This window comes from Camelina sativa, chromosome 18, assembly GCF_030686135.1.
Source record: "Camelina sativa cultivar CO46 ecotype springtype chromosome 18, ASM3068613v1".
NCBI classification, from domain to species: domain Eukaryota; kingdom Viridiplantae; phylum Streptophyta; class Magnoliopsida; order Brassicales; family Brassicaceae; genus Camelina; species Camelina sativa.
Genome location: NC_141897.1, coordinates 15,788,350 through 16,064,093, shown reverse-complemented (window position 1 = coordinate 16,064,093; position 275,744 = coordinate 15,788,350). Strand labels below are relative to the sequence as shown.

General features: G+C 35.5%; 39 protein-coding genes, 7 long non-coding RNA genes and 6 pseudogenes across 73 annotated transcripts; 20 read left to right on the top strand and 32 right to left on the bottom strand.

Moving 5' to 3' along the window:
• Positions 1 to 10,278: 10,278 nt before the first annotated feature.
• LOC104761356 (protein BOBBER 1) lies at positions 10,279 to 12,637 on the bottom strand. The gene is made up of 6 exons (XM_010484429.2): positions 12,008 to 12,637; positions 11,326 to 11,498; positions 11,175 to 11,223; positions 10,897 to 11,063; positions 10,698 to 10,781; positions 10,279 to 10,596 (listed from the first exon to the last, which is right to left on the bottom strand). The coding sequence occupies exons 1-6, from the start codon at positions 12,363 to 12,365 to the stop codon at positions 10,558 to 10,560; spliced, it is 870 nt and encodes a 289-aa protein (XP_010482731.1). The 5' UTR covers positions 12,366 to 12,637; the 3' UTR covers positions 10,279 to 10,557.
• Positions 12,638 to 15,084: 2,447 nt separating this feature from the next.
• Positions 15,085 to 16,302, top strand: LOC104761355 (uncharacterized; annotated as a pseudogene). Its single transcript, XR_015588715.1, has 2 exons — positions 15,085 to 15,388; positions 15,484 to 16,302. The product of XR_015588715.1 is annotated as an uncharacterized LOC104761355 (transcript).
• A 7,222-nt stretch (positions 16,303 to 23,524) lies between these two features.
• LOC104761354 (wax ester synthase/diacylglycerol acyltransferase 11-like) lies at positions 23,525 to 26,121 on the top strand. The gene is made up of 7 exons (XM_010484427.3): positions 23,525 to 23,846; positions 24,193 to 24,783; positions 24,875 to 24,941; positions 25,036 to 25,130; positions 25,225 to 25,434; positions 25,551 to 25,688; positions 25,776 to 26,121. The coding sequence occupies exons 1-7, from the start codon at positions 23,640 to 23,642 to the stop codon at positions 25,941 to 25,943; spliced, it is 1,476 nt and encodes a 491-aa protein (XP_010482729.2). The 5' UTR covers positions 23,525 to 23,639; the 3' UTR covers positions 25,944 to 26,121.
• A 251-nt stretch (positions 26,122 to 26,372) lies between these two features.
• Positions 26,373 to 28,310, bottom strand: LOC104761353 (wax ester synthase/diacylglycerol acyltransferase 10-like; annotated as a pseudogene). The gene is made up of 7 exons (XR_015588277.1): positions 28,242 to 28,310; positions 27,563 to 28,142; positions 27,429 to 27,495; positions 27,211 to 27,323; positions 26,920 to 27,135; positions 26,704 to 26,829; positions 26,373 to 26,596 (listed from the first exon to the last, which is right to left on the bottom strand). The product of XR_015588277.1 is annotated as a wax ester synthase/diacylglycerol acyltransferase 10-like (transcript).
• Positions 28,311 to 29,803: 1,493 nt separating this feature from the next.
• LOC104761351 (uncharacterized) lies at positions 29,804 to 31,845 on the bottom strand. 6 transcript variants are annotated; one of them, XR_015588712.1, is made up of 6 exons: positions 31,391 to 31,728; positions 31,036 to 31,138; positions 30,608 to 30,699; positions 30,352 to 30,432; positions 30,146 to 30,243; positions 29,804 to 30,085 (listed from the first exon to the last, which is right to left on the bottom strand). It is a non-coding gene; the product is annotated as an uncharacterized LOC104761351 (long non-coding RNA). The 6 variants fall into 6 exon arrangements; XR_015588713.1 differs by having other exon boundaries at positions 29,804 to 30,077; XR_015588714.1 differs by having other exon boundaries at positions 29,804 to 30,046.
• Positions 31,846 to 34,066: 2,221 nt separating this feature from the next.
• Positions 34,067 to 36,167, top strand: LOC104761350 (putative pectinesterase/pectinesterase inhibitor 61). The gene is made up of 2 exons (XM_010484426.3): positions 34,067 to 35,246; positions 35,333 to 36,167. The coding sequence occupies exons 1-2, from the start codon at positions 34,175 to 34,177 to the stop codon at positions 36,028 to 36,030; spliced, it is 1,770 nt and encodes a 589-aa protein (XP_010482728.2). The 5' UTR covers positions 34,067 to 34,174; the 3' UTR covers positions 36,031 to 36,167.
• Positions 36,168 to 36,284: 117 nt separating this feature from the next.
• Positions 36,285 to 38,461, bottom strand: LOC104761349 (E3 ubiquitin-protein ligase SINAT5). The gene is made up of 3 exons (XM_010484425.3): positions 37,448 to 38,461; positions 36,895 to 37,281; positions 36,285 to 36,815 (listed from the first exon to the last, which is right to left on the bottom strand). Exons 1-3 carry the CDS (start codon positions 37,640 to 37,642, stop codon positions 36,453 to 36,455), a joined length of 945 nt encoding a protein of 314 aa, XP_010482727.1. The 5' UTR covers positions 37,643 to 38,461; the 3' UTR covers positions 36,285 to 36,452.
• LOC104761348 (CLP protease regulatory subunit CLPX1, mitochondrial) lies at positions 38,178 to 42,729 on the bottom strand. The gene is made up of 15 exons (XM_010484424.2): positions 41,753 to 42,729; positions 41,133 to 41,194; positions 40,753 to 40,853; positions 40,531 to 40,610; positions 40,379 to 40,429; positions 40,212 to 40,286; positions 40,037 to 40,114; positions 39,831 to 39,887; positions 39,589 to 39,659; positions 39,390 to 39,489; positions 39,185 to 39,289; positions 39,035 to 39,097; positions 38,825 to 38,947; positions 38,557 to 38,721; positions 38,178 to 38,461 (listed from the first exon to the last, which is right to left on the bottom strand). The coding sequence occupies exons 1-15, from the start codon at positions 42,281 to 42,283 to the stop codon at positions 38,390 to 38,392; spliced, it is 1,734 nt and encodes a 577-aa protein (XP_010482726.1). The 5' UTR covers positions 42,284 to 42,729; the 3' UTR covers positions 38,178 to 38,389.
• Positions 42,730 to 43,655: 926 nt separating this feature from the next.
• Positions 43,656 to 46,811, top strand: LOC104761346 (hydroxyproline O-galactosyltransferase HPGT1). 4 transcript variants are annotated; one of them, XM_019240568.2, is made up of 12 exons: positions 43,656 to 44,289; positions 44,384 to 44,447; positions 44,582 to 44,631; positions 44,720 to 44,913; positions 45,010 to 45,073; positions 45,176 to 45,248; positions 45,350 to 45,473; positions 45,849 to 45,936; positions 46,021 to 46,071; positions 46,166 to 46,237; positions 46,370 to 46,482; positions 46,570 to 46,811. In XM_019240568.2, the coding sequence occupies exons 1-12, from the start codon at positions 44,189 to 44,191 to the stop codon at positions 46,590 to 46,592; spliced, it is 1,017 nt and encodes a 338-aa protein (XP_019096113.1). In that variant the 5' UTR covers positions 43,656 to 44,188; the 3' UTR covers positions 46,593 to 46,811. The 4 variants fall into 4 exon arrangements, with proteins under 4 accessions (XP_019096113.1, XP_087355008.1, XP_087355007.1 ...); XM_087498882.1 differs by having other exon boundaries at positions 43,680 to 44,289; positions 44,727 to 44,913; positions 46,573 to 46,811; XM_087498881.1 differs by having other exon boundaries at positions 43,680 to 44,289; positions 44,727 to 44,913.
• On the bottom strand, positions 46,684 to 48,437 carry LOC104761347 (uncharacterized). The gene is made up of 5 exons (XM_010484423.3): positions 48,106 to 48,437; positions 47,954 to 48,006; positions 47,692 to 47,862; positions 47,276 to 47,365; positions 46,684 to 47,051 (listed from the first exon to the last, which is right to left on the bottom strand). Exons 1-5 carry the CDS (start codon positions 48,317 to 48,319, stop codon positions 46,917 to 46,919), a joined length of 663 nt encoding a protein of 220 aa, XP_010482725.1. The 5' UTR covers positions 48,320 to 48,437; the 3' UTR covers positions 46,684 to 46,916.
• An 863-nt stretch (positions 48,438 to 49,300) lies between these two features.
• Positions 49,301 to 51,432, bottom strand: LOC147922958 (uncharacterized). The gene is made up of 3 exons (XR_015588708.1): positions 51,292 to 51,432; positions 50,226 to 50,294; positions 49,301 to 50,122 (listed from the first exon to the last, which is right to left on the bottom strand). It is a non-coding gene; the product is annotated as an uncharacterized LOC147922958 (long non-coding RNA).
• On the top strand, positions 49,616 to 51,669 carry LOC104761345 (putative inactive receptor kinase At5g53320). The gene is made up of 2 exons (XM_010484420.3): positions 49,616 to 50,813; positions 50,954 to 51,669. Exons 1-2 carry the CDS (start codon positions 49,616 to 49,618, stop codon positions 51,577 to 51,579), a joined length of 1,824 nt encoding a protein of 607 aa, XP_010482722.1. The 3' UTR covers positions 51,580 to 51,669.
• Positions 51,670 to 51,767: 98 nt separating this feature from the next.
• LOC104761344 (uncharacterized) lies at positions 51,768 to 53,842 on the bottom strand. The gene is made up of 4 exons (XM_087498880.1): positions 53,181 to 53,842; positions 52,645 to 52,963; positions 52,104 to 52,162; positions 51,768 to 52,022 (listed from the first exon to the last, which is right to left on the bottom strand). The coding sequence occupies exons 1-4, from the start codon at positions 53,410 to 53,412 to the stop codon at positions 51,991 to 51,993; spliced, it is 642 nt and encodes a 213-aa protein (XP_087355006.1). The 5' UTR covers positions 53,413 to 53,842; the 3' UTR covers positions 51,768 to 51,990.
• Positions 53,843 to 53,952: 110 nt separating this feature from the next.
• LOC104761342 (ubiquitin-conjugating enzyme E2 10) lies at positions 53,953 to 55,531 on the top strand. The gene is made up of 5 exons (XM_010484417.3): positions 53,953 to 54,041; positions 54,165 to 54,244; positions 54,530 to 54,657; positions 54,783 to 54,887; positions 55,148 to 55,531. Exons 2-5 carry the CDS (start codon positions 54,175 to 54,177, stop codon positions 55,289 to 55,291), a joined length of 447 nt encoding a protein of 148 aa, XP_010482719.1. The 5' UTR covers positions 53,953 to 54,041; positions 54,165 to 54,174; the 3' UTR covers positions 55,292 to 55,531.
• Positions 55,532 to 69,272: 13,741 nt separating this feature from the next.
• On the top strand, positions 69,273 to 70,796 carry LOC104761340 (ethylene-responsive transcription factor CRF3 pseudogene; annotated as a pseudogene). Its single transcript, XR_015588707.1, has one exon. The product of XR_015588707.1 is annotated as an ethylene-responsive transcription factor CRF3 pseudogene (transcript).
• Positions 70,797 to 76,428: 5,632 nt separating this feature from the next.
• On the bottom strand, positions 76,429 to 77,500 carry LOC147922957 (uncharacterized). Its single transcript, XM_087497855.1, has 2 exons — positions 77,313 to 77,500; positions 76,429 to 77,215 (listed from the first exon to the last, which is right to left on the bottom strand). The coding sequence occupies exons 1-2, from the start codon at positions 77,498 to 77,500 to the stop codon at positions 76,429 to 76,431; spliced, it is 975 nt and encodes a 324-aa protein (XP_087353981.1).
• Positions 77,501 to 90,508: 13,008 nt separating this feature from the next.
• On the bottom strand, positions 90,509 to 92,988 carry LOC104761339 (plastid division protein PDV1). Of its 2 annotated transcripts, XM_087499765.1 has the most exons (3): positions 92,262 to 92,988; positions 91,233 to 91,548; positions 90,509 to 90,898 (listed from the first exon to the last, which is right to left on the bottom strand). In XM_087499765.1, the coding sequence occupies exons 1-3, from the start codon at positions 92,862 to 92,864 to the stop codon at positions 90,708 to 90,710; spliced, it is 1,110 nt and encodes a 369-aa protein (XP_087355891.1). In that variant the 5' UTR covers positions 92,865 to 92,988; the 3' UTR covers positions 90,509 to 90,707. The 2 variants fall into 2 exon arrangements, with proteins under 2 accessions (XP_087355891.1, XP_087355890.1); XM_087499764.1 differs by having other exon boundaries at positions 90,811 to 91,548; positions 92,262 to 92,773.
• Positions 92,989 to 93,025: 37 nt separating this feature from the next.
• LOC104761338 (late embryogenesis abundant protein 50-like) lies at positions 93,026 to 93,794 on the top strand. Its single transcript, XM_010484414.3, has 2 exons — positions 93,026 to 93,121; positions 93,207 to 93,794. Exons 1-2 carry the CDS (start codon positions 93,029 to 93,031, stop codon positions 93,663 to 93,665), a joined length of 552 nt encoding a protein of 183 aa, XP_010482716.1. The 5' UTR covers positions 93,026 to 93,028; the 3' UTR covers positions 93,666 to 93,794.
• Positions 93,795 to 94,151: 357 nt separating this feature from the next.
• Positions 94,152 to 95,234, top strand: LOC104761337 (late embryogenesis abundant protein 49-like). The gene is made up of 2 exons (XM_010484413.3): positions 94,152 to 94,297; positions 94,692 to 95,234. Exons 1-2 carry the CDS (start codon positions 94,163 to 94,165, stop codon positions 95,133 to 95,135), a joined length of 579 nt encoding a protein of 192 aa, XP_010482715.3. The 5' UTR covers positions 94,152 to 94,162; the 3' UTR covers positions 95,136 to 95,234.
• Positions 95,235 to 96,208: 974 nt separating this feature from the next.
• Positions 96,209 to 97,559, top strand: LOC104761336 (uncharacterized). 2 transcript variants are annotated; one of them, XR_015589188.1, is made up of 5 exons: positions 96,209 to 96,345; positions 96,458 to 96,562; positions 97,087 to 97,154; positions 97,244 to 97,278; positions 97,389 to 97,559. It is a non-coding gene; the product is annotated as an uncharacterized LOC104761336 (long non-coding RNA). The 2 variants fall into 2 exon arrangements; XR_015589189.1 differs by having other exon boundaries at positions 97,241 to 97,278.
• Positions 97,560 to 98,595: 1,036 nt separating this feature from the next.
• LOC109130550 (arabinogalactan protein 22) lies at positions 98,596 to 99,270 on the bottom strand. Its single transcript, XM_019240226.2, has 2 exons — positions 99,028 to 99,270; positions 98,596 to 98,895 (listed from the first exon to the last, which is right to left on the bottom strand). Exons 1-2 carry the CDS (start codon positions 99,143 to 99,145, stop codon positions 98,822 to 98,824), a joined length of 192 nt encoding a protein of 63 aa, XP_019095771.1. The 5' UTR covers positions 99,146 to 99,270; the 3' UTR covers positions 98,596 to 98,821.
• A 588-nt stretch (positions 99,271 to 99,858) lies between these two features.
• LOC104761334 (uncharacterized) lies at positions 99,859 to 102,064 on the bottom strand. Of its 4 annotated transcripts, none has more exons than XM_010484408.3 (4): positions 101,873 to 102,064; positions 101,262 to 101,761; positions 100,255 to 101,122; positions 99,859 to 100,167 (listed from the first exon to the last, which is right to left on the bottom strand). In XM_010484408.3, exons 2-4 carry the CDS (start codon positions 101,749 to 101,751, stop codon positions 99,972 to 99,974), a joined length of 1,554 nt encoding a protein of 517 aa, XP_010482710.1. In that variant the 5' UTR covers positions 101,752 to 101,761; positions 101,873 to 102,064; the 3' UTR covers positions 99,859 to 99,971. The 4 variants fall into 4 exon arrangements, with proteins under 4 accessions (XP_010482710.1, XP_010482712.1, XP_010482714.1 ...); XM_010484410.3 differs by having other exon boundaries at positions 101,262 to 101,775; positions 101,873 to 102,029; XM_010484411.3 differs by having other exon boundaries at positions 99,981 to 100,153; positions 101,873 to 102,032.
• A 10,677-nt stretch (positions 102,065 to 112,741) lies between these two features.
• Positions 112,742 to 114,066, bottom strand: LOC147922956 (uncharacterized). Its single transcript, XM_087497854.1, has 2 exons — positions 113,230 to 114,066; positions 112,742 to 113,113 (listed from the first exon to the last, which is right to left on the bottom strand). Exons 1-2 carry the CDS (start codon positions 114,064 to 114,066, stop codon positions 112,742 to 112,744), a joined length of 1,209 nt encoding a protein of 402 aa, XP_087353980.1.
• A 3,218-nt stretch (positions 114,067 to 117,284) lies between these two features.
• On the top strand, positions 117,285 to 120,266 carry LOC104761333 (transcription factor SPEECHLESS-like). The gene is made up of 3 exons (XM_010484407.3): positions 117,285 to 117,940; positions 118,230 to 118,859; positions 119,793 to 120,266. The coding sequence occupies exons 1-3, from the start codon at positions 117,536 to 117,538 to the stop codon at positions 119,859 to 119,861; spliced, it is 1,104 nt and encodes a 367-aa protein (XP_010482709.1). The 5' UTR covers positions 117,285 to 117,535; the 3' UTR covers positions 119,862 to 120,266.
• A 1,349-nt stretch (positions 120,267 to 121,615) lies between these two features.
• On the bottom strand, positions 121,616 to 123,363 carry LOC104761332 (transcription factor TRY). The gene is made up of 3 exons (XM_010484406.3): positions 122,911 to 123,363; positions 122,420 to 122,507; positions 121,616 to 122,013 (listed from the first exon to the last, which is right to left on the bottom strand). Exons 1-3 carry the CDS (start codon positions 122,975 to 122,977, stop codon positions 121,839 to 121,841), a joined length of 330 nt encoding a protein of 109 aa, XP_010482708.1. The 5' UTR covers positions 122,978 to 123,363; the 3' UTR covers positions 121,616 to 121,838.
• A 9,439-nt stretch (positions 123,364 to 132,802) lies between these two features.
• On the top strand, positions 132,803 to 134,203 carry LOC104763422 (putative F-box protein At1g53360 pseudogene; annotated as a pseudogene).
• Positions 134,204 to 155,560: 21,357 nt separating this feature from the next.
• LOC104761330 (bidirectional sugar transporter SWEET3-like) lies at positions 155,561 to 157,594 on the top strand. 2 transcript variants are annotated; one of them, XM_010484405.2, is made up of 6 exons: positions 155,561 to 155,672; positions 156,164 to 156,200; positions 156,303 to 156,525; positions 156,617 to 156,778; positions 156,964 to 157,083; positions 157,211 to 157,594. In XM_010484405.2, the coding sequence occupies exons 3-6, from the start codon at positions 156,367 to 156,369 to the stop codon at positions 157,424 to 157,426; spliced, it is 657 nt and encodes a 218-aa protein (XP_010482707.2). In that variant the 5' UTR covers positions 155,561 to 155,672; positions 156,164 to 156,200; positions 156,303 to 156,366; the 3' UTR covers positions 157,427 to 157,594. The 2 variants fall into 2 exon arrangements, with proteins under 2 accessions (XP_010482707.2, XP_010482706.2); XM_010484404.2 differs by having other exon boundaries at positions 155,619 to 155,976.
• A 286-nt stretch (positions 157,595 to 157,880) lies between these two features.
• Positions 157,881 to 161,531, top strand: LOC104761329 (polypyrimidine tract-binding protein homolog 2). Of its 2 annotated transcripts, XM_010484402.3 has the most exons (10): positions 157,881 to 158,044; positions 158,273 to 158,478; positions 158,563 to 158,772; positions 159,531 to 159,593; positions 159,681 to 159,754; positions 160,174 to 160,269; positions 160,378 to 160,435; positions 160,546 to 160,650; positions 160,737 to 160,818; positions 160,916 to 161,531. In XM_010484402.3, exons 2-10 carry the CDS (start codon positions 158,293 to 158,295, stop codon positions 161,326 to 161,328), a joined length of 1,287 nt encoding a protein of 428 aa, XP_010482704.1. In that variant the 5' UTR covers positions 157,881 to 158,044; positions 158,273 to 158,292; the 3' UTR covers positions 161,329 to 161,531. The 2 variants fall into 2 exon arrangements, with proteins under 2 accessions (XP_010482704.1, XP_087353759.1); XM_087497633.1 differs by lacking the exons at positions 157,881 to 158,044; positions 158,273 to 158,478; positions 158,563 to 158,772 and adding an exon at positions 158,928 to 158,990.
• On the top strand, positions 161,510 to 167,178 carry LOC104761328 (ATP-dependent zinc metalloprotease FTSH 11, chloroplastic/mitochondrial). The gene is made up of 17 exons (XM_010484401.3): positions 161,510 to 162,519; positions 162,613 to 162,766; positions 162,965 to 163,057; positions 163,172 to 163,257; positions 163,415 to 163,538; positions 163,858 to 163,977; positions 164,115 to 164,165; positions 164,342 to 164,403; positions 164,538 to 164,595; positions 164,696 to 164,821; positions 164,912 to 164,992; positions 165,244 to 165,373; positions 165,503 to 165,651; positions 165,744 to 166,025; positions 166,282 to 166,371; positions 166,468 to 166,521; positions 166,607 to 167,178. The coding sequence occupies exons 1-17, from the start codon at positions 161,882 to 161,884 to the stop codon at positions 166,748 to 166,750; spliced, it is 2,442 nt and encodes an 813-aa protein (XP_010482703.2). The 5' UTR covers positions 161,510 to 161,881; the 3' UTR covers positions 166,751 to 167,178.
• Positions 167,179 to 167,529: 351 nt separating this feature from the next.
• LOC104763421 (abscisic acid receptor PYL8) lies at positions 167,530 to 169,140 on the bottom strand. Its single transcript, XM_087497634.1, has 3 exons — positions 168,595 to 169,140; positions 168,198 to 168,413; positions 167,530 to 168,074 (listed from the first exon to the last, which is right to left on the bottom strand). The coding sequence occupies exons 1-3, from the start codon at positions 168,754 to 168,756 to the stop codon at positions 167,844 to 167,846; spliced, it is 609 nt and encodes a 202-aa protein (XP_087353760.1). The 5' UTR covers positions 168,757 to 169,140; the 3' UTR covers positions 167,530 to 167,843.
• A 1,935-nt stretch (positions 169,141 to 171,075) lies between these two features.
• Positions 171,076 to 171,435, bottom strand: LOC147922955 (uncharacterized). The gene has a single exon (XM_087497853.1). It carries the CDS (start codon positions 171,433 to 171,435, stop codon positions 171,076 to 171,078), a length of 360 nt encoding a protein of 119 aa, XP_087353979.1.
• Positions 171,436 to 179,926: 8,491 nt separating this feature from the next.
• On the bottom strand, positions 179,927 to 184,738 carry LOC104761327 (uncharacterized). 2 transcript variants are annotated; one of them, XM_087497553.1, is made up of 3 exons: positions 184,582 to 184,738; positions 181,725 to 183,201; positions 179,927 to 181,685 (listed from the first exon to the last, which is right to left on the bottom strand). In XM_087497553.1, exons 2-3 carry the CDS (start codon positions 183,147 to 183,149, stop codon positions 180,252 to 180,254), a joined length of 2,859 nt encoding a protein of 952 aa, XP_087353679.1. In that variant the 5' UTR covers positions 183,150 to 183,201; positions 184,582 to 184,738; the 3' UTR covers positions 179,927 to 180,251. The 2 variants fall into 2 exon arrangements, with proteins under 2 accessions (XP_087353679.1, XP_010482702.1); XM_010484400.2 differs by having other exon boundaries at positions 179,927 to 183,201; positions 184,582 to 184,734.
• Positions 184,739 to 185,708: 970 nt separating this feature from the next.
• On the bottom strand, positions 185,709 to 186,212 carry LOC147922954 (uncharacterized). The gene has a single exon (XM_087497852.1). The coding sequence runs from the start codon at positions 186,210 to 186,212 to the stop codon at positions 185,709 to 185,711; it is 504 nt and encodes a 167-aa protein (XP_087353978.1).
• Positions 186,213 to 187,495: 1,283 nt separating this feature from the next.
• LOC104761326 (putative protein phosphatase 2C 76) lies at positions 187,496 to 191,710 on the bottom strand. 2 transcript variants are annotated; one of them, XM_010484399.3, is made up of 9 exons: positions 191,511 to 191,710; positions 190,581 to 190,909; positions 190,044 to 190,171; positions 189,523 to 189,621; positions 189,255 to 189,413; positions 188,946 to 189,032; positions 188,457 to 188,548; positions 188,250 to 188,324; positions 187,496 to 188,163 (listed from the first exon to the last, which is right to left on the bottom strand). In XM_010484399.3, the coding sequence occupies exons 2-9, from the start codon at positions 190,859 to 190,861 to the stop codon at positions 187,825 to 187,827; spliced, it is 1,260 nt and encodes a 419-aa protein (XP_010482701.2). In that variant the 5' UTR covers positions 190,862 to 190,909; positions 191,511 to 191,710; the 3' UTR covers positions 187,496 to 187,824. The 2 variants fall into 2 exon arrangements, with proteins under 2 accessions (XP_010482701.2, XP_087353680.1); XM_087497554.1 differs by having other exon boundaries at positions 191,352 to 191,681.
• An 11,735-nt stretch (positions 191,711 to 203,445) lies between these two features.
• Positions 203,446 to 206,886, top strand: LOC104761324 (cyclic nucleotide-gated ion channel 1). Its single transcript, XM_010484396.3, has 7 exons — positions 203,446 to 204,139; positions 204,217 to 204,787; positions 204,870 to 205,082; positions 205,181 to 205,470; positions 205,565 to 205,676; positions 205,752 to 205,988; positions 206,085 to 206,886. Exons 1-7 carry the CDS (start codon positions 204,111 to 204,113, stop codon positions 206,784 to 206,786), a joined length of 2,154 nt encoding a protein of 717 aa, XP_010482698.1. The 5' UTR covers positions 203,446 to 204,110; the 3' UTR covers positions 206,787 to 206,886.
• LOC104761323 (spermine synthase) lies at positions 206,863 to 210,253 on the bottom strand. 3 transcript variants are annotated; one of them, XM_010484394.3, is made up of 11 exons: positions 209,908 to 210,253; positions 209,054 to 209,284; positions 208,907 to 208,954; positions 208,654 to 208,730; positions 208,393 to 208,515; positions 207,969 to 208,073; positions 207,809 to 207,881; positions 207,642 to 207,713; positions 207,367 to 207,559; positions 207,152 to 207,281; positions 206,863 to 207,062 (listed from the first exon to the last, which is right to left on the bottom strand). In XM_010484394.3, exons 2-11 carry the CDS (start codon positions 209,244 to 209,246, stop codon positions 206,994 to 206,996), a joined length of 1,083 nt encoding a protein of 360 aa, XP_010482696.1. In that variant the 5' UTR covers positions 209,247 to 209,284; positions 209,908 to 210,253; the 3' UTR covers positions 206,863 to 206,993. The 3 variants fall into 3 exon arrangements, with proteins under 3 accessions (XP_010482696.1, XP_087354786.1, XP_010482697.1); XM_087498660.1 differs by having other exon boundaries at positions 208,654 to 208,727; XM_010484395.3 differs by lacking the exon at positions 208,654 to 208,730 and having other exon boundaries at positions 209,908 to 210,218.
• Positions 210,254 to 214,512: 4,259 nt separating this feature from the next.
• On the bottom strand, positions 214,513 to 215,279 carry LOC109130564 (uncharacterized). Of its 2 annotated transcripts, XR_015589522.1 has the most exons (3): positions 215,121 to 215,279; positions 214,906 to 215,025; positions 214,513 to 214,780 (listed from the first exon to the last, which is right to left on the bottom strand). It is a non-coding gene; the product is annotated as an uncharacterized LOC109130564 (long non-coding RNA). The 2 variants fall into 2 exon arrangements; XR_002036488.2 differs by having other exon boundaries at positions 214,906 to 215,279.
• A 613-nt stretch (positions 215,280 to 215,892) lies between these two features.
• On the bottom strand, positions 215,893 to 218,239 carry LOC104761321 (RING-H2 finger protein ATL20). The gene is made up of 2 exons (XM_010484393.2): positions 217,293 to 218,239; positions 215,893 to 216,478 (listed from the first exon to the last, which is right to left on the bottom strand). The coding sequence occupies exons 1-2, from the start codon at positions 217,999 to 218,001 to the stop codon at positions 216,018 to 216,020; spliced, it is 1,170 nt and encodes a 389-aa protein (XP_010482695.2). The 5' UTR covers positions 218,002 to 218,239; the 3' UTR covers positions 215,893 to 216,017.
• A 402-nt stretch (positions 218,240 to 218,641) lies between these two features.
• LOC147922952 (uncharacterized) lies at positions 218,642 to 225,673 on the bottom strand (annotated as a pseudogene).
• Positions 219,598 to 220,458, top strand: LOC147922953 (uncharacterized). The gene is made up of 2 exons (XR_015589434.1): positions 219,598 to 219,897; positions 220,055 to 220,458. It is a non-coding gene; the product is annotated as an uncharacterized LOC147922953 (long non-coding RNA).
• On the bottom strand, positions 219,616 to 220,252 carry LOC104761320 (uncharacterized). Its single transcript, XR_002036486.2, has 3 exons — positions 220,124 to 220,252; positions 219,864 to 220,038; positions 219,616 to 219,751 (listed from the first exon to the last, which is right to left on the bottom strand). It is a non-coding gene; the product is annotated as an uncharacterized LOC104761320 (long non-coding RNA).
• A 10,113-nt stretch (positions 225,674 to 235,786) lies between the features above and the next one.
• LOC147922951 (uncharacterized) lies at positions 235,787 to 237,108 on the bottom strand (annotated as a pseudogene).
• Positions 237,109 to 237,294: 186 nt separating this feature from the next.
• On the bottom strand, positions 237,295 to 239,589 carry LOC104761318 (dehydrogenase/reductase SDR family member FEY-like). Its single transcript, XM_010484390.3, has 7 exons — positions 239,323 to 239,589; positions 239,105 to 239,225; positions 238,807 to 238,924; positions 238,524 to 238,660; positions 238,214 to 238,315; positions 238,015 to 238,107; positions 237,295 to 237,921 (listed from the first exon to the last, which is right to left on the bottom strand). The coding sequence occupies exons 1-7, from the start codon at positions 239,544 to 239,546 to the stop codon at positions 237,586 to 237,588; spliced, it is 1,131 nt and encodes a 376-aa protein (XP_010482692.1). The 5' UTR covers positions 239,547 to 239,589; the 3' UTR covers positions 237,295 to 237,585.
• Positions 239,590 to 239,603: 14 nt separating this feature from the next.
• LOC104761317 (uncharacterized) lies at positions 239,604 to 242,416 on the bottom strand. The gene is made up of 9 exons (XM_010484389.3): positions 242,234 to 242,416; positions 241,825 to 242,022; positions 241,478 to 241,736; positions 241,244 to 241,394; positions 240,938 to 241,160; positions 240,753 to 240,844; positions 240,528 to 240,663; positions 240,119 to 240,450; positions 239,604 to 240,003 (listed from the first exon to the last, which is right to left on the bottom strand). Exons 1-9 carry the CDS (start codon positions 242,281 to 242,283, stop codon positions 239,753 to 239,755), a joined length of 1,692 nt encoding a protein of 563 aa, XP_010482691.2. The 5' UTR covers positions 242,284 to 242,416; the 3' UTR covers positions 239,604 to 239,752.
• A 56-nt stretch (positions 242,417 to 242,472) lies between these two features.
• On the bottom strand, positions 242,473 to 244,460 carry LOC104761316 (uncharacterized). The gene is made up of 7 exons (XM_010484388.3): positions 244,446 to 244,460; positions 244,136 to 244,239; positions 243,843 to 244,014; positions 243,604 to 243,738; positions 243,178 to 243,288; positions 242,976 to 243,080; positions 242,473 to 242,889 (listed from the first exon to the last, which is right to left on the bottom strand). The coding sequence occupies exons 3-7, from the start codon at positions 243,990 to 243,992 to the stop codon at positions 242,725 to 242,727; spliced, it is 666 nt and encodes a 221-aa protein (XP_010482690.1). The 5' UTR covers positions 243,993 to 244,014; positions 244,136 to 244,239; positions 244,446 to 244,460; the 3' UTR covers positions 242,473 to 242,724.
• On the bottom strand, positions 244,417 to 247,978 carry LOC104761315 (RNA-binding KH domain-containing protein RCF3). Its single transcript, XM_010484387.3, has 8 exons — positions 246,891 to 247,978; positions 246,138 to 246,593; positions 245,801 to 246,049; positions 245,472 to 245,717; positions 245,207 to 245,277; positions 244,978 to 245,086; positions 244,763 to 244,889; positions 244,417 to 244,682 (listed from the first exon to the last, which is right to left on the bottom strand). Exons 1-8 carry the CDS (start codon positions 247,584 to 247,586, stop codon positions 244,663 to 244,665), a joined length of 1,974 nt encoding a protein of 657 aa, XP_010482689.1. The 5' UTR covers positions 247,587 to 247,978; the 3' UTR covers positions 244,417 to 244,662.
• Positions 247,979 to 250,124: 2,146 nt separating this feature from the next.
• On the top strand, positions 250,125 to 253,540 carry LOC104761314 (uncharacterized). Of its 2 annotated transcripts, XM_010484385.3 has the most exons (11): positions 250,125 to 250,397; positions 250,487 to 250,670; positions 250,801 to 250,883; positions 250,962 to 251,062; positions 251,245 to 251,340; positions 251,674 to 251,727; positions 251,819 to 251,967; positions 252,094 to 252,211; positions 252,701 to 252,788; positions 252,910 to 253,139; positions 253,222 to 253,540. In XM_010484385.3, the coding sequence occupies exons 1-10, from the start codon at positions 250,277 to 250,279 to the stop codon at positions 253,104 to 253,106; spliced, it is 1,191 nt and encodes a 396-aa protein (XP_010482687.3). In that variant the 5' UTR covers positions 250,125 to 250,276; the 3' UTR covers positions 253,107 to 253,139; positions 253,222 to 253,540. The 2 variants fall into 2 exon arrangements, with proteins under 2 accessions (XP_010482687.3, XP_087353677.1); XM_087497551.1 differs by having other exon boundaries at positions 250,152 to 250,397; positions 251,819 to 252,211.
• On the bottom strand, positions 251,602 to 253,951 carry LOC147922950 (uncharacterized). Its single transcript, XR_015588156.1, has 4 exons — positions 253,811 to 253,951; positions 252,770 to 253,157; positions 252,552 to 252,656; positions 251,602 to 252,288 (listed from the first exon to the last, which is right to left on the bottom strand). It is a non-coding gene; the product is annotated as an uncharacterized LOC147922950 (long non-coding RNA).
• Positions 253,952 to 254,122: 171 nt separating this feature from the next.
• LOC109130551 (uncharacterized) lies at positions 254,123 to 255,369 on the top strand. The gene is made up of 4 exons (XM_019240229.2): positions 254,123 to 254,267; positions 254,687 to 254,759; positions 254,878 to 254,933; positions 255,070 to 255,369. Exons 1-4 carry the CDS (start codon positions 254,212 to 254,214, stop codon positions 255,173 to 255,175), a joined length of 291 nt encoding a protein of 96 aa, XP_019095774.1. The 5' UTR covers positions 254,123 to 254,211; the 3' UTR covers positions 255,176 to 255,369.
• A 411-nt stretch (positions 255,370 to 255,780) lies between these two features.
• LOC104763418 (protein RKD4-like) lies at positions 255,781 to 257,051 on the top strand. The gene is made up of 3 exons (XM_010486792.2): positions 255,781 to 255,999; positions 256,083 to 256,536; positions 256,630 to 257,051. The coding sequence occupies exons 1-3, from the start codon at positions 255,785 to 255,787 to the stop codon at positions 256,789 to 256,791; spliced, it is 831 nt and encodes a 276-aa protein (XP_010485094.2). The 5' UTR covers positions 255,781 to 255,784; the 3' UTR covers positions 256,792 to 257,051.
• Positions 257,052 to 262,318: 5,267 nt separating this feature from the next.
• On the bottom strand, positions 262,319 to 263,812 carry LOC104761313 (uncharacterized protein At4g00950-like). Its single transcript, XM_010484384.2, has 2 exons — positions 262,840 to 263,812; positions 262,319 to 262,548 (listed from the first exon to the last, which is right to left on the bottom strand). The coding sequence occupies exons 1-2, from the start codon at positions 263,488 to 263,490 to the stop codon at positions 262,462 to 262,464; spliced, it is 738 nt and encodes a 245-aa protein (XP_010482686.1). The 5' UTR covers positions 263,491 to 263,812; the 3' UTR covers positions 262,319 to 262,461.
• A 2,270-nt stretch (positions 263,813 to 266,082) lies between these two features.
• On the bottom strand, positions 266,083 to 270,199 carry LOC104761311 (uncharacterized). 4 transcript variants are annotated; one of them, XM_087500277.1, is made up of 5 exons: positions 269,955 to 270,199; positions 268,846 to 269,188; positions 267,602 to 268,656; positions 266,682 to 267,514; positions 266,083 to 266,598 (listed from the first exon to the last, which is right to left on the bottom strand). In XM_087500277.1, exons 3-5 carry the CDS (start codon positions 268,545 to 268,547, stop codon positions 266,218 to 266,220), a joined length of 2,160 nt encoding a protein of 719 aa, XP_087356403.1. In that variant the 5' UTR covers positions 268,548 to 268,656; positions 268,846 to 269,188; positions 269,955 to 270,199; the 3' UTR covers positions 266,083 to 266,217. The 4 variants fall into 4 exon arrangements, with proteins under 4 accessions (XP_087356403.1, XP_087356402.1, XP_010482685.2 ...); XM_087500276.1 differs by having other exon boundaries at positions 269,071 to 269,188; XM_010484383.3 differs by lacking the exon at positions 268,846 to 269,188.
• Between the last annotated feature and the right edge of the window lie 5,545 nt (positions 270,200 to 275,744).

Sequence of the window (275,744 nt, the reverse complement as noted above, 5' to 3'; positions counted from 1 at the left end):
TCCTACTTGTGACGTAGAATATATTTCTTAAAACCCAAAACAAATATATTTATTTACTTTTTGATATTCTAATCTCCATCAATAGAGGTCCTAGACTCTTCGTAGTTTAATTGCCTCTCGTGGAAGAAAAATAAAAATAAAACAATCATCAGAAAGCTGAATTTGGGTGAATAAAGGCAAAGTGCAACACTAAAACCTTAACATTCCCTATTCTGGAAATAAAATTATTTAAAAAATAGAAAGATATACTAAATAAATCTGCGAATAAAGCTAAAAAGTTCATGCCAGATACGACCTTCTCGCCAAGCCACTCACTTTACAGTTTCCAAACCTTTTTCGTGTTCATATTGTATATGTAAGTATGTAAACAGATGGGAATATATATATATATATATATATATATATATATATATCTTCTTTAAATCGAAATACATCTAAACACTTCCCGATCGCGAACCAACATGAGACCAATTGTTTTCAAACTTTGAATCTTGTTCTAATTGACGTGTTTTGTAAAAAATGTAAGTTTATGAGACACCCAAATTTATGAGGATGATTGGGTTCTTCGATCACCCACCCAAGTTTATGAGACGTCATACGTGATGATAAGGTGAAATGAATGGGGACAACTTTGTGATATGCATAGAATTTTCTTATTGATACACATATGAGGTATTAATTGCTAATTCTTTCATTTTAGAAACTCACTATACATATAGCGCACACCACAACGAAAATACTAAATTAATTTATTTGTTAAAGCAACCCGAATATGCAACTTTCCACTAGTTCCAAAGACGCATTTCAGTGAGAGGAAGAGAAGAGACAAACACAATACAAAGAACAAAAGTGCTCCCCCGCCACCATTTGATTTTGTCGGAATTTAATTATTCGAATGTCCAAAACCCAGAAAGAGTGAGTTCAGAGAATTTACTTTTTTTTCTTCTGATTTACTTACTCAATATTTTTATTACAAAAAAATAGATACATTCAGCTACAATTGATAATACTCTCTTAGTTGTCTCTAATAAATTGATGTTTTGCCAATTTCATATATATTAAAAAAAGAAGTTTTATTTATAAATTAATTTATAATTATTTTTAAATTAAAAAGAGAAAATATAGACTTTATATATATCATCAATCTTTTAGGGACAAGAAAAAATCCTAAAACATCAATTTACGAGAAACAGAAAATGTTAATATTTTGTATATACAAATTTGACATTTTCAATGTATAGTGTATTAATGATCCATGTAGTAGGAATTGGCTATGACTCGGATCTTGTTGATCCAATGATGTAAAAAAAAGGTATTTATTTCCCAAAATTCCATACAAACAAATCAAAAATAAGTAAAGTATGGTAAACAAAAAAATGGAAGAAAATAATATAGATTTTGTTTGGACAGAATAGTTAAAACTTAAAAGGGGGAAAGGAAACAAGGCAATAGAAAATAGAAAATAATATTTAATATTTTGTAATATTCAAAAAAATAAGTAATGTTTTATTATGAACAAATTAGAAAAAGATGTATCTGAAATTCTGACCATTATAAATAAAAATTGTATCTATTTAACTTATATATATATATATATATATATATTTGTAGTGTGAGTGTGAGTGCAATTAAATTAAAAGAAAAAATAATAATGTTGGGGGTTGGTTTTCACCCCTATGATGAGGCCCCTATGAATCTTTGCAAAACCCAAATAAAAATTTCATATCCTTAATATGTGGACATGAGCACTTCGGTCATTTTGACAGATGAACCGACACAATATCCTATAAATACGAACGTATTATACATGAAAAAGTAGATCGAAAAAGAGAGAATAAACGATTAGAGAAAATGACAGAGAATTAACAGTTAACTCGTCGACTCGGCAAACCGGACAATCCTTCCAAGGTCGTCCATCTTTTTGTAACGTTTGATTCTCGTCGTGTTAGCTCGTCAAGTTAGCTTTGTAGTTCTACTTTTGACAAGCCTCGACTTATATTAATATAGAGAATTTATAAATCTTTCTCTCTAAACAAATCTCTAATTGTGACCGGACGAGGATATCAACAAATAATATCGATAAGAATATTTCTCAAAATAATTCATTGCATAATATTCATGCTTTGACATACATATATATATATATATATATATATATATGGAGTTGTCTTTTTACTTATTTTACAACTCCATAAAAGTACACAAATTAATAACAGTGAGGTTGTATGTTAAAAGCTCAAAATCTTTAGTGATTCATTCGTACAGAAATTGTCTGGTAATTTTCAGTCAGCAATCAATTTTTCTTCGTCGTATAATTAATTAACTGTTCTTAATTTTTGGCTAATTAAAAATAGTATGATGTTTTAAACACATTCAAATCTCCATAAGTTTAAACACATTCAAATCTCCATAAGTTTAAACACATTCAAATCTGCATAAGTAAACTAATCGATGATTACAGCTCACCATAAAAAAGTTAGTTACATGATTAAAATTTGGATTATATATATGTATACACAATATTATTTGACGATAAAAGAAGAAAATTATACTGATGACAATACAAACCATTATCTTAAACTTGTACATGTTGTAGACTTGTAGTAATGGAAAGAGGATTAAGAAAAGCCATTACCAGCCATTATTATTTAGTTTTTTTTTTTCTTCTAGAAATTATTTCGTTTAACTCTTTAGAAGAAGAGCCATGATTTCTTCTCGCTATATAAATGTAGACAATTTGACATTAGTTATATTTTTATTTTGACATAATTATATATATAGATGGTCCAAATTTGAGTTTGTGGAAATGATCATTTTTATTTCTTTTATTTAAGTGGCAAGTGGGTGTATTTGGTTTTTGTTTTTTTTGCTTTGACTCATAGTTTGAGTTTGAGCCCCCATCATGTTGGGTCTTTTAGTTTCTTATTAACATGGACACTTTTATCATTTTCCTTTCTTTTTTTATTTATAAATTTATTGAGTCTTGTCGTTTCTTCATTTCACGATAAAGAATATTTGCTACATTTGGCGTTTCTGATACGATCAATGGATGCATCTTTTTTACTTTGTTCCTACGAGACTCATCAACCCACTCGGTAATTTCAGAAAAGGATCTCTATATACATTCATTTCCGGAATATGGTGCGATATATGTCTTTTCTTTAAAAATATTTTGCATAAAATATATTAACATATGATTTATAAATTTATTTGGATTATAAAATTATTTTAACTAGGATAAGCTAAGTCTTTAAAATATTTTAAATAAAATATGTTAACATATGATTTAAATTTATTTTTATTTTCTTTTCTGATTCGACTACTACAAGTCTACAACATCATACTAAACAAGAATGCAACCAAGGTGTGTTGGTCATTGGTGTTGGCCTATCGGGTCCAACCACCTTAACTCATTCACAATCTTCGTTATTCTTATTTTATACTATAAGCTTGCGATCAGAATGATTAATATTTTTAGTTAAATAATATTTATTTTTTTAACGGCTGATTTCCGTAAAAATAAGAAAAATGAAAAATATGAAGAAATAATTCATTTTATATATTACATGATTTAGTTTTGTTAATTCAAAAGTGAAAATGGAGTACTAGATAACAATGAAAAGATGTTACATGTTTTTTTTTCTTAAACCATGTAACTATATAATCTAAAATTTTATTTATTATTTATTAAAGTCCTAGCTTATCCTAATTAAGATATGATGATAATTTAGAAGAAAAAAAAATACTAATTACTAGAGCCAATAGAAGAATTTTGATAATTGTTAAGTAGTAAGTGTGTGTAAATTGACAAACCAAGACTAAAATCTGAGACTCTTAACTATCAATAGAACACCATGTTTTGATGTTGCATATACTGTAAACATATATTTTTTTTTCGTTGAATAAAATTATATATCATTTAAAAAATATATTTTCACACGGAACAAAGAAAAATAATAGACCAACATGATCAGAGTTAGTCAATCTCCACGATATATTTTGACTTAGACAGACGTAAATTGCATCTCACTATTGATTATTGTATAAATTTTTACCAAAACAGACATTCATAGTTACAAAAAAAAAAATTTGGCTAAGAATTCATAGTTACAATCACACTCTCTCTAATGCCATTATTGCACAATGTATTATTACTATAAAGACGAATAGACGATTCGAGGGTACCTTTTGTTTTGTTGAATTATATAGAGAGCTAGTGACATGATAACTGATTTAAAATAAAGTTGTACTTGCCAATCATCGTATGCCTTATATCTCAACAAACAAATTAAGTCTGATATATATAATGTGGTTTATGAACATATATGTCATAGTTCTTATTGCTCTAGTACTATATACAGTGGTCATCTAAATATCATATATAGTAATTAATTAATTATAAAATAAATATTTTCTAATAACGTTATAAATTTTCTTTAATGAAATTATTTTATAAAAAAAAATTCTAAGCTAACTACTAAGATGATTTACAATCAGCAATTTGTCTTCAACCGGGAACAAATTGTTGAAAAGATTTCTGTATGAAAAAGTTACTTTTAATAGTGTACATGTTATAACTATGATGTGATTAAAGAATTAACGAACCAATTATATATGTGAAACAAGTTTTCGTTCATTGGTCTTAAGTGTACATTAGTGTCATCATCAAAATGGGAGACTGCTACAATTCACATGGCAAATCGAATCAGTCTATATTCATATCTTTGGTTATATCTGCAACATTATTTTGTAAGAACATTGAGATTGATGGATATCATACTAAAGATAACATTGGAGGATTATAAATGGTTGATGAAATTAATAATCAACAATAAGACTCAGTAGGTGTGTATACCGGGTTTGTCTCTATCAAATAATTGTTGAATATCGACAAGGCCATATATAGCCAATTAGCCTCTAGCCACTATATTCCTGCTTACACTAAAATGATATGAAATGTCTCTCCCATTTAACCCACTAGAAAAAACACTATCCATGATTTCATTTATAAATCATAGAGCAACACAACCGCAGAACACATAAAAAACCATTTGCAGCAGCGTAAACCTTGCAGTAAAAGATTGAACACAGTATAAGATAGAAATGAATGTAATCATTAGTTTAGAGATCTAAGTGTAAATACTTTAACCATAGTCTCCTTGTCTAACTATATATATGTGTAATTCAGCCTTTGTGAATAAGAAGAAATATTCGGTTCCTATATGGTATCAGAGCAACGATCAATTTAAACCTAAATTTTTTTTACATGCCGTTCTCATCATGACAACCTCCAACAATACCTCTCCTATGACTGGTGATGTTATCCAAACCGGTACTCATCAGCTCTTCAACGTTAACACTGCCGATGTCACTAAACTCAATGAGACAAACTACTTGATGTGGAGCTTGGAGATCCATGCTTTGATTGATGGATACGAACTTGCCGGCTTCCTTGATGGATCCACTCCGTCTCCCTCTCCAACTGTAACAACAAATGGTACGTCCACTCCTAACCCCGACTTTGTCTTCTGGAAACGCCAAGATCGTCTTCTTTACAGTGCACTACTCGGCGCCATGACTCCTCCCATCCAACTGATGGTCTCGCGAGCCCGTTCCACGGCTAAGGTATGGGAAACCCTTGTGGATACGTTTGCCAAACCAAGTCGTGGTCACGGTCAACAAATCAAAAACCAGCTAAAGGTGTGGACCAAAGGTGCTAAATCAATTGACGACTATGTCCGTGGTCTCGTCATGCGCTTTGATGAGCTTGCTGTTCTTGGCAAACCCATGGACCATGAGGATCAGATTGAGAAAATTCTCGATGGTCTCCCTGAAGATTACAAACCAGTGGTTGATCAGATTGAAAGCAAAGATGTCCCTCCGACCATAACCAATGTTCATGAAAGGCTCCGTAACCGAGAAGAGAAGCTTCTCTCTATTGCTGCAAGACAACCGACTCCGTTCCTAGCCACCGCAAATGTCGTGCAACACCGTGGAGATCGCTCTACCAACAACAACAACAACAACAACAATCAACACAACAACAACAACCACTACAACCGGAACTCCTCTCGCTCTCCACATCACCAACAACGCTTTAACAATGGTAACTGGACCACCTCTCAGTCCTAGGGCGGTTCCTCTCGTCCGTACAAACCATACCTTGGCATATGTCAGCTGTGTAACACTCAAGGTCACAGTGCTCGTCGCTGTCCTAAGCTTTCTTCACTCCAATCTGCAACGCCTCACTACCGCAGCCCCTTCACACCATGGCAGCCTCGTGCAAACCTAGTCGTTTCTCAACCTTATCCCGCCGTTCTTGACACTGGCGCCACCCACCATGTTACTGCAGATCTCAACAATCTCACACAACATCAACCATACAACGGTGGAGATGATCTTGTCATTGCTGATGGTTCCACTCTTCCCATCACTCATACGGGTTCACTATTTCTTCCCTCTCAATCTCGTGCTTTACTGTTGGATAAAATACTATGTGTTCCAAATGTTCACAAAAATCTCATCTTTGTATATTGTTTGTGCAATGCTAACCGTGTTTCCGTGGAATTCTTTCCTGCATCGTTTCAGGTGAAGGATCTCAGTACGGGGGTCCCATTACTCCAAGGTCGGACTACTAATGAACTCTATCAATGGCCAGTGACGAACCCATTTGCTCTACTATCTTCTGCTGGTCCACGCACCAATCTCTTCTCATGGCACTCACGTTTAGGCCATCCCTCTCCTACTATTCTTAATAACATTATTTCGACTTTTTCACTTCTTGTTGTTGCTTCTTCTACTCAAAAATCTTTGTCTTGTTCGGATTGCCTTATTAATAAGAGTCACAAACTTCCTTTTTCAAACACTACTATTGTCTCACATCGCCCTCTTGAATACATATTTTCTGATGTTTGGACATCTCCTGTTCTTTCTCACCAAAACGACAAATACTACCTTGTACTCATTGACTATTTCACCCGATATACTTGGTTATACCCACTCAAACGAAAATCTGATGTCAAAGATGTGTTCATTGCTTACAAAAATCTTGTTGAAAATCGTTTTCAAACCCGCATAGGCACCTTGTTTACCGACAATGGGGGTGAGTTCATTGCATTACGGACCTTTCTCTCATCAAATGGCATCTCTCACCTTACTTCACCACCACACACTCCTGAGCATAACGGTCTATCAGAACGGAAACATCGCCATATCATTGAAACAAGCTTAACTCTGATGTCTACTGCTTCGGTTCCCAACGAATATTGGCCATATGCACTTGCCACTGCTGTTTACTTGATCAATCGAATGCCAACTCTTGTTCTTGATATGCAATCACCGTTTCAAAAGCTGTTCAAGTCACCACCGAACTATGCCAAGCTCCGCATCTTTGGCTGCTTATGCTTCCCATTGCTACGTCCCTATGCACCACATAAACTTGCGGATCGCTCACAACAATGTGTCTTCCTAGGGTACTCTGCTACACAAAGCGCATATTATTGTCTCCACATACCGACTGGTCGCCCATATGTCTCTCGTCATGTCCAGTTTGTCGAGCACAATTTTCCTTTTCGCGATCAACACGATATGACACCACCATCATTCTCATCCACGTCAGGTTCCTCGCCATCACCATCACTGGCTCTCTTACCTCCGTTGTCCGTTAATGCTCCACCGCCTCACCGTCCTGCTCGACCACCAAGTCCACCTCATGTTGTTCCTGCACCATTACCTCTTGATCGTGACTTTCGTTTCACGTATCAACGTCGAAGCAATCCTACCACTTCCCATCTTCCTAACCCACAACCCACCTCTGCAGTTCCACAACAACGGTCACCAACCCAACACATCTCCTCATCGACCGTTCCTTCTACAACGTCATCACCTTCGAGTTTGGGACCCCGGACTACAGACCTTCACCGGCACGCTACGCCTACACCTCAGGTATCATCTTCTATCTCTCCATCATCCTCCTCCAATACCACCACGAATTCTTCATCACACTCGGAGTCCACTACTCCACCTCAAAATGAGACGCAACCCACGTCTCAGCCACACCCTCGTACTCAAGAGCCCACTGCTCGACCTCAAAATGAGTTGCCACCCACAACTCAGCCACAACCCCAAACAGTCCCCACTTCACACCAAGCCGTTCCTGTACAGCCACATATCCAAATACACAATGTTGAACCACCACAAAATGAAAACTAGAGCCAAAAATAACATTACTAAACCCAACCCCAAACTAAATCTTCATGTCACTACTTCTCCGACGCCACCAAAAGAACCAACGACGATCACACAAGCCTTGATGGATCCGAATTGGGCACCTGCTGCATCCCATGAGTATGATGCCTTGAACATTAATCACACATGGGACTTGGTCCCTCCCAATGCTAGTCAGAACATTGTGGGATGTAAGTAGGTATTCACAACAAAGTTTCACGCTAATGGACTACTTGATCGTTACAAAGCTCGCTTAGTTGCGAAGGGCTTCCATCAACAATACGGCAAAGACTACGCAGAGACCTTCAGCCATGTTATCAAATCAACAACGATACGTCTTGTTCTTGACATTGCGGTGAATAAATTGTGGCCGCTGAAACAACTAGACGTAAACAACGCATTCCTCCAAGGCGAGCTCACATAAGAGGTATATATGTCTCAACCTCCTGGTTTTGTTGACAAAGATCAACCATCCTATGTTTGCAGGTTACGCAAACCGATCTATGGGCTGAAACAGGCCCCTCACGCGTGGTACATGGCTTTGAAACAACACTTGCTTGACACCGGCTTCACTAACTCTCTTGATGACATGTCCTTGTTTATTCGACATTCTGGTCCACTATCACTTATGTTCTTGTTTACGTCGATGATATCATTGTCACGGGAAGTGACTCAACGGTTGTTGCCTTGGTCCTCAAGTCATTCTCCGAGAGATTCTCCATCAAAGACCCTACTGATCTTCATTACTTTCTTGGTATCGAGGTTTCTCAGACATCACATGGTCTCCATCTCATGCAACGAAAATACATTATGGATCTTCTGCACAAAAACAACATGCACCTTGCTAAACTTGTTGCCACACCATTACTTGCATCTCCAAAACTCACGATGTCTAGTGGTATACCTCTCGATGATGCCTCTCAATACCGATCGGTTGTTGGTAGTCTCCAATACTTATCATTCACGCGTCCGGAAATCTTTTATGCTGTCAACCGGCTCTCTCAATTCATGCACGGTCTGACAACTGAACATTGGCAAACCGCCAAACGCATCCTTCGATATCTTGTTGGCACCCCGACTCATGGCATTTATCTTCACACTTCCTCTCCTATTACCATTCATGGCTTCTCTGACGCTGATTGGGCTGGTGATACCGATGACTACGTTTCTACTCATGGTTACCTCATTTACAATGGTCGGAATCCGATATCGTGGTCTTCACGAAAACAAAAGGGCGTCGCTCGCTCCTCAAGCGAGGCTGAATATCGTGCGGTTGCAAATGCAGCGGCGGAGGTACGATGGTTATGTTCTTTGCTCACTGAACTTCATATTCATCTTCCCACCGCACCTGTGATCTACTGTGACAATATTAGCGCCACTTACCTATGTGCCAATCCGGTCTTCCACTCCCGTATGAAGCATATCGCTTTGGACTACCACTTTGTTCGCAACCAAATCCAAAGTAACATGCTTCATGTCTCTCACCTCTCTACCCATCATCAGCTTGGAGACACACTTACGAAACCCTTGCCAAGGGCACGTTTCCAACAAGCTTGTATCAAGATTGGAGTCACTAAAGCTCCCTCCATCTTGAGGGGGCGTATAAGATAGAAATGAATGTAATCATTAGTTTAGGGATCTAAGTATAAGTATTTAACTCTAGTCTCCTTGTCTAACTATATATATGTGTAATTCAACCTTTGTGAATAAGAAGAAATATTCATTTCCTATACACAGGTCATGTCAACAACAATGAGCGGAGAGAATCGTTTACTTTCGAAGTGAAATGCATTTACACAAATGAGGGACGTTGGGTTTGCATTTACGTAACTAAGATTGATTCCTTATGTGAAGTTGAAGAAAGAAGGTTGTCGAGCAACTACGAAGTGGACCACATTCCCAACTTAAACCGGTCTGGACCACAAAGGTGTATCGTGGTCCCGGTTTATCTTTTTACTGAAAACGGCTGATACAATGACGAATTGAAGAAGACCCCATGACTAATCACTCTTAGACAGGACGTAATCGAACAGAGAAGTACAATGATACCAATTTTTGGTCCGGGTCAAGTGCTGATTCATATGAATTAACGATAACCGGTTTTTAAAATAGTACCAATCAACAAAAATAAAAGAACCATAAAAGCTAAGGACGTTAAACCGAACGTGTATTTAAGGAACCATAAAGCTAAGGATGAAACTTGCTTTCAAAGTAGACAAAACAGAGGCAGTAACAAGGGAACAAGTTCTTTAAAAGATGCAACGAAAAACAAGTTGGTGAAGACGCAAAAATGTTTTTTTCTTGGCAGGGGAGGACCAGAGGACAGGAGCATCAGTTAAACTTTGCGTTTGAGAAGTCCATCTCTGGATGCTGCGTGAAAAGAACGAAAGAAGAAGAGACTCGTTCAATATAAGAAAACAAAGTGATAAGAATTGACAATAGAGATGCTATAGGAGGCATATAATGTTTACCTCAGACATGAATTTCTTGAGAATCTCTTGCTTCTGCAGCTCGTCACTTGTTGGAAGACCCATCTGCTTTTGCCTTTGATCAAACTGTAGATAAAAAGACAACGATAACAAAATCACTCAAATGTCACAACAAACAAGAAAAGCTGATGATTTGAGCAACTTGGATGCAAAGCAAAAGGATTCTAAGAAGACAAAGTACCATCATTTTCTCAACAGTCTGGCGAGTTTCTGGGTCAAGGTCACCTAATTTGCTGCTCTCTGGTTCAACTTTCTGAGTATCTATTTCAGGTTCACCTTTCACACAACACTTCCACCACTCCATCTGATCATGCTTAGTCAAGAGAATTGAAATCACCTTTTGGTCCTCTGCAAAGTATCATTTTGAGCGTTATATAACAACAATAAGCACTCTCTCCTTAACCAACAAAGAAGTTCAGATTATATTGATAACTGTTCAGTTTGGAATTAGGCAAATACCGATATTCCAGTAGCAGTCATCAGGTTTCACAGATCGGGAAAGCTCCCCCTTTAATAATTAGAAGTTTCCAAATTTAGCAAGACTATTAGAAGGATACAAGTGTGAAATTAGAATAGTTTATTCTAAACAACAGCAGAGGAAAGAACTTACATCGATGATCGGATCCTGGCCTTTGATACCAACCTTGAGATGGTTTTTCTTAATCTCACATACAACAGACCTTGCTTTAGTCCCACTAGGCACTGGAATGTTAACAGTAACCTCCTGGAGAGTTTGGACCCATGAGTAGTTCTCAAGATCAGTTCCATTACCTTTGTTAGGAACTGCAAAGAAACATACACAAAGTCAAATCAGAGAAACAAGAGAACACCAAATGCTCATCCTAGGATTTTATAGAGTATAAGATAAGAAAAGCAAATCTACAATCAAGTATAAAATTCATGATGTTTTGCTTTCACTAGAGTGACATCAAGTTCTAGAACTCTAATCCAACAAAGTTGATGTTGAAATTGGTGTTGAGTGAACACTAACAGAACGCATTGATGCTTAATACCTCAAAGAACACGTATCTAAGAACCGTCACTGATTCAAAGTCTAGAAACTCCTCTCGATTATCATAGGTCTTTATACTAAGTTAAACAAAGGATATAAAACTTGATAAAAGATCAAAAGTTTCCAATCCTAAGAGAACACATACCCTAAACCAAATCTTCAAAACTTAACCAAGATCAAAACTTTCCAACCCTAAACCATACCCTAAGATCAACGGCAAGCCAAGTTCCCAGATTCAATATCATCAAAGTTAGTTAAAGGAAAACGATTCGATATTTACCAATGGGACCAGATCCCTTCTTCTCCTCTTCCTTAGGCTTCTCAACTTCCATAGGCTCAGCAGTTGAAGCAGCCACAGACGGCTTCACAGTCTCCTTCTCAGCCTTCTTCTCCACAGGCTTCTCTTTCTCAGCTTTCTTCATCTCAGCCTTCCTCAACTTCTCCTTGGCAGCCCTAACCGCGGCGGCGATCTCCTCCTCCACTTTAGGTTTCTTGAGAAAATCGCTCTGTTCTCCAAGAAAGTCGAAAACTTTCTCCAAAAACCCTAAAGGGTTTGAAGAATCGAAGGTCGCCCTAAACGGTAGCATCGTGGGTCGGCTGCTACTGCTTTCTTCTTCTACCTCAGAGATAATAGCCATGGGGGGGTTTTGGGTCTACTTTTGTTGGGTTTGAGAGATACAGAAGAGAGGGAAATTGTGAAATGGAGATGTTTACAAGATTCGATTCTGGAGATGAAAGTTGTTCACTTTGATTTGGGAAAATGAAATCGGGAAGGGTCGAGAAGAAGTGACTTATTTATTTTTTATTTTTTGATGTAATTATACAATATTATGACATCAGATATTTTCAAACCTATATAAATAAATGGGGTTTGATGAGTTTGTTAGAGTAAACTCGTTAGGTTTAGGTCAACTCCAACCCTAAAACACCAGAACACCAGATACTAAATTTAGAGAGGGTTATTGGTTCTATGATTTGAATGGATTTGAAAATCTAAACAAAAATCATGTGTTATTTAATTATTGATTTTAAAATACTTATCAAAATTATGTGTTATTGGTTCTATGATTTACAAATACTTGTTAAAACCCCATGTTATTCATTTAATGATTTGTGTTTAGATTTCAAAATCCACAGTATGTTTTAAATGGATTTGTACGGATTTGAAAATGTAAAATAGAAGGATTCAAATCCAAGGATAAAACATGTTATTTCAAAATCCATGTGTTTTGATTTTTGGAATTTATAATTCCATATAAATTTAGAAATCACTTCTCCAATAACAGCCCCTTAGTGTTTTGGTGTTTCAAAAAGTTTTTCATCTCCAACCACAACACCAAATTTCACACTAAAAACAAAACTTTTGATTATTATATTATTAAACTAATTTTTTTTTAAAACATCAACATTTATATAAACGATTTATTTCAATTCAGTACTTAATAGAAAATTACAATCAATAAATTAAAATAACAGAAAATACTTTTTTTAAAATTAAGAAATAAATGACATATTACTAATTTTCAGAATTAGTAAATTCGAACCATAAGTGCTCAATTAATGCATTTCGATGTTCAATATGTGCTTCACGATTTTTAATTTGTCTGTGTCGAGCTAAAAATTCTTGAAATCGAGCATCATCTTCGCTTGCCATTTCAACTTCTACAGTTGGGTCTTCGACTCTTTCTTCAATAGTTGCGTCCACATCACGTTCATCCTCTATAATCATATTATGCATTATGATACAAGTGGTCATTATATCATGTAACACTCTCTTACTCGTGCAGGTCCAGCCACAATTGCAAATCTTGACTACAACACTCCAAATGCACGTTCCACGTCTTTTCTACATGCTTCTTGCTTCTTTGCAAACAATTTCTTTTTGGGACCACGTGGATCGTAAATTGTTTGAACAAGAGTAGACCATTTTGGATATATACCATCAGCTAGATAATAACCCATATTATAATTTTTCCCATTAATAACATAATTAACAGGTGGAGCAGTTCCTTCAGCTAGATTAGCAAAAAGATGGGATGCCTCTAGCACATTAATATCATTGTTAGATCCTGGTAAACCAAAATATGCATGCCAAATCCAAAGATCATAATCAGCTACGGCTTCTAAAATAATAGTAGGAGATCCACTACGACCAGCATATTGTCCTCACCAAGCTGTTGGGCAGTTTTTCCATTTCCAGTGCATACAATCTAAACTACCCAACATACCTGGAAATCCTCGACATTCACCAATGTCGAGTAGTCGTGCAACATCGTTAGCGTCGGGTGATCGAAGATAGCGGCTGGAAAACACCTCGACGACAACACGGCAAAATCATTTTATACTTTCTATAGCAGTAGACTCACCTATTTTGATATACTAATCGGTGGAATCCGCCGGCAAACCGTACGCTAGCATTCGGAATACATCCGTTATTTTTGTAAACCAGACAACCCTAGTTTACCGACACCATCTCTTCGCTGGACAAAGTAATTGTCATGTCTTTGTATTGCCTCATAAATACGAAGAAACAAAGGATGGCTCATCCGATATCTTCGTCGAAACATTGTCTCAGGAAACAAAGGATTGTCTGCAAAATAATCGTTAAAAAGATTACGAGAGGCGTTTTCTCGATCACAGTTGATATCACTTATCACATTAGCACAAAAATACAAATCATTTTACAAAAATACAAATCGATCTAAACCATTCAATCTTTTTGACCAAGATCCAACCGTTGCATTGATTAGTCACTTCATACTTTATATCAACTAATACATTATCAGAAAACTCTGAATCAATCTAAACAATTCAATATTTTTGACCAAGATCCAACCGTTGCATTGATTAGTCACTTCATTTCTTATATCAACTATCACATTATCAGAAAAATACAAATCGATCTAAACCATTCAATCTTTTTGACCAAGATCCAACTGTTGCATTGATTAGTCACTTCATACTTTTTATCAACTATCACATTATCAGAAAACTTTGAATCAATCTAAACCATCCAATATTTTTGACCAAGATCCAACCGTTGCATTGATTAGTCACTTCATTTCTTATATCAACTATCACATTATCAGAAAAATACAAATCGATCTAAACCATTTAATCTTTTTGACCAAGATCCAATTGTTGCATTGATTAGTCACTTCATACTTTATATCAACTATCACATTATTATAAAAAAATACGAACCAATCTAAGCCATTCAATATTTTTAACCAAAATCTAATTGTTGCATTGATTAGTCACTTCATATAACCCTTATATTTTTTTTTCAATTCTCTATATAAATGTACACCACTCTTTGAATGATCACACATCTTCAATTCATTTTCTTAAAACGAATATTTCTTTTCAAATGGCTTCAAGTCGATCTAAGTCATATTCGATTGAAGAAGATATACAATTATGTCATGTGTATCTTGATGTTTCCCAAGATCCAATCACCGGGATTAATCAAAAAGGAGTTAAATTTTGGGAAATAGTTTGTGTTGAATACGAAAAATCAGAAATTTTTCGTAGTCAACCAAGACCAAAAAGATCTATACAAACTCGAATGACAACGATTCTTTCTGCTGTCTCCAAGCTTAGAGGATGCGTCAAACAGATTGAAAACAAGAATCCTAGCGGTGCTTCCGAGCAAGACATTGTAAGTATATATACTTGAGTTATTTGTATTTGATCTACCATTTTTAGTTTATTTTACTTGCTAAGTTATTTACATTATTCTCTTGACATCATCAGTTAAACCAAGCAAAGATTTTATTAACACAATATGAAACTTACAAGGGAGGATTCAAATTCGATCATGTGTGGCATATCCTTAAAGGTATTGAGAAATTTTCAAATAGCCACACTAATAGGTGATGCATTCCAAGCAGAAGGTCCTAATGTTATGTCATCTTCATCACTCCAAGATGAGTCATCGCCATTTCCTGGTATGAATTCATTCGATCTAAATACAAATAGTGAAGATGTTAGTTTTAACTCATCTCAGAGGCCAATGGGTGTGAAAAAAGCAAAGAGAAAACAACAATCCGAGGAACAATTTAAACAACTCATGGAGCAAAATGATAAGCTTACCAAAGCTATTACTAAAGGTACTGCTGAAAGAAATGAAATTCAAAGACAGAAGGTTGAGGTACAACTAATGAAACAAGAGAATAAAATACTATTCACATATTTAAGTATTGTAACTGATCCAGCATGTCGTGCATACATTGAAAACGAAAGAGCAATAATTTTGAGAAGAAGAGCAGCAACAAACCAAAATGAAGAACACGGAGAAGGTTTTCAAAGCCAGTATTTTGGATCCCAATATCGAGCATCCCAAAATCAAGAAGATTTAGTTCAAAGAGAACATGTTCAAGGACAACAATCTCAAGGTGAAGACCAACCAAATTTTAGTCAGTACTATGATTATCTTAGTGGAAATAATTTTCCTGGAAATTAGATTGTTGTTCAAAATTATATTATGTATCTTACTGATTTTAGTTTTTATGATTGTTTAGTTTTAATTTTGTAATATAATGTTTTTATTATTTTATTGAAGTTTAGTATGAACTTTTATTCTTATTAAATTTGATATTTATTTTGAAATTTAATCGTAATTATTATTTTATGCTATATTAATTATAGTTACTAGTTTATATTACTAAATGTAATAAGATAGATTTAGAAATATTGATGATATATCTAGTTTTTAGTTGATAAACAATAATTTAAATATATTTTAAATCAAAAACATGAATAAAATAATATATATCTTTTTAGTGTTTTGTGCATAGTGTTACACCAAATACACTATTATGGTGTTACACTATTCATAAAACACTAAAAAAATAGAGATAGTGTTTGTTTTGGTGTTCCATTGGAGTGAATTAACACCAAATTTGGTGTTTTGCCGTCTCCGTTGGAGTTGGCCTTATGGATTACACATAGATCAATGAAAAAACCAAAAATAATATATATAATATAATATATATGTATATATTAATCTGTAAAATTAAGACTATAAAGTTAAAAAATAAGATTGGATCATCTAAAAAAGATTTAGGTGTATTTTTTTTAGTTTTAAATTAAGAATAATTTTTATTTAAAATTAAGAATGACTTTTTTGTTTTGGTTTTATGGATTTTTTTCGTTTTAAAAATTTAGGATGTTTTTATTATTTTAGTATGTAGATATTATTTTTTGAAACTTGAAATTTTTTGTTAGTTTTATAATTATGTTTTATATAATATATTATAAATTTAATATGAATTAATTCAATTTATTTTATTATAATATGGTTAACTTATATAATCCATTTAACCATTAAGTTTTATATTATTGGGTTTGGGTATGTAAATTCAACCTATTATAATAAATGGATCGGGTTGAACTCATCCACAAAAGTCTCGAACCAATGTGGGTATGGATCGGGTTATCCATTTTGACACCCCTACTAAAATGTATTTTTTTCAAAAATACTATATAATGAACTAACTTTTTCAATTAAAAACTAATCTTTAAATCCTAAACACTAAACACTATCCTCTAAAAATTATACCATAAATCTAAATTTGTCAAACCAAACATTAAAAAAAAATCTACTAAATGAAAAAATAAATTTTTGGTGTTTATGGTATTTTTGGAAAATAAAACTATGTTGTATTTTAAGAAAAAAAAACTGAAATTATGGGAATTCCTCCTAAAAATAATAATTCTAAAAAATCAATAAATTATATTTTTCTTTTTTCACAAGAGCAAGAGCTTCTCTGAAACTTCAATCTAGATAACTCATGACAAATTTGATATAAAGAAGGAGTCTGATGGAGGGTCCACCGCCACCTCTTGTGAAAGTCGTTGAAACAATCAAATCAATACAATAAAAGTCCCTTGTTTTTCACCATGTGATGACACCATCAGCTTTAACATTCAAGCTGGTGTTGACACATCAATTAAAATCAATTGCCAATAAAAACATTTGAATTAATACAACTAAGATTTCTAAACCAATAAAAAAACTATGTGACACTAGACATATCTATTAGGTCCTCCGGCCCAACCCGACTCTGAAAAACACTGAGCTCGGACTTAAATATATGTCCAAAAAATTGGGCTTTTTGGACTCAGCCCGTTTGGACTTAAGAGTTTTAGCACACCGGCCTGAAAAGCCCGAGAGCCCGAAGGCTGGTCCGGCTCGACCCGACTTTGAAAAACACTGAGCTCAGACTTAAATATATGTCCAGAAAATTGGGCTTTTTGGACTAAGTCCGTTCGGGTTTAAGAGTTTTAGGACTTAGCCCAATGGGCTCGGACTGGCCCGAAAAGCCATTATACAAATATAATTTTTTTTTTGTTTTAACAAGATTGTTTGATTGTAATATTTGATTGTAAATAAAGTTTAAAACTCTAATCTTAGTTTTCATATTTACTTAATACCCTTAAATAAAGTTGGTTTTAGTGAATATAGACTGGAGAGAGAGAGAGAGAGAGAGAGAGAGAGAGAGAGAGAGAGAGAGAGAGAGAGAGAGAGAGAGAGAGAGAGAGAGAGAGAGAGAGAGAGAGAGAGAGAGATCAATTTCTCAAGTAAGCCCCCCCCTAACCACACAATTGTCGTATGATATACAAAAGATTAATAAAATTCACGAAAGAGCAACTTATGCATGACAAAGTTCATTGATTTCTTTTAGAATCGCAGGTTTAATTGAGGTAAAGATGTCGTTTGTGTAAATTGACTCACCTCTTTTTTGCTGACTTAGCTCTTGAATGAAGATGATATTGAGAAAAATGATGCTTTGGACTAGAACGTTTTTTTCAAGGTTTAGAACAAAAAATGCTACTTACTACTACTCCAGAACTCTATATGTGAAAATTATCATTATTTATTTCCCTTTTGATCTTAGTAAATTTCAAAAGCTTCATCTTTGATTTGTAGCAAACAACAGATGATACATTGGAATCATGGTTATGTAGTTGCAATATCTAAAATGGTTGGAGGCGTGCTTCAATATATGAGTTATGAACAAAATGAAACAGCTAACACATGCCATATAGAGAACACCATTAAAAACAGAATCGCCACCTTCATATGAGAAAGTGATTCAAGATGTTTGGTTCAAACCGTTGGTTCTCCTAAGCATGGCCAAGACTTCAAAGCTTTATAAAGGATATCTTGTGGAGAAGTTGACAATGATTTAAACGAAACACTTTATTCTAAAGTCGTCAAACTAACTAATCAACGTCCACTAATAATACTTATATAGGAAAATCTTATCCCGGTTTATCATGTTGTATTGGAAAATTGAACTAAATTGGATGGCTTCAATTATTGAGCTTGATTGACAAAAATTTGTACTTGGTAGTATATATATATATATATAATGAGTAAGTTTGAATTATAATAAAATGTCACATTTATATACAATATCATCCAATTTATATATCATTAAAGTAAATTTTAATGTTTATATATCTAAGTATTTAATTTTGTAAAAGCCATTTATGCGGCTCACGTACCAATGTGTAACAAAAATTACAGTAACCACAATTTGTTTAACTCTAATTTTTTCCTTCAATTTTTACTTTGAAAACTACAACAAATTATAACAATAGGAATACAAAAAAAATATTATTAATCACTACAAAAAACTTTATTAATTATGATATATTTGATTCCAAACAACATAAAAAACAAAATAGTATTCCACAAAATACAAAATAAAATTAATAAATACATAATAATCTAAAACAACCAGCGGCGTAGCGCGGATACAACCTGATATTATATAACAACTTTATAAATCCATGGGAAATTTTGTTTTATTGTACAAGTTACCTTAATTTTTAAAAAATATATGTAAACAACATAATTTTGAAATAGTATAATAAAAGCAAAATATGACACATCATCACTTTTTTGTTATAAAAAGCTGGCAAGTCAGTATAATTTCATACCAATCAAAACTAAACATTATTGCACATCAGATTTGATTAACCACTAATAAATCAATATTTGTGCAGTTTTAGTTTAAGATGAGTTGAAAACTAAAACCCGGTTCAGCATTTTAAGAACATGAACACATTTATATAAAAAATCATTTTACGAGATGGTACGAGACAAACATCAAAATTAAAATAAGATAAAAATTTCTGTATTTTCTTGTTCAATAGTCTTTTATTTTTATCTTATGATCTGTTTTTAAAAATTTAAACATACATATTTTCTTTTAAAGTATCGAAAGAGATAAAAAAAAAATGTATAATTCATGTTGCATAATATGGAATATTTTCTAGAGACAACTACTGGTTAAAGACTCGAAAATTGTGTTGCAATATTTGATATTTAATTTTCAGTAACGATTGAGTTAGAACCACATGGTTCTATGAAGATAGTAATAATTTTACTTCAATTGTTGATATTTTGTGAGATTTATAAATATGATGCAGCCGTTGATCAAATCATAATTCATAAATCCAACATTGCAAGATATAAAATGGACACTATTCGTCTCAACTGTTACTGTTCAAGAATAATTTATTCCAACATCTAATAATGTTTACTACACTTAACATCTAACATATGATATGTTACCTTTCAAACCCTCTGTTAAATGTTTATCTTGTTCTGATGATAAGTCTTTAAATTGATGTTATTGACCACAGTTTAAAAATATAAAAATAAAAATATATTTAAATGAAAATGTATTAGAGTAAAAGTAAATCAATAAAACAAAATTACAAAACTTAGCAATTTACTAAGCTCCATATCTTTCATCCCTTGGGGACCTGAACCAAATATTTAGAACGATCAAACCAGCATAGCCCAATAAGGCCCAACGATGTTTATTTACACTTTTGTCTTATTCATTAGTGTCATTTCCCCACTCTGATTAAAAAGTCGATGTCCGTATAATCTACACACAGTTTGTGAACATATGATGCAGTCATTGTACATATGATTTGTTAGTTTCATTAGCAATTGTTATTAAACCGGTATGACACTATAGGACTAGACCGGTCTCTATATCCAATATCACCCGTCAAGGAAAAAGCTAAGCATATTTCATCTATTAGTTAGAATAGGTTTGTACGGTAAATTGTAACATGAGAGAGAACTTGATATTAAAAAGAAACAAAGCCATATCGTGTCGTTAGAACTCTTAGGTGAATTATAAAAAACAAAAGAACAAAAAGCGAGGGCAAAAAGGCCCACCACGAACAGATACAAACTAAGTTGATATTAAATGTTACTCAGAATAAGAATGAGTAATAGGTGCAAGTGCAACCAATCTCTCGTACTATCTCCCGGTGACCAAGGTTGAGAATGGCAATGAGAGGAGAGCCATAATTGCATCAGATTTTCAACTAAACGAAGATTCTTCAACTAAAGATCAGATAAATGGGTACCACTCTATGTGAGCTACTGAGCCGTGGATATTACATTCGATCACACATTGGCTCTCTTCCCTACTTTTCAGTTTATACACCCAAGATTCAAAACTTTTGAACATTAAAAAGAAAATTAGTTACAGAACATCACATTTCTGATATTTATATCATTAGATGTGTAGAAATCATAAAATATAAGTAAGTGGTATTTCTGATTTTTATTAAAGATTTTAACTAAAAGGTCATCATGTTGATCTAGACTCTAGAGTACTCTATAGCAAAGGATGAATTCTCATAAACACGGAACTATTTTACCACTCCGCTACATAGACCAAATGTAGAACTGGTGGTACCAGTTTGGTGCCAACAGTTAATCACGAAAGAAAGGAATCAAAATATTCAAGTTTTGGTCTAAACTGGCTCTAATTATCTCAATATTTTTTCTGTGAGCGATAAATTCATGTTCAGATAGTTGTAATTGTTTTTTTTTTTTTTTTGTTACGGTTCCGATTGATAAACAACTTTTTATGTGGCGTGGTAGATATATCACGATTTAGAGAATACAATAAATATCTGTTCTAGAAAAAAGGCACGAAAAGACAAAACAATGTGTATCCATATCTAATGTATCCATCCCTTTTGTAAACGATTATCAAATCACTTTGACTTTTTAAGATGGTTAAAAGTCGTTTTCTAATCAGTCGTTTTTTGTTTTTTTGCTGTTGTAAATTTCCAACTATTTCACATGCACATTAATTTTACGATTGGTAATCAATAAAATGGGCTAGTCCCGAACCGTAGTAGTTGGTTGTTACAAACAACATATTCATTGAAAGATTAAAAGTTAAGTTTGCCGTTCCCACAGAGAGAGTAATAAAAGTGCACACACCAGTCATTTATTAATTGAAAGAAGCTGTCTGATTATTCAACTAAGATGTACTATACATTTGCAGAATAAACCCGTTTAATTATTAAAAAAAAAAAGATCAAGATTTATAACCAACAAAAAAAGAAGAAGAAGAAAAGGTTTTGTCTGTTTCTTGTTGATGTCCAAATCGGTCACAATTAGAATATTTAGTTCGGTGAAAAGGAGGTCGAAGTTTTCTTTATAGATCAGTAAGAGATACAAAAAGCGGGTTACAAAGCTAACTTAGACGAGTTAAAGTAACTTGATTAAGAACCGAAGACGAACTGCAAGCTCGTCGTTTCAGAACTATTTGACGAGTTATCTTGTACTTTTCGTATCCTTTTTCCCTTTTTCTGAACTCTTTTTACGGACGTTGTACGTCCGTATTTATGGAGAACGTTCCCTAAGAACACCAAAATATCCTTCCTTCTTAGAAATTTTATTTGGGCCTTTAATGGGCCGAGCCTTTTAGTAAGGGTGTGAATAAACCCGTTTAATTATTAAAAATAAAAAATCAAGATTTATAACCAACAAAAAAAAAAAAAAAGAAGAAAAGGTTTTGTCTCTTTCTGCATACAATAAATTGTACTTGTGTATTAATTGATCGACATTGACTTCATTTCTCGTATTTTTGTAACATATAAGAGGCTCATTATTTGATTGAATGGCCAAAAAGATGGTCAGAACAACTTCCACGTTTAGTAAAATGATAATTTATATTGTGTTTACGTTAAAAGGTAACATTAAATGAATTAGTACAAATACAATCTCTGGTCGATATGGTTGGCCGCCCAAATAAATTGGGTAGTAAGTAGTACCTACCCAATGTATTCGTGACATTTGGAGTGATCAATGATTATTACGTCTATGGATATAAAAGGACTGGGATTGGTGAAAGAATGAAATAAGGACATTAACCAAAGAAAAGAAAAGAAAAAAAAAAGAATTAAGGCAAGTGATAAACCATTGATCTCTCATGAAGAATTGTAAAATTAGTTGACAATTTAACACTAGATATATATATATATATAACAATAGTGCACATATACTGATATACATCCTCTTGGATATCAAATTGCACTCACTATATATACACTAGTCTAACTTAATTTATCTTTCAAAATTTGAAATATAATTCTAACATCAAATACAGAGTGTCAGGGAGCACAACACAAAAGAAAGAAGTGTAGTCTCAATAATTAAATTCTGTTGGAGAAGTTAGTATTTAAAATTCTCGTGTCCCGAGGAGTTGATTTCTATTCTGATGATTTGACCACTACAGTATTTGCTAATAGTGGCAACTTCTGAGATAACTTTAGATTTTGGGTTCTAAAAATATTTGTCTTCAGTAAAAAAAAAATGGTTATGCACACGATAGAACAATGTATAACGCATAATGTCCATCTGATGATATCATTAAAAAGCCCCATAAAATATACTGACATGAACATGTAGTAGCTATGTTAACAAAAGGGACCATGAGTTCATAACTAAAATCGTGTAACTTATTTATTATATATATAGAGAGAGAGGGAGGATAGAGCATAAAGTGACTGTGAGTGAAGAAGAAAAAAAACACCCCCACAAAACTTGGAAAGAGCCACAAATAAGTCAAAGAATGGGTGGAGAGAAGAAGAAGAACACCGTGATGGAGACGGTGGTGGAGGAGGAGCCGCTCAGCCCATGTTCACGGCTGTTCAATTCGCCGGATTTTAACTGTGCGATAATTGTCACAATGGGATGTCGAGTCAAAGGAAACACACCTGCCATTATCGACGGCCTTAAACGCACCCTTGTAAACCACCCTCGCTTCTCCAGCATTTTAGTAAGTCCCAAACACACATAATATATTTATTAAAACCATATTATATATTTTCATTTTAGTAAGTCCAAACATACACACACACAACTTATACATTAAAAATGAAAGGGAGTTAGAAGAAGAATATTAATTATACCAAAGCTTTGGATTCTATGTATACTAATACCACCACTAAGTTCAGAATTTTTCAATAGTAAAAACGTGTTCTCTTATCGTGTTTGTGTCATTAGAGTTATAACATGCTAATAACTCTGAAAAAGGTGAAACAATCATCTAGTTTAATTTTACCTTTTGTTATTTATGTATATGATATATATTCTTTAATCTTTTCTTGTCATGATGAACTCAGGAGATGAACAATGGGAAGAAAGGGAAACCGTGTTGGGTTCGGACAAAAGTTAAAGTAGAAGATCATGTGATTGTGCCTGAAATAGATCCCAAAATCGAAAATCCTGATCAGTATCTTGAAGACTATATCTCTAAGTTAACAACCATTCCTATGGATTTGTCTAAACCATTATGGGAAATTCACATAATACACCTCAAAACATCCAACGCTGAATCCATTGCTCTTCTCAAGATCCATCATTCTTTGGGTGATGGTATGTCTCTCATGTCTCTTTTCCTGGCCTGCACCCGCAAAACATCAAACCCCGAGGCTTTGCCTACTGTAGCTGTTCAGAAAAAGCGCTTTGGACCGATCTGCAACAGTGGATTTTTCAACAAGATTTGGTGGTTATTTGTAGGGCTCTGGTTCATCATAAGATTGCTATTCAACACTTTTGTTGATATCTTAATGTTTGCTCTTACAATATTTTTGGTGAGGGATACGGAGACTCCTCTCTTGGCCAAACCCGGTAGTGAATTTAACCCTAAGCGGTTCGTCCACAGGATTATCAGCTTTGACGATGTTAAGCTTGTGAAAAACGCATTGAAAATGGTAAATTTGTTCTATTTTCCTAATTTTACTAGAATTCTTTTAATTTTTTTTTAATGTATAATCATTGACATTTTTAATCTATTTTTGTTAGACGGTAAATGATGTTCTTCTTGGAGTAACAGAAGCCGGACTTTCACGGTATCTTAGCCGAAGATATGGTAAAAGTTGTTTTTTTACTTCACAGTGTTATACATATTAATTTAGAGCTCAGTCTCATCTAAAGAAACTATACTTTCATATGTTTTGAAATAGATCAAGAAGCAACACCGAAATTGAAAGAGTCGATGAGGAGAATCCGACTTCGTTCAGCGATTATGATTAACTTGAGACCAAACGCAGGAATTGAGGTTTTTATATACTTAGCCTAGGAATATTTTGAGACCAAATAATTTTCAAACAGATTGTGTGGTTTCATTTATTGTTCAATTATGTAAAATATAGGCTCTAGCGGATATGATGGCCAAGAAATCAAAATGCAGATGGGGGAATCTCTTCGGCTACATTCTCCTCCCGTTCTCTGTTGGGCTAGAAACTGATCCTCTAGAATACGTGCGCCGAGCTAAATCCACGATCGACCGCAAGAAACACTCTCTCGAAGCCGTATTCTCCATGGCATTCTTTAAATTGATATTAAAAGTTCTTGGGCTCAAGGTGACATCTAAATCCGATTTTATACAGAGTTTAATCATGCATAGGTTTTGTTTATTTTATATACACATGAGTATATTGTCTAACGGAGACAAAAATTCATAAAAAAAAAAATACAGGCAAGTGTAGTTCTTGTAAGGAAAGTGATCCATAGCACAACGTTGACATTTTCAAATGTGGTCGGTCCAAAGGAAGAAATTACATTCCATGGTCACCCACTATCTTATATCGCCCCTTGTGTTTTTGGCCACCCACATGTAAGTATATATACAATAGAGAAAATTCATCATATAGAATCTTCTGACTATCCTGTTTTTAATTATGTTCATTGTATATGTTTGAAGGCTCTTACTATACATTTCCAGAGCTACGCGAACAAGGTCATAATATCAGTAACGGCGGATCCAACGGTCATTCCTGACCCTCACAAGATGTGTGACGATTTGGTGGAGTCTCTCAAGATAATTAAATCCGCTGTCCTAGAAAGAGGTTTATATGAGATTGAGGTCTAGTTATAACTCTTTTGTTTTGTCACACTGTGGATTCTTCCATTTCTTTTATGTACTATGGTCCCTCCATGATTACTCTAAATTAATACCTTACGATATTATTATAACAACTACACATATCGATATGAAAATTGTAAGACAATAAGTTTAATTAAGCAGGTCGATGACTTTGTTAGTTTCAGATGAGATTTTTTTAGTTACTTGGTGGATTTCACTAGACATTTAAATAGATACTAATTCACTTCCGAAAGCGGATTTCATCTTTAAATAAGTTTGTGGGAACGTACTCAGAAACAAATAAGAACGAAAATCAACTTTGTGTGGGAAGAAGAGAAAATGAAAAGATGAAAGCTTTTGTTACATATGCCCATATTTATAGGTTTGCACACACAATATAAAGTTTTACACATAAATTAATTATTTCACACTTAATTACACAATCACCCATGCATATACCAAATTCTAACAGATCAAGATTAGTTGCTTCAGTTATGTACTCCAACAGTTCGATCATATCACTATAGAGCGTCTTTCATAGCTTTCAAAGACTCCTCCATTTTATCACAAATATTGTGAGGATCTGGTATGACCGAAGGATCAACCGGTATCGAAATTACCATCTTCCCAGCGTAACTTATGAAATGTATCCCCAATGCCTACCAAACACAATACATATATGGATATTAATTAGAAGAAGAAAAATAGAAAAGTGCTCTCTCCACGAATACTAATTTCAAAACTTATCAATTCAAGAAACACGTACTTGCGAGTGTCCATAGGCACTTAGAGCGATGTAAGTGATATGATTGCCGTGTAAACTAACTTCTTCAACAGGGCCAACGATGTTTGATAAGATTGTTGTTGTGTTCGAAAATGTTCGTTTGACTACCTACAATGCCATGAGTGTCATATGAGGAAATAATGTCGTCCTCACATTGAAACGCAAACAAACCTTGAGTTCTGTTATCACAATATATACCTTAGCATCAGGTCCGAAAATATTAAGGATGACGTTGATGATTGAATAATGCACAACCGCGCAAAAAGAGTGCTTCATTCGATCCATTATTGATTTAGCTTATAATAGAGGAACCAATGGATCCGTTTCTAATTTGATGGAGAACGGAACAAAAGCTAAGGTGACGTAGTTTCCCCATCTACATTTCGAACCCTTGGCCAACATATCCGCGACAGGCTTCATGCAATTGTTATTCAAGTCAGGGTTGAATTCTCTTCAGTTAATACTAAATTTTAGGTGTAGATATCTCACCTGGATTCCGATATCATGCCTTAGATTAACAGCAACACCTGCTCGAATTCGCATGCCATGTGGAAGATTGTTTTGATCCAATGTCGTTGTTCCATCCTCACCATCTTTGTTGCCTTGTTATTCAAGAAATAGTATACAAATGCAAAACATTAGAAAATTAGTTCCAACGCATTGTATATATATACACATTGATATTGACTTCCAATATCAATATTTACCATATCGCTGGTTCAGATAGCGTGAGAGAGCGGCTTGTGTAACTCCAAGTAAAACATCATTGACAGTCTAGCCACACACACTAACCCCAAAAAAAAAAGAAATTCTTACAACCAAAATCCAAATAGTAACTCACCATGTTCATCGTATTTTTTATAAGTTTAATATCATCTAATGAGACGGTCCGATGATAAAATTTTCTTGTATTACCGATACCAGCACCCTCGTTAAGGGGCGTCTCCATATCCTTCAAATACAATGTAGTTGCCAAAAGCAGTAAAAGATCTACACTGGTATTCCAAATCAATCTCACCGCAGAATAAATCGCAAACATCGATCTTAAAAACCATCCTTCGTTTCCTAAGCGATGCGACATAATTTTTTCTCGCCGTTTTATAGCAGGAATGGTAGGAAATGCCTCAGGAGCTGATGTTTTTCGGGTACAAGCCACCAAGAGAGACATCAAGGAAATTCCATCTGCCAAAGAATGATGACATCTCATTACCCACCGCTTCTCCATCAGATGTTTTGACATTGAGGATGTGAATATCCCACAATGGTCTCAATTTATCGAGAGGACTCAGTGTTAACCGTGAGACATAGTCATCGACGAAGCCATCTCCATCTTCGTTGATCTCTTGTAGGTCTATGTCTGGTGAAAACACATGGTCTTGTACATTGACTTTGGTCTTCATCCATCTAGCACCATCGTCTGACTTCAAAATTTTACGCAATGCATACAGTTTACAAAAAAAAAAAAAAAGGGTTAAATCCTAAGTAAAACTTGTGTATGTGTGTGTATATCTAGCAATTACCAGTTTACTACAGAAACGAGGATGCTTGAAAACGTTATGCCTCAAGTCATCTAGAATGATGTCAGGATTTATGTATATTTAAGAGCGACTTGTCTATGAAATTGTGAGAACTAATGATCTGAACAAGGAAATAAAGATTTCTTCAAACACTCTTTTGATTAATAGAAAATCTGTTTACAAGTTTGTTCTAAATAATTTTTTATTCTCTCAAAACTCTCAAAGAAATCCTAAGCTCTCTCTCTCTAAGTCTTTAGTTCTTTTCTTTCTTCAAAGACTAAAACTTAGAAGCTAGGTAAACTCTCTCTTGTTTGTGCTAAAGCTAAATCTAACCTTAGCACCCCTATTTATAGAACTAGGTATCGACTATTCAATTAGCAAACTACCTATTCTAATTCTAATAGGATTTGGACAATTTTCTTTTTTTTATAGATTAGGAAATTATCTTTTTCCTTCATGTTTACATTCCCATTGTAAACATGAAACTCTTTTGGTCTTCTTAGATGCTTCTAGTATCTTCTAAGCCTCCGTGAAGCCTCCTGCTTTTAGATCTTTCCTTGTTAAACACCGACATGAATAACTTGATATTCTATTTTTGTATTAGTGTTCTGTCCTTCTGAAGTAGTTCATTCACTTGTTCAAACGATGCATCTTCAGTCTATTCTTAACGAAGCAGCTATAACATCGATCATGTTATTATTCTAGAGCTCTACATATCAAAACTTAATAGCGAACTCTTCCAAACAATAAAACATGCCCGAATGAAGTATTTAGTAAGCGGAAAAACCTAATCTTGATCCATAAACTCAGAAGCCACTAAAAGAATTGCAATTTTATTTGTTGAAAATGATTAATCCATAGAAAGAAGTTGTCGGTATGGGTTAATTAGAGATGAAGAAATAGATAAAGCACTATGATTTCTATAACGTAAAATCAAACTAATAATAATAATTGTAACGTTCTTTGGTCTAGTTAGTTATCTCTAATCAATACATCTTTTGACTTTTAACCTCTGCTCTTATCCAATGGTTGAATCTAAATTATTCAGTGGAAAGTTTAACGCATTACCAACAACCAATCTTATGAATGCTCCTGTCAAATTCATCAACTGTATTAGCATTATAAGTGTAATTAAATGATGTCATGTTAGTCACTAAATCTTTGAATGATAATTAAGATAGTGTTTTCATATACTTTTAATTCGTTATCAATATCTTAATGTTAAATTGATTTTATAAAATAAATTTTTAGGAAACGAAATGACGAGTATCGGGTAATGTGAGATGTGTATATGGTTTTCATGAGTCTTAGAGCAAACCCAATGCACAACCTCATTTGAGTGTCAATATCTTTTAATAGTAGTAAAGATAATATAAATTTCTTCACATCCTTGTTTTTAACTTTTGTCTTCCCTTTAGTCATCCTTGGGTATCTAATTTTTTTTATTAAAAAGCATAACAGAACCAAAAGCATAACAGAACCAAAAACATAACAGAACCGATTGGTGCTTGTCCTGTTTTCACTACTCATGTTCTTGTCCTGTTTTCACTACTCGGGTCAACAACTTTTAAAGCATAACATTTCATTGATTAACTCGATTCATCAACTAAACACAAAACATTCACAAAACACAAACAAAGAATAAAACCGATACATACAAAAAACACAAACAACAAACTTTAACTAAACACATAACACAAACTTTAGCTTACATAACACAAACTTTAGCTTAACACTATCCTAACATCTCATCAATTAGTTTCTGTCTCAGGTTGATTTCAGGCTCGGACATATCTCTGTAGAAGGCGCTGCTTTGATAAACTAACTGAGTAAGGGTAACTACCAAACTGAAAAGTTATTAAGTTGAGAATTGATTGACAAATACAGTTGAAATCTCAAGAACTTACCAATGAGATATGCTCCAAGTTTCGTTCACATTTTTCCAAGAAGTTGATCTGCCTCGTCTCCCTTTATTGTACCACCCTGGTTGATCGTTCGTGCCATCCTAAACAAGGCAGGAAACAAAGCTCTTCCTTAACTTAGAAACAAAAACAAGTACCTCTAAGAATTAATTACTTTTTCCAACAAAATCTGAGAATCAAGAATGACTAACCATGGTGAATGACAAACCCCGTTTGACCATACGCCAAGACACTGATAAACTGGCGATTTAGGTATCCGTGCACTGAGATCACTGATACACAAAGAGGTGGAACAAAAAATTAGGACAACACATGAGATCGTACTTTGATTTTACAACAACCAAAACAATAAAAGAAATGCAGGTTCAGGAAATAAGGACGTGAAATGACAAAGAAGAAGCATAAAGAAAGTGAGAGTGAGTGAACACTCGATGAAGCCAGCTCCACCAGAAATCATTCTTCTCATTGTCCATGAGCTTATCAACCAAGTGAGAACCGATGAAGCCAGCTCCATCAGAAATCAAGATCCTCATATTGGACTAGACAAAACAACAACAACAAAAGTAAGCAACTTTTAAACTAATCACAATCAGATCAAACTAACAAAACCTTCACAAGATCTGATTCTGTAAAAAAACTAGAATGATCCAGACTCCTCCCACAATGTAGGCCAGCAAAAAAAGGGTCAGATCTAAGTGACATAAACAAAGGATTGGAGTTCAAGTATCTTCATTTACAATGCCAAAGAGATCAAGTTCCATTACATAAGATCATTGTGACACAACACAACTAAAACAACGCAATTCGAGGGCGATTGCATCTTGAATCTCAAAATTGAAATCTTTACAGATTTTTTTTTTATAAAGATTGTGTACCTGAAAAAACTTGGAATTGCGCAGAGGAGAAGAAGAAGGAAGAGGCTTTGTGCTGTTCTAAATCTCACTTGTGCCGCCATTGCTTGAGAGAGAGATCTCAATCCTGTGATTTAGATATGTGAATAAAGAGATACAAAGAGATCATCTACTTATTGTATTCAATACTAGCCTTTTATGAATCTTTCTCCACTAAACCCAGTTAAACATAAGAGTAAAGCAAAACCCCCTAGTGAGATAATTAAGAAATACCCATTCCACAGACCACAAAAAGCATGAAATTAACCTCATTGCCCAAAAGGTGTGTATGTAAGCAGCAAAAGCAATAAACTTTTGATTAGAGGAAAGAAGAATTTACAGTGACAACCATACGAGAAGCAATGTGAGGACTAGTTGGGTATTGCTCCAATTCCACCTGCCACACACATCATCAAAACCCAATCGAAGACTTGCGTCGAATCGATTTAGAAGACGACGAGGCGAGATCTCTTTCTCCACTGTATTCATCAACTGATCTCGATGAATACAGTCGCAGGAAGAAGAAGACGACGACGCGATAGCTATTGTTTATGGAAACCGATCAAAACTTCGATGTTTTGATTTTGTGTTTCTCTCGTTTTGATTTTGTCGAGAGAGAGAAGAAAACGAAGAAAAGATATAAAAAAAATAAAAAACAAAAAAAAACAAAACTTAACCAATAAAAAACTGATACGTATCAGGTTTTTATGGCTCTAAAACGATCGCCCAGATAGCTATGTCTCGCAAAAATTACGATTAAAACTTTTTGTTTATATTATTAAACAAATCAAAGACATCCCAAGGAGTTGTGCAATAGGATTGCTATTATGATACATGAGAAAAGTCTACAAATGATACCCTGATTAGTAAAGCCATTATAATGTCTAAAAAGCAATATTCAGTTTTATCTATATACTGCCAATAATGGATATCAAAACATGCACGTCCATGTATTAAGTGAATCCATGGACTGACGGACATGTGTTCATGTACAAAATTTACAAAAGAAATGATTTATGTTTCTAACGTAAATCATTCTTAGCAATGTTTAATATGTTTAACGTAACAAATTCTTTATATGCAAAGGTTAAACAGTAAACCCATCATTTATCGACGGTGTGATGATTTTCGAGGTTCTTTTTATATGCAAGTATGCAACTAACATGGAAATATTTTACGTACGAATTTCCAAAGATTTATATAATAATTAGATATAATGTGTAATAAACAAATGCGTAAATGAACCACATAAGACCTTTTTGTTAAAAGTAATTGGGAACAACAAGAATCATTCATTCATTAATCAAAACGTGAGTGGTCTCATGAAATAAAACTTTTTGTGAAGGAGACAAAGCACAAAAGGCTAAGATAAGAAAAAGGAAAAAAGAGGTTTAATGGACAGAAGACTTATGGTAGAGGACAGCTCACTCCCTTATTGACATTGACTTCGTACCCAACCTTTAATTTTGTTATCATTAGGATAGAGCTAAATTAGCTACTCCATCGTATACATCATTCTTATCATATCAACATCTACTTCACCGCGTGACTTGAGACACCTTTTTTTTTCTTGGCAAAACATTGACTTAAACATCAAACATACCATTCTAAAAAAGGTATCTTTAGTGTTTGTCTGCCAAATTATCTTCAATAATAACTAATATATAAACCATGGAAGCAAGATTCAATAGGAATCTAATGTGTCTATCCATAACATGAAAAAAGAACAAATGTCAGATACATACAATATCATGGGAGAACTGCTTCTGATCATTCAGCAACAAACAATCTTTTTCATCGCAACCTTGAAGATGATTTACAAGAATTTTCAAGTTTTTCGATGTACTAGTGGATAACATACTAATTCCATTCCTTAACCAGAGCATTGAACCGGAAATGATTGAACCATAACAAAATAACCGGAAAAAAAAATCATCACAGTTTCTTCACCTTTTTGCATATGCATACGTACGTATATGTTAATATTAGTGGACTATGTACATTTTGTTTTGTGTGTGTAAATATTGGTATAGAAGTCTATCTCAATAACTATTCCGTTTTAATTCAATGGGGCTCCAGTTGCCAGATGGTGGACGATGTAGATTTGTCCCATCAACGTTTTTTAGACCATATGAGCGCGTGCTTTTTGACTCTTCCTAATACTCATTGTAATTTGTATGTATACGTTTGTAAGTATTTTGCAATGTTTTGATTCTGATCATCCCGTATCGATCCGAATTGATCGAGCGGCATGCAACCGTTAATTGAATTCACGTTCATATCGTGTTTTGAACACTATTTAAAATGCATGCATGTTACGCCACTTGGATTCTGAAATTGGTGTTTAATCCGTAGTAGGTAATTTGCGGGAAACTATTGTCAAAGACTCTTGTTGTTTTGGTATACAAGTTATATGAAAAGCACCATCATCCGTGGTCTAACACATTTGAAAAGAGCGCAATGCTAGAACTGAACCACCAGTTTCTTGCTATCGATAGTAATGGAGAGTAGAATATAGATTTCGACCCAAAACCTTTTTTGGTACTTAATAAAATATATAATTAAACAAACGAGATTAAGAAAATGATCACCGACACCGTTAGGTAAGCAGGAAACTCTTTTGAAACAAAATCTTATTTACTATTTGAGAAAAGCACCAATTAGTTGATATAATATACTAATATTTTTCCAAAGCACCAATTAATTGATCGTATTTCCAAATCTTATTTACATGATGCAAGTAGTAAGAGATGCATTTATACTCCAATGATACTCGTGCATACACCTACGCATCAATATATACTTATAGATAGAGCCATCACAAATTTTGGTCGTTTGTGGTCCGTTTTGAATACTACACTTTGAATTCATTATCAGTATAATATTACAGCTATCAGACATAATATATATTATTTTACCAATATGAAGTAGACGCATAGTTTTTTTTTCTTTTCTTTTTTCTTTTTCTGACAACGACCGTAGTTTTTATATATAACGCATGACTTTATAATTAATTGTTAAATAGCTCACATCTATATAATAATTTATAGAGCCTTCCACCTCATCTTTGTTCTCTCCTTACCAAACTCTTAAACTTCATTCTAAACACCTAAAAAACATCACAATGGGTTACGATAGGCTCGGTCGGTCCGGACGATCAGACCCGAACGAGAAAGACCAAGCCACGTCACTCCCGGAGCAACATAAGAAAACTAAAACGAAGCTGATTCTCTTCACTTTGGCAGTTTTAGTCGTTGGAGTGATCTGCTTCGGGATCTTTGCCGGTATCCGAGCCGTAGGATCGAATAAAACCGAGCCGAAACTAACTCGAAAACCGACCCAAGCAATCTCCCGAACCTGTAGCAAATCCTTATACCCGAACCTATGCATCGACACTCTTCTTGATTTCCCGGGATCTTTAACCGCCGACGAGAACGAACTCATTCACATCTCCTTCAACGCAACGCTTCAAAGATTCAGCAAAGCTCTTTACTCTTCTTCTACGATCACATACACTCAGATGCCACCACGTGTACGGTCAGCTTACGATTCTTGCCTCGAGCTACTAGATGACTCGGTGGACGCTCTCTCCCGTGCTCTCTCCTCAGTCGTCGTCGTCTCCGGAGATGAGTCTCATTCCGATGTGATGACGTTGCTTAGCTCAGCTATGACAAACCACGACACTTGCACCGACGGATTCGATGAAACTGGAGGACAAGGAGGAGGAGTGAAGGATCAAGTGATCGGAGCGGTTAAAGACTTGTCAGAGATGGTTAGTAACTGTTTGGCGATATTCGCCGGAAAAGTTAAAGATTTGTCTGGAGTCCCAGTGGTGAATAATAGGAGGTTACTTGGGATAGAAGAAACAGAGGAATTACAATCACCTAATTGGTTGAAGAGGGAAGATAGAGAGCTTCTTGGTACTCCGACGTCAGCGATTCAAGCTGATATCACGGTGTCTAAAGACGGTACCGGAACGTTCAAGACGATCACAGAAGCGATCAAGAAAGCTCCGGAGCATAGTGGCCGTAGATTCGTCATCTACGTTAAAGCAGGAAGGTACGAAGAAGAGAATTTGAAAGTTGGGAGGAAGAAGACAAACTTGATGTTCATCGGAGACGGCAAGGGTAAAACGGTCATTACTGGTGGTAAAAGTATCGCCGATTATCTAACTACTTTTCACACCGCTACTTTTGGTAACAAAGTTAAACTTTTATAACTTTTGTTTTTTTTGTTCTTGTTCTCTGTTATGATTATTGAGTTATTGGTTTTGTTGTTGTAGCGGCCACAGGTGCTGGATTCATAGTGAGGGACATGACGTTCGAGAATTACGCAGGACCGGCTAAGCATCAAGCCGTGGCACTCCGTGTTGGTGGAGACCACGCGGTGGTTTACCGTTGCAACATTATCGGATACCAAGATGCGCTTTATGTACATTCTAACCGACAGTTTTTTCGGGAATGCGAAATTTATGGAACGGTCGATTTTATATTCGGCAACGCAGCTGTGATCTTACAGAGTTGTAACATCTATGCGCGTAAACCTATGCCTCAGCAGAAGATCACGATCACGGCTCAGAACCGGAAAGATCCTAATCAGAACACGGGGATTTCGATCCATGCTTGTAAGCTACTAGCAACGCCGGATCTTGAAGCTTCCAAGGGTAGTTATCCGACTTATCTAGGCCGTCCGTGGAAGTTGTATTCTAGAGTTGTGTACATGATGTCTGATATGGGCGACCACATTGACCCGCGAGGATGGTTGGAGTGGAATGGTCCTTTTGCGTTGGACACGTTGTACTATGGTGAGTATATGAACAAGGGGGTGGGTTCAGGAATGGGTCAACGAGTCAAGTGGCCGGGTTATCATGTTATTACCTCAGCTGTCGAGGCTAGCAAGTTTACAGTGGCTCAGTTTATTTCTGGTTCTTCGTGGTTGCCATCAACCGGCGTGGCTTTTTTCTCTGGGTTGTCACAATAGACTGTCTCAGCCTTGTATTGAATGTATACGAAAGATTTTTATTATACGAACTCAAGATTTGTAATATAGTCCACAAACCATTTTAAGTGTACTTATAGGACATCTTCTTCAATGAAATAAAGATTATGATTTGAGTATGTTCTGTTTTGGATTCTTTGCTCAAATCTACAATGTGCATAGATATGTCCGGTAATGGAAAGATTCAATCTTTGGAAGTTGTGTGTAGATTTGGATCAATAAAGAAACATTGCAAGTTTTGGCAAAATGGAACAACTCTTTTTTCTTCTCTAAATACACTTTTGGACAACAAGAAGCTGTCTGAATCAAAAAAACACACCAAGCCAAAACTAAACCAAGTGAGACAGATGAAAGAGATCGAACAACTGAAAATAGGTATAGAGAGTTGGCTGGTTCGGATTCAGCTACACACTTAAGTTTGGTATGCAAACACCAGAATCTGGATTCTGTTGCTCTTTCCAGATTCTACCGGTGACTCTAAGTTTCAGCTCTTTCCTTTCTCCACCGGAGAAGAAGAGTGCCATGTTTCTTTGGATTATAAGACCGTCGTGACTGTCTCTGACTTTCCTGTGACTATCTCTGATGCTTCTTGGTGTTCCTTCCCATGTGAGTTTTCTCCCACTGCCTCCAACTTCTAAGCTGTATGTATAGTTTCGTGCGTCTTCTTCATCACCCATGAATCTCAGAAACGCCATGTACACTGGAGCCATACCAAGCTGAAACGCTTCAAAATGAAGACAAAAGTATTGCCCGAAACAATGAAAAACCTATAAAACAAAAAGAACCCTCAGAATCTCAAGACAACTGAACATCTCACAAATCACATAACCTCAAACAATTGCTAACCGTAAGCATCCAAGTAGCGTTCTCAACTTCTCGTGGATTGGATTTGACATAACGGTGGTTAAACGTACATCCAGTATGCATATCGACTTTATGATCATCCCTTAAATGAGCTACAAGGAAAGTGTTGTCTCCTACAACAGGACAATCCGAGCCAGCATAGGGACAACTAAAAGGTCTGAAGTTACACAAAGACTCATGCTTAAGTTTGCTGTAATAAGGGAATATCTCAGGGCATCCGAGATTGTAAAACTTGCAAGGTAGCTCAAGCGACTCAGCTACTTTCTCAAGAGCCAAACATCTAATATCACCAAGCTCTTGTCTACACGTCGGACACCGATTATTCACCCTTGTTTTACAGGTCGAGCATAACGTATGTCCATTATGACACTACAAAAAGAAAGAAACCTTTTTTCACTTCTCAAAAACATCCATAAACCCTCTAATTGTACCCAAATTAAGGAATTGGGAATCATAAAGATCGTAACTTTATACGGGTAAGAGGCAACACAATTCAAATAGATCTATCTAAGACCTCAAATGATGAGATACGGACCTGATGAATAGGTGGGTACATAGAATTAGTGCAGACAGGGCATTCAAGGAGCTCGTGAACGCTAGTCGCCGGAGAGATTACAACGGTGGCTCCACCCTGAGACTTGGTTGTTGAGAATTTATTGTTGCTGTTGTTGAGATGAATCTCATCGTTATCGATCGCGCATTCGATAGTATCTGTCTCTATTAACACCATGATTTCGAAAACAAGAAAAAAGTCTCAAAATTCAAAATTCAAAAACAAGAAATTGGGGATTTTTTTTTTTTGTTCCTGGGAAATAAAAATCGGTTCTTTTTTTTTCTATTCACGCCGATCAAACGAAATCGCAAAACAAGAGAGAAAGAGAAAAGGGGGAGAAAACTGGGATTTTCCAGGAAAATCAAAACCCTTTTCTCTCTGTCTCTCTCAATCAAATGGTTTGCGCCCAAAGAGCCAAGAGGTGCTTTTCTTCGTTGGCTTTGTTGTTTGAGAAAAAGTTTTTAGAGGAATTAAATATAGCCGTCCAGATTAAAAGCTCCTTTTCCGGATTTTAATCCGACGGTTATTAGAATCTGGCACATGGGTGTTTTATTTGATTTTTCCTAAATTGTAGTTTTTATTTGTTAAAGCCTAAAGTTTTTAAAATTTAGAGGCATTTTTGTCAACAAAATTAGATTTTCATAAACAATTTAAATTAATTAAGATTTAATAAAAAACAATTAAGAATTAAAGATACTGAAAAGATGGGGGGTTGCACAAAAGTTACATCATCATTTATCAATATGCAAATTGTGCATCCTTCGTTGTGTTCTGTTTTTAATTATCCAACTTTGGTTTCTTTCCTTCATTTTATATGTACAGAGAACGATAAAGTTAAAAGCATACAGAGAGATACATTTTCACCAGATGTTCTGAATGATGATGATGCATGGATGGTAGTGATCGTGATCATCGAACGTTACATTACATACTTGCTACAACTGATGGAATCTCTGCCTCCACCTCATTTTCTCCATCTGATCCTTCCTTTGTTGTCTGCAATAATAATTCAGATCATCCGGTTATCAAACCAACCAAACACACAATTTTTTATTCGGTAAAATCAAACCGGGGTTGCTTTCTCGGTTTACCTGAGGAGAAGAATCCTTGGAATTGGTTTCAGAGAGATATCGACCCAATGCTCCTTTACCACGGAGAATCTTTGCTCCAGAGCCTCTACGTCCTTCACCTTCAACTGCTTCTTCATCCACCACAACTGCCTCTATCATGTCGCTGCCTGTACTCTCGTCCGGAATCTTAAGACAAAAGACATTTTGCATCATAAATGTACAAGAATCTGAACTCGGATTCTAGCAGCATTGGTTTGAAAATCATAAGGGGTGGTGAATATATACATACCTCGTACATAGAGTCCATGAGGATGCTTTCTAGAAGAGCTCTTAAGCCACGAGCTCCAGTGTTTTTCGTTATTGCTTTTCTAGCTATTAGCCGCAGTGCGCTTTCCGTGAAATGCAGCTTTACCTGAAGAGAAAAGAGATCGAGAGACTTGTCTTATGATTTGGAGCAGAAAGAGAGTTAGAGAGATAAATAAGAGATAAAAGTAGTTACACTGTTCATCTGGTACATCTTTTTGTATTGCTTTCCAAGAGCGTTCTTGGGTTCTGTCAACACCTGCAAACCAATGATATTATTGCATATTCTATGAAGAAGAGATAGAGACTCACATCAAATGCCACACATTTATGTCAATCATTTTACCTCCATAAGTTGGTTCTCAGTCAAAGCAGACAAACTGACGAGAACTGGAAATCTTCCAACAAATTCAGGTATTAAACCATAAGCAATCAGGTCACTGCTTTCCACCTGCCAACACCAAACATAACAATTGTAAACTTCGATACAATCCAAAACAAGCAGAAGAATCCCCAATATTTGGTAGGTGAAGATATGGAAAAAAACCTACAGTTTCCATTAGGTTTGATGCAACAGCAGCGTTTGTAACACCACCAGCCCTCATGTTAGCACGCACAGGAGCACCAAACCCTATTGAAGAATCATGGCGCCTGGAACAGAAATACTGAGTTCACTTATTATGGCAATTCAGTTAAGAGGATCAGAATATAAAAGAAAAAGGATTTTTGGAATCTGTTTATCAGCCAGACCTCTCTGAGATCGTCTTTTCGATGTCTACAAAGGCACCACCACATATGAAAAGTATGTCCTTTGTGTCTATCTGCATATAGTCAACAATAATATGGGTAAGAAACAGCTGTTACAGGGGAGACACCTATAGTATAATAACAATAGTGACCCATCTTCACGATAAAATAAACATATGAATAGCTTTTGTTGTTTTTGCAAGGTGCAAACCAGAACATACAGAGTAAAGTAGAGCACGACAAACCTGGATATTGTCACCTCTAGGGTGCTTCCTAGCGCCCTTCTCAGGTACATTTACAATCTATATCCAGAAAGAGAGAGTTGGAAATAGGGCATCAAACACAAAAGTATTGCGATCTTACTTAGTGGAGCTCTCAAATCAAATAATACATGCCTTCCTTTGGTAAGTTTATTAAATACTTTTGCAGCATACTTAAACAGTAAACTTACTGTTCCTTCCAGCATTTTTAGCAATGCTTGTTGAACACCTTCTCCTGATACATCTCTGCTGATGTTAAGGCTTTCTGCCTAGTAACCCAAAGTTTCGAAGAACAAAATTAATCTAAGAAGCACAGAAAACAATATTCACGTTTTCCAATGATTAAAACATTTTTAGTTCCAAAACCTTCTTTGTGATCTTGTCAACTTCATCAATGTAAACAATCCCCTGTTGTGCAGCTGCAACATTATAATCTGCAACCTGGACAGAGATATAAAATCCACACATTAACTATATAAGAAGACTGATTATAGTTGTATACATATAATAATGTTTAGGTTGTAGATACTTACTGTGAGAAGTTTGTATAATATAGACTCGACGTCCTCTCCCACATAACCAGCCTGACAAATCATTTCATTTCCGAACAAAAAAATGAATGTCAGAGATTGGTCATCATGAAAAGGACATGCGCCAAAAAGACTAGAAGAAAGACGAGAATTGCCTGAGTCAGTGTGGTCGCATCCGCAATGACAAAAGGAACATTCACAAACCGTGCCAAGGTTTTCGCAAGTAGTGTCTTACCTGTGCTTGAAGAAAAACACCAAAACAGATGATGTGAGAAGGCTGGAATTGAAGTTTCAGAGCCATGCTAGATTGAAATAATGATTGTATCATAGTAAGCATATCAGGCTTGCGCATTTTGCAGATTGGGGTCAGACTTTACCTGACCCAGTTGGTCCCATCAGGAGAATGTTACTCTTCTCTAGTTCTACCATATCATCATCTGCTGGTTTCGCTGCAGTGCTCTCTGTTTCTCCAGTGGACCTAGCTTCCCAACAAGTTTCAACATCATAACTAACTAATCTCTTACAGGATACGTGAAATCACAAAGAAACAAACAGATGCAAGTACACGAAACTGCGATATTCCCATGTAAAGGAAATGCATACTAGCATGATTAACTAAATCACTAGGTATTTTTGTTTACTTTCAGATGCTGAGGAAACTAAACGGTACAATACATAGAAGACAGAATATTTTCCAAATATATTTATATACATATAAAAACATTTCATTCAGGTAAATATAAGAGAGTGAACTAACCGTTTCTGTGCTGATTCGTGATATATCCTCTTGTAGTGATTGTAAACTGCCACTGCAAGCACCTGCATCAACGAGATAACAAAAGAATGCGTTAAGAACTAAAAAAAAATTCCAAGGGCTAAACCAAATAAAAGCATACAAAATTCAATAATCAGAGCTTAAAAATAGCATTCAACTGTGATCAGAAGTATAGAATTCAATTCAAGAGGACAGCTCGATGCACCCACCATGCCGGATGCACAAAAATGAAACAAGGAATTAAACATTAAAGACACTGGAACCAAACCTAAAACCTTTAAATCCAGCATCAGATAACTAACACTCAATCTTGATATTTTCTAAGAAAATATGTAACTTTCTTATTACAATCCAACTAGTAACTAAGCTCCAATTAGGCGTTGTGGTTAAGACTTAAGAGTATGGTTAGTATTCAAAGCCTAAAGCATCACACGAAACGTTTAGTCCCAAATGATTATCTACGAAGCCTAAGCATTAGCAACTCAGATGTTAGTGATGTTTAGAATTGAGCTATCTACAAAGTAAGTAAACAAAAAGTCATTTCCGATTGATACTAGTATCATCAAAGTGCTATCACATCACTTTTTGTATATTGACTTCACCTTTTTGGCTCTTTCCTGACCAATCACGAACTTGTTCAAACCTTTACAAATCTCCTTTGGTGTAGGAAACTCAGACCCAAGATTGGATCCACCCCAAGAATCTTCTTTAGAATTAGACCCTGTCCCGTCACCAGGACCACCACCGGGACTACCTCCACCTCCACCTCCACCGCCACCACGACCAAGATTAACACTAGACCCATTAACCCTAACGGAAACACCATCACCAGGAGGCTGCCACAGATCCGGTGGGTCTCCTTGTGAACTCAAAATAACAACAGAAGAAGAAGAAGTAACAGCGTTCATCTTCTGGGCACAATTAGTAGCATAGCCTTTACTCGAATTACCAAACAAACTCGTTCCAAGCGGAGAGATTTTATTTGGGAATCTGTTGTTTGATGAATTATCGGGTCTAGAGCGAGACGTGGCGGTTCGAGCGGTGTGAATACGGTTGAAGATGAAGTACCTAAACTGAGAGAGAGTAAGAGAAGCGGTTTCTCTAGACGTGTTCGACCTTAAAGCTGCGGCCATGGTGGGGGTTTGGTTACACCGGGAAATCAAACGGATTGTGAAAAAAAAAAAAAAAAAAAAAAGCTTTCTTAGCAATTGATTGACATAGTAATCCGATCGAGGATTTTGGGGGTTTGTAAGAAAACAAAAAAAAAAAAAAAAAGTGAAACTTTTTTGGTAAAAGGGTTTCAATAGATGACGAAATCTGTGAGAGTTAAGCACACGGAAAGGATGAAGAAGAGCCGACGAAAACGCAAAATTTTCGAAAAGGGGAAAACTGAAAATGGAAGAGAATATCTTCTTCTATAATCAAATCATCTTCTGGTATGAGTTTGACGACGAGGAGCTTTTGGACGGCCCATTGTTTTTTAAACGTCGTCGTCTTGTTCTCCGTTACCACCAGTTCTATTTGATTTTTCAACTGTCGGGTAACAACAAAAAATAATAAAAAAACAAGACGCAGAGTTGTTCTTGTTCATACATTTTAGTATTTTATACATTGTTTCTTACAAATAATTCTAATTAATTAAGATCATAAATTTTTTATAAAACTATAATACACTAAAAAAAAAACTTACAAGAAACTTTAATTAATAAAACGTTACATTATATATACACTTCCTTTTTTGTCAACATTATATATACAATTCATATAATAAATTACCAATTTTTTTTTTAAACAATTTCGGTAATTCACCCATATATATATATATATATATATATATAGTAGCCAATGCATATTGAAATGATAGATGAGTCTTTTATTTTTTTAAATTTTGATTTTTTCATTTTTAGATGTGAAAATTTTAATTTATATTTAGAAGATATATAATTGTTGAGACTAATGTGAAAAAAAGGAAAAAAACTTAGGTAAAGATTTATTTGGAGGACATTCAGGAAGATAAAGAGGAATTCACATCCTTCTCGCTGATCTTTATTCCTCGCACGCATAATATTAAAGCAGATAATCTGGCACGACGAGTTCGTTCTGAGCCGCATCTTATTACCTATGTAAACGATGTTCGGTCTCATTGGCTTTAAGCCAATTTTGTATGCTATTGTATGCTGTTGACAAAAAAAAAAACTTAGGTAGTAAATGAGTTATAATAAGGACTAAAATATAAAAAGAAATAATTGAACCCTTAAAATTGAGGTTTGAGGTTAAATTTGGAGTACATCAAAAATTTTCATAGTTCAGGGTTTTGAGTTTTGCTTTTAGAGATTCTCTTATAAGATAATGTTTTGAAATTACTCTCTTAAAATATCAAAATCAATAGATAATTATGACTAATAAAAGGGTCCCCTAATAAAACAATAAACTTTAATTTTAAAAATTTTTAGAAGGGAAAGATATATTTAATTTAAGGGCTAATTATTCTCAAAATATATAAATGCTGCTGATTCATCATGCATACATGTAGAAACAAAAAAAAAAAGAGATTTATAGTTCCCTAATCCCCTATTAGAGGCATAGGTTTGGTAAATTTTGATCTGAAAGTAATTAAGAGATAGATTCTAGATTACACCAAATTCAACATTCCCTAAAACTAAATAACTTTTTTGATAAAAATCTCAACGGCACTCTCTCTCTCTCTCTCTCTCTCTTATCCCTCAGATTCTTCAAACCTTTTAAGATTCCAATTTTCTCATCGGAAGAACCACAATCATAAACCGAAGCCAGTGATCTCCGGTTCAGTGTTTTCGCCGGTGGAATCATCCACCGGTATAGCAGATCCAACGAGACACATTTTTTTTTTTTTTTGAGTAACGACCGAATCAGTGGATCCAGCAGAAACTTCCATATCTGGAGATTTTTATTTAGTGATTATTATATAGTGAAGAAGCATTTGCGTTGCGTCAGGGTGAATTTGATTGAGAGAGAGAGAGAGAGAGAGATCTGATTTTGGTGGATCTGTTTCAATCAAAATGGCGAGGAAAGGGTCGAGTATAAGATTATCGAGTTCGAGGATATCTTCGCTTTTGCTCTCAATGTTTGCAACTTTTGCTTCCTTCTATGTAGCTGGCCGGTTAGTTCTGCATTTTTGATCCCATCTCTAACAAAAAAAAATACTACTTGTGTTCCTCTGATTCTTATCTTTGTTTGTTTTTAATTGCTTCTAGTTTATGGCAAGAATCACAAACTAGGGTTCATCTAGTCAAGGAGCTCGATAGAGTAACAGCACAGGTTAGTATTGTATTTGGATGTCACTTTCATCACAGTAGTGAGTATTTGGATGTCACTTTTCTTGGAATCTTTGTTTGGTGTAATGTACTTGAATGCTTATTATTATACTGTTCTTTTTTTATATGGGGTTTTAGGGTAAATCTGCTATATCAGTGGATGATACTTTGAAGATCATAGCTTGCAGGTAAAAATTATGGTACTTTTGTTCGATTTGATTTCCTTGTTTTGTGTATCCATGGAATTTTTGTTGAATACATGTTTTTTCTTTCTAGGGAACAGAAGAAGACGCTAGCAGGTCTTGAGATGGAACTAAGTGCAGCCAGGCAAGAAGGTTTTGTTTCGAAAAGTCCTAAACTTACTGATGGAACTGAAAATAAGAAAAGACCATTAGTGGTTATTGGTATAATGACGAGTTTGGGTAACAAGAAGAAGAGGGATGCAGTCCGTCAAGCATGGATGGGTACGGGTAAGGTTTCTTCTCCTTATCCATGTTTTTTTTGTAAGAAGTGCCAGTCTGTTATTTCCCAGATGTTGTTAGCTTAGCACTGTCCTTTTATTGCAGGTGCATCACTTAAAAAACTCGAAACTGAAAAGGGTGTGATTGCGCGGTTTGTTATTGGAAGAAGGTTTGGATTTGGTTTATCACTCGTTGATTTATCTATGCCTTTTATTGATGATTTATGCGGTACTGGAATCTTGTTTTGAAATGTTGTTTTTGTGTTGTGTAGTGCAAATAAAGGGGACAGCATGGACAAGAGCATTGATACTGAAAATAGTCAAACTGATGACTTCATTATTCTCGTATGTGTTTTCTGACTCTCTCTCTATATTATTACCTCAAGCACTCATTTACCAGCTCCTGTGTTATACAATTGAGAGCTTGGTTATTTATTGACTTCCAGGATAATGTAGTTGAGGCACCTGAGGAAGCTTCTAAGAAGGTAAAACTGTTCTTTTCCTATGCAGCAGATAGGTGGGATGCACAGTTTTATGCAAAGGCCATCGACAATATCTATGTAAATATAGGTAAGTTAATACTAAAAAGAGTATTGTACAGCCGGAACCTTTTGGTTGTTTGTGTTGTATGGAGTGATTGGAAATATGGATAGTTGATTGTTTATGTCATTCTTCTTGGGGTTCCAAAAGTTTTACACTCTCGAGATAGACGCAAAATCCCTGGGTGGTGGGTATGGTGGTTTAGTTAAATTGAGAAGTTCACAGTTAGAATTATTATTAGGCTGTGAAATACAGTGGAGGATGTTCTTGCAATATTTTTCCATGCCACTCTAAAGGTCTTTTATCCCTCTGTTGTAATAGTTCTAACTTCTAAGGTCAAAGAGTTTCCATGTAAGCATTTTGCTGACATGATTATGTGCTATGAATGTAATTATTTCAATGCAGATGCTCTTGGAAGTACACTTGCAGCACATCTGGAAAATCCACGGGCTTACATCGGCTGCATGAAATCAGGCGAAGTTTTCTCAGAACCGTGAGTCAGCACCACTAGGACAATTAGGACCGTCAGGAAGTTCAGTCTGATGTAATCTTAACATAAGTTTTGCTTTTCTGGCAGGAACCACAAATGGTATGAACCAGAATGGTGGAAGTTCGGTGACAAGAAAGCGTAAGTTATACAAATAATCATAGCAATGCCTTGACTAGATTCATTTCTTCCTTATGAGTAAGAACCACCTGTTATTGTTTCATTTATCTTGCAGATACTTTCGCCATGCTTATGGGGAGATGTATGTTATAACGCATGCATTAGCTAGATTTGTATCAATCAATAGGTCAGTCTTTTCAACTCTCAGTTACATGTAATGACTCATATCTTTTAAATGCTCACGCAAACAGAGAAATAGAATGAAACTGAGGTTTTGTGTTGTTTGTTATGTATGATGATGGTGAATGGATGGTGACAGAGACATTCTTCATTCGTATGCTCACGATGACGTCAGCACAGGTTCATGGTTCGTGGGTCTTGATGTTAAACATGTAGATGAAGGAAAGTTCTGCTGTTCTGCGTGGTCCTCAGGTATATGACTTAGGTTCTACTGCTTATGAACTTGATTTATTTCATTATATTGTTTGCATGTATCTAAACTATTTCCATACGTTTCAGAAGCTATATGCGCAGGAGTGTAGTAGAACCAAAGACAAATCCAAGTGTGAGGCTTTGCTCTTTGATGCTTATAGAGAAACAAAACACAAATGATATTTGTATGAAAATGGCTAATTACACAATATTCTCTCTGTATTCTAAACTTGCCATTTTCTTGGTCATTCCATTATACAAAGTCTAAAATTTTGGATGTGGGCGAGAGATATTCTCACCAACCAAATAAAACCAAGTGAAACCACAAATCATCCATTTTTTACACAAGTAAAACCAAATATCTATACTTTGTCAGTCTTGGTGTTATCAAATTTGATGTTTACTATATAGAATAAAAGAAGTCGAAAGCCAAATCAGGAAGAACCATGTAGCAAATGTGCCAATGCCTTTTCAGTGTCATTCTCAAACATGAAGAGAGCGTCTGCAACAGAGTTTGTTGGAAAACCCATCTCCCGTATTGCTGTGAACCCATTTGCAAATTCTTGAACCTGAAACGCGTTAAAAACTGTGATTAGCTTCTCCTTTGGGGGAAAAGAATGAAGAAGCAAGATGTGGCAATTCAAAGATCCACAAATTTAACTGGCGGTTTGATCACGGTTTTAAACTATGGACTCAAGAGTATATCTGACGCTATAAACACTACTTAGAATCAGTGTAGCTTACCTAGCTAATACAAGAATAGAATGTGTAAAAAGAAATAAGATAAAAGCACCTTAGTGGGATTATCACCATAGTTTGCAACTGCTATGTTAACAGCTTCTCGGTTGAGCCCAGCATATTTCATCGCTACAGGATCTACACCCTGCATTAGGAATCCCTTATTAACAATAACAAATGCAGATAGAGCTAGTGTAAATCCCAAGGATCATACACTGTAATGCAAAAACAAATCTACTCTGCTAGTTACATTCACAATAAATGATCCACACTTGTTCTTCCTCCACTCTCACATTGATACTACACATTCGTGCCATAAATCACTTCAGAGTAACTCTACAAAGCTTCTAATTTGTTCCATTGATGATTCAAACTTGGTCGTACTATAGAGAACACACTGATACTACTACACTTTGTTGCCACTAACTCAATTCTAATAAACCTTCCATAGAATTTGAAAGAGAGCCTTACCACTGAAGACGACGATGGTTCTGGAAACTTAGCCGGTGGTGGATTATCGGTTCCAAATTTACTCCAATCTGGATTATCTTTCTCCGCCTCCGCAAGAACTTTCCTCTCTAAACCGAAATCGAACTGAAAACTACTCCGATGAATCTCTCCGACTCGAGGCAACAACTGAGGCTGCAAAAGTTTGTATAAACTACTTCATAATCTACAATCACAGGGTTAAAAGATCAAAAACAGTGGCAAATTCAAACATGATCATTCATACCGGTGGAGTAATCCGATACTCAGGCTTCAAATTCACCCTGATCCCTAATCCAGCTACCAAAAAACCACAAAATCAACGAACGAATCATCAATTTACAAAATCAAAGGCGTTCGTAAAACCTTAAAATTCGAGACCAAGAACGAGACTTTTACATGAGGTTGAAGGAGAAGAGTTATGCTGAAACGAAGGGTTTCTCTCCGGCGGAGGGAAAAATTGTTGGCCGTGACCGATTTGTTGACCAATCTTAGGGTATCCAGAAGGTGCGTAAATAGGATGGTTAGATGGTGGAGAAGGAGATGCTGAGGAAGGTCCGTACATAGGTCGAGGGTACGATGGTCCAGACTTGTTTCTGTAATCGTAGTCCATTGTTGTGTGTTTGTTTTCTAAGTTTGAAAGGATCTCTGCAGGAAGACGAAGAAGACACTAGGAGATGAAGAAGAAGAAGAAGTCTTGAAAGGGTGATGAGATCTGTTTGGATCTGAGGATTTGTTTATCCGTACCTCGATTTTGACTTAATCTTGTTTTTGGTTGACTTTTTCTACCGGGCCTAATAAAAGCCCATTAAAGTTTGACTTCTTTGCCAAAGAACTCTCTCGTGTCTTTCTCTATTCTTTAGATCAGATTAAACATATGAATACACAAACAATGTAACCTTTGTATATGAATGATTACCCAACAATTTCATCAACAGAAATCATTAAGACTACATATCTAGGTGCATAGTGATTGATCCGATCTGAGTCAATGTTTTGGTGCATAGTGATTGATTTAATGGAGGTGGTGTTTAGCTATATGTATTCTCTTAAATCAATGTTTTGGTGCATAGTGATTTGATTGTCATGTGTGTATACATTATAACCGACCATATTTGCGTGTAGTTTTTTTTTTTTATATATCATTTTTAGTATTGAGAAGAAGATACAAAACAAGTTCCAAAAAATCAAATCATTAAGCCCATAAAATCACTTTCTCTTGTCTCTTGAAACTTATGATGGAATCCATTCCATCCTAGACCACCAAAAACACAAGCTATGTATGTCGTTCTAACTTCTAAAATTTTAAACATACTCAACGATAATTTTTTTTTGACTTCGGATATGTCCTTTTCCTTTGATCTCATATTCAAAGATTCTTTTCTCGAGTTTGTGTATGGGGGGGGGGGGGGGGTGGATAAAGAGAGAGACTAGACAATTAGCATCAAAATCAATATCATTTTTAGCCATGATACTCTCTTTCTGTAATTTCAACTGTTAAAAAACACGACTTAGGTTACACCACCAAAATCAATTGTTCAAAGGTTGAAATTTAATGTGGAAAAACTCCAAACCAAAAAAAAAGTAACAAAAGTTCGAAAATTTTGAGTTTCTTTCACCGTGATTTTCTCAGCAAAAAAAAAAACAAAAACAGAGTTGTTAGGCATCAAGTCAACAACTCGCCGAACCTAACTTTAACCCAAAGCAACCCACTCTCGTCATATAATACTACACGGATTAAATAAAAATTACACCTATTGTTTATATCTTATCACACATCAAAAGTCAATAATTGTAAACTTATTATATAACTCTCTTCCTTCATCTTCATCCATTATTATAAGGTTGTGTCACTTTACCCTTGAACCAGTTCTTTTTGTTCTCCACCCAAAGAAAACAAACACTGAATATGAAGAACCAAGTTGTACTCAAATGGGTTTTAATACTCATCGGAGTAATCTTCAACTGCATAGAGGCAGAGACGATAAAAGAAGATAAACACGCTCTTCTACAGTTTGTGAACTACGTCAATCACTCTCATTCACTCAACTGGTCACCAAAACTCTCTATATGTACCGAATGGGCCGGTGTTACCTGCAGCTCCGATCGTTCCAGTGTCGTTGCACTTCATTTAGCAGCCACGGGTCTACGAGGGAATATCGAGTTAAGCACCATAGCCAGGTTAACCAATCTTCGGTTTCTTATTCTCAGTTCTAACAACATCTCTGGACCTTTTCCTCCAAGTTTACAAGCTTTGAAGAACTTGACCGAGCTTAAACTCGACTTCAACGAGTTTTCTGGTCCTTTGCCAGTAGGTTTCTCTTCTTGGGAGCATCTACAAGTTCTTGATCTCTCTAATAATCGGTTTGATGGTAGTATTCCCTCTTCGATTGAGAAGCTAACTCGATTACACTCTCTGAATCTTGCGAAGAACAAGTTTTCAGGTGAGGTTCCTAATCTCCATATTCCGGGTCTGAAGCTGCTCGAATTAGCTCACAACAATCTGACAGGAACCATACCTGAGTCATTGCAGAGATTTCCACTCTCAGCATTTGTCGGAAACAAAGTTTCCTCCAGAAATCTGGCGCCTGTTCATTCATCATTAAGGAAACACACGAAACATCACAACCATGCAGTTCTTGGCATAACATTAAGCGCATGCTTTGCGATACTAGCTCTACTTGCTATCTTATTGGTAATCATCCATAACAGAGAAGAGCAAAGAAGATCTACAAAAGAAAAACCTAGCAAGAGGAGGAAGGATTCAGATCCAAACGTGGGTGAAGGAGATAATAAGATTGTGTTTTTCGAAGGGAAGAATCTTGTCTTTGACTTAGAAGACTTGTTGAGAGCTTCTGCAGAAGTTTTAGGGAAGGGTCCATTCGGGACAACCTACAAGGTTGATCTTGAAGACTCAGCGACCATTATTGTGAAAAGGATCAAGGAAGTGAGTGTGCCTCAGCGGGAATTCGAGCAGCAAATTGAAAACATTGGCAACATCAAGCATGAGAATGTTGCCACTTTAAGAGGATATTTCTACTCTAAGGATGAGAAGCTTGTGGTTTATGATTACTACGAACATGGAAGTCTTTCCACATTACTACACGGTACGTTGATATTGTCACTATTTGAATTTACTAATGCATAGCTGGCTAAGTTAGTGTACTGTATGAGTATCCCTTAGCATATATATCTTACAAAACTAAGTTAGTCTATGTGTGCATCGATATGTGTTTTCACTATTCAGGTCAGAGAGGTCTTAGGGAACGGAAACCTCTAGAATGGGAAACTAGACTGAATATGGTGTATGGAACAGCAAGAGGAGTAGCTCATATCCACTCACAAAGCGGAGGCAAACTAGTCCACGGGAACATAAAATCCTCAAACATTTTCCTCAACGCAAAAGGATATGGCTGTATCTCTGGAGCAGGAATGGCCACACTGATGCATTCGCTACCCCGGCATACAGTTGGCTATCGTGCACCAGAGATAACGGACACAAGAAAGGGGACCCAACCGTCGGATGTGTATAGTTTCGGGATTTTGATATTCGAGGTACTAACAGGAAAATCAGAAGTAGCAAACCTGGTGAGGTGGGTGAACTCCGTGGTTAGAGAAGAATGGACCGGAGAGGTGTTTGATGAGGAGCTACTGAGGTGTACCCAAGTAGAGGAAGAGATGGTGGAGATGCTGCAGGTTGGTATGGTTTGCACAGCGAGATTACCAGAAAAGAGACCAAATATGATTGAGGTAGTGAGAATGGTGGAAGAAATAAGACCAGAAAAACTAGCCAGCGGATACAGATCAGAGGTTTCCACAGGCGCAACAACAACTCCAATTGGAAGTCTATCAGGATCGCCGTATATACTGTGAGAAAGACTATTCATCTTTCCTTTTATGTATTTGTTCAGAAAAGGATTTCATTTTTTCAGTTCAGTCAATGAAAAAAGGCATAAAGCTACCTAGCTTAACAAAAAAAAAAAAAAAGTTAGTGAATGATGTATATATTGATCAGTCGCTCTCAAAAAAGAACCAGAAAAGGAACTTAATTCACACATGAATTTAAATAAAAAACTTCTTCATATAAAAAAAGTACATAGTTCTTTCTAGTGAAGAACAAAAAACAAGACGAAACAAAATATAATAAACAACACATACCGCCCCTGATTTCAGCTTTTAGTAGCCAACAGAAAAGAATCCATTCACATTCGAAAGTCGAAACAGGTCTTACTAATGGTCCCTCCCAAGTTTATGAAAAACAGCGAGGAAAGTTGAGAGATATAGTCACTTCCACAAAAATTTGGTCTTGATACCCCCTGAAAAGGAGTAGTAGTGCTTGATGAGCACTAACTTAGATGGATTCAAAAACAAAATTTTCAGATATTAGTCATTCAAACCTTCAGATTCCTCAAAAGAAACTTCCTTTACTAATGAGGCAGAAGCATTGTACTCAAATCTGGAATGAACAAAAGAGGAAACTATTATCAGCATAAGACACAAACTACACATAAAATCAAGGCCTGAGTTTTACTATAAGAGAGATATACAACATGTTTCTACGGACTAGTATTGTTATATCCATTTTAAAAAGTTTATATCAAAACTAGAATCTGTCATCTAACAATATTTAAAATTACCCTTGGCTAACCTGTTCATAGTTTTCAGCTCTAACTAGAGGTATTAGTTGTAATCATGTATAATTTGAAGTACTAATTTCAGTACTTATCCCCTAAGAGTGTTCAATCTTTATTTTGTTCCATAAAAGTGGATCTTCTGGTAGCCAAGTCACATAAGAAACAAAGCTGTTTCCAATTTATCAGGAAATGAGATGAATATAAACAAAAGACTTATGTGCATTCTAAGAAGAGACAAATAAAAACAGGCTAAAATATTCATATGAAGAACAGAGGGACAACAACAAAAATGGGATCCAGTTACCTGTTAGAAAGAAGCACTTCAAGTTCATAGTCAGATGCACTTTTAGTCACATCTACCATAACCTGAACAAGTTCAGTCTTTCGAGTGCTGGCCATAAAAAGATCATATTCCGTGGGGATAATGATAGCAAAGAAGTTATCGCTCAATTTGCTCAAACACATCTTCTCTACTGCAGCCAGGGCTATTCTTCTGGTCATAGCTTCAGTCTCGGGATCAATTAGATAGATAGCAAAGTCAGTGAGGATAAAAATACGCCTCTTCATCTTCCCCGAGCCAGTGAACTTCAAAACTTTATCAGCAAATAGAATCGACGTATCACCTATAACAAATCATAAATCACCTTCTCAACACACAAAATTCACAAACCACATTTGCAACTTCAAGGTGAAAGCCAACCACTAGCAATCCAAACAACAATCACATAATAATCACAATACAATCGACTAGATCCGATTACAGGAGATAAGTACCAAGCTAGTACGCATTTCAAAATTTTCACCAGCTGAATTGATCAAAATCAAATCGAAAAGGCAAACCTTGTTTCTCCAGAATACGCATCAATCCAGGACGCGTAGAGACGTGGAGATAATCACCACGGTGCTCTCTAAAGCGAGACGCTTTCCTCCTTACTTTACCACCAGCGAAAGGCGTCTGATCTCCTCCTTCTACATCACCCGCACCATGATCTTCATCTCCGCCATCAAAATCAGGCGGCGGAGATTCGTCGCCATCGTACTTCGGCCGTCTTTGTACCTTAGACCGGTCCATCCCTCACTCACGGCGAAGATGACTCAGAACCGAAATCGGAATCGGTTCACTTCAGATTCTTCCTTGGAGAAATCTCCAAAGTGTGAGAGAGAGAGAGAGAGAGAGAGAGAGAGAGAGAGAGAGAGAGAGAGATAGACAACGTGTCTTCAAACGATTCGTTTAAATCAAAATATAAGATCTCAACCGTTAGATTATCTGACTTTTACCGCAACGACGCGTTTCGGTGCCACTTTGATTTCAAAATTTAAAGATAAGATCTCAGCCGTTAGATTTTTTGAACCCCACTTGATTTGTTTTGTCTTTGAATTTAAACACAAGATCTCAGCCGTTTAATATGACTTTATTTCAAACGACGGCGTTTCGCATGCCACTTGATGTTACAAATTTTTTATAAGAAAGGGCCGCGTCGTTTTAAAGCTGAGTCCCCAACTAGTCAAAAAGAAAGTATATATCGTGGACGTGAGCACAGAGAATAATAATTCTCTTCCTCCTCTAGCGTCCATCACCATCTCTTTTTTTTTTTTTTTTTGGCTTCTCTTTACCCCAAAGTCTTTGGTTCTTCTTCTCCCTAATACGAGAAGAAAAAGGCGAAAACCTCGCCAGTCCGATTACGCGAAAAATCTCATAAGGTTTTTTTTTTTTTTTCTATCTCCCTTAGCTCTTAGATCTATATCGTTTTATAATTCTCACGGATTTGTAGTAGCTTCTCTGATCCGTTTAGAATCTTTGTTTTCTGGAATTTTTTTTTTTAGGTTTTTGGATATGGCGTCGAAGCGGATCTTGAAGGAATTGAAGGATCTCCAAAAGGATCCACCTACTTCATGTAGCGCAGGTACCTGTTTTGTTTTTATCTGAGCTAGTGTTCATAGATCGGGTTTGTTTTCGTTGTTCTTATGCTTGGATTCGTCTGGATTTGTGTTGTGTTGTACCGATCTCTAGCTAAGTACTTGGTATTATCTCGTTTCATGTTAGATCTTATGATTCTGAGTCTCCAAACTTGTTTTCGTTGTGTGAATTTCTGGGATCTGTGTGTGTCATACGTGTGAAGATAAGCCTGATCTCTTCTATGTTTGTATAGGGATGATGTTGAGTTATTTGTTTTGTTTCTTGGTTACAGGTCCAGTTGCTGAAGACATGTTTCATTGGCAAGCAACGATAATGGGTCCTTCAGAGAGTCCTTACGCTGGAGGTGTTTTCCTTGTAACCATCCATTTCCCTCCGGATTACCCTTTCAAGCCTCCTAAGGTGATTCCAAATGTTTTGAGAATTGCTGCTATTAAAGTCTGGTTTTATGTGTTTTTTTTTTTGTTCTTTGTTGTGGTTGTGTCATTATCTCATTGTTTGTTTGTATGTTTTGATGAAATGTATAGGTGGCCTTTAGGACCAAGGTGTTCCATCCCAACATTAACAGCAACGGTAGCATTTGCCTCGACATCTTGAAGGAGCAGTGGAGTCCTGCTCTCACCATTTCCAAGGTTCGGTTTTGTCTTGCTTTCTGTAAACATTATAATCTATTCCCCTCGTATCAAAACTTGTTTTCACTGCTCTATTCCCATTTGAAGTGAATAACATTGTGCTGTCTTCATTAAGCTTTGACTCCTGTAGATGAAAAATGGTTGTTTTCAATTGTCTGCCTCTCTTTTGCTTTAGCTGTCTCTTAATTCATTAAGCTAAGACTCATTTGAGGGTGAAAAAGGTTGTGTCCATTTCTAACTACTTACTTTGCAATGAACAGGTGCTGTTATCGATCTGTTCTTTGTTAACTGATCCAAACCCGGATGATCCTTTGGTGCCCGAGATAGCTCATATGTACAAGACGGACAAGAACAAGTACGAGTCCACTGCACGGAGCTGGACTCAGAAGTATGCCATGGGCTAAAAAAAAAGGAAAATCCCGCCTACTAAATTATCTCTTTATGAAAAAATATGCCTTAATTTTCTATGTATGAATGATTCAATAGACATCTCTCTCCTGTGTCCTCCTTTTAACTTTCTGAAAACAGGACCAAATCAACTGGGTCCTGTTTTAAACAAAGCCAAAAAAAAAAACATCCCATCTTTGTGAAACTAGAATCTGAAAGTCTTCTGATGTTGTCTTATGGTGAAATTATGTTTCTCAGTTTCTGTTGTGTGATGAGTTGACCTACGATTTGTTCAATTTATTTGACTATCATAGGCTTCAAATTTGCAGTGGGTACATGACTTTGATCTTCTGATGAAATCATTGTTCAGTGTATATGTTCTCTTCTCGTTGGTGAAAATGTTTTTACAAATTCTCTAACTTGCTGCACTGCGGACTTGTTCACAGCTCTCTCTGCTTCACAATCAACGATTTTTGTTGTTTATATAGCCCCATTAACAGCGTTTGTTCGAATTCAAATGGTGATGCAACAACCATACTCACAATCCTTTTACTCATGTAAAGAGTTAACATCATTAACATTCTTTGAGTTCAACGAAAATAACATGTAATTGAACTGAAAGACCCTTGCTCTCACCCTCCAAACCGGAATCTCCGAATGATTGTCAATAATAAAAAGCCCTTTCTCAAAAATCAAGGCTCCAAGTGGGGTTGTCCTCTTCTAAAGTGCTGGTCCAGATCCTAATCTCCTCATCTATATGATCGTGGAGTTTGGTTTATGGTTCTGTGGTTGTCCTATAGTTCAACTTTGCTTCCTTGTATATGGGCTTTGATGGGCCTCACATCCATCATTCCTCCAAGCTAAAAGTATCATATTCTCTCCCCCACCACTTACTATAAGATGAAAGTTCCCATGAAAAGGACCGAAACATCGACTTATGTATCGAAGAGGAAATATCTATTTAGTTCTTATATGTAACAAAATACTAACAAACTACAGGGACAGTAGATTTGGTTTAGATATCTATCAACAGTAAGTAGGCTACGACACTCTAGATTAGTGTCAATTGAAAGCAATACAATAAAATAAGTGTTCCATGTTCCAGAGATGCTAAGTAATAATTGTAGATAAGTTTAATAATGCACGGTTAAAGAGACATTACAAAAATAATAATTCGTCAAAAACGTCGGCTGCATTAACTTCCCTATTCGGTTTCTTCTGTCCTAAAAAATGCTAAAACTAGTAAGCAGTAAAATAATCCAATTGGCTAAATTACCTCAATACCAATAGTTTGTTATACAGACAAATTTATACCCTCCTCTTTCGTTTAAAGATTTTCTTATTCAAAAGCCTTTGTAAACTTTTTCTGATTAATATATAGACGTATCCGACGATCAAATCTATTAAAGTTCTATTTTATTTTATTGTATATTATTTTGTAACATTGTTTTTATTAATTTAATATGGTTATGCATGCATAATTTTCTGAAAAAAAAAACAAATTTCTATAAACTTAAAACATATGTGAAAATTTCCAGAAATTTGTTATATCAAATCAGGTAATTTTAGAATCTTTCATAAATTTTTGAGAATTTCAACATGGTTCTGTTTGCCATCATTACGAACTCATGATGAAATGGTACTCACCATTAAAAAGGAAAAAAAAGTCCCATGTGAACAAAACATATATGTCAATTTATCAGATTTTCCATGACAAAAATATCGAAAAATAAATAACTTGCTTTTACACAATAAAAAACAAAAGGTTATGAAAAAGATATTTAAGCAACCTAAATTATCGAAATGTACCATTTTAGCAAAACTCCCCCCAAAGTTAACATTGTTCTTTTCGTTAAAAGATAAGCTTTTTTCAGCTTTGGCACAATGTCTTTGGAACCTTTGTAATTTGCTTGTTCTTTTTTGTTAGTGTAAGCTTTTTTAATTTGTAAGCTTTGTAAATATGCTTGTTCTTTTTCTTTTGTTAGTTTACGTTTATTTCTCTTGAAACATCAATACGTTTTATATATATGTTTCAGTTGGGCTTACCGAGGCTTCTCTCGAGGTCTATACGTAAACTGGTTTTATTGTTTCCACTACTTAAGCACTATCTCAAAACTTTGATTTTTATTATTTTCTTTGCAAGTCTCATTTTGACGTATGATGGACCACTCGCAGCCACATGGTAATAGCAGAACCACATAAGGTCTTTCTTCTCCTTGAGGTTTCATCACAGTTGCATTGAATAATTTTGTCTTTACTTAGTAATTCTTCATTTGCTAATTATACTTCACAGTAATAAAATAATATACTCACCATTCCGTTTTCAAAAGTTCTTACAATGTCACTCGAAGGAACCAAAAAAAAAAACATCTTGTACTGTTTAATTCCCACTAGTGATTAGTTTTGTGCGGAATAAAATGTTTAATAGCATTAATTATCAACCCACACCGTAAAATTTCTTTTTTGATACCAAAATACATAAAATAGTTTTAAAATCAGCTTTTAAGAAAAAGGCTAAAATTCGAGTTTCTTACACGACAATTTCGAAGATTTATCACTTGCAATAACTTACGTTTTGTAAAGAATCTAACCATACGTGTTTTTTTTTTTTTTTTTTTTTTTTTCTAGTATATGACAATCGAATTTTGTTAAGATTATTTAATTGTTGCGAACATGCAAAGCCTTTTTCTTTGAAAGTTGAAACCCACACAAAGTATATAAGAATGACAACTACACGTGTCAGTGATTAGACTAATGATAAATCTATGTCCAAACATTTCTTTATTTAAAGAACGAGAGGTCGTGCCCAGAAGAGCATGGTCCTGAAAACCAGGTTTTATTAAAATAACCATGTTAGAAATTAAGTCTGAAACATAACAGCCTGAGATTTAGATAGTACTTCTCACACTAATCTCCCTTTTTGTTTCTAGTGAAACACAGAATCGTAAGCTTGGTGGCCTCCACTAATTAATGTCATTAATGACGGTTAGTTAATGTTAATCAATGCATTAGTTAAGTTACTTGTTGAAGGTTAAATGTCGAAATAAGAGAACCGTTATGAAAGAAAAAAAAAACTTTTTAAAAATTATTACTCATATTTTTCTATTGGTTACGTTGGTGTCGTCTCATTTTTAATTACTCAACTTATGCTAACACCGGCAAAGAATCAGCACACGTACGAAAACATTTTGTAAAACATGTTATCGTGCAAAAGCTTGTTAGTTGTTAAAATGATAAGGTTTTAGACTGTTATTAATATATACTTTTGTATAATGAAAAAATTACATAAACTTGATTTTGATATGATAGTATTCTATATTGAAAATGATATCATGGAAATTTGTAACCGATAATAAATTAATAGTCTATAGATTATTAAATTGTTATATACCGTTATGTCGATATAAAAGCTATAAAAGTCAAAAACGTTTTAGCCAAATTTCGCGTTAAAGATTGTTAGAACAGTTTCCCGGAGAAATTATAGTCAAATTATCACTTTCAATATTATGTAGCTTAAGTTTATTATGTGGCTTGCATGTTTAAAGGCAAACAAAAGAAGATGATTTAACAATAATTCTCCTATTATTAGGGCTTTTTCAAAATCAGCGAATACAAATGATTTTATTCACCAATTCCATAGTGATCAAACAACTTTCCCACACAAATGAAAATCTTGCTGTTCTTGTTGTGCGGAAAAATATGACAATAAAACTATTAAAACCCCCAAAAAGAGAAAAAAAAAACAGCAACTTATTTATGCATTTACTTATGAGGTCTTACACAAAGTTTATGCCCAGAATCAGACGCTAGTGCAATAGTGCATTGCTAATTAGTTACTGATTCATGTAGATCTTTTAGTACCCAATTCCTTAGATATCATTAGGAAATTTGGAACTCAATGATATCATTATATTTCGGATTTGGCTCCTGGTATAAGTGAATGACCCAATGCTTTAGTTTAGATTATGATCCCACGGTCCTGCTATGTCAGAAAGATCAGACGTGGCAGAATCGAAACCGTCAGTGGAGAGATATGCGAAGTTGTCTCACGTGTAACTATTATGGAGTATGGAGTGACTCTGTCAAGTCAACAAAATACTGTAGTTACTACTAAGCTGTGACTGTGATACAGTACTGTTCTGTTTTACGGTTAGTTTCATGCTTGATGCCCTTTTAGACATTCCAAAGTATTATTCTCGATATTTTTCTAGTGGTATAAGAGACATCTAAAATAAATATGTTCAGTTTCCACTCAAAATAATTATCTTTTTGATCTAAATTCACATGGGTCGATCCCATCATATTATTATCTCCACTTGAAATTATTAAGGTTTTTCATTTTTTTTTCTCTTCAGAGATTTTATAATTTTTTATATCTTTGTTTACCTATTTAGTTAAAACTAAATAAATAAATTTAGTTGCATCTTACAAAAATAACATTATATTTTTGTTGGAAAGTTTAATTTTAATCTGCATAAAAAAAAACTCAAAACAACTGAAATATGAAAGAGAAGAAAAATAAATTATAACTAAATATTATACTCAATTCATGTAAAATTTTTAAAAATATTTTACACATTAAAATTAATAATCTTAAGATAATGAATTTTTTTTAAATCATGACCTAATTCTTGATGATTATTTTAAGTATATGTAATACTTCCATTTTTCATATCAAATGACGCCTATATATATTTGATATATATCAGAACTTTTATCGAATATATATATATATATATATATATATATATATATATATATATTTGGTAATGTTTATCGAATATATATTAGTTGTGTATATATATCATAGTTTTCATAGAGTCACCTGAAAAGAAGAATATATGATTGTATATCCACGAAGATAAATTAAGTTAATCAACTGATATAATGAAGCTTATACATACGATAATGATGCTTTATTACGGGAGCTGTGTAAGAAGTTACAGTAATAATTAGTAGTAAGTTAGAGAAAGGCATAAAAGTACATAAACATTATAAGGACCAACATCGCTTGCTTCTAAACCAAGACTGTCATTGAGAATGACTTGAGTGCTACTTTACTACAACCATCATCTTACTTCTTCTCCAAGAAAAATATTTACACACATTCTCTACTTATTAAACTTGGAAAACTCGACACTCTGACGTTTTTTAAATATGTTACAAGTAGTATATTTTTTACAGTTCTATATTTCTGAAAAAAAAAACTATAGTGAAAACAAGACTATACTTAATTACTTAATTTGATAAAATCACTCACTCAGCATTTTAATACCCTTTCAACCGGGCACCACCGGTGGTATATTTATTACACACATCTATGTGGTTATCACTCATCATGTAAAATAATGTCATAATTAAATGTGATAGAATACAAAATGTATTATCTGATGAAATATTATCGTATACTACTATAAGATATCTGGTTTGTTTCTTATATATATAAGGTATATTTTAATTCTCTATATGATTCGTGTCAAAAAAAAAAATTATATCAACCATTTAGGCTTTAGCGGATTATGGAACCCTCATTTTTGATCCGTCTAAATCGATAAACTTATCCTGAAGAAAAAATAATTATGGTATCGAAGAATATTTAATGTTTAATTAAGAAAAGATATATCATGAGTTTATAGATTATTTAAGATGCACATATATAAGTACGTACGAGTGTTTTCCTTGCTAAAAAGGAATGCTCTTGCGAAGAAAGGGTATGAATCGATTAAGAGTGAACTTGGATATCTGAAAGAAAAAAAATGATGTTTATATATGTATTTATAAAACAATATCTCACCTGAATTTAGATATCAGGTACCAAAAACATGCAGTATAATGGTAGTTTTATTACTTCTTAGTTTTCCCTCACGAACCAAATGTTAAATAGATTCGACTCATTGATCTTTTTAAAAAAAAAAATATGTTTGTCCTTTATCATCATCAGTTACGTTATTTCTATGTGAATACATATATTATTTGGATCAAGACCAAAACTTATAAAGCTTTATTATGTGAGCTAGTGTGTAATTTATTGGAGTTTACCTGATGATAAAAGTTGTAGAGGTAAACTGTTAATCACCTTTTCTTCGAATACCCCCTTATAATTAATGTATCGATGTATAAGTGATCGATTCCTACTAAATACTAGTAATACATATATTGTGAATGTTATTTTACCGATATTAATACAGTCATGAGAAATAACAAGGTGTGTCTTTCTCTAGTCTTTATATTTGCCCATCAAAGTTCGTGCTTATGCTTTTGATTACGGTCTACACAAATACCAACGTACATGCACTTATTTTACATAATTATACTTACATAATTAATGGTGATAAAGCTTCTGTGTTTTGAAACGTGGCCCTTCTTTCTAGAATGGATCTTTGTCCTTAGTTTTATTTTTGTTTACTTATAAATATCTCCGTTACATAATTGTATATTTGAATTCCTAGTTGCCTCTTTCGTTATTTGAAAGCACGGTTTTAAATTTATACAACCACATACACGTATATGGATACTATTATTTATGATTAGCTATAACAGTTAGAAAACTTAGCATATTACATTAGTATTTACAAGTACATTTGTCACTCGAAGCGGGTCGCTTACATATGAAAAAAGAGCCCACACGAAACAGTCAAACAGCTAAATTATGTGATCAATCATCCAAATATTTTACAACAAGCTAATTTAATGTCACTAAAGTTCTTATTTTCTTCTTTATTTGTAAAGTCATTAATTTATTTTTATGGAAGGTTTTTTTTTGTTTCTGTGTTTTCTTGTATAATCGAAGGGTAATAAGAACTGCATGTATATAAGTATTTCCGTCTACATGTTTCAATTTAAATATCATTTAATAATTTTTTTGGTTTTCTAATTAAGCATAGTTTTTAATTTCATTCTAACATTTTTAATCACAAATACGTAACTATGCTTTGTTTTTGTAAAAACATAGTAAAAATGATACTTTGTTGTTAATTAATGTGAATATTTGTCAAGGAATTATTACAGCACAATACACTTTAGATCTTAATATTCAAGGAATTGGTAAACAATAAAAAAGAAAAATATATAGAGTAAAGATGGGTGAGTACTGAAATTTTCTGATGACATCTTGCAGTGTAGAACCACAGTTTACGATTTCATCAGATGACACAAGGCAGATAGATCGTGCTAAACACGATTTCAAACAAAAATGATTTAGCCTCTGTGATCCACTAAGGTTTTATCAATTAAAAACAGGATATTCTTTAGATTGATCCTTGCGGTCTCGACATGTGGTATATGCAATCTCATTTAATGATACGTCTAACGTCTTTAATTGGTTTTGCTCAACTAGTCAAAAATAGTAAAACTTAAATCCATGCAGTGTCATTTCAATTGCCTTTTTTAAAGAGTTTTATGAAGGAAACAATGAGAAAATGCAATGAGACTTAACTATAGCAGTGTTTTCGATAAAGTTTGTTTTAGCAGGAAAAATGAAAGGAAAATAATAGTTGGAAGATATATTCTCCAGTTTCCAATGAGAATGACACCATAAAATTCGGTTAGAACCATTGTGATGCGGAGACGAGTATCGTGAGAATGGAACGTCTCGAATCAACTAATGGACATGCATGTGAACTGTGAAGGAACATCCATTCTAGAAATTATTTATCCATCTGCCTTACTTATCGATATGTTCACAGTTTTTTTAACTTTCCATTCTCCCAATGGACCCATTGCTTCCACGGTGAACCAAGAGATCATCTCCAACGAGTCATTTTCGAATAAAATTGCTGGCAACATATCGTCATTTATAGATATATGTCGATTTCCATTCACTTGTTCTTGATCAATCATCCGCCAAAAATTCTTAAAACTATCGAATTTAAATGTCAATGTTTTTGTAATAGTATATACGAACCATCATGCATATGTAGTAAACTTAATGTCAACCATACGTTATATTGTGAAATGTCCATTATTTAGTCACTAATTAAAAATGTCCCTCAATATTTTTAGCACCCAATCTGTTTTTTTGTCAAAAAGATTAACAAATAAATATAATATAATATTAAAATTATTGGATTTTGAGCTGGCCTTGATAATCACTATAACACCGTGTTAAATATTCTGATCAAAATATTTTTTTAACGTTATGGTAAATAATGGAACTACTTGGCCTAGCGATGCAGTGTAATAAGTTTTAATAATTCAGATACGACGCAAGTCGCGGTTAAAAATTATTGATCACTTTATTTATTCGAAAAATATTTAATCGCTTACAAACCTCATTTTCTAATCACCGTTTTTGAGACAAAACAACTTTGGTGCTGAAATCAATAACCCTTACGTTTAAGGATCTTGATTATGAAATGGTCTCCAAAATTTTAAAAGAAAACGTCTTATCTGTGATAGTACTATTATTAACACTTCCAGGCTTATATAATTTGAATAAGTCATACACTAAACTAATTTGCGGTGACTTTTACATTTTTCTTCGGATGTGTCGTACTACTTGGACGATATTTTCAACCCAATAATAGAAGCATCTGAAAATAATCTGATCGAATGATTTTTCAGGTTTTTCATTCTTTTATTTCTTTATTATACTATTCGCTAATTATTGAGAAAAAAAAACTATATGTTTATTACGTATACATGCATGTACGTATAGTATATCTATACGTATGTAAAATAAATGTTTACAATGCATATAATCCGGAAGAATCTTTGAGGATCTTGGACTTGATGAGCAATGAATTATATTCTCTAGTCTTGACTAATTTTACCGAACACCAAGTGGATGTTTACATTAATTATGACTGGACTTTTAATTTCCTTTGCATTATTCTTGAAATCAATTCTTTCATCGGTTTTTTTGTTCTTTCTATAATACCGTGTAAGAAACAATCTCTCCCTAAAAAGAAGGTAGGATCCATTATTAGCATACGGAAGAGATTAATGGACAGGTGAGAGATTTAATGAATTTTTCGAATGCAACGTTATTACCAATTACTAGTATACTAGTATAACTTATTAATCATATGGTTGGAAAACGTGATTACACATGAAACAAATTAATCTTAAGTATACGTATAACTTTGTGTTTATCGATGAAGGCCAAGCAAGATTCAGTTTGTCTAAGTTTCCTTGTATTTACTTAATTGTCGTTTTAATCGACACACATAAATATGTTTATAATCATTTAAATTATAAATGTAAATTGGGATTATTGGGTCACTTGGCTCAATGGAGGAGAACACTGCACTAAACCTTGGGGTTTGTCTTTGCCAATCCAAAGGATTCTTCATGTCTCTCTCTTCCTCACATTGGATCTTCAACATTTTTTCTTCTCCTCACGCGTACCCACGCGCCTTTTTAAAATTTTAATTTTTATAAAATTTTCTTTTTCCATTTAGTTAACCTAGAAAATATGAAATTTCCACCTGAATATTATGGAGGATTTATATATGAAATAAATGTGACAAGTAGGCGAATTCGAACCAACAAGTGGCACTGTGCTTCGATCTAAGTATTCTACTGACTTGGACAAGTAGTTGACAAATAAGTTCGATTCCTTTACAGATTTACGCAAAATCGTTCGTCAAAAGTTAATACTCCGATTAAGACACAAAATAACATGCACTTCGATTTATTTGTTTGATATATTGGTATTTTTCGTCATATAGATTTTGAAATGAAGCTCGTCAATTTTTTTAATCTCTCATTACGACAATTTTTTTTAATCGATGCCATTACAACTTGTTAGAGCGAGTCAATCAATAACTATGGAAGAGCAATCAGTTAGGGTTTACGAGTTGGTTTGAGAGCTTCCTATCTATGATCTATCTATGAGGAATTGAGGATCCAACAAACCACATATGTTGGAGGTTGGATGGCGAGGCCAAGCGCGGTTGATTCTCTTTATCTGCTTGCTATGTTTCCAAGTGTGATGTCAATTTGTCTTAGCATAGAATCAGCAATCAATTCATTTTCTTGTTGATACATTTAAAAACTTTAAGACCGATCGTCATAGAAAATGTTGTTTTCATTTACTTGAAAAATTTGAAGCAAAACATGCAATTATTGGTTAACGAATGTCAATACCGAAAAATAAATAAAGAACTAATGTGATCCCTTATATTTGAAGATTTTCACATCGAAAGCGATGTATCAAAGTGTCACACTCAACACCGATGAAGATAAAAACAAATTCACAAAAAAAAACACAAAAAAACATAACATATTTTAATAAATAAATTTGATTTACTTTGTTTATCTACAATTCAAATTTTACAAATATACAGTCGGAAGTTTTAGTTTAACTAAATATTTACAATAAACACACACAAAAAAAAAACTTTAAAAAGATTGCAAAAAGAACAGTATTTTTTTCGTTGTTACACGGAATAGTGTTAAAAAAAACTGATATAACACATAATATTATAATTTTTATAAAATTCGATAATCTGAATTTTATGGCTTAAATTGTAAAAAAAAAAAAAACTATATACAATTATAAAATTAAGACGGGAAATTTGGAAGAAACAAAAAAAAAAAAAAAAAAAAAAACAGAAGGGGACGTGTGAGTGATGCGTTACAACCAACTATGACTATGTACAGCAGTAAATCTATGAAGTGGTCAAAGCTATCTTACTCTTTAGATTTTTTTGGGTCCACGTGCATGCTTTAATATTGCCTACTTTTTTCATTCTTGTACATTTTTTTCTTTCTTTTCTTCTTCTTTATGCTGTGTCCTACTTCTACAATTTATGAGTATGTTCTTATATAGTCAGAATATGCTACATACAAAGTTCCGATGATAACAAATTTATTCTATAGTTGCACAAAATATATTCTGTAGAGTAAAATGTAAAATGAGAAAGAGGAAAAAGGAGTACTGATCGATCTCCTTTTTATTGGAATATTTACTTTCAAGAAAAGGGACTACTATCATGAGAGATCGAAATTATAATTTTTTTTTACGGTTTTACCATTAAAAAGAAATCTTGTTTATTTTTTTTAACTAGGAAAATAATCTGAAAATACTGTGGAATTAGTGTTATAGATTTAGGATTGGATGTACCAGAAAAGATATTAATTGTAATTTTATAGTCTATAATTCTCTCCAGGTTTTTTTTCTCAAATTTGAATTTTGGTTATGGCACAGTAGACTGACAATATCAACATATACTATTATATTTATAATTGATTCGTAGCTGCAAATTAGTCCACACAACCATAATGGATAGGGATTTTTACACAAAATGCCATTTATGAGTCAAATATTTTGTTTTTGTTATTTGTTTCAATAATTTTCAGTTTTGCCATTTTTTCCATTTTTAAATATAAAATATTTCAAATTTTTTTTTATAAAACACCTACTTTATAACAAAAACTATACCTAAAAAAACTGGAACCTAATAAACCCAAACATCATATTTAAATTTGTGTTCTTAAATATAAAAAGTGACATTTTGAAAAGTTTTTTGGACAAATGGCAAAACCTGTAAATACCCTCGAATGAGTCCCTATATAATAATTAACTCTAATGGATACCAAATCTGAAAAAAATTAACTAGGATAGATATACATATATATAGTCAAGCTATTATATATATGTTGATCCAGTAATGGAACCTGCAATGCAATGATAGTGAGAGATAATTTTTTTTTTTCAAAACTTATCAGTGGTAACAAATATGCAAGTACTTGACAAATAACATATGGTCAGATCTTCAAAAGTGTAGATAATTTTTCTATGTTATGAAAATTCATGAATTTTTTTATAGAAAATATTAGTAACGGTAAAAAAGTTTGAAAAATATTATTTATGCGATGGGATTAGATGTTATTTCGTTATATTACTATGGTTTGACCGTCGGTTCAAATCAATTACTTTGTTTAGTATTTAGGTCTTAGAATTGACTTTCCCTCAATACATGTATGGTTTATATCGTACCCGATGCACAATCATATAGCATTTTAACTATTTATTAATGAAACTAAACAAAGCAAATTAATTATGAATAAAATTACACTTGGGTTCTTAATTGAAAATGCTATTAGAGATTTGTGAATATGTAATTTCATTTGGTTTCTATTTTTTTCTATTTTTTTTTTAAACTACCATAAGTTGTTTGTTCGACAAATTGTCTACACAATGCTTCATATAGTTTGAAGATTGGTTTTATGTTTTAAATCATGCATCTATGTTTAGATAGACCAGTTTTTGTTTTTGGCTAATGTAACTATGTCTTTTGACTGTTTAATTTCTGTACATGCATTGAATTTGCATTTGGTTTTAAGTTCTATGCATGTAACTTCCCCAACTCTTATAACACATTTTGTCTACTACTACTAAATACTAATATACATGGTTTAGTTTTAATGTGAGTTGTTCAAAAAAAAAAAAATTTTAACGTGTAAAAAATAGAATCAAAATTGATCAACAAAAAAAAAGTCTTCCTCAACTTCGTGAAATGAATGTCCCTATTTAATGTGTTACTAATTAAATGCTAATGACTTAAACTGAAAGATAATTATTAGTTTTGAATATACTATTTTTTTTTAATTTAAATCACATCAGAAGTATAACATGATATTCTTGAAGAAACCAAAATAACAATATTTGTTCAAATATTTAATTATTATAAATCTAATCATGTGTTGCTGTTAAAGAAAAATAATTAATCATGCGTTTGCAAAATTATCTTGTGAATGTCCGGTAAAAAAATCATTTGTGATACTATTATAAACGAGTTATTTATATTCAATACTATACAATAAATCTGTTTAACAACTTATGATGAAACAAAAAAAAAACAAATCAAATCTCATTGCATCTACAGAAAAAGAAAGAAGAGAAGATCTTATTTTCTAGTCCAAAATATTGGGAACCAATTATGTACAGCTTTGAAATAATCATAGAAGTTTAATTTTTTTTTTTTGTGTTTTTTCAAAGAAAAAAAAAGAAATTAAAAGCGTGTGAAAAACACGGATAGCAAGTAGTGGTGGAAGAGCGAGTGAGGGAACAAAGAGTACAGAAAAAAGCCTAGAGACGTACCACACCACACTCTCTCTCTCTTTCTTATTTATAAATTTGGTGGCAAATCCTAGGTTGCTCGCCACGTTACTTCTAGCTGTAAAATGGTAAGTTATAGTACTAACATTTTTAACTTACCTTATATATCTTCTTCAAAGATATTTTTCTCCTCACCTAATTTATACATAAACTTCCCAAAACAATAAACAAAAATTATATATCCTTCCCTAAATTAATACTATATCATTTCCACGTTTGGAAACATAAATATACGAATGTAACAACAACACACTGAATTCAACTTCGCATTTATTTTACAACTGTCAAAAAAACAAAAAAAAAACACATTAAGATTAAAAAAAAACATTAGTACGTGACAAGTTTGAAAAGTTAAAAAAAAAGATAGTTGTAAATAAGACGAAAGTACCCTCAACAATCATCATTAATTACTTAATGTCGGTCAAAGCCTGGTGGAGTGATATATAAATAATTAAAATATACTAGCAAACTAATAATAATGTTTTTGTTGAGAAGTAGTAGTAATAGTAATTAAAATAAATTACTGAAAAAAAAAAAAACCGGGACCGGGTATCTTGGGGGTCACGTGACATGAATCGCGAAGTTCGAGACTGAAAGCCACGCGCTGACTCAGCATATACAAGAAGGAGCCAAATATCTCGTATTGCCACGTGTCATCATGCGACTTGCTCTCATGAATGCGGCGTCCCGTATTTTAAAAAAATAAAATCTTCTCTATACCGAAACTACCCTTCAACTTTGTTGTTAATTACGGGAGGAGCGAAAAAAAAAATGAACAGGTTCGACAAAGAAAGGAAAGAAATAAAAAAATAATTATTATTATTTTCCATATTTATTAGTAGAAAGAAAGAAGAAAAATTGAATAAAAAAATTAAGGGCTAAAAAACCCCGAAGAGATCCTATAAATGAGGATTGTAAGAGTGAACTTGAGAAGGTCCTCTCCAACTTACAAATCGCTTTACAAACAAAATCACTGTTTCAATTACAACTCTCTCTCTCTCTCTCTCTCTCACCCAACCTAAACGATATAACAACAAAATCTTTTTTTTTCTTGTTATATAAAAAAAAATCTTTCATATTTTTTTTTTGCTTCCCTTGATTCTCTCGAAATCTCTCTCAACAAACCCAGAAAGCTTTCCTTGATTCCCAAGTTTTATCTTCCTTTTTATTCTCTTCTTTTCATTTTGATGCGAATATAGAGAAACAAACAAGAAAAAAGAAAATGGAAGAGTTTATTGATTTCAGACCATTGAAGTACACAGAGCACAAAACATCAGTGACTAAATACACCAAAAAGTCACCGGCTAAACTCTCCTCCTCCGCCTCCTCCTCCTCCTCAGCCGTTGATCATCATCATCATCATCAGTCATTGAGAAAGGTTAGTATCTGTTTCACCGATCCTGACGCTACGGATTCATCAAGCGACGAAGACGAACAAGATTTCTTGTTTCCTCGCCGTAGAGTTAAAAGATTCGTTAACGAGATCACCGTCGAGCCTGCCTGTAACAACACCACCACCGGAGGGGTTTCTTTGAAGGATAAGAAACGACTCTCTTCCTCCGCAGATGAATCTCAGTCTCCGGCTAAACGTCATCTGGTCGCCGGCCAAACGAAGAAGTATCGTGGCGTTAGACAACGGCCGTGGGGAAAATGGGCGGCGGAGATTCGAGATCCAGAGCAACGTCGGAGGATTTGGCTTGGTACTTTTGAAACGGCCGAGGAAGCCGCCGTGGTTTACGATAACGCTGCTATTAGACTCCGTGGACCGGACGCTTTAACTAATTTCTCTATACCGCCTCAAGAAAAAGAAGAAGAAGAAGAAGAACCGGAACCGGTTATTGATACTAAACCGGAAATCAATATTACTACGACGACAACAACAACTACATCGTGTTCTGAATCAACTGAAGACTTCCAACATCTCTCATCTCCTACTTCTGTTCTCAATCTCCAGTCCGAAGAGATTCAACAAATACAACAACCGTTCAAATCAGCTAAACCGGAACCGGGTATTTCAGATGCACCGTGGTGGCATACCGGGTTTGGTACCTGTTCAGGTGAAACAGACGATTCGTTTCCTTTGGATACTCCGTTCCTAGACAACTATTTCAACGAGTCACCGCCGGAGATGTCTATATTTGATCAAACGATGGGTGGCATGGGTCAAGTGTTTTCTGAAAATGATGATATCTTTGGTGATATGTTCTTGGATGGTCAAAGTATCAACATTGGAGATGAGTTGATGACAAGTTCTAGTATCAAAGATATTGGTTCTATGTTTAGTGATTTTGATGATTCGTTGATATCAGATCTATTAGTTGCTTAATGATGATGATTATTATTATGTTGATGATGATGATGAAAGAAATAATATGTAGGTTTGGGTTTACAAATGAGTGGTTAGAGTTTAGATTGTATAATTAAACGAAATTATATGTCGGTTTGTGTTTAAAGAAGAGTGGTTAGGGTTTACATTTTATAATCAAACGAAATTATATATCGGTTTGGGTTCACAAAAAAATGGTTAGGGTTTAGATTTTATAGTTAAATAAAATTGTATTTCAATTTGTGTTTATAAAAAAATGACTTCGGTTTAGATGTTATAATTAAAAACTACAATATATTGTTTAGAATTAATAATTTTAAAATTAATTGATATACAAAATTTGTTTCCATAATTGAGAGAGGGTGAATAAGAGATGTTCATCCCTAGGGGTGAACCCAAAAATTGTACTTAAATATATATGCTTGATCAATCTACATTGTAAACGAGATTATTTATAGATAACCTCAAACCCGAACTCAATAATCATAAAATCTTTGTTATATGAGACTGTTTTTTTTTTGACAAATATATGTTTCATTCCATTAACACAGAACATACAACACAAAGGTCATTGTTTAAAATACAGCAAATAGAAGCAGCCAGTACAACAAAGACATAAAGGTAGATAAGGGTCATCGAGATTTTGATCTTGAAAGCTATGAACCAATTCCTTGCAAGGGAGTTGGAGCGTGTGAGGTCAAGGAATAACAATGCTTCTTCCATTGAAACATCGATGGATGAAGAGGTGGCCACTGTCTTGGAAAGAAGACCAAGCGGCGTTGAGAAAGCAAACACTGAGACCATCATCGGAGAGAGGATGTCTACCCGAAGGAGGGCTTTGCCAAAGGTTTGTTGAGGGTTAAATGTGCTCTGACTAGGGATAGTTATAGAGTTTGTAGCGGTTTTGGGTTCATAAGAGGAACGCTTGAAAGTGTTGTGGTAACCACTACATTGAGTTGGGATCATAATGCCACTAAATTTCAGGTTCTTAGACAGAAACTTCAAAAAGTTGATGAGAAATGGTTTCACGACCTCAAGAGGAAGGTAAGGTAATGGAGGGAGTTTGAAGACACATCGGTAACCACAGTTTCGGGACTGGATCATAATGTCGATTGCATTCAAGCTGCTAGCTCCAAAGGCAGAATCCCTAAGTGGTACTAACAACATGTTTTCTAAAGAAATCTCTAACCAAACTAGCAACAATGGTAGTTTATTATCCAAATGCAGTCTTCGAACAAAAGGTTCCATAAATCTACACAAAGATTGACTAGGGTGGGAGAGATTTGGGTTTCTATCAAACCTGGATAAAGGCGAAGAAAGTTCTCGTGGACCACCTTGTGTTAATGGGCTCAAAAGCCTTACTGGGCCGAGATTTGGGAAATCCGACAATGGAAACCCTAGTTTTCCAATCGGAGGCAGGGCTTTGTTCAAGCGGCGGCCATATTGAAACGAGGTCGGAATCAGGGGATCGAGCATCTCCGACGCGGGGAAGGATGCTGGGTGAGGATTCATAGCAGGGCCGGAGGCATCAGAAGAGAACACATGGGTCTCAGGGTCTCCGGTACTCGAGGATGAAACCAAGGTGAGATGGCTGTCGTGTGCCGTCAACAACTCCACCAAGCAAGGCTCGAAAGATGGACCAAACAGATCTATTCCTGCCATCGCCCATACCTGGTATGAAATCACTTCTTGGTGAATCGAGAACCTAGATCTGAAGGTTTCTGGTTCTTATGATACCTTCTCCGGGAAAGGGGTGGGTAGCGTATAAGAGTTGCGAAGCTCCGACCGACAGCTACCCTCCTTTGATTTAGAATCGGGTACTTGTTGCATGTGGTTGGTGGGGGTTTGAGAAGGGTTCAAAAGGATCAGAAACTTAGTTATAATTAAAAAGAAGAAAAAAAAAAGTGTAAACGAAACAGGAAGAAGGAGCCAGGTTATGTCCCGACGCCGACGAAGTTTTCCTTCGCCGACGTCGGAGAAGAGCATTTAAAGGGGTTTCTCGATTCTTGTGTCTGGGAGAAAATTGATGCTAGTTCATTCCTTTTATGTTATATGAGAATTTATTTCATCTTTTTGGGTCAAAAGAATACATTTCATTTAAAACTTTTAAGATACTGACATACTGTATAGTTGACGACTATTTTGTATTCTATTTATAGATCACATTTATGTTGCAATAGAAAGAAAAAAAATGTTACATATGCCGTAGGCTCATCGACTAGGCTAACAGCATTTCTAAAATTAGTTGCAACCAACGTACCATTATATCTTACTGTGTAAAAAGAACACCACGAAAATACTGCATCAGTTATCAAAGTAATTAAAATTAGTAACTCTCTCTTTTTACACCAAGAATATATTTATTATCAAAGTAACTGAGATTAATTGTAACTCTTCTCTTTTGTCTCAACTCTCAAGTCAATCTTCTAACTTTCTTTTTGGTCTGAACTATCTTCGAACTTAATGCAGCGAGACTAAGATTCTGGACGTCGCTTTTTTCTTCCTACGTGTTGTGTTATTGCCTTTTTGCCGGTTGGTATATTTGTTAATACTAATGAATAAGTAATGAAAAGGTATAAGAGTTCATTTGAAAATTCGGTCAATGTCGGAGAAAAGTAGGTGACAAATGACATTCAAAAAATAGTTTTACGTGGAAAAAGGTTAAGCACACACATAGACTTAAATTTCATATGACATTTAATACGATCGACGTTTTTATACTATTTTTCCTCCACACACGATAGTATACACGATCGATATTTCTCTATTAAATTTCAATACTGATAAATGTGGTTTTGTAAAAATAATTTAATGGTTTGGCCTTCCCTTTTGTGACGTGAAAGGACATTGTCCCAAGATGGTTTCAATAAGGTTACCACTTGGTCTGTTATTGCCAAGACAGAGACATACGTACGCCTCATTCGGTTTCCGATAATAGTTATCATATTGTCTTTTATTTGATAACATAAACATTTACGTATATTTAGTTGCGTTTATTTTATTCCATAACATAATTACACTGGTTTTTTTTTTTTTTTTATCATCTGATAAAACCAAAGTTTTGAAAGTACAAGGAAAAACAGACTAGTTACTTGATAATGAGGTTACAAGAACCCTCCAAGGAACACGTCTGCAAGCAGAAAGATAAAAATAAGGTATCAGCAGCCATCTGCCAGCAAGAGGTCCTGAAGCCACGAGGGGCCTCCCAAAGACATATATGTTTGAAGACGACCATCTCGCGTCACATTTCCCGCTATGGCTCTAGTCACCTTGTTAGATGTTGCTGCGATATGTCTACATTCCCAAGATATAAACTCTCCAACAAAGTATATATATCACGGAGTGTGAACCAGAACATCGGCCAATCTTGGGAGTTATTTACCATTGACACCACCAAAGCATAATCAGGCTCAAAAATTACATGTTCCACATGCATTATCTGTAATGCTTCAACCGTCCATTTAAAAGTCTGTAACCCCGCCATAACCAAAGACGCAGAACTATTAAGAGCATTCCTGGCATGATACCTCACCTGACCAGTTGAGTCCCTCAGTAACCAGCATCCTCCAACCATCCAATCCTGATGCTTCCACGAGACACCCACATTACATTTTAATACCTCTTGTGGAGGTTTGCTCCATTTTGACTCCACACATATCGCCTTTTTATCCCAGGACCCCTTCACCTGGTATATGGCTTGAAGAGACTCCTTCCACAACTGTGATTCTTGGAATACCTTCAAGACCAGTTCACGTACATCCCCCTGCTTCTCTTGCAACACCATAGTATTTCTATATTTCCAAACACCCCAGAGCAGCCACGGAATCACAAGCTTTATTTCTTCTGGAATCAGACTGTCCTGTATAATTCCATCTAGGTGTTCCCAATTCTTCTCAACCTCAGTATCAGAGAACCCCTCACGTGGCAGTGGAATATGTGCTATAACAAAAGCTTATCGGGCCACATGGCACCCGAAAAGAGTATGACTTATTGTTTCTACGGAGGACCAACATACTCCACATCTCGGGTCTCTATTTAAACCTCTAGAGGCTAACCTATCAGAAACTGCAACGGCACCCGAAAGCATTCTCCAGAGAAATGTTTTGATTTTTGGAACTGTTCTCAGGCACCATATTTTTTCCTTCAGTGCATTTGAGTGTTTTACCGACTCTGAAGGAATCTCAACCTGAGAGATGAGTGAACTTGCCAGCCAATATCCACTCTTCACTGAATACGCCCCCGACTTGGTATAAGGCCAGATGAAACGATCTGGTAGAGAAACAGAGCCTACCATCGCCAAGATTCTTTTAGCATCCTCCGGGGGGAAGAGAACCTTAACCATGCCTTCTCTCCACTGACCAGAGACCGTATCTTTCAACTGAGCCACCTTTAAGCCCACATCAAAGAAAATTTGAGAACGGTACAGAGCTCGAGGGTGCTGATCATGTATCCACTTCTCCTGCCACACCAAGGTATCTTTGCCATTCCCTATGATCTTTAAAAGGCCTTTTTTGAGTAGTTCACGACCATGCAATATACTCCGCCATGCGTACGAGGGTCTTGATCCAGAACCACACTCTAGTATGGAGGAGTATCGAAAGTACCTGCTCTTGAAGAACTTTGCAATGAGAGAGTCAGGGTAATTAAGCATACGCCAAGACTGCTTGGCAAGTAAGGCTTGATTGAAGTCCCCAATGTCTTTGAAACCCAAACCTCCCTCTGATTTCGATCTGCACATCTTTTTCCATGCGACCCAAGGAATTTTTCTCTGTCCCTCTGTGTTTCTCCACCAAAAATTTGTCATGGCACTCGTAAGTTTTCTGCATAGATTCTTACTGAGACGAAAACAGGACATTGCATACACCGGGAGGGCCATCGCCACTGATTTCAGCAAGACTTCCTTCCCCCCAACGAGAGAGACTTAGCATACCAACCATGGAGCCATTTCTTTAGTCTATCTCCAATGAAAGCGAGTAAGGCTTGCTTCGAGCCACTGAAGCACTCCGGTAAACCCAAATAGGAGCCTGCACCACCCTATGCCAATATCCCCAAGGTGTTCTTGATCATACCTTTTATCTGGTCATTTGTTGTGGCCCCAAATGTGATCGCTAACCTTTCAAAGTTTATTCTCTAACCCAATGCTCTCCCGTATAAAGTGAGGCAATTTAATAGTTCTATGAATTCCGTCTGAGTTTCTCGATATATAAATAAGCTATCATCCGCGAAAAGAAGATGTTGGACAGAGGGACACGAGCTATTGAAGCTAAAACCCGTGAGACTACCTCGGGCTTGACTTCTTTGCAAACTATAAACTAGTGCCTCTGCACACAATATAAACAAGAAGGGAGAGAGGGGATCACCCTAACGGATACCACGCATAGGAGAGATGAAGCCATGAGTGTTCCCATTAATGAGAACTGAATATGAAACCGAACTAACACACACCATCACCTATTGCGTCCATCTGTCATGAAAGCTTATTTTGGAGAACAAGCTTTCCAGGAATTCCCACTCCACACGATCATAGGCCTTGGATATGTCAGTCTTAATGGCCACCATATCCTCATTAAACTTAGCATTCGTCCTTAGCGCATGTACAATTTCGTGGGCGATCAGTATGTTGTCAGAGATCAGTCTCCCTGAGACAAAAGCTCCCTGAGTTTCTGAGACCAGATGAGGAAGACAACATTTCAACCTCGAGCATAAGATGTTAGACACAATATTGTAAAGGACTCAACATAAACTTATTGGTCGCATACTCGTCATTGTATTGGCATTAGGAATTTCGGTATTAAACAAATCAGAGTGTGGTTCCAATCCGATGGCATCACACGAGATGTGAAAAAAACTTGAACCGCAGTGGTGATATCCTTTCCTATAATCTTCCAATACCTTTTAAAAAAGACACCAGTCCATCCATCAACTCCAGGGGCGTTGTCCCCGTTAACACTGAACGCTGCTTGCTTAACATCAGAGGTAGAAATGGGGGCCGTCAGAGTGTTGTTCATCCCCACCGTAACCCTAGCAGGCATCCCTTCCAAGAGATCCTCAAAACCATCTGGATTTGAAGAGGAGAATATTTCAGTGAAATACTCCACCGCCACCTGTCCTTTAGATCCTTCTTCGAAGACCTCATTCCCGTGTTTATCCACCAAGGAAGTTATACGATTCTTCAGTCTTTGAAACTTGACACAACCATGAAAGTAAGCCGTGTTCTTGTCACCGGCCTGTAACCAAGCTTGTCTGCTTTTCTGCTTCCAATATACTTCCTCTTCTCGAAAAGCCACAGAGAGATCCCCTTTTATTTGTTGCAGTTTTTGAAAACTTGGGGGCCTCTTTGTCGATTCCGATTCCAACTCCCATTTAAGTCGCTGGATCAAGTTATTGGAGTTAGTACAAGCAGTACGCTTCCATTTAGACAAGGCTCGTCTGTAGTGAATTAACTTCTCTGTAACTGAACTCCTTGTACCTGTCCCACCCAGTCTCCAGTTCCGTTGAATCAGGTCCTCAGTTTCTGGTTTATACGCCCAACGTTTATCATAGCAGAACCTACCATGGAAAAGACCAGTCTCTCCCACAAACCTAGTGATGATCGGAGCCCAAATACTCTAGATATCCTGTTCTGACACGTGGGAAAAGATCAAACCAGGCGTTATTGCCAAAACTTCTGTCCAGCTGACACTGAACCCAAACATTCTCCCTTCTCCCTCCCCATGAATGTTTGTTACCCGAGCTTGGAATTTCCTTAATGCGACAACTCCGTGCCATGTTGCGGAATGGATAAAAGGACCATTCTGGCCTAGCAGGACCTCCCAACTTCTCAAAGTTGTCCATGATTTCATTGAAATTGCCCGTTAGAAACCAAGCCTCATCTCTCTGTATACCAATTCTAATCAGTCTTTCCCTAACCTCCTCCCGTTTCTATCTGACAGGATCCCCAGAAATAAATGTGACATAAAATGAAAGGGATCCTTTAGATATCTTCGTATCAATCAAACACGAATCTGAATGTAGAATCTCCACCGAGTACATGTCCTTCCAAAACAAAGCCAATCCCCCACTTAAGCCAACCGGATCAACCACATGTATTTTGTCATAACCTAACCAATCTAAAACTCCAACTACATGATCACTGGAGTTTTTAGTCTCCATGAGGAACAAAAAGTCCGGGAAATGTTCACGACGCATTTACTTGAGGCGTCGAACTGCCGATTTGCTCCCCATACCTTGGCAGTTCCAGCTGGTTATACTCATTGAGAGTTGGGTGGTTTCTGGAGAACCACCAAACCTGAATGTGTCGTGTTGTAGACAGCCACACCAGCCATAAAGACATTATGTAGTCGAGAGCTGGGAGTAAATCTCTTGTCCTCACTCTAAGCCGGGTCCTGAATGCCCAAACCAGATACTTCCCGCCTAATGTATTTGGATGATACCTCATTCTCCTCTAGAGCTTTCCTCTTTGGGTTGGTACCTCCGGTAGAGGACGCGCAAACCTCACCAGAATTCGCTATTGCAGGGGTTTGAGCCTTCCCAGTACTTGTGCCTTTCCTTCTTTTCCACGATGAAGCAGAGGATTGAGGACGAGCCTTCCCGTTATCTTTATTACCTCCATGATTACCAGATAAACCGAGTTGAAAACCACCAATGCCTAACAGTCCCAGGTTGTTAGTCAATTTCATAGATGCACTGGTCAAGAGATCCCCAACCGGAGGCACACTGTTCCCAATAAGTGTCTGAGACAGCTTCCCCTGACTACCTTTACCTAGATCCTCCTGACCACTGCTATCTACTACACCTAAAGTCCTAGTAGCCGGAACTGTGGTCGCCCTTTGATAGCCAAATACTAACCCCATATCCTTGGATAAATCTTGTGTCAGTTTAGGAGGTGCCTCCAGACGGAGCATAGAGTTCTGGGCTCGTGTGTCCTGAGAAATGGATTCTAGTGTAGATTTGAGCATTTGTTCTCTCTGAACTAGTAACAATGGATCCCCAGACACAAGGTATTTCTTCATTTCAGCTAGGACCTCCGGTGCAACGACATTAAATCTAGGTGGGAATCCTGGATGAGCAGATTGCTGGAGCAACGGGAAGATTGCATCAACCAAGTCCTTTGGGAACCGATTATCCTGAGAGGAACTGGCTACCTCTTGACCCGGATGGCCACTCTGCTTGGACGAACCAATGACCTTACCTTCTTTGTGGAGAAAGGGACACCTTTGTTTGTCATGCGTGACTCTCAAACAATGGAAGAAACGTTTTCGAACCCTCTCATAGTTCACATCAACAGTAGCCGTAATGCCTTTAAGGAGCAGAAGGGATTTCGTCTTGAACAGGGGGCTGGAGACATCAAATCTCACCTTGACACGAACAAAAGAATTATACTGGGACCTTTCAGGGTCAAAGGCGATCTCTTCAACAGCACCAATCCGCTCAGAGATCGTCTGGATTGAAGTAAGGGTCCTAAAGTTAGCTGGGATGTTGCTTAAACGGATCCATACTGAAAACGTGGACAGGAAATTCAGGGGTGGTGACTCAGTCCATCTCTCCATGATGAGACCCCAATAATCGAAGGTCCAGAATCTTGTTTTCAGTATTCTCTACATGTCGCTCTCCAGTTGGAAAATAAATTGAAATCGATCCTTAGACAGGGCAATACCTCGCACACGCTCATAAACTCCCCAGATCCGTGGCATCTTCATAATCATTCTGGCCATGTTTTGACACTCCGGATTGAGCAGGTGACCCAGGATACTCAATCGACACTCCACCATAGTATTACACTCGTTCGCTTTCGTTAGAATGACCGGGCTGTCATCCGAAATCACCATTGTTTCCAGCGCCAGATTAAGTGCTTCTGCCATAAGTAGCAAGAAAATCCTCAGACTCCAAAGTAGTTTGTACTCTTCCCAAAAAGGAGTAAAGGGTTGCGGCGGTGTTTCAAAAGCCCTAGATGACTCCCGTAAAAAATTAAGGATATTGGGAGAATATTTATCAAATCTGTCGAAGATGGAAAGAAAATCATCTCGATTTGGAGATCCCCTAAATGACTCCAGTGATAGAAACCAAATCCCGGCAGAAAAAGGAATTCTCCGGCTAGATATCCCACACTGACGGGGAGAGTGAAACCCTCTAACACAACAAGAAAGTCCTGAGCTCATTTGCAAATATAAACTCTTCTTCTTGAATTACACTGGTTTAAGTATATTATTTTATACCTATTTTACACAAATATATTGGAGTTCACCGCTCCACCTGTAAACCTTTTATTTCGAATGATCACACCATCATTACTCACATGAAATATATATTATATAGTTGTGCATAATCTACCGTTGATTATAGAAAATTATCATAATAGCTATGGTTCATCTTTCTCTGTTCTGTTATGTGTTGAGACTTGAGTCATAACTCATACATAACACATATGGAGATCAAGTTAACTAGAAAAGTATATTTTATATTTTGGCTATAAAAATCAAGTTCGCAAGAAGAATTTAATAGTTTTAGTACAATATTGTCCGTTAAATTTATTATTGTCACTTGAATTTGGGTAAGAACTAGTTCCAGCATATGTCATATATGTTACTTTCATTTTATGTTAACAAGGTATTGATCAGAAACTTTATAAACTTTAGACTTTCGACTAATGCTGAAAATTTGTATGATTAGTTTTAATATTTCGCTATACCATAATACGTAATTTGGATTAAATATGCTAAAATGACTCTCTGACCACACCAAAAAAACAAAAAGAACTGTGTACTATAATAAATTTGAATTTTAACTACTAGCATCCATATATTAATCACCAAAAAGAAAAACGTTGTATCAGGTAACAGTCATGATTATTTCCATTAATCTTGAATTAAAACTAACATATCCCTAATCGAGTGATTATGGCTCTGCTTGTGTTTGTAATTCATCAAAACATATAAAATCCGTATATACATGCACGCATAATGCATCTGCATGATGCATGCTTGATAAGGATATCTTAAATTAGTGATAATTCAAGTATATTATAACATGGAAGCTAAAGATCATGATGTCTTTCTACTCACGTGAGTCCGTGTTCGTTACATTCAATTTGTTTTTCCTTTTCGTACTATTTTCAATATGTAATTACATATACAGTTCCCCTTTTTGGAGTATCGAAAAAGTCACCATAGACAAGTTGTTTAAATTTACTTTTCTTAACAATTTTCCTACACTTTGAGGTAACTTTATTCTTTCTTTTTTTTTTTCACTTTTACAATTACGTACTTTGAATCAGTCTTATATATAGGCATGTCGAAAATTTGTTTTACTATGAGGCATTTTGAAGCTTTAAGTTTTTTACTTCTTTATGTAACAAATATTGTTTACCTTTGTGTGCCCGTGGTTTTGTCGTCCACAATAAAAAAGGATCAAACTTACCGTTTAGGTTTAAAATCAATTACTGGAAAACTTATTTGCTTGAAGATCCTGGAAATTATCTATAGGATAATTAATTTATGTAAAACCTACTTAATACCACACAAAGGTAATAATATTGAAAAACAGAAAAACCTTCAGAACATACGGAAACGTGCTAATGAAGAGAGATGGGTCAAAGACTTTAACCGAACTTATTTGTTGGCATGATGAGTGGCAACACCTAGACCCCTACCTCACTGACCCCACTTTATAAGCTTTAGAAGCATTTCATATGTACATACAGTGTGTGGAACAGTGGAAGTAATTAATATAGACTATAGAGTATATAACCCAATTGACATTTTAACCTTACAAAATATATAACATATATTTTAGAGTAATAACAAAACAGTAAAGTTATGTTCAAGTAACCTTTTTTTTACGAATTTACTATCAATTAATACTTAATATCTGAATTGTATATAGTAAAACGTAGCTAGCTTAGCGCGATCGACTAGAAATGGTTGTTTGATATATACTTACACAAATACGGTATTTTAGAAGAGGATCTTTAACGACCTCATCAGATTTGTTGGACTAAATTGTTTTTAGATCCAGAAGTCAGGAGTTCAAGTTATGCTTTAGAAAAAAACCACATTATATGTTTTTAATTCGGCTTAAGGAAAAAATACGTGCCTCAACTGAAAACAAGTTGTTATCGACAATTTAGAAAAAGATCTTTAATACGTAGTTTCAATTGAAATTTTCATCTGCTATGATATAAAACCTGATGTTTTGTATAAGCTAGTTGAAGACCTTGGCATCGGAGATCAAACTTAAATAATATTGCCGAGTTGTGAAATTAAATCCGTTATACAATTCCGCGAATAGAATCGACCCCGATTGATCTGAATGGTTAAATCAACATACGCGCCTACGCATATATATATTATAAGCATGCGATATTTATGTGTGTTTATGATTTTCTTCTTTATTTAATTTTTTTGGCCGTTTATTATACAATAAAACGAAAAAAACAAACGTGGAATCAACTAAAATTTGTAATAACGAAAAGTTGACGTTACTCTTATCAAATATATAACACTATATACTGAAATTGTATATGCCATTTAAATTCAAAATTAGTGTGAGATTTCTCTGATATATAAAGAACAAATCTCTATGGTCGAGAAAGAGAAATATACTATAGAACAAATCTTCGATAATATTTTAAAACTTTTGAGGACAGACATTGACAAACGTGAACGCCCCAACTGAGCTGGCCTCTTAGGTAGGCTCATATAACCCTGCAAAGGAAGCTCACATTTTTGTCATTTTTTGTCTCACAAAAGTTCCATACAAAGTCCAAAACCATTTAAGCTAACTATTTCTTTCCTTGTAAAAAATTTCAAAAAAGAAAAAATTTACGGACACATATATACGTAAATATATATGTTCTAGCCACAATGTTCCACCAGAAATAGACAATAAACACATCGACCATCTAACTTTTTAATTAGCACCGCTCATGCATTATAAAATACAGTTATATACCTTCACGTATATGTGTGAATATACGCATCTTAGAGTTCATGTCAATGTTCCAAATAAACGAAATGAAATCACAGGCACTTGTCTATATGAATCTACCAAGAATGTGAGAATTGTCTATTGTCTTCTTTTTACCGCTTTTTTTAGTTACCAAAAAAAAAAAGTTACTTATTATATTTTCAAACTGACGACAATTTGTTGCCAAAAAAAAAAAAAAAAAAAAAAAAAAAAAAAAAACTGACTACAATTTTATACAAATTTCAGACTATATAAAATTGAATACAGTTTTCTTTGTCTTCAAACATTCCAAATAAACATTTATTTTGTTTAGTATGTAAAATAACGCATATCATGGCATTTATTTTACACAGTAATTACGGAGTACTTATTTAGGTTGGCAATAAAAATGAAGATACTATACTTTTGTCAGGTTGCTTTGAGGGCACAGAGCCGTCTTGCTACAGAAGCTGCATATAATTGTAGTCCTTTTTCAATTTTCTTTGTATATACAGCTTACATGCATTTCTTTTTCTCCTTTTTTTTTTTTGTTATTTACACCAATAGAAAGAAAGTCACGCGTCTTCAGTCAGCTCACACGTAAATATTTGGCCAAAATTTTACTTTTAGACTATATGATTTACGAGTAAGGGAGGGGCTTTATCGATAAGTGAAAGCCATTATCGTTGCAGTAATTTAAATTCCATTAAAAGAACTTATGGAATCATAAAAAAAGAAAAATGGAAATAATGTACGTAGAGAGTTAATTATTTTTTTTGTAAAATTATGAATTTTCATTAAAGAAATTCAATTATAGTGTTTACAATAGCTTTGGAAATTTGAAATAGCCCTTGCCACAAAAAAAAATAAAAGACAAAGGATATCTGAATAATACAGAGAAAATAGATTCCCCTGTTTTGTGAAATAGACAAAAAGAAGAGATTCTTTGTTTTTGATACGTGTATTTTAACCAGTCATGCAATAGCCGTTTGAATTTTTTCCGATGGCTCTTTGCAATGATGGCATCTCGTATCTGCCTATCCAGGAGCTTGAATAGGATGTGTGATGGTGTTGCCTGGTTGTTGTGAAGGTGCACATTTCTCTCGGTCCAAATGGTATAGATAGTTGCTTGTGCCACCAGTCGTCGAAGATTCTGGGAAGATGTCGCATCTGGCATGTCCAACCAAGCAGAAAAAGCATTCCAAGTGTGGAAAACAAAAGGATTGTAGCCGAGTCTCTTAGTTGTTAGGAGCCACAGGTCCTCACTGACCTCACAATGCAAAAACAGATGGTCTCTTGTTTCAGACTGTACACCACAGATGCAAAATTTGTCCTCAACTTTCATTCTCCAGCTTGCCAGTCTTGATCTTGTTGAGAGTCGATTTAGGTGGGTGATCCATAGCATGAAAGCGCGTCTCGGAATTACTCCTTTGTACCACACTTGTTTTGCCCAATGTGGTTGATGAGACCATGGACAGCTCAACCAAAGAAGATGGATATGAGGAGCATCTTACACCAGAAGAAGCATTGGAGGAGCAGCTTGAACCAGAGGAAGCACCAGAGGAGCAGCTTGTACCGGAGGAAGCATCGAAGGAAGCGTTGAACGTTCCGGCGGATCCTTTAACAAGATCAAGGTCCAGGAGGTTCAACCAAGCTATCAATGGACTAATCAAGGAACTGTGCAAGAAGCAGGAAGACGTGGCTCAAACCACTTGGACAATGCTCACAGCTCAAGGTGCTCGGTAAATGGTAAAGTGTTTCTTATGCACTCTTTTTCCCTTGTCAAGTTTTGTCCCTTTGGGTTTTCTTGACAAGGTTTTTAATGAGGCCTAAGTAATATTTTCAAAACCCCTTTGCCAGCCCATTTCGTGGTCCAAGGCCCATCTCTTTACCTTAGCCCATTTTCTATCTTTTCTTGACAAGGTTTTTAATGAGGCCTAAGTAATATTTTCAAAACCCCTTTGCCAGCCCATTTCGTGGTCCAAGGCCCATCTCTTTGTCTTTGCTCATTTTCTATCTTTTCTCTCTTATTCAAACTTGCATTTATTGCTTTGTATTTTCCTAGACATTATGCATGAGCTTGACCTTGTTAAACCTCTTTCATGATTTCCTAGGCCTTTAATTCCTCTCTTCTACTTCGTGCCCCCTTCTCCTATAAAAAGACAATGTAGTTCTCATTTGTTTCTCATCAAACATTTTAATCAAAACCTTCTTTCTACTTGTTTGATCAGAGAAGTGTGTAGTATCTTCTCAACTTGTTTACTTCTTAGTGTGTCATATCTAAGTTGTAATCAAGCATGTAGTCTAAGAGATCTCCATCTCTCTTAGAAGTACACTTCGTTCTTCCCCTTCAATCCGCTGCAATTCCACCCCTTCACCTTCTCCGCCGTTCATCTCTCCATTCCGCTGCATCTTCAACCCTTTCACCTTCATCATTTTGTTCATCCCTCTTCAAGACCTTGCAAAGTGTGTCCTTGGGCATAGATCCTCATTTAGGAGTCTATCAGTGGTGGTGCTTGTCATTGCCTAATGACCTCCCAGGTCCTCTTAGCGCTGAAATGGTCCAGTAGCTCATCCTCAATTTTCCAAAAAAATCTAACCGTCTCAGAACATAGAGAGGGAACTTTTTGTGTCGTGAGGTAGATGTGCAAGAGTTCCGCTTGGGGAGATCTAGCAGGTCTAATTTGCCATCCATCATCTGAACAAACATGAGATACTGTTGTTGATATTGGTATTCCTGTCTGAGAAGGACCGTAAGCCCCAGAAATTGGATCAATGGACCAAATGGAGACCACCAATCGGACCAAAAAGATATCTTTTCACCATTTCCCAACTCACATCGAAAGAATCTGCTTGCAAGAGGCCGGAAACAAGAATATAAAAAGCGTAAGGGCGAACTTAATTAAAGAAGTTTTTCACTAACCGAAGTAGTCAAATTTTATTTTGCTTGTGTAGGCTTAGACCATCTCCAATGGTTTTCCCTATTTTTTCTTCTATAATAGAGATCTTTATAATAGAGGTGAGTTTTACTCCAATGGTCCTCTATTCTCACCTCTATAATAGAGTTCCTCTATTTATAGATGAATCCTTTGTAAGAGCATTTCCAATGGTTCTCTATTTTTTTCTCTATAATAGAGATCCTCTATAATAGGGGTGAATTTTACTCCAATGGTCCTCTATTTTCACCTCTAAAATAGAGATTGCTATTTTTTCCTCTATTTATAGAGGAACTCTATTTATTCTTATAAAGGGTTCCTCTAGAAATAGAGGAACTCTATTATAGAGGTGAGAATAGAGGACTATTGGAATAAAACTTACCAGAATAGAGGACAATTGGAATAAAACTTACCTCAATTATAAAGATTTCTAATATAGAGAAAAAAATAGGAAAAATTATTGGAGATGATCTAAGAAAAAATAGAGTTCCTCTATAAATAAAAGAAAAAATAGCAATCTCTATTTTAGAGGTGAAAATAGAAGACTATTTGAATAAAATTTACTCCTATTATAGAGAATCTCTATTATTCACAAAAAAATAGAGGACTATTGCATTGCAGATGCCATACGCTAACAGAGTTGAACCGCAATTTGGTCTTCGTGTGCATGGGAAATCACACTAATTTAATTGGTCTAACGAAAAAGTTTGCACCTTTCCACATGCATTTTCCATGTCGTTTTTCATATACTTTATTCAACGGTCGAAAAAAATACTATATATTTCCCACAAGAATTTATATCCCAACGATTTAATAGGTTATAACGAACTAAGAGGCTAGAGTGACTATATATAGGGTATATGAAGTATGAACATATACAATGTACTGTGTTTGTTTCTTTTTGGCAGATATTGCTAAAAAAAATGAGCTTTAATGAAAAATCACGATGGCCTTCGGTTTCTTTTACGCAAGTGGGTAAAATTTTCTAGCCGCAATTCATTTTATTTAGTTTTATGAAGCTGTATTTGGTCCCCTATCTATCTCCTTTTATCATAACTACGTATCTGAATTTTTCTGTTTCTCAAGATCTTCCTTCTGAAATTTTGTTGTACCTTATAACTGAGAGATTTGTATATAATTTCTTTGTAGAGTCATGCTATATCTTTACTTTGTCGGTAAACTTTCTATAACGTGGTAAATTCTATATAGTAGTAGTATTTTTTTTTGGTCAAACAATGGTAGTAGTATAAATTGCTACATTTACATTCCACAAATAGGAAGAGAGTGACTAATTAACGCAGCTAGTGTTAACGTGTACATGTGGGATGTGGCATGCTATGAAATGTGGGATTTTGTTCTTTTTTCTTCTTTCCCTGAACCAAATCAGATTGGTTAAGTGTAGTCACACGATATTATCTCGAGTTTAATTTTTTTTGGGGTTGGAGGGTGGTGTCGACATTCATAGTGGGGTGACATTCATAAATAGAAAGTTTTGATACGTTATATGAAATTACGCTAGATATATATATATATATATATATATATATATATATATATATATATTTTTGTCAATGCATGGGACCGAAACTTTCTCATTAACTTAGATATTTTCTACAAACTTATAAATTCGGCAAACAACGGCACAAACGGCGTATGTACAAAATAAAATGTAATTAAATTGTGATCTTAAGTCTGAAAAACAAAATGTATTAACTATAAAACTAAAGCTATACCAGAGATTACCAAAATGTTTAACCTAAAATACATTGAAAAATGTCGTTCATAATTAACGTGTTCGCTATTTCAAATAATCTTAACTTCCTCTAACTATATAGTTCATAATTGTCTTTCAATTTTGTCAAGTCCTGAACAATGAAAGTGAGAATGATGAAAGCTGGAGAAAGAACCAAAATTCTATACATTAAAAGCGACAATGATGAACCGGATGAACCGGAGATTATTCGGACATACTACTTTAACAACCTTCTCATGTTTAAGGTACATACTGAAAACGAAAATGATAAAAATTAGGCAAGGATGGAACTGATTAGATAGCATTTCTATTTATCTATTCTTCACTTTGAGCGAGTGTCGGAGTGCTCTCAAAATATCAACGTTCCAAAAATCTCCCGGTTTACTTTTCGTACGTATGAGTCAAATTTTAAGCCTTAAAATTTACAGTTTAGAGCTCAATTTTTTAAATTTTGAAATCTACAAATGGAAATTGAAACTTAAATTATGAGCAAATTTTATTTTTAAAACTCGACAACTTTTTTTTTTAATTGTTTATCGTAAAAAAAAAAAAAAAAAAAAAAAGAGAATGTTGAGAGACAACGAGAGTACAAGCTCACGTGATTTGGTCATGGGATCTGCGTTTCCGTAGTGCACAATCACATGATTCATTTTAGTAGTGTAATAAAAAGCCCAACCACGTGTCCCATTTAACTATCCACGTCAGTACATAGGTTCGTTATTATAGCGAAACGTGGCGTGAAGCTTTTTGTATTTTGTTAAAATGGAATACAAGAGAAGTACAATCTTATGGTTTTAACTTGTTGGTCGGAGTATGGATGGGATCAAAACTAATAGATGTCCAGAAAGGCATCTGATGATTCATAGAGATTTTTTACTTTATAAGTTTATGTAAAAAAGTACACATTTTGAAACCACTAGACATGCCTTATGATCTTATCTCTACACTAATGTTTCTGTTTTTGTTGAACCCATTCCATCCACCATCAGATCATACGTAAAGATTTTATGTACTGTTGTTATTCTTACCCAAAATCTTATAAAGGAAGAAATTAAGATATGGAATGATAAGTAATATGTGTGACCCATGTTAATAATTATTTAGAAGGTGGCAAAACACTTTCTACCCGTTAACATCAGCTTTTTGTCGTATCATTATGGAGCACATTGGCTATTTTATCATTATTAGTTGGTCCAAACCCTTTCTCCTTTTATCTATAATCAGCATTTGATAATGAATATCTAATTGTTTTATTTTCGATTATCCCCATGTTATAAACTACCACGAGCGATCATTTGCTTATCTTCTTGATGAAGGAGATAAACATACAGAAAGATCAAAATTGATAAAACACAACTATGATTATGTTGTGGGATTACAAGTATATGACTTTGGTTATCATTACTATTTCCTGCATTGCATGAAAGCTATTTTTTTTTTAATTACAAGTGAAAACTATTTTCTAGTCATGCAATGCAAGAAACATAACCCACGATTTTTTAGAAAATAGCTTTCATGCTATAGAAAAATAGGTAGGTAGTCGCATAACCTACGACTCCGTTAAGAATTCATATGAGAATTTGCTATTGGCCTTCTTTCGCATATAGATATGTATTTCTTTTAGATTTATATTGTCTTCTACTAGTTTATAATATTATGTAACATTACCAATCATAATCTAAATGTGAAAAAAGTATTTTGTTTTCGGTCTTAGCCATTCTATCTAGACAAGAAAAAAACATTGGGTTGACCTATTTACGCAGGAAAACCGGGTCGGCAGGCTGACATTTCCCAAAATGCGAACCGGGACCTACAAAATTCGAAATCAAAGTAAGGTATTTTATTTATACGTCTAATCACATTGAAAAACATGTTTACAAAATAAAAATAACAAACGACAGCACACAAAGGTAGAAGTCATTTATAACGTTAAGGGTGTAGAGAAAAAGCTGTGTGTACAACAAAAGTTAAAGAAAAAGAGAGACAAAACAGATCTTAAGGAAAAGATTTGTGTTATATTCACATTCATGTTTCCTTCATTCTACCAATTTGGACTCATTCTATTTTCCCCATTATCATCTTGATCCCCTATTATATTTACTTTGTTCACATCAACATAACCAAAAATAAAATTTCATTAGAAATATACGTTATTCATCGTGGATATTTTGAACTTTTTAGAAACGATATTTTATAATTATGACCAAAAAAAGAGAAACTATTGCTACATTCTGGAACACAAGTTATGGACTCATACGATTCCCACTTAAATAACGAAATTACTAGATTAATATTCTTCTGAAATCGTAATTTCGTATTGTGTGTTTTTAGAGAGATTATTTATTAGGCATTATATAGTATAGACCATCAATAAGTAGTCGAAGTACCTAAGTATTTGTTTGTTTTCTCATAATTGGCAAATGACGTACACTGCACCCTTTGCAATTGAAAATGACGTTCCTTATCAAATCAACTCAATAACTTGTTTAGGCAGAGCCGGCCCAAAAGCCAGGCCCATGAAGCATTTGCTTCCGGCCGCATATTTTATAAAAACATTTCGGCCCTACTTTCCAAAAGGTTTCTTTAATCCAGTGGTAATATCCCTCCCTGTAGAGTACGAGAACTCTGGTTCAAATCCAAGTGCTAGCCTTTTATTTGTTTTTTCTTCGACAGCTAATACCTTTTTCCGTTTTTGGCATAAAAAACAAATTTTTTTAACATAAGCAGCCCTTTTTTTTTTTTTGCTGGTGGCCCTCAAAAACTTAGAGACGGCTATGTGTTTAGGTGTTCCATTTCTTTATTTAACATGTTATAAGAAGCCTTAACCTTTTTTTTTTCCTTGACAATTTTTGTGCCAGGGTTTTCTGATATCCAGAAGCAGTGCGCATGACCAGACCGAGATAGAGCTCCCGGCCGGGATGGTATGCGAAACCACAGATCAGGCGAGCGCAAGATCAGCTAAGAAGCCTTTAACTTCTCCCTCATTTTAAGACTTATTAAATGCGTGCCTATTGACGCTTATGGGCCTAAGGTGGAACATAGATGGGCCAATATTGGTCCGATACATCCGTTAATCTTCGCTACGCCTCAAAAATTTGCCGATCAGTACCGAAGAGCCAAGAGATCTTGTGGATTACAAAGAAGCCTAACCACAATTAAAATCAATAAAACAAACAAAAATTTAACCAGTGATTGAAAATCAAAACGAGATAGACAAGAAACGATATTTGCATCAGAAGAGCTCAGAAAATTCCAACATATTGCCTCCAAGTTCTTATCCTTTCACTGATAATATCGAAAACAAGATCATAAAAGAGCAGCAATTGTCTTCTTGGAGGATTTGGAGGCATCTGAGTATCATCACGTGTAGAGGACAAGTTCGGTCTTTGGTCTTAACCACGAGCCATCATCACGTCCAAGTGGTCCAAACTTCTGTCACCTGAAGACATCTCTCCTCTTCTTCCATATGTTTCCCTTTGTTGGCTTCTGTAGAATCTGTCTTCTTTCTTCTGTACATGACGTTCACTAGTAGCCACTTGGTGAAGATGTAGCATAGCAACCATGCTAATGGCGAATATAGCAGCGTTTCCAAGTAGGCCCCTCCAAGTTCTTATCCTTTCACTGATAATATCGAAAACAAGATCATAAAAGAGCAGCAATTGTCTTCTTGGAGGATTTGGAGGCATCTGAGTATCATCACGTGTAGAGGACAAGTTCGGTCTTTGGTCTTAACCACGAGCCATCATCACGTCCAAGTGGTCCAAACTTCTGTCACCTGAAGACATCTCTCCTCTTCTTCCATATGTTTCCCTTTGTTGGCTTCTGTAGAATCTGTCTTCTTTCTTCTGTACATGACGTTCACTAGTAGCCACTTGGTGAAGATGTAGCATAGCAACCATGCTAATGGCGAATATAGCAGCGTTTCCAAGTAGGCCTCTCACATGGTTGAATCCAAGTGCTCTTTTGGCAAACCCGAAAGTCGAGGCAAAGGCAGTGATTACAAAGTTTGACTTCTGGCCATCGGAAGGAGTAGAGTTTGCTCCAGATGGGTTTAGCAAGGATTCGTAGAGGTGATCAGGCGAGACGAAGTGACTGGCGGTTTTAATGCTCCCAACAAATGCAAGAGCTTCCTCTAAGACTCCGTAGTTCTTGCCGTGGTGTTCAGCCAATCTCATTGCTAGTAATATTCTGCTCTGCTCAAGCCGGGCAACCGCGACATCTCTCTCTGTTCTTTGCTGTGTATGTATAGTCTGCAGAGCAAAGCGAAAGAAGTTTTACATATCGTCTTTTAGATTTCGAGATCAGTTGATAGAAGTGGACATGGTGAAAACTGACCAACCAGATAACTAAGATGAGAGGCAAAGACAAAGAACATATCTCCTATATACAAAAAAGCTTCCATACTCTTGTTCTCTGGTCTAGAGAAGTCTATAATGTGCTGCGAAACAGATTTTGTATATCTCTACTTCAGCTAACATAAGACTATAACAATCTTTATGCATATACAACCCCTGGATCAAAATAAATCTCCCAAATAGTGAATGCTCAGAACAGCAACTTCATATAGAACTAGCAAACTAGATATTCTTATCATAAAAGTGGAAGAAGTTTGAATCAGTTTTGTTCCTCAGAAGTTTCATAACAAATCTGAAACTCTTATTCGTAAACATAGCTATGGACTTACCTACCACAAGACCTAAAACCTAACTACACATAATAACCAAATAAATTGTAACCCTAAATTGCCTCAAATCGGCTTAATCGTGAGAATACAATCGATTCCAGAGAATTTGAATACTCATCTAGCTGAAGGATTTGCTTAATTATATTCAGAAATCAGCACAAACCCTAAGTGATATATAACAAAGCTATTTTCCCAAATTTCACAACACATTCGTCTCTTCAATTTCGCTTCATATCAATGGAATCGGAACAATCGGAGAAAAAAAACAGCGAGACTCACATGGAAAAACTCAAGCTGGTCTTCAAGGTTCTCAAGAGCGGTTCGAATAGCGTTAAGACTCTTGGCCTCTCGCATCGTGGAGTCGTCGTTATCGTCAACGGCGAATCCTTTGATGAAAACATAACCCGGTCGGTTATCATCTCCGCCGTTTGGGTGATGATGAGCCGTCTTCCTCTTCTCCGATCGATTCGAAGGTTTAACGGATTTTAGGAAGTGAGACCTCGAAATCAAGTGAATCTCATCGCTAAGCTTGTCATGTAGATCCCAGATTTTCTCAAGAACAGCTTCGATTTCTTCGATCTCCATTTCTCCCATTTCATTGACACACACAAAAAAGAGGAAAACAAAAAAAAACAAATAAAGCAAAAGAACAAAAAAAAAAGAGCAAAAAGTACTTCCTTCTTCTTCAGACTTTAATTGTGGACTCAAATTAAGCGCTCCGGTGAATTTGATTTCCGGATACGGGTCAAAGCCCCGTTTTTCAAAACCCCGACTCGGAAATGTGTTAAACAGCTGGCAGCACGGACTATGCACGTGTCTTTTTATTAAACTCATTGGGCCTCTATACTGCGTTGCACTGAGGCCCAAAAGCATACCCATCATCCACGTTGGTCGGTCTCACAAATGCATGTGAATAGTCAAATTGTCGCATAAGCATGGACACGTGGGCTGTTAAAAGCTGACGTGTCAAATGTTTGTTGTCCCTTCTGTTTTCTTATCTACAAACATAAGAGAAGAAACTGTAAGGTAAAAGTGTAAAACGATCGATGGGTTCAACAACAACAAAGGATGGTGCTAGTTTAACAAACATATCTGTAGAGGAGCACTTTAGCATCTCCCAATCTACTTCTCGTGAACAGGTAATGTAGGTTTTAGAAAAAAAACGTAAGACTTTGATTTTTTATTTTCATTTTATCTCTTCTCATGTAACGCAATGAGGTATAGTACTATGCAGGCCAAACAGAACAAATATCAACGGCGGCTGAAGCACTTGTAGGGAGGTCGACAACATTAACAGAAGCTCTCAAAGCGGCGGCCATGAATGTAGGTCGCAAACCGGTAGAAACCACTGACGTGGCTGCCATAAAAGAGGTGGAAGCTAGGGCTATCGGTGGAGGGGATTTGGAAAGCGATGGTGGTGGTGTAACCGCTGTAGCAAGTAGAGCGGTAGCTCGTAACAAAAAACTAGTAAACGAAAATGAGAAGACAAATCTCCGCGACGTTATGGCCGAGATCGATGTGAGGGTAACGAGAGATAGAGAAGTGACGAGTGAAGATGCGGAAGCTGTGGTTCAGGCTGAGCTCACTCATTCTCCTTTCAATAGTATTATTCCTGGTGGTGTTGCTGAATCCGTCACTGCCGCTTATAAACTCAATTCCAGTCCATGCAACACTTCTCTTTGATATTAAATTGCAATTTATTTTAAAATCTGTAATATAAAAAGCCGAAGTCCCTAGTATCCAATTTTACCAAGATCAGCTTTTGATCCAATCCTATGTATATATACGCATTATATAAGCATTTGAAGCCTATCCGATTTTGTTGCATCAATAATCAGTAAAATCCAATCATTTTATGTTTTTATAACTTTTGACGACAAAAAAAAAAACTTTCCAAAACTAAAGACAAACGTCAAAAACATGCAAGTTGTTAAAAACATATATATATATATATATATATATATATATATGGAACTGTTTAGGCTCTACGGGGTTGTTGAAGGTCCAAAAGTATATATACAGTATGTTCTCAGCAATACATCGAAAGGTCACTCTCGCTTAAGCAGCTAAATACGGGACACGTGAAGTGTTATAAGCCCACGTGTCAAATGAAGTTGTACGGACCCGTTGTTATTGCCACATACATCCCGTTTTCTTATTTAAACGAAAGACAGATAAAAATGAAAGGTAATGCAGTCAAAGAAAGAAGTTCAAAGAACTCTAGAACGATGGGTTCATCTGAGGATGGTGGAAGTTTCACCAACATCTCTGTCGAGGAGCTCTATAGCGTCTCACATTCTAGTCCCGGTGGACAGGTATAGATAATGAAGTGTATTCAGACACTAAACGGTGAAGGTGTAAGTCTGTAAGATATTAGATTGGAAATTTTGTTTGTATTCGGCTATTACGAGTTTACGTTTACAATTTATTGTGTGTTTTAGTAACGTTTTCACGTTTTCATTTCTCTTGTTTTTTTGCATGTTGTGTAAATGATAAACAAAAAAACAAATGATGAGAACCTTTTTTCTTTTTTTGCGTATAGTGTTTGCGTTTGTACATTAATACATTTTAATAAGTATTTTATAAAAACACCCTCAAAATGACTACGAACATATAGTATTTTTTAAAAAATTTAAATTTTAATTGATTTTATCATGTTATAGCTAACGACGTTTAACACATAAACTGATGTGCAACCATTTGAAATAGTATGTAGGTCCAACAGAAGAAATATCCACGGCGGCTGAAGCACTTATTGGGAGGTCGACGAAGTTAACGGAGGCTCTAAAAGCAGCGGCCATGAATGTTGGCCACAAACCAGTGGAAACCACCGACGTAGCTGCCATAAAAGAGGTGGAATCTAGAGCTGTCGGAGACAACATAGAACGTGATCGCGGTGGTGTAACAGCCGTGGCAAGTGAAGCGGTTGCTCGTAACGAAAAGATAGGTAAGAAGGACGAGAAGACAAATCTCAGCGACGTTATCGCGGAGATTGATGTGCAGGTAACGAGGGACAAATCAGTGACAAGTGAAGACGCAGAAGCAGTAGTTCAAGCTGAGCTTAATCATTCTCCTTCTAACCATATTATTCCTGGAGGCGTTGCTGAATCGGTCGCTGCAGCTTATAAACTCAATCGCAATCCATCTTTTTGATACTACTATTTCCAATATATATATCATATCATATAAAATGGTCTTGGTTTTTGTTGCATAAATAAATTACTAAAGAATAAGCTTAAACCATGTTCCATATTTATGTTTTTTTTTTTATATATATGGCCGATATTTTCTAAATTTTATTAGAATTAAGATATTGTTTAATTTAAAAAATGTAAGTTCACTGATAATTTTATTTTTAAAATATATTACACAACCGAACATCTTCACAAATTGAATAGGAAGCTTATATACCCCAAATCCAACCATGGAGCCACATTTGTATAGTCTTGACGAGCGTCAAAAAAAGTGTAATAAGGTCATAGAAAAGAAAGAAAACAAAAATAGATACCATCAAAGCATAGTCAGATAGTCTATTGGTTGAGACATTACAAATTTGCAAGAGAAAACCTCTAATAATTTAATATTTCATCACTTTGCAAAATTAGGAGAGGTCTTTTCTCCCAGTCGGATTCCATATAAAAGTTGCAAAATTCTATGAAACCACAGACACAAAAATGGTTTTAGACGAAAATATTTACTGCGTGTCATATACTAAAAGGTTTTAACACCAAGCTCTTTGACAACAAACTGGAATTTTAGATGAAGAGGAAATAAAAGGCATACTTTATGTAACAAGTTCATTTTTACTTTCACACTTAGAAGTAATTATATTTAGAATCACTAAAGAAAAACGAGTATTGATAGTACTTTAGTATAGCATTTTATGTGTTTATGTTATGGTTGGTTTACGTCTATTTTTTATAGCGTTTCTAAAATGATAAGCGCTATGAATAATAAAATTTGGTTGTCCGCCCAAATTTTAATGAAAATTTGGTTGTCCGCCCAAATTTTAATGAAAATTTTCTCCAAACTTAAGTTGTCTACCCAAAAAAAAGTTAAAATTAGTTTTTTTTTAAAAAAAAAATTGACCTAAACACTTATAAGATGCAGACAAATACACAATCTTATCTCATTCTTTCAACACACAGTTTCTTCTACGAGAAAAATCCCAACACAGAGTCTCTTTATCTTCCCATTAATTCTTGTTCTCGTCCCTAGCACAACAATTCCGCTTCAGATCTCGGATTCACACACTCCAGCCATATCATCATCTGAATCTCCTCTGAGTCTTTCATCTCCAATTCCTCAGATCCGAATCCAGAAACATCGCTTCTTGGATTCTTCCTCCATCCCCGTCATCTTTGTCCGTGTTGCCTCCATGGCTCCATCATCTTTTCTTAGATCTGTTGTTGTTTCCACATCTTAGGCAGTGAGTTTGTCCCTAATTCTTCTTGGTGTTTGAGATTTTGATTTAGGGTTCACCAATAATCTGGAATTTTGGAGTAACGCGAAAGGAGAGTCTCCAAATTACGAGAGTGGACAGATCTTTCAAGACCACACAACCACATCACTCGCCACAGGTTCGTCGGATCTCCTCTCAACCACGCTAGCGATTCAAAGTTATCAAATCAAAATCATGGTTTCTAGATCTGTTTGGGGAGTGTTTCTATCTATAATCAATCTTGTTCATCTCAGTTTTGATTCTTAAGGGTTGGTTGATCAGTGATTGAATTGTGTTCTCATATTTGTTGTAGGTTTCGATAGGTTTTAATTCAAGTCATGTGTTTGTTTAATGGTTTTTTGAAATCTGTGAATTATCTTAGTTTTGTTGATTTCGTGTTTGGTTACTTATGCTTGAAATCGTGGAGAGTGAACAGCTTTTAAGAGTGGTTCTAGATTTGATTTGTTCATATATTATGAAAGGGTGTTGTGTTATGTGCGGCAGTCGACAGAGAAACTCTCCTCCCTTTTAATTCATTGTATATCTATGTACAGTGGATGTGTGTTTCCCTTTAAAACCTTTGAACTGCTATTTTGTTTCATCTTTTGAGAATTCTTGAGTTCTTATGTGCAAGATTGTTTTTTTCTTTGGTGGGTTTCTCAGATGAAATGTCAGCTATTGTGGTTGAGACTTGTAAAGCTGGTTATGTCAGAGTAACTACAAACTCCATAGTACGTCTTAGTAGTATATATTTTCCTTAGTCTCTTGTATCTTCAGACTCTTTAATTTTTAATGTGTTCATAAATTATTGGGGCAGTAGGTGGCTTAAAGGACTCAAGGCTCAACTCACCCGAGGTACTCAAAACATGCTCTCTAAAAGCATATCACTTTGCTATATTATTTTCTATAAATTTAGATTATTAATGCTTCTTTGTTCTTCATGTGTTTGTGTTATTTTGTTGCAGGTTGAAGCTGATTACGTAATGACATCAAAAAAGTTTCAAGAGTGTGGAAAATTTACAAGTTTAAATACAAGAGTTGTTTGAATTTATTTTAATTATTTATTTTTACTTTGTAATATAGATATTTTGTATCCCTTTTTCATATAAATATAATAAAAAATTAACTTTTATAAACTTATGGCATGTTTCTCTTTTAATTTTTTAAATTATCCAAAACAAAAAAAACCCAGAAAATTTTAATTACAATAAAATTTACTGTAACAATTATTAGCAAAGTACAATTGCTATTATTGAATATACGATTGCATAGAAAAATGCTATATTTGATGAAACACAATAGCATGTTGCAAAACACTATCTAATGTGTCAGACCTATTATCGCAGACGATGATAGAGCGTTTACTAAAACGTTATCATATTGTTCGATAGCGTTTTTCCGATGCTAACAATACACGATTTTCTTGTAGTGAATTTGAGAGAAGTATATATGTACGTGTTTTCTTTGTAAAACGGTTATATGAGAATATTTCTCGTCATCCATTGGCGTCATCGCCTTTAGTAGTTAGTATTCAAACAAATAGATAGAATAAATATGACCAGAAAAAGTTTGAGACAACGAGTGTGTAAACTAGTGAGAAGGTGGTTGGTTAAAACGCATGGTGCCTCGTTAATTACCTCCATCTAAACTATACATGGTGGATTTGTTAAGATGAAATTGTTTAGGATATTTTTAGCTAGCTAATCGGGTATATCCTTCATGGCTTCATTGAGGTTGAAATTGAGAGAACATACACACGTACGTTCTTAAATACAAAGGAGCAAAGTTTTTTTTTTTAAAAAGTCTAAATTCTATATAACCAAATCTAATAACTAAAAGGTAAACCAATATAAACCAGAGATTATACTCTGATAGATATTGGTAGGTAGGAAAGACAAGAGGAGATCATTTGATGGTTTCTCCAAGAGAGGTTGAATCTTGACCTTGTTTGAGAGAGTTGTAGATTCCTATTAGACCTATATAGAGTGGCTCAAAGACTGGCCTCGACAAAGCGGAGATTGTCGATGGGTCATGGCAGTTGTGATTTTGGAATCATCTCCGGATTGATTTTACGTAGGAGGATATATGCTTTTTCAAATAAAATGTGGCTTGATTAGGTGTCCGGAACCAGCAGCACGAGGTTGCCCTCTTCTTTTTTTCTTTGAACGATAATTATTATAATTACGCTTTCCATTAAACAAGAACAAATAAATTACATGAATAAACCAACCAACAAAAACAGAACAAAGCATGAGGACCAAAACCTACTTTTGACTTTCTACAAATCTCACGTCACAAACCATAGAAAAAGAAGAGTTGGAGAACACAAAATTAATTACTAGGAGAAAGCAAAACCATTGTGGATGACAACAAACAAAATGATCGGATCCATCACGTTTTAGTGAATGAAATAAGTCAACGCCAACGCCACCAACATTAGAACATACGCTATCCCCTGATCTATCGATGTTCCTGCCAAAACACACACACACACAAATCATAAAAACACAATATCAAAATCAATCTCTTGTTTACCAATCTAGCTAGTCTTTTTTTTTGGTTTTGGTATGAATGAAAGATATGTCCTATATATAATATTAATACCGTCGCTGGTGGGTGCGGGAGCTGGCGAAGAAGATTGAGCATGAGCAATCGGCAAAAGAATCACGGAGATGATTACGAAGACGGCGAGAATCTCCAAAGGAAATTTCAGGGACGCCATTCTTTTTCTTTATCTCCGGTGATTTATTCCGGCGAAGGAATCTTTTTTCTTGGTGGTTTCGTAATATCTCACCAGAAATAAAGAAAAAAAAAATGACCCGATTGATAGAAGAACAGAGCAACCTAAACGATTTGGTTAAATAGCCAAAACGACAAAACATGCCACAGAGAACGTGGGGTCAAGACAGCTTAAACTCTCTCTAATCACTCGTTGGTTTGGTGCGTTGTCATTTTATTAAAAATTTAGAGGATTAACGAGAGTAACGGTTAATTGTGTTCTGTGTCTAAGCTGTGTATGAGAAGGATTAGAAAAAAAAGATGAGTATCTTACAGCCTGTTTTTTTGATATACTTTACTGGTTTTGTAATTTTCCTTTTCATGGAAGATCATTGTATATTAGTCACTAATTTCAACTTGTGAGTTGTGATAATCCGGTTCAGAACTAAACCGAACTAAACATTCATTAAACATTAAACATTAAACATTAAACAATCCGGTTCTTGAATTCTTATTAAAAAAATGTATTCTATTTGTTATATATATAGCTTTATTATAGGTAACATAGTTGAAGGTTATACATGTCAATATCTGTACACCTTTGCTCACTTTGGAAGGCTAGAAATGCCCTCTCAATCGAAGGAACTATACATTATGCCAGGACACCAGGTACTTGGTGGAGCGTGCGTAGGCTCATCATGTTTTGGACTGTTAAAAAATTTGTAACAAAAAATTTATTCATTCAAACCTATGTTTCAGTCATCATCAGGACCCAAAAAGCACCATAATATAAACATGTTCACGGTGAGGCTTATTCCCCAAAGCTATTATTATGGAGATGGAGGACGAGCGAAGAAAGGATCATCTCTGTTGTTATATATCTTGAAGAGTTGTTTCCAGTATCGGCATGCAAATTTTTCGCAATCCTCAACGGCTTTATAGTCGAAAATTTCCAATTCTTCAACCGATTTCTTCAAATCATTCTTGGGATCCCCATCCGTCAGAAAACTCGCTATGTAAGTTCCCCTAAATCAAAATCATTCAAGAACGCAAAATCAAGTAAACAGTTTTAACAACAGATCAAGAAAAAGGGTTTGCTAGCTAGTTACTAACCTTGCAGCATCAAACTTGTTGAAACCGATACCATTGCAGATATGGCTTGAGCTACTCAACTTTTCATCATCTGTTTGAAGCCTATACATAACACAAACCGCTCTCATACAAAGCTCGGGATCTTTACCGAAATCCGCAAGCATATCTGCCTCGTACTCCCATTTCCGCTTCTCGGGTTTCTTCTCCCGCCTCAACATTGACATGACATCCGCATAACCGGTTTCTCCATCAGACTCCTCTTCTCCGGTTTCATGATCAGAGTTTTCACTGACACTCACTTGACTATCATCATCATCATCACAATCAGCAACAATAAACCCATCCAAACTTGCGGTTTCGCTCTCTGGCTCTTCTTCTGTCTCATCATCCTCGGCATTACCAATTGTTGGGATCCCCACAACTCTCTCTGGTGAATTTGAGATCTCTTCAGAAACTCTCTGTTTCCTCAGTCTTGAGGATACTCGACGACGCTGACCACTCAATCTCCTGGAACCACTCTCTCCTTTGGTCGGTGTATCTACCATCTCTTGGTCACTTGGTTTCAAGTTCTTGAGTACTGAAATAGGTATATTATCTTCATCATCAGTTTCTGAATCGCTGGCAATAACCCGTTTCCTCTTACGACCACAAGGAGTGCTTTTGTCAGCTTCACAAGATTCAACATCTTCATCTTCATAGTTCTCATCAATACTTCTCCCCTCTAAAGCATCCATAGCATCAAAAGATTCCTTCTCGCTTCTCTCCTCTGTTTCACCAGCATCATCTTCAAACGACAACATCTTATTTACTCGTCCCCGAGAAGACATGTTATCTCTGTCTCTCCCCAAGATATAGTAGTCTTTGACCGGTGTGGTCATATAAGGTGAGCCTACATAAAAACACAAACAAAATCAAAGCAATTATACCTAAGAAGCGACACACAAGCGGATATAAACTAAAAAAACTCAATCTATGATTCTTCTACTCACTAACGCCGACCAAAAGGCTGAAACATATGTTCTTCTCACCTGAACCTTGATGATAACCTAACCCTTCCCTATTCAGAGAATCTTTATCCACTTTACAAGATTCAGTATTATCCTTGATCCTAGCTAACTCCAATCCTAGCTTCACATTCTCATCCAATTCCAATTCTCCATATCTAAACCCACCAATCTCATCTAACTTTCGAACCGTCTCCACAAGTTTCTCAAACTTTGTCTTCCAACCCTTAGCTTCTTTCACAGCCACCTGTTTCTCAATCTCCAACGCTCCGTTCACCATCATCTGCTCAAGCAATGAACTCTCCTCAGATTCTTTAAGATTCCTCAACTCTTCTTCCACTACCAACTTCTCAGATTCCAATTCCTTAACCCTCAATTCAAGTGATTCACACTCTTTGTTCTGTTTCTGCAACTCTGTTTCTAACTCGGTGTACTTCTCTTCACTTTTCAAAACCCTTTCTTCTAACTCAAGACACCGACAATTTCGTTCCACCAACTTCACTTCTATAGACATCTTCTTTAAACTAGAATTAAAACCCTAGGATCAACAAACAAGTCTCCTAATATACAAAAACCAAAATATACAAAAGAATTACAAAAACCAAAATTACATACAAAAGAATCTTAAACCGTACCTCAAGTTTCAGAACTTGTTTCCAAACAAATCAACAAGTCTCGTCGAGAGAAAAATCAACTGATCGCAACATTCTTTATTCAAATCCTAATAAACACGAGAAGAGAAGAGTAGACTCATCGTAGAAAAAAAAAAAACTTTCTAATTGCCTTTTGAGTAACAGTTACAGAGTTGTTCACAAACACTAGTAAACACGACACGGTGTCACGTGCGGACGCGTGTTTTTAGATTTGCCAAGTCGACGATTGTGAATAGAAGTAGAACCGTCTAAGTGGGCTCGCTTATGGACCATAAGGCTTAGTTTTTTATTGGCCCATTAATGAGCCATTGGATGCTGCTGCTATATGTTTTTAATTTTCAGGTACGGAGAGTTTTATAAATGGGGAAACAAAGACAAAAGAGGTCCACATTTTTTAAGTCCGAACCAGACGACATTCTTGAAGCTTATTTACAAAGATTGATTATTCTTGCATTTGTTGTCTCCTTTGAAGTTAAAAATTGATTGCTCTTTTTTACCTTCTGGCTAGTTTCAGCATAAGTTTTCTTTTTTAATCTGACAAGAGTTTTGTTCGTACCTCGTCTGTTGCACCACTCGAGAGCAAAAAAAGTAACAAAAATTTACTTGTTTTGGTAACTGGAATAAGTCAAGTCAAGTCAACCCTCGTTAAATTCTCCATACCCATGATATTTAAATGGATCCAGTTTTTTTCATGATGATTGCATTGTTGGCTAGCTCAACACTAGTAATTTTTATTGAAATATGTATCGATGTTTGAAATGTTAGGCTAGTTGATACATGAAATTAACGAAGAATCATATGAGACTAAATAACAACTCGGTTATAAAGATAAAAAACAATCACAAATGGCCAAAATATGTTAGGTTAGTTGATAACACATGCATGAGATTTACAAAATTATCAATTTGAAGCATTGAAGTTTGAATTTTTTGCTGAAATTTGATCCTACCAGAAGAGTAACAAACAAATTGAAGATGCATGCACCACATCACAAAAAGGTGCATAACCATAACCATAACCATAACCATAACCACTCATTGCGGTTCTTCTAGTAGAAGATGGGGACATGGCATTCACTTGTGGGCTCTTCGAATCTAATTTGCAATAATCATAAGTCTTATTGGGTCCCCACATATTTCCGAGAAGCCATTTCTCTTCTTCAAAATCTAGCCGTCATTATTATTTCACCCCACAAATTATTTAATAGATTACAAAAACTTATTAGGAGTTATGATCGATCAATACGATTTTAACAAAACATCCATTTATGAAGGAAAGGTATTATTTCTTGCTCTTTAATTGGCCGTCACATAAAATAGTACGTTGTCTTTATGAAATGTTTTATATGTTGTATGTGGACTGTCTCATGTCATTAACAGTGTCTTACAATTTTAAACACTGGTCCAATTGATATAAATACAAATCTACTTGAAAATAAACTGTTTCACCCCGAGGAGGATCTCTTGCTTGATCTAAAACATGCATGGCATTTTGTATCATATACTAATATGATTATGGGTTTCTATGCAAAATAGTACATTTTTAAAACTTAATTGGATTTTTAGTACATTTACTATTTATAATTAGATAATTAGTTAGGTTTTACTATTCGTGTAATAAAAGAGTTGTGAGATAGATGAGAAAGTGGGGTAGAGTGTATTATTGTGAAATTACAAAAGGGTAGTTGGATCCGTACAACTCATTTAGTGTACGGAAATACAAAAATAGAAATATTTTTAATTTATTCATATTTAATGTACTTTATATCAGCTGTACGGATGAAAATGTGTATATTAATATACATATGTATACTAAACTAGTTGTACACCTCAAATATATGTATTATTATTTACTTGTACACTTAATAAACTGTACGGATTGCATCTGTATATTTAATGATTGTACGGGTAAAAATTTGTGAACTTTATTTTACATAATAAAAACAAATCATCAAACAAAATGGATATCAAATAATAGATGCAAGAATATAGAATTTTATATACCTAAAATTTTTTAGAAAATAAATTTATTTTGATTAGTATTTTAATTATTAAATTCAAGGGGTCATGTAATAAAATAATAAAATATTTAATTTTAATGGCATAATTGTAAAAAAAAAAAAAATTTGAGGGTTAGAAAGTAATGTAAATAGTAGTGAATAGTTGAAAGTGATTATTTTGCAAATTATAAATAGTGAATGTACTAAATTACAATTATGTTTAAAAAATGTACTAATTTTCCAAATATCTCTATGATTATTAGGTTTAGGTCCATTTGTTGCAAATGATTAATGAATGTTAGAATAGTTTTCAGATTTTATAATGTGGCTTATATGGGGAAGCCATCAGATAAATAGATGGTTGACTGAAATCTACAAGATGATTTTCTTTTGTTCCTTAACTTTCCTCTATATATATATATGGTTTACTTTCCGATTAAAAGCTCTAAACTTTTTTTTTTTTCAAAAAGAAAAAAGAAAACAGAAATCACAAAAAAAAGCTCTAAACCTATCCAACTACATTTGTGAAACTCAGTAATTTTTACTCTAAATCGGAAAAGAAAACAGTTATGAGCTAAGTTGTTTTTTAGGAAACTCATTTGTGTTACGAACACAATTATTACCTACGATATTTGTCTTACATAGATGATGAAACTCATAACTTGTAATCATGCAATAAAGCACAGTGCGATGAGAGAGTGAGAGAGTGAGAGAGTGAGAGTGAGAGAGAGAGAGAGAGAGAGAGAGGGAGAGAGAGAGAGAGAGAGAGTGAGTGCAATAAAGTGTGGCTCATGTATTTCGTGGTGAGAGTAAATGATATTTCAGATCTTTGTAGTGATTAAAGTTTGAGTCGGACCCATCTCATTCACCTCTTCAGCTACTTCTACAATTTTGTTTCTACTATAATCGATTTTATTTTTTACCCAAAAAAACAAATAGAAATAAAAATGTCATCATTCAAAATTCTTAGATTCTGCTTCTAGTACAAAACATTTGCCAATTTACGTATAAGTTCACATTTTACCGTTGATATGTGACAGATAGAGATATACACGCAGTTATATGCAACACCATATAGTCGTGTCCTAGTGACTGTCGAATTACAGAGAGACGAGAGACGTGTAGGGATGTTATACGTAGGTAGGGTGCAGGCAGAAATTAAGGAAATTAAATTTTTGTCATGCAAATGTAATAAAAGCGCGTATAGATAGAGACAAATATGTAGTATCAATAAATAAATAAAATTTTGAATTTTAAATGGAAAAAACTCAAAAAGGGAAAAGTTGGCGACGATGTTTATATCATTATATGTATCATGAATTTGAATTTCATTAAAAATGAAGCCTTTTTTCAAAGAAAGAAAAATTGTTAAAATGACAGGGTTGAAAGTGAACTACAAAATTTGCTAGCTAATTGGTTCAACTAAATATATTCGTGTCTAGATATCATTATTCATTTGCTTATATATCTTTAATTAAGATTCTTCATTATTACTTTTTCATAACTAAATGAATATATATATATATATATATAGGATTCTACATTAATTTTATATTAATCTCTTGTGAGTCTTATCAACACGCGAAAGTTCTTGATGTATCGGGATGAGCCATGTTAGAATCCGCACTTGAATACAACACACAATTCTCTAACACAATCGAGCTTAGCTCATAAACTTTGAAACAAGTAAACGAACAAGAACGCAAGACACAGAATTGTTAACTCAGTTCAGTGCAATCGATGTTATTACACCTACGTCGGGGGCCGAATCAACCCGGGAAATTCACTATACGACGAGAAAAAAGGTACAACTCAAAGTGAGCTTTACAACAATGGTGAATCACCCTCTAACAACCTCTCTCTCCCTTGATACAAGAAGCTTATAGAGTAATGTGAATGATGAAAAAGATAAAACATAAGAAACGCAGAGTTTCAGTTATATTTGTAAAACCTCCACTGCAGTTAAAGACTCTACTTTGACCTTCTACTTTCTGGTTTAATCAGCAAATCCCAAACCAGAGATAACCACCAAATCAACTCCTTGATTTCGGTTTAGTACAAAACCATTATCAATCCATAATTGAATCAGAAACATAAACCTCAACACTCCACCTTGATTCAATTCCCTTTTCTCCATCCATGAACTTGAACTTACTTGGATTTAACCTTCAGCCGAGATGACACTTCACCTCACTTGATCAGCTTCAGAAAATCTAAAGCTTCCTCAAACTTCTTAACTGGACTACCTTTTGTAAGCATGTCCGCAAGATTCTTTGAGGTATGAATCTTCAGAACCTCAACCTCTCCAGACTCAACAATATCTCTGATGAAATTGGACCTAGTTGCAATATGCTTCGTTCTTTCATGGAAAACGTTATTCTTTGACAGGCATATCGCAGACCGTGAGTCACACCAAACTGTGACCTTCTCTTGTTCATAACCCATGTCCTCCAGAAGCCACTTGAGCCATAAAGCTTCTTTAACCGCTTCTGTAATTGCAACATACTCAGCCTCTGTGCTTGACAAAGTCACAACTGACTGCAAACTTGACTTCCAGCTAACAGTATTCCCACCAACTGTGAAAACATAACCACTAGTAGACCTTTTTCGATCTAAGTCACCAGCATAGTGAGAGTCACTGAAACCTTGAACCTCTAGCTTGTTTCCTTTTGTGAAAACAATTCAAATCACCAGTGCCTATTAGGTACCTCAACAACCACTTCACTGCTTCCCAATGAATAATCCCAGGTTTCTTCATAAACCTATTCAACAAACCAATAGCTTGAGCTATGTCAGGTCTTATGCCCACCATTAAGTACATAATACTCCCTATGGCACTTGCATATGGAACCTTTTCCAAATTAACACACTCTCGGTCATTCTTAACATATACCAACTTGAAGTGTGTTCCAATTGGAGTTTCCACTGCATGAGCTTTACTCATGTTAAACCGTTTTAACACTTTCTCCAAATATTCAGACTGAGACAAATACAGAACCCCTTCTTCTCTATTCCGAATTATGTCAATTCCCAGAATTCTACTCGTAGGCCCCATATCCTTCATCTCAAATTCTAAGCTTAAGGCTTCTTTCAGCTTAAATATCTTTCCTTACTCTTAGCAGCTAACAACATATCATCTACATAAAACAACAAGTAGACGATTTCACCAGGATTTACCTCTTTTGCATACACACAAGAGTCATGCTCACTCCGATTAAACTCTTGTTTCAACATGAATGCATTGAATTTCTTATTCCACTGCCTTGGAGCCTGCTTTAAACCATAAAGTGATTTCTTTAACAGACATACTTGATCTTTTCCAGGATCTACCTCATAACTTTCAGGTTGTTCCATATATATCGGTCGATCAAGTTCTCCATGCAGAAACGCTGTTTTGATGTCCATCTGTTCCAGTTCTAAGTCATCTTGAACCACCAAAGACATTAAAACTCTGATTGATATGTGCTTCACTACAGGTGCAAACACTTCTTGATAGTCAATCCCTATCCTCTGTGTGAAACCTCTAGCCACCAACCTAGCCTTAAACCTCTCTGGTTCCACTCCTGGAATGCCTGGCTTCTTTTTATAGAGCCATATGCAGCTAATGACTTTCTGATTTGCAGGCCTGTCCACTATGTCAAAAGTCTCATTCTTCTTTAATGAACTCATTTCTTCATCTATACCTGCATTCCATTCTTTACTGTACTTGTCCTCCTTTGCTTCATGATAACATTGAGGATCTTCACATATAACTTCTTCTGCAGTCATAAGCGCAAAAGCAAATTGCGAGTAGTCCGAGAACTTTAATGGAGCCTTGATTTCTCTTCTAACTCGGTCTCTAGCTAACTAATAGTTTCTGAGACTTGGAGCACTCCTTGGAGCTTCGACTTCTCCTTCAGGCTCAAAGTACTCTGACTCCGTGTCACTCTCATCAACCATAGCAGCTCCACCTCCATTTGAACTCTCTCCAATCAATTTATCTTCCTTCTTAATCTCTGTCAGAATCTTGTCATCCTTCTTGACACCTTCTGACTCATCTCCTCGATCCTTTTCAATAAGATCCTTATACATCACCTCTTCGTTAAACATAACATTTCGACTAATCACACACTTTGATTCTTCAAGTAACCATACCTTGTAGCCTTTTGTGCCTTGCGGATAGTCTAGGAACACTCCTTTTAATGCTCTAAGTTTTAGCTTTCCCTGATCTTGATGCACATAGACGATAGAGCCAAATCTTCTCAAGTGCTTATAACCAGGCTTCTTATTCAGCCACAGCTCTTCAGGTACGTTGTGATCAATTGCTGATGCAGGTGACCGATTGACTAGATAAGCGACAGTAGCTGCCGCTTCAGCCCAGAAATGTTCTTCTAAACCAGACTCATTCAACAGACATCTTACCTTCTCCATAAGTGTCTGATTCATCCTCTCTGCAACTCCATTTTGCTCTTGAGTGTAAGTGCAAGTTCAATGTCTTTCAATACCATGCTTCTTAACATTGTTCAACACCTTTATCGAACCTCCACGTATGTTAACAAGAATTGATCCTTGTCCCTGTGAAACCACTGCACGATTATCACCAAGCAGCATAGTTGTTTCTCCATTCTCTTCAAAGCTACTGAACCAATCCCTCCTAGATGTCATGTGAGAAGAACATCCTGAATCCAGAATCCACAAGTCTTTAACTAATTGATTGTTAACACTCAGTGCCTCTGAGAACATCAACTTTTCTGTTATTACCCCAGCTTCACTCTGACCCTCATTTTCCAGCTTCCGCTTCCTGGCATAACAATCCTTCTTGAGATTCCCTTCCTTCTTGCAGAACCAGCAAGTAGCTCTTGTTTTGGAGTTTGACCTGCTTCTACATTTTCCCTTAGAACCATTTTGTTGACCTCTAGGTTGAGGTCTCCCTCTTTCCGTTGTGTACAGTGCTGTAGACGATCCTTTCTCAGACTCTTTCAACTCAGCTAGCTCCCTCTTCACAGACTTAGCTGAATATACAACATCCTGAACTGACAAGCTCTTGTTACCATATTTAAGCGTATGGTTAAGCTGACTGTAGCTAGCTGGTAAGGAGTTTAGAAACAATATTGCTTGGACCTCTTCTGTGACCTGAATCTCCAAGCTCCCCAACTCTGCAACAATCTTCAAGAAATCGTCTACATTCTGGTCTATTGTCTGAGCATCAATCATCTTGAAAGAATAAAAGTTCAGCTGCACATAGATCCTATTTGGCAATGAGGTCTCCATATACAACTTATTGAGCAAACCCACATCTTTGCAGCTGTCTCACAATGGTTTGCCTTTCGCAGAACCTTGTCCCCAACATGATTTATGATAATCGTCAAAGCTTGTTGCGGCTGATCAATCTTGACTGGATCTGGGACCTCCTTAGTCTGCGATGATGAGGAGTCCGATGATTCTTCAGCGGCAATCTTCTTTTCTTCTTCCTTTGTTAGCGGAACTGTCTTTGTCAACTTGAAATCAGTGAGAATGTTCTTTAAACCAAGAACCCCAAGTTGAGCCAATATCCAAATCTTCCATAGCGAGAAATCGCTATCACCATGAAACATCTTAATCTCAACACGCGCCGTTGTCAAAGCCATCGATTGAATCCAAGAGAAGGACTTGTGCTCTGATACCAATTTGTTAGAATCTGCACTTGAATACAACGCACATTTCTCTAACACAATCGAGCTCAGCTCATAAACTTTGAAACAAGTAAACGAACAAGAACGCAAGACACAAAATTGTTAACCCAGTTCAGTGCAATCGATGTGATTACACCTATGTCTGGGGCCGAATCAACCCGGCAAATTCACTATACGACGAGAAAAAAGGTACAATTCAAAACGAGCTTTACAACAATCGTGGATCACCCTCTAACAGTCTCTCTCTCCCTTGATACAAGAAGCTTATAGAGTAATGTGAATGATGAAGAAGATAAAACATAAAAAACGCAGAGTTTCAGTTATATTTGTAAAACCTCCACTGCAGTTAGAGACTCTACTTTGACCTTCTTCTTTCTGGTTTAATCAGCAAATCCCAAACCAGGAATAACCACCAAATCAAATCCAGAATTGAATCAGAAACATAAACCTCAACAAGACATTTAATGTTTGATCGGAGCTAGGGCCTTAGAGCTGATTTTAGTTCAAAGCTACAAACTTAGGGTTTTGTTTTTTTCCTTCTCTTACTCGATTTTAGGATGCAGGTGTAGCATTTAGCCATTTAGCCATTTAGGGCATTCAGCGTTTTGGTCCCCAATGCGACTAACACTATCAAAATTCACAATTTCGTGCGTCGTCCCCATACATATATACACAGCTACGCACATGCATGCAAATTTGTATACTCTACAGAGAGACAAACGAAACGTTTACATGCATGCGTTCAATATAGAGGGTGCGGGATGCGCATATATATAAAGATATTGCTATGAATGTGGATTTCATTAAGAAACTAGAGAGATAAAATTTATAAAATTGACTAAACCAACGCACTATATTAGTAGTTAGGTTAATGTGTCATACGAAGCGCTAATATTTTTCTAGTTCTAAACCAAAAAACTCGATTCATTTTTAAAAAATTAAAAAAAAAAAAAAATTGTAGTTTAGATATGTCTAAATAAACAAGGAAGTTTGCATATGCGAAATGAAAGTTTATAAATTTTAACAAACCTCAAACTAGTCCCTTAATTTATATCCATTTATGTATTATGAAATGTATTAGTGAACACACTAACATAAATTTTAGTTTCGACCATGTTGAAACTACGAACACTCAATGACTTTGATCTTATAAGAGTTTTAAAAACATAAGAGGACTTTAAAGGTTTGACATCATATACATCCGATATGTATTTCAAAAAATGAGTGCGAGTTATTTGGAAGCCAGATTGAGGTAAAATTAAACATTTGGAACCGAGCTAGAGTCGGTGCTATTTTTGAAAAATGATTCCATTCGTCATAACCCTGTCGTGGTCTCATATATCATACTAAAACAATGCTTAAAAAGAACTGGAACTACAAATTATCTATATCTGAAAACTGATTATCTAATTCACAACTACAAAGATCTAACTATATGTACACAGAAAGTTTAATATAAATTGGGAAGTATATATATATCGTCTTTATTATGAACGTTTTACAAAATCAAAAACCCTAAAACCGCAACAAGATCATGATCAGTGCATTAAGGAGATATATATGGTTAATATATATATATATATACATGTATATGTGTGTATACTGTAGATATATATGATAACAATATAACATGGATCCATGTATGATGGGTATAAACCATGCATGTGGATGAATGAAGAAGTAGAATCTCGGGCACGGAGATGGCGTGTCCGTTTCATTGAAAGCCGCCCACCATCTTTATTATACTTGTTTCCGAAGTACTGATTGCTGCTCAACTTGCAGATTTTGATTCCTGCACAACTTGGCAACTTTCTCATCCTCATGTTATCTGATTAACTGCTTCAAAAGTCAATTATTATAATAAAATACAATAAATTTCAGTATACATATATATATTCCTTGTAGTCGATCGAGTTTTTGTTTGTTTGCTTTTGATTTGTAATTATCGACGACAACTCATGACTTTTTAAATGAGACTGCAGGAAGAATATAATCAACGTAACGTTTCGTTATGTCATATATAAAATCAATTAATTTCAATCCTTTTCTTTTGTTAAGAGTAATGTCACGAGCAACGGTGTTTGTTATAGAAATGTCGACCCTGATTTACGAAATAAATAGAGCAAGACAAAACTGTACGAATATTAAAAACATGTCATAGTCTCCATAAAAAGGGTATCCGTATATATATGAAATTGAATAAGACTACCTTGGATCCGAGTCATATCAAATTAATATCATGCATGCATGCATAATTAAACTTTAGTTAGATTACTGTGTCCCCTAAAACATCAAAGTCACTGACAAATTAAACTAGGAACATTGTCCGTATATTGTTTATATGTACAGTGCATTAAGTTCGTCCTGTGTGATTAAAATCGAAAACCGAATTTGAGTTTAATCACATCTAAGACTAACCGTACCATAGTGGATTCATGAAAACTATTTTTCTTTTTTTAGATCCGCGTCTGGATTTTGTGTGATCATGTTATCATTGTATTAAAATCAAGAAGTGATTTGTACAATTATAAGGCATTATTTCATGGCAAATTATATAAACATTGCATTTTAAAAAAACAAATATAGTTTGTTTAATTGATGCTGTTTCGTTAAGTTTGGGCTAGAAACAAAACATAAAGAGAGGATACCCGTTACTAAAAACTAAAAAGACATGGTCAGGTAAATATATAATCTCCAACAGCCAACACATTAACTTCAAACCTAACGACTACCTGGTTTGTCTTGGCTCCATCTTCTTAAATTTTCGTTTATTTTTCTAAAACATTTTAATGGACTCATTAATATATACAAAAACTATATATATATTACAAAAAACTTCAAAAGAAAAAAAATTTGAAAGGGAAAGTACAAATGATATCAAGGGTGGCTCCTCAAGAAATAATTTGATTTTGATGAGACAAAATGAGGCGCGACTAGTATGACATCAAATATTTATTGCCTTAGATCTATCCCTTGTCTTTTATTTTCTTTTTGCTCCTTGCATCATTTTTTTATTTATTATTTTTTTTTTGGGCTAAAGGGTTTATCCTTGTATCAATTTATAGATGAACCTACAAAAGAGGTGTATATATTGAGTTGCATCTTCTTAATATATAATATGTATAATATTTTTTTTTTGAATCTAATGTCTATTACATTTTAAAGAACATAATCATAAATCGGGTTTGAAAATAATTCTAGCTAATAAAAACGAGCTGCAAACCAGAGTTGAATACTGGCGTCTCCCCCTTCGTTAAGTGTAATAAGCCGGTTGCGAATGTTTTTGTCGATCATCTTCACTAGGTGTTCCGCTGCGGAAGGCTGCTCACCATGTCGCCGGTTATTTCGCTCCTGCCAGATGGAGTGGATCGTGTTCTGAAAGGCATATTTCACGATGAACCTCGTCGTCTTGTCCAGCTCCTGACCATCTAGTAACGTCATAACTTCATGCCATTCAGTGAAAAAATTGTCTGGAATGAGTCGTTGAACCAGTGTTTCCCAGACTCGGCGAGAGTAAGGACAAATGAAAAAAGATGATCTCTCGTTTCCATAGGATCCTTGCATAATACACAACTAGGGTTAACATTAGATTTCCATTTAAGCATTTTGTCGCCCGTTGCGACTCTGTTTTTTGCCATCAGCCATGTGAGAAAGGCGAACTTCGGAGTGGAGTTTGGGAACCAAATTACTCGGTAGCCGTGCATGAGAGGATGTGGAGTGCGTATGTGGTGCCATGTTGATTTCGTGACGAATTTGCTTTTGAAACAGTCATTCTTCCCTTTCCACAAAGCAACATCATGATCATCATGTGTCCTTGTAAGGCGGGATTTATGTATCTCCTCTTCAACCGAGTTTAGCAGGGTGGACCTGCGAGATCGCCATCTATGTTGATCCATAGCCTCAGCCAACGTACTATGTATCGAGATACCAAGGTAAAGACAACCTCGAGCACCGACTGTATCATACAAACATCCTAAAGGACTCCAATGATCGAACCAAAAGGATGTATATTTACCATCATGCGCCTCCACATGGTGAAATTGTTTAGCTAACTCCCTGTATTTAAGCAATTTCCGCCAAATCCATGAGCCAGAGGTCGAGATTGGCATCTCAGACCATAATGAGCCACTGCGAATGAGATACCTTTTCACCCAATCCACCCAAAGGGAACCTCTAGCAGAAACAATGAGCCATATCAATTTGAGCACACTGACTTTATTTGCTTCAGTCAAAGAGCGTAAGCCCATACCACCTTCGTTTCGAGGACAGCATACATCAGACCAGGCAACCTTCGTCTTCTTCGTGTTCAGGGATGGCCCAGACCACAAAAAAGCAGCACACAACTGGTCGATCTCTTTGATACAGGCTTTAGGTAAGCAAAACGTCGATATCCAAAAGTTGGTAATACTGAATATTTCCGAGCTTAGAAGTTGCAGGCGACCCGCAAAAGAAAGAGCTCTGGCAGTCCATGAGCTTATCTTCGTTCGTATGGTGTTGAGGAGAGGGCGATAGTCCTGAACAGACATACGCTTTGGAGAGAGAGCTAACCCAAGATATCTGACCGGTAGAAAACTGATATATCATGGTTTTTATGATTTTTAACCATGATATTAGGAGTCTTTTATAGTCTTTTGATTTGTTTTGTAGGATGTTTTAGAGTCTTAACAGGTTTTCTAGGATTTTGGCATGGAATGAGCAAAATGGAGTAATTAGAAGGGATTTTGGAGCAATTCAGCTAAGGAAGAGAACTTGGAGCCGAGGAAGGATGAGAGTGTCGATCGACACTGCCTTAGCATCGATCGACACCATGTTTAGCCGAGAGAGAAGCAAGTTTTGGAAATTTTACAAATCTGCCCTCAAAGTTTTCCATATTTGCATCATTAGTCTCTGACGTGTTTTTGGACATATAAATAGTATTTTTAGGTTTTAGAAACCCTTAAGTTTTATTCTAACAAGTTTTATTTTCTGCAACCCTGTGAGATTTTGAGAGCTTTTGGGAGAGAGATCTGAACTGCTTTGAGAGAAGAATCCTTAAACTCCTTCCTTACTCTTTTAATCTCAATTGCTTATTATTCAGAATTATGTTTTGTTCTTCATTGAATATGTTTGAGTAGTTTGCTTGTTAGGTTCAGAAATTTTCATAGAAATTTTATGATTTATTAGATTTGTTTATTTAAGATTCATTATCTTTCTATATCTTCATCATAGATCTTCATCATAGGTTGTTCCTCATATTAATCCTTAATTGGCCATCTAGAATTAATAAAATAGGAAAATAAATTGATATGAGAATATAATTGATTTTCCTGATAAAACCTTTTGATGAGCAAAATTACTTTTTGCAAAGAGATTTGATTTAGTAATTTTGTGAACAATCTAAACCTGTTTTTAAAGCTGATTTTTAACCTATAATTTTACAAAGAGATTTGAATTTTCTGGTTTTAAATTTAGATAATATTTGCAGTGAGAACTGATTTATTTTACAAAAGATTTTAGAGTTCTAGATCTGATTTTTAATTGTTTGAATCCTATTTAATTATCGATTTAATATTTTGTTATTTCCTGAGAAATTCCCTAGACCTAGCTTTTTGATCTTCTGAATTTACAACAGTTTTATTTAATATTTTGCATTGCTTTTCTTTATTTAAATCAACTTGTTTAACTTAATTATAAAACTCTATAATTTATTGTGTAGACTTAAGTACTTGTGGAATTCGACCCCTAAATACTACTTTGACCTCTTAATTTGAGAGAGTAGCTCTAGGGTTTACTTTGAGCTCATCAAGAACCAGACTCAAATGGAAATTGTTGCAGTATTTCCTCTCGTTGGTCTTTGCAACATCCCAGCCGTATAGATAGTAGATTTCGCAAGACTGACTTTCAATCCCGAGTGAATAGCAAATTCATCAAAAAACCCCAAAACTCCATCTACAGAACGCTTGTTACCTTCTACAAAGACCATCAAGTCATCCGCAAAACACAGGTGAGTGAGTTGCAAATGCTTACAATTAGGGTGATAACCAAAAGCATTGCGTACAACAACCTTGTCCAACTGGCGCGAGAGAACATTCATACATATGACAAAAAAATAGGGACTTAGCGAGCAGCCTTGTCTTAGTCCCTTCTTACTCCCAAAATAACCAGCGAGTTCTCCATTGACTTGAACTGAAAAAGAAGCAGTGGAATATATGTCTGAATCCAAAGGACAAACTGCTATGGAAAGTCTAGAGCCTGCAGGGTAGTCAATAGAAAACTCCATTGCACGGAGTCAAAAGCTTTTGCTATGTCAATCTTTAAAGCACAGCGTGGTGTGACTGTGTCCTTATGATAATCTTTGATGAGTTCAGTAGCAAGGAGGACATTTTCCATGAGTAATCTATTCTTAACAAACGCTGCTTGGCTAGGAGAGATGAACTTGGGGAGAATGAGCTTGAGCCGATTAGCAAGGATTTTCAAAATGACCTTATAAAGTACATTGCAGCACGATATCAACCGATAATCCTTCATAACATGTGCTTCTTCTTCGGGATGAGGGCCAATATTGTTGAGTTAACTTCTTTAGGTAGAAACCCGGTTTGGAAAAAGGATTGTACAACAACCAGAAAATCATCACCCATTGTTGCCCAAAATTCTTTGAAGAACTCAACATTGAAACCATCAGAACCCGGTAATTTAAAACTAGGCATCGCAAAGAGTACCCTCCTGACCTCCTCCTTTGAAACCTCATGAATGAGGAGACTTTTATCACTATCGGCACATTTGAAATCTAAAAAGGTTTGCAGCTCCTCCTTAGACCATTCAGCATAGTCGGCTGGAATAGAGGACAGAAAGTCCTTAAAATATCGCTCTGCTTCAGTTTTAAGATGATCTTGGGAAGTGACAATTCTCCCATCATCACAATGTAGCTCCCTAATGTATAATACTTATATATTACTATTGCTGTTAAATTCAGATTCTATTCTAAGCTTGTTTTTAAATAAGTTGAACATGTAAGGATCCTTCTGAACCGAACTAACATTTTGTAAACCGATAGGTTTTGAATAAAAACGGTAAAAACAGATCATTATATATGGAACCGATTCCAAAGTTTAGATTAAACTTTGGTATTAGAAAAGGCCAAAAGATAGGCTCGAAGTGAAAATAATTTTTTGATTCAATTATCGTCAGATAACATGTTTGAAATTGATGCATCAATCATAAAAAGTGTCTAAATATGTATAGGTTGATTTTCTTTATAATAATGATTTATAATGTGAATATGTACAACATCTCATTCAATTGATTGTCTCACGAGTGAGGCGCTAAAATAAATGTCAATTCACTAATTTCAAATACTTTTTTTGTTTCTTTCTTATATTTACTCGAAAACCGGGATTGGTCGGACCATTCGCAACCCAAATATTTAAATACAAAGAAAGTAGTAAGAACGTACATGTCCGCGTTTATGTGCATTCCATGTTTGTGTGTACAACAAACAATTATACCGAGCTTGTGAATTTTCAAAAATTTACCCCCCAAATAAATCCATAAAAATCTTTTCCTAAGGAATTTATGTATCTTTCCCTTTGCAATATGCAACCTTTATCTCTCTTATAAAGTAGTATACAATAAGACGTACCATACACATACATATGCATATTTATATCTAAAACGTTAAAGAGACACGAAAAACCTAGATTCTCCCCAAATTTCATCCAACGGCACAAACCGCATAATAAATAGCCCTATCAAAAATATAATAATAATAATTGAAATTTGATAGCGATAGTTTAGTCCTCGATGAATGCGAGTCCCTCATATTTACTCCTTTTGGCATTCACTCTCTTTATCTCTCTTTCTCAACTTGATATGTCTTTTGGTGTCTCTTTCTTTCTCTAAATCTTTCTTCTTCTTCTTCTTCTTCTTCTTCTTTTTTTTTGCTTGGTTTTTAATTTTTTTTTGGTTTTCAAATCAACGAACGAGGAAGAGAGAGAGAAAAATATATTTCTAGTCACGATGCAGGAGCTAATACCGGATTTTCTTGAAGAGTGTGAATTCGTCGACACTTCACTAGCCGGAGATGATCTTTTTGCCATCTTAGAGAGTCTTGAAGGCGCCGGAGAGGTATCTCCGACAGCTGCATCTACACCTAAAGATGGAACCGCAAGTTCCAAGGAGTTAGTTAAGGATCAAGATTATGAAAACTCATCTCGTAAAAGGAAGAAGCAAAGACTAGAAACCGGGAAAGATGAGGACGAAGAAGAAGAAGACGGAGAAGGAGCAGGTGAAGGAGAAGAAGATAATAAGCAAGATGGGCAACAAAAGATGTCTCATGTAACCGTGGAACGTAACCGGAGAAAACAAATGAACGAGCACTTAACCATCTTACGTTCTCTTATGCCTTGTTTCTACGTCAAACGGGTATACTCTCAATATATCCATAAATTATCTTAGTCAGTATGTGAGTTGTCGTAGCGCCCGACTAATTAATATTATACGTTCAACTAATCTTTTTGGTGTACCTATCTATCATACATCAAAAATATCATATCTATGTTTTTTAAGAATAATGACAATTAAAATTGACATTTGGTCCCACTAATCATCTCTATTTCTTTTTTTTTTCTTTCATGTCACAATGTGATGTATAGATTGTCTATATTGACTTATATTTTCTTTCTTTCCTCATAAACCAACCTAATAATAAAAGGGGGACCAAGCATCCATCATAGGAGGAGTTGTGGAGTACATAAGCGAGTTACAACAAGTTCTTCAATCTTTAGAAGCCAAGAAACAACGAAAGACGTACGCCGAAGTCCTAAGCCCAAGACTTGTCCCGAGCCCTCGTCCTTCACCGCCTGTTCTAAGCCCGCGGAAACCGCCTCTTAGTCCGCGTATCAACCACCACCAGATACCTCACCATCTCCTTCTCCCTCCCATAAGCCCTCGAACCCCTCAGCCCACAAGCCCATACCGAGCCATTCCGCCGCAACTACCACTCATCCCACAGCCTCCACTTCGTTCTTATAGCTCACTGGCTAGTTGCAGCAGCTTAGGAGACCCACCTCCATACTCTCCTGCTTCATCTACTTCGTCTCCTTCAGTCAGTAGTAACCATGAGAGTAGTGTGATTAATGAGCTTGTTGCTAACTCAAAATCGGCTTTGGCTGACGTGGAAGTGAAGTTCTCAGGAGCTAACGTGCTACTCAAAACGGTGTCGCGTAAGATCCCAGGACAAGTTATGAAGATAATTGCTGCTCTTGAAGATTTGGCTCTTGAGATTCTTCAGGTTAATATTAACACCGTCGACGAAACCATGCTTAATTCTTTCACCATCAAGGTACGTACGCATAATCATCTTAATTAATATTCACTGATTTGCTTTTGTCATTTTTCATGAGTGTATTTCAGTACATTTATATTTCGTACATAGGATATATTGTGGGGGAAGAAATGGTAGGGTAGTGTAATAAGTAATAATACATTGAGATTCACATAAATTCTACACACCTTTGATTTATAAGAAATTCAATATATGATACGTAAAATTCTTATCTACATTGTATATATATGCACACAAACGTAGGGTATGTCAGATTGCTCACAAGCATACAAAACTTAACTATTCTTTGTTTTGTATATTTTCACTAAAACTCTTAATATATACATTTGACTTTCTCAAAAAAAGAACAAGGCGTGAAAGAACACGTGTCTCGTTAAATCGTATAGAATTCTATATATTGAAGAGCACCCAAAAACTTAATTTCTAAATAAATTATTCTACATATTTGATTTTATTCAAATAAATCAAGCTGCCTTAGTTTCTTCGTGTCAAGACGTAGTTATATTCCGATAAGTACACACATTTATACAATGAAGAGTATTCATACAATGGCTGTAGGTCCAAATTTTAGTCTAGATTTTATAAAATAAGCATGCTATCATATATAAAAAATAGGTCTCCGTGTAAGTGTTTAGTAATTAAGTTGCTCAAAATATAAGACAAAATTATCTACTCTTTCTGTTTCATACTCATTTTAGCATTATTTTCTTTGTTTCAAAATAAATATTATTTTAGATTTTCACTTTAAAAATTAGCATAAAATTATAATTTTAACCTCATATCTATAAAAGAATATCAAGAATTAATTAAATTTAAATGGTATAAGAGATATTTCAAAGTGTATTCTTAATTTGTATGAAAAGTGTCAAAATGACATTTATTATAAAACGGAATTAGTATTTATTTATTTGTTTCGTTTTGTTTTGATAGATTGGAATTGAGTGCCAACTAAGTGCAGAAGAACTGGCTCAACAAATTCAGCAAACATTCTGCCAATAAAAGAAGGATTTTAATACATCTTTCGTATAGATCCCCTAACGAGAGACCAGTACGTACTCACTTTGTCTCCTTATTATCTTTAGTTTTAATTATCTTCAAACATTTTCAACAGAGATATGGATCGGAGTTCCTTTTGGATTAAAATGTTATTTTAAATTTCAACGAATATTACTTGATTATAATTAATATAGGTATAAGTGAGTTTTAAAAATTTATCAGCTTTCTTATATAACAGCTTTGTCACGTGTAATTTTTTTTTTCTTAAACTACAAAATTGGAGTAGACGTACCCCTACTATGTAACTTTTGTTTTCGTTATTACATTGGACATTGTAGCTGTAATTGCATATGAATGAACAACAGTGTATGAGTTTCTCATGAATAAAAATTAATCTTGCATCTTAAATTTTGGAGGGATATAAAGAAGGAAGTTAAAGATGGATTGAAAGAATCGGTTTTACAGGGAAGTAACGATGTTAAAATTTGATCTTTCCAGAAAATATATATTATAAACTCTAAAACTCCTCTTGATCGTAAGAAGTTGTTTGATTTTTTTTTTCCGCTATGGATTATATCTTGTCTCCAAATTAAAATATCTATATGTACACAGTTTTATACGTGTTTGTGTAAGAACTAATTCAAATGTCTCGTTTCACATTTTTATCAGTAAAATCGTATTAAAAGAATATATCTACTGTATATTTATGTAAATATTTACGTAGAAGTTTGCTGAAGATGAAGACTTGATATGCAAATGGTGTCAAAAGAAATAAAATTTTGAACTAGAGATCGATGGTTTCTCTTTTTTTTTTTTTTTTTTTTTTTTTCTCTAGAACTGTGTCCCTTTTTTGGGTATGAAGAGATAAAGAGTTGATAAAAATGAAGAGAAAAAAAGAAAAAGAAAAAAGATACCCGATCGATATAGTTCGAGTCCGAGAGCATAGCGCAGAGTACACTAATGGTGAACTTACAAGTGGGCTGTGAAAGGTGGACTTGAGCATATCTTTTGGACCATTGAATTACTTGGTTGCACTCGTACCTTGTTAAATAATGGCTCAACTAAATTGGATACTATTGGGCCTACAAATTGCTTTATATTTAACTGGAATAGTGACTTTTGTAGTTTATGTGAAACGACATATGTAGCTTTTTAGGCCGAACTTCATCGTTTGGTTACGTAATCACGAAAAGCATTAAGCATATTAGCCCAAAATTCTATCCGTTTGGCTTGTTGTGTCCATGACAAATCAGTTTGAGAAGCAAAACGTCCGTAACGTGTTTAGTCCGTTACCAAATGAGACGGACGTTTTATGATTTTGTGTTGGTGGTACACAGTTTGCATTATGTGATTGTATTTTAAGCTACGTTTTAAAAGGAAATTGGAGTAATTTTCTTTTTGGTATAGATATATTATTTCATTAGTTTGGTTAAAAAAAAAAAAGTTTCGTCAATGTATCACTCACCTATAAGTCTACAACTAATATTTGTGAATTCTTCACTGTTAAAACAATGTTTGTCCTAATTAAACTATTATTCAACCGTTTCTCAAATATGTTGTGGCTACCGATATATATGTTCTCTGAAAGTCTATAAATACATAATTTTATTTTCTAAATGGTTTAATGACATGATTGAATAATGCAATATATAGTAGTATCATCTTAAAAACTTAGTAGTGTGGATATAGGAGTTGTAGACGAGCAAAAAAAAATTGAACTGGACGTATTAAAGCTGAGTACCAATTGAAACCTATAGTATAGAAACTTAACCGGACGGATTAAAGCTGAATACCAATTGAAACCTACATTATAATTTTTAAAAGAAAAAAAAAACACAAACAAAAAGAAAACAATAGATGCTAATCCTTCAAACTAACAAGAACCACTACTATACATCTATTATTTATTTTTTTTAGGTTTCATTTTCTCGTTTGGGTGGTGGTGGGGCTTAATAAAAACAAAATAAAATTTAAAATTCTCTAATTAGATGGATAAATAGAAAAACGAGGACGCAGAGGTTTGGTATGTTTGTGGGAAGAAGATGAGTGAAGTTGGCGTCGTTTCTCAGCAAAGCCTTCACTGTTTCTCATTATCCAATATCTCTCTATCTCCTCTGGCTGTCTTCCTGGAATTCTTCCTGCTATTAAATCCCACCTAATTCACAAAAAAAACTAAAATTATATTTTTATCCAAAAAACATTAGCATTTATATTTTCTTTCCAATATATTGTATGGTTTGTCAGTTCAAATTTCTATATTTGAGCCAGCCAAGCATTTATACACAGGTAAGAAAAGTAAATTAGGTACTTACGTCTATCTCTACATATGTGTGTGTGTACGTATGTTATTTAATGAACGTGATAGCTTTAACTAAATGTGCTTTCTTTTTTAGACAAAAAATTAGTGGAAGCCATGTGCTCCCTTCTACAACATGGTACACTGTACATATATGTAAAATTGTTAATACTTGCATATTATTAATTAAATTGTTTAGAAATGCCTAAAAATATAATTTTAAATTTAGGCCGAGATTATTGATAGAAGAAGAAGAAATTGTTACCTATCACCGACAAGTCTGTACATTCGGAAGATGAGATCTTCTTCTTGTGCAGTCATATTGATAAACTCCCACTCGATACTGCTTACTTCTGAACGTAGTTATAGATTCAACCAATTAAACTCACAAACTTATATTAAATATACAATATAACTGAGAAGAGACAAATATATTCTTTTAAACAATAAAAAATTATGTTACAACTAGAAACTTATCTTGATAAGTTTTTTTTTAAAGTTAGCACGAGGTGTTACTAATTTAGAAGTGAACGTACCCCTCGTTTTCTATACAAGTATAATCTCAAATAAATATTTATTCGGATCCTTGGAACTAATAAATTTCAAGGTGGGAAAAAGCATTTTTGTTTTGTTTTTGATAATGGATAAGACTAAAGTTATAGAAGCATCCACCTTTCTTGCTTTCTTCTACACATGAAAAGATATGTAAACATAGTAAAATTGGATGTAGAAAGTATATAGAGAATAGGAAGGGACCTTCAGAATCATGGAAGGGGATTTTGTGTTGCTTACGACGACGACGGCGGTCAGTAGTGTTATCCATTAATAATTGAGGTTAAGAAGAAAAAAAATTGAGAGAAATATAATGTGATGAAATTTTTGGGTTTGAAGAATGTAAGGAAATAAAGATGTGAAAGATGAGAGTTTATAGAGCGGAGAAGAAGAAGAAGAAGAAGAAGAAGAAGAAGAGATGAGGAGAGAGAAGGAAATCTCCAACGAACAGCCTTCGCAAACTAATAGTAAGAAGTGTTGTGTGGTCTTGTTGACCTCTTAGCCTTTGTGTAGACTTGTCGTTGACACTCTCATATACACATGGTGATGAAGGCCTTTTTATTGGGATTTGAAAGTATTTTGAAGGCTAACTTTGTTCTCATTCATAGATAGATACTAACAAATTATTTTTTTCCATTATTCAATTTTTGTAAACCTACTCTCTTTTTAGAATAATTGAATTTATTGATTATAATTTTTGGCAGAGGCAATTTCAACGATGTTTTAGTTATTATTGGTTTGTTGTTGTTCTTTCCATTTTTTAGTCAAGTCCAATTTGTTTTTCTAAGAAACTTAGTTGTTATTAAATTAACACCAGTTTTTCAAGGGTTATAAAACCAAACGGCACCGGATACAAATTCTTAAAGCAAATTAATTCATTATATTATTTTGTATCGAAATTTTCATTCCCATATAAACATAGATTTTTTGTTTGATCTCCGAATTTAAGTAGAAAATCATGATTTTAGTGATTTTTATCCCAAATTTTAATGAGAATGGTAACAACGCAATGCTTTTAAATTTAACCCCTATTTTTTTTTTTTTTGACATATGTTTTAGTTTTAGATCTATGGTGACTAAGACATTACATATGACACTGTATGGCAACTCCTTCGCTGGCGAAATACTGAAACCACTTACACGAGGATTTAATGAATGCTTTTGTAGAACATTCAATCTCTCTCATACATGATACAACCAAAATCCCTTGATTTGCATTTTCTTCGATATATTCAATATCTATCATAAATTTGAATCGACCTATTATTTTTAAAAATAACGAATTAAAGTCGAGTGCGAGAGATCACATATAAAGTACGCTTTTCAATAAATTTTTGTAACAAACTATACAATTACTATCACAAACAAATGTCGCCAATACTGTTTTGACGGGTATGGTTGACGTTTCAACCGTTGAAGATAAGCCTAGCTCGACTCCATTTGATGCACAATATCTAGTTCCTTCATTCTTTTTTCCTAGTACTAGAAGCGGTTGTAGTTGAAATATATATAGAAGCATGGTCATGATCACTTACCATGTTCATGTTTAGCTTAGGCGGAGTCATATATGAATTCCATCGCATCATTTCCTTTTTGTAGAGTAGCAACCATTAAAACGGAGACTAAAATTTATCTATTTGTTAAATTATTTTCAAGTCAATAAGTCACCAATACGTGAGAAGTATATATATATATAGAGAACTACTTGATCCATGTTTTGGTACCATTTTGTTTACAATGTTGGTAGGGGCTTACAATCGTTAGAATACCGACTATAACGTGATTTTGGCATATCCGACGTAATGTAACTATTTTGGTTAAGTATCTTTGACCTTTGGTGAATGTATCTTCAATCAAATAGTGTGCTTCACGTAGGTGGGGATACATGTATTTCTGTACGAGCGCATTTGATGCATGGTCAACTTTTAGGTGGGTTATAAAGGTGGTTCACCTGTTGAAGACATTGCGGAAGGTGAATCCTATATCACGGCTCCTGATGCCCTTGTTCAGCTGTCAAAGCGCTAGGGCTGTTGCATAAAGTTCGTTTAGAAGGCCGTAAAACCTCGTCATATCGGTTGCTATTAATGTTTTTTCTGGATTGAAGAATGCATTGAATGAAAATGTGTCTTCAGTTAGGAGCAAAAAGAAGGAATTATATTGGTTAGTAACTTAGTATACCTAATACAATGTCATAAAATTATGGATATACCCTGTACAAAAGGACAAAGATGTGATTACCTTTTGTAATAATTTGATTTTACTATACCATCTTTAAACAACATATGTACAAAGATGGTGACATGTTGTCTCCTGGAAAGATTAATCATAAAAGCAATCACTATCTATTTTCTCTTTCCACTTTAATTAAAATTTAAACTCTTGCACAAATTATTCTTTTTTCTTTTGTTGGACAATAAATTTGATTATTACCCAAAAAAAAAAAGAGAAGAAGATAGATTAATCATAAAAGAATTGCTATTAAGGAATTCTAGTTTTTTTAGTTAAGAGAGTTATAAGAAAGATAAAGAAGTATTGAACCGATTTGAAACATGGTTGCAGCTGTTGGTAAGATCACTTCAACTAACATTCTTAGTCCTAAGAAAACATCTTTATTCGTAACGCATCAAATGAATACACATATAATACGAATCCCCATATATACATATAGTATTTTTTATTAAACCTGATCATTAAAATATCAGTTTAAACCCCACAAAGTAAAAGCTCGAATTTAATTTAAAAACTTGTTGAACTATATAGATGTTTTGATTGGTCAACAACATTTAAGGTGGTCCAATGAATGAATGTTTCTGCTGCTTTCTGTTGAAACAACATCATATACGATAATACGAATCAGAATATTCATTTAGCAACATATGACTATATGAATGAGTAGATTCACTTAGCCTCATTCATAAACATCCTATGAGTAAATTCATTTTTGACATAAAAGTTATGAGCCCAAAGGAGGGACTCGATCGGATTGAACGACGAGGAGACTATCATTATGTAGTTGGAATTAATTAAGGTTGAACGTATACTCTTTTATTTTTATTTCTCCTAAGGTATTTGTGAGCCATTTTCTTGTTTTTCTTGATGTTTCTTTCGTATAAATTCTGGAACTAGCCGAAATAATTCACTATCATCTGAAGACTATTGTAGCCATATATACCAAATTAACCATGGTTCGAAGTTTCAATTTGATATATCAATTTTCATCATAAATAAATGTCGTAAAAAAACAAAATCTGTGTTGCCAAAAGAATGTTATGAGAGGAATAAACAATTACAACTAAAAATATAAATTTCATCATACCAACTCAGGGGAGAATAATAAAAAACCTAAAAATGCGGCAATACTACTTTTCATAATATTATAATAATAAAAATCATGATTATAATATTATGAAAAGTAGTATTGACGTTTTGGGTAAACATCCGAATTTCTAAACTAAGACTTCAACTAATTCATTCGCTAACTTTGACCAGCCTAGTCCTGAAACATATAATAATGTATTTATATAGATAGATAAATGATTCCAACACTAAAGTTAAAATAATTTCTACAGAACCAAAAGCACGTACACAAGATCATATCAAATCGTAACATGTAGAGTAGAAACTCTAACTGAGTAGACTCTGCACTGCACAGAACAAAAGTACTGAATCTCAGCAAAACAATGTGTTGTGAAAATCAGCACAGTGGAATTTGAGAAAGAGAAAAAAAAAACTCAGAGGAACTTCTTCAAACAACAAACCTGCACGATTACTAGAGTGATGATGTTCTTGTACGTAACAGCAAAATTTAGTCTGTAGGCTTCACCAGCATTATTAGACGGTCAGTTTACTCTTTCGAATAATTGGTATGACTTGTCAGCTAGTCCTATCAATCATCATAGTTAAAAGTTATATTTCTTATTTACTCTCATGTGAATTGTATTGCGGTAAAGCTACACAACTTTTCTACATGAAATTATCCTATTTCAAAATGGATTGTTGTACGTTGTACCAGACAAATTTTGAAAATTGCCGTATTACAGTTAACCTATATTGTGACATGTGAGTTACAAAATACAGAGCACAATTTATGAAAATAAACAATTCACTATTTATGGTTCAATAATCGTTTTTAAAATATAATTTGTGTAATACATTTAAAAGACCAAAAAGGTTGAAAAATATTTAGGTAGCAACAATTGGCGTAATCTACCAAAAACAACTCTATATCAAATTTAAATCTACCGAATATATAATTCTATAAAAGAGAACTTAGACATCCACACGTTGGAAATCGTGTGTCTCGTCTACCCCAGTTGAGTCATCTGCACAAAAAAAATCATGTCCATTCGTACTAGGATTACATATTTCGTTGGATTATTAAACAAGTCCATTATGTCACTACATATATATCAGTTCTTGTATCTTTGTTATTATTTATTTATTTATTTTATATGGGTTTTTGGAAAACATTACCGGCAAGAACATGAAGATTAGTCTAAGTTTCAGTTCGGTTTTCTACTTTTCTAAATGTTGACAAAAAAAAATCGAAAATGAAAAACGTTTGTCATAAAATTATATATGTCAACATCAGATTTCTCGCACCACAAAAATGAAACACTCTTTTATGATAATGCTCATTATTAACTAGAAGCCAGTGAATTGATCAATCTGATGGTACAGCAACAAGGAACCAAAATTTTAAATAGACTCGAATTCTCAAGGGAACCATATATATCTTTTCTATATTGTTTCTATTAATAATATATAATATCATGTGCTATCTGTAGTAGTATTAGCAAAACTAGATAATGCAGAACCAAATATCATTTAAAATCTTCTTAAATAATCTTGAAAATGTTATTTTATTGTTGAAGCTTAATATTCAATCCATATTTCAGTTCAGTTTGTATTCAAAAACGTTTTAGTATTCAAACTAAAACATAATATCATTTGGATGATTTGGTTTAGTCGGTTTTTGTTCGTATTTGAACCTTAACAAACGGCTTGTTCAATGTTGTTAACAAGCTGTTTTAAGTTTTTAACATAGGTATTTAAGGTTCGTATTTGAACATTTAACCACATTTCGGTTTCGGTTGTTCAAATATCAACATTTTAACGGCTTGCCGTATCACTGTTATTCTAATTTGATCGGAATATTATATTTTCCGAGGTTAATATTAATATGATCCAAAGATTTTTTTCATTTAGATTAAAATAAAAATTAAAAAAGATGAGTGGTTGATATATATTGTTAGATAATTCGACTAATTAAAACCTCCATTGACATGGACTGTCGCAAAAAATGATACTGTACTTGTCTGAAGAGGTTAACAACATCGAAATCTTGGGCACATCGATCTATCTGTAAAATCCATGCTGTCCATCTTCGCTCGTCAGTTTTGTGGGTGGTATATATATTTACTATTTTTGTTATTAGTTAATTCCTTATTTAGTAGATTTTGATATTTTTCTTTGTGTAATCTTCTATTTAAATCTATAAAACGATGTAAAAAACATATAATCTTGGATTATAGATTGACACTCAAAATTTTAACATATGTGTGTATATCGATGTGTATAGTTAGAAACGTATATGAATATGTGTACATATGAAACGTATCTATTTGTGTCTGAAAAACACATGTTTAGTGCAAACCTAAATACTTTGGGTCTTTAACCACCGTTTAAACGTATATGAAGGTTTTTCAATTAGTCAATTATAAAAGGAGACATATATCTAATATATATATACAATTATAGAAGAACATGTCAGCATTATTCTTATTTTCTTGAATTAATCTATTATGTTTCATTTTCCCATCTTGTTCTCCGACTTTAATCATCTGTGATTGTGTTGATTTGGGTGATCTATTGTGTTTGGATGATGACAATAACTGAATTGTACAGTAAAACCTCCACAAATTAATAATGTTGGGACCAAGATATTTTATTAATTTATAGTGATATTAATTTATCTATAAATTAATAATTATTATTTTATAATGTAAATTAATAATTATTAATTTATAGGTATATTTTTAAATGTTTAATTTTTTAAAATTATGAATTGAGACAATTTTTGATTATGAAATTACAAATATTATAGACAAATTTTAACAATAAATTACAAATATTATAAATTAAAGAATATTGTAAATTTTATTGTATTGAAATTGAATTTGAAATAATTAAAAAATATTATTGAAAATAAATTACAAATATTATAGACAACTTCACTTATACACATGACATAAATATTTAAATTTATGAATAAGAATATCAATTATTTATTTTAATAGTCTATCAAACTATCAAAATGTAAATGATGCATATTTAGAAATTGAAAACTTAAAAAGTTTTAGTTGTTTTATGAAATGTTATAGAATATTTTATATCATTATAGTTTGAAGATACAATATAACAATTGTTTTATAGATATGAGGTTTAAGAGAAACATACTTTATTATATCAACATATATATATATATATATATATATATGTAAATTTACATGATTATTAATTTATGATATTATTGGGACCATATTTTACATGTGAATTTCAAAAAAATTATTATCTTATTATTTTATCCAATTTTGTTATTTTTTACACTGTTCCCACTTGAGACTAGCAAAATTTATAAATCTATAGTGTTTATTAATTTATAAAGTATTAATTTATAGAGGTTTTAGTGTATTCATTTTTTCATCTTTCGTCTTTAAGTAATTTTAATGCTAGGCAAAACTTAATCCACTTATCTTAGGAAACACTGTGTTTCTAAAACTCGAGTACATTAATATATACAGACTTTCATTTACTTTGAATCTTTGGTCAATGGTATTTATTAGAGTTAGGTCTGACCATTTTTCCTGCATTGAAAATTAGTTAGGTGGAGTAATTCGAGTAGGGGTGTCTAACATAGGTAGAAAACCATGGGTTTACCCTGTTTGTATATTATTTTATTGGGTATGGATTAAGTTTTTATACCCATATAAATAAATGCGTATTGATCGGTTCGTCTAATGAGTTCGTGGGTTTAACCGGGTAAACCCATTAGAGATATGGGTTACCCATGGGTTAATGAAAAAAACAAAAATAATATATATATATATATATATATATATATATAATATAAAGACTTTGTATTTTGGTTTTAAGGATTTTTGACTTTAGGATTTTAGGATGTTTTTCTATTTTAATATCCGATATTATATTCTTAAGCTTGAAAACTTTGGTTAGTTTTATAATTCTATTTTATATAATATGTTATGGATTTCATATTAATTATTTTATTTTATTTATATATAGGTAACCCATATAACCCATTTAGCCATTAGGTTTTATATTATTGGGTTTGGGTATATAAATTCAACCCATTTTGACACTCCTAAATTCGAGGTCAAAGAGGAACCTCATTTATAAGAAAAACTCTTAGTTGGATATTTAAATTCTCCATAATTCTTTGAAATTGATAATGACGTGATATTAGAAAAAATGTTCACAACGTGTGTTAGGACATTTAGAGTGGTGGATTCTAGAAAAAGTTTTCATTAATAAAAAAAAATAATAATAAAATGTAGGAGTGAGAAGTAAGAAGTGAGAATCTATTCAAATTGATATTTTAAATGATTTGTATAAAATTTACAAATCCTATGTTATTTAGGCCCTGATTGGTAGCACACTTTTAAGATTTCAAAAATGTTTAAAGCTTTGACAACCATCTTTTTGCCAATCAAACTTTTTTTGTTTTTATTTTTTTTTAAAGCATTGAAAGCCAATTATTTTTTTCTCTTCCTTATTTTTAAGGCGTTCACAACCCATGCTTTAAAAACTAAACAATTTTAAAGCATTCTTTTTTTTTCTCCCTTTAATATTTAAAAGCCATCCAAAAGTATATATATATATATTTTTTACATATTTTATTTTTATAAATTAATTATTTTCATTTTTTTTCTTTTAAGATCTATTTCAATAATAAATTTTATTTTCTCACTGCAAATAATACTGTAAAAGAGTTTATGAAATTTATCATTAATAATAGAATAACATTCAAACAATGCCTTGATTAGTGGTAAATGGATTTTTGACTGCTCATGTAACTACTCAATGCATTATATATTTTTACATTATTTCAAATTTTAATAACTTAATAAGTTGATGTCTGCAACTTCAATTATTTATTTCTTATTGTTATAGTTGTTTGTTTTTATGTTTTCAAACAAAATCACATATTTGATTGACTTATATTTTTTAGAATTTTAATTTATCATTAATAAAAATTAATTTTTCATTAAAATGCTATATGAATTAATTTTTGACATAATATATATTCATTAATAATAATAAAAATAACAGCTACAGTTTTAAAAGTTATTGGTAAACAATAAGATTTTAACAGTTAAAGATTCTACAGTCAAAGCATCTACAACCAAATTCTCTGCAGCTAAAAATTTAAAGTCAAAGTCTCTTTAGCCAAAAGTTATAGCCGTTACCAATTAGAGCCTTAATCTTATATTTTTAAAAGTTCATTAGAATCCATTGTTATTGAACTGATGATTTAAAAATATACTGTTATTCAAAACAGTTTGTGGATTTAGATTTTGTAAGGCCCGTGTCCCAAAAAAACAATGGAAGAACCGATTAATTTATGTGAAATCATGAAATTGCCCGGTTTGGTTTAATTTCACCCGGTTTAGAGCCGGTTTTGGAAAGACCTAATTGATGTATTTATAAAGATTTGGATGCCTCTTCTCTGTCTTTGGTCGTGGTTGTTATTCAATGCTAGCATTAAGAGGAAGAAAGAGAGAGAGAGAGAGAGAGGAGAGAAGCCTGTTGTGCTGTGAAGGATATTGAAAGAGGAAGCATAATCGTTAGGGTTTGGGAGGAAACAGTTTCGACGTATCAAATCATCCTTAAGGTAACAAAATTTGGTAGCGTTATTTTCAAGGTTGTCATCGTCATTTTTTTTTCAGAAGTGGATTTGGATTTAAATTCGATGAGTTATTGGCAGTTTAGTGAGACACGTTTTCTCAGACGCGAGTTGAGACCATCATGTAATGTAACTGAGATATAGGTTTCGTCTGGTTACTGATTGGCACAAGATTTTGTGGGAAGATTTGTAACGTCTAGGGATAGCTTTTCACCAGAGAGATGCGATAGTTAACAGACGTTTATGGACTGTTGCAGACGCAAGGAGAGCCTTTTTTGTTATAGTTATTTTTGTGAATAAGTTTGATAAGGTAATGTGTAGCGTGGAATCATGGTGACGAGGAGAAGGATGATATAGGGTCTTGATTGTATTATTGGTTATGTTATTTCGTTGTTGGAACCTTGGTTAGGAGGCTAGTTTGGTTTATGTTTTTGTTGTGGATATTGATGCTTGCTTTATATTATTTGTTGTTAGTTAATTGTTTGGGTTGTAATTAAATATTATGGGATATTTAATTAGATTATTATTATTAACATAACCAATAAGCCCTTTAAAGATTGTAGCATTATAAAGGTCTTTCGTCCGTAGTAAGCTTGGAAAGTAGTGGTGTCAAAATGGGTAACCCAACCCGACCCAATTCATACCCACGTGGGTTCGAGATTTTCGTGGGTGGGTTCAACCCGACCTATTTATTACGATGGGTTGAACTTATATACCCAAACCCAATAATATAAAATCCAATGGCTAAATGAGTTATATAGGTTACCCATATATAAATAAAATAAAATAAAATAATTAATATTAAATGCATAACATATTATATAAAGGAGAATTATAAAACCAACCAAAGTTTTCAAGCTTAAGAAAACAATATCAGATATTAAAATAGAAAAATCATCCTAAAGTTCTAAAGTCAAAAATCCATAAAACCAAAATAAAAAGTAATTATATTATATATATATTATTTTTGTTTTTTTCGATTAACCCATGGGTAACTCATAACCCTAATGGGTTTACCCTGTTAAACCCACGAACTCATTGGATGAATCCATCAATACCCATTTATTTATATGGATATAAAAACTTAACCCATACCCGTTAAAATAATAGATAAACAGGGTAAACTCATCGGTTTCTACCCATTTTGACATCCCAATAGGGTTTGAAACATCTGCCTTGCGCCGTCGAAAGAAAGAAAGCAAAAATAAGAAACAAAACATATGTCATGAAAAATCATATGGAACAACAGGAGGTAAGAGAATTCTCAGACCTAATCCCAGATGATCTTCTTATTGATATATTCTCTAGAGTCTCTGTAAAAACTATAGGTAGGTGTCGTTCCGTATCCGAATTGTGGGAATACATACTTGGCCGTCCTGATTTTACAGAGCTTTTCCTGACTAGAGCTCCTCCACGGCTTTTGTTTGCCTTCAAAGCTAAGAAAGAGTTATATGTCTTCTCTTCGCCTCAACCTCAAAGTCCCGATGATGAGATATCTTGTCTTGTAGCCACCCCTTATAAGCGTTTTCCCAAATATTTTCCAACTGATATCTGTACCTCGCAATATGGATTGGTCTTCCTACAACATAGGCGAAGAAAAGCAGCGCAGGTGGTTTGTAACCCCTTGACGAGACATTGCATGACCTTACCCAAGTTGAAAGCGACGGGTGTTGAAAGAAGCTATTTTGGCTTTGATCCGACGAGCAAACAGTTCAAAGTGTTGTGTATGACACGGTCAAGTTATGTAACACACAATACTCATCGGATTTTGACACTGGAGAGTGGAAAACGCGTATGGAGGACGATCCAAGACCATTCTCCTCTAGATGATGATGAAATATGCATAAATGGCGTTTTGTATCACATAGCTATTTTTCCAATGGCAGGTCTTAAGATAGTTTGCTTCGACTTTAGGCGTGAGAAATTCGGCTTTATTAAATTAGATGAAGACATGTTCCCTGTTCCGAAGTTAACTTTGTTCAACTACAAAGGTAAATTAGGTGTACATCAGAATGAGTTGTTGGAATTAGAAAAAAATGGGTGGTGGGTTCTAGAAGATGCTGGAGAAGATAAATGGTTCAAACGTAAATGCATGCTGCCACCCGAAGTTACCAACATGATGTGTGTTGGAATGACGGGTACCGGAGAGATTGTGTTTACGCCGTTGACGTGCTATCTATCAGACTCGTTCTACATTTTATTCTTCAATACGGAGAGGAACACGGTTAGAAAAATCTATATTCAGGGATTTGAAGAGTTTAAGCATCATCGAACGAAAGTTTCCGTTCAGACCTTTTTAGACTTTGTAGAGAGGATGTGAAGTTTATCTAAGTGTGTGTCTCCAAGGGTTATTCATATCTTGGAGAATTTTATAGTTTAATTTCAACTCTTATGATTATCCAGCTTCTTCTTCTTCCACCTCGGAGGTAACTTTTATGGACTCCATTAATCCATAACATCTTCTCCTCTCATGGCTTCACCTTTCTTCTTCTTCTTTGTGCAGGCTCCAAGGATACTCAGCTCTGATACCATGTTGTTTTTCTCATATCTAACATTTGTCTCTCAATCTCAAAGGTTAGTTCTTTCACTCTTTGTTTTTACTCCTTGTCTTTTCTCTAGAGAGAAACAAGAACACAAGTTTAGCCTTTAATGTCTACATTGCATTAACTTGGATACTTTCTTACAATTCACACACACACATACACATAGTCGTTTTCTCCACTTTACACTATGCTTTTAGACCATACTTCTATTCTCTTACACAAGCTACACCAACACTAGTAGCCACTCTACTCACTCATTGGATTTATAGTTCCTTGATTCACTCTCACACATTCAACAACTCTAACAACTCACTTAGACTCTAATTAGGACTTAGTTTACTCTAAAAATCTGTTCCTTTCACCTTTGTCGATTCTCTTCACGACGTCCTTCTCCGACAACGCCTTCTTCTTCCTTTCTTCATTTTCTTCTTCTCACTGATTCTTCTTTTCTTTGTTGCAAGATTTAATCGAGGACTCAAACCTCAAACTGGTGATTTAATCCATATACTCAACGTTACATCCTATTGCGAGATATGCTTATCTATAATCCAACAATAAAACTAACAGTAACCCACCAATTAATGATGTCATGTACTCCAATAGGACTCACTGAACTAAGGAAGCAGGGAGTGTGTTATGAACCAATTTGAACTGAATTGATTGTGATTAGAAAATTTCCTAGGAAATCATTATCTCTGAGTGTATTTTTAAACCTACGAAATTTTAATATGCATGTCCAACAACTTGCCCCCACTCTATATATTTTTCTTAATTTCTTATTTTAAGACTAGTAAAAGCATTATTTTTTCATATACGTACTTTGAATACCTTGTACAGTATGTGATTTTCATCTTGTCTTATAGACCGAATTGTTATATGTTGTTGTCCCAATTATTTTGGATGGTTGATGTAAACCTTCGAAGTGAACTCTTCTGTGACTCTCCACATGTGAACTTGTGTATTTGACTCTTCTTTGCATAACACAAATGTTGTTGTTCTTTGCAGGTTTACAATAAGGCCCAATCTGCTGAGACAAAAGGTATTAGCGTCTCAATGGGTGCTGCTGCTTAGCAACCAGTGAGGAAGCCAACTGGTAGATCCGCTTTCCACTGATGATAAAGTGATTCTTACTTCTCAGCGGTTGTAGCTAGTGAGATTTATCTAATTTCTTTAGACTTGTCAGTTGCTTTATAGCATAGTTCGTAATTGTCACATTTGGATGATCTGTGTAATCTGATTTGCTACGCTGCATATATGTATGTCTCCTTCATATAATTAGGGCTGGGCAAAATAACCGATAACCAAATAACCGACCGAAACCGAACCGAAAAAAACCAAACCGAACCGAACCGAAATTTTTCAAATACCCGAATGGTTAGTAAAAATCTATATCCAAACTAACCGAAACCGAACCGAACCGAACCGACAATTAAATGGTTAACCGAAATATCCGAAAACCTAGAAGATATCAAATATTATATACTTAATATTATGCAAAACTATAAAATAAACTTAAAATATAAATTATTTCTAGATTTAAAACAATTAAATATTTTAAATAATCAATATATGTAAATGTTATTATTTTGAATTTACAAAGTTAAATACTATTTTGTAAAATTGAATCCATATTTTTCCCTTTTTTGTATTTTTGTTATTGTATATTTGGTTAATTTTGGTTATATTCGGTTAGTTTTGGTTATATTTGGTTTATTTGGTTAATGTTAATATAATTTATGTTAGTTATGGTTATTTATTTAAATAACCAAACCGAAACCGAACCGAAAGAAACCGAACCGAACCGAACCGAAATTTCAAAAATATCCAAATGGTTACTATATTACTATATCCAAAATAACCGAAACCGAATACAACCGAACCGAAACCGAATGGTTAACCGAATGCCCAGGCCTACATATAATTATAAAATTATAATTTGAAACAATTACTCAAATGTTATTCAAAAGTTGGTTTATTACTCATATGTTATTAATCCAAGAAAATTACTCAAATGTTTAGTGCTCTGAGTGTAATTACAATTTACTTTTTGGGTTTAGTTTTTCGATTTTGAGTAAAAAAATAAAAAAAATACACATCAGCAAATTAAAATACACATCAGATCGACACATAATCAGTTTTTTTTTTAGATCGACAGTTGTTTTTTTTGTTTATATCAAAGATAGGGAAAGCGAATAGTTTTCACTGTTCACAAACCGCGAAATTAAAAAAAAAAACTCTCTCTCGTCATCTCTTGTCGCCGGCGATACTCGCTCTCTGTCTACTCTCTTGCCGTCAATCTCTCGCTGTCATCTCTCGCCGTCTTTGCTCACAAAAACCCTGATCTCTTCGTCGTCGCTCTCACTCTCTTCATCGTCGCTCTCACTCTCTTCGTCGTCGCACTCTCTCTCTCTTCGTCGTCGTGTTCGTCTTCGTTTAAACGTTCCGATATGTGTCGAGTGTTTAGTTTCGAGTTTTCCGGCTGAATGTAGGGTTTTATCGATGATTTACGGCTGATTATCGCCGTCGTTAATGACAGCTGATTTGTTAGATCTATTCGATTCGATGGCTGATTTACTTTTAGGGTTTACGGCTGATTTGTTAGATATATTTGATTCGGTGGCTGAGTTATGTTATACTTTGTGTATGAGTTTGTTTTATGTTATGGCTGATTTATTTTATGCTTTACTGCTGAATTATATTATTTATCAGATGTCGATGGTGATTATTTCTGAAGAACAAGCAAGGGATTACCCCCCAAGAATATACGCTGAAGGAAACTCTAATCTAGAGTTAAGAGATATTAATACCAATTTCAGGATGGGAGAATTCCCTGCGATTAGGGAAGCAATAGGACAAGATGTGTGGGAAAAAACGAAGGATCTACCTATTGGAATAATCTCTAAGCTAGTTGATAGCCAATTCGTCTGGTCTGGTAAGCTAGTACATTTCCTACTTTGTAACCAGTTAAGGGTACATAAGAAGGAGCTTTGGTTTGTCGTCGGCGGTCAACCTATCAGGTTTGGGTTGAATGAATTTGCTCATGTGACGGGGTTAAACATAGACCCAATGCCGACAGAACGGTTTGAACTTGAAGAGGAACACAAAGAGTTCTTCAGACTTTTGAAAGTGCCTGGTGGGGAAGGTCCATCATTAAATGAACTCAGGGAAGGACTGAAAGTGTGCCGGTCATGGATAAACCCTGATCACCGTAAATGGTTGGGGTTGTTGCTTCTTCAACACATTGGACTTTATGGTTTGCATCATAACTGTAGAATTCCATATGAAAGTGCCAAAAGAGTTTTTGATGATGAAGCAATGAAGAATAATCCGTGGGGTCGGTCAGCATTTGAAGCCCTTGTTGATGGCATAAAGTTGTTGAGGCCTACAGGGAAATCGTACACCCTTAGTGGGTTTACGCCCGTGTTACAGGCTTGGGCGTATGAGTCCATCAAATGCTTTGGAGATAGGTTTGGGAATGCATCAGATGAAGATGATGCCATACCGTTGCTTCGATGGCATGGAAACCGTACACGTTCAACGATGGAAACGGTTATTGCTGAAGAGATCAGAGCGCTTGGTGAGGTAAGATTTTGATTGTGTTATGATAGACTGATAGTTACTGTCTGAGTTATTGTTTTAAATGATGGCTAAGATATGGTTTATCAGTGGTTGAGTTATTATTTAGTTTAGTGATTGCTGAGTTATGGTTTAGTGATTGCTGAGTTATGGTTTGGTGATTGCTGAGTCAAGGTTTAGTGATGGCTGAGTTATGGTATGATTGCTGATTTATGCTAATTTTATGGCTGATTTATGTTTATGTTATGGCCGAGTTATGATTTAGTGGTGGTTGAGTTAAAACTTACTGATGGGTTTCACAATCTCTTATGTTACAGATGCGTGTCTGTAAAATGGTTATGATGGAAAATGGCTGCGATCTATTTCATACGTGGCCAGATCAAGAAGACGACCCGGCTGTGGATCGCCTGATCGAGGACATACATATGGATACCTTTGTTAAAGGTTTTTGGGAGGCTAAGGGTGGGAGTGATAAGAAGAAGAAGAAAAAGAAAGCTATCGCAGCGGTTGAGCCTGAATCTCCTCCCCCAAAGAAGCGGAAAGTTCAGAAGGATGAAACTTCCACCTTTCAGGGTGGAGCAGGAGCTGCACATGAGAGGAAGAAGAAAGGAAAAAAGGTAAGTTATGTGGTGTATAGTGAATTTATATTTTATGTAACCTTTTGTAACCTTTTGTGTATTTGTTTTAGTTGGCTAGTGAGGAGGAAGATGCGGGGGAAGATGTGTCTTTTAGAACTCTTGCTAACTTGGTGATGAAGTTAAACCTAAGGTTTGACACCCTTGATACAAACATTGCCAATATGCCTTCTCATCTGGTGAAGAAGATTGGAGATAGTTTGGAAAAGAAGATGCATGAAAGGATGGAAACCAGGTTTGGGTCTTTTGCGCGTGATCTCGAACAGATGAAAGATCACGTGCTTTCCTTGGGTGTTGGACAAACTGGCGAAAAGACGGAACCTGCAGAAAACACAGCACCTGAGGATTAAAATTTCAAAATAAAGACCCTGGTACCACCAAACCTTCAGGCAAAACTACTGTCACCGAAAGGTCTACCAGTCATTCCAGGAAAAATGCAAGAAAACTACTCTGTCAACAGTCCTCCGGTAATGTCTGATTTATGTTAATTTTATGGTTGAGTTACCATTAACTTTAATTGTCTACGCTATGTTATACAAGAAAAGAAATATGTTGTTCGGAGTGGTTTGGATGGGATCAGTAAGAATCTGATGAATGATTATGATAATCCTCTTGATTTCATTCAGAGGTCTCCAACTGCTAAGGATTCTCCAGCTGCTAAGAAGTCTCCAGCTGCTAAGAAACCAGATAATACGATAACACGGCCTTTCACGAGGAGAAATGCCAAAGAGTTAGAGGCGGCTGCAAAGAAGGCCAAAGAAGTAGCTGCGACAAAGAAGGCCGAAGAAGTAGCTCCGGCTGGAGACATTCAGGAAAAGAAGAGAGGTAGAGGTAGAAAGCTAAAAAAACGTACTGCTTTTAGGTCGTTGGATATTGTACCATATGTATGTTTGACAAAGGGAGAAGCTGGTGCAAAAGCTGATGCAGAATGTCTATATGATATGACAGCCGAGTATATTGCTGAATCCAACAAACTTTAACCTGAATCTGAGGATGATGAGGAGGAAAAGATTAGGCTTGATAGAGTTAAAGCTTTTAGGCTAGATAGTGTTAAGCTGTCCCCGGATGGAAGTGCATTGAATACACAACAAGCTACACAAGCGAGGATTTTTCCTTATATTGGAGACGACGGACTGACGTGCATGAGGAAGAACTGTGTACCTGGACCTGGAATATATGATCCTCTGGCACCTGTTGATCCGGTCAAGTTGAAGAAACTTTTGGAGTTCCTAAAGAGCGCCGAGTATGACCCTTTAGACCCTTTTTGTTAACAACTTGTTAATCACAGCTTGTTAACATTATATTAACTTGTGTTTATTTGTTTGTTAGGAATATTCCGTTAGAAAAAGGCGAAATCGAAATTGAATTCTATAGGAAGCTAATCACCGAACGAAAGGATTGGCCAGTGAAGCCAGATAAATATGGTACATATGGGTGGCTTACTGATGAAGTAAGTTTATCTTAATGTCTTAGTTATTGTTGTCGATGTCTGAGTTATTTAAAACATAGTGGCTGAGTTGTTGTTTTTTACTCTGTTACCATTTTTACAGCACCTGGCCGCGTTTATGAGACTCCTTAGGAAATTGTACAACCAAGATCCCTTCCCATATCACAAAAAACACATTGCGTTTATAGACCCGTGGTTCAGTAGTATGATGGTGTTTAGTTATGATCAGTTCAAGATGAAACCCAAACTGTTTAAATTAACTGGCAATAGTTTTGAAGAGGTAGTGAAAGGTCAATCACCTTCAGATGAAAAAAACTAATTTGGGGTGGATTGAAGAAGTGGATCACCTGTATATTACTACACAAACTGGAGGCGATCACTGGGTGGCGCTGCACGTGGATCTCATCAGAAGCCATATTGATTGCTATGATAGCATCGTCGGACAAGTAACCAAAGAAAGTGAGGAAAAAATATTGAATGCTTGTAGGGCGTTTATGCGGATGATTCCAGCAATGATGAACAAGAACGTTCCTCACGAATTTTGTACACTTACGCACAAACAGCTTACCTTCAGGAGGAGGTCTTTCTCCAAGGTCCCGCAAAACGTACAGGTTGGTGACTGTGGCGTGTACGCTTTAAAGTTTATAGAATGTCTAGCGCTTGGTGTGTCTTTCGATGGCATCTGTGATGAAAATATCCAGGCTCTACGCGTTAAAATGGCAGCAGAAATCTACGATGAGGCACCTGATTTTATGAATCAGTTCAATTAGAAAACAATTGTATTTCTTTTGGTAGGATTTGTACTTGGATATTGAAAACATTTGGATTTCTTTTGGTAGGACTTGTACTTGGATATTGAAAACATTTGGATTTCCTTTTCGTAGGAATTGTACTTGGATAAGAAAGTCCTTTGTTTAGTATCTTTTTAATGTTACAGCTGAGTTATGTACTTCACACGGCTGAATTATAATTAATTATTAAATAAACATATATGTTATAGCTGAGTTATGTACTTTTACGACAGAGTTATGTAATTCGTACGGACTTATGAAATATTTGTAATTTTACATTATTATAACTCAATATTTAAATGTACAATTGAAATTTGAATATTACAATTATTATAACAATAAAAAATAATAATTATAGAGAAAGATTGAATTTTACACATTCTCATCAAAATGTGTCAAACATACCAAAACATGACGTTTAGGGGTTAGGGTTAGGATTAGGGTTGAGGGTTTGAGGTGTAGGGTTCAGATGAGTAACATTTTTTTTTTTTTTTTTTGGTTTTGGTTCTCATGTGTTTTAATGTGTTTGGTTTAAGGTGGTAATATGGAGAAGTCTACCATTATTATCAGTTGAATATTTAAAAAAAAAAAAATTTTCCGGTTATGGGTCGGTTAGATTAATATATAACCATAAATAACCCAAAATATATTGTAATTAAGTAGATTAGCCTAATATAACCGAAAGTAAGCCGAATATAACCGAAATTAACCAAACATACCAATACAAATATACCACATTGGAAGAAATTATTTTTTTCTGTTCAGTTCGGTTTGGTCGGTTATTTAGTCATTTTAATTTGAGGGTTGGCTGAGATATCGTTTATAACGGCTGAGTTATGATTAATCATGACTGAGTTATTAAAATGGATTGATAAAACACCACAACATAGAAAGTTCATATCAATTCTAAATAAAAAAAAACACCACAACGGAGCTTGACTAATATCACAGATACTTGTTCAAGCTCTCAAACTTCTTCTCCAGCGCTTCATATTTTTTTCCTATATTGAAGATCATTTCTTCTTGAATCTCGATGTGCTTCTTGGCTGCATCCAAGTCCTTCTTCATCTCATTCTTCTCCTCCTGAATAACCCTAAAATCTTCGCGCAATGCATCAGTCCACCACTTCCTGAAACCGCATCCTTGACCGGGACCCTTACAAATAGTACATAATTCATATTACACTAAATAAAAAATCAGAAGCAGAACACAAAACTCAAAAATAAGAGTACAAAAATCTTTAAATCTGTGATGTCATACGAACAACTGAAATAACGTTCTCCTTTCGTGCTAGGATCATTAGAAGTGGCAACGAGAAGCACCGCACCACAACTACACCCGGTTGGAACGCCCTTGTCACTCCTCCGGATTTCGCCGTACCTCATTTTCATATTTATTTCATTACGATTCAGCTCCTACAGTTCCACAAACACAATATTAAGATATTGCTTTGAGATTTAAGATAGTCCAGAGATCTACCTCAGCTAGAGCTTCAGAAGGAGTTTTCTCATCAGCCCTAGAGTTTCCGCCGTAGATATCTCTATGCGCCATCATCTTGACTCGATCTCGATTACTAAAGCAATAAATCACTTAAAATCCCATAATTTATACTAAAACATTATATCGAACGACGTCGTTTAACAGTAATATACGTGAAGGCTGAGTTGTGTTCTTTACACAACAACCATAATTAACATTGATGTTACGGCTGAGTTATGCAACAGCCATAACAATGGTGTTACGTCTGAGTTATTCAATGGCCATATTTATTTATTATATATCCGCTCGAGAATAAAAAAAGTGTTTTTGGGGAGACGCAAACAATAATTATGTTTTTTGTTATCATCCACACGCATAATGAGAATATTCTAAACAATTTATTATTAAAAAGGAATTCAAAAATTTGTATTCAAATTTTTGATTTTTTAAATTAAAAAAGGGCCCAGTAATTTGACAAAGTAATGGCTGAGTTATTGACCTAAACGGCTGAGTTATGAGATATTTGTAAAATAAGAGTATTATAACTAAAATTTTAAATTTAGAATGGAAAAATGAATATTACTATTATTATAACCAATAAAAAATAATAGTTATAGAGAAAGAGTGATTTTTACACATTCTGATCAAAATGTGTCAAACATACCAAAACATGACGTTTAGGGGTTAGGGTTAGGGTTAGGATTAAGGTTTAGGGTTTAGGGTTTGAGGTGTAGGGTTCAAATGAGTAACATTTTTTTTTTTTTGGTTCTAATGTGTTTTAATGTGTTTGGTTTAAGTTGGTAATATGGAGAAGTCTAACATTATTATCATTTAAATATTTTTTTTAAAAAACAAAAAAAAATTTCGTTATTTCCAGTTATGGGTCGGTTAGATTAATATATAACCATAAATAACCCAAAATATATTGTAATTAAGTAGATTAGCCTGATATAACCGAAAGTAAGCCGAATATAACCAAAATTAACCAAACATACCAATACAAATATACCAAATTGGAAGAAATTATGTTTTTCTGTTCAGTTCGGTTTGGTCGGTTATTTAGTCATTTTAATTTGAGGGTTGGCTGAGATATCGTTTATAACGGCTGAGTTATGATTAATCATGACTGAGTTATTAAAATGGATTGATAAAACACCACAACATAGAAAGTTCATATCAATTCTAAATAAAAAAAAACACCACAACGGAGCTTGACTAATATCACAGATACTTGTTCAAGCTCTCAAACTTCTTCTCCAGCGCGTCATATTTTTTTTCCTATATTGAAGATCATTTCTTCTTGAATCTCGATGTGCTTTTTGGCTGCATCCAAGTCCTTCTTCATCTCATTCTTCTCCTCCTGAATAACCCTAAACTCTTCGCGCAATGCATCAGCCATAACAATGGTGTTACGTATGAGTTATTCAATGGCCATATTTATTTATTATATATGAGCTCGGGAATAAAAAAAGTGTTGTTGGGGAGACGCAAACAATAATTATGTTTCTTGTTATCATCCACACGCATAATTAGGGTTTAGGGTTTGATATGTAGGGTTTAGATGAGTAACATTACTTTTTTTTAATTTACAGGTTGGTTTTGTTACTAATCTGTTTTAATGTGTTTGGTTTAAGGTGGTAATATGGTTATACTAATATGATTACCATTTGGATATTTTTAAAAAAATTAGAAATTAATTTTTGGTTATTTCCGGTTATGAGTCGGTTAGATTAATATATAACCATAAATGACCCAAAATATATTGTAATTAAGTAGATTAGCCTAATATAACCGGAAGTAAGCCGAATATAACTGAAAGTAAGCAAACATACCATTACAAAACTACCAAATTGGGAAAAAATATTTTTTTGGTTCGGTTCGGTTTAGTCGGTTATTTAGTCATTCTAATTTGAGGATTGCCTAAGATATCGTTTATGACGGCTGAGTTATCTTTCCAGAAACGACAGTTTCTTTGTTTATTTTAATGAGAGGGAAAGTGAACAGTTTTTAACTGCTTAGAAACCGCGAAAAAAAAAACTCTCTCTCGGCGAAATCTCTCTCTCTCTCTCTCGACGAACCGTAATTCCGCCGGCGATAATCTGTCTTTCTCTACTCTCTCGCCATTACCTCTCGCCGTCCTCGCTTGATATTCTCATTCGCTCTTTCTCTCTTCGTTCGTTTCCGTCTAAGTCGTCTCGTCTTCGAGTTCTGGTATGTGTTTTCCTCTTTATTTGTTAAATATATTCGATGCAATGGCTGAGTTTGTTTATTGATGTGGCTGAGCTATGGTTAACACTGAATTTTGGACTGAGTTATGTATTACTGCTGAATTATATTTATCAGATGGCTAAGGATATTTCTGAAGAAGAAGCAAGGGATTACCCCCCCAAGACTTTGACCAGAAATGAAGTCTATTCTTTATAGTAAGCAAATTAATACCAATTTCAGGATGGAAGAATTCCCTGCGATCAGGGAATCAATAGGACAGGATGCGTGAGATGAAACAAAGAAAGTACCTATTGGAATAATCTCTAAGCTAGTTGATAGCCAATTCGTATGGTCTGGTAAGGTTGTACATTTCCTACTATGTAACCATTTAAGGGTACATAAGAAGGACCTTTGGTTTGTCGTCGGCGGTCAACCTATCAGGTTTGGGTTGAATGAATTTGCTAATGTCATGGGGTTAAACATAGACCCAATGCCTTCTGAACGGTTTGAACTTGAAGAGGAACACAAAGAGTTCTTCAGACTTTTGAAAGTGCCAGGTGGGGAAGGACCATCATTAAATGAACTCAGGGAAGGACTGAAAGTGTGCCGGTCATGGACAAACCCTGATCACCGTAAATGGTTGGGGCTGTTGTGTTTTCAAGCCATTGGAGTTGATGCCATCCATCAGAACTCTAGAATACCATTTGAAAGTGCGAAAAGAGTTTTTGATGATGAAACCGTGAAGAATTATCCGTGGGGTCGGTCAGCATTTGAAGCTCTTGTTGATTCTATAAAGATGTTGAATCCTACGGGAAACTCGTACACCCTTAGTGGTTTTACACCCGTGTTACAGGCTTGGGCGTATGAGTCAGTCCAAATCTTTGGAGAACGATTTGGGGCTGCACAAAAAGAAAAAAATGGTGGCATACCGTTGCTTCGATGGGGTGGAAACCGTACACGTTCAACACTAGAAACCGTAATTGCTGAAGAGATCAAAGCGCTAGGTGAGGTAAGGTTTATATCTGGTTGAGTTATAGTGTAGTGATGGATGAGTTATGATTTAGTGATGGCTGAAACCATAAGCCGTAAATATTATAACTCAGCCGTAAAGCGATAATTTGGCGGGAAACTATAAGTTAACCTAATAATAGACTGGTCATATATCAGACATAGTTTCATATAACCCAGCCGTCACATGACCTTTCGCTTTCCCGTAAATATTATAACTCAGCCGTAAAGCGATAATTTGGCGGGAAACCATAAGTTAACCTAATAATAGACTGGTCATATATCAGACATAGTTTCATATAACCCAGCCGTCACATGACCTTTCGCTTTCCCGTAAATATTATAACTCAGCCGTAAAGCGATAATTTGGCGGGAAACCATACGTTAACCTAATAATAGACTGGTCATATATCAGACATACTTTAATATAACCCAGCCGTCACATGACCTTTCGCTTTCCCGTAAATATTATAACTCAGCCGTAAAGCGATCATTTGGCGGGAAACCATAAGTTATGGATGCGAAAACTAAAGAAGATGTAAGTAAAGTAGCACACACCACAGACTGAAATATTTTATTAATAAGATGTAAGTAAAGTAGCACACACCACAGACTGAAATATTTTAAAATAGATTTGAACTATTCAAGTTTATATTTCAGTTTATTTAGCAAAAAAAGTTCATATTTCAGTTTCCACTCCCAGCGTATTGGTTTGTCATCTCTCTAGCCATTGCGTATTGGTTTGTCATCTCTCGTTGATGGCTGAGTTATAGTAAGTAATGGCTGAGTTATCATACGGAACAATCTGAAAGTAGATAGCTGATATATATGACTTGACGGCTGAGTTAACAAAAGGAACAATCTGAGAGCAAACGACTGGTTTAAACGACTTGACGGCTGAGTTATTACACAAAATAAAACAAATCTCCCTAACTACATCCGACAAGTTTTCACATTGTGCCCAACTTGCTTACAACGCGAACATGCTGGTTCCTTCCTAGGGCGTTTATTTCCAATGGCAACTTCCAAAGATGATTTAATCCTACGCTTCTTGGGCCTTCCTGGCTGGTTCACAACAATCGGAGGCAAGCACTTTTGCTTATCCACAGCTTCAAGAGCCGGTAATGATTCATCTAGAGGCATGATTGAACCAGCCCATCCGTTAACCAAATCGACACTCCTAAATTTCGAATCGACACATGGATATACGAGACACATCCAAATGCTCTGCAGCTGCGATTGCATGGATGCATGGTATTTTCTCGTGGTCGAAACGACGACATGTGCATTTTTTAGTTCCAAATTTACAACATGCAAAGATGATCCATAGCTCACTTGCACACATACAACATCAATCGTTTGTACCTCCATAAGTCTTGCTGCGGTGACACGTTCCTAGTAGGGAGTAGAACAAAAAAAAACATTTTAGGCTGAATTATGAAAAGAAAAACAGCTGAGTTATGGAAACTATAATGGATGGCTGATATATGGAAACAGTTACGGCTGGTATCTGAAAGCTGTTATGGCTGAGTTATGTAAACTTACCTGTAACAGTTTCTCAACACCTCGAGTGATCGTTGTTAGCTGCGATTTCGCATCCTCTCTCCGTTTAGAAAACCATTTGGTCATCATATTCCGTATCGATTCTAGAAGTCAAACTATGGGAAGACTTCTAGCATTTGACAGTGCATGGTTCATTAATTCTGCAATATTCGTTGTCATTAAATTGTACCTTTCACCCGGGAAATTAACACACATCCACATTCGGACACCAGCTCGTTGGAGGTATCCATGTAGTTCGGGATGACGTGCTTCAATCTCATTGAAAGCCTCATTAAAATCAGATAACCTAAAACACCTTGCCGCTTTTTTCACCAAAGGGAACAAATGTTTTCCTTTGAACTTCACCAAGATGTTCTTATACAAATGGAAAGTGCAAATTCCACACGAAGCCAACGGATACACTTAACCAATCGCTTTCCCTATTGACTTATGTCTGTCGAAGATTATCGCAAGATCCTTTTCGTCAGGAATGGCAACTTTGAGTTGTGTACAAACCCAACGCCAAGACTCATAATTTTCAGTGTCAACAACAGCGAAAGCTAATGGGAAAATTTTGAAAGTTACCATCCTGAGCTAGGGCTGTTAGAAGCGTCCCTTTGTAACTACCATGGAGAAACGTTCCGTCGACAACAACAACTTTGCGCATGAAAGCAAACCCAGCAATACTCGCATCAAAAGCAATAAAAACATATTTGAATTTGTCTTCATTATCTATTTGAAGACGAGTGACTGTGCCCGGATTTTCCCTTCTTAACTTGTATATGTAAGAGGGAAACTCGCTAAAACTATCCTCAAGAGTCCCTTGATCGATCTGCCTTGCATTCAGCAGCGTTCGATATGCCTTCCATTAACCCATCAGCCATAACATATAGATTACTCAGCCGATACATTCGAATAAGTCAGCCGTAAATAATGAATAAATCAACCGTAACATGTAAATAACTCATCCATTACATACCTATAAGTCAGCCATTATTATCAATAAGTCAGTCGAAACATAGTTATTACCTTTAGACTAAATTGCTTATTGAAAATGACTCCAACACTTTTAGGTTTAACATTCGGACCAAGATCACCAAGATAGTCCCTGTAAAGACCTGCCAATACATCAGCTGTTGATTGGCGGGATCTAATAGAATGTTTCATCACAGAACATGTGTGTTCTGAATCGTACATACGAACATGAAAATCTGGGTCATTCCCTTGTACAGATGCACGAACTCTCCAAAGACATCCTTCAACCCAGCACCTAAAAACCACTTGTCTCGGATTTGATACTGGTACATTAAAATCAAATCCATCCCTAACCGAAATAAGTTTCACGTGATTCCTGAACTCCTTTTTGCTCTTGTATCTTTGTCCTACAGCAATTTTTAACGTTGAAACCTCCAACCTAATAGCCTCCGGATTCGATCCGGCAAAGTTATCATCTTTATGAGCTTTCTTCTGAGGAGGCGGAGTTAGTGGGTCTTCCTCTTTACTCTGAGGCTCGCCCAATACAGAAAATTGCTCGTCATCAGATGACTCACCATCGGAGTCGTCGAAAAAATCAAATCGGCTTGAAAATTCATCGTCTTCTTCTTCGTCAGATGCTAATTTGACAGCTTCTTCTTCTTCTTCGTTTTCTTTGTCAACGATCTTACCATAATCAAAACAAGTTCCTTCAAATCCCCCACCGTACACTTCGTATATAGGTTCTACTTTCGAGTCACTGCTAATCATACTTCCTCTAGCTCCACTAGTTTCTGTAGACTCTTTCGTCGAACACTCTACACAGAGACGTAGCTGATCAGTTTTCCATATCCCAAAAAAACATTGCAATTGTCGATCATTGGAGACAAAAACTGGTGGAGTATCATGCGCCATTAGTTTCAGTGCCTTGTTCGAGAACATGTAGCTCAGCTTTAGCTCATGGCGAAGCGCGTCCAATCCGTAGTCTTCAAGAACAAGCTTCACAAGCTTGTCGTGTGTTGTGCCTCCATCTATCTGCACAACTATACAACCTCTATCATCGGTGTTAAATACATATTTATGTGTCTTTACCCAATTACCAGAAACAACTAGAACCGGAACTGGATCCATGAAAGAAATTGAAGAACAAGGTGAAGAAGAAGTAGAAGAACAAGGTGAAGAACAATGTGAAGAAGAAGTAGAAAGAACTAGGTGAAGAAGAAAAGTGAAAAAGAAGTATAAGGATAAAGAGTCGAACGACGTTTCATATTGCCGGAGAAAAAAAAAAGATGACATGGAATGCTGACATGGATGCTGCGTCCGACGTGGCAAGTCAGCCATCAAACAATAAATAACTCAGCCTATATAAAACTCAGCCACAACATGAAAAACATTACAGTAATTAAAAAAACATTACAGTAATTAAAAAGCAAAAAAATTGCTGCCAAATTCAGCCGTATCGTTTAATAAGTCAGCCGTATCGTTTAATAAGTCAGCCGTAACTGAATAACATTCTAATAATTAATTTTTTGTTAATAAGTCAACCGTCAAATGGTTGAGTTGTATGATAAGTCAGCCTATCACGACTGAGTTGTACGATAAGTCAGCCTATTACGTTGAGTTATACGATAACTCAACCGTAACAGTTGCTCATAAGTCAGCCATGTCGTAGTGATAACTCAGCCAAACTTTTGACAACTCAACCATCAGGTGAAAACTCAACCAGATTTTAATAAGTCAACCGTAACGCTTGGTTGAGTTATGCTATAACTCAACCGTCCGCTCTTACTCAAATGTTTTTGTCCATAACTCATCCGCAACATTTATCTGTAATGCGTTACGGCTGAGTTATGGTTACACGTCAGCGATTTCTGACGTGGAGTCTGACGTGGCAATGGTATTTTTGTAATAATGTTTTTTCCGGTTACATAAAACAAGGACACGCTGGGTATTTTGAAAATACCCGAAATATTCTAGTAATAAAATCTTATTTTTTGGATTATGGTAATATTACCTAATTTGGATAACATTTGAGTAAATCACCTTATAATTTTCATTACTCTACTTGTTCTGTCTATTGCTTTCAACTGGCTTTGAGGCGTTACCCCTTGCTTTTTGTCTAACTGAAGCGAATTAAAGACGCTTCTAATTATCATGTGAAGCTTTGCTCTGATTTTTTCATGATGGTAGTGTAGTCCATTATTTTCGTTGGTCCACTGACCGTAGCATTTTTTTTGTTTCTTTTAGTGACCATTATTGCTATTTGTTATTAGTAAACAATCATATCATTTGATCACTTCCTCGTAGTATGATAATATTTTTTCACGGATTAATCACATGAGCTATCGAAGCTAAATTGGTCATGATACAACAAACTCATAAAGACTGAAGCTCAAAACGACACTGTTTTAAGAGCATGCTTAAATATAATGGGCTTGTTGGCACAAGGCCTTGTTTTGAGACACACTAATAAGGGGCGGATCTCCCTTAGGAGGAGGTGGGGCGCGTGCCCCATACTACTTTTTTTAGATTAGCTAGTAATAATAACATATTAGATCTTTTAGTTGAGTTGGCAATTGAATCCCCCTTGTTTTATATTTGGACAACAGTTCAAATTACTTTTTTTTTTCTTTTTCTTTTTTTACTACCTGATTATTTTCCCTTATTTCACTTTAAATTTTTTTCCCAAATTAAAACTATATGCTTTTAGTTCTATTTTATTTTTCTTTCTCCAGCTAGACTACTTCTAACAAATTTAATTCCTAATTATTCATTGTAATATCTTAATTGAAAAAATGTCAGTAAAATTAGTAACATTAAACAATATTTTTTTTATAGTTAATTTATTATTTTTAGATTTTACATTTGAGTGATATGGTTAGATAGATAAGTAACTTTAAATATATTATATTTTATAATAAATTTTATAATTGCGGATATCTAAGAAATGTAAATAAATATTCTTATAAACTAATATAAACAATACTTTCAAAAAAGTTGGTTCATTTTTTGATTTTAAAATGTATTAAAGATTTAATATTATCTAAATTGTACATATTTATTTAATATTTTATAATATAAAATTAATATTATTAGTTATATCAAATTTTTGCCCCATATAAAATAACGTTCTACATCCGCCACTACATACCATACTAATATACGCCAACATATTTGCATAATTTGTACAAAGATATTTTCCATTTTCCACAATCATGATCATGAATTTTGAAAATCAAAGGAAAGAAGAAAAGAAACAGAATATTGGAGATGTAGAAGTAAATGATATGTCCCAATGTTGTTGCTTTCCCAGAGCTTGTGAACACCATAATCCATAGCCTCCACCCAAAAAAAAAAAATTACATATCTATGTGAATATCATGATCTTCCATGAACAATTTCAGGTTCAATCATTACATATCCATGTGAATGATATATTCTACATATACTTGAAAAAGAGAGAGAGACTGAGCTTAGGAACTTTGAAATGAATAGGGAACTTTGAAATATATGATACATCTTCTCTGTACGGACTCTTATTGCTTCCAAGGTCATTCCATCCACAGTCTTCACAATCACATTGAATAACTTTTGATGCAGCTTATCTCTGGGTTCATACTTCCCCAAGGTACTTTCTACACGCTCCACAGTTGGATACATCTCATATCATGTGCTTTCAATTATACATGATGTAACATATGATGATCAGATATTACATTTATAATTTATTTATATATTTAAGAAAGCGCTATATGACATGTGGCAGTGATCCAACGCCTAGAACGCTTAATCGGAGCTTAGATGGTTTTAGACGTTTTACAACATAAAATATTATATATAAAATTATGTTAAAATATATGTTAGAAAAATAAAAAAATCATAAATCATAAACAAAAGTTGGAAAAATACATTTATTTAAGTTACATTAACAACATATGAACGTTTATAATTACGTATACAGATATAAAACTTAATAATTTAAATATATGTAATTAAAAACCAAAAATAAATATTAAAATAAAATTTATGTAATTTTAGACGATTCATGCGGTCATCTATGAGTCTGCTGAACGCCTCACGTCTAGAGCCGCCTAGACCGCTTTTTTTTAACCATATAATGTAGTGAATGTGATTAATAAATAAAAAAGGCTACGTTTTTTCTTTGTTTTTTCATCTTTATTTTCTGTTTTAATATCATACATAGTTATATACACACGTAAATGTGTAAAAACCCAACATAATATACAACATGTCTAAATTACCCATCAAAGTTTATTGATCATGATTTTGGAATTTCGATAGGACGTTTTTTTAGCAATTTTTTTTGTTACCACAAGAATTAGTAAAAAAATTAAGTACATTTAGAACTTCTTTTTTTATTTTCCGAATGCGCATGTAGATGAACATTTTTTTTGCAATCTTTATTTGTTTTACATCATAAGAGAACTATCTCATTAACAAAGATATGTTATTAAATTGATAAACGGTTTTATAAATCACATCCCAAAATGATAGGTCATCTATATCTATATATATATTTTTGAAGACATTTATAAAATAAATCTTGAAGTTCAAACATATTTACAAGCATGCCATTAGTGTTAATTATTAATTTGTTTTTCATTTAATTAATTAATTTTGAGTTTCGATTTTTGAAAACAAGATTTCATATCCTAATAAAATTTTCATAACCACTCCCTTTAATATTAAGTATTAAGTTTATAATTAATTTAATTAATACTAAGTTTCCAATTTTACAAAACAATATTTTCTCCATACAAACATTTCCTAAACAATCGGCCTAATCAATAAACGAATTGATTTTCAATCTTGGAAGAGGATCCATGGCCAAGATTTTCGATCTCAATGCATTGATATTTAATTATTTACCCCTAATATATATGTTCAAAAAAAAAAAAATTTAAATACTAAGATATATCATATCCCAAAAATATTCCAAAAATAAAACAGATTACACCTCATTTCTCCCCAACAAGTTGCTTAATCAAATATTTTTTGCGTGCACAGGTTTGTTTAGTCGACATAAATGATTTGTATACTAGGATTTAACCCGCGGTACACCGCGAGACTATATTTTTAAAATTTTAAATATTTAAAATACGTATATTAATTTTTAAATTATATACCTATAACTATTTATTGAATATACTGGACGATTTTAATGTTCATATATGATTTTAAATAAAATGGTTAAGTTTTTTTGTTTTTTAATATAAATGTTACTATGTTATCTAAGTTTGACCCGCGGTATGATGCTCGATTGTGTTTTTTTTTATGTAGAATCATATAGAGATATGTGAGAAATAATAGTTATTTATGTGTTTAATGTATATAAAAATTAATTATTTTTATTTTGAATTTATCAATTAAAATTCATTGTTATAAAAGTAAATAGATCATGTTACTACGCAGTGCATCTAAATATCTGGTGTTCAAAAGAGAATAACAATTAATTTAGCCGAGATAATTTAGGGAAACTATATTATCACCTTCAATAAATGTAGAAAATATTAAATGGAAACTATTAATTAAGCCGAGATGATTTAGGGAAACTAACAGATTTTTCTCTAAAGATTTATTAAAATAGATTTGAAGATTCTTATGAGATTAAAAAATTAATGTGTAGAGTTGTTTGTGGAAAAATCGAAATGTATAGATATTTTCCAGCTATTTATGATAATAAATGTATCAAATTAGGTAGATTTAAATAGTTTCATTAATTGATTTTCTACGAAATGTTATTTTAGGAAAATTGTTAGGGGTTAATGTTGTAAATAAAACATATTAAATAAGTAAAACTTGAAGGGTATAAACCAAAATATACTTCAAAAATAATAATATTGATAAATATTCTACAACTAAACCCTGATTATACATCAATAATCACAATTACACAAAGATTACCAGAAAACTTAAACACTCTTTCGTGTTCTAGATATACCAAAAATCGAAACATAATAATAATGTCTCCTAATTTTTCATTAGAAAACTTAAACACTCTATCGTAGACGAATTATGACAAATAAGGATGATGAAATCGATTGACTAAAAATCAAGATGGGCAGACATGTCACAATGGACGAGATAAAACAAAGAAGAAGAAGATGATATATTTGTTTTGTCAGATAAAAACAAGAAAAATTGTGTCGGTCTAGACAAAAAAAAACAATATTAGTTTACTTTAAAACAAAAGTCAATTATGTAATATAAATCTGTAAGTAATTAGTATACTGAATTAGTTTGTTTTTGTTGAAATGGCTATTTTCCCATTTCTAACAAATTATATACACACATCTTGGGTCCATTTTAATAACCAAATTTTATTAAAAGAAAAACAACTTTTATTTGCATTTTACAACAAAACTATATATACTAAAGTTAACTGATTCTTTATATATAAAACATACAAAACTACAATACAAAATTATTCTGTACATATATTTAAAAAAATCAAAATAATAAAATACTACTATCTGTAAATAAATAAAAACACACACACAATATATTCCTTCTATAAATCACTACTTATTTAATTATATGTTATACTATAATATAAAACAATAAACCTCAAACAAAATACTTTCTAATTTCCATACTAACTAATATATCTATAAAACAAATTACATTTTTTATAAAAAAATGGTCCCGCGGTGTACCGCGGGTGAATATCTAGTTTTAATACATTTGCTATGTTTATTTAGTTATGATTTTAAACAATATGGCTTAATAATTACAAATCATATTTATGTTAAATAAAAAATATATCAAAAAGTACATGTGCGAGTTTAGACCTAGTAAATATAAAAGCAAATATACTTATTAGGATTAAGGACGTAAGATGGTACCCTAGGTTGGTAAATGTGGTTACTGATAGATTGGGTAAAAAAATGCTTTATGCATATAATTTGGATTGTGTTGGCCGTTTTCTCTTGTTAACTTTACTTCTTTAAATAATATCTCCTGATTCCCTAATTTCATTTCAGTTTACTTCACACTAGATGAATTTTATCGTCGAATTTGTATAAAGTGCCCATGCAATAGTTATTATTATCAATCAAGCAAAATGAACAACTAGGTCCATTATCTCTTATTTCAAAGATATGATTATAAACCACTTTATAATTCAAAGAGATAAGCGTTTGTTTATTTACAAGATCGTATATAAATATGCCGGATAGAGAACACTAGTCTCACACTCACCCAACGTGTTACTAACCCACCATAAAGCTAACTAGAAAATGTTTTGAACTTTTTATAATTGAAGTACCTTTTTATCTATATCCATTATTATCGTTTTCTATTATATGTTCCATAATCACAAGCACTCAAACAAATCTGCCTTGTTTATTCGTCATTTCGGAACTTAGTGTGATACAAACAAAATAATCAAAGTTTGTATGAAAATAATTGGATCAACCCCTTTTGGAGCATCATCATAATCATTCATCGTCGCTTGTAGAGGTTAATTAGTGTGCGACATGCTTCAAAAAAATTATGTGATGAATATAAGGTCATATATATAATCCGATAAAATTGCTAAAGAATAAACAAAATTTTTTAAAAGATATATATATGCATGCTTTTGTATTTTGTGATGTATAGTTGCTAATAGGTTGTTGAAGCACATAATTTGTGTGTCTAATTTTATGCGTGTATATAATAATTAAGTATGTGGAAGATATTGTATATATGAAAATCTATTTAATCTCCACACACGTCTAACAAAATGTCATATAAATATTAAATTTCGAAAACTTAAGAAGCGAACTATCACAAAATTATGTTCGCTTCAAAATGTATAATCCACCATCTTTTCAGGTTCGTTTTTAATTCACGAAATTTTCAACAGATTTCCCTAATTCAAGTTTAAAGTCAATTTATTATTAATATTCATCACACCAATATAATTTTTGGAACAAAAACGTTCAAAATTACTAATGTCCCAAACTTGTGATCAGATATAGATTATTATTTTAAAATGAACACCAAAGAAAAACTGTTATATATATATACACACACATTATAGACGTAACTCTCCTACTTCCAAAACCATTTCCCAACCTTTTCGTTCTTCCGGCCAATCAAATGGGTGATAAACTTCGATTATTCATCGGAATTTTGGGTATACTTTCTTTGGTCTAATAATATATATACTTTCTAACTCTATCATATGCTTTTTCTTTATTTTTGAAATACTATTTTACTTTTAAACTTAGTCTTGGGTCTAACATATATCTCTACAAGAAACATAATTGTATGAGAATCTTTTTATGATTTTTATTCAAAACTAATTTATGGTCACTCCACAGGAAACGGAGCTTCCTTGTTGCTCTACACAGCTCCAATGTAAGTAACTGAAATTTTTTATATAAATCAAATAGCCAATTTAATTTGGGTTAACGAAGAAAGAAGATTATATAACTTTTTTTTTTCTTAATGGACAAGTAGATTAACATTTTCAAGGGTGTTTAAGAAGAAAAGCACAGAGGAATTCTCATGTTTTCCTTACGTTATGACACTCTTCAACTGTTTGATTTATACTTGGTACGGTTTACCGATTGTGAGTCATCTTTGGGAGAATCTTCCTCTCGTCACCATTAATGGAGCCGGCATTCTTCTCGAATCGATCTTCATTTTCATATATTTCTGGTACTCGTCGCCCAAAGAAAAGGTAAACTATTCACTTTTTTAGAATCATATTATGGTACTTTTTTCGTAGGACGTAATTAAAATATGACATTAATGATCCTTATATAAAACAGATTAAGGTTGGTGTTACATTTGTTCCGGTGATCGTTTTGTTCGGCTTAACGGCAGCAATCTCAGCCGTGGTATTTGACGACCACCACCACCGGAAATCATTCGTGGGAAGTGTTGGCCTCGTGGCTTCCATCTCCATGTACGGTTCTCCTCTCATCGTTATGGTAAGCCATATATATATAGATATATACATCGTTAAAATTATGTCACATAGAAAAAATGTTTTTTGATCAAGGAGATAAAAACCATGCAACTATATCTTAGAGATATTTTGTTTTGCAAAAAATATGAATGTTTGTGTGTGTGCACACACGCTAATTAATAAAATCTGAATATTGTGTGTGTGCAGAAGAAAGTGATAGAGACAAAAAGTGTGGAATACATGCCGTTTTACTTGTCCTTCTTCTCATTTCTGACTAGTTCCCTTTGGTTGGCATATGGTTTGCTCAGCCATGATCTCTTTCTTGCGGTTCGTTTTTTTTTCTCTTCCTTAATTTCTATTGAGATCTACAAAGTTGTTGAGATTTGCATGTGCATGCATGATTTTGAAGATATTATATATATATTGAATGAATTTTCTAAACATTTATATATAGTCACCTAATATGGTGGCGACTCCACTGGGGATTCTCCAACTTATCATATACTTCAAGTACAAGAATAAGAAGGAATTAGCACCAACAACAATGGAGATAAGCAAACGGAACGATGATGATGAAGAGAAGAGTAAGACCACGCTTGAGCTTGTAGTTGACGTTGATCGTGATCGTGATGGTGATGCCAATGAGAAAACTTCTAACAATGCATGTTAGCTTTCAACCTCATCGATTTAATAGCTTCGGTGTGAATCCAAAGATTTTATGAAAACATCTCATATGTGCTTTTCATTACGTGATCAAATGTGTTACATTACTACAAGTTATATGGTGGTTTGATCATGTGATGAATAAAGAAAGGGTACGATTGTGCTTTTATGTCCTCTTTATTTTTCTATTTGAAGGTCATATATATACAAACACACGAAAGATCAATGTGTCGACAAAAATGAAAAGATCACCTCCAGATCTCACACTAAAAAATGTACTATATATAATTCATTCATAAATTTTGTCGATTTTATTTCATTATATGCGTATCTATTTTTTATTTTGCCAACGTTTCTAGAATTTTGCACTAGTCATTAATTTTTTTAATCCTAGTCGTAATAATGGGCCAGTTAAAGCGTAAAGCCCATATATATGTATTGGATTGTATTCTTAGCCCAACAACGAAAGACGCTCTTAAAACAAACGGCGTTTAAAGGAACCGCGATTTGGATTCTCTCTCCCCAAAATAATAGTCTCTATCTATCTTCTTCTTTATCTTCTTCCTCAACCCGAAACCCTAATTTCTCTGCAGGTTTTGCTCCAATCTCCAGACGATTTCTCCAGGTAACATTATCTCTCTTCTTTCTTCTCTCGTTTCGGACTCTTTCGTTGTAATCTGTTTGTATTATGTGAACTCCGCTGCTAAAAAACTCAAATCCTATATCTTATTTTGAAATTTCCGGGCCAATTTTGTTGAGATCTGGAGAGTTTGTGATTCTTAGTATCACATATTTGTATCTTAAGCATTGTGCAATTTATAATTTCTGGTTTCTTTGTTTTTTTATTTTACAGGTCCACGATTCGTTTGAGCAATGTCTTCGGTTTCGAGCCAGCCACAGTTTCGTTACACGCAACCTCCTTCTAAGGTTCTTCATTTGAGAAACTTGCCTTGGGAATGTACTGAAGAGGAGTTAATTGAACTGGGGAAGCCTTTTGGTACAGTTGTTAATACCAAGTGTAATGTTGGAGCCAATCGTAATCAAGCTTTCATTGAGTTTGTAAGTGGAAGAGATTATACCAAAGTTGCAATGATCGTTTTGTTGCAAGTTTTTGTTTTTTAATTTGGTTGTTTTGTATTTCAGGAAGATTTGAATCAAGCTATACAAATGATTTCTTACTATGCTTCTTCTTCCGAGCCTGCTCAAGTTCGAGGTAAAACTGTCTACCTCCAGTACTCCAACAGGCAAGAGATAGTGAATAACAAAACGACAGCAGATGTTGTGGGGAATGTTCTTCTGGTGACAATTGAAGGAGACGATGCTCGCATGGTCAGCATTGATGTCTTGCATGTGGTAAGTGTGTCAAACACACCTTTTTTTTGCTTTGGTTTTTCTTGGAAGAAGTAAACGTATTGCTGAAAGATGTTTCGAAGACATTCTGATAATTAGGGTTGTAGGTTGTCGTGCTTTTGGAAACTTACTTTTTGACATGAATGTAAATGGATCAGCAGGGCCATGTCAAGGCAATATCTTCAGTGGCAGCCTAATGCATTAGGAGAAAAAGAGCACATGTGTGTTTGTTTCCTTTCTCCTTTCCCTGACACTGACTCTCTCTTCCCTTCTATCTCCCTCACACTTCCCTTTTATCAGATATATTCTAGGATTTGTAAGATATGGTCTTACATAGGTGTAGTTAGTATTCTTGTTTGGTAGGACAGGGTGCAGCTCTATCTGCGCTTCTTTTGTGATAAAGAACTGTTTTCAAAGTTTACGCGGCTGTGGGGAATTCTATCTAGAGGTTCATCAATCTGCTAACCTTTTGAGACATACCTTGTGTTTACGCGGCTGTGGAAAACATATCTTTTACCTTCCTGAGAGTGTAACCTGGCATCGGAATTGTCACGTACTCACGTCATATTACGTTTGTTTAGTTTGCTGTCCTAAATTTTGTGATGCTGTATGAGTTTGAGACATAGAGTTATCCTAAACTAAATTTGTCTTGTTATGTTGCTTAAGTGCAAAATATTACAGATGCACAGGAGTCTTTATAGTTGAATCTTCTGGCTTTTTTTTGTTTCCATTGTTGATCTAATTGCTGGTTTGCCATGCAGGTATTCTCAGCATTTGGGTTTGTCCATAAGATTACTACTTTCGAGAAGACAGCTGGATACCAGGTATATTACCGAGCCATAAATTTGCTTTTGTATCTTGATGTTAATATTTATTTTACTTATAATGTTTATTGTCTGAATTGCTCTTAGGCACTGGTTCAATTTTCTGATGCGGAAACTGCAACCTCTTCAAAAAATGCCCTCGATGGAAGAAGCATCCCTAGGTGACGGTTGTACTAATTTTTTGAGAGGGTATTTAGTCTAACTGTGAAGGGCTGCATAGCTCTAGATATTGTGCGGAGGTTCTGACAATTTGTCAGCCTTTCAAGCGTATGTAGGTGTTTTAGCATCTAATGGCTAGTTCTGGGGTGATGTATGGCGAGGCATTGATAGATGCAGGAAAACTAAATTTGCATCTAATCTTTTCATGACTCACCTGGGAAAATACCGTAGGCATTGATAGCTACTTAGAATAAGGATAGGCATTGATAGCTACTTAGAATAAGGATAGTCTTTTCATGTGAAATTCCTGGCAATATCGTGTTTATTTTATTACAAATCATACAAGCTTTGCGTTATAATTCTATATGTTTGTTATGTGTGAGGCATACTTTTTACTGACTTCTTTTTTTCTGGGTTTTAGGTATCTACTCCCTGAGCAAGTGGGACAATGCTCTCTCAAAATCACATATTCAGCTCATACAGATCTGACTGTCAAATTTCAGAGTCATCGGAGTAGGTATGTGTATTCAGATTGCTGTTCAAACATGTTTATGTTTTGGTTTACTTGGTGGTTGCGATGCTTCTGTGACCAAATTTACTGAATTGTTTCCAATTTATTTTGCAGGGACTATACTAATATGTACCTTCCCGTTGCTCCATCAGCCATTGATAGTACTGGTCAGGTATGCAATTTGAAAGTAGTCTCTTTATGCATTTTTATGATTGTAAATCTGCTTTTTACTTTTTTGAATCTAGCTATCAAAGTAAAAGATTAATGTTTCATTCCTACTAGGTGATTGTGGGTGTAGACGGTAAGAAGATGGAGCCAGAAAGTAATGTTCTTCTCGCATCCATTGAAAACATGCAGTATGCAGTAACCTTGGACGTTTTACATATGGTAATACTTGCTCTATACTGAATCCTCATTGAATCTTTGGTTCTATATTAATTTAATGTGTCCCCTTTTTTTTAACTAACACGTAGGTTTTTGCGGCTTTTGGGGAAGTTCAAAAGATTGCAATGTTTGACAAGAATGGTGGGCTACAGGCATTGATTCAATACCAAGGTAACAAACGTATATAATACATGCTTTGTTTCAGTTGTCATTGATCTCTGTAAGAGCAAATTCTCAAATGACACACTGGCTGTTTGGTTTCTTTCAGATGTTCAAACAGCTATGGTGGCTAAGGAAGCATTGGAAGGACATTGTATTTACGACGGGGGATTTTGTAAGCTCCACATCACTTATTCACGCCACACGGACCTCAGCATAAAGGTGAACAACGATAGAAGCAGAGACTACACAATGCCCAACCCGCCAGTTCCAATGCCTCAACAACCCGGTCAGAATCCATACGCCGGCAATCCACAGCAATACCACGCAGCAGGTGGGAGTCACCACCAACAGCAGCAGCAGCAGCCGCATCCACAAGGCGGATGGGGGCAAGGTTCAATGGGAATGGGTGGTGGTCACAATCCTTACATGGCACCACCGTCATCTGGCCCAATGCATCAAGGTCCACCAGGTGGTCATATGCCTCCACAGCATTACGGTGGTCCGGGTCCAATGCATTAAAGAGATCAATAGTCTCATAAAAGTCGAAGACAAAGATGTTTAATCTCTCTCTCTCTCTCTCTCTCTCTCTCTCTTAATTTCTATTCGTAGCTCTTTTTTTTTTCTTTTTGGGTTTGTTTGGAACACTTGTACTTGTGTCCAAAACGATAATTTTATAAAACGGAAACCATTTGAGAAATGTATTAGAAGAAACTTAATCTCTCTCTCTCAGTCTATTTCTCTCTCTCGCACTCACCAATATCATTTTCATTATCAAAAAATCTAATCTCTAGTCTATGAATGAAAGCTCAAAATTGGGTAGAATTATTGGATAAGATTATTAACACAATCAACTCTGAAAATCAATTTTGAAGAGAGTTACAAAAAAAAAAAAAAAAAGTTTGAGAAGAGAAAAGATAAAGAGAGGATCTTGTGGCTCCCAAGTCTCCAAAGTCTTCCTCTCTTTTGCTCTAAAGAATAAAAAAAAAAAAAAAAAAAAAAAGAGTAAGCGAGAAGGAAGAAGATAAAAGCGGATTTGATTTTGATTCCATCATCATAAAACCCTAAACCATCAATGTCTTCTTCTACTCTTCAAGCTTCTCTTCTCCTTCGTCCTCCTCCTCCTCCTCTCCATTCATATCCCTTTAAGCCTCGTTCTTCTCTCTTCTCTCCTTGTTTGAGTTTTCATCCTCAATCTCTTTCAAGTTTCTCTTCTGTGCTTCACAACTCTCAATTTCGTCCCCTTCCTTGCTCATTGCGCCAAGACAATGTCGCTTCCGACTCCGATTTTATTCCCAAGGACCCTGCTTTTGTTAGCCAAGGGGAGAGTACGACGGATTCATTTGTCACGGATACGGATTCATTAGAGACGAATGATAGATTCGTGGGTGGTGAGGGGACGAGTGAAGCTACTAGCTTTGAGGCGGCGGAGGTGAAAATTGGAGGAGGGGAAGAAGAAGCTGAGGTTATTGATGGAGTAACAACGGAGGGAGAAGAGAAGAAGAAGAGCAAGTTTCGAATTGTGGTGTTGATGATGGGACTATGGGCGGCTATCAAGAGAGCTATGGAGAAGGTCATGGAGTGGGAGTGGTTAAGCTGGTGGCCTTTCTCTCGCCAGGAGAAGCGGCTTGAGAAACTTATTGCTGAGGCTGATGCTAATCCAAAGGATGCAGCTTTGCAGGGAGCTTTATTAGCTGAGCTCAATAAGCACATGTATGTAACTTTATCATGCTCTGGTTGATTGTGTAGTTTAAATTTCAATTGATTTCATGTGGTATGCTGATGTTTTTTTTTTCTTCCATTCAGTCCTGAGGCTGTAGTTCAACGGTTCGAACAAAGGGAACACGCAGTGGACAGTAGAGGAGTTGCTGAGTATATTCGAGCTCTTGTCATTACAAATTCCCTTGCGGAGTATCTTCCTGACGAACAAACGGGGAAGCCATCTAGTCTTCCCACACTGGTATTATTTCTGTCTGCTTGTACCATGACTAGTTGACTACTTCCAGAATCTGTGGTTTGGCTATCTGTATTTTCTGTGGTCTACATTTTGATCTCTGAAGTTGATTTGCTTGCTGCCCCTTAAAAATGTTATTTTGAGTTGTCTTTGTTTATAAATTAGTGTTGTTGTATTTGTAATAATCGTTGGTTTTATGTGCAGCTGCAAGAGCTGAAGCATCGTGCATCAGGCAATATGGACGAGTCATTTGTGAATCCTGGTATATCTGAGAAGCAACCATTGCATGTTACTATGGTAAGTTTCTCTTATATTTACCCATCTGGTTATGTATACAAAGTTTCGATTTTTCTTAGGTTCATGATGGTCCTGTATATGTTAAGTTCTTAACCTGTGTCTTTGCTTTGTTAGGTTAATCCTAAAGTTTCAAACAAATCAAGATTTGCACAAGAGCTTGTCTCTACGATCTTGTTCACAGTTGCGGTGGGATTAGTGTGGTATGCACCATCTATCTTTTAAGTTGAGATTAGATTTATGATAGATTGGTTTAGATAGCACAGGCAGAAGTGTTGCTTCTTATGCGTAGTTGAACTTGTGATTGCTTCTCCATTTTAGTACTTCTGCTCCTGTTTAAATGCAAGGTTCCTTGTTTAGGTTAATGGGTGCAGCTGCTCTGCAAAAGTATATTGGAAGCCTGGGAGGAATTGGAACTTCGGGTGTTGGTTCAAGTTCTTCATATTCTCCCAAAGAGATGAACAAAGAAATAACGCCTGAAAAGGTAGAATTTTGACTAAACATGAAGTAATGATGTTCGTACTGTTCACGAGGATTCTAAAATGAGTTAAAGTATAACTGCAATGAAATTGATAGCGTTAGTTACAGTGGCCAAACATATAGTAAGAGAAGGATATTGTTAATTAGTTGCATGCTATTATCCTTCTTACCTGAGATAGTTACTGTCTTGTGGATCCTCTTTGAATTGAGGTTAATTTACCCAGTCAACGTTTTAACAGTTCTGTTCCTGTAGTCCTTGACGCCAATAAATTTTGTCTGAGCGGCTTCACTGTGTCTTTTCCTAACAAGTTTACTTGCCGCAGAATGTCAAAACATTTAAGGATGTAAAGGGTTGTGATGATGCCAAACAAGAGCTTGAGGAGGTGGTTGAATATCTTAAAAATCCATCAAAGTTTACCCGCCTTGGAGGAAAGTTGCCAAAGGTAGTCTCTCTTTCTATTGGGTTATTATTTCCTCTCGTTTGCATCCTACTTTGCATTTGATTTTCTCCTGTCTATTGAAGGCCACAATCTGTTTAAAGATAGCATTTGTGACCTGAGACATTTATGTTTGCTTCCAGGGAATTCTTCTTACCGGGGCACCTGGTACTGGAAAGACATTACTGGCTAAAGTAAGTTCTCACAGAGTGTTAGTTGTCTCTTATTGATTGGGGTGTTATGAAAAGTTAATTATTTCATTTCTATTGGCGTCATTCAGTCAATCTCACTTACACATAAATTATTATTATTATTAGGCTACCAATTCTATAAATAACTTTATTAAGCTGACACAATTTAAATTTTAAAGGCAATTGCTGGAGAAGCTGGGGTACCCTTCTTCTATAGAGCGGGGTCTGAATTTGAAGAGATGTGAGCCTTCTACTTTTCTTTCTCTGTCATATGTCTTGAGCTACATTTACCGTTAACTATTTATTACTATCCAGTGGCTTTTTCAACTTTTGTAATGTCTTATAGAATCAAGTTTTAATTTTCTTGATCAACAGGTTTGTCGGGGTAGGAGCTCGGCGAGTGAGATCATTGTTTCAGGCAGCTAAGAAAAAGGTATAATTCAACCTTCACTGCTAATAATCTAATTTCAAAGATTTTTGTTGGTTAGTCTGCCATGAATTAAGTTCCATTTACTGACTGTCATGTATGACAGGCACCTTGTATCATATTCATTGATGAAATTGATGCTGTTGGGTCCACGAGAAAACAATGGGAAGGGCATACAAAGAAGACGTTGCATCAACTACTTGTTGAAATGGATGGTTTTGAGCAAAATGAGGTACTTGTTGATGAGGGATAGTGTACCTTGTGATTACTCCCCTAGTTTGCAGAAATATTTATATTTCTGCTTCTTTATTTGGTTATGCAGGGAATTATAGTTATGGCTGCAACAAACTTGCCTGATATACTTGATCCAGCACTGACAAGACCTGGTAGATTCGATAGGCATGTAAGTTTCCGGCTTCGTATTCTCTATTTGTACTTTTTATGAACAGATGTCATGCCTGATCTCTATAAGTTTCTTTTGTCTTGAGAAACCCCCTGTTTTGAATTTTCCTGTTTGAGGATTTGTTTTTGAATTTGCGGATCTGGTGTTCAATTAGTTTTCATCTGTATAATTTTCAGCTGGGTGTGCTGTTCTGTTATGAAAAATTGTTTTGAAGCTTTTTCGAAAGGAAGTACTGATAGATTTGATTTTAGATTGTCGTCCCTAGTCCGGATGTCCGTGGACGCCAAGAGATTTTGGAACTCTACCTCCAAGGCAAACCTATGTCAGAAGATGTGGATGTTAAAGCAATTGCTCGTGGAACTCCTGGATTCAATGGTGCTGGTAAGTGTCTTAAATCTGTAACTACAGTTAATTCATCCTTGAATTTAGTAAAAGTGTCTTCTTTTGTCATGGTCCTATAAAGATTCAATGATTCATTACATTCTCCAATCTCACCAAAACGATTTCCAGATCTTGCAAACCTGGTGAATATTGCTGCCATAAAAGCAGCTGTTGAAGGGGCTGAGAAGCTATCTTCTGAACAGTTGGAATTCGCAAAGGACCGAATAGTCATGGGCACAGAGAGGAAGACAATGTTCGTATCAGAGGACTCAAAAAAGGTACATTTTAATATCTGACACAACATAGAAGCAGGTTTGGATGTGGAGTCCAAACATAATATGACATCTCACTTGCTTCTTTGCCTCTTTAGCTCACTGCATACCATGAGAGTGGTCATGCTATTGTCGCTTTGAACACGGGAGGTGCGCACCCAATCCACAAAGCAACAATAATGCCACGGGGATCTGCATTGGGAATGGTTACCCAGTTACCTTCAAACGATGAAACATCAGTGAGCAAGAGGCAGTTATTAGCTCGTCTTGATGTATGTATGGGAGGAAGAGTTGCAGAGGAGCTCATCTTTGGCCAGGACTATATCACCACTGGCGCAAGTAGTGATCTGTCCCAGGCCACAGAACTTGCACAATATATGGTAACCTTATGCCTCCATATTACTAAGATTAGAAGATACATGTGTTCAAGTGTTTCTTTATTTCCTAGTTTATCAAAAAGTTAGCCGCCGGTTCTGTTAGTGTGTGGAATGAGTTTTCAGAGTTGTAGTTTCGTAGATCCTAAAAACTATAAGTTACAAGCTAACGGCGAAAGAAACTTCCACTGTAGAGTTTTGGTAACAGATCTTACCTCTCTTGTGGTAGTTGTAGTAATGCTTTTTTGGTCCAATATGCAAGGTATCGAGTTGTGGAATGAGTGAGGCAATAGGACCAGTTCATATAAAGGAAAGACCAAGCTCTGATATGCAATCACGAATTGATGCAGAGGTAGAGACTCTCTCTATTCATTTTTTGTAGTTTCGTTTTAATCCCATTGCTTGTAAGTCTGTTCATTCATATGGTGGTGATGATACTTTTGGTCAGGTTGTGAAGCTCCTTCGAGAGGCATATGAGCGAGTGAAAGCTCTCTTAAAACGGGTTCGTTTTTGCCAAATTCTCATTTACTCGATCAAAAACTGATTAATAAAAAGTCGTTACTCACTTTAATTGTGTGTTTCCCCAGCATGAGAAGCAGCTACACACATTAGCAAACGCACTTCTAGAGTATGAAACGCTAACCGCAGAGGACATAAAGCGTATCCTCCTTCCAAACCAAGAAGGGGATAAGTTACAGGAGCAACAAGAAGGAGACTTGGTATTGGCTTAAGTCACATCATTCATTATCATCAACACACCTGTTTAGGGTGAAAAAGGAAGGTTCAAAGCTTTGTACAGAGTAAATCTCCCATAGATGATTCTACAACAACCAAAAAGAAAAAAACATGTGAAATTATTTATCTCATGTTACAAATTATTGTAGTTTTTAAAAAAAAATTTCATTAGCTCATTAGTTTCACTTCGACCTGGAACCTTTTTCCCTTTTTAACATTCTGTTCAATTCTATGAAAAAAAATGTAAAACAACATTGAAAAGAAAGTAGTTGTAGTCTTTACATGTTTTTTCTTTTGGATAAATTTGAAAGACAACAACAATAAGAGCATTTATTTGTAATTGAAAATAGAAGCATTGGTAATGGAACCACCTGTCCATGTGACCTATTCGAATACTTTAATATCATCATTCCAAATGGACAAACTTTATAAGCTCATCCACTACTGTAAATAACAAACGAAATAAAAAAACAGCAAATAGTATTGCATTGTAAAAAACAAATACTATATAGACTTTTTACAGCTAATGGGGATGAAGTGTGTTTCCTGATCACAAGTGAAGACAAAAATTTTAAACAACAAGAAAGATCTCTTTCCTTAATAGTCCGTGTGGAGATTTTTCACATCCCACAAATCCTATTGGTGGTACTTTCGTCAACCTAAAAATAAATACTAAAAAGAAAGGGACATGGTGTGTGGCCCTTTATGGGTGTAACTAAAAGTGTGAAGAGAGTGGAACCCCATGATCACACTTTTTAACATTGGTCTCTGCAAATTGTAAAAAGATTCCTGCAAGTGGCTAAAGCCAAACTCCAAAATCATATTTTGGTTACTACAGAGAGAAACCAAAAAACATTTCATTAAATTAGACACATCAAAAAAAAAAAAAAAAAAGAAGAGGGTTGAATGAAAGTGAAAAGACCCCAAAAAATAGACAAATGAGAGGAAAACTTATTATGTAACAATGATGATGATATTTTAGTTTGGGGCCTTGTCCATCCTCAAAGAGACTTTTTTCACTCTCGAGAGCTTCATCCATGGCAGTAACCAACAAAATCTCTCAAGAGACTCTCCATTCATTGATTCAAATCAGTCAGTTTCAGACTCTGTAGTGGTGTCTTGAACGGCAAGACGTTCAGAGATATCAGCTAAAGATTTAAGATTGCATTTGATTAAAGCTTCAACAAAGTAACAAGTCTCATCCTTTGTGTTCCCTTCTGGTACATCAACCACAAATGACTCAATCACAAGTGTCCCTCCTGTTGTTCTTCCTCCTCCTCCTATAGTCTCAGGATGAAGTGAGATGATCGATGAATAGTTCTTAATCCCCCCCCCCCAAAATATAAAAAGATCATATTAGTGATTCAATCAAATCAAATGATGTGTAGTAAAAAAAGTAAAAGTTTTTTTTGTTGTTGTGGGTTTATATATATAAAAAAATACCTTGAGTCTGTGATCACCACCAACGATTCTGATACTGAGAATATGCTCATTGTCATCAAGTAACTCCAACCTCTCAGTACTTCTAGTAGCTGGTAAACCAGATTTAACATCGACTTCTCTTACTGTACCAATCTCCATGTTCCCTTTCACCACACACCTACTTATAAATGGTTTATACTTCTGTGGCTGATCAAACCTTCTCACAAGTGACCACACCTATACCCACAACAACAACAACAACAACAAAACCAGATTCGGTTTTATACACACAATAGTCAAAAATGGAAACTTCTATAAATAGAAACCAAATTGATTCGTCTTCTTCAACATTTCTAGATTGAATTATTTACAGAACAAAACAGAGAGAAACAGAGAGAAGAAAAGAGAAGAAGATTACGATATGAACAGGAGCGTTGATATGTTTAACAAGCGTAGAGCTACACTGATTCTGAAGAAGCTCATGTTGATGATGCCTTCTTATAAACTCTCTCTCCTGACTCAAACTCTGACTCTGACTCAGATTCGGATTCACCAAGCTTTCATTCCCGTTAGCTTCCATCTTTCTTCTTCTTTCTTCCTCCTCTGTTTTCTTAAGCCACGGTGAAAAATCTCTACACCTTCGTGTTTAAGATACAACCGAAACAAAAAAAAAAACACCAAACGAGAAAGAGAAAGAAATAAAGGTAAAAGATATGAGCTTTGAATCTTATAAGAGATCTGATTTGAGTGGTTTTTAAAAAAAAAATATTTTTCCGGCGAGATCTTACGATGAAGGAAAGATTTTAAGATTACAGTCGCCGTCTTTGGAGGGAGAGAGATGATAAAGAAGAAGAAGAGAAAGAGAGAAGAGAGAGAAGAATCCTCCAACAAACTTTTTCTCTCGCTCTTTAAATATTATTATTATTGAATTTAATAGATTTTTTTTTTCAGAGTGAGAGATTTTATATTTTTAAAATGGTAGAAAGAAAAAAGATTTTTTTAATTGGACATTAGAAAAAAAAAGGAGTAAAAGGTCCTTTCTCTCTAATTTCACTACGCTTATTGGATGCTTTCTTATGTTATCCCACTCATTTATCTTTATTTACGATATTGCCCTTCTGTTTTTTTGTTTGTTGATTTTTGTTTTTGTTGACCATTATACCCCTCTAGTTAATTATTTTTGATTGGTGATTTTTTTTTTTTAATGAAGACTCGATTCTTTAAAATGTAAATTTGATTTTTAGCGTATGCGAGTTCAGTCAATTATTGGAATAGTTTTTTTTTCTCATTTGGATAAAAGTTTTTTTTTATAAATTTTATTAATAGATTTTATTCCGGTTTTGTGGTTGATTGGGATTAGTTGTAATGATGTACATTTGTATGTATATAGGGGGTACTGTAAAGTGAGTGTCTGTGTAATTAGCAATTGTATAGAATGATTTACGATTAGATTACTGTAACATCGTATTCATGTGTACTACTTGTTTGTGGTCATAATTAATTATACGATTTAGATTAGTGAAAAATAATATTATGAAATTAATTAATTTGTTGAAAGATGATATGAAATTTTCAGAGAAATTGTAATGGTTTGCAGCCTACCAAGTTGGTGTGTATATTTATGTTTTAGAATCCAAAAAAGATAACCTGTACAGACTTGAAACTTAATAAATAAATAAAAATTATCTGCCAAAACTTTAGTAAAAAGAGGTGTAAAGAATGAAAGAATACGATATAAATAATTGCTAAGTAAAGGTGATTAGTGAGTGATATTGTTTTTTTGTTTTTGTTTTTTTTTTTGCGTGTAAATTTTAGTAATAAAAAAAAAATTAGTGTGTGATTGGTAAACTTCTTTAGAGTAATAGTAAGTGGGTTTGGAAGACTATTTTTTCCACTAATTTTCTCTAAAAACTTTACCCTTCATGCTTGCAAAGATTAAATTAAAATAGTAGAAAAAATTAGAATAATAATTTGAGAGAAGTAGCCGGAGGAGGATGTTGTTGATATTGGCTTCAACGAATAGCCTATAACATATCGGTGTAGCTAGGATTATAAACTTATTAAGGAATAAGGTGAGACTGAGATACATCAAAAAAAAAAAAAAAAAAAAACATCGGGTTCATAAATATATAGGAAAACTATTAAATGAAAAATTAAGGAGATGAAAAATCAAACAAGATGCTTGGCCAGATTACGCTCTTAATAAGGCAACCAAAGAAGAAATGGTTACACGTTTTGTATATACATATATGTTGATATGTCCCAGTTAGCCAAATAATTACTAGTTGGAAGTTTGTTTGGAATCGTGACTGAGCCATAGTACATACTATGAACGCAAGTTTTGGGGTATCAATGAACCATGCAAACAACAGATAACCAATCTAGTTTAGGATAAGAACAATATATTTGGCATCTACTAAAAACTAAAAACACAGGATTAAATTATTTAAAAAATACTTATGCATGTGATGACCAAACCAAAAACATTTATTATTCGAGGTATAGAAAATTGTCAAAATTATTGAGGTATATATTCAAAATTATTGAGGTATATATTACAGCACTCTCAGTGGTATTTTCTATTGACGATTAACTAAAGCAAATATAATAATACTGTTGTTTTTTTGTTAAAAGGCTTTCAATTAATAAAACATAAGGGTACAGAAAAAGTTTATAGGGCTGAAGTCTATTACATAGCTCATATAATCTTATTATTCTAAAGAAACAGAACATGAATCATAGTTAGAGTTGAACTAGTTGTTAGAATCGAAATAGAAATTCGGTTAAGAATTTAACTGCCTAACCATCTTCAATTATTGCTCGAATACAGCCAACAGAGAAAAAGAAGGAAGTAGGGTTACAAATCGCATCTTGAGGAGAGTCATTTGCATTCCGCCTTCTATGGTGCTCCAGAGAACCACAGATGGAGAAGGGTTAAGGATAGTTGAGGATTAGTATCACGGAAACTCGAAGCTCTGTTCTGGACCGTCAATTCGATTTGTCGGAGAAGAAGATCAGAGGATTTGAAAGTGTTTCGATGAAGGAGATGATTCCTCTCAGTCCAGATCGTGTAGATCACCGCTTGCCAAGCTATCGGGAGAAGTTTCCGGGCCACCTTATCAATTCTACATTGAGTGAGGTTGTTAAGAGTCGTAGACCAATTACTTGAAGGAGAGAATTCACATCGTCTCGCTATTGTTGTCCAAATCGACCAGCTGTAGGGACATTCAAAGAAGAGGTGATCCCGCGATTCAGGCATGGTTGCGCAAAGAAGACAAGTGGGATCCACCTGCAAGCCCCAATGAAGTAGACGATCTCTCATCGGGCAACGATTTAACACAAAAATCCATGTAAGAAAGGAATGTTTTGGGATTCGTCCGGAGAACCAAACCACTCCATGCCAAGAGACAATAGGGTGCCTCTCCCTTAAAGCAGAGAAAATGGTGCCCGTGTTATGACGATCTCTACTTTGATCGTCAATCCACCAAAGGTAAGTATCAGACTCATTAGTTAAAGTGAGAGTAGATAGGTCAACATGAAGATTCACTTGCGCTTCTGATCGTGCAGGAGGTAAACACCATATCCCCTGTCGCTAGAGATCTGAGATACTAGCCCCTCTGCGTATACCAACTTGATAGAGCCCATCCTCCTGAAGGTAAGTCATCATCTTACCTAAGTTGCTCTAGTGATCAGTCCAAAATTGACATGATTTCCCATCTCCTAGTTTTACCTTGATCCATGGATATGCCGCTTCTCTTATCTTTAACAACTTATTAGCTAACCAGGAATTCTTGTTGCTAGGCTTACGGGTCCAGAAAGAGCTTAAGTTCCCAGCCAAAATTTCTCTCCTAAACCAAGCTACCAAGACCGATCCAGAGCGAAAGAAAAGTAACCAGATAAGCTTTATCATACACGTCTTATTCCAGATGGACAGATCCCTGATTCCCAATCCTCCCTCCTTCTTGTCTTGCACCACTGTTTCCCATGCCACTCTAGCCGAATGATGACCTTCAGTTGTTCCTTTCCAAAGAAATGCATTGGAGAGAGAGTTCAGTATCCTTATACATTGCTTTGGCAGGACAAAAGTTGAGCACCAGAAATTGGATATGCCAGCGATCACCGAGTTCAACATTTGTAGTCTACCAGCAAAGGAGAGTGACTTCATAGACCATGCATTGAAGCAGCCCTTTACCTTTTGTATCAGCGGTGCACAATCCAGTAGGATCAGCTTCTTCGTACACAAAGGTACTCCCAAGTATTTGATGGGTAATTGACCATGCGTAAGACCAGTTGTATTAACGTTATGTTCAGTTTCAGAAGAGAATAGACCTGAGGTGAAGAAACTAGTCTTAGGGAGACTGATTGCTAGTCCAGAAACTTCCTCAAACTCTTGCAGAACTTGGAGAACACTTTGCACTGAGGAGACCGTACCATCAATGAATATCAGTAGATCATCCGCAAAGCAAAGGTGAATGAGTTTCAGTTCTTTACACCTGTGATGATACTTTATTCTTCCTTCTTCCGCTGCTTTGTCTAGACAGGCAGATAGACAATTCATAGCCAGAACAAAGAGATATGGGGAGAGTGGATCCCCTTGACGCAGCCCCCTGAGACCTTTGAAGTAACCATGCACATTTCCATTGAATCCAACAGAGAAAGACGGTGTACAAATGCATGCCTTAAGCCAACGTAAGTATTGTTCCGGAACTTCAATTCCTCGCAAACAACTAAATATAAATTCCCACCGCACTGTATCAAATGCCTTTGCTATATCCACTTTGATAGTTATTCGTTTCAAGCCATTAGATTTCTGATAACCATTTACTAGCTCAGCTGCTAATAAAGTATTTTCCACCAATAATCTTCCAGGGATAAAAGCTGTTTGGTTCTTCTGCACCAGGTTCGGAAGAATAGGTTTCAACCGCGCTACTAGGAGCTTTGAGACCACTTTGTACAGTGTATTGAGACATAAGATAGGCCGGAAATATGAGACAAGCGAAGCACCAGGGACCTTTGTTATCATTGCCAGAATGGTAGCATTAACCAATGATGGGAGAAAGAATGTGTGGAAAAATCGGAGAATGCTGAGAAGAACCTCAGGTCCCAGTATACCCCAAGAAGCTTTATAAAATGCAGAGGTAAATCCATCCGGACCAGGTGCTTTATTAGCTTTAAGTTTGAACATAACCTTCCTTATCTCATCAGCAGTGGGAACCTTTATCATTGTTTGCTTCAGTTCAGGTGAGCAGCGATAGGTGAGCAGGGTTTGAAACCAAAGGATAGGGGCAACAACTTGTGGGAGGACAGCAGGTGCAAGAAGAGTTTTGTAGTGGTTTACCGCCAGAATGCTCATTTCCAAAGGATCATCTACTATGGTTCCAGAGAGGGTGGAAAACGATCGTATAACATTGAAAGCATTCCTCATTTGCATAATACAATGAAAATAGGTAGTGTTCAGGTCTCCTTCTTTAAGCCAGTTGATTCTGGACCTTTGCCTGAAAAATGCCTCCTCAATTTTTCGCAGAAACTCCCATCTTGAGTGTAAATCTTTTTCTTGTTGATACAGGGCATTGGAAGGGTCTATTAGGGCTTGTACCTGCACAGATTGCAACAAACTGTTAGTCTCTCGTACTCTATTCTGAATATCTGAAAAATTCTCTTGAGAAAGTGTTTTTAATTCTCTCTTTAATATTTTTTGCTTTGCACTCAAGGTGGACAAACAGGGCTCCTGAGAAGTTATGCTTCCAGCCTGATTCCATGCAGTTCCAACCGTAACAAGGAAGTTTGGGTGTTTGGTTAGGAAATTGAAGAATTTAAAAGGCTTGGTTCCAACTGAGGGAAGAGGGGCAAAAAGGTTAAGGCAACTTGGGGAATGGTCTGAGACATCTGGCGCCAGGAAAGAGACTGCACTATCTGGGTAAGAGGAAAGCCATTGGTTGTTTGCAAGAACACGGTCAAGCTTTTTTGCTATGGGGTTTAACGGGTTTTTATTGGTCCAGGTGAAGAGAGGAACTGAGAAGCGCAGGTCAAACAACTCAAGTTGCAACAAACAATCACGAAGTTCCATCATGCAAGTATTAAAATGGTTAACCGTCTGTGTGGAATACTCTGCTGGGTGAATAATTTGATTGAAGTCTCCACAGAGAATCCAAGGAGTGGAATCAAGTGAAAAATTATGTTGTAGTCTCAGCAGTTCACACCAGAGGTCAGTACGATCCTCACTTTGGTTGGGTGCATATATGAAGGTATAACAGAAACGATGACCACCTTGAACCGAAATTTCACAGGTGATTAGGTGATTAGACTGATGTAGGACAATGACTGCGACCGGCGCTTTCCAAATGACCACAATCCTACCATCCTCATGTGAGTTGTGATTAGAGGTATAGTTCCATCCAGGTAAGGCCTTGTTCATAACACGGTTCAAGTTTGGTTCCTTAATATGGGTTTCTAGAAGAGCTCCAAAATTAGGCTTATTAGTAGCAAGCCAAGTAGCAAAAGGCCGATGCTTATCCGTATCATTAAAACCACGGATATTCCAACAAAAAGATTTTATATACATGGGGATAGATTAGGAGATTATTGAGTAAGAGGAGTTCCTCAGAAGGTGGAGGGTTTTCCCCAGTGGAAGAGTCTAAAGGGTTTAGAGTAGGTGTGTCAATTACCATGTCAGTAACAGGGTCAGCGGAAGTGAAAGCGGCGGAAGTTAAAATGGGGGGAGTAGGATGAGGCTGAGGAGAGGGTGATGAATTTGGAGGATTTTGAGGGAGAGAACTACTAAGAGGAGATGCTAACACATCGTAAGGATTGTGAATAGCGATTTCAGAAGGAGGGGATTGGGTTGTAAGTTTAGGTTTAGGTTTAGATTGTTTTGGCATTGAGTGGGGTTTAGGCATATGGGAATTGTGACTTGCAGGTGGCTGGTGATCACTAGATGGCGGGACAAAGGTGAAAGAGGCACTAGCAGTTCAACTTGAATCAACCGGAGCTTCACTACTTGTCTCAGAAACTGGACTTTTAGAGCAACCAGCCTCTTCAGCGACCGGATGTGAATTAGGAACAAGTTTTCCTTTGCCCTTGTTAACCGCAGGAGGAACTGTTGGTAAATCTTTAGTTTGCTTTTCATGAGTCCATGAAGGTGTCACAAGTGGGCAATAACGAATAACATATCCTATTTTTTTGCAATGAGAGCATGTAGGAGGAACCCAGGGATACTCGACCTCAATGGAGATAACCTCACCATTCTCCCTTTCTATTTCAACTGAGGAAGGCAAAGGCTCATTCAAGTTCCTTTCAACCTTGACATGTGCAACAGATAAGCTAACTAAATTTTTTGTGAACTCATCCATTTTCTTAAGTTCTCCAACCAAACCCGCAACTAAGCAAATGCCTTTGTGGTGCATCAGGTCGAACGGCATACCTTTAAGGTGAGCCCAAATAGGTATTGCATCAAGATCCATACTCTCTCCACCTGAAGAATCTCATTGGGCCACAAGGAACATACTCTCACCAATATACCACATCTTCTTCTCTAGGATTTTTTTCCTCAAGTACTCATTAGGAACTCGCACCAACATGGTGTTGCTCGCATGATTAAGGTGAATCTCTAGCCTTTTACCTCTACCCCATATATGAGAGATTACACTCTGGATATGCTTATATGCAGGTAGTCTTCCTTTAAACCGCCCAATAATAAAGTATTTATGAATGTCAGCTCCTTCCTGGAAGACTGAGTCGGGGATGCAGACGCGAGGCTTGCCAGTAGGAGAGTATTCGATTGGTGTCAACGGGGTGAGTGATCTATCCTCAGTAATTTTCAGCTTTTGTGCTAGAGTTTTTGGTTGGGTACTGGAGGTAGTGGAAGGTTGTGTAGTTTGTTGATGATCAGTATTTCCATGCTTAGGAACAATTGGATCTGAGGTGAGAAGAGGCTGAGGGGTAGGAGAGGCTGAGGGAGAGTCAATGGCTGCTTGTGCAGGAGGGGCTAAGGGAGAGTCAGTAACAGTTTGACTCAGCAATGTCTTCTCCGCAGGAGGCATGTTACCATAGGCTTGTTGCGATGGAGCATGAGTACCCACTACCATAACCAAACCCAGAGGTAACATTACATCTGGGAGTATAACAACATGTACAACCACTCCACCTGCTTGCGAGGGGTTACAGTCTCTTGAGTTACTAATGTAATGGCGAGCTACCTTTGGCGGAGGGGTACCAAGTAGCCCATTAGTTTGTGCTGCAGTTTTTGCTACAGTACCAACAGATCTAGGGATTTGCCCTAAAGTTTTGTAGTAGGAGTCGAGAATCACCTGTGCATGAGGATTTACCACTACAAGAGTAGATTTATACTGAGCAGGGAGAGCAAGAATGGTTCTTTCGGGAACTAAAAATTCAGTTTGAGTTGGGGGAAAAGGGACAGTAGAGGGGGAGATAGGAGAGGGGGGATGGGGAAGGGAAATCAAAAAGGGATGGAAGAAAGAGATGGTCTAGAGAGTCATGAGAGAAAGAGAATGGACGATTGGAAGTGGCTTCAACCAAAGTTAAAGGAAAAGTCAGGTCGAAAGAACCAGCAATTCGCTATTTTAGTTTCTGTTAATATAATACTGTTGTTCCAATATAAAATTACGACTATTATTAACTCATAACTCGTCGTAGTGGGTTATGAGTTATTATACTAATATATTGTAAATGATCGAGCTACAAAATTAGATACAGAACTTTAATTTAGGGTTTGCTTCACGGCCTTTAACTTTTCCTTACTTGAAGAGCCAATCTTGATAGAGCAACTGGTCCCACGTGCTTTATCCAACACTTTATAAAATCCTGAATAAAATTATCTCAAAGTGACAAAGATTTCAATCAACATTAAAAAGATTTGGCTCTTATAATGTCATCTCCAGAAAAAGAAAATTCGTTGCTAACTTTGTAACGAGCTAAAGTATTCTCGAGAATACGAACTACCTCAAAGATTATTATATACAGAAATTAGATAGATACCTAGAGGCCATAGCCACGGGTGCTTTCTAATTTGTAGATTGGCTTTGGCTCGTTATATAATAGTACGTACAACTTTCAAATTAGTTCTCTATATATATTCAAAGTAATTAATAAGAGACCTCATTATAAAAGTTCGAGGTATAAATGGAAAAGTAGCACTTTTACTGATGTCAATTTTTTTTCTTTTTTTTTGGTGCTATAAACGTTAATTTTTTGATAAAAACATCAAAACTAAATGTATTTTCATGTAGATTTGCTTTTTATTCTAATTACTAGTTTCGTTTCACATTCTGACTATATAGAGTACTGGTTATGAATCCAGACGGCCAATAATTTCACACATTTTTTTCAAAGTTTAATCAGAAATGTGTTGGTAGCACGTAGAAATATGTTTTCAGTCAGACAGTGTTCAGTTGTAAAACAGAGGAAACTAAATTTGGCGGCTGATGCTATTTAATATTTATGATCTTTTTCATCATGTTTGGTTTCAAAGCTAGCCATAGCAACGATTTAATCAACTAATGAGGTTGGTTTATTAAAAAAAAAATCTCAATTAATACAGTAAATCCATTTTCACTTACTATCCAAAAAAAGATGTCCATACCCACATGCAAGTAACTATTTTTATAATAATTACGATAATAATTTTTTGATATAAAATAAAAAATAAACTAATTGTCGTTGACAATAAAAATAAAAATAAGAATAAAAAGCTTTTTTGTTTTTGAAAATATTAGACAAAATCGGGGTCCACATTTTGGATAAAAGTATAATTAAAACGCTTCAAAGTAACGTTTTTACTAGAGATTGCGTATCTTACATTCACGTTTTGTTTTTCTTCTTCTAAATAATATTTTTTTGTGAGTCTTCAAGGGTTGAATTAGAATTTTAATACAACACATTGACTTCAAATATATATAACAAATAGTCTTCACACTTGGTGACTTTTGGAATCGCATTGCAAAAATGATTATATAATATAAAAAAATATAAGACAGAACTTTCAAGTGTGTAAAAATGTGTGCAGTTTTGTGTGTTTTCGTGTTTCATTCTTTTTAATAATACTATATTTTCATTTTCTAACACAACAACATGACACATAATTTATACATTATTTTTGGCTATTTAGAAAGAAAAAAAAAACACTCTCCAAAGTCACTCTTTTTATTATAACTTTACTCATTTTCGCCGAGTTTATATTAGATTTTAATTTGTTTATATATCTATATAACAAAAACGTATCTTACATATCAAATTGGAATTTTTTTTTTTTCGATTTATCCATCTTTTAAAAAGGAACAATCTACCAAATACATTTTAAAAAAATCGACGAAAACAAAAATACCAAGTATCAACAACATTTTTTTTTAAAAAAGGATATACATATACATGTACCAACCAATTCGATAAAATAAAAATAGTGTTTGTTGACAATGTTGTTCTACAGCTAAAATTGGAATTAGATAGATTCGTTTTATTATTATCCTTTCAATATACATGGACCATACTTTTTTCATTCGCACTAAAACAACAAAATCACTTGTTTGACTTCCATATATATCGTATCATTCGAGAGGCCTTAAATATCTTAATATTAAGGACAAGAAGTAAGGATCACATAAATAGTAAGTCCATTGATTGGATGTAAAAGGACAATCACCTTTGTAGAGTGGGAATGTTTAGATTCACTTCATGCGTCGATATTAGTATAAATAGTATGACAACGATCGACGATAATTATAATTAGAGTATTTTATCAAAATAAAGATAAATTCAAGTGAAAGAGAGAAGTGGACCCAAAAAACAAAGGTGTGGAAGAGATGTGAATAGAAAGAAAACTAAATTATAAAGAGAGAAGCGAGGATCATGTGTTGCAATATAATTGCATCTATATATATATATATATATATCTTCGTTTTGACCATTCGGCTAAATAAACGTGAACACCATTAATGGCTTATGAATCAAAACCCCACACTCTGATCTCTAATAATATTCTTTTATTCGTTTACATGAAAAAGAAGATGATTGTGAGACTCATTCAATCTCACTACAAGTTCGTAATTTTTATTGGTTCCAAAAAGAAGAAAAACTATTTGTTAGTTTGCTTTTGTTTTTACACAAAGAAAATTTCACATACACGAAAACAGAAAAACCTTTGTAGTTTTCTTCATATTTTTTTTGGTTTGACGTGCATATTTATTTTTACATTGAAACTAAACTGAAAACCAAAATTTTGATATACAAACATTTTTCTAGTTTTTTCGTAAAATATTTCCTAAAGTCTCGACTAGCGAATTAAAAATTTATGTAAAAAAGTTAAAAAACATAAGGACAACTATTATGAGAAAACACAAATGGAACAAGAACTTTTTTCAATAAGTTTAGCATTTACGTTTAGAATTAACAGAAACAACTTACTTAAAAATTTTCAAATTGTGATTTTTTGTTGTTGTTGTAAGCATAAAACAAATATAAAGATAAACGCAGTGCAAACAAAATTTTGATGCCTAAATTACTAATCTGATAAGACATTGACAAGAAACAAAATTTCACTATCTCAGTTGCAAATAGGAGGCACAATATATTTGATAGATAGGTTCCTTCTATATAGTGGCACAAACTTATTTTGATATATATCAAAGTTGCCCAACTCAAATTCTAAAACCAGGACCAAATCGTCTCATGCTTGAATAGGCTGGTCTCAAAATGAACTATTATCACAACCACCATACATCTTATTACTAACATGTCAGTGAGATTCAAACGAATGCTTTAAATATAAAAGTAAAACCCATAAACGCTCTCGAACTGAGTTCTTACAAATTATTTCAAGTTTTGTTGAATAAATACTAAAATACACATAAATATGAAACATTTGACCCCCAAAAAATATGCGAAATATTTAGGCTAATGTTTCTGGTATAGTTTCTGGGTTGACTTTAGATAAAAGAAAGATAATAATTAAGAAAGCAAAAGATCATACCTGACTTTTGATTAGTCTTGTGCCCTAATGATTCAATATAAAATGAGCTGATATGATATGTTTCTTCCTCCATTGTACGTTGACTGCCACTAGCTTCAAAGTTCAAACCACTCATCGAGATCCATATCCATTATTTCCTCTGGGACATAGCTCTCCTCTTGTACAGCTTCACTTCTCTCATTCCCATGTGCTTCCTCTGAAAAGAATTCAAGTAGAGCTGCAGCTGGTTCTAGCTCAAGAAAATTTTCTGGTGCGTTATCAGCTTCACTTTTCCTATTCCCATCTGCTTCCTCTGCAAAGAACTCAAGTGGAGTGGCAGCTGGGTCTAGTTCAAGATAACCTTCTGGTGCATTATCAGCTTCTTTCCCTGTAAGAATGTAATGAGGCACATGGTGAGAGAATCTAAGCATTTCTTCCTTTGGAATCTCCCTCACATTGTTTCCATCTATGCTTCTGCGAAAAACAGTCTTGAATCCTTCAGCTTTGATTAAGAGAGCCACACTTACACTTTGTTTGTCTTCTGTATAGTCATCAAGAACTTGCACAATCTCATACTTGTGTTTAACTTCGTCAGGAGTATTCTTGTCCCACTCAAGAGACCAGTTTCGATACAATGCCCAAACTTGCCCCGTTTTGGGAAGAACGTAGTAGAGTCCTCTTATTTCATCTTGGGTGAACTCAACTTTGTGAGAAAAGGGGCTTTTTGTATTTGTAGCTTCAAATCTCCCTGACGTAAACTCCCCACATGTTTTAATAAAACCAGAGCCTATCCAGTCTATATGACCACATGTTTTAATTCCAAAGGTGCTTTTGGAATTAAGCCAGCTGATATACATCTTAAAGGGTTCCAAAGTAATCACCTTTTCGATGCAAGCGTAAAACCTTGGCATCCCATCATCGTTGTCATAAGCAGCCCAAATTTGGTCTTCTTTGAAAGCTAAATCAGTTCGGTCAAGATCAAAGTTGTGAAAGTCTGAATCTGGAACAATGATTGTCTTCACTTCCTCAACTGACCTTTCAACCTCATTAGTCGTCACTTCCTCAGTCCTTTGAACCTCATTAGCCATCACTTCCTCAGTCCTTTGAACCTCATTAGCCATCACTTCCTCAGCTGATATTACAACCTCACAGTTTGTCTCAGCTGATCTTACAACCTCATCATTTGTCTCAGCTGATCTTACAATCTCATCATTTATTTTCACTTTCTCAGCTGATCTTTCAACCTCATCATTTGTTTCAGCTGATCTGACAATCTCATCATTTGTCTTCTCTTCCTCAGCTGATCTTACAACCTCACCATTTGTCTCAGTTGATCTTACAACCTCATCATTTGTTTTCATTTCCTCAGCTGATCTTACAACATCATCATTTGTCTCAGCTGATCTTACAACCTCATCATATGTCTTCACTTCCTCAGCTGATCTTACAACCTCACCATTTGTCTCAGCTGATCTTACAACCTCATCATTTTTCTTTATTTTCTCAGCTGATCTTACAAACTCATCATTTGTCTCAGCTGATCTTACAACCTCATCATCTGTCTTCACTTCCTCAACTGATCTTACAACCTCATCATTTTTCTCAGCTGATATTACAACCTCGTCATCTGTCTTCACTTCCTCAGCTGATCTTACAACCTCATCATTTCTCTCAGCTGATCTTACAACCTCATCATTTTTCTCCACTACCTTAGCTGACCTTACTACAACCTCATCATTTGTCTTCACTTTATCGACTGACCTTTTAACCTTATCATTCTTTCCACTCATATTGATCGCTGCCTTCATACGTTTCTTCTTCTCTTCAGTTACCCTCACTTTTGCTTCCAGTTCAGTGATCATCTTCGGAAGTCTCTTCAAAATTTCTGACTGGCCTCTTTCCATTAGCACTTTATCTACAACATCAGCAGGTAAGAACATTTCTTGTACATGAGGATGACGACGAAAAGAGCCGCCTAAGTTGTTGGGCGTTTCAGTATTTCCACATGCGACATTTCTTGCACTTATTTGACCATGCATATGGGACTCATCTTTTTTCGACCTCTTGATAGCAGTATCCTTTTCTTGCGACTCCCCACGCTTTCTTTTCACTGGTGCTTGCTGAACCACATTCTCAGCTTGATTTGTGGCGTTTCCGCTGCTAGAACCAGCTGTTCCTGATGAAAAATCCCACTGAAAAATATGGTTAACAGATGGTGGTGCAGCAGGCTCTCTCCTAGTGGACGACGAAGGACCAGTTGATTTTTTTCTTGACGCTTCATTTTTGGGACTCTTGCGTGACGGCTTCGGAACAGTTGAAGGAGGAGGAGGAGGTATCTCTAGTGCAATAAAACCATGATTACAGGTTAGACAAAGCAAGTGTTGGTTACGATAAACCCTTGGATACTGAAATATCGTCCTGCATATCCCACACTTTGTCCAAAAATTAATATTCTCCCTCGGCATCATCGAAGAAGGCGACCCCATACTGAATATATTCGTACGGACATGGGGCTTCAGAACAACAGGCTCATACACAACATGAGGAGTACTCCTGCTAGAGGTTGGACGGTGTTGTGAAGGAGTATTCTGTGTTGTTGGGACAATTTTTTGAACTTCTTGGGATCTCTTTTTGTCGTATGAAGTTCTCCGCGTCTCGTCAGATAGTTGATACCAAGCTTTTGAAACCAGGTCATAGGCACCTTTAGCATCGTCAGAATTGTTTTTATCCGGATGAAGCATAAGAAGTAGGTTATGGTATTGTTTCTTCATTGCTTCATCATTAGCAGTGGGATCTACACCAAGTATACCATACCAATCAGCTTCTCTGCAGATTTGTTTCTCAGCTGAGATGTAAACATCGATAGCTGTCAACAATTGTTTCAGACCACCCAGGTCGGGAAACAAGTTTTGAGCTTTGTTAGCGAATCTTTTTGCACCATTGTAGTCATTTTCTTTAACCTTCCTCTCAGCAACATCCATTGCCCTTTTCGCTTCGTTCTTGTTGCACTCCATGTCCTTGAGAGTTACTTATTCGGTCCCAAACTATACTCTTAACAATTCGCACCTGGAAAGGGAAAGGAGAAAAAAAAAAAAAAAAAGAGATTAGTCTCTATTTTTTTTTTTTTTAAAGCATATCATCTTTAGGTGACTCTAATAGAATAAAATGTTCAGTAAAATCTGAGGATTTTTAAAGGAATACAGATATGTTCCCATAAAATGATAGATATGTTTCTACACATGCATGAAGGTTTTAACTAGCTGCATGTTCTCATGATTTGATATATAGCTACAGATCTGACCTAACAGGGTAAAAACATAAATGCGAATCATTAGCTCAAGAGAATAAAACTTATGCGATGGCATTGGTCTCAACTCTAAAACAAAGTAGAAGCGCCACCCCAAAGTTCACTAAACAAAACCCCGTTCGACTATCTCCGATCCTACCGCAATATTTCATTTAAAAAACAAGAATAGAGAACCAAAGGGGCGGACCCACATAGGTTGGAGGGGGTGCAACTGCACCAGATGAAATATAAAACTTGTTTGATTTTACATTAATATTGTTGAGATTTGTGGTCTAGTGGTAAAGAATGCACTCCATAATTCAAGAGGTGAATGGTACAAATCGTCTCTATATCTAATTTTTGCTCTCTTTGCACCTGATCCAAACTTTGGCTGGCCAAATTAGCATGTCTAAGCCACACAATAAACACAAATAATTTACATGAAATGCAATCCGTAGAATACAAAATATGAATACAAGTTTGTGTGGGCAATTCGCTGAATACAAAACGGATACACAAGGCTCATATATATAAGAAAGATCTTGAGAATCTATCAGTCTACTGCAATCAAACATCTTAACAACAAGGAAAGATCGAGATTTAAATGAAGACCCTCAAAATCTATAAACAATGATGAAGAACCAAAAAAAAACTCAATCAAAGAAACAAAAAAAAAAACTCAACTATGATGATTATATATGGATCCTCAAACTCTAATATTAAGAGAAAACCTAACTTGAACCACAATTCACCAAACCCAAAATCAGAATCCACAATATTCCAATAGAATCATTTGAATCTCCTAATAATCACCACGACCCAAAAAAAAAGAAACATAATCCAGATTTCAATCAACGCAAACAATCAAACCAACTCGAGACCCGGGAAATTAAAATTAACCAGTTCAAAAAACATTTCAAACGGATCTAAGAGACAAACGCTACATCGACTGCCCTAGAGATCAAAACCCAAATTCACCATCACAGAGAGTCTAAACGTGTGACACAAACCAAAAAAACCTAATCCATACCTGTAAAATCAAACCCATAAATTCAATTTTACTCTAATATAAGCGAGAAGCATGGAAGATAACGAAAGGATCGGAGTATACAAAGTAAATAATAGATAAGAAGAAACCATGAAAATAGGAGAAAACATACCAATCGGTGGATCGCAACTCCAAGGATAAGAATATTCAGACAAGCTTTTACTACAAGAACCAGATACACCCTTCTCTTACAAAAACCCTACTCTGATTTTATTTTATTTTCTCTCTCTCTCAAGAACAACCTCGTATATATCAAATGTGAGATACCTATTTATGGGATATAGTATTTAAGTTATTCAAAGTAAACATAATTGCCTATCCAAATTTACTAAACATGGTTAACTTGACCATTTGACCTATTTGAGTCTTATGTGGTAAAAGCATGAAAGGCATATGTTCTTCCTTTAATCAAAAAGAAATAAAAAGAAAGAAAAAAAACTCTTCTTATTTATGTGTAGTCTATACAACTCACACGCATGCATGCATTTGAATTTACTTTTGGACTAGATACATACTATTAGATTGCATATTAAATATAAAGACTGTATACGATCACCATTTCGAATTCAAAGCTTTTTTTTTTTTTGGTCAAAATTTCCAACCCAAAGTTTAAAAGCTAAACTTTCCATACATTTTACTTTCCCATAATTATCTAACCGGGGTTACTCGACCATGATTACTTAACTGTGGTTAAGAGTTTTAAAAGTGATAAATATTTGTTGTCGACCATCTCATATCTTTTAACTAGATAAGGGGATGTGCAACATGGAAGGATATTATTCGGAGAAGCTAAGATATCATATCTTTTTCTTTTTTTTTTCACTTAAAACTTTTATTAATGATTAAGTGTAGTCATGGAACAAAGCAGAATTTGGAAAGCTTAGAACATAATTGTAATAAATGGGAGAATTTGTTGATGAGCGATGTGATTTTGCTAGTGTATCTGCAGCTTTGTTTGTTGTTCCTTGGGGTCCATCCAAACTGTACCATCTCAAACTTTTCAGTCCAAAATTGGATATCCCGATACCAGTTGTGTGCTGCGAAGTTTAATGTCCTTCCATGTAAGATTGTCGTAGCTTCTTTGTTGTCTCCTTCCATGTGAATCTTCTTGTAACCTTTTGCTGAAGCATGTTGCAGTGCGTATAGAGCCGCTTGTAGTTCACTCTCTAGAGGTGTGTTGGTGCATTAACTTTCGGCTTGACCTGATCCTTCATAAAAACCTTTTGCATCTCTGAAGAGTCAGCCTGATTGTGCTTTGGTTGTGGTGTTTAGGAAGGACCCATCATAATTGCATTTTATCCATCCTTGATCCGGCTTCGTCCATCTCGTTGTTTTCGAGGGTTGTGTGTTGGAAACTGTTTGAAGCGAGTGAAAGTCATTTGCAACAGCCATGGCATCGAGCCATTCCTTCGCATCTCTCTGAGCTTGTCCTATGCATACATTCCACGGTATGTGTCTTTGTTGATATAGTAAGATACTCCTGCATTTCCAAAGTCTCCATAAAGTCCAGAATGGGATTTGTTTGGTGTTATCATCCATGTTGTGTATCTTTGTCATCAATAGCAGTTCTTGTATCTTTTCAGCCACTGGGACAGAAGGATCCATAATCTTGTTGTTTGGTATTCTTGAACCCCTCCATACAGCTTGAGCAAAATCACAGTCTAAGAAAAGATGTGTTGTTGTTTCTTCGTTGATGCAGCAGCGACGACAAAGAGAGTTCTGTGAGATATGTCTGTATCTCATTTTTGCTCTCGTTGATAAAGCTCCAGATAATAATAATTTCCATAAGAAATATTTGATTTTGGGAGCCATATTGCGTTTCCAAATCGCTGTTTTAAGAGCAGGATTACATGGAGGAGGCTGAATAAGGTGTTCAGTGCTGTGTGTTTGATACGTTTGAGACCACACATCCTCCCATACTCTACCAGTACCGAAGGAAGAAGAAGCAAAGCCCAAGTGGCTAGTAGTCCATCACAATGGATCCAGTAGCTCCAAGAAGATGTAGTGGGCCTTGGAGAGAGAGTTATCTAAAGTAAGGAATAAGAGTCACTATCTTTCTGCAGAAGACTGTAACGGATCTTTTGTGTGGGGACAAGGGGCTCAAGGGTAGTACTTATGTAGTAGGTGGGTGAAGGTTGTTTTTATCTATCTTTGGGGTGAAACATTGTAAGGGGGAGGGAAGAGACTCCATCAAACATTTCTCTTGGTTGTAACCGTTGTCTTTTATCAAAGAGTACTTCCTATCATTGTCGTTTGTTCGGTTCTAAGGTTTTACTCATACAAAACGTTTCAGTGTTGATAGCCAATATGCAGATTTAACCGAGTGAGTTCCAGACTTTATGTAATGCCATCCCAATAAATCCCCTTCTGCAACTCTGCTGATTTTCAGATTCAAAACTGTAGCTACATCTTCCTCATGTATGAGTTCTTTGACTAGTTCTTCATTCCAACCCGATTTTCCCTTATTAAGGAGTTGTTCGAGTAACATTGCATCTGTAGTCAGGGTTTTTGGTCGCGTGGCTCTAGGAGGGTTTAATGGTAACCAAGGATCTACCCAAGTATGTATCATGTTTCCATTACCTATGATAAAACGAAGGCCTTTCTTGAGGAGGTCTCTACCATGGAGGATGGATTTCCATAAATATGAGGATTTTGCTTTGTCTCTAACGTTTAGAATATTTGTAGCCCAAAATATATGGCTTTTAGAACCCTTGCTACTAGGCTATTGGGTTTATGAAGGAGTCTCCAAGACTGTTTACTTAGCAGTGCAGTGTTAAAATGTTCCAGATCTCTAAATCCTAACTCTCCTTCAGTCCTTGGGATATCATATCTTTTAAGATAAAGGGATCTGCAAACACGAACGTATATTTGAACTTAGAAGAAGCTAAGATCACTTGGGTCATGCAGCGAAGCAATTATGTTTTCTGATTAACCAGAAACTTCTTACGGTAACGACACTCGTATTAATCCTTACGATCTACTAACAACATAGAGACGAACAAGGAAAGCAAAGAGACGGGGAGGAATTACAAAAACATTTGTTTATTGGAAAGTGTTTGAATAAGAGATAGAAGAAATAAGTGGGAGAAACAGAACAAATGTGATGTTTTTTGCTGTGAGCAGCACCAACAAACAAAATAGAGCAAAATGAATAGACAAAAATCGAGGACATGTCAAATGGTCGTAGTTGTCCTCAAGGCAGGCATAGGTATGTGCATGATGCAATACAAAACCAAAACACAAATCCTCACACGTTACAGGTAGCCACAAATCACACAACTACTAAAGCAATTTTATATTCATCTGTTCTTCCACATGCTCCCAATAATATGGACACTTTTCCCCGGCTGCTACCTTACTCACCTGCTTTCTCACCCTTGGCCTCTGGTTCGGTTTCCGGTTTTGGATCGAGTGTAGCATCAGGTTTGTGTTCCAGTTCAGCTTTGGGGCTTGATTCGGTTTCCATTTCAGCATTGGGGTTTAATTCCGGTTCCAGTTCAGATGTGGTGTTCAGTTCAGGTTCCGATTCAGCCATGGCGTTTCCTTCGATTTTGGGAGACTCTGTCTTATCATGACGGAATTTAACAACAATGCATGTGATGTTGTCTGCACTGCCACGGCTGAAGGCAGTGTCAGTTAACTTGCGGGCAGCTGCCTCGGGCTCTTCCTCGCTCTGAGCAAGGGAAACCGCATCCTGAATCCGACGTAAAAAACAATAAAACATATAATTTCCTGAACAATCTGGAAACGGATAAAAGAGGGAATTTATCTGAGTCATACCTCATTTGGTACCACATCCCATAGACCGTCACTTGCAAGCACAAGCAACTCGGCCTCATGATCTATCTCTAGATCCTGCAAAATAAGTAGAGGAGTGTGTTCACAAAACCTCAACACTCAAGGATTTAACATTGGTGATACTACGGATTAGGATAACTATATAACACCCTCGAGCGATAGATGTAAGCTGCAGTTAGAAGCGGTTACTTGTATCTCGGGTTCAGCAACAACGAACTGCTTCAGCATTCTGTTACCAAAGGCCCGGGACATTGCCAACACCCCACCTACTCTCCATGTTCCTGAGAAGCAAAAATCAAGATGATATTATTTTAGGTCTAGGCTGACAGAAAATTCAGAGAAGTTACGGGCATGACGCAAGAAATCTAGTTTTTCTGCTGAATGTTTAAAACATGAATAACCCGACAAATAGAATGACTCGATAAGATGGTTCGTATTTCAGTGTTCCTTAGAAACTTAAAAATGGAATTAGACGTAAAGAGTAGAAACAAAATAACCAACAACATTCTATTGTTAAATTTGTTAGGTTCATATCAAGCATTTTGAGTAAATCAATTAATGAAGCTAGTGATCTAACTCAGGAGGGAAATATCTGCGATCTCACTATGTCATGTTTAGAAGAAAGCAACCATTTAGGAGAACACAAATGAGGGACGATTTCTTATAATATCAGATTACCTGCCCACATAATAACACCACCAGCGCTTTCAATTCGCTTTCTTTCATCGCTTCTATTTGGCTTATGGTCATCAGATAGCGCGATCGCTGCAGAACATAAAGACGTATGAAAAGGTTCCTTATAGAAAGAAAACAACAAAGGCTTGTGACCAGTCATAAGAATGCATTTGAATCCTTTCAATATTAACTAAATGTCAAATGTTCTCTTAAGATAGCATAATTCCATATCCCAAACTCATTTTGGCTGAATCTCTCGACTTGTTTTCTAATGATATGCCATATTGTGTTAGATCACAAAGACGTACTGACCTTTCCCAGCTTTAGACACTATTGTCCTCGAGTCTCCAACATTTGCAACATACAAATGGTTCCCTACCAACACAGCAGCAGATGCTGTGGAGCCATCATCTCTGTAGGTATCCTTTTCCGCCTCGAGGAATGCAATATCAGTTTGTTTATATGTTTCGCCTGCCAATTTAACCAAGTTAAAAGGTGACCCAATGACTTGTATCAAGCTGTATGAACTCATACTTCTGAGATTATAGAAAGATCTTCTGCCAAGAGATATAGAACGCACTTAATGCCAGCTTGGTGTCTGTCAAAAATTGTGGATGCTTCATAAGATTGTTAAAGAGGTGTTCCTTCAGGTACTCCGCAGCACGTGAACCACCATGCCCTGTGATGGTTAAAGCTTCAGATATTAGAAGAGGGAAACTAAATATCAAGTCAACAGCATAAGATTCTGCTTCTGAGTATTATATGAACGATTATTGATAGTTCAACTGTGCACTGCAGCCTTTAATACTCTAAATAAGTACAATACAGACTCTAACTAAGGTAAGTCTAGATCCTCCTTACAATAATAGACATAGCATACATAGTGTGAAGAGTTTTGCAACGAACAACTTAAATGTGCAAATGAAGCTAGACTGTGCTAGCTTAGCCATGTTTACCTTGAGATAGATACAATGATAATATGGAAAGTTGAAGACCAGACTTCAACACAGATCAATATTTTCCCCAATTCACTACTAACAATTCCTTTTCGTCTATACCACCCAAAAAAAAAAGAAGAAGAAGGAAAAAATAGATTCTAACCATCAAATATTCCAAACATGCACACTGTTTGGCCTTCAATTGTTGAAGCTTTGACATCATAGAAATCTTCCATCGTAGATCTTTTCCCTCTGAAACTACAGTACCCACAGGTCAAGCTTCCTTCGTCACTGCCATTGCACGTAACATTTGTCAAGGACCACTTGAAAACAAATGAAAAAAATACTTTCACAATGATCCAAAGCCATAGACAAATTACAGATTGCCTACAGAACAGTATAAAGCTTCAACGTGTAGTGGAACTTAGTTTCTTCCATGATATTATCATCCGTATAGCAAAATAATTCAGTGAAACGAATGAAGAGCACATGTGACACGTGAAACAACTAAAATAAACACGACCATCATGCTGGCAATTCACAGATAAAGTGGAGTGTGGCGGAGCATGAATTAATATCTTCAGTACAAGTCCTATATCAATAGCAGTGTATATACCCTAGGCATGTGCTACATTCAGCAAAACCACAAAAAAAAAAAAAAAAGAAGACAAACATATACCAAAATGAGAAACAAACTCACTTTTTCCACCCACCGCCGATGTATCCGCCGTCATCAACTTTCCCAGGGGGCATATCAACTAAAGAAACTCGTCTCTCTCCAGTGGAAGAATCAACCATCATCTTTGCACTAGTTCTAAATCCGAATCCACTGGTTCTACTAAATCCAAGAAAACTGGTTCTAAACCCGAAACCAACAACACTCAAGGTCTTGTTAATATGATGTCTTCTTCCTTGAGCCAACACCCCAAAATGACCACCAGCTTGAACAATCACACTCCTTAAGAAACTGCTGCATACCATCTAAGATCCCAGGTCAAACCTTATAGCAGCTTCTCCAATGCAGGAGCTCTATACATAAACAAAATCAATCTGTCATTAATAAAACAATATATCACGAAATCGACACGATTCCTAAATCAGAAAATTAAAGATTCGAATAAATTTGAAGATTACGAGCTACTTCAACCGTAGAATACAGAAACAACGATCATTATCATCTACAAAAAATGAGCTAATACACAAATCCTGGATCCCTAAACACACTAATTTAAGATAACAACAAACCTATCTTATATGGATAAGTTTTTAGGTTAAAAGCTGATTTCAAACCTCAGAATCTTCAAAATTAAACTAGATCCTCATACGTATTCAGAGAAGAAGATGATAGTATTTTAAAACCAGAGAATCCATGAACACGATCTAGCATCTGTACTTACTAAAACGATTCAACTAAATTCGAATAACGAAACGGATCAAAATCAAAGTAGCGAGAAGAAGAAAATAAACTAACAGGTATCTTTCACGAATCAAAATCTCGAGGAGGAAAGAAATTAAAAAAAAAAAAAAAAAAAAATCCAAATCAAAGGATCTGTGTGGCAACGAATCCTAGTAAGAGCTCTGACAAAGAGAATTCGAATCGGATCGGAGAAACGCGGTTAGTGTTATGTACCAAAGGATCCGAATCTGAGAAGTGAAGAAAAAAAAATTGCTCCAGCGAATCAGCTTTTTGGAGCTTCCATGGAATCTGAAAGAATCCAAGAGAGAGAGAGTGGTGGTGAGTGGTGAGTGGTGAGTAGTGAGAGAGAGAGAAGGAGGACACACCGAACAGAAGCGGCAACGTGGCATTACTCATGCATCTATGATTTATATACTTAGTAGGTTTATTTTTATTTTTTTAAGTATTCTTTTCTTTTTCTATTGGATTACTCTCATTTTATTATACAACTAATCAAACTTTTTCTTTGATTTTTTTGGTAGCCTCAAACTTTTTCTTGAATGCTAAACAAAAATAAAAAAAGTAAATATTTTCATGTAACATATGGGTTTGTTCGTTTGATTGACATAGACGGCTACGACAGCGGCAATAGCTATGTCTACATTTTTAACCGTTAAATTGAAACAACGTTTAAAAATATTAAATGCAGGTCGCAGCATTTATCACAGCATTATAATACATGTACTTGCAGCAAGTAAACGGAAAACTATACATGCATTTGCCGTAGCCGCAGATACCTGCGGCAGCCAAAACAAACAAGTTCATATTCCTAATTGATGTTAAAAGAGAAAATATAAATTTAACTAATTTAAATAGGACTCAGAATTCCCCCCCCCCCTCTACTGCGATGTTGCGGAATAAATTTTTCAAAAAAGGAATCAAATTAAATTTAAAAATTAAAATTATATATTATATGTTATAAATTTATAATTTAAGAGTATGTGATACTGAACTAAAAATTATTTAAAAAGGAAAAAAATAATAAGTATGGTTAAACTACATAAATATTAAACATAAAGTCTTAGGTAGGTTTATTTTTATTTTTTTAAGTATTCTTTTCTTTTTCTATTGGATTACTCTCATTTTATTATACAACTAATCAAACATTTTCTTTGATTTTTTTGGTAGCCTCAAACTTTTTCTTGAATGCTAAACAAAAATAAAAAAAAGTAAATATTTTTATGTAACATATGGGTTTGTTCGTTTGATTGACATAGGCGGCTACGACAGCGGCAATAGCTATGTCTACATTTTTAACCGTTAAATTGAAACAACGTTTAAAAATATTAAATGCAGGTCGCAGCATTTATCACAGCATTATAATACATGTACTTGCAGCAAGTAAACGGAAAACCATACATGCATTTGCCGTAGCCGCAGATACCTGCGGCAGCCAAAACAAACAAGTTCATATTCCTAATTGATGTTAAAAGAGAAAATATAAATTTAACTAATTTAAATAGGACTCAGAATTCCCCCCTCCCCTCTACTGCGATGTTGCGGAATAAATTTTTCAAAAAAAGAATCAAATTAAATTTAAAAATTAAAATTATATATTATATGTTATAAATTTATAATTTAAGAGTATGTGATACTAAACTAAAAATTATTTAAAAAGGAAAAAAATAATAAGTATGGTTAAACTACATAAATATTAAACATAAAGTCTTAGAAAAAAAACAATCATCAAAATAAAAACCAAAAATATTATTTATGATAAAAATATTATAGCAAAGAGACATAACTCTAAATAAAAAAATTAGAGAACAAAAAGTCATACTAAATCGAGCCAATCTTGCCAAAAAAATTATTTAATATACTATAAATATAAGATATTTTATAAAGAATTATGATAAAGAGTTGCAACCATCATAACAGTTATTAATATTTATATTACTAATAAAAACTATAATAAGAATGATTTTAAGTGTGAGAATATTGAACGAATGCTTGTAATGAGTAAATGTAACTTTCTGATAAAATAAATATAAATACAAAATATATTTAATCTTTAGTGAAAATGTATCAAGGAAAGTTATAGTAAAAATATACAATTTCTAAATGTAAAATATTCAAAATACATATTTTACAAAGAGTTAAGATCACTAGATGCAATTATAAATTATAAATTTAAAATTTTATTTAAATTTCTATATTGCTATAATCATTTCTAAAATATTTAGATAGATTATAGAATAACATTAGATATTGGATACTAATATATTAATAATCAAATTATTTTGATTCAACATAAACAGAATATATATTTCAACGAACAATGATTTGTTAGTTATTGAAGAAGAAGACACAAATATATATAAAGTTCAAATATATATAGAATTCAAAATACATGAATATTGAACAGACACAACTATTAAACGAAATATAGTGATAAAAAAATACGAATAAAATATAGTGAAAAGACATAATTTTACAATGAATAGATGCAACCATATATTTTTTTTTTAAAATTACGCTATTTTTGCAAAAATGATACGACGAAAAATCACAACCATTGTTGGCATTTATTTAGATTGCTATTATTATATAGATTTTATGTTACAGAGTAATCTCGTTTAGTTTATCGATTTCATATTCTATTATATACTAAGGCCTTGAATGGTAGTAGATTTTACAATAGTTTCTGGATTTTATTTTTTTAAAATCTAATTTTTTTCTATTCAAGTTTTTAGCCAAAATAGATTCCCCCAAAAATAGGAAAACTAGTTTTTAGGTTTTATTTACAATTCTTAATAGAAACCAAAATCCACTAAATTGAGGATTTTAAGAAAACACTCAGACCTTCTCCATTTTTTAATTTCTTTTGTAAATATTTTTTTTTAAAAAAGAAAAACTAATATCTATTGCAAAAAACTAAAAATAAAAAACCAAAAACTAAAAACCATAATCTAAAAACCAGCAACCAACTCATGAACTTAATGATGAACACAAACATATGTAAGAGTTTTCATCGTCTACTTTTAAAATACATTACAAAAGACCAACCTTCCATACCTTTGAAGGTATACACCATAATCCGGCTCCTTCCCTTGCTGACTAGTGACAACAATAGGAAGATCAAGATTCAAAACCAGATTAACTTGCGTATACACATTTAGCGTCAATGAGATTAGTGGAAAGATTAAGAAACTCAGAAATGTTCACAAGTTCAAGGACTAACATTTGGATGGTCAAATCCTCTGTCTATTGCATCCCTGGCGATGAGAACGTGAACAAGACAGTCAGAAAATTCCTTAAGAATTACAAAACAAACATAATTGCATCCAAATACAATTTCTAGACACATGAACCAAAGACACAAAATATCATTTAGATGTTGCGTCTAGATATTGTGTCTTGATACTCTATCCAGATATTACGTCTGGTTCAACAAACGAACATGGTCTTAGTAGGTTTTTTTATTTTATTTTTAAGTATTCTTTTCTTCTTCTTTTTTCCATTGGATCATTACCCTATCACTTTATACAACTAATCAAACTTTTTCTTGATTTTTTTTTTGTAGGTTCAAACTTTTTCTTGATTGCTAAACCAAAAAAAAAAAATTACTTTCATGTATTATATACCTAATTGATGTCAAAAGAGAAAATATAAACCTAATTAATTTTTTACTCTAATATTATTTTAATCTTATGTTAAGAGTATTCTCATTTGGTTTATCAATTTCGTATTCTATTATAAAGTAGGTTTTGATTAGTAGCGTTTCTTGTTTATTTATGTCCATTTTCCGATAACCTTTAGACAAAAAAACACGATAGCTCATAGAAAAAGTTATACATAACAATGAACACAAACATTTATACGAGTTTTCATCGTCTACTTTTAAAACACATTACAAAAAATTGACTAATTTTCGAGCTCAGATCCTATATAAACCCAAATTAGTTACATTATTTTACTAATTAGGATTTATTTTTGGATGTCATGTATACGTCGTTTATGTTTATGTTTCTGGAAGGATTGTGATATTTGCACACTTCTTATATTTGAAGTTGAATTATATTAATTAAAACCAAATCACTAGGTCTAGTTAAAAAACGATAAATATATAGAAATAATACTGTTATTGTTTATCACGCCATCGTTTTATATCACTATTCTTTAACGAATACTGTTTACTTGTTTTTACCTTTATTTTGTATCACTATAATTCAAACATTTGGTGTTGAGATAGTTATGAGTTCTGAATTCCAATCTAATAAAGTTACACACATAGGTATTAAAATAGATAATTTGTGTGTGTTTTTCTCAAACAGCTAATATACTTGTTATTTAACTATTTTTTCATGCAGTTTTGGTCCAATGATTTAGTCATGTCATCAGAAAGAGACGTTGGTGAAGATTGGACTAGCCAAATTGCTTGCCTGTGTTATTATTTTAAACAAGTTATTCGTTACAACACTAATCAACAAAATTTTGAGAATATTTTTCAAAATCAAAATATAAGAATGAATGAAGCAAATACTAGTTCTATGATCTTCTAATTTTCTTTCAAATTCTACGAACTCCAGGTATTGGATACTGTAAGTACAATGACAAGTCATTTGGTTAGTAAGAAGTTTCTTGGGGAAAATGTCAATCATTGCTCTCATATTAAGATATATTAATTAAAGGTTGGTCTCGAGTCAAAGAAGATTATGAACATAGAGCTTGAGATTTCTATGTTTTAAAAAATAAAATAAAAAGAGAATAGGTAACCAACAATGAACTATTAATATGAGCCCAATGGTCATGTAATGGGGACTGAGATAAACGTATGCTTATGTTGTACTGGCAAACACCATGATCAAAGATAACTAACTAAATAATATTGGTTATGTACATGAAAAGTTAGGGGAGCTTGTAATTAAGGAGATTATATATATAAAAATTTATATCAACCACTTTTGTGTCACATGTGTACAGCTTTAAATGTACATAACAACAAAAGATACTAAGTACCAATAGGATATGTTTCCTCCATAAGATTTGGCAAGTACATGAGCATTGTAATGCCAAGAGATCCAATCACAAGAGAAACGCAAAATTGGCCGAGAGATTTTTTCAAAAAGAAAACCAAGAATGTAAATGGTAACATATTAGGACTAAGAGATATATGTAAATCTTCTATAAACTATATTTACGTGGGTACAAAGTTATCTTCTAGTTAGGGAACTACTCTTGTATAAATACTCTCAACCTCTATTGAATAAACAGACAGATTCGCACATTACCTTATTTTATTTCATGGTATCAGAGCAATTCAATTCTGTGACCTAATTTTTTTTTCAAACAGAGCCGCTGCCGCCGTTGTTACTAACCAACCGCCGCCGCCGCACGAGTCTTTCTATCTAGTTTATTACCGCCGCTGTTTGTCTCCGCCGCCGCACCATGTCTATTACTTCTCAAGATACTTCCGCAACGGTGGTCGTTGCATCCGCACCATCTCCGTACCAACTCAGCTCTTCTGACAATCCTGGTGCGTTGATATCCTTTGTTATCTTACAAGAGGATAATTATGCTGAGTGGGCTACGGAACTGCAGAACTCTCTCCAGGCAAAACACAAGCTTGGTTTTATCGATGGATCCACTCCAAAACCGACTTCTGAACCCGATCTCAGCATGTGGCGTGCTGCAAATTCCATGATCGTTGGATGGATCCGAACCTCTATTGATCCTAAGCTTTGTTCGACTGTCTCTTTCATTGCCGAGGCTTCAATCTTGTGGGAGAGTCTTCGGTCTCGGTTCTCTGTTGGTAATGGGGTTCGCAAGCAAGTTCTCAAAGACGAGATTGCAGAGTGCAAGCAAAACGGACAATCGATGTTGGAATATTATGGCCGATTGTCGAAGCTTTGGGAGGAGCTGCAACACTATAAAACGGGTCGTGAGTGTACATGTGCTGCTGCCCCGGATATTGCTAAGGAACGTGAAGATGATCTTGTTCACCAATTCCTGTTCGGTCTTGATCTTCCACGCTTCAGCAATATCCGTTCTACCATCACTGGTGAAGATCCCAAGCCCCCACTAACTCAAGTCTACTCTCGTGTGATACGTGAAGAACAAAATCTCAACGTTGCACGCTCCAAAGAAACAACTAAAACAGAGGCGATTGGTTTTACGGTAAAAACAGAGGTTTCACCTCAAGCGGCTGTTGTCTCTGCTCCTCGCTTTCGTGATCGTTCTACTCTTTCATGTACTCACTGTCGTCGTCAAGGACACGATGTCTCAGAATGTTTTCAACTCCATGGGTATCCGGAGTGGTTCTTTGAACAAAAAGGTGGGCCTCGTTCCGACAACAGTCAACCCAATCGTTCTGTTCAGCGTGGTGGTCGCCCAACAAGGGGTTCAGGACGAGGTCGCGGTCGTGTTAACACAGCACGTATGGCGTCTTCTTCCGACAATGGCAATGATCAAATCACACAACTAATCAACCTGCTCGCAGCTCAACGCTCCAATACCTCCTCCGGAAAACTGTCTGGTAAAACACACTTAACCGATGTCGTTTTAGATACTGGCGCATCTCACCATATGACTGGTGACCTTTCTATTTTAGTGGATGTTGTTGACATTGTTCCTTCACCAGTTACTAAACCTGATGGGCAACCATCTCGTGTCGTTAAGTGTGGTTCTCTTCAATTGAGTTCAGCCTACCTGCTGACTGATGTGTTGTTTGTTCCTGATTTTAATTGCACTTTAATTTCAGTCTCCAAGTTATTGAAGCAGACTGGCTCCATTGGTATATTTACTGATACATTGTGCTTCTTGCAGGACTGTTTTTCGAGGACTTTGATTGGAGCGGGTGAAGAGCGTGAGGGGGTGTACTATTTTACGGGAGTGTTGGCGTCGCGGTCTCCCAAGTTGTCGGCTCATCATCTGTCATCGAGTGCTTTGTGGCATAGAAGGCTTGGTCATCCTTCTCCTGGTGTTTTAGTTTCTTTATCTGAGTGTGTTCCTTCTCCTAGCACTGCTGGAGATATCAAAAGTTGTGACATTTGTTTCCGTTCTAAATAAACAAGAGATGTTTTTCATGATAGTAGTAATAAAGCTTCTGATTGCTTTTCACTTGTTCATTGTGACGTATGGGGTCCTTATCGCACTCCCTCTACAAATGGTGCTACTTATTTTCTTACACTAGTTGATGATTATTCGAGGGCTGTCTGGACCTATCTCATGACTGCCAAATCTGAGGTTCCTCAGCTCATACGAAATTTTTGTGCCATGTCCACACGACAATTTGGCAAACCGGTACAATCGTTTCGCACAGATAATGGAACAGAATTCATGGGCCTAACATCTTATTTTCAAGAACACGGTATCTTGCATCAAACGTCTTGCGTCGACACTCCTCAACAAAATGGGCGTGTTGAACGCAAACATAGGCATATTCTTAATGTTGCCCGTGCATGCCTCTTTCAAAGTCATATGCCTGTGAAGTTTTGGGGTGAGAGTGTCCTTACTGCGACACATTTGATCAACAGAACGCCGTCTTCTGTGTTGAAGAACAAGACTCCGTACGAATTGTTGTTTGGTCGGCGCCCGTCGTATTCTATGATCCGTACTTTCGGTTGTTTGTGTTATGCACATCTTCGGTCTAGAGATAAGGATAAGTTTGGTCCTCGGAGCCGGAAATGCGTCTTTGTTGGCTATCCCTATGGGAAAAAGGGGTGGCGTTTGTTTGATCTTACCACTGAAAAATTCTTTGTTAGCCGCGATGTGAGGTTTGAAGATGAGATTTTCCCTTTCTCGCATCCCATGTCTTCTTCTTCGTTACCTATACAACCACCTGTTGTTGTCGATGATGATTGGTCTACACCTCCGGTTCCTCCGACTGTTGCAGTTGTTTCCCTTGACCTTAGTTCCTCACCGGCTGTTGGACCTGTTCTACCCGAAGAAGAACCTCTTCCACCGTCCACTGTGGTTCCTTCTCCAGTTGACGAAACCTCGGAGACTACTTCGCCTGTCACTCCGGGTCTACAAGAACTATTGGGCAAGGGACAGCGCAAAAAGTTTCCTTCGGTTCTTCTTAAAGATTTTGTTGTTCCTCCTGTACACTCTTCCTCTCACGCTCTCGCCCCTGATCTCCTCGATTCACTGTCCTCTTCTACGGTCTCGGGTACGGTTCTTTATCCTATAACTACGTTTTTATCTAATGTTGGTTTCTCTGTGAACCACATTGCTTTTATGGCTAAGATTTTAGACAGTCACGAGCCAAAGAATTTCAAGGATGCTGTAAAGATCAAAGAGTGGTGTGAAGCAATGCGGAAAGAAATTGACGCATTGGAAGCAAATAATACTTGGGATGTTACTGATTTGCCACCAGGAAAGAAAGCTATCAATAGTAAATGGATTTACAAGTTGAAATTTCGAGCTGATGGTTCTCTCGAACGACACAAAGCGCGTCTTGTTGCAATGGGTAATCTTCAAAAAGAGGGGGTTGATTTTAAAGAACGTTTGCTCCGGTTGCAAAGATGACTACGGTACGGTCTCTTCTCGGAGTTGCTGCTGCAAAAGAATGGGAGGTTCACCAAATGGATGTGCATAATGCCTTCCTTCATGGTGATCTCGAGGAAGAGGTTTACATGCGGCTCCCTCTGGGTTTTCAAACCTCTGATCCTAATAAAGTGTGTCGTCTCCGCAAGTCTCTGTATGGTCTTAAGCAAGCACCACAGTGTTGGTTCTCAAAACTGTCCACCGCTCTTCGTGCATTTGGTTTTAAGCAAAGCTACCAGGACTATTCTTTGTTCTCTTTGCTCCGTGGCTCGACGGTGATTCACATTCTGGTCTACGTTGATGACTTCGTTATTGTCGGAAATAATCTTGAAGCTATTAATCATTTTAAGGTTCAGCTCAGCAAGTGCTTCCATATGAAAGATCTTGGTAAGTTAAAATATTTTTTGGGTATTGAGGTCTCTCGTGGCAAAGATGGTTTCTGTTTATCTCAACGAAAGTACACACTCGACATCATTCACGAGGTTGGTTTGTTAGGTGCTGCACCTGCTCCAACACCAATGGAAGTTAATTATCAGCTTGGCTCGGTCAAGAGTCCGTTGTATAAGGATCCTGAACAGTATCGTCGCTTGGTTGGTCAGTTCATTTATTTAACTATCACGCGTCCGGATTTGAGCTACCTGGTTCACATTCTTTCTCAGTTCATGAAGACTCCACTTGTTGCTCATTGGGAAGCTGCGCTTCATCTTGTTTGTTATCTCAAGGGCACACCTGATCAAGGCATTCTTCTACGCTCCGATAGTTCTTTGACTCTAACGGCTTATTGCGACTCTGATCTCTCTGCTTGTCCACGCACTCGTCGCTCTTTGTCTGCTTATGTTATTTATTTGGGTGACTCCTCCATTTCTTGGAAGACTAAGAAACAGAATACTGTATCTAGTTCCTCTGCTGAAGCTGAATACCGTGTCATGGCTTACACACTTAAGGAGATAAAGTGGTTAAAAGGTCTCATGGAGGATTTAGGTGTCGCACAAACTACTCCGATCTCTATGCATTGTGATAGTCAAGCAGCCATTCACATTGCTGCTAATCCTGTTTTTCACGAACGAACAAAGCATATCGAACGTGACTGTCATCAAGTTCATGACGCCGTGCAAGATAAGTTGATTTCTACGGTTCATGTCTCCACTCACGACCAAGTTGCAGACCTCTTAACCAAGGCATTGCCTGCGCCTCAGTTCCAACGACTAATGTCCACGTTAGGTGTTCGAGATTTCGTCCCACCAACGTGAAGGGGGGTATTAGGACTAAGAGATATATGTAAATCTTCTATAAACTATATTTACGTGGGTACAAAGTTATCTTCTAGTTAGGGAACTACTCTTGTATAAATACTCTCAACCTCTATTGAATAAACAGATAGATTCGCACATTACCTTATCTTATTTCATAACAACAACACATTTTTACCTTTGAAGGTGATGAACATATATAGAAATTTGTATAAACGTTTATTGATTCAAACACAAAAGAACCCAGAAAATGTCCATTGTGATCATATGACAAGACTCACTGCTATGATCAAGTTTCTTGATTTATTCAAGAATGTCCAAACACACCCAGAAGAAACCCGTGACCGTGAGCATCATATTAAATTATATGCTTGCTAATATTTATGCAAGAATAAGACGGTAAAAATGGTCATATATATTGTCATAGTGAAATATATTGTTCCACTAAAAAGCTTGTTGGCAAATTTGTCACGTCGTCGGAAATACGTAACCACAAAAAGAGGACCGTGTAAGTGTTATTTGAGGGTCATATATAAGAAAGAATTCTACTACTCGTATTTACCATATATAACCTCTTCAAGTATTTGTCGAAGAAGACCATCTAATTAGTCGTAGAGAACAACAATCTATTTATTTTTCATTCAAATCCAAAGATTAGAAAGATACTCCGATTACAAATGTCTTTTTTCTTGTGATAAATTTACAGGTGAGAAGATAGTTGACCTGACTTTTAGTATGACTCATCATATCGTGTCGTCCATAGTCAAAGGTCTTTGAAAGTTTGAATTCGATGTTATAATTAGTATAATCAAATTAAGAAACAGTTGACTTTGTCTTTTAAAAATTAGGATTATGAAGTTCTGTATACGTTTATGAACTGGTCTTCAGATCCGACCGCTGACTAAGACAACGTACGAGAAGGGACACGATACAGTCAACGGTGTTTATTCGCACTTAATTAACAGTTTCACTTCAAGTATGATAAATCGTTCAAATTAATTTTAAATCAAAGCTTAACGGTCTAAATTTGTGGAGCACAAAAAATTTGGTAAAAAGAGAAGAAAAAGAGGAAGCGGACATGTGGGTTGCTTCGTGATTGATCGACATATACTCACGGGCAATGTCTTTAATTTATTATATATCCTTAAAAGAAAAATTTCAAACATACATCATGTATATATATGCACGAGACAACATCAATTATAACTACAATAGAAGCTAAAAACACTAATGTGATTATTATTTTTCGTTTGTATTTGGAGGTTAGAAAAATAAATCTGTGAAATCTATTCAACATGTAAAGTTTGAAAACGAAACTATATGTATTGAAAGATACGACCAAAAAGAGCCTTGATTTACTGAATTAGATCATGATCTCATCAACACGAAACCTCGACGAGAAAGACACAAATCGAACCTACGAAAATAGAGACCACCAATGGGCAATGTGTCAGTTATAGAATGATACGTCACTTGATGTTTTGCTTGCCTAAAATGCATACTAATTAATGACTTCGACTCTATATCTCAGTAATAAAAATAAAATAAAAAGGGAAATGGCTTGATTAACTCCGTAATTACATTTTTTTCGTTGTCACTTGTCAGCAAATTTAAAAGATTGCATTCGTAAGTTGACTTGATACCATAACCAAACAACATGTACTTACTGTATACGGAACATCGAGAAAAAAAAACTCTTAAGCAATGGCAAATAATTAATTAGAAAATACAAATATATGCTATAAAAAAAATTCAAAGGAAACTTTGCTAAATGGCAAGAATAGTAATTTAAATTAAAGTAATTGAAAGTTAAAAAAACTGACACCAACAAAAATATTGTGGTGAGAAAAACAAAGCATTGTTATATTGAATGGACCCTTTTAGAAATAAAATTTATTATGATAAAAATAAAATATTATTTGATTAATCACATGTGTTTATTAAAAAATAACATACTACTGAAAAGACTATCATACGCTCATATATATATATATGACATAAATTGATGCACATTTGATACATTAGCTAAATAATATACACAAAGATAAATAACATATTACGAAAAAGTACGCTATAAAATCGTATAAACACACAGTTTTTTCAGCCATGTTGTTTATTATAACAAAATCTGTCATTAGTGAAATTTGCTTTGTTATTACATGATCACCAAAGATATATATTTAAAACATTATGTGTAAAAATTATTAAATATTACATAAATGGATGTGTATTCGAGAACTAAAATTTTGAGTTTACAACTTAAAACTCGACGACAATTAAAAAAAAAAAAACTGACAACTCATAAGTTAAAAAACTTAAAATTGGGCCCAAAATCTTTTAAAAAACACCAATGAGTTTGCAAAGGTATAAGTGTCTTTTTGGGATAACTTAAAAAATTAAGCAGAAACAGTCAAAAGAAAAAATTAAGAAAATCCCAGAGACAGAGAAAGCATATTAACAACAACAACAAAAAAAAAAAAAGAAAAAAAAAAGTAAAGTTTGTGACTTTCGTGGAAGCTCCATCCATCCGTCCTCTCTGTCTCGTGCTAAAACGCATCGCTTTCATCATTCAATATCTTCTTCTTCTTCTTCTTCTTCTTCAACTCTTCAAATCTTCACCAGTACTCTCTCTCTTTCTCCCTTTCTTCATTTGTTACCTCTGGGGACACTTTAGTTTGTTCTGCTCTTTTGTGATCCCATATTTGCTTTTTATCGCTCTTTCCAAGGAAAAACAAAACAAAGATTTGATTTTTCTTCCTTTTTTTGGTGGTGGGTTTAAACAGTGTTTGTTTTTCCTCCCTTTTACCCTTTTTGATTGTTCTCTTCACTTTCCCCAACGTTTCTACTGGATTCTCGTAAATAAAGTTTCTTCCTTTTTTCTAGAACTGCTGCTTTGGGGAGTTCTTGTTTAAATTGAATACCAAAGTTTTGAAATTTGAGTCAAGTGTTTACTGAATTGAAGTTTTTTAATATTCCCCCAAATCTTCATGGGAGGTCAGTGAAGTCTCTGCAATTTTGAGTTCTTTACTCTCCAACTATGAATTTCCGACAAGAGAAGTTTGTAAGGTCAGTGTTCTGTTCTCCAGATTTGTCTCCTTCAATTCTAGGTTTCAAGAACTCAATTCACTTTATTGATTTCACAGGTTTCAGGATTGGAAGTCCGACAAGACTTCCTCCGACGTGGAATATTCCGGTAAAAACGAGATTCGAAATGGAATATTCCGGAGAACAATAAGCTCAATCTCAGACAAGTTCCACAGAAGCTTTGAATCAAGCTCATCAAGGATCAAGCTTTTCAAAAGATCATACAAGTCTTACTCTTTCAAAGAAGCTGTTTCTAAAGGGATTGGTTCAACTCACAAAATCCTTGACCCACAAGGACCTTTCCTTCAGAGATGGAACAAGATCTTCGTTTTGGCTTGTATCATCGCTGTCTCGCTTGACCCTTTGTTCTTCTACGTTCCTATCATCGATGACTCCAAGAAATGTCTTGGTATTGACAAGAAAATGGAGATTACCGCTAGTGTTCTGCGCTCCTTCACTGATGTCTTTTACATCATCCACATCATTTTCCAGTTTCGTACTGGCTTTATTGCTCCTTCTTCACGAGTTTTTGGGAGAGGTGTTCTTGTTAAGGACAAGCGTGAGATAGCTAAACGTTACTTGTCTTCTCATTTCATTATCGACATTCTTGCTGTTCTTCCGCTTCCACAGGTTTTGCTTGATCCATTATATGTGTTTCCACGCCTTTAGGTCTTGATTGATGGAGTAATAACGTGAGTTGTTGTTTTTGCAGATGGTGATTTTGATTTTTATTCCACATATGAGAGGCTCAACATCATTGAACACGAAGAATATGTTGAAGTTCATTGTTTTCTTCCAATATATACCGAGGTTTATAAGAATCTATCCGCTCTACAAGGAGGTGACAAGAACTTCAGGGATACTCACTGAGACTGCTTGGGCTGGAGCTGCTTTCAATCTCTTCCTTTACATGTTAGCTAGTCATGTGAGTTGAATTTACTCTTACTGTTGTTTACTGTTTTGAGGATCAGAGCTTTAGATGTATTAATATTTCTTTTGGTCAAAAACTGGTGTAATGTGCAGGTGTTTGGTGCTTTTTGGTATTTGTTTTCTATTGAACGCGAAACAGTGTGTTGGAAACAAGCTTGCAAGAGGAGAGGTAATAATATCTGCAATATAAAGTTGTTGTACTGTGACCATAAAAGTCCAGGAGGCAATGCTTTCCTCAATGAGTCTTGTCCGATTCAGACACCAAATGCAACACTCTTCGACTTTGGGATATTCCTAGACGCACTTCAGTCTGGTGTAGTGGAATCTCAAGATTTCCCTCAGAAGTTTTTCTACTGTTTCTGGTGGGGTCTTCAAAACCTCAGGTATTGAGATCAGCAGATTGTTGCCGTTTGTTATATACATCAGTAAAGAAACGACACTAAGTTCTTGCATCTTTGTTCTGTTTTCTTGATCCAGTTCACTCGGTCAAAACCTTAAAACAAGTACATATGTTTGGGAGATCTGTTTCGCAGTTTTCATATCTATAGCTGGACTGGTTTTGTTCTCGTTCTTGATTGGGAACATGCAGGTTAGTCTCATTACATCGTATGTGCCCTAGTGTCTGCAAAATTGATTTGCTTATTGCCTAGTTTTTAAATGGCAGACGTATCTGCAATCAACAACCACGAGGTTGGAAGAGATGAGAGTTAAGAGAAGAGACGCAGAGCAATGGATGTCTCACCGTTTGCTCCCTGAGAACTTGCGAAAAAGAATCCGTCGATACGAGCAGTACAAATGGCAAGAGACAAGAGGCGTTGATGAAGAGAATCTTCTTAGTAATCTTCCCAAAGATCTTAGACGTGACATCAAACGCCATCTCTGTCTTGCCCTTCTCATGCGGGTAAAAAAACACCAGCTAATTCTTTTACTTGGCTTCAGTTTCTCATATAATTGGTCAGCGTCACTCTTAACCGCAACATGTTTCTATCGGTTATAGGTCCCGATGTTTGAGAAAATGGACGAACAGCTTCTTGATGCACTTTGTGACCGTTTACAACCAGTGTTGTACACTGAGGAAAGCTACATTGTAAGAGAAGGAGATCCAGTAGACGAAATGCTCTTTATCATGCGTGGGAAGCTTCTAACAATGACAACAAACGGTGGAAGAACTGGTTTCTTCAATTCTGAGTATCTTGGAGCCGGTGACTTCTGTGGTGAGGAGCTTTTAACTTGGGCGTTAGACCCACACACCTCCTCAAACCTCCCAATCTCAACAAGAACTGTTCGAGCTCTCATGGAAGTTGAAGCATTCGCACTTAAAGCTGATGACCTCAAATTTGTGGCGTCCCAGTTCAGACGTCTTCACAGCAAACAGCTGAGGCATACCTTCAGGTTCTACTCGCAACAATGGAGGACTTGGGCTGCTTGCTTCATACAAGCAGCTTGGAGAAGATATATTAAGAAGAAACTCGAAGAGTCTCTTAAAGAAGAAGAGAATCGGTTGCAGGACGCTTTGGCTAAGGAAGCTTGTGGAAGTTCACCAAGCCTCGGGGCTACTATATACGCATCACGGTTTGCTGCAAATATCTTACGCACCATTCGTAGGAGCGGGTCAGTAAGGAAACCGAGGATGCCTGAACGAATGCCACCTATGCTACTTCAGAAACCAGCAGAACCAGATTTCAATAGTGATGATTAATTTTAATTAGCAGATATGTATATGAAGAATTTTTTATCAAATTACGATTCATGGTAAGCCAAGAATAGAGCCAATATATAAAAATAGAAGTCTTTTATAATAGGAGTAAGCTTAGAGATACAAGGCCTCCAATGATTTATTATTCCTCTTCAAGAGTTCTACAAAGTTTTAAGAGGGATAAAGTAGAGCCAAACAGAAGTACAGAACTCACGAAGCCAGAAGTGAACCCACTTCTCTCTTCAGGAATGTGGGCAAAGCGAATGCCGCTCTGTGCATCTGTTTTGGTTAAAAGGACATATATCAAGATTGTGTCTACGTGAATTATATAATAATCAATGGGGAAATCATACTTGTGTTAAACTTACATCAGAGTTATAAAACTTCAATTCTCTTTTATGGGGCATTGCACCATCTAGTTTCTCAATTGGGTTGATTGGGTTCTTGAAATCAACAGCTGGTCCTTCGGTAGAGCACAAGACGAAACCAATCACGCCGCTGCAATGGGGATTTTATGCTTAATTCATGTTTCTGATTTCAGTGAGAGAACACACAATTTAATCAGAAGAAAACTAGAGTTAACCTTGGATATGTGGGGACGCTGCTCCAGGCATAGTGAACACTTTTGAATGTTTGACGGCAAATGGAGATCATATCTTCTATAAGATGAGTATGGAGCCACATACTTTCAGCCATGTTACAAAGAATTCCTCCAGGCTTCAACGCTCTAGCCAGTGTTTCGAAGAAAGGCTTCTCAACAAGTGCTTGAGCAGGACCTGTGATTATATAGAGCGAAACACATGAAATTCAGAATAAGAATCACTTAGATATCCCAAGACTTTTGCATACGAAACATACCAACGGGATCTGAAGAATCAACAATGATGGCATCATACTTCCCTTCAGGGGATTTACGGAGGAACTCAGCAGCTGCCAGAAGGAAGTGATATCAACCAAGGGAAATATCCACATAGTTTTTTTTTTGAAAAAAGAGTAAGTAGTAGTCTAGTAGAATGCTCAATTACCATCACCAATGTGAAGTTGAACACGAGGATCCTCAAATCCAACAGCTAACTCGGGGAAGAACTTCTTAGACACCTACAAGACCATAGAATTCCCATTTCCTGAGATAGAGCATTCTAAAAATTGTTCATACGTGTGGCAAGCATAAAACCATATACTTACATCTATAACCATTTTGTCTATCTCACAGATGTCAATAACCTCAACAGAACTATGGCGAGAAATCTCTCGAAGAACACCACCATCACCACCACCAACAACAAGAACCTGCAAAAATTTAGACAGAGAAGTCCAGCATTAATACACAAGAAAAATGTGGATATACTTGACAATCCCTATTTCGATCGGAGCTGAATATACATTTGAATGTACTGGAATGATTCATCATTTGCAAAAAGAGATATTTCATGACATCAAACAGGAACAAGAGAGATACAACAACGCAAGCCATTGTGTTCCAACATATTCTCCAAAAAGAGGCACATTGTTCACAAACTGAACATACTTTTAGATTGATTGATGAACTGCAACAGGCCACAAGATATAGAAAACCAGAGAGACTAAACTTTTCAAGGTGAGAAATTACATTTTTAGGGGAAGATATGGAGCATAAAGGCAGATGGGCAATCATCTCCTGATATGCACATTCATCTTTTTCAGTCAGCTGTACAATACCATCTAGAACAAGCACCTTTCCGTATGTGGCTGACTGCAAAAACAAGAACAAAAATGAGGTCATCCTAAAGAAGAGACATAACAAACTGCACAAGTCAGCCCCAATTAAAAGTAGAAAGAATCAGAAGATGATAACAACAATCAAACGAAAGACAGAGATGCTATTTTAAACCTCAAACACTAGGACTTCCTGAAAATCTGACTTGTCTTTGAACAGAACTTTCTCAACTTTCAGTGAGTGCGCTTCTACTACAATCATAAAATAAAACAGTTCAGCCGTATAAGTCACATGAACAAGCCCTCTAAAAAACCACAACTCACAAACTTTCAACATTCAGACACAGCATCTAAAACCCAGCAGAACCTTGTACAAAATACCAATCCTAAGGAACTAAGATGATGGAAAACAACAAAAACAAGCCTACCTGGCCACATAGGGTTATTGAAATAGACAGCCTTGCCGCCTTTTTTTCCTGCATCCAGTTAAGAACAAAATCCAAAAAAATAAGAGATGTGTTCCAGGAAACTAGGTTAGCTTGTTGACTAGAAAGAAAAAGGTAAAGTAAAATGACCAGGGCGAGGGTGAGGCTCCGAGAACCAGCCAGAAACAACAGTGGAGTGACACTTAGCATCTTCCTCTGGTACACAAGCCATAGCCTTAAGACAACAAGAAGGTACAGTTTTCTCTAAAGCATTCCCATTATTACTCGCCTTCCCATCCATAGTCTTCGGGCATACCAAACCTTTTCCGACGTCTCCCTCCATAGACAATCCTTTTCTTCTCCAGCTCCAGCCTCTGTATACTGCAAAAAACCAAAAAAGCAACACACAGAGAACCTTCAAACATAAGAATCCTCCTCACAACATCGAAAGACTTAAAAAAAAAAAGTAGCAAGACTTCAAAAACCAACACTGTTGAATAGAGAGATTCAGGAAAATGTCAGAGGCTTAAACATTCATCAAGGGGAACTAATAAAGGCTAAGTATTTAAACCCTAGAACAACCGAATCACAAAGATGAAACAACATTAATTAACGAATCTTAGAAATTTGGAAAGCGAAACACTTTATAGAGAAACGGTTTGCCCGATTATAGAAGTATATAACTTGGGGAAATCCATCTACCCAAAAACAAATAAAGACGAGATTTTTCGGATTGCACCCACCAAAATGGCTCTGTTCTGTATACGAAAAAGATGTCTTTTTTATAAAAATCTATTGGAGAAAAGCAACAGTGTATTATAGGGTTTTCCCAAAACCCAGAAATCAACAGAGAAAAAAAATCAAACCCGAACAACAATCACGTTTCATCGACATCGGAACAATTCAAAAGATCAAATGTGAAAAAGAGAGAGAGAGAGAGAGAGAGAGAGAGAGAGAGAGAGAGAGAGAGAGAGAGAGAGAGAGAGAGGAAACTAAGGAGAGACCTGGTCGTGAAACGGCGGAGAAGAGAGAAACGTATAATCTCGGAAGAAAAGCTAAACAAATGATCTGAAGAAGATGAACAGTGAGCGGGAGAAAGAAGATTATTAAAGTAATGATTGTAAAAAACAAAGGAAGAAGGAATTAGATTCTTCCTCTTTCGAATTTGGACTCTCTGTGTCTCTTTTTTTTTTTTTTATAATCTATCTATGTGTTCCTCTTTCTCAGGCTCTTTCTCTTTCTCAGGCTCTCTCTGTGTAAAGGTCTCTTATTTGCTTCCGCAGACTGACTAATAACAACTTTTCTCTATTTTTTTTATTTCTTTTATTTTTGTTGATTTATTTTTATTATAAATAAAACTATGCAATATTTTTATTTTTATATCAAATGTGAAAAAAGAAGAAGAAGAACATAAAATTAGAAATACACGTATGCAACTATTCTTTTTCTTCACATTTGATATAAAAATAAAAATATTGCAAATATTATTATAAATCATAAATATAAAAGTAAAGTTTCACTTTCTTTCTTTACTGGTCCATTTAGCATTTAAATTTTTTAAAATTAATAATTATTTTAAATTAAATAAAAATGTAATAATGTATATTAATCTATACTTTAAATCCACATTACTACTAAATTATAACTGAAATTACATAAATTATGAATTGACTATTTTATTTGACCATTCATTTCATTCCAACACACTATAAATTATAATTGTAACTCCTCTAATTAAATTATATTAAAAATGTAATTTTCAATCCTTCGAATCCCATAAATAATCATTCTCACATCATCATCCACCATATCTAGAATTCTAAATATTTTCTTGCATGGATTCAAAACTCATAGTAAGAATGTGATTATATAATTTGTTTATGTTCTTGCATGGGTTCAAAACTCATAGTAAGAATGTGATTATATAATTTGTACAATTTTATTTCTTTGTTTTTATGTATTTCTTCCTTCCTTCTTTGTATTCTTATTATTTTTAATTTTCAATTACATATTATAATAAATTATTTTAGAAATGTAACTTCCATCCTTTGAAATCTTATAAATAACCATTCTCACATCATCATCCACCATATCTCATATTCTAAATACTATTTGTTTTGTTTATGTTCTTGTGGTAAGAGTGTGATTATATACTTTTTTTTTAGTTCTCTTATATTTTGTTCAAATTTATTTCCTTATTTTCAGGTATTTCTTCCTTCTTTATGTGTCTTCTTATAATTTTAATTTTCAATTACATATGTATTATAAATTTTTCGTGGCTGTAAAAACACAATTATTCACTCTCTCCCTGGTCCATTTAGCATTTAATTTCTAAAAATAATATTTATTTTTAATTAAGTAAAAATATAATTATGTATATTAATCTATACTTTAAATCCACACTTTACTACTAAATTGTAACTGAAATTACATAAATATGAATTGACTATTTTTCCATTCATTTTCATTCAAACACACTATAAATTATAACTGTAACTCCTCTAATTAAATTATTTTAGAAATGTAACGTTCATCCCTTGAAATCTTATAAATAACCATTCTCACATCATCATCCACCATATCTCAAATTCTAAATATTTTCTTTGTTTTGTTTATGTTCTTGCATGGGTTCAAAACTCATGGTAAGAGTGTGATTATATATTTTGTTAGATTTATCTTATATTTTGTTCATTTTTTTTATGTATTTCTTCCTTTCTTCTTATTATTTAATTTTCAATTACATATGTGTAATAAATTATTTTAGAAATGTAACTTCCATCCTTTAAAATCCTATAAATAACCATTCTCACATCATCATCAACTATATCTCATATTCTAAATATTTTTTTTGTTTTGTTTATGTTCTTGCTTGGGTTCAAAACTCATGGAAAGAGTGTGATTATATATTTTATTAGATTTATCTTATTTTGTTCAAATGTTATTTCTTTGTTTTTATGTATTTCTTTCTTCCTTCTTTGTCTTCTTCTTATTTTTAATTTTCAATTACATATGTATAATAAATTATTTAAGAAATGTAACTTCCATCTCTTGAAATCCTATTAATAACCATTCTCACATCATCATCCACGATATCTCAAATTCTAAATATTTTTTTTGTTTTGTTTATGTTCTTGCATGGGTTCATAACTCATGATATGAGTGTGATTATATATTTTGTTCGATTTATCTTATTTTGTTGAAATGTTTTTTTTTATGTATTTCTTCCTTCCTTCTTTGTCTTCTGATTATTTTTTAATTTTTAATTACATATTTATAATAAAATTTTGGCGGCTGTAAAAAACAATTATAAATGCAGATTCAACAATACTAAATTTCGATCAAAGCCCAATGAGGGAATGAAGCTAACAAAATCATCTCCATTCATGTATATTTATTTTATTTTTGAAAGTATGCAATGTTTCAACAAAATAAACTATTATAATCAAATTATTAAATAAAATTTTTAACTCTTTCTTACCTCCAAAAAATTTGTGATCATTATATTTATTTCTTTTGATCCAAAATATAATTGTATAAAGCTCATTATAATGTTTATTTAATTTAAAAATTTGTAATTTAATGATTTTCTATATAAAACACAATTTGATATTCCATTTCCAAAATTTTACAATAAAGAATAAATCGTTAGAATTTTACCTAGCAATATAGCTTAAACTAAGGTGAATATAAAAAAGATTAAAAAATAAATGAATCTTTGGGATGTTTTTATTGCATTTCATATGATTTATAGAAAATATATCTAATTGATACTTAAAAAATAATTTTGGAATTTAATAATTAAATGTTTTAGGTAAATTTGAACATCATAGTAAATTTATATTTTTATCATTAACAATAGTTTTTAAATAAGTGGTATATTTTGATATTGTATGATTTGAGTTAATAAAGTGTATTATTGACATTTACAAAATTTGTTTGTTATATATGTATTTTTAGGGAGAATTTCAAAAATACATCATTTTCAATCTCATTTTTCAGAAATACCATTTTTTTTTAAACTATTAAAAAATCTTCTTATGAAATTCTAATAGTTTTATGATTATTATATAAACTAAAATAAATTAACATAACTAATACAAACAACGGCGCATATCAAGATTCATGAGCGTTGAAGGATTCTCATCAATTAAAAAATAACAAATGGCAAAAAAATTAAGAGAGAATGTGAAAAATGTTTCAGTTGAGAAATCTTGAGAAACGACACATGACATAATCTAATTGTTTAATTTTTTTTCTTTTTAAAGAAATAATAATTTTCAATTAAAAATATATATTGAGATATACACTCGGTATCAACTGATGCAGGTGCTCTTCTTAGTGCACACAAAAACACATTTTTCGGATATAGAGATAGTAACGACGAATGATTTTCTCTAGAAAAACTATTCTCTATTTTGAATTGTTAGAACTTTTTATTTTTGGTTTTATTTTAGCCGCTTTATTTTTTATTTTCAGTTTAAATTCTAAAAATTGTTTTATAAATCTTTTCCCGTAGTTTTCAATCTCTTTTTACCTATGGAAGTTATAGAATACATGTAAAACTCTCTCTAAAACAAGTTTCATGATTTTAACTTAATATAATAAGTTTTGGTTGGCGAAAAAAAAATTCTTACACAGTCGAGTATTAGATGCGAATTAGAATTCTTGAGCTAGCTGAGTTAAGTCTATTAGTAATATCGAGAGAGTATGATTAGTGATTCGTCCCACTTATAGCTTTATTGGTATGCAGCTCGACCATTAGGGATGGACTAACGTTGTGGCTTTGTACCTGAAATAGGTCTGTATCAAGACTAACATTATAATGTGTTAATGGAAATAAAGCTCCACATTGATTAGACTATGTTAATTTCACATAATACTATTCCAATACGACAGCTTACCTACATATTACAGATAGAATGCGATTCGTTTCCTTCTTGCATTTGACTATCTTCTTCATAAAATTAACTCTTTTAATTAATCTTGTATGGGCTCTCTTGTCAATGACAAGAATCTCAGTTTTATCTCCTTGGATTTCAACCCTTTAACCAATAAGGGAATTTGTAGATGAAATGTCATTATCTAAGAAATCTATTGTACAAAAAAAAGATGTGTCTGTCGGTGTGTTTTAATGTAGACTCTTTAAGTCTTTCATCGGTCGAGTCTTCCAGACTCTTCTCCTTATATTTTTTTACTTCGGCTTCATTGCAATTATGGAACATACTCCATATGAAAAATAGAATTTTAATGACTTTAAAAGTTATGTAAAATATGTTGTTATTCAATCAAAATATTTTAAAACTCTTTTAAAATTTGGTGTTATTAGTTGTGGATTTATAAAAAGTAATCTAAAATCTTGATAAATCTAGTGTTATTGGATTAAGAGTTTTATAAAGTCATTAAAAGTTTTATGTTATTCAAACAAAACAAAAGAATTTTGGATTGTTAATAAATTCAAATATTATGTTATTGGTTTAAGATTTTATATTATTTTCTTTATAAAAAAAGTCATGAAAACTCTCTCATCAAATAGAGAGATTTGTGAATCATAATCCATGACTTTTTGGTGTTCTTTTGCTCAGTGGCCTCAGCTTCGATGGCTTTTCTTCTCCGCATCCCACACTCCTCTCCGCTGCCCCAGAACAAAGGTGATACAAAAAAATCCAAGTTTGATTGGCATATTGGAAAACAAAAAAAACGGCTTTGATCATAGAAGAACACGAGCAACATCACTTGCTTCGCAGATGAGAACATGTTTTCCTCCATTCAGATTATAAGCAAACTCGTGTTCGGCCTTTTCATATTCATCCTTCACATATAAAGCAGTTGCCTCTGCTTTTTTAGCATCTACAAAGGCGACACAACGTCCCCCGAAACCTGCACCATTGAACCGAGCACCATATACAGTAACTCATTTTTTTTTTTTTGACATCCTACACCAAAACTCAATTAAGGGGGAGTGTTAAACATAATTGAGTTTTGTATAACATAAAGTTACGTACGTTAAGAGTCATGATTTATATGTTGTGTCTTATGAAGAGTCATGTCTTTTCTTATTACACAACACAATGTTTCACTCGTAAAAATACAGATCAAGTCTCTATTTCCTGCAATACAAAAGTCTGTAATACAATTCAGTTTCTCATATCAATAAAGTTGCGTGTTTGATTAAAGAGAGAATCGTTTATTATTATGTTCTTTACTCTATCTCTCATACTCTGTTTTTTTTTGTTGTTGATAAAAGCCAAAACCAACGAGTATGACTTTGGCGTTAGGGTTCTGGAGATTTTAACCTCCCACCATGTCTTCCTTGGTCTCTTTCTCTTAATATTTTTTTATCTATTTTTTGACAAAAGAGTTGAATAATCAAGAGAATATTGTCCAATATTTTTTGAGAAAGTTTGCAAAATTTTATGAAAGATTTTACAAGATTAGGAAATACAAATCAGCAAGATTATAAAAAACTTTCTAAACAATCTGTTAGAATCTTTCATTTTGCAAGATTATACTTTTATTTAAAGTCATTAAAATTCTCATTAAATCCCAAACCAATACCTCCCCTAAATCTTTCATCGGTCGAGTCTTCGAGACTCTTCTCCTTATATTTTTCTACTTTGGCTTCATTGCAATTATGGAACATACTCCATATGAAAAATATTACCAACCACAGAAATTCAAATTTTCAAAAGTTGATATATCTTTTGAATATGAATTGATGTTATGTTGGACCACGTACCTGTTACGTCTTTTATTGCACGAGCTAAAATATAAAATTTTGTGGATACAGTTCAATCTTTCTCTTATGGCTTAAAAAGAATTTGCGTTCGTTTCAAAAATTCACACACGTTACGGCATCATGTATATAGACTTGGATGATAACATATTAACAATGGCCAATAGATTTGTAATGACATGATATCATATTAACTCTTGAGTATGTCTAATTTATTAGTTTAAATCTAAAGTTACATTAGCAATATAAAACGAAAAATAAAAAGACTCTTATATTCATATACATAAACGATTGTAAAAATACATCATTTAAACTAAAATAGATGGAGTATTAAACTAACTACAAATGCTGTAAAGTAAATAAGACAAAAGTGACTGATGCTTAAGAAGAATTAAAAGTCTCAGGTGGTAAATTCTGCTCCGGAGAGTTCCGACACACCGGACAAGTCCCATTCAACTTCAGCCACTCGTCAATGCAATCAGCGTGAAAACAATGCTGACACGGTGGTATTGTCCTAAGTGTCTCCTTTGGTTCGTACTCCGATAGACAAATGGCACACGTCGAATCGTCTATTTTGGGCAGCCTTTTGCTCTCTCCCAATACTATTTTTGGGTACGACTCTATAGTAGGCTCATCAAGACCCGTTACGATGACACGTGAATGCAAATAATGGGCTGTTTGAGCGCTGTTGATGATATCTGGTGGTGGGCTTGGGACGAGACGGCGTCGTTTGATGCACTCGTTGATTTTGCTATATACAAAACAGAAAAGACCAAATACGATTAAAGCTCCTGGGATCCCGGCACCGATGGCTATTGCGTAACGAGCTCTTCTCGGAATAGCTGAAAAATTAGGGGAATGAGAATTGATTAGAGGAAAATAATAATACTAAAAGCTAGTATGATTAATTATCTTTAATCATAACTAATATCATGTGTATTGAAAGAGACAAATGAAGAAAAAGAAGATAATGTGCTCTTTTAGTAAATGGGGTAACAATTAAAATCGTTGACTAACAGATAAAAGAAGTAGGGCAAAGTTAAGCAAATTAAAGTGGGAGATATACTAGTATAAGATAAAGTCAATGCATTGGAGCTTTCATTATGACGGCACCGACCCATTTGTCCACTTACCTAATTGTATCTCCCAACTTCGCACATTCGTCTCAATGAATGTGTGTGTTTTGTTTTTCTTAGTGAAAGTGAAAGTGAAAGTGAAAAGATGTAAGAAGAAAAGAGATATTTTAAGTCTTTTAAGATAGTTAAGGTTGAGGAAAAACAAAAACGCTTAGCTGATCATGCATGTGCCTTTCACATTCATAAGCTAGCTACTCAGTTAGCCTGATCATGTACGTACAGTGTATACGCATATAAAAATATTTTAGTTTAACCTACTGGTTCGTTCATTAGTCAATCTATCATGTTGAATAGTCTCATGTTGGTTTTAGTATTTAAACAATCAGAACGGACAAAACAATTGGTTATAACTTGTCATTCAACCAGATTTGTATAATCTACTTCTATATAGACACAAAGACTCATTCAACACACGAATTGCGTCATGGTCTACGTCAGTTTTTCGTCTTAATTAGTAATTATCTTCTTAAGCATCTGAAATTTTACTAAATAAAAAAGATGAAAAACTAATTTAATTTACCTGGTTTATGAACATCAGAGCAAATGGTTTCACGAGAAGAATTACTCTTAACCCCACACTTACCACCTCTACTCTCACACCTACTACATCTCGGAACCCTCCAAGTGAGCCAGAGGTTATCACTCAAATCCGAAGACGACACCATCTGCTCATAAAACGGCCACCTAACCGGAACATAAACCGTTTTCATCAACCGGCACGACTGAGACGACAAGTAGTACATCATCCTAGGCGAAGGAGTCGCAAACACCGTGCCGTTTTCATCGCTCAAGCACGTTATCGGATTCAACGGCTTATAACGGAGAAACTCCGAACTAGGACACTTGAAGAACGTGAACTGACGTGAGTAAACGCCACTAAACGGCGTCGTTGAGAGGTTCAGCTCTAAGATGCGTTGAGGAAGACAGTTATCGGGGTCGTTGATCCAAATCTGTTGAGCTACGTAATCTATCTCTTCTACGGGGAAGTTACCGGAGAACGGTAACGTTATGGTGGTTCGGTTGATATCGCACGTTAAGTCGAAGCCTTTGTCGTAACCGCAAGATTGTGATTGTCGAGGTTTTAGACGGAAAGGGAAACGGATGATCGGACTGTCACGGCGACAAACGGCGGTAGTGCATGTAACGGTGGCAGTGGTGGTCGTCGTCGGGATTAGGAGGGATGATATAATAAACAAGAGAGAGAATGATATTGTTTTTGTTAAATCCATTTTTTTTTCTTGGTTAGGTGTTGGAAACTAAAGCAGTGTGACCAAAACCTTTTTGTAATTGGAATGGAAGTGTTACGTAAGCATTTGTAGTAGTGTTTACTTATTTATTTTTCTTAGTAATAATTTCGTGTATTTATTACGTAGAATATTTTACACCATAATTACTGAGAAAGCATCTAAAGTTTTTGAGGTTTTAAAATGAATGTATTAATGGATTTATAGATGAAAAAATCAAAATGTAGAAAAAGAAAATTGATTGTTTGAGTCGTAATGTTGAACTAAGTTTTGTGTTTTTGTTTATGTTATATAGTTATGTATTTTCATTGAAGTTTCGAATTTATGTTTAATTGAATTTTCTCTGACAATTAGGTGAGTGATAGATAACAAACGCAAGAAGATGTATATTATTAAAGTCAACTCTTTCCAAACAAGCGAGACTGTATATATATTTCACTTTGTCACAAGTTAAGACTATGACTATGACTACAATTTCCAAGAATTTCTAGTAGCCTGAGCATAATACATGATGCGACTACAATATTGTATATTTACATGATTATGATTGATTCATAAGAAAAATATTTGCATTGAATGAAAAGTCAAATATCAGATTAATTTACGAAACATTTACTCTCTTTAACTAATGAGTTCCATAATGACATTTGACCTCTTCTCCGTCTATGAGCTTTATCGCCTTATCCACTGCATCAAGAGGTAGATTAATCAACTCTAATGTCTTTTCCCAAATTTCTAAATGGTTCCCTTGCATGCGCTGTTCATGTCCATTTTTTTTTAGAATTTTTGTGCTCGTGAAAAGATAAACACGCATGCCGTTATCAAATTTCGATAGTCTTAAACGGCTCTTAACATGGAGATATATATATTTGGTGATGTTCAATTATTTTAATTTAAATCTCACACAAAAAGGTATAACGTTAATCTTTGATTCTTCTTTCAAATATCTAAAATTTCAAAACTAAAATTGGTTTCTTCAAGGAGAATTTTCAAAAACTCATAATAATCTTGGTCTGACCATGGTATACACATATTGTGATTTTCTTCAACTTTGGAATAATGAACAGTATTTGGACGACCATAAGTGAATACCCTACCTCAGTGGAAGTACGCAGAAAATATGGAAATTCAAATGCCATTTGATTACAAAACAAATTCTTCATGGATTGTTCCAAAACACACAAAAAATGAATAATTTACTCACACAACCGCTTTAAGAAATTGGAGACCGTAAGGACAAATAATTTTGCAACCCATTATTATTTATTGAATTGTGTCTTTTGAAAAGGAATTGTGTATAAGAGGTTTCAGCTGATCTCTATCTTATATAGTATGTATATATATTAACTCACTAATGAACAATAGATTTGGATAACTCATTTTGGCATCCCTACTTGCTCTATGTACATAGCATTTTTAACCTAAAGTCTTCCTAATCAGACTTTCATGCATTAATGGAAATGCTTTTGTCTACCTAATTAATCGAATGGCATGTAGTATACGGCTCTTAACATCAAGACAAAGACATCGTACTGGCATGTGATGATTACTTACTGAGCTTAATTACTTTGAAGATGCGTTAAGAAAAACGCATTGTATCACAAACTAAATAAAAACACCAAAGAATTTTGTCTTGTCCTAACAAATTAGAGAGAGCCCTTCTTCTTCTACTGCGTAGTTTTCATCTTCTTCTTCCCCTTGATCTCCATCTTATCCATCGCAGCCTTCTCCAATACTATAAAGTAGTATAAACAAGGAAATCAATGAGAGGTTATAATTTTGCAAGAGTAACTGGCAAAATAAATAAAATAAAAATTAAGACGCAAGAGCAAATATATGTACAGTACATGGATTTCCATAGCCAGTTCGGATTCCTTTAAGGTTTGATGGCAAAACACAATCAACTACTATATTCCATCCATCAGCTCTTCCACTTTTTTTTTTGAAATTTATCAGCTCTTCCACTTAGTTCCTGCGCCTCCTCTACACATCCTTTTCCCACAAATATTGATTACAACATTGCTGTAAAATTCAACAGAGACAAGTTTTTTGGTCACAAATTCACAACTGGCTGTGTCACAAATTGGAAGAATGAAGGGTCACAAACCATTGGCGACGTGGATTCCCGTGGACAGAAACAAGCGTGACCTCTCCACAAGAAGAGAAATGATTACATAGCTCGATGTGGACATCAATTGCAGGCAGCAGAGATGGTATGTCAGAAACCGAAACCAAAAACCTATTGCAGGAGAGAATATATTAATTATATAGCATGATCACAAATCAAGAGCACATCTTACAGATAGATATCCACAAAAATGGAGATAATAATATTAATTTTTCAACTGTTCTGTATTTTCTGTCCGTACGACCGTCGATGTATATAACTAATTAAGAACAAACTATTGGGCCTTGAATTTAGTTCACGCCCAGACTAAGACGTTAAGTATGATGCAACGCCTAGTGCTTAGAACGCCTAATCGGAATTTAGACAGTTTTAAGCGGTTTAGGCGTTTATATTGTAAACTAATATATATCTGATATTATATATATAATTATACAAAAATATGTATAAGAATAATAAAAATATTAAATCAAAAACAAAAAAATAGATAGAAACATTATTTGAATTCATTTTAAATAACATATTAAACATTTATAATTATGTTTATAGAAATAAACCTTATAAAAAATTTTAAATTTGTGTAATTAAAAATTTTAAAAATACACTAAAATGATGATACTACAATTTTAGGCGGTCAAAACGGTCGTCTAGGCGGTGCTATAGCGCCTAACGCCTAGACGGGACGGAGGCAGATGCCTAGAACGCTTTTTCGAACACTGCATACAATTATGATTGAAACATTCGCACTGAACGAATAATAATACTCTAGTCACAAATTAATTGGAACATCTTGACCTTCTATAAGCCTTTCCACTACATCAAGAGGAAGACCTATTAGGAGATTTCGGAGATTAAGAAATCGAGTTAAATGGAAAGTTAACATTTATGTAATATTCTCCTATTGCAAAATAAGTAGATTTACCATTATTGAATATGTAAAGAACTTGTTAGATAAGTTATATCTTTTGTATAAATATAAACCTAGAGGCTAATAAATAAAATGAGATAAACTATTATACTACTAAGATTTCCTCCAAATTTATCAAGACCAATCATGTCTAGTGTCTTTTCCCAAACTTTGCTCGCTGTTTCTACGTTGTGAGCTTCTTCGGAACAATTTGTGGGTTTGCAATTTTGAGATATGAATAACGTGCAAACAGATTTCTCATTGGTTTTTAGCTTTTGGTAATGTTGTGGAATCTGAGGATCTGTCGCTGAGAAGAGTGAGCTTCTACAACCTTCTTGTGATGAAAATATGAAATATGGCAGGGCTGAGTAAAGTTTTTGGATGAATCTTGGAAGATCTCTCGTCTGCGGAATTTGAGACATGTCAAAATGTTACATTTATATATGCAATATTGGATTTGATTGTTTATGTGCTTTTGTTTGTGATCCAAACACAATTTACGCGGTATAATTAAAAATAAATAAATAAACAAAAAAGAAGGTAAACACAAACAAATATTTGGCGGCTAAGCTTGACCCCCCCAGAACTGCTATTCTCTCCTGGTCTGAACTGCTTTCCTGGGTCAGAGCGTCCTCTTCACGTTCACCTTCACTCCTTCGCAAGCTCGTTGCCCAAGCCACCATCTACACAATCTGGAAACAAAGGAACAATCTCATCCACAACAATCAAGCAATCTCACCGTCTGTTATCTTCCGAATGCTCGACAAAGACATCCGGAATATCATCCATTCTAGGAGTCATCGTAAACGGTTCTCTCATTTGATGGAGTTCTGGTTAGTGTAAATCTCGCAGTGTGAGATTTTTCCCAAATTTGTTCTCCTTGTTTTATTCTTTTGCCAAGGAGTCAAAAGCCATAGGCTATTTTGTAATAGCCAAACTTTTCATTAAATTTATAATGATATTTACAGTTAAGCAAAAAAAAAAAAAAAAACAAATATTTTAGGTTTTCCATATACATACTTACACCATTTGTTTGGACAACACCGGGAGATAAAGAGACGACGCTAATGCCGGTCTCTATAGGCAGTTTTTTGAAAATAATATTGTTAAACATAACCTGACGGTACGGTTGAAAAGAACAAGAAAATGTAATACGTTTTAGACTATAGAAAAATCTATCAATTCAAAAATGCTATATGTTCATCTATATGGAATAAAGTTTACCTGAGCGAGTTTGCTGCTCGAGTATCCTATCAAGCTTGAAAGCTTTCGTTTACCAGAAACAACATTCATGTCATTCGGATTGACAAAACCAACATAATGCATCTACAAAACCAAAACCCAACAAAGCATATATAATCACATGGAGAAACATAGGGCAGTGAAACATATTTAGCAAAACGTTTTGATTTCATGATCGATTGATGATACTTACAACAGAATTGACGTTAATGATTCGACTTCCGAAAGCTCGGATTAGCGAAGGCAAAAGAAGTAGTGAAAGCAACGCTGGAGCTAAATGGTTCATTTGCATGTGTCGAATTACCATCTTTTGAGAATCTTTGTGCCCCTGCAAAATCAATGTTACAGGTTGAAATGTGCATTTAAATTTGCGTTTTAACATTTAGGTTCGATTTAAAAATATTTGATGACATTTGCATCTGCGTTTTGCAAAAGCAAAATTTTCCATTGGCGTTAATTTGCATTTGATTTTGCTATTGTATCTGAGCCTATTATAGGGTAGAAAAATAACGCTATCGTATGTGGGATATCTACCATAGCTGCCGATGTCATAGCATTTATGAATTTGCTATGTATTACATATGATAGCATATTTTCTGCGCTAAAAATGTACGTCTTTCTTGTAGTGTTCATTTTCACTAATCCAATCTATTAGAGAGGGATCAATCTTAACATTATAGAGATAAGTTAATAAAGAATCACTAGTATATATAGTTCTTACAAGCATTTTCTTTACAAAGTTTAATAGAAATTAACTTCACTAGATTTTTCAAATAATTTAAAATAGCCATGATGACATGTAGATGTACTATAAATAAAGCTGATAGAAACTGATCAAAAAGATTACCTCAATATTAAGTGGGAGTCCCTTACCACTAGCAGACCACTTGGTCTGCCGTTGTTGAATCAGCTCATAAGCTGCTGTTATGTTCCTCATTACCATAACAACATGAGCACCAGCCTCTAAAAGTTGCCTGCAAACTCTCACAAAAAAAAAAAAAAAAATCAAAAACAATATGAGGTGCCATAGAAAACTTATATTAAAAAAAAGTCTTTGTTTCTTTTTTTTTTTCAACCAAACATTAATTAAATTAAAAGATAACTCCAAAATTGGTTGCCCAAACCGGAAGAAAAGAGTTTACAAAAGAAATTTCAGAAAGTAAAGATCTCGAAGAACGGGCTAGACAATCTGCCCTTACGTTGAGCTCTCGAGTGATCCTGGTGAGGGAGAAGGAAGGAAAGCGTGATCTGAGCAAAAATAACTCCTCCAACAAAGGCGAAAAAACTGGCCAATCATCAGGCGTCTGCACCATCGCCACCAATTCTGCACAATCTGTCTCGAAGCTCTGGCAGACAACTCCCGCCGCCAATAGTGACTCCATAGCCCAGATCAAGGCTTGTAGCTCTGCATTTAAGGATGTAGGACCGCGCCTCTGACTCCGTGATCCCAGAAGAAGCGTCGAATCTTCATCACTACAATACCACCACCCCAGACCCTGCAGAGGATCTGAATCTTTCCATGAACCATCAATCTGACATCGAGGAAACGCCCCCATATCCTCCAACAGAGGCGTAGTAGGCAAATAACTGTCCGAGTAAGATTTGGCCGCCTCCCACAGTACTTTATCATTATTCGCCTGAATTAAAATCTCCAACGGCTCGGCGTCTAACCCCTGAAAAACTTTTTTATTCCTGTTTTTCCATAGTGACCAAAGAATCCAGGGAAGACGAAGAGCTACATCAGGATCCCCCGACTGAGAAGCTGCCCGCCAGAAAATAAAATCTAAATTTGCATAGATTAAAGCATATGGAAAACCATCTGGAACTAACAAAACCGGTGACAACCCCCAATCATCGCGCGAGCGAGGGCACTCAAAAAGAGCATGATTAATAGTCTCTGGTGCAGACTCACACCGTTTGCATAGAGTATCACACCGGACACCCCTATACGCAAGTCGTTCTAACACTGGGAGAGTGCCCGAAACAATCTGCCAGAAAAAATGTTGGACCTTCGGGGTAACATCAAGTTTCCACGACTGGGCCCTAAGGGCCATACAAGTCGGCCCGTATTCGACTTCCATCATTAATTCTCTGGCTAGCCGATAACCTGATTTAACCGTATACTTCCCTGACTTGGTAAAGTGCCATACTAATCGATCCGGTTGCTGGACTTTGCTGACCGTCATACTCCGAATAATCGGTATATCCCCCGGATCCAGAAACTCCTCCAGAGTAGGCAAATGCCAATCCTTCGTAACATGATTAATTAAGTGGTTCACCATCAAACTCGGTAACCAGAGTCTTCCCTGACCATTTGCTGGACGTGGTCGAATATCTGGTATCCATGGGTCTCGCCAAACCGAAATAGAACAATCCGAGCCTACCACCCACCGAGCTCCATGTTCCACCAATCCCTTAATTGAAAAAATACTCCTCCAAGCGAAGGAGGGGTTATATGGTTTTTTGGCCATAAGAGGGTGTTTATTCCTAAAATATCGGCCTTTCAACACCCGAGCCATTAAGGATGTTGGATGTTGGATTAACCGCCAATACTGTTTCGCTAACATAGCATCATTAAATTGTTCCAGGGCTCTGAAACGTAGGCCCCCTTCACACTTATCCTTACATAATTTATCCCAGGCCACCCAATGTAGGCCACGAGCCCTATCATTGGATTTCCACCAAAAAGTGGAAATAGCACTCGTTAATTTAGATGTCAACTCTTGCGGCAATTTATAGCAGGACATCACATAAGTAGGAAGTGCCAACGCCACTGATTTAATCATAATCTCCTTACCACCTTTCGATAAAAGCTTTGCATTCCAACCATTGACTCGGTCATCCAACCGATCCTTGACATATCCAAAAACCTTCATTTTTGAACCATGGAGGCTTTCAGGAATGCCCAAATAAGAGCCCATACCTCCCCCTTTAGAAATACCAATAACTGACTTCAACTGATCCATTATCTCAGAAGGAACCTTCTTACCAAACATTATAGAAAATTTCTCTAAATTAACCTCTTGCCCTGAGGGTTTACCATAATTTCTGATAATTTCCATGACCGTGTGACATTCAGTCGCCTCTGCTTTACAGAAAAACAGACTGTCATCAGCAAACAACAAATGCGAAATGGTAAGACTATCGCGAGCGATTGAGATACCCGTTAGTTTCTTCTCCTGTTCTGCCTTTTTAATATTCGCAATCGGAACCTCCGTGCAAAGTATAAACAAATACGGTGACAACGGATCCCCCTGACGCAGACCTCTCTGTGGTTTAATAAAAACCCGGGGTTGACCATTGAGAAGAACTTGATATGACATCGAGGATACACACCACATGATCCAGGAAATCCATTTCCTATCAAACCCTAGCTTAACCATAACCGCTTCTAAAAAATCTCATTCCACACGATCATAAGCCTTACTCATGTCCGTTTTGAAGGCCAGAAACTCCGACTTACACCTTCGATTAGTATTTAACCCATGAAACATTTCCTGCGCAACCAAAAAGTTATCTGTAATTAAGCGACCCGAAACAAAAGCCGACTGAGTTTCGGAAACCAGGGATGGGAGGAACCGTTTAAGCCGAAAGCACAGAACCTTAGAAATAATTTTATAGCTCACATTACAAAGGCTTATCGACCTAAACTCCACCATCCGCTGTGGCCGATCAACTTTAGGAATAACACAAATATTCGTCTCATTTAAACGTGGATCAAAACTACCTGATCGGAAAAATTCTCTAACAAGAGCCACTAAATCCCCTTTTAAGAAGGACCAAAATCGTTGAAAAAACAAAGCCGTCATGCCGTCGAGTCCTGGAGTTTTCTCCGGATGCATAGCAAACAGGGCTTTCCGAACTTCCGCTTCAGAAATATCCCGAATTAGATCTCTGTTCATAGCATCCAAAATTAAAGGGGTAATCTCCTGTAACATCTCTGAAACACCTCGGACATCTGAATTCGTAAAAAGATCCTCAAAATATTTTGTAGCAATATTCTCCATACGTGAGACCGATTCATTCCATACATTTTCTGCATCAAACAGACCAATAATCCTATTTCTTTCCTGTCGCTGTCTAGTAGAGGCTTGGAAAAATTTAGTATTCTTATCCCCAACCCGTAACCAAAACTTCCTACTTTTTTGTTGCCAGTATAATTCCTCATCCCGATACGCCTCTTTTAATTTCCTCTCTATACCCCGAATATCCTCCTAAGAAATCGAGTCATCCATTTTCGCCTCCTATAGCGCCGCCTTCAAGGACGAAATGAGCCTTCGGCCAGAATAAATATTATTCTTTCGCCACCAAGAAATCGAATTCCTGCAATTTTTTATCTTATCCACAAAGCCCGGAATCCGGAAATTTTTAGTACGATTCCATCCTGACTCAACCGCCCCTAACAAACCATCTTTCCCCAACCAGCGTTTGTCAAAACGGAATTGCCTATTCTGTCTCGTATGTGTCTTTAGACAAGTTGCTAAAATTGGACAATGATCAGAACCAATCATTTCCAAATAATCTACTTTAGAATTCGGAAAATAGCCATGCCATTCTTCATTACCCAAAGCACGATCTAACCGACAACGAACAACCTGGTTATTGCACCGGTTACCTCTCCATGATAATTGTTCACCATAACAAGGGAACTTGAGCATTCCACAATGACGGAGCATGGAAATAAAAGGCACAAAAGAAGAGGCTGAACGCAGAGCACCTCCCCTTTTCTCATGATTACCAACCAATTCGTTAAAATCACCAATCATAAACCAAGTATCAACACGAGAAGACCCGATATCCGATAACTTATCCCATACTTTTTCTCGGTTTTGGGGAACCGGATCACCGTAAATAAAAGACATATAAACTAATTGTTGACCAAAAAACGCTTGTACATCTATAATACGGTCACAATCATAAAGAACTGAGAGTTTTATTTCATCCTTGTAAAATAATGCTAAACCACCACTAGCCCCGCGGGGTTCGACAATATACAAATTACTAAAACCAAACTTATTCTGAAATTTTTGCAAATAAAAAAAACATTTCTTAGTTTCTGATAAAAATAAAATGTTTGGTCGATGTTGTTTCCACAAATCCTGGAAGTAATTCTTTGTCAGGTCTCCACCAATGCCCTGACAGTTCCAACTCATGATCTTCACGTTTGAGCCGGCGGTTTCGGGAGAGCCACCATCCCTTGCTTCTGTTTGCGGGTTCCTCCTCCCCACTTGCCACCCTCTGGCTTCTTCTGATTTGGCTTAGCATCCCCTTTATTTTTACCAACATCACCTGCAGATTTCAGTAATAAAGCTTTAGCTAGTAATCGTTTTCCTGGCGATGCAGTAGCTACAACATGTCGTTTATCCCCCCTTCCACCCTTAGCACTAGAAAAACCAACCCTCTTAGCCTTGTTAACCTTAGAGTTTCCCAACTTAAAATCTTTCATAACCTGGTTCACATGTCCTAAATCCTCAACAATGGAAGAAGAGATAGAAACATTACCTTGTGGAGCATCGTCCTCAGACTCTGACACCTCCATCTCCGTATCCGTCTAAGCATCATTGTCATCCACAACTGTATCCTCTACTCAAACCGAAGCATCACCCTCCTGGTATTCTCCATCCTCGAGAAGATCATCAGAACTTACTGAAAACCCAGGCTCAATATCTCCACCACTTGTCCCATTAAAATCCTTCATCAGGGAATCCTTCTCCCGGTTCACCAAATCATCAGTCGTAGGATATCCTGACTCATGATCAGCATCAGCCTGCGACCCATGCTTCTGCTTTGCCTGATACATAGGTTTTGGCCAAGCCGGACCATTCCCTTTTCTAGGAGGTAGCGAACGTGATTGATGGACCATAGAATGACCAACACCCTCTGTAACCTCTGGATATCTCCCATAACTCCTTTGCTGACCAAGATCACCCTGATTCTTAGCCTGGTATCTAAAACCACTCTTTGAGCTCTCACCCCAATGCATTTGCTGGTGATCCCTGTCTCGGTTTGACTCAGAATTAAAATCCAGAGATCGCTTAGCAACCTTCCTTGGCTTTTCCCAACCACCCTCAAAATGTTGTGCCTTCGGTTTTAACAAAGGCTGGTTCCACGAACCTCCCCTTCTATCACCAACATCACCCTGACCACGACCCCCCCTCACTTTTACTCAGCTCGAGACAGACTTTCACATCATGAGTTAGCCTAAAACAGTGGCTGCAATAACCCAACAACTTCTCATACTCTAACGAGGCCACCACCTCATCACCAGTATTAAACGGAACCACCAGGTGAAAGATAAGAGGATTAAAGCCATTGATAGTCACCAGCAGACTACCAGTTTCCTCATCTACCTCACGAAGAATACCTATCTTCTTACCAATGGCTTGAAGGGTTGCCACCTCCCAAAGGTGCATAGGAACTCCGGAAGCTTTAACCCAGAAGTTGATGGCGGAAGGGTAGGTATCTGAGATGATAGGCTCCCATCGAACCAAGGATAACATCCAATTGTCGAAGTGGTAAGGACCGTTTCTCAACACACCTTGCAGGTCCTCCTCCGTTTGAAAATTAAACTGAAATGAGTCTTGACCCAAGTCAGCACCTTCAACCCTCTCCTCGAGCTTCCAAATCTTTGGCAAAGTAGCCACCAAGGATTCCATTCGCTGAACTGATGGATTCATCAATCTCCCAATGAGAGTGAGAGAGAACTGTTGGATACGATGCGCCATCATAGAATCAGAGATTCTCACCGTCTTTGTTCAAACCAAAGCCGCCTTACCCCTGTTGAGATTCAACTGAGCCATGATAACCCTGACAAAACCCGAAATACAAAAAGTACCCTGAGACCGAAGTGAAAAGCACCAAACTAACAACTTGAAAACAAAGGACCCTCGACTGTAAACTGGTATATCGAAACAAAATGAAGAAAGCTTAATGATAAAACCAAACATCCCAAAAAGCTGTTTAAATACCCATAGACCAGAATCGGAACACACTAACTCCATTAAACAGAGAATCCTTAACCCCTCCACCAAATCGCATAACAACAATAAAAGGGATATTTGCTTACCCGAAACTGTTTGAACCCAAATCCCACTCTTTCCAAATTCGAACCCAATATGCCCATTAAATCGCCAATCAAATCCCGAAGAGACTAGAACAATGTCCAACCAAATCGTATCTTCCACAATCTGGGATGACTGCCAGCCACCCGATCCAGATTTCGGACAAACGATATCCCTTAGTCCCCAAATCCCAGCTGCATGATCCCCCTGAAACAGCACTACCACCGCTGAAAGCAATAGAGATCGCTAATCCCCAGCCCCGAGATCCATAAACCAAAGAAGAGAGACCCGATCCCCATCTCGAAACCCACCACCGTAAACCATTCAAAACAAAACCCTAATCGCAATCGCCATCTTTGCCATCTTCGCATGAATTTAATTTTTAAAGCACACAAAAAACATGTTGCAATTAATAGTAACATTTTATTAATATTTCCTCTAACATAAAACTTTTTACACATTCAAAGATATCACGGTTGAAACGTATTTTTTACACCAAAAAAAAACGCAACTTTGAATAAATAAATAAAAAAATTTAATTACATATTATGTTTGACACAAACAGATATTGGTTTTAGGATAATAATTTTTCTTATAATAATTTTTTTTAAATCGATTCATTCCGCGCGTAGTGCTGGTTGTTACCTAGTATTTATTATACTCCCTTTGTCTCACATAGATTGATGTTTTAGAGAATATTTCTTGTCTCTAAAAGATTGATTTTTTAGATTAAATGATCTTTATAGTTTTAATTTTATTGCAAGTAGCATAATATTTAGTGGGTTATGTTTTCTTTTTCTATCATAAAATAATTATAAATTAGTTTAAAAATAAAAATCTTAACTTTTTTTAATATGTGTAAAATTATTGAAACATCAATCTATGTGAGACAGAGCGAGTATATGTTTTTACTTTTTAGTTGCAGGAATTTTTATGTGAAGACCCGGTCTCCTCTTATCTCAAACTTGAAACGAGACTAATATAGTCGAGATCATGGTCGGATTGAAACGACCTGACCCGTTTTTTTTAAAGAAATAATAAATAGTAATAATAATAATAATAAATACTCTACAACTAGTGGTCCCATACCCACTAGCCACCTAACCACAATCACACAACAGCGAAAATAACAATACCATTAAATAACCAATAATCCAATAATTAATAATAAATATTCAAAGTATAACAATTCCAATAACCAAACAACAGGAAACATGGAACCAGTAACCTAGCAATTTTCTAATGACCCAACTCTAGCAATCTATCAAGTCAGACAACAACCAATCGAGTCCCTAGAACATTCTCCTCTTCATTGCCTTGATTCCACGATCACACTATGCCTTTACCTGCATCACAAACACAAATTGAGATGTATGAGTATTTGATAAACACTCAGTGAAGCAATCCTCCCATCTACTGGGCTATACACACAAGCAACTGAGATACCAATGATCCAAACAATCAACAAACAAAGCATACAAACCAGGAAGCAACATTTAGTCTCGCTGGAAGGGAGGTGTCGACCGACACTGACACTTGGTTTCGACCGACACTACCCCACAGTGTCGACCGATGCTACTCACTGGTGTCGATCAACACTGCACCTGAAATCACAAATCGTTCAAAGATAAGAGTCGAATCTCGCTTCTAATCACCACTAAATCGTCCAATACTCAAAACCCAGGCCATATACATCCGTAGAAACCTGTAGCAACCATTCCCAACAAGAAAAACACACAAAGCAACAACAAACAAGCAAGAACAAAGGAATCACAGGCTTAGGTAAGCTATGGTTATGCACTCACCTCTTTGCAGGAATTTTCTGATAAACCACGACGAATCCAACCTTCCTAGCAAGCTTCTAACACGTCTCTAGCCCTGGATCTTCACTCCCACAACAAGATCTCACCAAAAACGCCTTCAAATCTCACAAACTCTCACCAAAACCTTAAGAAAATGTTTCTCTCCTTTTCTCTCTGTTTCAAGCGGCGACACAACAACAAAACACGACCTAGGTCGTTCTTCCACTTAACTAGTCTGGTTTTATAGTTTCCTTAAACCAAACCGACCCAAATCGACGATAAAATCAAAATGGTCGAACCAGAAATAACTGGTGTCGACCAACACCCCCTTGGTGTCGATCAACACCCATCCCCAAAACGTAGAGTTTCGGTTCGCGGATGTTATAATTCTCCCCTACCAACATAGATTGTCCTAGATTCTCGAACAACCATCGGCCAAGGCTCCCGTGCAACCATCTTCACGGTCCGCACTACCTCCGACCAATCTACGAAAGGTCACCTCTAGGTGATAGACTCACGCTCCAGGCATTATTTGCTCTCGACTTTTGGACTTTCCTTTACTCATAGGTCTTAACCTTGAGTTTTTATTGGCTAATCATCAGACCTAAGCCTGCATGCCATAATGTTGGCTCTTCATCGGGCCTAAGCCCGCATGCCATAATATATAAGGAAGTCCAATATTTGTCTCTCGGGTTGCCACCCTACAGCGCGCCCCCAGATCATCATCCGAAGTCGATATACCAACCATACTCTCAAGCCACAAAGTCTCAGAATATGGCAGTACTAGGAGAACTAAAGTCCTCCAAGAGTCGCGAGCAAACAATTCTGAACACGTCTGAGTCCTATCCCTATCCAGGTTTCCTTCCTGTGGCTCGCTTAAAACATCACAATGTCCTACCAACCACATATCCCCTCACTGGAATACCCCATGACCACACAAGAATCATATACATGTCACAAGAGCCGCCACAAAGGCCAAACAAATGTCCTAAACAGGACCGCCACCAAGGCCAAACAAATGTCCTAAACAGGACCGCCACCAAGGCCAAACAAATGTCCTAAACAGGACCGCCACAAAAGCCAACAAATGTCCTCAACAGGACCGTCACAAAGGCCACTTTTCCCGAAGGACCGTCACGAAGACCACTCGTCCCGAAGGACCGTCACGAAGACCATACATCCCAAAGGATCGCCTCAACAAGCCACATGTTTCGAAGGACCGTAACTAAGACCATACATCCCGAGGACCGCCTAAACATGCACATTGGCTAAACAGTCCGCCACAAAGGCCACACAATTGGCTAAACAGCCCGCCACAAAGGCCACACAATTGGCTAAACAGCCCGCTACAAAGACCACACAATGTCTCAAAAGACCACCACACACTGGCACAATGACTCAAAAGTCTGTCACGAAGGTCACACAAGCCCCTCCAAGGCTCACAACCACTAAAAATGGAAAAATTCTAACTCCCATAAAACCTTCTATTTTTAGAACTTTTCGCTTTTGGAAACTTTCCTCTTTTAGAAACTTCTATTTCAGGAAACTTTTCCACTTTAACCACACTTCACGGAAATTTCGTACTCCAAACACCACCTTATCTTGTTACTTAATCGCACAACCAACCACCCCTAAGCGACCAAGTAAACAAGAGAGATGGGCTGGAATACTCCATTCCCGCTCCAGCCACGAACTACAGTTGGGACCAGGCTAGACAAGCTCAAGTCGCGGCCTGCTTCTCATACCACTTCTTAAACCTTGCCTTCATCCTCGCCTCTGGCTCCCAAGTCTGCTCCTCAACACCATCACAGTCCCAAAGGACTCTGAAACAAGAACTTTTTCAAGTATCTACTTATGCAATGAATGTATGATGACATGCAAACAGAGACATAAGTAGTTATGATCAAGATGTATGCAAGGTGTTTCAATACCCTTATGTTGTTGTAGCATAAAGGAAGTCAATCCATAAAGAGTGTGATATGTAGGCAGTCAAGATGTGATCAATGCATTCAAGTTAAGCCAAATATCAAGTTGTTTGTTTCTAACAACCTAATGACAATAATGAAATACAAAATATTAAAGCAACTTAAGACAATACTAATGCATAATTAAACTGTAGAACAAGTGCAATAAACTATACTAAGCAATAGAAAACTACTAACAAATGCAACTAAGAGCAAACTGAAATGAAACAGAACATAAACAAGGAAGTAAATTGGTGCTCGAGTAGCACTCGGTCGAGTGCATGGTCGAGTTGGGGGTTGAGTGGACTTCCGGATGAAGAACAGAGACAGAACAACAATCAAAATAGAGCAGGATGAAAGTAAATCAAACAGAAAGCGAATAACAGTAATCAAACAGAGAAATCAATAAACAGAGTAGGACCTATGGATGGATTCATGGGCTAGACTTGAGGTATGATCACCTAAACTAGTCAACAAATCTCAATCAACAGTGAGTTATCTCTAGACAATGACCTTCTAATTCTTGTTAATCCATTCTCATGACAATAACAATCAAGCTTAGATACTCCTAGATCTAGTTCTCACTAGCTATTGCATATAAAAGCAGGCATTAAAACCCAGATCATCAATGTCAAAAACCATCTTGTTCAACCAGTCTCTTGGGACAAGCATGATAATCTCCAGTGTTGGCTTTATCTAACAACCTAGACATTGGTATGATGCTAAGGAGCTTAAGATCTGTTCTTACCTTCTCAGATATAAGAACAGCTTAGAGCACACCCAACCCAGAAGAGATATTTAAACAATCAATCTTGACTAGTCTAAGCAACCATAACTCTTATCCATCCTTATCCATCCCTAAGTTCCTAACACACTACTAAGAATTACAAAACATGATGAACAAAATCATAAACCCAGAAATCAATGAAATTTGCATGATTAAAAAGATAAGACAAATATCTACAACTTTGTTCAAAGAAATAAACTTAGATTCTCAATACCCAGAAAGTTACAGAAGCAACAAAGTATGAGAATCTAAGGAAAACGCTTAAAAGTGGCTAATGATGTAAACACAAAAGCTAAAATCTCAAAAGGGTAAAAACTAGGTTTTTGTGATATTTTTCCTCTGTAAAGTGGTTTTTTTTGCGGCCATAGAGTACAATATGTTTATATAGAAAGGAAGGGAAGCTCTAAAATGGCTAGAGGACAAAATAGAAAGGCGGCTCACAACTCGACCATGTGCTCGGTCGAGTGCTATAGGGTATTTCTCTAATTTTAACCACCATTGTTATATTTTTTTTTTCAAAAAAAATATGATTTAGGAATATATTGAATGAATCAATGCAGACGGAATAAGTAGAGTATTATTATATAATCAAAATTTGGAAATTTGATTATAATCATTTTGATTAAATTAAATCATAAAACGTTAAGGGTGCAAATGGTTGCACAATTGAAAAGGTTGAAGGAGTTGAAAAAAATTATTCAACCAAATTTTACCATTTGAATAGAAGAGGTTGAAGAAGTTGGAAATAATTATTCAACCCATTCAACCTAAAAAGTTGAAAAAATAAACTAATCCTACAGCAAAAATGTTCAACTTGTTCAACCACTATTTTGGAGATGAATGAGTTGAATATTATTCTGGTCAATTTTGTTCAATTTATTTAATTACAAATAAAAGCACTTATTTTATAGAAGTAAAACTAAATAGTGTAATAGTAGTTCGTGTATGACTAGATAAATAATTGAAATGATTTGTTATTTTCTAATGTGGGACATGATTATGGAATAAGTTGGCTAAGGGAGTGTGAGATGAGGATGGTCACCTGAGTATAACATAAAAGAATTTACACTTTTTAAGAGGAAGATGCAAATGGGACTTTAAGATTCATGTATTGGAACACTTTGAGCCAAGAGGTCAAACACGATTATATGAGACTGTTGTAGCCCTCATTTGTAAGACGCTTGACGGCATGAAGAGAAGAGCCCCGCCAATGAGAACAAGAACCACACGGCTACGAGATTAGCTCCACCCGTTCAAGCTTGACTCCAGATCCGAACCCATAAACGCTTTTGAGGAGGAGGATGAGGGTGTGGTAAGTCTGATGACTAATCAACGTTTTCACTCCTCAGAACCGCTTCTAACTTGTTGTCAGCAATTAATTAAGTGTGCGAATGACAGAGAGAATGCTCTGTTTCAATAAGAAGATACATAGTAGTGGACAGTAACATGTTTTCAGGATCGATCATGAAGCAAACAAGTGACAAATTACCATTTTCCAAAAGAAAAAAGAAAAAAAAAAGCATTTGCAAAGCGGTATAAAGTGAAATTACAGGGGAATATGGATCATACGAAAGGTTTTGTCTATTGTTCAAAAGTAAAGGAAAAAACGAAAGGTTATTGATACACTAACTTCTCATGTTATTGATGTTCTTGTATTTTGGTTTCTGACAAACTCATAGAGCTCCCCAATGTGCATGCCTTTGGCTTAGCAATAATCTCAGTGTTGATGACACCGTGCATGGCCCTCCTTTTGCTCTTCAGTCTTAACAATCTTAATCGAACCATAAAGAGTTGTGTCATTGTGATGCTCAAACAAACTCCACATAAACTCAGTTTTTTTTTTTCGGAAGAAACATTACATAATTGAAGTGCAAGCGTCATCACATATATTTTTAGAGATTCCAATGTAATAATGCAAAGGCTAACGCCAAGAATCAAAAAAAAAAAAACAGAGCCCTCGTTATAGAACAGAAAAGTGGAACTAGGATTGAGGTTGAATGACGTAAGGGGCTGGGGAAATCTGAATTCCATCAACCTTAACATTATTGCCGATATTGACTTTTCCGAAGTCATAGCCTCCCACGTAATAGATGCAGTTTGGGGTTAGGTCATTCAAGCTAGCCTGGAGACAGAAAGGTTCGCCTTTGGAAGAAAGAATAAAACAGAGATCTCCAATGTCATTAGTGCAGATAGCGGTTTCGTTCTCAATTATCTTGAACACCAAGAACCGCTTCGTAAGCACCCTCTGTGTCTTCTCGCAGCATCGTGTGTACCACTTAACCGGAAACGTTCGACCTGTGGGTGATTCCACCAAGTGTTCGCTCTTGCAACACCGAGACAACCGCTCCCACTCCGACTGCACAAACTCTTCATAGAATGGAATCCGCATGTTGTGTGGTTCGTGTTTATCAAGATCCCAAGAACATATGTGGGTGCCTCCTGAAGCAGGCATGGAGAACATGCCATCTCTCTTTGAATACGTGAGTCTGGAGGACGAGAAGCCTGGATCTTCGATTCTGATGTTGACCCACTCGGGGTTTTTCTGAGCAGGTCTGCATAAGCTGAGTTGAGGACCGAGGAACTTGACGGCCACGATGCAGTCCTCGTCCTCGGGAGAAGAGGAGGACATGGCCACGTTGGTTACCAATTGGGTTTGACAATGAGGCAGAGTAACAAGAGGAGGCAGTGAGATTCGCTTTGGATCTGAATCTGAAGCACTAGGGTTGAGGTCATCTTGGAGACGCACTACACCGTCTTTCAAAGTAGCTACTCAGCCATGAGATGCTCCTATCGTTCCCGTTTCTGTCATCAGCTCCATTGGCACCTTCTTTTCCAAAACCTCAGTCCCAGAAGAACAAGAAGATTCAGAAACATCTGTAACGACGAGTCTACCGATAAGGTTCAGCGCCGACGATGTGATAGAGAGGGGTTCCAGACAACTTCATCATCATCATCAGAAGAAGAACAAGTAACAATTTGTAATTGTGTGAATCTGAGTACGCATTGATCACGTATTTATAGGCTTACAAGTGATAAGGTTGTATATCGAAACCTAACTATGTCAGATATTTGCAAATCCAAGATTCTCATATATATCCGATCTAACAACAATAACAAAGCGAGAAGACAAGAGGATCTTACCAGCGCAGGTGGTTTGCTCAGACAAAGCCTCGAGAGCCGGCCGAGAAGCAGAGAAGACCTCATAATCCTCTCTTGGTTAAGACAGATAGTGTAAAATAAACCCTAGATTGAAACATTTCTGTGTCCCCTGATTTTTTATTAATAAAGACAAATTGCCTTGCCCACCAAGTCTATGGTTCTTTGGACTATATCTTAGTTACAATATTAAGGTTAATTATTATTGAATGTATTTTAAAAGAACTAAACATATTTATCCCCTGGTACTTTTTCTACTAAAATATATGTAACACGACACGACGTTTTTTTCGACAACAATCAAAGCCTCTTGTAACTTACAAAAGAAGGCCGTTGCACCCTTAAAAGAAAAACCACATTGGTTAAAAAAAAATATGAAAGCTAATCCGTGAGATCTCATCATTCATCTTTTAGGATGTGTGTCGTTAGTGTAATGCAGCTTTGAGGTCATGTTGTAGAAGCTATCAAATGGAGAAAAGAAGAGAGAGAGCCTATATCGCCTTCTAATAGACTTGGGAGGAAGACTTATTCTTGATGAGTGCCGTAACGGCATTGCACCTCTTGTCCTTCTATAAGCCTCTCCAATGCATCAAGAGGAAGACCGATCAGCTCCATCGTCTTCTCCCAAACTCTGTTCGCTGTTTCTATGTTGTGTGCTTCTTCAGAAGGCTTTGTGTGTTTGCAGTCTTGAGATATGAACGTACAAATGGGTTTATCATCCGTTTTTAGCTTTTCACAATGCTCTGGAATCTGAGCGTCTGTCGCTGAGAAAAGTGTGCTTCTACAACCTTCTTGAGGCGAAAAGATGAAATATGGTATCAACGCATATTGAACTTGAACATATCTCGGCAGATCCCTTGCCTGCGGAATTGGATGTTCAAAACGGTTTAATGCAATATAAGTTCTGACTCCTGAGGAACAAGAAATGGAGAGAGACTTAAGAGTAATACTCACAACATTTGTAAGGACAATCCCGGGGGATAAACAAACAACGCTAATGTGAGTTTCTTGAGGCAGCCTTTTCAAAAGAACATTGCTAAACATAACCTGGCCAGATTCAATTGAAGGGAAATAGAAAGTAAGTCCATTAGTTGCTGAGACTAAGAACAAAAGAAAGAAAAAAATTTGAATGCTCTTGTGTTTAAGTTCTCACCTGTGCAAGCTTGCTGCCAGAATATCCTACGAGGCTTGTAAACTTTCGTCTACCAGAAACAACATTCATGTCATTCGGGTCAACAAATCCGACATAATGCATCTACCAAAAGAGCAAACCCAACAAACAATGATCTTGCATAAGATGGGAATGCACAAAGAATAGTAATGAAGTAACCCTGTATATCTATATATACCAAGAACTTTCACTTTGTTTAGAATCTGTTGGATACCAAGAAGATTCAAACTTTTCAACATCACTACAGAACTAAACGAAAAAAATAACTCAGTGATCATGAACTGATACTTACAACAGAGTTGACATTAATGATTCGGCTGGAGGAGCCTCGGATAAGCGAGGGCAAAAGGAGTAGTGAAAGCAGCGATGGAGCTAAATGGTTCACTTGCAAATGCTGCTCATATCCATCCTTTGAGAACTTCTGCTCCTCTGCACAAATCAAGGTAGGAAGCAACTAAGCTGGTTTTGCTCAAACATGTATCTGGCAATCTTCAGCTCATTGGCAAAGGAGAAAATAGTTCAAAGTTTAAGAGCTAAAATGCAATAGAAGTTCTATTATTATATAACCAACCGACCTCCCATGGCAAATATGCCGGCATTGTTAATTAGAACATGCAAAGGGGATAATCGCGCGTTCCACACATTGCAAAATCCGACAACCGAACCAAGAGAGAGAAGATCAAGTTCCATGGCCTTGTAGTAAAACAAACATAAGTATATCTCATCATATCTATAGATTCTTATATAATAAGATCACAAACACTTCTTGATCCATTTCACAGTTTCTGGATTACACATTGTTGACTATGCTTTATTCCAAGCAAACACATTGCTAAGTATAGTCTATGATGTGATGATCAGATTAAGATTTACCTCGAGATTAAGAGGGAGACCTTTACCAGACCACTCGTTCTGCCATTGTTGAATCAGCTCATGAGCTGCTTTTGTGTTCCTCACAGCCATAACAACATGAGCACCAGCTTCTGCAAGCTGCCTGCAAATTTTCACACAAACCAACTCAAAAGATCAGCTACTCTTCTTCATGTTCACAAATTCCTAACCAAAATCGACCAACACGAATTCAAAAAAACCTAGCGGTTTCGCGACCAATGCCGCTGGTGGAGCCAGTGACAATGCAGGTGAGGTGGTTGAGCGAAGGAAGAGGAAGTGGATTCTGTAAATGAGACGACATGACTCTCTGGAAGAGAAACTCTTGGAATACACAACTCCATCCTCTGATTAACTCTATCCACCCCAATCCTTCCTTCTTCTTCTTCTTCGTTAACGGAGACGTTTCACTCCTCATCTTCTTCATCTGATGATTTTGATGAGAGAGAGATCTGTGTTTTAAGAGAAAAGACAAAAAACAGTATTTGCGTGATTAAAGATTTTGATTATTTTATTAATTTTATGTTAATCCTCCCTCACACACCTCGGACTTGTCGCTAATCACATTTGTCGTTCTTTGGAATAATTAAATTAACAACATAAATTCGAAATTAACAACGTTACCACAATACTCTAGAAGCTAAGACTCTGCTTGTATCTCTCTCTAATCAAAGCTAATCTTCTTCTAAACTTAAATTTCTCATCTTTCATCTCCAATTTATCCAAGAAGTGCACAATCTTCTGGAGTGTAACAATGAGTTCTTCTGCTGAAGGACCAAACTCTTTCTCTTGGATCATCATAACCCTTTTCAGCAATTCCAGTAGTTCTTCATCATCTCTTCCTAATCTCGCTTGGATAGACACCAAACAGTCCAGCGCCTCACCTGCATTGGGAACATATAGTGGAGATAGATATATACCATCGAGGAAACAAACTTTGAAAGTTTTATTCATACAAGAAATTTCATTTGATCATATTGTGGAAGAGAGATATTATACCAACAGGGAGAGAGTCTTTGCCAAATGCGTTCTCACGGATTCTTAGAACCTTTATGGCTATTTGCTCGGCTTCCTCATCACGGTTCAACTGAGAAAGAGTAACTGCAAGATTCAGCATTGGGAAAGTTACGGACTGATCATCTGAGCCAACCGATTTCTCCATGATGTCCAAACAAGTTCTCAGCAATCGTTCTGCCTCTACATAATTCTTGGAACGTGAGTAAGATGCTGCAAGGTTTATAAGATGTGTAGCCATGCTAGGATGGTTTTTCCCTTTAAGTCTCTCGTTTATTAATAAGCATTCTTCTAGTAACTCCCGTCCTTCATCTCCCCTGCGAACAAAGCAAATGCTAGTGGCTTAATTGAGTTCCTCAATCACAGGAAGAAGATTAGAGGCAAAGGAGTTTACCTTCCAACAAAATGAAGCAGCTCGGCAAGATCTATCCTCATGTTTTCCAAGACACTGTTGTCTATTGCCATATAATTTGAATCTTTGATTATGCGTAGAGCGTTCTTGTAGATATCAACGGCTTCATCTGCATCGCCTGTTAAGAAAACCCGAGGTATAAGACCATCTCTTCAACAAAACTCATAGTTACCACATCAAAACAGAGTAGGGAATTATAGAACCTACCTTTTGAGCACTTAGCATTAGCAAGGGAACACATAGCCATGCCAACTCTTCCATCTTTCTCTCCATATATCTTCTTGTATATATTTATAATCCTAACAGATGGAAAGAAAATGGAAATAAATCACATAAATTTGGGAATAACTAATGTAAAAAACTTTCACCATTGAGTTCTTTTCACAGCGTACCTGGTAAAAGGAATTTCCGCTTCAGCAGCTTTACCTTCTTTGAGCAGAAGTTTACCAAGTGAAAATAACGGCACCACTAGATCCTCACTTTCAGAACCTCTATTCCGTTCCAAGATAGTCACCGTACGCTCATAAACACCTACCGCTTTAGTGGCTTTTCCATCAGAAGCAAAACTCTTTGCCAAACCAAGTAATGGTGTGACGAGTAGAGTATTGCATTTACCTAGCGCACAGAAGTGGTGTTGGTTAAGGACAAATGAAAGCAAAAAAAAAAAAAAAAAAAATATGGGTTTCGAAGATCATTACCATATCTATTCTCTAATATACGAACAGCCCTTTGTTGAGCGAGTATAGCGTTTTCGAACCTTCCTATTGCCGAATACATACTGCCAGCATGCATAAGTACTGAATCCAAAAGAGGTTCGGAGTCCTCTAAATTATCAACAATCTTGTTTATCTGCATTTGTTAACTTACTGTTTTAGACATATACAACACAATAAAGAAACAGAGTTTTTTCTGATATCTGGCTTCAGACTCACCATATCAAGCAATGCCCGGACAGGTTTCAAGTCTCCAACAGCCATATATCCCAACGCAATGATGTCAAGAACAGCAGCTTGTTCGATACCTTTCAAACCGGAATCCATCTCTTCTTTCACAGCAACATAATTCGCTCGGAGAAGGTCCATTGCGTCTCTTTCCTTACCCATCTTCACCATAGCTTTGACTTCGTTAAACAACTCTTGCAATTCCATCTCGAACTCTTTCATCTCATTAACATTGTTGCTTGGAGTAGACCTGCTTTAGACAGACAAAAAAACTCATCTAAATTCTTCTTTCCATGAGTTAAAACAAAAACATCAATCAAAACCAATCAAGTTCTCACCTTTCAACTTCAGAAACACCAGAAGTAACATGAGTTGAGGCCGTTTCTGAGGAAGTGATTGAATCAACTGGAGTCGATAAAAAATGGCGGGCGGGAATTAAGTAGAGCACAGGTTTGCGTTTCTGATTACGGAAACAAACACACTGCCATGTCGAATCTCTCGGAGAAATACTCGACTGAGAACTTAACTGACTCGCCCTGAAAACCCAAAATCACAAATTCAACAAAGACACAAAAGCCAAACATTTTCGGATACCCAATTCTTCTAGAGAGATATTGAGCTAAACCAAGTCATTTTGGATCAAACTTAAGCTACTTAACAGTAATATGATACCAGACTCAGAAATTAAAAGACTAAGCTTTTTTCACTAAAAGGCTTAAACTTCAAAGCGACAAATGAATCGTTTACCATTTGGTGAGAAGAGTCGTCGAAGAGAGGAGAGAAATAGAAGACACCATTGACGACGGAGTGTGAAGCTCTTCGTTCTCGTGGCCACGGTACCGCTGGCGCTGAGTCGCCGACTGAGAAATAGCGCCGTTTTAATCTATCAATATGACTGATGAGCTAATTTTAGAGGGCCGGAAATAATATAATTTTATAGTTTAGACCCAAATGTTTTAAACTGTTCTAAATAGACACATGAATAATTTGCACAAAAACCCTTAACTTATTATAATATTCTGGTCGAATTCGGTTTTGATACAACAAAACTTTGATTCATATGGTTTGAATTTAAAACCGGACTAAACCCGGTTTATACAACTACAAAATAGAAACGAGTGAAAGGGAAATGCAACTCATTTGTGTTTGCTAACAATGTTTCTGCAATTCCAAAGACTACATTAAAACAGATTGGAGAAGAGAACTATCACTGAAGGAAGACTTCCAAATGCGGAGAGTTAATGGCCACGGACTTTGACTTTGAGAATCCATTGCACAGTTCCTTGTGGCAAAGGAATTGTCTTGGGGAATTTCAGAGGCACCTCGTACTCGCCAAATGTTTCCAAAGGCGCCGTTAAAACCACGTTGTCTGGATCAATCTTCACACAGAGCTGCCTCGCCACCTTCATAAACCCCACACAATAACCAATCATTACAAGATATAGTTGCAAAAAAACTTGTCTTCACTTACACGGAAAGAACAATTTACCTCAGCGACAATCTCTTCCTTTGTCACAGGAGTTTGTACATCAGGTTTGTCGTCTTTTGAAGAGCGGTTTTTGAACTTTTCCTTGTCAATCAACTTCCTCAATACCTGTTAAAATCACAAAAATGGATCCCATGTATACACCATTTTTAAATATTCCACAGGAACAAGAATGCTGAGAGTTAAGAGGGTTAGTTAAATTTACCAAATTAGCATTCGCCAGGCGCTTTGCAGCCTTTTCATACTCCTTTGTCTGGACTTCAGAAGTTTTATGAACCACCTTAACCTCCTCTTTTTCTTCTTCATGATTATACATCTGAACATATTCCCAATCAAGAGAAATCAAACACTTTCCCAAAATTACTGTAGTACCATAACATCATCAGGGCAAACCAAAACTATCTGCGGTTCCCTTTACATCTGAACATAATCCCCATCACGAAATCAAATGAAAGGAAAAGCCTCCTCTTAACACTAAACAAAAATAGCTTCAGTACCATAACATTATCATATCAGTTCAAAAGTTATCTGCTTTACCCTTGACATCCAGAACTACACATCATCAAGAACACAACCTAGATACCAACAACAACTAGTATGAGCTTAAAAGAAGAAGGACGTGTGAATAAACCTTGCGTTGCTCTCGGATGAGATGAGCATACTTGTCAATGTTAGGCACAGCAAGTAGTTTAGGCATAAGATGATTCCTGAAGTATCCAGGAGCTACTTTCACAGTCTCACCAGCTTTGCCAAGCTTCTCTATCCCCTATAACAAAACCAGATCAGATCAAAAGAATAGTCAAAAAAAAAAACACCACAAAACATCTGATTCATTTCAAAAGACTCATTTCCAGAATCATAAAAACTCACTGTTGTAAGAATAACTTCCAATTTCCTGTATCTAACACCTTGACAAGCGAAAAGGAGAGGATGATGAATCGCATTTTCAGACTTGTGATAAGCTTTCCCTCTTGAAACTACATGACGAATCACGTTTCTGCTTTGCCCAACGTACGCCATTTTCTCGATTCAACTATGTTCTCTGCGACCAGATTACAAATGAGAGAGATTCCACAATCTTTAAAAAAGAAAATACCCTAGAACACGACGGATATGAGAGAATAGAGAAAACGAAAAGAGCGGAATAAGGAAGAATCAATCACCAGTGAAGCAGCGACGGCGGTGCGATGCGACGGCTCCTTTTCACGAACTCGGAAGAAAGGGGCTAAGGAGGAAGCCGCAGGTGAGGTTTTAGCAGTGGCAATTTCTGTAAAAAATAAGACTTAAGAATTAATTAATTTCTCACCCCAAACTTTTCTAGTTTTGCAAAAACAGCCCCAATCTCGTATATTTGTATAATTCCGTGTATTTGAGAAAACTTCATTATAAATTTTTTTATTGCACATTACAGAATACAGATAAGAATACAATATGGATGAAGATGAATGCAAAATAGAGTCTTTAATGGATTACCTTCGGATTAAACTGTAGTGACTAAAATAATGTAAAAGAAGATTAATAGACAACATTGAAACCAAAGAGTGATGGTCAAAATGTGGACTGTTCATCTAAGCTACTGCTCATATTGCCCACTGAAAACATCCTATATATTCAACAATTGATACATAACTCCACATTTTCTCAGTTTCTTGATCTACATCCCTGTGTTCACCGATGATCCGGTCCAAGCTCACGGCCCATCCTCTTGTACTACACCAAACAAGGAACGGAAATCAGACTTACCGATCAGTAATATTCGATATAAGAGTTTGGAAATATAGAAAACTTACTGCTCAGGATGAAGCCTTGGAGCAAGCTCTGTGCTCTCTCTGCCTGCTCGGGTGTACCCGAAATTCGAATGATATTCTGTGTTTCTTCTGGTCGGTCTTCAACTAAGGTTACACTAGCTCCAGACCACTGTAAACCAAGCGGGAAAGAGAAAAGACAAAGCGTCAAGAATTTTTGATGATTTGCACCATTCTAGTTACAATCAAAAGATATTCACCTCACTGATTTGTGCAAGCTTGTTTCTTGATTTCGTAACGAGCTTAGGAACAACCGCATCTGGTAAGACAACTTCAAGAGTGCTCCTAGTAACAAGTGGCACTGCCATTCTACAGAAAGCAAAAAAAAAACACAAAAATCAGAAAGGAGAGGTGTGAAACGAGCACTTGTTGTTTTGAAATATGTTTTTGTCTATGGTTCCGGAAAAAAAAAATTCAGAGTTTCTGTACCTGTTTGTCGTGACAGGAACCTCATCCCGGTATTCACTTTCTCCCGCCTTTGCAACTGATCCAAAACCTTCCTATCAAAACCGAGAAAGAAAAAAAAAAATATGTCAATATAGGGTAGGGACGTTGAACGGATGGACAAGAACCATACGCTACTTTCCAAGAAGTCAGGTCATTATGCATAATTGTTTCAATGTCATAATGAGTCTGAACCTAACTGATGACAGATGCCTTTGTATTGAAAAAGATTGTTGTTAAGAACAGAAACCTTAAATTGTGACATCATTGTGCTAGCTGCTTGCTGCAAGGTCAGATGGGAACCAGTAAGACCTTCACGGGAGTGAGTTGTGTTATGTGACGAAGCTACCTCCATTACTCCTGCAACACCTTCAAGAGGGCCAGTTGTGGATGTCGAAGCTGGTGGTGTCTCCTTTTGAGAGTTGTACATATGACTCCTCAATCGTAAAGTTAATTCAACAAGTGCCTCTCGAGCTGCTCTTATCTCGCCAGCAATCTACATTGACATAAGAATTCTCTTTTGAGACTTGAAGTTGTTTAGAAAAAAAAGCCCAAATCCTCGAAAATAGACAAACAGACCTGTATGGCAACATCATTGATAGAAGCACATCGGGGAAGTTCTTCCCTAGCTAGAATTTGTATGCTTGTTCCAGTTAATCGTGATATCTCAGATACTGATCCTGCTTTCCCTTCCAAACATACGGAGTCTCTAGATGAGACAAGTAACCTTGTTGCTATTACATTATCTTTATCCGGAATAAGATCTATGATCTGAGTTTGGATGTGCAACAAGGCTTCTTGAGCAGGGAACATAGGATCATCAGGAGCCTAAGCAAAATAAGAACACAAAAGTTCAACTTCACAATCGTAAATGTAACAGATGATACAGAAGAAGGTCTGGGGATATTTGGAGTACCTCTTCCGAAGAAATGGTGATTATCTGTTCATCAGAACCAGCTACTGGGTCAGATACTCTCACATCCACGCCAATCTCGTTTTGAAGCAAATCTATTATTCCTTGTGATTCCCCAACAACCCGAACAATCTTGTCAGCTGGGCAGAGAATGCGGAACACAAGCTCTTCAGTGTAGAAAGGCTGTGCATTCTCACCAACCGGAACTGCTGAAGCTTCTTCTGCATAGTTGGATTGGCGAGAACTGAAGTTGTTGTTTCTATAATTATTACCATGAGGAAACCTATCTGATGATTGTCTTCTTTGCTGTGGGATGTAATCATCCGAAGCAGCTGGAAACGGCCGTTCTGGTGAATGTACACGCCCTTGGAAATTACTACGATCACGGTGCTGACTCTCTCTTAAACGCGATGATACAATGGCTAAAGCGTTTTTCACTGCATGAAGTTCACCAACAATCTGAACAAAAGTAAAAACATCAGAAACGCATTTCCCATAGGTAAGCAAAAATTAAAGAAGGCTTAAACCATAACACACATAAGAGTTATTTGACAATTGTAAACAGCCTCAAGCTCACAATCATAGTTATAAACTATCAAGCATTGCTTCAATCTCACAGACCATCAATCAATTCAGTAGAGTTCACTAACTCTCAAGTTCATTTCTCAAATTCTTAATTAGATTCACCATTTCATAATATATTTTCAGGCAAATTGCAACTAGTTAAATTTCTCAAATATAGCAATTTTTTCAGACCTGAACAATCTCTTCAGAGAGTGAAACACAACGAGGTAAGTTACTCTCTCTTGGAAGAATCCGAATATGAGTCTTAGTTTCAATCCTCATCTGCTCAATAATCTTCCCACCTTTACCCAACAAGCAACCAACATGCATCCTAGAAACCACAAGTCTAGTCACAACTCTCCCTCCACCAGGTCTAACTCCACCGTAATCCTCCTCCTCTTCAGTCTGTGCACCACCATACCCAAACTGAGGTTCACTCTCAAGAATCCTATCGTGAACACTAAACAGAGCCTCCTGAGCAGGAGAGAAAGACGGCATTCTCCCATCAGGATCACGCCGGCGATTGTCTGAAATCTCAATGATACGCTCAGCGTCTCCGGGAACTAGCTCGTGCACGTTAATCCACGCGCCGGTGTGCTGTCTTATCGACTTAATGATTGTTCCGGATTTACCAATGACGCCTCCAGCTTTAGCGTCGTGACAGAGGATTCGGTAAGTCGTGGTTGCCATCGTTTCAGGGTGAGACTTCGATGGCCGGCCATTTCCTCCTCCACCTCCGCCACCACGGTATCTGTTATTCCCTCCGCCGCCGCCGCCGCCGCCGCCAAAATGGTAATTATTGTTGTATCGAGGTTTAGACCTGGGCATGGAATCTCCATCATAGTCTTGGTCATAGTGGTAGTTTCTCTTCGATCTAGATCTCTCCATTACAATCAAATCCGCAAACCCCAACAAATCAAAAGTTCAATCTCAACTAGTCTTTTTTATATCAATCTCGATGGCAAAAGCTCCCAAATTTTTCGAATTCCGAAGGTTTCTATGAGATTTGATTGTTCACAAAGACCCTAATAAGTCTACAGTACCCAATTACTTTCCTTTTTACCGGATATTAGGAAAAGGAAGAAACTTTACGGTCAATTTCACGGGAAAACTTGGAAGGCGAGTCCAAATTCGATGGAGGCGAATTGGGTGTAATGAGGGTTCTTGTGATTTGTGAATCAAAAAAAAAAAAAGGAAACCAAGTTTTGAAGTTGAGAGTATAGAGAGAGAGACCGTGCCAAGGGTGTTTTAGTGGTGTGCGCTAACTACGGTATTGGCCTGAGTAATAAATAATATACAAAACGTTATCGTTTTGAGAACCTTATAGAAATTTTTGGGTATGGTTAATCTTCAACAACTCAAAAGACTCATATTATTAAGCTAAAACAGATTTGCTAGAGCTAGACATTGAATCGGCATGGGTCAAGATTAACTCTTTGGCTCGCATAACGTATTACTAGATAATGAAAATGTAGTACATAACATTTTTTGAAAAATATGATATGATTAAATACGTAACCAATTAGATGATATTCCGTATCACGGTTGTAAAATTACTTTTAAATATAAAATGCATTGTATTTTTTTTGTTTCTATTTGGTAATGTTAGTTCTTATAATTGTTACTATATTAGTTGATATGATATGATTAAATATGTAACCAATTAGATGATATTTCGTGTCACACACGCACGAATTTAAAATTGTTTTTAAATTTAAAATAAATTGCATTTTGTGGTTTGAATTTGGTATTGATATTTATTATAAATGTTACTATATTTATTTTATTTTACTAGTAGATATAGATTTTCCGTTTCAGATTAAGTTCCGTAAAATGGTTTTACGTAAATTTCAAAAACAAATAAATGTTTCTGTTTTACCTCATATAAATTTCTTCTAAATTATTTTCATTCGATGTTACAATAAAATATTAAGGATAAAATAGAATTCTTCTCAAACATTTATGAAAACCTAAAATGACACCTATTACAACACACCTTTGAAGTTTTAGAACGACAATTAAAATAAAACGGTGGAAATCGTAAATAAGTCAAAATTTAAACTATATATCATGTTGTTTAAACATTAAAATATTATATTAAAATTTAATTTCAAATGATATTCTTTAAAAATTTGTCTAGTAATAAAATATTAAAATGTGTAAACTTTTTTTTGTAAAGACAACAGTTTCATTTTTATTAATAATTTAATATATTAGGAAAATAATTCTTTTTGTTACAAAGATTTAGGGAAAAATCTTTGATGAATCTAATATTTAAGAAAACAAGATAAAAATGAAAATATAATAATCATTGATTGAATATATAACAAAAGTAAAAATTTTGAACATTAATTTTTCCTTTTAATATATAGTAGATATAGTAGGTGTGTTCAAATGTTGGACTATGAATACACTCATATGGTAAAAAAATCATTTGGGGAATATAAGTTTTGGATCCTTGAATACCATTTTTAGGTCTAATCTAATCTGGACTAGACCAAAATTATTGACCTAAAAATTAGAAATTTTATAATTGATTAAAATATTTTATTTAAAGGTATTTATAATAAAAATCAAAATAGAATTTAACTGACCCGAAACTTATATTTCTAAAATTAAAAGATAACAAATTCCAACTAAATATCCAATTTGAAACGAAACTTTATAAATCTAAAAATTGTGAACAAATTTATTATCATTGTAAGGATCGATCCAATCTTCACAAGAAAAAACAAAACTTACAAATAACTAGAATGAGAAAAAAATAGCATATCGAAACATGCTCCTCATACTACAGAGTTTTTGTTTTCTGTTATGAATATTGTCACTGAAATTACACCACCACATGTCGTCTACAGTCTACATTACAACATGACAAAACAACCCTTGAAAAATTCTAAAATAAGAGCCATATGAAGACTTGAGTTATGGTATTTTCTTTAACTAAAAATTTTGGTTTCTTGCTTATTATATTTTAGAATACTACTGAAACATTTCAAAAGAATGGTTCGTGACCGTATTTCTTGACTATTTCTCATTATATTTCTATCACATCATATGTATTTATAAAATATAACTAATGAATATCCAGATTAATAGAAAAATTGATGGGATGGAATTGAGATGTTCCTTGATAAAGAAAATAAAAAAAGAACACATTGATAATATCATCAAATAGCCTAGTTGATATCTTAATTGATGCGTGAGTGTTACTTTTTTCACGTGCTATTTTTCTACACGGTATAATAATAATTTCTCATGTCAAAAAAATATAATACTAATTTCTTTTCTTTTTTTTCGTGTAAAAAGTTTGACCGTTGACCTTTTGTATTAGATATTTACCCGCCAATAAAATCCAGCCGACCAATCCTACGTGGCAGTCATAACCTCCACCCAAAAAGAACCGAACCGAACCGAACCACCACAAAAGGCACAAACCCAATCTCTCTGTCTGTCTCTCTATAGAAAAGTTCTTTCATTTCTTCTCCTCTTCTTTTATTTTTCTCCGGTTGCTCAATCCGATCCCCACCCAGACATTTCAGAGTTTGAGAAATCAAAAAAAAAAAAAAAAAAAGACGATGCCTTTTTGCGAGGTGGTGAAAGAAGACGTCGGCCCAGAGACGACGCTTAACAATGCCGCAGTCAAGATCTTTTACAGAACATATGGTCATGGTCCTGTCAAAGCTCTTCTCATCATTGGTCTGTAAATCTCCCATCTTTTTCCCTCTTTTGATTGGTTACCCTGAGAGATTTCGATTTCAATTGTTTTTTTTTTTTAATTGTTTCAGGTTTAGCTGGAACCCATGAATCTTGGGGTCCTCAAATCAAGGGATTGACTGGGAAAGATAAACCCAACGACGACGACGAGGAGGATGGAATCGTTTCCGATGATGATTCAGGCATCGAGGTTTGTGCTTTTGATAATCGTGGTATGGGTCGAAGCTCCATACCTACCCACAAATCCGAGTACACGTTAGTCTCTTTCTCTTTCTGTTGCCCCCAATTTCAATATTGAAGAACTTAATTCTCTACTTTGTGTTCTTAATTTGTGAAATTGGTTTTGTTAGCTTTCACTCAATTTGGCTTTTGTATATTGGTGCAGAACAACGATAATGGCAAAGGATTCAATTAGTTTGTTGGATCATTTGGGTTGGAAGAGAGCTCACATCATTGGCCATTCTATGGGTAACTTTTGGTTTGTGTTTTATTGGTACTTTAAGTAGTTTTATTGCTTCTTAGTTCTTTTGGCTTTTTGATTAACAGGAGCAATGATAGCTTGCAAGTTAGCTGCGTTGGTGCCCGAACGGGTTCTTTCTTTGGCTTTGCTTAATGTTACAGGTGGAGGTTTCGAATGTTTCCCCAAGGTACTTGAACGATAGACGTGGCGCTATTGTTGAATCTTCTTTCTTTTGATAGCACTGACCTTGTTCCTATGTGTGAATCTGTTTCTCATATGTAGATAAAGTTTTGTTTTTATGTATCACAAGATACACACTTAGATACAAAAAATCTGACTATGGCCTTTTGCTTTTTTATGTGCTTTCAGCTTGACCGACAAACAATTTCAATTGCGATACGTTTTCTGAAGGCAAAGACTCCTCATCAAAGGGCAGCTGTTGATTTGGACACACATTATTCAAAGGTGGGGACTTTTTAGTTTCTTCTTTGATGTTCTGAATTTGTAAGAACAAAATTTGGCATTGAGCATTTGTTAATAGAGTTTGAAAATGCATTTTTTGAAAGTTTGCTTCATTGCAACTTTCGTTCTATATTGCAAATATTGCTGCTGTTCTCTCTGTGCCGTTGGAGCAAGCGATCAAATGAGTGAATTGGCTGACAAAGTCATTACTCTCGAAGAATTATTAACAATTAACTACATCAAACCATTGGTCTTTAATAATTATGTAAATAAAGTAAATTTTTATTACTGTCCTGAAGAAATATTTGAGCGTTCTCATGCTGTTTGTATATGCAGGATTACCTAGAAGAATCAGTAGGAACTAACACAAGACGGGCAATTTTATACGAGGTGGGTATACTAGTCTTTATGTGAAATTTTCTACTATATATACTACTAATGAATGATTTAAGGGAACTAATATTTGAGAGATGCAATACAGCAATATGTAAAGGGAATATCAGAAACTGGAATGCAGTCCAAGCACGGGTTTGATGGCCAACTTAATGCTTGTTGGTTACACAAAATCACAAAACCAGAGATTGAACTAATCCGCTCGGCTGGATTTCTTGTCTCAGTCATTCATGGAAGGTATGCAACACCAACGCAATTAGAATCAAAGTCACCTCATGCACTCAGTCTTGAGTTTGTTGATCTTGTAAAGCATCTTTACCTCTACATAGTATCTAATTTGAGTATGTGGTGGGTTATATGCAGACATGATGTGATTGCTCAGATATGTTACGCAAGAAGATTGGCACAGAGACTATATCCTGTTGCTAAAATGGTGGATCTTCATGGAGGTCATCTTGTAAGCCACGAGAGAACAGAAGAGGTACTACTGTCTTATTTATTCATTCATGTCTACCTTCTCTATCTCTTTTGCATCCGATGTATGTAAGACTTAATCCGCTGTAAATGTTAGTGGATGTCATACTCAGATTACCGTAACTTAACAGAAAATATATAAGACCGAAATGAAATCACACTATCCTGAAAATAAGAACAAGTTGGCTATGAATTTAATTAACTGACTTAATCATATATGGAGAAAAGTTCAGAGAGCCTGCTTGGAAGAATTTTGACTGTTTTACTGATCGAAAGTTGTATGCAATCATACTGTTACTTAATCGTGTAGTCGGTGTTTGTTACGATAGCAAACTATAAAGACTTACAGGCTCTGAGGTGTTTTAGGAATAGCATTGCTTGCCACAATATGGAAGAGGGAACAAAGTTTCCCATGCTCTGATCAGTTGTCAGTATCTCTATTTCCTCAGAACCTGGAAAAAAAAAAGATTAACATGTACCTTCTGGTCAATTTCAGGTTAATAAATCTCTTCTCGAGTTAATCAAGGCGTCAGAAATGAAGAAAAAACCAACTGATTGGACTAACCTCACCATGGAAGATCCAGGTATAGATATACACACTTCTCCATTGTTTAGGCCTTTTAGACCAGCCTTTTTCGTTGAAGGTGTTGTTCTTAGACTAGCATCAGTATACCATTAAATGCTTGCTCTGTTTCGTTTCCTCAGGTTATTTCAAGATGAGACTAACATTGATTAGAAGCTCCTCGGAAAGCAAGAGTGCCGTCTCTCCTGGACATTTCATAATGGAAAAGTTCAATCGCTTTCTACTTTTCCTCTTCGGACTTCTGGTTTTGGCATTTGAGTATGCAAGAAAAACTTTCAGGATGGTAAAACCCGTCAAAGTTGGACCTTCTCTCACATAACAATAACCCTTCACATTCCAATTTGTCGACCAAGTAAGCTCCTCTTGACTGCTGAACTATATCAAAGATAGAACATTAGAAACTAAACTTATCATAATCTGACGTCTTTCGACAGAAATTGTCATACAAGCAATGATGCAGTGATTCAATGATCAAGCTGATGAAAACATAAGGGCTTAAAGATAATCTTGCTGCAAACAGAGGCTAAGAGAAGGAGACACTGCTTTTACATGGAAGAGATAATACAATACCAACTGTCGATATATACACACGTGTAGAGGATCAATACAACACATTTGTTCTGCGAATGTAATATGTAACTATGAGACATCGAAATCTCAGTTGAGATACGTGTTTCTGTGTACCTATATGAGAACACAACTGTTTCTTAAAGTTTCTGCATAAAAATAAGAATTACAAAGAGTCCTATTCAATTACGCTAAAATCACTAGGCTATGATTATTATCTCTATAAATGAATAAAGATCATAATATTAGAAAACAGTTCAATGAATTGATATAAACATTGATTCTAGCTAGGTTTCATGAATCTTTCATGCATCAAAAAAAAAAAACATTCATGAAGGATAGCTTCTATAGTTATGAAACATTTATTATAAGATGATGAAACAACTCAACAAGCTAGCTTGTAATTCTTGAAACAAACACAAAAAATACGAAAGAGATGAGAAGAGGACGACATGCCTGGTACTGTTTCTGCCTGAAACCAAAGCTTCATTAAGCTTTTCGTCGGTGAATTATGTGCGTAGCTGAGAGATGGAAGTTATAATCTAAAGAACCAGAGAAAGAGAAGAGAGAGCGAAGAGATAGCAAAATGAGTAGACGAGAGATGCTTCTTAATTAGTATTGTGTTCAAAGATTCCTTCATGCAAGATATACTCTTCGAATATACCCATATCCCTCAATTCGTCTCGCTACAAAAAAAAAAAAAAAAAAAAAAAAAGAGTCATGGGCTTGGAAATATGAGGCCCGTTTATGTAGCCCACTCAAATCCTGCTTCTGTATTTTTTTTTCCTGTGCTCGTCGGAAAAAAAAAAAGGGTTTTTTGCCAAAACCTCCTCCATTGACGAAGGAAGGAGCAGAAAATGGCTTCGACTGTTCCTGCAATGACTCGTTCTGACCAAACCTGGGATTATAGCTGGTATGTTCTGTCAATTTCTCTTACTTTACTTCTCTGGTTCAGGAATTTTTCGATTCTTCTATATAGTGATTCGATTCAGCTCTTAGTTTCTGGTAGTTCGTAACGTGTTTGCTCTGTATCTGATGATATATAGAACTTACGGATTCGATTATAGAGATCTTGGGTTTGACACATTTGAAGGAAAAGACTCAAAAGTTTCGATCTTTACCCACATAAACAGAGTAATACGACCTAGTTAAAAGGGTTTCATTGCTGCGCTCAATTAGGTTAATCCGAACTTCTGAACTTGCTCTTTAGGGCTTTGGCTTAGAGTTCCACAACGATTTTGATTGGATTACATTGTTATAAACTTGGTATCTTTTCAATGGGACTTTGTTAGGGATATTGCTGTAACTGAGTTTTTTTTTGGCAATGTGCAGTAATTTGGATGTGAATTTTGAATCGGAAGAACATGCTTTGATTGCTTATACATCATTGGCTGTTGATAAAGAGGTTTTGGACATTTCTCAATTCTATTACAGTATATAGATAGAAATTTAGTTTCCAAACAAGCCTTTTCCAATTTCACTGTTGTTTGAATTTGGTTTATGTTGTGTGATCATTGATGCAGTTGCAGCCTGATAAAGTGAGAAGAGTTATGTCTGTATCAAACAACAAGCTTTCTGTGTGAGTTTCTTCAAGTTCTTCCATCGCCTTATTTGATCTTGACTAGACATCTTTTGAGTCCATAGAACCTATTCGACTTCTCGCCTACTTCTTATAGTACTAGTTTTGATCATTGTTTCACCGGATAATTTTACAGGCATTTTGAAGCGATAGAGGCAAGGCTACTTCGTGCTTCGTTCTCTGCGTTTGTCGACGTTCTTACGCTGGCCACAAGAACAATTCAAGAATTTGGGCAGAAGTGAACCAACAAGAAGATTTTTGATTCTTTCTCATTTCTCACCCAGAATTCAAACTTAAAATGTGTTTTAGTCAGTTCAGTGGTTGCTCTGAGCACAAACCTTACGATTTTTTTTCACTGTGTTATTCAAAACAATGTATTATTATTATGTAATGTGAACTGGATTTGAGAAGTGAATGAAGATGATTACAGATTAAAGCTTTTTTTGACTGGACTACGTTTTTTATTTTCATTTACGAAATATGAATATATAATTAGTTCATTACTAGAGAGACTCTCATTAACTCTTAATCCTCTTTCCACATCAAATGTATCTATCATCGTAACATATAACACATGCATCATCTAATGCAAATAATAACACACAAAATCTCCATTCATTTAATACCGATTTTGATCTTTTAGTAATTTAGATCTTTATCACTTTCATGCATTGACTTTGACTATTTTTAACCATCTTTTGAGCTTTAATTAAAGAAACAACTAATACACAATTCAGCCCCCATGATCATACAATTAACTTAAGTCACACACGGTATTTAGTAAAAGATTTAACAATTAATGATTATACGCTTTGGGACTTGTAACTCCCATTACATTGCACACAATCCCTATGAACAAACACACTAATCTTCTTTTTGACAGAGACTATACATACGTAATGAGTTCATCACCATGTTCCACTCTCCTACTAAAAAAAAAAAATTGTTCTGTTTTGTTTCAATCACTGACTCTTCAACAAATGGATCCTAACTCTCTCTCACTACTCAATTCTCCGAAAATCGAAAACGATTATGATCCAGATTCGTTATACGACATGTTAGACAAGTCTGTAGGAAACCTTTTTTCTTCCTCAACAAGTTATCTCTCGTGTCTTGGTTTTGTTATTAATCGTTTTGTGGTTTCTACAGGTTGCCTCCGTTAGAGTCTCTCCTCGATATAGAAGATCTGAAACCAACTCGGGGTTTGCATTTTCAGTTTCAGTACGAAAGCTTTGAAGATCTCTTCGAGAGCATTGACGTGACTAACATAATCCCATCTGATGATATTGACATGCCGGCACAAGAACCCTACATCTCCAGTGGTTCCTCATCCTCCTCGCCATTGGCTGTTCAAAAATACTGTCCCAGTTCGAACGTGAGATCTGAAAAGAGGACGGTGAAGAAGAGGAACTCTAAGAAAAAGAGGCAGGACAAGTTAGAGATGTCTGAAATCAAACAGTTCTTTGATAGACCAATCATGAAAGCTGCGAAAGAACTCAACGTGGGACTTACCGTGTTGAAGAAGCGATGCAGGGAACTAGGTATTTACCGGTGGCCTCACCGGAAGCTCAAGAGTCTTAACTCCCTCATCAAGAATCTCAAGGTGCAACATCATTATTTAAGTAATAGCGTTTTAGTATTTATTACGTTACGTTTTTTATTTTGAAAGTGTGTTTGAAATTGATTTGGTGACCAGAGTGTTGGAATGGAGGAAGAAGTGAAGAACTTGGAGGAACATAGGGTTCTTATAGAGCAAGAACCTGATGCTGAGCTCAGTGATGGAACCAAAAAACTGAGGCAAGCTTGTTTCAAAGCAAATTACAAGAGACGAAAGTCACTTGCTGATGATTACTGTTGATCTTCTTTTAGTTTTCCTACAACTCTTTTTGTTGTTTGGCTTTTAGACTGATGTGTTTTTGACCCAATTGGTCAATCCATAATATCTAGGAAATATGATTCTTATATTTTATAGCCACTTACTCGATGGAACTAAGCAACATTTTTAATGTAGCAGCTAGAAGCGTAAAAGACAAGAAACTTAGGATCTGCAGAACCTTTAGTAGCTTGTCGATAATTCTTGTTTGAACAGAGAATTCGAACAAGAGTTTGAAAAAGTAATTCTCTTTTATTAATCAAAAACCGAAGAACAATAAAGCTCCAAATCCTCTACTTATACTACTTGTGCAATAAACTAAATAAAAACCCTAAGCTAATGTCGGTAAATTAACGAACACAAAAGGAAATAATTAAACAACCAAAAGCCCACAAATAAACCAAAACTAGAACTCTCGCTTCAGCCCAGGAAAGTGTGTAGTTACGCTGCATCAGGTCGCCCCGGGTAAAGAAAAATTCGTCCCTGAATTTTCATCCTCTTCATCAGCCACATAACGAACTAAGTGTTTAACATTGAAAACGTCAGATGTGTTCATGTGGGGAGGGAGACGGAGTCTATAAGCATTGTTGTTAATCTTCTCAAGCACTTCTAATGGTCCGACCTTTCTGGCTTTCAACTTGTTATAAGTGTTTGACGGAAAACGATCTTTGGTGAGGACAGCCCAAACTTTATCACCTACTACAAACTGAATATCACGTCTGTGTGAATCGGCAGCAGCTTTGTATTTTGAAGAAGCAGCTTCCAAATTGGCTTTGACTTGTTGGTGAATGTTTGCAAAATTGTCAATCATGTCACAAGCCCTTCCATGAGAACGTGTCCGATCTGGTGCTATACTTAAATCAATTGGACCTCTCGGCATAAAACCATAAACCACGTGAAAAGGACTATAACCCGTGCTCCGATTAATAGCATGATTTTGTGCAAATTCAGCCTTACACAAAACAGAATCCCAAGAACGAATGTTATCTCCAACTAAGCACCGTAACAGATCACCCAAGGCTCGATTAGTGACTTCAGTTTGACCATCGGTTTGTGGGTGGTAAGCAGAACTCATGTCGAGACTAGTCCGAAGTAAACGCCACAACGAACGCCAAAAGTGGCTCAGAAATCGTGAGTCCCGGTCTGACACAATTGAAAGAGGAAGGTCGTGTAGCTTATAAATCTCGCGAAAGAATAACGTCGCGACCTGAACTGCATCAGTGGTTTTTTTACAAGGCACAAAATGGACCATCTTTGAAAATCGGTCAACCACAACAAAGATAGAATCATGTCCACGTTGAGTGCGAGGGATTCCTAAAACAAAATCCATACTTATGTCGGTCCAAGGCTGAGAGGGGATTGGTAACGGTAGATACAATCCCGCATTGGAGGCATGTCCCTTGGAAGCTTGACAAATTCCACATCGTACAATATAACGTTCAACATCACGTCGTAATGTCGGCCAAAAATAAGATGTGGTTACTAACTGAAGGGTGTGATCCCTACCAACATGTCCTTCACCATGGAGTTCTCTAATCACTTGTAAGCGGAGACTACAATCTGGAATGCACAGTCTACATCCCTTGAATAAAAACCCGTCAACAATAACGTAGTCATCACTGTTTCCACGTTGAGCATCAGTCCAAATTTTTCCAAAAAAAGGATCAACTGGGTAGAAATCGGGAAGAACTGAAAAGCCAACAACTGAAGCATGCATCGAAGCTACCAAAGCATGACGACGACTGAGAGCATCGGCGACTCGATTAAGTGTTCCCGCCTTATGCTTAATAACAAAAGTGAATTGTTGAAGGTAAGAAAACCAAGCAGCGTGTCGAGAGGATACCTTATCTTGAGAACTCATATGTTTAAGAGCATCATGGTCTGTGTATAAGACAAACTCGCGGTGAAAAAGATAATGTCTCCAATGTTTCACCGCTTGCACCACAGCGTATAACTCGACATCGTACGTACTATATCTCTGACGTGAACCTGCAATTTTCTCACTAAAAAATGCCACTGGTTTTCCCTCTTGACTTAAAACTGCACCAATTCCTGATTTAGAAGCATCACAATGAAGTTCAAAGGCAATGTCAAAGTTGGGAAGTGTTAAAACCGGAGCTGTTGTAAGCTTTGTCTTAATCACGTGAAAAGCATCATCTGCAGCTTTGGTCCATACAAAGGGTGTCGACTTGATGCAGTCAGTTATAGGTGCCATAATGCTACTAAAATGGTGAACAAAGCGACGATAAAAGGATGCAAGACCATGAAAGCTTCTAACGTCTGTTATCGTTTGTGGAGTTGGCCAAGAACTAATTGATTCGACCTTAGCTGGATCAACCGAAAGACCTTGTCGAGACACCACATAGCCGAGGAACAGAACTTGCGAAACTCCAAAAGAACACTTCTTGATTGCTCCAAACAATTTTTCTCGTCTTAAAACTGTCAACACATCACGCAAATGTTGGAGATGATCTGAAAGGGACAAGCTAAAAATCAGTATATCATCGAAATATACAACAACACAACGTCCTATAAAAGGCCTCAAAGCTTGGTTCATAACACGCATAAAAGTACTAGGCGCATTAGACAACCCAAAAGGCATAACTAGCCATTCAAATAAGCCTTCACGAGTTTTAAAGGCTGTTTTCCATTCATCACCAGGTCTAATACGAATTTGGTGGTACCCGCTTTTGAGATCAAGCTTTGTAAAAATTGTGGCTGACCCAATCTGATCCAGCAAATCATCAAGACGCGGTATTGGAAACCTATACCGAACTGTAATCTTGTTAATTGCGCGGCTATCAACACACATTCGCCATGTACCATCTTTCTTAGGAATAAGAAGAGCTGGTACCGCACACGGACTAAGACTTTCACGCAAATATCCTTTTGACAACAATTCTTCAACTTGATGACGCATCTCATCATGCTCTTGTGGTGACATACGGTAATGAGGTCTATTTGGTAAGGCAGCGTTTGGAGTGAGATCGATGCAATGTTGAATGTCACGTAAAGGTGGCAGACCAGAAGGCAGTTCTTCGGGAGACACATCACTAAATTCAGCTACAATATGCTGGAATTCAGTTGGCACATCGCAGCTTAGTGGTGACGACACAGGTTTTAAAATAAGAGCCATTCCACCGTTAGTCCTCTCGCATTCTTCAAAGAATTGTGTGGCCTTAACAAACAACACAGGTTGTGAAGACTTTGGTGGGGTAGAAATTGGATCTGAGTTTGTGTCAGATTGTGAAGATGGAGCCGAATCTTGTGAAGGTAGAAGAGTAATACGATTTCCTTCATAGCTGAAACTGTAGGTGTTAGCAAATCCATCATGAATTGTTTGTCGGTCGTATTGCCATGGACGTCCTAACAAAATATGACAGGCATCCATTGGTATCACATCACAACTAACTGAATCCTTGTAACTTGTGCCAATGGAGAAAGGAACACGACATCTCTTGGAAATTCGCAAATCAGTTTGTGCATTGAGCCAAGCAAGTCGATATGGCGTAGGATGTCGTTCAGTGACAAGAGCAAGTTTAGCAACAGCCTCTTCTGAAACAATGTTCGTACAACTACCTGTGTCAATGATGAGACGACAAACTTTCCCTCGGATTGTACAGTTGGATTGAAAAATGTTTTTTCTCAACCAAGATTCGTCGATGGCTTGCGGGGTTAAAAAATTTCTCCTAATGACTAAAGCAACACCGGTATCCTAGATAACTTCTCATCATAGATAACTTCTTCCTCACCAAACAGGACGCGCTTAGGACAAGAGGCTTGGCGATGCCCTGTTTCCCCGCAGTTAAAACACTTAAATGTCAGAGATCGTATCGGTTTCATTGTCGAGGTTGTGTTACTAACATCTTCAGCAAGAGACAATGCAGGCTGCTCTGTTTTAATGGCGTGGCTAGCTTCCCCATTAGTAACAGATCGAAAACGAGGGGTAGATGAACTCCACGCAGGAGTTGGACGCAAATTCTGCTCAATTAACACAGCTCGTTGATGTGCTTCAGAAATCGATGTTGGATTAAAGAGCAAAAGCTGATTTTGTATCTGTTGCTTAAGACCTCCAATGAAACGTGAAACAGAGTGCTCCTCTGCCTCATACAAACTGTTGCGAGCAAGCAGAGAAAAAAACTCAGATGAATATTCATCAACACTTCGAGTTCCTTGTCGCAAATTCTGAAACTGGGTGTAAACTGTCCTTGCATAATTGTAAGGAAGAAAGTAACGACGCATATGTTTCTTCAGTTTATCCCATGAATCCACACGACTTTTTCCCGAATTAACTCGCTGGACTTTGAGTTGTTGCCACCAGGCCGAAGCTCTACCTCTACACCTTGTTGCCACAAGAGGCACACGCTTGTCACCAGGGACACTTTTGAAGTCTAATAACTCCTCCGTCGCACTTAGCCAGTCAAGAAACTCCTCTGGTTTCAAGCTGCCCGAGAACTCCGGAAGATCGAGTCGAAAACCCGACTCCCAACGGTGATTTTCTCCTCCCAGAACATCACCTAATGCTCGTTTCTGGTTTCCATGTTGTTGGTTTCCCCCGACGAACGGATTGTCATCATCCCCTTCAGAATCTGCATCAAAAACCGGATTATTCCGATTAGGTTGTATCGGTCGTGCTTGAGCCTGAGCTTGAAGCACAGCTCTCACAGTGTTTGCAACAGAATCTTGCATAATTTGCCTTAGATCCTGAGAAAACTCAGTGAAAACCTCACGGAAAGCAGAGGTCTGCTCGTCACGGTTTTGTTGTTGAATCTTTTTCGGAGGCATGGTGAAAGAACGTTGCTGGCTCTGATACCAACTAATGTAGCAGCTAGAAGCGTAAAAGACAAAAAACTTAGGATCTGCAGAACCTTTAGTAGCTTGTCGATAATTCTTGTTTGAACAGAGAATTAGAACAAGAGTTTGAAAAAGTAATTCTCTTTTATTAATCAAAAACCGAAGAACAATAAAGCTCCAAATCCTCTACTTATACTACTTGTGCAATAAACTAAATAAAAACCCTAAGCTAATGTCGGTAAATTAACGAACACAAAAGGAAATAATTAAACAACCAAAAGCCCACAAATAAACCAAAACTAGAACTCTCGCTTCAGCCCAGGAAAGTGTGTAGTTACGCTGCATCACTTTTTTATCAATTATTTTCATGAATGAAATTAAGGTTGACGAGTTAGATAAATTACCAATTTTCATTCAAAATAAATTACAAATGCATTGATACAATGATTGTATGGAAATGTGTGCTTTACATAATTTAACTACCAAATTTAACTACTTTGACAAAATTTACAAAATAAAAAAACTAGCAAAGTCAATTATAGACAAAGATGTATTATTAAAGACAAATCTTTCATTTTTTGTGTGCAATGTCTTTTGAGTTTTGGTTGAAATGTCTTTTGAGTTTTCACATCAGTGATAATGATTTAGTTCATTTTCAAAAGATCTTTATACTTTTTTCTTAAATTCCGTAAATTCAACAAGAATAAAAACCTAGTTGTCATTGTAAATCATAATAGTATTAAAATGTTTCCTTGACAGATTTGTATAAAATAAAAGTATGCACACAAAAGAAGACCAATTAGTATACCAAATTACTATAGAAAATTAAATTAAAACTGTAGAATTAAATAGATTCGATTTTTAAACAATGGAAGAGTTGGTTCTTTGAAGACCCTCTTGCTTACGCTTCCATGGAATCACTTGCTTAAACCCTTCGTAAACCCTTGCCTGCATTTATAAATATAGAATAATTAGGTTTACGCTTTTACTTCCCTCACATGCAATATAATGCATACCAAAAAAAAAAGCATACATTATTGCACACATATTTTAATCAATTTGACAATGATTTTTATTTTTTTTTTGTTGTTTTGCATTAAAATTGACATTTCAATGGACAAAAAATTCATATAAAATTTGAGAATTTTGTGAGTATGAAACTTTTTATAAAACTTTAAAGAATCAAAAACTGAATTTAAGGAAAAAAAAAAAGTATGAAACTTTTGATTAAAAACTTACCCAAAATTCAGACTTTGTTGTATGAGAGAGATTAAAAAAGCTTCCTTCTTTTCTCTTAATCCTAAAAAGTTTCACTTTTGCACCGCCGTCTCCGGCGACTCCTCCTCCGGTCCAATCCTTCCGGCAATGACAACCGTCGTCTCTAAAACGTGGAAAGTCAAATATACCCTCGGACACATCTTTACATTTCCCAAAACTTCCCCATCTACTCGACCCACCACCAAACAACCTCTGTTCTTTCTCGGGAGCCGGCGCCGGAACAACTCCTCTAAGCTTCCTAATCACAGCTGACGATCTCGGAAGCGACAGTGAACGACGACGTAAATCGTAAGGACCGTCAAGAACAGTCGTCGGAGAAGGCTCGTTCACCGACGTCGTGGTTTCTCCCGGCAAGAGAAGCCTCGGAGGAAGGTCAAGACCTCTCACGACACCTCTCTGATTCGACGACCTCGCCGGTTTTTTAATACGAAGAGGCTTCCCTGGAGCTTCTTCCCATTGAAAAGGAACAGATCCGGCGATATTAACCGGTGGTGTAGCTAACCCCGGAGTTGTTTCGTATGCTCTGTTATTATTATTCATTGGATATGAAAACAGAGGAAGCTTAGGTGTTGTAGAAGAACAGAACCGTTCTTGATCATTTACAAAAACCATATTTTTCTTCTTTGGAGATGAATTTTTAATGTTTTTGACGTTTTATGAAATGGGTTTGGATTAAATAGGAGAAAAGAAGAAACCTTTAATGGGATTGGATTCATTTGAACAAGAAAAAGGAAAAGTTTAAGGACGATGAATAGTAGTGGGAGAGGGAGGTTAGAGAAGACATGATGGACAAGAAAAGATAAACTATTAAATGGTGTTTTTTCCGAATTTAATAAAATAAATGAAACGGCTCCTCTTTTGTGTTTCTTGTTCACGAGGGATGTGGTCTTTTTTAATTTTATTTTTTTATTTATTATTATTGAAAATTTGAAAACGACTTGTTAATTTGAGTACCTTCACTATCAAAAATTCGTGAATAGTTAAGATATCTTTAGTTATGCCAGTTTCATTCATTTTTGTACGTAAACTTGTAGATTGAAAGTTAATGATTAGGTTCCAAAACGTTACATGTGAGGGTGTGTCTCGTTGTTATCACTTAGAAGGACACATGCTTTGTTAGTTTGTTTTAGCTTTTAGGCAGTGATATAAAACTGCAAATCTTGTGGGATAAGTGTTTTGTAAAAAAAAAAAAAACAGAAAATATTATTGGTAAGAAAATAATAAAGGTAATCGTGATGGACGTTGACGTGGACGTGTTGATGGACCAACGGTCAATTTGGTTTAGGGATTGAAAAAGTCAAAGGGCAGCTCGCTTTGTGTTCTATCTCTCTCTCTAGTCTCTCTATGTTTGTCGTTGCATCAGTTATGTTGCAGCGACTTTTGTGTAGAAACGAATGTGAGGATTCGGAGCATCATGCGAATCTCCCGTCTCTTCGCCTTCTCTTAGTAGTTTTCATCTTTCATGCATTATTTAGAATTAGATGTATCAATATTTTATTTGTTGTATATCTATGTTTGGCATGCAACATATTGAAACTTCATATATATATGTTTCTGTTGGAATCTGTCGAAACTATAACTTACGGCAAAGTTTTGAAATACTATAGTATTTTTTTCTACAAAAGTATACTCTTTTCATATCAAGTTCAACCAACACAAAAAAGAAAAAAAAAACAAAAACAATTTTTAACACTAATTAAGCTAAACCACAACTTAAATGATTGATATATACTATATCGTTTATTTTTAATTTCTTTATAACATCTACATTATTATTCTTGCGTTGACTATGAAATTTACGATGGTTGATTGGTTAGACATTACAATCACAATTACAAGCAGAATGAATCCGGATTTGATTATACAAGCACTCCAATTTATATTACAAACCACGTATTATATATATTTAAGATTTGTTTTATGTCAAAAATTTGATTTAAAAACTAGAAATCAAAGAAATTCACATGTTATATGTTAGCTAATTTACATGTTATATGTTAGCTAAAACCATTTTTAGTTGTAGTTAGTATCTCAAAAGTATAAATGAAAGTAATTAAGTCACGTTGGTAAGATGAGAATTGAGCTTTGATTTTAACTTTGTTAGGTTAATGAGAATTGAGAGGCCAATGACATTAGTCAAATGTTACTTTCTTCTCTTAGGCTTAATAGTTTAAGAAGATAATACTTAATAGAATGTGAAATTAATCTATGCCATTCGTTACGAAATAAAAGAAGAAGTAAAAGGGGAATTATAAAGATAACCCACAACGAAGGCCTCTTTATTTTATTTTTGGGCACTTGTGTGCTTTTTAGTTTTTTCTTATCATAAAGCAATTCGATTGCGTTTACGAAACGTGAAGCGAGTGCTAGAATGTGTATCATTTGTAAAAGTGGAGAAAATATTTCTCAACCACAAGCACAATTTCTTAGAATTCATTTTTTTTGATAAATTAGAATATTAGAGAGATTTAAATCTAAAAGCCAAAAGGTGTTATGATCTTACCTTATAAGGTCTTGGAGACCCTCTAACTCTAATCAGTAAAACCACATTTTAAAACTCATTAAAAACACCAAATTTAGTTGTCGAAGAGTCGCCAAGACTAAATTTGGTGTTTAAAATGAGTTTATCAAACCTACAATAATGGTTTTCTTAAAAAGTATTTTTAAAGACAACTGTTTTTTTTTAAAACCAAACTTTCTAAGTTTTTCTGTTATAAATACCTTTCCTCTTTTGGTATAACATTATATTGCAATAGGAGGAGATAACACAAGACGCAACTACCAAACATTGTAGATTGAATGTTTGTAGCTTTCATAAAGAGGCAAAGCAGAAAAAACACATGCAAAATGCTTTTTACTATCATTTCTAAAAGCTACTTTTTTTCTACTATCAACTTCCAAAAGCGACAGATACATCCAATTTAATCCCCATCCTTTCCTTAGCCAATTAGGTCTTTTTATAATATGTGATGCTTTTTGTATAGGGGCTTTTCTAATTTGGCTGCTAACCAACACCGAACCAAAATTTCTGGTCTGTATGAACCAAACCAATAATCTGATTGAGCATCTTAGTTTTTAATACTATAACACACAATTAGTGTGATGCAGGTTTTGTAGCTCCACATCTCTCTGAAATTGACAAGGTTTCAAAAAAAGATGAAGAAAGCTGAAAAAGATTGAATTAACTAAGATTCTAGGAGTTAATTTAAACACAAACAGAGGACTCCTGTATATATATTAGTGAATTCTATATACAAAAGCTAATTGTTCTCATTTACCTCAATATATAAAGAGCTTAATTAAGAAGAATTGTAAAGAATTTACACATTTTGTAGCTTCTCATACTCGTAGGTCCACGTCGCCCCGTCGCTTCAAATGTATCATTCCCTCACGAGCTAATGTGCCTTCAAGATCACCTATGCTTCGGGATATCCTAACCTCAAGCCCTCTCTGCACTTCCTGAAACAGACTTTTGATGCTTTCTGCAAAACGTTCTGAATCAAAGCTGCTAGTAGAAGAGGATGATTCAGTAGTGATTATTCCTACTAGAACCTCAACAAAGCCAGAAGCGATCTTGGATTGGATTTCCATCAGTTTTTGTCCTGTTGCCACTATGTATCTTTGCAGCTGAAATGTCTCATCTAAGAAATGCTCTAGTGATGTTTTGGTTTCCCCATTTGCTCTGATGTTTCCACTAATCTTCTCCGGTTCATTCACATGCTATAGATAATGGTTAACCGAAAAAGAATCAGTTTATGTTAACAGAGACAGTATGTAACTGGTATGAGATAATGATTGCTTACCATTCTTTTGCACAAATCATCAATCTTCTCTTGTAGTGATTGATACCTTGTAACTTGTTTGTTGAGCAATGTAATGATCAATAACAAAGCCCTTTTCCCGGTATCACTGCTATTTTTTTCCATCTCTTGGCTCTCCGGTTTCCCAATATATCTTTCAAGCATCATCAGTTGTTGTTTGAGCCTTTTGATCTTGTATGAAACTCCAAGAGCATGAAGATCCATTCTCCAAGGTGGATTGTTTGTGCTTGATGACCTTATTAGGCTCTTACTCTCCTTACCATTCCCTTTTTCTCTTTTCTCTGGTAAGAGTCTTTCGTTTTCAGATCCTTCTTCAGCATCAGATTGAGCAGCCTTCAAAGTTAAATGTCTCAACTCATCAGGAGAATATGATTCCCTTCCTTTTTCAGTTGCATTTTCCTGAGAAACTTCCCTTGATCTGAATTGTTTTTCTCGCTCTTCTGGTTTTGTGTCCTTTCTTCTACAACTCGTATTGTTCTTGTGGGGTATCAAGCTTTTGAGCTGAGTCTTGAATTCTTGTTTCTTCAGGGAAACCGATTCTTCCCCTCTTTGATTTACCATGCCTTCCAACTGTGTGTTTTCGTGTCTCAACTGTGACATTTCTTGGTTCATTCCTTCAATACAAGATCTCAACCGCTTTAATTCTAATTCGGAGTTCATGAGATGCAAACACAAAGCTTCAACCTTTTCATCTTTTAGTTTCATATGATCTGTAAACTCCCCCTCTATCTCTCGGTTCTTCCCTATCACTCTAATACAAAGTTCTTCCTCACCAAAAGTCAAATTCTCACGCTTCTTTGCAATTTTATCCACTCCTTTAAAATGTATAAACGGAGAATCAGAATCAATTAAATTTTCAAAAAGAGACTATACATGAAACTTGAAGCTCTTCGAGGACTTACCTAGTTCATTGAGATCACCAATAGAGTAGGAATCCATGATTTGTGGGATGATATCAGGATCTTTATTCAACTCCAGATGTTCAATATGAGTAATGGAAGGAACACTGTTGGTTTTAGACTTACTTGTGGCTTCAAAAGCAAACATGCTTCTCAGTGACCGTCTCTCATGTTTTCTAGATTTTGAATTCGTTCTCCATTTCTTTACTTCTTCTTCATCTTGCTTCTTTTTAGCCTCCTTAAGCAATGTCATCTGTTTCTCGGTCATGTCCAGTTTCGACTTTTTCATCATTACAGACAATATTCGATCTTTCTGTTCCAAATCTTTTCGCATCTTAATGACTTCCAATGACAAGTCTTCAAGTTCAAGTCCTTTAGCCTCGATTTGCTTATTTGCACGACTCAGTTCAGCTTCAAGCTGTCTCTGGCTAGAAGCAAGCTCAAGGAATGTCTTCTTCTGTCTCCACAGCTCAGACGAATGTTCTTGCACATCTCTCTCTTGCGTCTCCCTTAAATCTTGAACTTCCTTTTCTGCTTTGACCAGCCTTTCTTCTAATTCTTTGCATTTACGCTTCTCTTCTTCCATTACTTTATCTTTAGATTCCACTAAACCTTCCTTTTCTTTTAATTTTTCTTGCATCTCCGATAAGCTTTTTCTCTTCCTCTTCTCAATGTTCCTTAGTTCCTTCATCAGAGCCTCAATCTGAAGCCTTATTCCATACCTCTCCCTTAACCAATTCTGTTTTTGAGACGCGAATATGCTAACTACCTTCTCATTAGCTTTTGCATCTTCATTTCTCACTTTCTTCAACTCTGTAATTATACTATTGGCATCATCAAGCCTCTGAAGAAGCTTACTCTTCTCCTCATCAAAGATTCTCCTAATCAGTAAACCAAATAGCATCATATTGCTCCTCATCTCGCCCTGTTTCTCATCTCCCATGGACATGATGATGGCTGCTCTTAAAAAAAACCACAGACAGCAGCAAGACAATCAATCTCCGTAGAGATGTGACTAAATCTGAATCTCAAGACACAATTTGCCTATTACAATCCATCTGATAGGAAAACAAAAAGCAAAAAATGCTTATCAGAGAAACTTCTGATTAAATTTAATATGAAATCTAACAATCCAAAACAGAAAGAAAAAAAAAGATAGCAAAACTCAAATGCAAGAACAGAAAGGGTTTAAATTGATACCAAAAGAAAGAAGAAAAAGATGTCAGTGAAGAAGTCTGAGATCTTACGCAAGATTTAAACAAAGGTTGAGTGAAATTGCAAGTTTAAGCACAAGAATACTGCAAAAGTACATGTGGTATAGCATGTTATATTGTTGGGTGGGAGTTACATAAGCTTTTCAATTTATTTTTTTCGAGATGGTGATGGCAGAGGAATAAAGTTTGGTAAATAAAAAACATCTGACACACATGTAAAAACACTTTCAAAAGAATCATGTAATAGATCATCCTTACAGATAGATAAAAGCAAGAAATGTATGCTTCTCCTGGTTTCATGTTTAACACAAAGGCCCCTTAACATGTCCCACACTTGCTCTTACTTTCTCATTCCAATAATCTCATTTTTTGTTTTCTGCAATTCATTTTTGTAAAACTTAACAATGGGTTTGTTATGGAGAGCAAGATTAAAAAAACTAAAAGCCACCAAACGATAGCTTAACCAAGATTCAATCCTCATTACTGATAACTTCAGAATGAGATTGGCACTTCTGTTGTAATTTTTGAATAGAAAATAGAAAAAGAATTTTATTTTTCCCATTGGGGTGAAAAAACACTGTATCTGCGACATACATACTCTTTCATCAAGCTGTTATGAATTGATATAGAAATATCAAAGAAATTTAAACCACAAAAAAATGATTAGAGGTTTAATAAAAAGTGGGCCATGTAAAAAGTTCAATCATTCCATTTCACTATCAAACATTAACACCTTTAAATTATTCTTTGAAATTTACATAAGATTTTTTTTTTTTTTTTTGACAATCATAAGAATTTTGTTTTTTTAAAAAAAGCTTTTGTTCTTTGAGGCATTGTTACAAACAACTTGAGAACTACATCATTCAATTGCTGAAATAAACAAACAACCCATCACTTGTCTATTCTAAATTCGAAAACTTTTTAATCCGAATCAAACAGTGAAGCTTCCAAATACATACATCCAAATTCAAAACGCGTTCTTTTTTAGAAACGAAATGCAGAAACTTTCACTACATCAGGAAAGAAACAAATCAAGCGGCTGAGTCAGTTTTATAGTCAACCTTGCTAAATTAAATACTAAAAAGGGTTAAAGATTGAAAATTTATTATAGAAGAAGTGTTAAAGATTAGACATTGAAGTACCTCTCTGTAAGTAAGTAAAGTGTTGAACAATGTGAGAGGAAGGATTGGTGAGGAAGAAAGGTATAGTATTGTTTAAATAAAAAGGTCATCATGATGATGAAGACAACTATGCAAATACAAAAAGCTTCTCTTTATCTCTCTTTCGGGATCTTACTTCGAGAACCAATCAAGCTTCTTTTTAATGTTTCCCTTTTGATGATATCTGTAAAGCTGGGAACTTTGTTTTGATTAAATAAGATGATGGTACCGAATTTTTGTAACCAACCCATTTTATAGCCATTTATTAGTAAACCATATATGACACACGCTTTGTCTCAATCAGGCCCATCATCAGGCCCAATGGATTTTTGCTTTCTATATTCAGTTTAAGTTCCAAATCCAATGATGCTGTTCGTAAAACTGCGAGAACAAAAATATATGCACAAATCCAATCGTAGTTTCAAACAGTCACCGTTTGGGTCAGAGAATTAGGCAGTTTTTCCTTTCCCAGCTTGTTTAGTCTTTGCTCAGTCGTCGTCTCTCAAAGTCTCAATCTATAGCAACTTTATTTCTGTAGACGAGTTTATTTATTTCTTATATCCAACATTACCTATAAATTTCACATGGATTCCGAACGTCGATTCTAGCTCACAAAATATCCAACAAAAGAGAAAAAACGTTTGTGATTTTATTTCCGTGGCTTCTCATTGTCTGTACCTAGATCAGTCTAGCCCCGCACACACCATAACCCTATCTAAACAGAGTTCGTTCAACTTCCTATACCAAAATCCACCATTCCTCCTAGGTTTACTGCCATGGGTTCATCGAATAAAGATCACCACGACAATTTTAAACGGTTAGACAGCCAGTGGGATACTAGTATACTCGTACACACAAAAACTAATATCCCATTACTACTACAAACTTTCATACCATAGCCAGTAGCCACGTTTAGTTTTACAGTGCACCCGTCCGCACCGGTTTGAGGTTCTGCCTACAGATCCAACGGCTTATGTTTCTTTTTTTTTTTTTTCAATTTTATCATCCTCACTTGACGCGGCGTGATCTCAATGGTAAATCTTATAAAGGTCTTCGGTTGTTTATTTTAGTTCCAATGATGATGTGTGTGGTACAACGAAGAAGTTAATAAAGTTACACAGTATAAGCATATATCAGACGTCTTTATAATTCTTTTCTATTTGTGTTACTACTACAATCTATATACGTATATAGCAATCCATGTAAACCACTAATGGAGACTTTTCTTTATCCATGAAAACCACAACAATAATCAACCACATATGATATTAGTATTTCAAATTAACGGATGGTTATTTTAGGAGAATTGTGTTATCTTTATAACCTTCTCCGATCCTTTAGTAATTTTTTTTTTTTTTTTTAACTTTTGTTGCTTCAAATTTGTAAAATGATAAATTTGATCAAGAAAGTTACTCGTTTACACGATTTTAATCTTCAAATCCCTGTGAACTACATTTGTTACTCTTGCTTTATGTGCATCTATAACACATTCAAGACAGATTGAATAAAATGGTTCAAAAAGGTGATAGTGACAGACCCATGTTCTCTTTATCTTTACTGGTTATCTTCAATTCACGGCTTTCTCTTAATTAAATTACATAAATATTTTAACAACCATTCGTCTAAACCGCGTAACAGAGATAAAGACGGAAATGAACTTGAGGAGGTTTCATAATTTTCAATAAATAAACTTCACATAAAGAGTAATTTATTCGATCCCATAAAATATTTCAAATAGAATAAACCAAATTTAACTATGTTTAACAAATAAAATCATAAAGCCAAAATGATATCAAAGTAACACCAAAATAAAATCTAAACAATATGTATACTAGAAAATCATAATTACCCTTAAATCTAAGAACCAAAATGTTTTTCTTCAAGGGACTTTAGGGGGGGGGGGGGGGGGGGGGAGAAGTCACCGACTTCCATATTGTAACCTTTCGTACACAAGATTTGTTTTTATGTTGCTTTAATGGTTGTTGATAAAGATTTTAAAAATGCTTTGATGTGCGACACATACGTTACCAATGACCTTTTCCTACACAACGGTGACATTAATTATATACATTGGTCACATTCCCATTTTTTTCTCATGTTTGTTACCACCCATTTCTAGTGAGAGTTATTTGAGTTCTTAATAGAAAACAACACTTCTGACTTCGACTTCGACCTTGACCAAAACTATTATTACGTCCTCGCCCACGTCCACGTCCACATCCGTGACCATGTTGGTAACCATGTTTTTTTTTTTTATCATGGAGAGATGTCACATTTGCTTCAAGGAATTGAGTAGAACCATTTGGGCGCGACTTATGATTTTGCAATAGCAGTTCACTATTCTGCTCAGCTACAAGAAGAGAGCATATAAGCTCTGAATACTTCTTTACTTTTTTCATGCTATTGTATATATGCAGGACAACATTATTAGCGTAAATAATATGTTTTCTCTAGCATTATTGCATCGGTAACATGTGTTTCACACAACTTCAGCTTGGAAGTGATCTTAAACATCGCTAAGTTGTATTCAGCTATAAACTTAAAATCTTGTAGTCTCAAATGCAATCACTCATAACGGACTTTGGGTAACACCACAATTCTTTGGTGATCATTAATGTCATTTAGATCTTTCGAAATAATTTTTGGATCTTTCGCTCTCAAATATTCATTTTTCTTTCTCATGAAGGTGACGACGAAAGAATATTATAGCCTTTAGATTTGATTTTGATGCATGATACACTTCTCTTTTTTATTGCATCATCTAGTTTTTCAGAAACTATATATAGTGCATCCAGCACCAAGACATTTCTGGATATCTCAAGGACCTCGAATTCCAAATTTGTAGTTGTACATTTTTGAAATTATATAAATGTGATTATATGATCATTGGTTTTTCGAGTAATAAATCAATATACTACATTTGCTTAAATAAATGCAGTATCGATAGTGAACAGAATAATATTAATCACACTATATTAATCACACTAAGCATGTGACTAACTATTATGAAATCATGATCGATAGCAGTTTAGTTTTTAGTTATTTTAAAGCCAATCATGACACAAAATAAATAGTTACTAGTAATAATTAACAATTAACAAAAGAATTTTAGCAATGTTCGATGGTTAAATATACTTCATGACTATAACTATAACTATATGAAATATTCAAACTATTATACTAAAGCTATAAACCAATAATAGAATTATAGATCTAGGTAAAAAAATAAAAACAGTTTATAGTTCAAAACAGCGTTTTTCAAACTATAGATTTAATTGTTTTAAAAATAAAGACGTCAATGAATTCAATAATAAAGCACCATAGGAATTAAATATGTAAATAATGAACGGAACCATGAAGTCATAATCATTCAATGAATCAAACGTATATGCTACAATAAATAATCAAGCAACGATTGTGAAGCAATAAAGCATAAACAAATATAGACGTAGATGCTTTCTTACCATTTCAACAATAAGATAAATGGATAATATATTGACTCTAATACCATAAGACAATTGAATTGACCTCATCGTTTATTAATAAACAAAAATCATAAGATATAAATGAAACAGATCTATCTACAATGAACTGATTAAAACAACTACTATGGTATTGCACTAACGAAGGATCTCAATAATAATTTTGATATAGTCTCACGCGTTATTAAGCATGAGAGTATCGATTAATAAGTTTGAGGTTACTTACCTCGTTGTGCTATAACGCGTTGTAAAACAAAGGTTAGGGAATTGTTTATCTTATGTAATAGTAAAAAAAAAACTACTATCTGTTTGTAACAGCGCTAGACGTAATCAGCATAGCATTCAAGCTCATGTGTAATTTATTTGTATGATGAGTTAGAGTAAAAAGGTAAAGGGGTTGAAACTTATTTTCAGTTGAAAGAAAACAAAAAGATAATTTCTATATTATTCCTTTGTTTGTTTCAGCCAAATAATAAAATATTCCACACACTCTCATATTGGACTTTATCTCTTTTCGTTTTTCTTTTCCTATCTACTTTATTCTTTCTTTGTTATTCTATTATATTATTTACCAATCACGCCCCCTCAATTTTAGTTGGAAAAATAAGAAAGAGAAATCAGTAGATTTTGTGGTGATGACAACTGACACGTATACAATGAAAATTGTATTCTGAATTTCTGATTGTACAGTACTAATTTTAAAGAGAAATTGTGTTTTCTTTATGACCTTTTTCTCTAGTTATTAATTAAAATAGTTGTACGTTTGCTGCTTCAGATTGGATCAAACAAAATTACTTGTTTATACGGGTTTAATCTAATACCATTGTGAATTACAGTTGCTATACTCTTTGCATTATGTGGATCTGCTAACACAATTGATACAGAGAGTATGACTAAGTCGGTTCAGAAGGTGGATAGAGAGATCCAAATGTTCTCTTTAGCTTTATTGAATGAATATTCAACTACTCACGGCTTTGTCTTAATAAATCACACAATCTTTTAAGTTTTAACCATATCATATTATCATTCATCTACCGCGTAAAGAAAATTCATGCAAAAGAAAAAAAAACCACGTAAAAAGAGAAAAATTAATAAAAACGACGATGTCTATAATTGGGAATTGGGAATATCTTGTCACTTTGTTAAGGTTTCGAAAGGAGTAGATTAAAAGGTCGATATATATTTAATACTGTAAATGCACAATCTCATTATATATATATATATATATATATATACTTTATTATTTTTTTTTTTCAACCAAACATTAAAATTAAAATATAACTCCATGGTTGGTTGTCCAATCCGGAGAATAAGAGTTTACAAAAATAGTTTCAGAAACTAACAATTTTGAAGAACGAGCAAGACAATCAGCCCTCACATTTGACGTTTGCGGGATATAGTTAAGAGTGAAGGAGGGGTAAGACAATCTGAGGGTGCTAAAATCATCTAACAAATTAGAGAAGGCTGGCCAATCATCAGGAGACTGCACCATTGCAACTAACTCTGCACAATCTGTCTCAAATAGATGGCAATCAAGACCCCCCCGCCAGGAGACACTCCATAGCCCAGATTAATGCTTGCAACTCTGAGTGTAGCGGAGAAAGACCACGCCGGAGACAACGAGCTCCCAAAGATAAAGTCGTCTCTTGGCTGCTACAATACCACCACCCCAACCCCACAAAAGGATCTGAACCTTTCCAGAAACCATCTATCTGACATTGAGGGGTGGGGTCCCGTACCTCCAAAGGTGGAGGTGGGTGTAAATGTCTTGCAGAGAAGGACTTGGCCTCCTCCCACAATAATTTGTCATGCTCTGCTTCTATTCCCTGAAAAACTTTTTTATTCTTGTCTTTCCAAATGGACCATACAATCCAGGGTAGGCGGTAATTTAAATTTGAGATCCCGGACTGGGAGGCTGCCCGCCAAAAAATGTAATCCAAATACGGATATACGGAGCCGTAAGGAAATCCGTCTAGGACCGGCCCAACGGGAGACACCTCCCAAACCCGCCGCGAACGGGGGCATTCAAAAAGAGCGTGATTAATAGTCTTTGCCCCCGACCCACACCACATACACATAACATCGCAGCCGACACCCTTGTGGGCTAGCCGGTCCAACACAGGGAGAGTCCCAGACGCAATCTGCCAGAAAAAGTGTTGCTCCTTCGGAGGGATCTCAAGTTTCCAAGCTTGTGCCCTAAGAGCCGTGCACGACGGACCGTATTCAACTTCCATGAGCATTTCCTGTGCTAGTTGATACCCCGATCGGACTGAATACTTTCCAGAATTGG

Coding starts and splice junctions, on each gene's coding strand:
- LOC104761328 (XM_010484401.3), top strand. CDS start 161,882: ATGTCTTCTTCTACTCTTCAAGCTTCTCTTCTCCTTCGTCCTCCTCCT. Junction 163,058..163,171: donor AACCATTGCATGTTACTATG/GTAAGTTTCTCT, acceptor TTGCTTTGTTAG/GTTAATCCTAAAGTTTCAAA. Junction 166,372..166,467: donor AATCACGAATTGATGCAGAG/GTAGAGACTCTC, acceptor ACTTTTGGTCAG/GTTGTGAAGCTCCTTCGAGA.
- LOC104761313 (XM_010484384.2), bottom strand. CDS start 263,490: ATGGTTTTTGTAAATGATCAAGAACGGTTCTGTTCTTCTACAACACCT. Junction 262,549..262,839: donor CAACAAAGTCTGAATTTTGG/GTAAGTTTTTAA, acceptor TTATAAATGCAG/GCAAGGGTTTACGAAGGGTT.
- LOC104761347 (XM_010484423.3), bottom strand. CDS start 48,319: ATGGACTACGATTACAGAAACAAGTCTGGACCATCGTACCCTCGACCT. Junction 47,366..47,691: donor AACCATCGTCGTCTTCAGTG/GTAAGGCTCTCT, acceptor TTCCTAATGCAG/GGTGTAGATCCTGTAGCGAT. Junction 47,052..47,275: donor ATGGTGATAATCCCACTAAG/GTGCTTTTATCT, acceptor AACGCGTTTCAG/GTTCAAGAATTTGCAAATGG.
- LOC147922957 (XM_087497855.1), bottom strand. CDS start 77,500: ATGGACAACTTTGAGAAGTTGGGAGGTCCTGCTAGGCCAGAATGGTCC. Junction 77,216..77,312: donor AGTTTTGGCAATAACGCCTG/GTTTGATCTTTT, acceptor TTTCCATGGTAG/GTTCTGCTATGATAAACGTT.
- LOC109130550 (XM_019240226.2), bottom strand. CDS start 99,145: ATGGCGTCCCTGAAATTTCCTTTGGAGATTCTCGCCGTCTTCGTAATC. Junction 98,896..99,027: donor TCCCGCACCCACCAGCGACG/GTATTAATATTA, acceptor GTGTTTTGGCAG/GAACATCGATAGATCAGGGG.
- LOC104761334 (XM_010484408.3), bottom strand. CDS start 101,751: ATGTCTATAGAAGTGAAGTTGGTGGAACGAAATTGTCGGTGTCTTGAG. Junction 101,123..101,261: donor AGGTTATCATCAAGGTTCAG/GTGAGAAGAACA, acceptor GTTTTTATGTAG/GCTCACCTTATATGACCACA. Junction 100,168..100,254: donor AACAAGTTTGATGCTGCAAG/GTTAGTAACTAG, acceptor ATTTTGATTTAG/GGGAACTTACATAGCGAGTT.
- LOC147922956 (XM_087497854.1), bottom strand. CDS start 114,066: ATGTCTGTTCAGGACTATCGCCCTCTCCTCAACACCATACGAACGAAG. Junction 113,114..113,229: donor CTCTCATGCACGGCTACCGA/GTAATTTGGTTC, acceptor TGTTAACCCTAG/TTGTGTATTATGCAAGGATC.
- LOC104761354 (XM_010484427.3), top strand. CDS start 23,640: ATGGGTGGAGAGAAGAAGAAGAACACCGTGATGGAGACGGTGGTGGAG. Junction 25,435..25,550: donor TAAAAGTTCTTGGGCTCAAG/GTGACATCTAAA, acceptor AAAAAAATACAG/GCAAGTGTAGTTCTTGTAAG. Junction 25,689..25,775: donor GTGTTTTTGGCCACCCACAT/GTAAGTATATAT, acceptor ATATGTTTGAAG/GCTCTTACTATACATTTCCA.
- LOC104761323 (XM_010484394.3), bottom strand. CDS start 209,246: ATGGAGGGAGACGTCGGAAAAGGTTTGGTATGCCCGAAGACTATGGAT. Junction 208,074..208,392: donor CCATATCTTCCCCTAAAAAT/GTAATTTCTCAC, acceptor AAATTTTTGCAG/GTTCTTGTTGTTGGTGGTGG. Junction 207,560..207,641: donor TGATTCTTCAGATCCCGTTG/GTATGTTTCGTA, acceptor ATATAATCACAG/GTCCTGCTCAAGCACTTGTT.
- LOC104761329 (XM_010484402.3), top strand. CDS start 158,293: ATGTCTTCGGTTTCGAGCCAGCCACAGTTTCGTTACACGCAACCTCCT. Junction 158,773..159,530: donor GCATTGATGTCTTGCATGTG/GTAAGTGTGTCA, acceptor TTTGCCATGCAG/GTATTCTCAGCATTTGGGTT. Junction 159,594..159,680: donor AGAAGACAGCTGGATACCAG/GTATATTACCGA, acceptor AATTGCTCTTAG/GCACTGGTTCAATTTTCTGA.
- LOC104761318 (XM_010484390.3), bottom strand. CDS start 239,546: ATGAAGAAGATGAGGAGTGAAACGTCTCCGTTAACGAAGAAGAAGAAG. Junction 239,226..239,322: donor ATTGGTCGCGAAACCGCTAG/GTTTTTTTGAAT, acceptor GAAAATTTGCAG/GCAGCTTGCAGAAGCTGGTG. Junction 238,108..238,213: donor CTGGCAGCAAGCTTGCACAG/GTGAGAACTTAA, acceptor GAATCTGGCCAG/GTTATGTTTAGCAATGTTCT.
- LOC104763421 (XM_087497634.1), bottom strand. CDS start 168,756: ATGGAAGCTAACGGGAATGAAAGCTTGGTGAATCCGAATCTGAGTCAG. Junction 168,414..168,594: donor TCAACGCTCCTGTTCATATC/GTAATCTTCTTC, acceptor TTGTGGGTATAG/GTGTGGTCACTTGTGAGAAG. Junction 168,075..168,197: donor GTGGTGATCACAGACTCAAG/GTATTTTTTTAT, acceptor GGGGGGATTAAG/AACTATTCATCGATCATCTC.
- LOC104761344 (XM_087498880.1), bottom strand. CDS start 53,412: ATGGACCGGTCTAAGGTACAAAGACGGCCGAAGTACGATGGCGACGAA. Junction 52,163..52,644: donor GAAGTGCTTCTTTCTAACAG/GTAACTGGATCC, acceptor TGTTCATTCCAG/ATTTGAGTACAATGCTTCTG. Junction 52,023..52,103: donor TTCTTTTGAGGAATCTGAAG/GTTTGAATGACT, acceptor ACTCCTTTTCAG/GGGGTATCAAGACCAAATTT.
- LOC104761356 (XM_010484429.2), bottom strand. CDS start 12,365: ATGGCTATTATCTCTGAGGTAGAAGAAGAAAGCAGTAGCAGCCGACCC. Junction 11,224..11,325: donor GCCAGGATCCGATCATCGAT/GTAAGTTCTTTC, acceptor TAATTATTAAAG/GGGGAGCTTTCCCGATCTGT. Junction 11,064..11,174: donor TGACTGCTACTGGAATATCG/GTATTTGCCTAA, acceptor GATACTTTGCAG/AGGACCAAAAGGTGATTTCA.
- LOC104761332 (XM_010484406.3), bottom strand. CDS start 122,977: ATGGATAACACTACTGACCGCCGTCGTCGTCGTAAGCAACACAAAATC. Junction 122,508..122,910: donor CCCCTTCCATGATTCTGAAG/GTCCCTTCCTAT, acceptor AACTACGTTCAG/AAGTAAGCAGTATCGAGTGG. Junction 122,014..122,419: donor TACAGACTTGTCGGTGATAG/GTAACAATTTCT, acceptor TTTGTGAATTAG/GTGGGATTTAATAGCAGGAA.
- LOC104763418 (XM_010486792.2), top strand. CDS start 255,785: ATGAACAAACACACTAATCTTCTTTTTGACAGAGACTATACATACGTA. Junction 256,000..256,082: donor TTATACGACATGTTAGACAA/GTCTGTAGGAAA, acceptor TGGTTTCTACAG/GTTGCCTCCGTTAGAGTCTC. Junction 256,537..256,629: donor CCCTCATCAAGAATCTCAAG/GTGCAACATCAT, acceptor TTTGGTGACCAG/AGTGTTGGAATGGAGGAAGA.
- LOC104761324 (XM_010484396.3), top strand. CDS start 204,111: ATGAATTTCCGACAAGAGAAGTTTGTAAG. Junction 204,788..204,869: donor CTGTTCTTCCGCTTCCACAG/GTTTTGCTTGAT, acceptor TTGTTTTTGCAG/ATGGTGATTTTGATTTTTAT. Junction 205,989..206,084: donor GTCTTGCCCTTCTCATGCGG/GTAAAAAAACAC, acceptor TATCGGTTATAG/GTCCCGATGTTTGAGAAAAT.
- LOC104761333 (XM_010484407.3), top strand. CDS start 117,536: ATGCAGGAGCTAATACCGGATTTTCTTGAAGAGTGTGAATTCGTCGAC. Junction 117,941..118,229: donor CTTGTTTCTACGTCAAACGG/GTATACTCTCAA, acceptor TAATAATAAAAG/GGGGACCAAGCATCCATCAT. Junction 118,860..119,792: donor TTAATTCTTTCACCATCAAG/GTACGTACGCAT, acceptor TTGTTTTGATAG/ATTGGAATTGAGTGCCAACT.
- LOC104761317 (XM_010484389.3), bottom strand. CDS start 242,283: ATGGTGTCTTCTATTTCTCTCCTCTCTTCGACGACTCTTCTCACCAAA. Junction 242,023..242,233: donor ACGACTCTTCTCACCAAATG/GTAAACGATTCA, acceptor TTGGGTTTTCAG/GGCGAGTCAGTTAAGTTCTC. Junction 240,451..240,527: donor CTGCTTCATTTTGTTGGAAG/GTAAACTCCTTT, acceptor CTTTGTTCGCAG/GGGAGATGAAGGACGGGAGT.
- LOC104761349 (XM_010484425.3), bottom strand. CDS start 37,642: ATGGTGTTAATAGAGACAGATACTATCGAATGCGCGATCGATAACGAT. Junction 37,282..37,447: donor TGTACCCACCTATTCATCAG/GTCCGTATCTCA, acceptor TTCTTTTTGTAG/TGTCATAATGGACATACGTT. Junction 36,816..36,894: donor ACGCTACTTGGATGCTTACG/GTTAGCAATTGT, acceptor TTTGTTTTATAG/GTTTTTCATTGTTTCGGGCA.
- LOC147922955 (XM_087497853.1), bottom strand. CDS start 171,435: ATGCCTGAATCGCGGGATCACCTCTTCTTTGAATGTCCCTACAGCTGG.
- LOC147922954 (XM_087497852.1), bottom strand. CDS start 186,212: ATGAGATACAGACATATCTCACAGAACTCTCTTTGTCGTCGCTGCTGC.
- LOC104761339 (XM_087499765.1), bottom strand. CDS start 92,864: ATGATGGGTATGCTTTTGGGCCTCAGTGCAACGCAGTATAGAGGCCCA. Junction 91,549..92,261: donor ACCAGCTTGAGTTTTTCCAT/GTGAGTCTCGCT, acceptor TTTGCTCTGCAG/ACTATACATACACAGCAAAG. Junction 90,899..91,232: donor TGGATTCAACCATGTGAGAG/GCCTACTTGGAA, acceptor AAGAACTTGGAG/GGGCCTACTTGGAAACGCTG.
- LOC104761327 (XM_010484400.2), bottom strand. CDS start 183,149: ATGGAGTGCAACAAGAACGAAGCGAAAAGGGCAATGGATGTTGCTGAG.
- LOC104761316 (XM_010484388.3), bottom strand. CDS start 243,992: ATGGCGTACGTTGGGCAAAGCAGAAACGTGATTCGTCATGTAGTTTCA. Junction 243,289..243,603: donor TCATCCGAGAGCAACGCAAG/GTTTATTCACAC, acceptor GAATATGTTCAG/ATGTATAATCATGAAGAAGA. Junction 243,081..243,177: donor GCCTGGCGAATGCTAATTTG/GTAAATTTAACT, acceptor TGATTTTAACAG/GTATTGAGGAAGTTGATTGA.
- LOC104761350 (XM_010484426.3), top strand. CDS start 34,175: ATGGGTTACGATAGGCTCGGTCGGTCCGGACGATCAGACCCGAACGAG. Junction 35,247..35,332: donor TTTTCACACCGCTACTTTTG/GTAACAAAGTTA, acceptor TTGTTGTTGTAG/CGGCCACAGGTGCTGGATTC.
- LOC104761326 (XM_010484399.3), bottom strand. CDS start 190,861: ATGGTATGCAGCAGTTTCTTAAGGAGTGTGATTGTTCAAGCTGGTGGT. Junction 189,414..189,522: donor AGACACCAAGCTGGCATTAA/GTGCGTTCTATA, acceptor TTAAATTGGCAG/GCGAAACATATAAACAAACT. Junction 188,164..188,249: donor GGGATGTGGTACCAAATGAG/GTATGACTCAGA, acceptor CGTCGGATTCAG/GATGCGGTTTCCCTTGCTCA.
- LOC104761311 (XM_087500277.1), bottom strand. CDS start 268,547: ATGTCCATGGGAGATGAGAAACAGGGCGAGATGAGGAGCAATATGATG. Junction 267,515..267,601: donor TGGTGATCTCAATGAACTAG/GTAAGTCCTCGA, acceptor TACATTTTAAAG/GAGTGGATAAAATTGCAAAG. Junction 266,599..266,681: donor ATGATTTGTGCAAAAGAATG/GTAAGCAATCAT, acceptor CATTATCTATAG/CATGTGAATGAACCGGAGAA.
- LOC104761321 (XM_010484393.2), bottom strand. CDS start 218,001: ATGGATTTAACAAAAACAATATCATTCTCTCTCTTGTTTATTATATCA. Junction 216,479..217,292: donor CTCTGATGTTCATAAACCAG/GTAAATTAAATT, acceptor CTAATTTTTCAG/CTATTCCGAGAAGAGCTCGT.
- LOC104761337 (XM_010484413.3), top strand. CDS start 94,163: ATGAAAGGTAATGCAGTCAAAGAAAGAAGTTCAAAGAACTCTAGAACG. Junction 94,298..94,691: donor ATTCTAGTCCCGGTGGACAG/GTATAGATAATG, acceptor CATTTGAAATAG/TATGTAGGTCCAACAGAAGA.
- LOC104761338 (XM_010484414.3), top strand. CDS start 93,029: ATGGGTTCAACAACAACAAAGGATGGTGCTAGTTTAACAAACATATCT. Junction 93,122..93,206: donor AATCTACTTCTCGTGAACAG/GTAATGTAGGTT, acceptor AATGAGGTATAG/TACTATGCAGGCCAAACAGA.
- LOC104761346 (XM_019240568.2), top strand. CDS start 44,189: ATGGCGAGGAAAGGGTCGAGTATAAGATTATCGAGTTCGAGGATATCT. Junction 44,914..45,009: donor TCAAGCATGGATGGGTACGG/GTAAGGTTTCTT, acceptor CTTTTATTGCAG/GTGCATCACTTAAAAAACTC. Junction 45,249..45,349: donor CTGATGACTTCATTATTCTC/GTATGTGTTTTC, acceptor ATTGACTTCCAG/GATAATGTAGTTGAGGCACC.
- LOC104761342 (XM_010484417.3), top strand. CDS start 54,175: ATGGCGTCGAAGCGGATCTTGAAGGAATTGAAGGATCTCCAAAAGGAT. Junction 54,245..54,529: donor ACCTACTTCATGTAGCGCAG/GTACCTGTTTTG, acceptor TCTTGGTTACAG/GTCCAGTTGCTGAAGACATG. Junction 54,658..54,782: donor ACCCTTTCAAGCCTCCTAAG/GTGATTCCAAAT, acceptor TGAAATGTATAG/GTGGCCTTTAGGACCAAGGT.
- LOC104761315 (XM_010484387.3), bottom strand. CDS start 247,586: ATGGAGAGATCTAGATCGAAGAGAAACTACCACTATGACCAAGACTAT. Junction 246,050..246,137: donor TCACCATTTCTTCGGAAGAG/GTACTCCAAATA, acceptor TATTTTGCTTAG/GCTCCTGATGATCCTATGTT. Junction 244,683..244,762: donor CCAAGGCTTCATCCTGAGCA/GTAAGTTTTCTA, acceptor TGTTTGGTGTAG/TACAAGAGGATGGGCCGTGA.
- LOC104761345 (XM_010484420.3), top strand. CDS start 49,616: ATGAAGAACCAAGTTGTACTCAAATGGGTTTTAATACTCATCGGAGTA. Junction 50,814..50,953: donor TCTTTCCACATTACTACACG/GTACGTTGATAT, acceptor TTCACTATTCAG/GTCAGAGAGGTCTTAGGGAA.
- LOC104761330 (XM_010484404.2), top strand. CDS start 155,940: ATGGGTGATAAACTTCGATTATTCATCGGAATTTTGG. Junction 155,977..156,163: donor ATTATTCATCGGAATTTTGG/GTATACTTTCTT, acceptor GTCACTCCACAG/GAAACGGAGCTTCCTTGTTG. Junction 156,526..156,616: donor ACTCGTCGCCCAAAGAAAAG/GTAAACTATTCA, acceptor TATATAAAACAG/ATTAAGGTTGGTGTTACATT.
- LOC104761314 (XM_087497551.1), top strand. CDS start 250,277: ATGCCTTTTTGCGAGGTGGTGAAAGAAGACGTCGGCCCAGAGACGACG. Junction 251,063..251,244: donor GTTTCGAATGTTTCCCCAAG/GTACTTGAACGA, acceptor ATGTGCTTTCAG/CTTGACCGACAAACAATTTC. Junction 251,728..251,818: donor GACGGGCAATTTTATACGAG/GTGGGTATACTA, acceptor GATGCAATACAG/CAATATGTAAAGGGAATATC.
- LOC104761348 (XM_010484424.2), bottom strand. CDS start 42,283: ATGGCCGCAGCTTTAAGGTCGAACACGTCTAGAGAAACCGCTTCTCTT. Junction 41,195..41,752: donor GTCAGGAAAGAGCCAAAAAG/GTGAAGTCAATA, acceptor TCGTTGATGCAG/GTGCTTGCAGTGGCAGTTTA. Junction 39,098..39,184: donor CTGAGAACCAACTTATGGAG/GTAAAATGATTG, acceptor ATTGGTTTGCAG/GTGTTGACAGAACCCAAGAA.
- LOC109130551 (XM_019240229.2), top strand. CDS start 254,212: ATGGCTTCGACTGTTCCTGCAATGACTCGTTCTGACCAAACCTGGGAT. Junction 254,268..254,686: donor CAAACCTGGGATTATAGCTG/GTATGTTCTGTC, acceptor GGCAATGTGCAG/TAATTTGGATGTGAATTTTG. Junction 254,934..255,069: donor TCAAACAACAAGCTTTCTGT/GTGAGTTTCTTC, acceptor ATAATTTTACAG/GCATTTTGAAGCGATAGAGG.